This window comes from Hyla sarda, chromosome 6 (assembly GCF_029499605.1).
Source record: "Hyla sarda isolate aHylSar1 chromosome 6, aHylSar1.hap1, whole genome shotgun sequence".
Classification (NCBI taxonomy): Eukaryota; Metazoa; Chordata; class Amphibia; order Anura; family Hylidae; genus Hyla; species Hyla sarda.
In genome coordinates, this window is record NC_079194.1 from 118,719,937 (window position 1) to 119,008,294 (window position 288,358).

At 44.8% G+C, this 288,358-nt stretch overlaps 4 protein-coding genes across 6 annotated transcripts; 1 reads left to right on the forward strand and 3 right to left on the reverse strand.

The window, feature by feature from the left end:
* Positions 1 to 11,719: 11,719 nt before the first annotated feature.
* LOC130277602 (histone H1.10-like) lies at positions 11,720 to 12,957 on the reverse strand. Its single transcript, XM_056528305.1, has one exon. The coding sequence runs from the start codon at positions 12,918 to 12,920 to the stop codon at positions 12,264 to 12,266; it is 657 nt and encodes a 218-aa protein (XP_056384280.1). The 5' UTR covers positions 12,921 to 12,957; the 3' UTR covers positions 11,720 to 12,263.
* Positions 12,958 to 34,478: 21,521 nt separating this feature from the next.
* Positions 34,479 to 98,543, reverse strand: RAB7A (RAB7A, member RAS oncogene family). 2 transcript variants are annotated; one of them, XM_056524833.1, is made up of 6 exons: positions 98,521 to 98,543; positions 44,716 to 44,783; positions 42,194 to 42,320; positions 39,929 to 40,147; positions 38,510 to 38,638; positions 34,479 to 36,137 (listed from the first exon to the last, which is right to left on the reverse strand). In XM_056524833.1, the coding sequence occupies exons 2-6, from the start codon at positions 44,766 to 44,768 to the stop codon at positions 36,042 to 36,044; spliced, it is 624 nt and encodes a 207-aa protein (XP_056380808.1). In that variant the 5' UTR covers positions 44,769 to 44,783; positions 98,521 to 98,543; the 3' UTR covers positions 34,479 to 36,041. The 2 variants fall into 2 exon arrangements, with proteins under 2 accessions (XP_056380808.1, XP_056380806.1); XM_056524831.1 differs by lacking the exon at positions 98,521 to 98,543 and adding an exon at positions 78,934 to 79,090.
* A 15,116-nt stretch (positions 98,544 to 113,659) lies between these two features.
* On the forward strand, positions 113,660 to 135,341 carry RPN1 (ribophorin I). The gene is made up of 9 exons (XM_056524834.1): positions 113,660 to 113,992; positions 122,469 to 122,533; positions 128,214 to 128,520; positions 128,806 to 129,015; positions 129,832 to 130,024; positions 130,313 to 130,412; positions 130,827 to 131,085; positions 131,478 to 131,723; positions 134,607 to 135,341. Exons 1-9 carry the CDS (start codon positions 113,768 to 113,770, stop codon positions 134,787 to 134,789), a joined length of 1,788 nt encoding a protein of 595 aa, XP_056380809.1. The 5' UTR covers positions 113,660 to 113,767; the 3' UTR covers positions 134,790 to 135,341.
* A 34,650-nt stretch (positions 135,342 to 169,991) lies between these two features.
* On the reverse strand, positions 169,992 to 192,638 carry LOC130277603 (fibroleukin-like). Of its 2 annotated transcripts, XM_056528307.1 has the most exons (5): positions 192,198 to 192,280; positions 191,922 to 192,054; positions 176,421 to 176,501; positions 176,153 to 176,274; positions 169,992 to 171,106 (listed from the first exon to the last, which is right to left on the reverse strand). In XM_056528307.1, exons 1-5 carry the CDS (start codon positions 192,240 to 192,242, stop codon positions 170,516 to 170,518), a joined length of 972 nt encoding a protein of 323 aa, XP_056384282.1. In that variant the 5' UTR covers positions 192,243 to 192,280; the 3' UTR covers positions 169,992 to 170,515. The 2 variants fall into 2 exon arrangements, with proteins under 2 accessions (XP_056384282.1, XP_056384281.1); XM_056528306.1 differs by having other exon boundaries at positions 191,922 to 192,638.
* Between the last annotated feature and the right edge of the window lie 95,720 nt (positions 192,639 to 288,358).

Below are 288,358 nucleotides of genomic sequence, written 5' to 3' on the forward strand. Positions count from 1 at the left end.
ACAAATCATATACATAATAGGTGTTGCCATGTCCGTAATGACGTGTACTATATAACTATAATGTTAATTATCTCGCACGGTGATTCGCCAATTTTGGTACAAATAGCGGAATAAAAAAGATCAAAAGGTAGCACATAGCACAAAAATTATACCAATAAAAAGTACAGCTCATCCTGCAAAGAATAAGCCCTTACTCAATGGCGTCGGATGGAAAATAAAAAAGTTACGGCTGTTGGAAAATGAATGGCAGGAAAAGAATTTTGCTCAGAAAAGGAAAAAGAACATAGAAAGCCATATACAATGGGTATCGCCATAATCGTACTGACCCCCAGAATAAATATAACAGCACTTTTACTGCACAGTGTACACCATAAAAAAAATGACAGACATTTTCCAGTTTTTCACAATATTTTGAAGTTTTTCACAAAAAATGCTTCCTGTGTCAACAAAAATGCAACAGTTATATAAAGTACAATATGTCACGAAAAAACTATCTCAAAATCGCTCCGCTCAGAAAAAGCGTTCTAAAGTTATTACCAATTAAAGAGATACATGTCAAATAAAAAAAAAAAAGAGCCTGGTCAGGCTAGGTTTCCACTTGGGTTTTTTTCTGGCAGTTTTTGGAATACTACCACTGCAGTTTTTAAGCCAAAGCCAGAAGTGTATTCAAAAGGAATAGGACATATAAAGGTAGGACATATACTTCTCCTCCCTTATGGATCCACTTCTGACTTTGGCTCAAAAACTGCAGTGGCAGATATCCAAAAACTGCCAGAAAAAAAACCAAGTGGAAACCTAACCTTATAGAGGTAAAAAATGGGTCTGTCCTTAAGGGGTTAACATCACTGGCCATCATTTTCCATAGAGGAGGGGGAATCATTGCATCAGCAAGTTATTCCATTAGAGGGCACTCCTACCTGATAACATTGATTTTGAAAGTATTGTGTATTGAGTTAATTTTAGATAGAAGACTTTAAATGTGCACTCTCATTAAAACTAATGTTTGCTATTGCACTCCTTATGGTAAATGAAAAATATTTCTAATGTACTTTGTTTAAAAAAAATGAATTTTTCTATGTTATATTTGTGCTCAAAAAAGCTCAAGAGCACATTATCCCCCAACTCATACACAGACTTTGGACCAAAGTCCAAACACAGGAAGTGCCGCCTGGAGTGCTGAGGGGGGGGGTGTCCGGCCTCATCCAATCATAGCTCCTCTCACACATAACTGCCATATGCTGTTGGTTGGAAACACTCCCCTCAGCACTCCAGGCCAAAGTCTGTATATAAGAAGGGGGGAAATGTGCTCTTGAGCTTTCTTAAGCACAAATAAAACATAGAACACTTCATTTTTTAAAAACAAAGTATATTAGAAATATTTTTCATTTACCATAAGGAGTGCAATAGCAAAACTTAGTTTTAATGAGAGTGCCCATTTAATGGCACACTCGCAGGTCTGATGACTGAGAGGTCCGGTGTTTGCAGCTTACTTGTTCTTACTCTTCATTTAAATTCATAGCTATAAAGTCGTGGTTTGTACATATCTTCCCTATCGGACCCCAGGAGCTCATGCAGAGCATTATTGTAGCCAAATAATGTTGGTCATGTGCAACATCGTAGCCATATACAGTAAAAGGCAACGTTTTTCATCAGTGATTGGTTAAAAAGTTGCCAATGGCAATAGAATGGACTGCCCTGGATTTCTTGCATACAGAGTTTGCATTGGCAGCAGGAAAGATCTAATCTCTGCTATAAAGCAAATAACGGGAACCCCTATCATTGTCTAGAGTAGTGTTTTCCAAACATTGTGTCTCCAGCTGTGGGAAAACTACAACTCCCAACAGGCCCGGAACAGCCTTTGGCTCTAGAGAAGCTTCCTACTGCCTATATAAAGGGTCTCTCTGATTTGTAAACCCATTTTTTTGAATACCCCATGAGAAAGAGACTAGGCTCACATGACTGTTCTCTCCTGTCCTGATATTCTCCCATCATTGCTACTAAACCGACCACACTAACAAAGCAAACTGATGCAAAGGGATGTCATTAAAGGGGTACTCCAGTGAAAACCTTTTTTCTTTTAAATCAACTGGTGGCAGAAAGTTAAACATATTTGTAAATTACTTCTATTAAAAAAAATCTTAATCTTTCCAGTACTTATTAGCTGCTGAATGCTACAGAGGAAATTCCTTTCTTTTTGGAACACTGATGACATAACAAGCACAGTGCTCTCTGCTGACATCTCTGTCCATTTTAGCAACCATGCATAGCAGATGTATGCTAAGGGCAGCATGGTGGCTCAGTGGTTAGCACTGCTGCTTTGCAGTGCTGGGGACTTGGGTTCAAATCCCACTAAGGACAACAATAAATAAAGCATTATTATTATAATAACATCAGCAGAGAGAACTCTGCTCATTATGTCATCAGAGAGAGAGCATTCCAAAAAGAAAATAATTTCCTCTGTAGTATTCAGCAGCTAATAAGTACTGGAAGGATTAAGATTTTTTTTAATAGAAGAAATTTACAAATATGTTTAACTTTCTGCCACCAGTTGATTTAAAAGAAAAAAGGTTTTCACCGGAGTACCCCTTTAAGTGACAACTTGTTGTATCAGTTTTTAATCCGTTTGTATCCTTTATTGGTTGCTCACACCTCTTGTGAACATGCTCAGAAGTAATAACGGATCAAAAACAGATTGGAAAAAAGAAGAATGCCAGCGGATGACATTACAGGCTCATCCGTTTGCCATAGACTTCAATGTTAAATTTCATATATCCGTTTCTAATCCATCATTTTTGACAGAGAAAAAAAAAATACTGCATGCAACGTCTTTTCTCTGCTAAAAACAACGGAATAGGAACCAAACGAGTGCAAACGGGTGACAAAGGACTGTAAAAAAAAAATCCCATTCACATCAATAGGATCTATTTACAGCCGCTTGCAAAGGGCTTGAACGGATTTGAGAATGGGCATGAATTAACGGTGACTGACATTAAAGGGGTATTCCAGGAAAAAACTTTTTTTTTTATACCAACTTGCTCCTGAAAGTTAAACAGATTTGTAAATTACTTCTATTAAAAAAATCTTAATCCTTTCAATAATTATCAGCTGCTGAAGTTGAGTTGTTGTTTTCTGTTTGGCAACAGTGCTCTCTGCTGACATCTCTGCTTGTCTCGGGAACTGCACAGAGTAGAAGAGGTTTGCTATGGGGATTTGCTTCTAAACTGGGCGGATCCCGAGACACGTGTCATCAGAAAGTGCTTATACAGAAAAGAACAACTCAACTTCAGAAGCTCACAAGTACTGAAAGGATGAAGATTTTTTTTAATAGAAGTCATTTACAAATCTGTTTAACTTTCTGGAGCCAGTTGATATATAAATTTTTTTTTTTCCTGGAATACCCCTTTAATGTGAACAAGCCCATATTTAGCTAATGGGAAGGGGGGGGGGGCTAATTTGAGACATACATTGAAATAAATGTAGTAAAGCACCCATCAGTGGAACACTATGTAATCAGCTTTCCTTTAGGGACTAACAACAACAAAAAAAAAGGTACATTTCCAAATTGGAGAACTCTTATGGAGGAAGTACCTCTTGATAAAGGGAAACCAAAACGATTGTAGGGGTCAGGGCTCTGCAGCTTAATATGGGTAAGCTTACTATATGCACTTTATTTTACCAGTCTCTGTGTCTCTCTGCAGTCTGCATGGATCCATAGATAAGCGCTTGTGCTACTATTATATTGTCATACTATTATTGCGCAATATTTTATCTTTGTATGTATATGCACATTTGAGTTGCAACTTACTTTGGCACTTGTTTGCACTAATTTATATTCAATAATACCCACAATTGTGGTCAGTGTATATTATAAATACCGTATATAGAGCACTTTAGTAGTAATAATTTATGTGCAGTGCAGTTCTCTTAGAGACTGAGATACCATATTGATTATTTTTTACACCATATTATATGTTAGCCCATTGCAGCTGGCAGTAGCCCTATTTTTTGTACTGGAATCTAACCTTAATCCCATCTCCAATTATTGGCCTCTGTTTACATTGTTTTTTAAATTGTATCAATAAAATCATGATTTTAATTAAGGAGTTGTTTGAACTCGATTTTCTCTTTGTGTACATGGTATTATGAGTTCTCCTGTGTCTATGCAGGAATTAGTGTGCCCCCGACTGTATGCCATAGAGGCAAGGGGGGGATCAAGCACGTTTTATGCTAGAACCTGTATTAATTACAGAGTAGAAGAGGTTTGCTATGGGGATTTGCTTCTAAACTGGGCGGATCCCGAGACACGTGTAATCAGAAAGTGCTTATACAGAAAAGAACAACTCAACTTCAGAAGCTCATAAGTACTGAAAGGATGAAGATTTTTTAATAGAAGTCATTTACAAATCTGTTTAACTTTCTGGAGCCAGTTGATATATATAAAAAAAAAGTTTTTTCCTGGAATACCCCTTTAATGTGAACAAGCCCATATTTAGCTAATGGGAAGGGGGGGGGGGGGGGGCTAATTTGAGACATACATTGAAATAAATGTAGTAAAGCACCCATCAGTGGAACACTATGTAATCAGCTTTCCTTTAGGGACTAACAACAAAACAAAAAAAGGTAAATTTTCAAATTGGAGAACTCTTTTATGGAGGAAGAGCACTTCCATAATCCATTAAAAAAGGTATTGGAGTATCGAAATGGAAACTGGAATATCCCTTTAAAAGAAGACATTTATAGATCATTTATGTTCCATTATATTCTGATGTGAGACCAGAGTCTCACATTAGAACAGAAAGGTATGGTGATTTTCCAGGTAAAAATGATTGATGACCTTTCCCTGATGGGCAGGGTGCCCTCCACAGTCACCCCCTACTGATCAGCATTACTGTGGTAGTCATATTGTGGTAAAGGGGGCTGGAAGCAGTCAACTTCTTTCACTGCGCAGTGGCCATGTTTGTTTTCTGCAACTCAGTTCCAGTTCATTTGATAGATAAGATATCAAAACTTTTTGGCCATAAAAATCTTTGAGTTTAAGCTGAATGTCAAAAAAACTTTCAGGCTAAGTTTCTACTAGTTTTTTTTTTTTTTTTTTTTTAAACGCCAATTCTGCCGCTTGGCGTTTTTTTTGGACAGAGGTTAGCTGTAAATCAATGAGAAATCACAAAATTCTTACTCCACTTTGGCGTTTTTTTAATCCTTTTGGCATTTTTTTCACTCTTTTTTGGCATTTTTCACCTCCTGGGCGGTTTTCCAAAAATCGCAGCATGTTGAGCCACTGGCGATTTTTTTAGTCAAAACCGTGGCGTTTTTCTCCCATAGAAGTCTATGTGAGTGAAAAAACGCCAAGAAAAACGATATGTGGATTTTAACTTTGGCGTTTTTTCAGGCGTTTTTTATTCTTCTTTGGACTTTAGTGATCCAAAAAAGTGATGGAGTTGCCTTTTTTAATAAAATTTGGTAGGGTACCAATAAAAAAATACAGTAGTGAAGGAAAAAATTGTATCTAACGAAATATATCTTTTTTATGATAAATTTTTTTATAAATTTTTAAAAAGGGATCAATTTGTGTGTGTGGGCAGGGACCTAAAAATGTAACCGGCAATAATAAAAATGAAGTGTGTGTGTGTATTTTTCACTTTTTTTTCTTTCTTTTTTTTTTTTTTTTAGGAACACACTGTTCCCTGATGGGAGTAGTAGTACCTGTACTAATTGACATATCGCCTGTTGCGATCCTCCTGTATAATGTATAGATGCGGGCGGCCGCTCTTCTATGGTCCCCTGCACTGCCGTATATATACACATATTCATATTACTCTCAGAGAGCTGTGATTGGCCAGATGGTTCCAGCCAATAACAACGCTCTGTGGGAAATATGAATAGGTGTATATATACGTCAGTGCAGGGGACCATAGAAGAGCGGCCGCCCGCATCTATACATTATACAGGAGGATTACAGCGGGTGTCAGGAGTGATACCCGTTGTGATGTGTCCTTAACTGCAGGTACTACTACTCCCAACATGGAGCACACTCTGCTCCATGCTGGAAGCTGTAGTACCTGCAACAGGTATTAGAAGTTACACTTGCTGTGATCTGTCTATTAATGCAGGTACTACAGCTCCCAGCATGGAGAAAGAGTGTTCTCCATATTGGGAGTAGTAGTACTTGCAGTTAAGGACACATCACAGCGGATGTCACTACTGACACCCACTGCGATCTTCCTGTCTATAACAGAGATGGAGCGGCTCTATACAGCGCTCACATCTCTGCCCTGTACTCTGGCCACTCATTCATATTTCCCTCAGAGCTGTGATTGGCTGCAACCATCCGGCCAATCACCACTCTGGGCGGAAAATATGAATGAGTCATGTTCTATTCTGGCCGGAGTACAGAGCAGAGATGTGAGCGCTGTATAGAGCCGCTCTGCATCTCAGCTATATTATGGACGATTGCATTGGGTGTTGTCACGATGCCGGCTGGCAGGAGGTAGATCCTCTGTGCCAGAGAGGGATTGGCGTGGACCGTGCTAGTGGACCGGTTCTAAGTCACTACTGGTTTTCAACAGAGCCCGCCGCAAGGCGGGATGGTCTTGCTGCGGCGGTAGTGACCAGGTCGTATCCACTAGCAACGGCTCAACCTCTCTGACTGCTGAAGATAGGCGCGGTACAAGGGAGTAGACAGAAGCAAGGTCGGACGTAGCAGAAGGTCGGGGCAGGCAGCAAGGATCGTAGTCAGGGGCAACGGCAGGAGGTCTGGAACACAGGCTAGGAACAAACAAGGGAACGCTTTCACTAGGCACAAGGGCAACAAGATCCGGCAGGGAAGTGCAGGGACAGAGAACAGATATAGTCTGGGAGCAGGTGGAGCCAATCAAGCTAATTGGGCCAGGCACCAATCACTGGTGCACTGGCCCTTTAAGTCTCAGAGACCCGGCGCGCGCGCGCCCTAGGGAGCGGGGCCGCGCGCGCCGGGACAGGACCGACGGAGAGTGAGTCAGGTACGGGAGCCGGGGTGCGCATCGCGAGCGGGCGCCACCCGCATTGCGAATCGCATCCCGGCTGGAGGCAGTATCGCAGCGTACCCGGTCAGTGGATCTGACCGGGGCGCTGCAGTAACGAGGATGAGGCGAGCGCTCCGGGGAGGAACGGGGACCCGGAGCGCTCGGCGTAACAGTACCCCCCCCCCTTGGGTCTCCCCCTCTTCTTGGGGCCAAAGAACCTGAGGACCAAAAACTCAATTTTTTCGTGATGAGGTCCGATGCACATTAGGAGGGGTTCCGTGCGGTAACGCACGGCACAGTCCAATCTTTCATTGTTAACACAATTGATGTAGAGGGGTCTGGCGAGACTGGTCACAGGGACGTTGAACCTGTAGATAAGAGAGGCCAAAAAAAAAATTTCCTGCAGATCCGGAATCCAAGAAGGCCATAGTAGAGAAGGAGAAGGTAGAGGAAGATATCCGCACAGGCACAGTAAGACGTGGAGAAGCAGAGTTGACATCAAGAACTGTGTCACCTTTGTGCGGAGTCAGCGTACGTCTTTCCAGGCGGGGAGAACGGATAGGACAATCCTTCAGGAAGTGTTCGGTACCGGCATAGTACAGGCAAAGATTCTCCATGCGGCGTCGTGTCCTCTCTTGAGGTGTCAAGCGAGACCGGTCAACTTGCATAGCCTCCACGGCGGGAGGCACAGGAACGGATTGCAGAGGACCAGAGGAGAGAGGAGCCGGGGGGAAAAAACGCCTTGTGCGAACAAAGTCCATATCCAGGCGGAGCTCCAGACGCCATCCGGAAGAACGCATGTCAATGCGAGTGGCAAGATGAATGAGTTCATGTAGGTTAGCAGGAGTTTCTCGTGCGGCCAGAACATCTTTAATGTTGCTGGATAGGCCCTTTTTAAAGGTCGCGCAGAGGACCTCACTATTCCAGGACAACTCGGAAGAAAGAGCACGGAACTGAATGGCGTACTCGCCAACGGAAGAAACACCCTGGGCCAGGTTCAGCAGGGCAGTCTCGGCAGAAGAAGCTCGGGCAGGCTCCTCGAAGACACTACGGACCTCAACGAAGAAGGACTGGACTGTGACTGTGGCAGGATCATTGTGGTCGCAGAGCGGTGTGGCCCAAGACAAGGCCTTTCCAGAAAGGAGACCATGGCAGAGTCTAGAGTCCCCATCAAATTTGTCCGGCAGGGACAAGCAGGGGTTAGGAGCGGCCGGACGCTGCGGAGGAGTTGCAGGAGCCGGCGGAGGAGATGGTTGTTGTAGTTGCCGCTGCTGTGTCAGTGACAGCATCTGCTGTAACTGTGACTTCAGTTGCTGTGTCACGGAGGACAAGTATGCCAGCTGGTGATTTTGTTGGGTGATCATCGTGGAAATGTCGGCAAGACTTGACAGCGGCACCTCAGCGGAATCCATGGCCGAATCTACTGTCACGATGCCGGCTGGCAGGAGGTGGATCCTCTGTGCCAGAGAGGGATTGGCGTGGACCGTGCTAGTGGACCGGTTCTAAGTCACTACTGGTTTTCACCAGAGCCCGCCGCAAGGCGGGATGGTCTTGCTGCGGCGGTAGTGACCAGGTCGTATCCACTAGCAACGGTTCAACCTCTCTGACTGCTGAAGATAGGCGCGGTACAAGGGAGTAGACAGAAGCAAGGTCGGACGTAGCAGAAGGTCGGGGCAGGCAGCAAGGATCGTAGTCAGGGGCAACGGCAGGAGGTCTGGAACACAGGCTAGGAACAAACAAGGGAACGCTTTCACTAGGCACAAGGGCAACAAGATCCGGCAGGGAAGTGCAGGGACAAAGAACAGATATAGTCTGGGAGCAGGTGGAGCCAATCAAGCTAATTGGGCCAGGCACCAATCACTGGTGCACTGGCCCTTTAAGTCTCAGAGACCCGGCGCGCGCGCGCCCTAGGGAGCGGGGCCGCGCGCGCCGGGACAGGACCGACGGAGAGCGAGTCAGGTACGGGAGCCGGGGTGCGCATCGCGAGCGGGCGCCACCCGCATCGCGAATCGCATCCCGGCTGGAGGCAGTATCGCAGCGCACCCGGTCAGTGGATCTGACCGGGGCGCTGCAGTAACGAGGATGAGGCGAGCGCTCCGGGGAGGAACGGGGACCCGGAGCGCTCGGCGTAACAGGTGTCAGGACTGACACCCGGAGCGATATGTCTATTAGTACAGGTACTACTACTCCCATCATGGAACAGTCTGTTCCATTCTGGGAGTAGTAGTACTACCTAAAAAATGTAAAAAATAGAGACAAAAAAGTGACACACACTTAATTAAACATTAATTAAAATTTAGTTATAAAAAATGTATATTTCGTTAAATACATTTTTTACATCACTACTGCATCCTTTTTTTTTTTTTTGGTACCCAACAAATTTTGGGTACCAAAAAAAAAAACGCCAAAGGTGCCAAAAATGCACTTTCCACACAAATAAAAAAACGCCAGACGCAGGACATTGCACTGGCGTTTTTTCAGGCTTTTTTCGTGCGTTTTTTTAAACCCAAAAAACGCAGGACAAAAAAACAAGTAGGAACTTAGCCTCATGGTGCTTGTCACTGTCTAAAAGTAAGGGGCAAAAAGAGGTTGTACACTTTGTATACTAATGGAAGGGGGGGGGGGGGGACTTTTAACATTGCATAATCCATTTATAAAATTATGGGGGAGATTTATCAAAACCTGTCCAGAAGAAAAGTTGCCCATAGCAACCAATCAGATTGCTTCTTTCATTTTGCAGAGGCATTGTTTAAAGGGCTACTCCGGTGCTTAGACACCTTATCCCCTATCCAAAAGATAGGGGATAAGATGCCTGATCGCGGGAGTCCAGCCGCTGGGGACCCCCGGGATCATGCACGCGGCACCCGTTTGTAATCAGTTCCCGGAGCGTGTTCGCTCCGGGACTGATTACCGGCGACTACAGGGCGGGCGGTGTGTGACGTCACGCCCCCGTGTGATGTCACGCTCCGCCCCTCAATGCAAGCCTACGGGAGTGGGCGTGAAAGCTATCACGCCCCCTCCCGTAGGCTTGCATTGAGGGGGGGAGCGTGACTTCACACGCCGCCCGCCCTGTAGTTGCCGGTAATCAGTCCCGGAGCGAACATGCTCCGGGGACTGATTACAAACGGGGTGCCGCCTGCAAGATCACGGGCGTCCCCAGCGGCTGGACTCCCGCGATCAGGCATCTTATCCCCTATCCTTTGGAGTACCCCTTTAATGAATGTTAAATGAAAGAAGGGAGCTGATTGGTTTCAATGGGCAACTTTCCCTCTGGACAGGTTTTGATAAATCTCCCCCTATGAGTTTAAAGGGGTAACCCGCTGTCCCAGGGTTCAAAACATTTTGTTTCCGTTTGGAGCGGGTAGCGGGGGTGGTGATGACACAGCCACGCCTCATCATGATGTCACACCCTGCCCCCTCAATGCAAGTCTTTGGGAGGGGACGTGGTGCCCTCCACGCCCCCCCCCCCCCCCTAAACTTGCATTGAGGGGGCGTGGTGTGACATCACAAGGGGCATGGCCGTGACATCATGACGCCTGCAGTCAGCGTTCTAAATGAATGCTGGTTGCTGCACAGAGATCATGGGGGTCCCAGTTGTGGGAACCCCCGCGATCAGACATCTTATCTCCTATCCTTTTAATAGGGGATAAGATGTCTAGGGGCAGAGTAACCCTTTGTCTCCAATTAGTTTGTCTCTAAGGAATTGGTGATCAGACACTGCCCTCTAGAAAAGAACATCTATAAGTTTATCAGGATGCCCTGTGCTAATCGTTATATCTGCTGGCCCGGCTGCCAAGAGACACCATGTGGTCACTACTGTGGCCCTTTGTGGCACACAAGTGCCATAGCCACAAATACTTGGTGCCTCAAAGTCAGAGGGGGCCATATGTAGGTTAGAAGGTACCCTGTTAGATCAACTACATCTGCCACAGCAGTTCTATGAGCAAGAAGGAGGTTTATTATTGTAGGGGTCCCATTCCCATAAGATTGTAATATCCTCCATCATTGTCTAGGGGAGACACAGAAATGACTGTATGGACACTAAGCCATTTCTAAAACGCTTATTCACTATAAGGCCGTATAGCACATACCATGGGCAAATCAATGGGATTTTTTATTTTTTTAATGTGTGGCAAAAATCTGAGGATTAGAATAAGAATTAACCCCATTATCATTAAAACATACAGGATCAGAAATTCACTTTTTTTTTTTTTCATTTGTAATGTGCATTTATATAATGCAGTGACCATTTTGGGCAGATGTTTTCTGCTGCACATGGACTATGAAATACCTCAGTATCTTGCACTGGATGAAATAAAATATAATTTTGATCAGGTTTTAGAAGCAGAATCTGCAACTAAATCATCACTCCTGAACTTGTTCTTAAATTAAAGGGGTTATCCAGGATTGGGGGGAAAAAATTGCACATTTGTTTCCAAAACAGCGCCTCTCTTCTCCTTAAGTTTGTCTGCGGTATTGTAGCTCAAGTCCATTGAAGTGAATGGAGCAGAGTTGTAATACCGTATGCAAACTGAGGGCAGATGTGGCACTGTTTCTGGGGGAAAAACAGCTGTTTCCTAATCCTGGATAACCCCTTTAATGGGTCCCCCCCCCCCCCATATCATACCCTCCCTTATGGCATACATTTATCATATAGAAATCCCAGCACATTATCTGTGTTGTTATTTTATTACCTGCCTTTAAAATCATCACAAAGGTTTAAGCAACATTTGTTTTTAATTCAGCATAAAAAATAACAAAAAAAACACAAAAGACATAATAAAAAGAGAACCATCAAAATATTAAACAAGTGCAAAATAATGAGCAACACAAAATATACAAATAAAAATAGGAACAAACAAGGTCCCAGCAAGAGAACAAAAACAACCACCGAGAAGTCATGGAGAACAGTCAGATGACACCGAAAGTCCTGTCAGGCAGGCCCCGCCTCCTACCTGCCACGTCAGAGCTGTCACCGAGGCCCCGCCCCCCCACACGCCGTCGCCAGGGTGACTGCCGCTCTCCAGCCAATCAGCAATCCCCATTTGTTTCAAAGTTCGGAGAAGAATGACAGATAGATACATTGTATCGAGCAGCCGCAGCTCCGCGCTATGGAGGCAGGGTGTACATAACCGTGGAGCTGCCCAGACCCCCTCCCCATCCCCAGGGCTGAAGCTCCGGAAAGACGAGTCACATCATTGCACACACACAACAATATCAAGCGATCTGATTGGTCCGCCCTGAACCTGCTGCTGGCAGTCATCACGCCTTCTTGGATTTGGGCACCTTGGGCACGCTGGGCTTGGCGGTCTTCTTCACCTTCTTGCCCCCTCCGCTCGCTGCCTTCTTCTTGCTGCTCTTGGGGGCGGCCCTGGGGCTGCTCTTTTTGGGGGCCTCCTTCTTGGGTTTAGGCTTGGGCTTTGCCTTCTTATGGCTCTTCTTTTGTGGGCTGCTGGCACTGGTAGTCTTTTTGGCCGCAGGTTTGGGGACAGGGGTCGCCTTCTTCTCAGGGGCTCCCCCTCCCTCCAGCTTCTTCTTGTTGAGGCGGAAGGACCCGTTGGCCCCGACCCCCTTGACCTGCAGGAGGGTGTCATTCTGCACCAGCGCCTTCACCGAGTACTTCAGGTAGGTGCGGCCATTCTGCTGGTCGAACCAGGACACCTTCTTGGCTTCGCTGTAGATCTTGGCCAGGGAGGAGCCGTTCCTCTCGCCCAGTTTGCGGATGGTGTCCACCACCAGTTGGCTGTACCTGCCCGGCTGGTTCTTCTTCTTGCTCTTCTTCTTGGCCCCTGATGAAGCTGCTGCTGCCCCCTTGTTTCTCCTGGAGGTCCTCTTCTCGGTGGGGGAGTCCTCCTCTTCTTCATCCTCCTCCTCCTCCTCCTCAGTGGTGGGGACATTCTCCTCCAGCTCTAGAGACATGTCTGCTCCGTGCTCTGCCGCTCGCTACAAATGAGACGCTCCAGCCTCTGCACCGCTCCTCTTGTACTGGCTGAGCGGACCACGTTGAGAACAACAACAGCCTCAGCCTCTCTCTGCATTAACTTGTGTTTCTTGTGTCACCTTTGGTGCCCTGTACCCCTCCATCTAAGAGCCCCCAACCCTGATGACCTCCAATTCCTTCAGGCTAGACGCTTCTCTTTGCATCCCAATACAAACCCCCTGCAGAATCCCCCCAGAGATCCCCCATAGGCAGAAAATAAAAGGTGCTCCCTATGTGTGTGATACAGCCAGGGATAGGGGGCTGTTGTTTGACACCTTCTTTCTCAGTCAACTCTTGTTTTTAAGGTGACCAAAACCGGGGCTGCAAAGATAACCCCCTACAGATGCCTTCAGCTACAACCGCGGGGTATTCGTTACTTGGGGACATTTAAATTTAAATGTTTAATTTCTTGGAACTAACACAGTTTGTGCCCTCTAGTGGTGGATTTGAGGAAACGCATTTCATCAAAAATACATCTAAATTTATCAGGAGGGCACGCCTCAACCAAATAAACTGTGATCAATATTATCCCATAATAACCCAGTGTTTTCCAACCAGTGTGCCAACAGCTGTTGCAGAACTACAACTTCCAGCATGCCCAGACAGCCAACGGCTGTCCGGGCATGCTGGGAGTTGTAGTTTTGCAACAGCTGGAGGCAAACTGGTTGGGAAAAACTGCTATAAGGGTGCGTTCACACGCTCTTTGTTTTTGCGGGTTTTCCGCAGCACATTTGAAAGGGGCGGGCTCTTCTCGGCTGTCAATAGCAGATTGTCCGCGGCGGAATTTACGCTGTGGAAAATCCGCCGCAGTCCCTACTGACTTCAATGGGGCTTGTGGCGGCTTTTCCGCAGCGTAAATTCCACTGCGGACAATCTGCTATTGACAGTCGAGAAGAGCCCGCCCCTTTCAAATATGCTGCGGAAAACCCGCAAAAACAAAGAGCGTTCCCGTATGCTTTTTCAATGTGAAAACCGTACGGAACCGTATTGAAAACCGTATGCATTGACTCTCCATTGAATGCCAAAAGATGCATCAGGTTATGTCCGTTTTGCACCCCGTACGGTTTTGTCAGTTTTTTCTCCCGTACCCAAAACCATAGCCTACCACGGTTTTTGGTCCGGGTGAAAAACTGTATTAAACCGTATACGATTTTTTTTTTTTTTTAACATGGGAGTCAATGGGAACCGTACAGAACTGTATGTGCGTACGGTTCTATCGGTTTTCACCATACGGTTTTGACTTTGCACAGTTTTTTTTCTTGGAATTTCAATGAAACAAGTGAAACTTTATTCACAATGGAATGAAAAGTTAAAAACGTATACATTTTTTTTCTTAAAAAACGGATGCAACCGGACATCATTTTTCAAACCATATACGGTTTTTAACTGTATACGGGTTGAAATTTGTACACATGTTTTGATACAGTTTAGGAAGGTTTTGAGGAATCCGTTTTTCATCAAAAACCTGATATGGGAACTGTATTGCAAAAACGTGGTGTGAATGCAGCCTAATCCCTGCACGTTAGTCAGTGACCCAGATTTGACACAGTGAGGTTAAAAATTTGGCATTGGTACAGGTGAGGTAGCTTGATTGTCATTTTCTGGATGGCCCCTAAATCTTTTAATGTTATGTATCTTCCGTTCCGGGGGCCGACTTTGTGCATGGGCAGAGCTTCCTGGATATCAGGAAGCTTCGCCCATTCTCCAAGCCGGACCCAGGACCTTAGATACAGAGGAAGATAGCGGAAGAACCAAAACACGGAACAGGGTCAGGTAAGTATGGTTGTCATTTCTGTCACCTGCACTACCTGTCTGTACCGTCAGGTTAGTGCAGGTGACACCGATGACAGATTTCCTTTAAAGAGGTTGTCCAGGATTAGAATCCAGTTTTTTTTTTTGCAAAAACAGCACCACTCCTGTCCGTCGGTTGTGTCTGGTATTGCAGCTCGACGCTATTAAAGTGAATAGGACTGAGCTGCAGTACTACACCTGGCCTGTGGACAAGAGTGGTGATGTTTTTGAAAAAAAAATAAAAAAAAGCTGTATTTTTTTTAAATCCTGGACAACCCCTTTAAACTGCTGCCATGCCTCTATACTGTATACTAATAGTGTTCTAAAGATGTTCCTATATACTCCCTCTGTTGCTGAATACTGTAAAAGCTGAACATAAAGCGCTCACTGAATGTAAATTGTTGGTGAAGAGTAATCTTGGCATACCGCAAGGCTGAAGATCTATGCAGTCTGGTCCTTTATTACACTCTTTCTGGCTTGGTTGATGTTCTACAGACTGATATGTCGGTAAAATCAATCTGGGTTGTCAGGAAGGACATGCTTAGGGACCCAACTGCATGACTCTATAGCATCGCACTACAACCTGATGACTCTTCACTGGTAATTTCAATACAACATGCTGTTTTTTAAGGTTTTTAAGTTAGGCTGGGTCCACATCTGCATTATTTGTTCTGTATAGTCATATGGTCAAAACAATGAAAAAATAGACATTCCATATCTGCTGCGCTCTATAAACCAGTGATGCCCAACTGACCCCTTTGCCTTTAATGGGTCGTTGGGTTTCCATCATGGTACCTGGTATTATATTGGACACATTAGTGCAACATGCTGGAAAAATACCTAGGACCATGATGGATATCCAATGGCCCATTAAAGTCAAAGGGGTCAGTTGGGTACCATTGGTTTATGCCCCACTCAGATATGGCATGCCCATTTTTCATTGGAGGATCCTAAAGGAACTTCTGACACATTCAAGCAAAGACCAGAATTAATTGTGTCAATCAAGTGTGATTTGGACGAGAGCCTACCTAGCTGGTGGCGAGTGTGGTGAATTAAGTTGTGTTTTGCAGTATTCCAGCCTCTGAATGCTATGTCCTGAATCTAAAAGGGACTAGGAAGAGCGAACAGGGCTTAGGGTCTATTCATACAGCAGATTTTCCACTTGTGGAATTCCACCTCAAATTAAAGCCCATAGACTTCCATGGGATTCTGCACTACCATTCACACTTCTGAATTTTCGCTAGGGGAATTCTGCTAGCGGAAGTGTGAATGGGAGTGCGAAATCCCATAGAAGTCTATGGGCTTTAATTTGAGGCAGAATCCCGCAAGCTGAAATTCTGCCATGTGAATAGACCCTTAGGGAAGAAACCTGAAAGGTTCCCTTTTATCACTAGGTCTGAGCAGTTTGAGCACAAGGAAGCACTCTTGCTTTTTTTTTCTTTCTTATACAGTGCAGCATAACCTATTATAACAGAACCATGTAGAGGGTCTTGTGTGTCCAGTGTATATTTGTTTCAGCTGATGTGCTATCTATGTGTTGTCCACCATCTTGATATTTATTCTCCAAGGGGGCAAAGTCTTATCACTGCGCTTGCTCTGAATCTTATCTAAGTTCAGCAAGTGATAGATCAGTGACATAGATCTTCAGTCCTGTAACTCACATTATATAGTCTTATTGTATTTCCAGTATGTTCCAGCTTCAGTCTGCCTCTTTGAGAGTCTTTCTGTCAGCTCTTACTAACAGAATACAAGGGCAAGTAGTATCAAGGTGCATCTCACAATATACTAGAGTCTCAGCACACAGCAGAGAAAAACAGCACGAGTCAGGTGAGGTTTATAACTCTATAGCTAAAACTGTTGGGACTAAGCTACTATATCACTGCATTCCTGGTCCCTTAGATAAGGCAGAACTCTATATATAAAGGGACATACAGAGGAACAAGGGGACAGAGCTTGTTGTAAAGGGGAAGTATCTAAGAGCTGCCAGGAGGGATTTGATAGGTGATGATATCTGGTTCACAGGATATCAGTCACACAGGACAGAATTATCTCCTGTCTAATTTTCTGGTGGTCTTTGTGGGGGCTGCAGTAAAGAAACGGTTAACAATATATGGCTGTAACTGAGCTGGGATGAAAGTTACACTACAGGAATATTGCTGGTGGGTTAGATTTATATGTCCAAACAATTGCAGATATGCTTCTGCTAGATCAGTGTTTCCCAATCAGGGTGCCTCCAGCTGTTGCAAAACTACAACTCCTAGAAGCAAAAGGATGTCTGGGCATGCTGGCAGTTGTAGTTTTGCAACATCTGGAGGCACCATGGCTGGGGCACACTGTTTTAGATTACAATGATGGTTTATGGATCTGTAAAGTTAACTGTGGCAGAGTAACATAGTTCATAAGGTTGAAAAAAGACCAGAGTGCATCAAGTTCAACCTATATTCCTAATGAGTCCCTACCTAGTTGATCTAGAGGAAGGCAAAAAAAAAAAAAAACTCATACTCTAGGTAAAAATTCTTTACCGATGAACTTGATGGACATATGTCTTTTTTCGACCGTACTAACTATGTAACTATGTAACTATGTAACGTTCTGTCCATATAGATCTAGAATCCATAACGGTGATGTTATTACTCTCCAAAAATGCATCCAGACCCCTTCTGAACTCTTTTACAGAGTTCACCATGACCACCTCCTCTGGCAGAGAGCTCTACAGTCTCACTGCTCTTACAGTAAAAAACCCTACTCTGTGCTGGTGTAGAAACCTTCTTTCCTCAAGACATAGAGGATGCCCCCTTGTTATAGATACAGTCCTGGGTATAAATAGATCATGGAGAGATCTCTGTACTGTCCCCTGATATATTTATACATAGTTGTTAAGTCTCCCCTAAGCCTTCGTTTTTCTAAACTAAATAACCCTAATTCTGATAATCTTTCTGGGTACTGTAGTCCTCCCATTCCCCGTATTATCCTGGCTGCCCGTCTTTGAACCCTCTTCAGCTCCACTATATCCTTCTTGTCCACTGGTGCCCAGTACTGTACACAGTATTCTATGTGTGGTCTGACTAGTGATTTGTACAGCGGAGGAATTATTTCCTTGCCGTGGGCATCTATGTCCTTATTGATGCACCCCATGATTTTATTTGCCTTGGCAGCAGCTGCCCGACACTGGTCACTACAGCTAAGCTTACTATTAATTAAGACTCCTATGTCCTTTTCCATATCAGTCGTCCCAAGTTTTCTCCCATTTAATACATAATCCCAGCCCAGATTTTTCCTCCCCATGTACAGTACCTTACATTTATCAGTGTTGAACCTCATCTGCCACTTCCCAGCCCAAACCTCCAACCTATCTAGATCCATTTGTAACAGTGCACTCTCCTCTATTGTGTTTACCTCTTTACAGAGTTTAGTATCATCTGCAAAGATTGCTACTTTACTATACAACCCCTCTACAAGGTCATTCATGAATATATTAAATAGGACAGGACCCAAAACTAACCCCTGTGGTACCCCACTAGTAACAGTCACCCAATCAAAATAAGTATCATTAATAACCACCCTCTGTTTCCTATCACTGAGCCAGTTACTTACACATATTCTGCCCCCAGGCCAATCCCTCTCATTTTATGTACCAACCTTTTATGTGGCACCGTATCAAATGCTTTGGAAAAATCCACATATACGACATCCAGCGATTGCCCCTGGTCCAGTCTGGAGCTCACCTCCTCATAAAAGTTGATCAGGTTAGTTTGACAGGACCGATCCCTCATAAAGCCATGCTGATATGGGGTCATATATTTATTTTTATCAAGATACTCCAAAATAGCATCTCAATTTACATACAACGGAGGTTAAACTGACAGGTATATAATTCCCAGGCTCACCTTCTGTCCCCTTTTTAAATATTGGCACCACATTTGGCATGCACCAGTCCTGGGGAACAGTCCCTGTTACTATAGAGTAAATAATTAAACAGGGGTCTGTCTATTACATTCCTTAATTCCTTCAGAACATGGGGTGAATGCCATCTGGACCCGGTGATTTGTCTATTTTAATATTTTGTAGGCGGCACTGTACTTCTTCCTGCATTAGACAGATAATGTAGTTGTATGCTTCCATGAACAAGGAAACTCATGGAAAGGAATGATACACAAATCCTGGTATTACGGACCTTTGACGTTTTGGCCTCTGTGCATTATATCAATGACTGATTCAATGTTTTTTGATAAAAAAAATAAGTCAGCCCCTCCCTGGAATTGTTGCTGTGGTTCATACATAAGCCTCGAGGTATTCCCTGGCAATCTAGTTTATAAAAGCTTCCAAATCCATGGCACAAATAACACTCCACTGAATATGAAGCATGAGTCACGTCCTGGATTCGGGGTAATGAAAATCGAATCCACCCACAGAACGGTTCAGCAGATTACTCCCCACAGATGTTACTGTCAGGAATTGCAGTGGAAGCATCTCATAGGAGAAAACATTTAGTAAACCCAGAATGGGCCTCTCTCCTTACTGACAGCTGCTTTATTAAAGTAATGGAGCATTGCATATTTAGGGCCAAAATTCTTTACCGATTCATTTCATTCTAAAGTATATGTGTAGGAGATTTCAGCCAGACCGTGTGGGTAAAATATGGATGTAAAAATGAGTCTCCATTCAACTTGTCGGAAACTGTCCTGAATCTTAACCTAGGAGCCCCTAATGTCAAGTTATGTATGGTGTCATAGAGCACAATAATGCAGATCCTCAGGGGATAAAATAATCCAAAAAAAAGAAATACAGGTAATTCAAGCACATTGGGGGGAATTTATTAACTTTTTTTTACCCCTTTAATTCCTGTGGTGGCAATGTGTATGTGTGCCAAATGTATTTAATGGTGCAGGACATGTAAATATGGTGCTCGGTATACAATTTTTTTACTCACACAAATAGTCATAAGGAGCCCACAATGATTTTTGATCAATTATTTTTTTTATTATAGATACTACATGTGACATAATCCCTATCACCCAACAGTGAAATATCCCTACGTTTCTGCTTTTTGGCAGAGGAAACCCATGATAATATATCACATGTAGTTTTTATGGCAAAATTTGTACATTAAGTGGTTGTCCTATGATAAGTCTCCTATTGACTAGCTGAGCAGTTATAAACTGGGGAATTAAAGGTTATCCAGGAAAAGAAAAAACACAATTTTGCACCACATCTGTCCTCAGGTTGTGTGTGGTATTGCAACTTAGTTTTATTGAAGTGAAGAGAGTCAAGTTGTAATACCACACTCAACCTGAGAATAGGTGTGGTGCTTTTTTTTTTGGGGGGGGGGGGGGGGATAAATAAGCAATTATTTTCTATTCCTGGATAACTCATTTAAAGGGCTTGTCCAGAAATAGAAAAACAGAAGTGATTTCTTCCAAAATCAGCACCACACCTGTCCTCGTGTTATGTGGTATTGCAGTTCAGTTCCATTAAAGGGAATAGAGCCAAGTTGCAAAACACCCACAACCGGAGGACAGGTGTGGTGCTGTTTTTAGACAAAATTAACTCTTTCTACTTCTGGATAACCCCTTTAAGTACTGCATGTTGGAAAGAAGCAGCACTGCATGGTATTCCATTAGGCCACCCATTGTTTTCATTAGAGTATCTGTCCTTCAAAGAACAATACCTGTTCTTTGCAATGTAGTGACCATTTCTAGTGACCATTTAAGCCATTACAAACAGCTTGACTCCATATGATCATTTCATTTAGGAAAACCTACTACTTAACCCAGAAAAAAAAAATTCCTAAAGTCATCACCACTAGGTTTATACCTTACCTGAAAACTGCTGTCCAGTGCCTGTTAGGGCAGTGGTTCTCAACCTTTTCGGCGACTGTACCCCCAAGGCCTGAAAGTATGTCCGCAGGTACCCCCTCACGCGGAACTTGTGAGCAAGGGGTACCCGCAGACAAAAGGCGTATTCTTACTTTTATACTAATGCATCCCCGCTCCATCTTAATCCCCTTGTGCTATTATCCCCCCTCCGTCTTACTCCCCCTGTCCCACTATTCCCACCTCCCTCTGATTCCCTTTTGCCATTATTCCCCTTCCATCTTTATCCCCTTGTGCCATTATTATACAATATGGCACAAGGGGATTAAGATGGAGGGGGGGGGGGAAGGATAATCAACCCCCCCTCCATCCTAATCTCTTGTGCCATTATTCCTCCCTCCCTCCCTCTGATCCTCTTGCGCCATTTTCCCACCTCCATCTTTATCCCCCTTCCTCTGATAATAATGGCACAAGGGGATTAAGATGGAGGGGGAAAAATGGCAAAAGGGGATCATAGAGAGGGAGGAAAATCACACAAGGGGATTAATATGGAGGAGGGGGAATAATGACACAGGGGATTAATATGGAGGGGTTGATAATTCCCCCCTCCCTCTGATCCCCTTTTGCCATATCGGATAATAATAGCACAAGGGGATTAAGTTGGAGGGGGGGGGGGAAATCGCAAAAGGGGATCAGAGGGCGGGGGGAATATTGGCACAAGGGGATTAAGATTGAGGAGGAATAATAGCACGAGGGGATTAAGATGGAGGGGGGGATAATCAACCCCCCTCCCCCCTCCATATTAATCCCCTTGTGCCATTATTATCGGATATGGCAAAAGGGGATCAGAGGAAGGGGGAATGGTGCAAGGGGATTAAGATGGAAGGGGAGAAGGATAATGGCGGAGGGGGGGGAGTAATAAAGTACAAGACATTAAATTTTAATGCCTTGAGCTTTATTACTCCCCATCCTCCCTCTGCCATTATCCCTCTCCCCCTCCATCTTAATGCCTTGTGCTCTGTCCCATACAGCCCCCCCTCCGTGCCATACAGTTGTTTACCTGGCGTCCTTCGGTCCCGTTGCCTGCTGCTTCATGGGATGTTCCGCAGGGCCGCACTGACGTGTGACGTCCCCCTGCGCTGTGCGGCAACTCCGCGGAACATCAGGGGAGGCCACACGTCTCCCTGGCAACCACGCAGCTCACTTACAGTATCCGCGGCCGCAGCTCTGGCTGCCCTACTGTACAGTGAGCTGCCGCGGCTATGCGCTGACAAATACTGGCCAATGCATGGCCGGTATTTGTCAGCGCTTTCACGTACCCCCTGAAAGCCCCTGGCGTACCCCTAGGGGTACGCGTACCCCAGGTTGAGAAACCAGGTGTTAGAGGGATTGCATTTCTAGCAGCAGAGAGTCAAAAGACAAAACTACAGGATGTGGGGGGTAGGCAGGCTTAGTGCTATGCAGGAGAAAGCCTGGACCATGTGCTTGTCTGCCTCCTCCAGATGGTCCAACCTGTACCTGAAAAGTAAAACAGTAAAGCAAGGCTAATCTCTGATCTCTGACCACCCATAAAGTTCTGGACAGCTGTTCCTTGTGTAAATACTTGTGTTCTGAATAAAATCCCCCCCCCCCCCAGTCATCAGCAGCAGTTTACAACTTAGATCAGACCTGCTTTTGTGTTGTAAGTTCCTTCTTGCTCTTATCCTACCTGCTGCTGTAAATCATCCCCCCAGCAAAGTGCCAGTCTTTCCAGTCCAGTGTGCTTTCTCCAGCACCACATCATGGCATGGCAGAAAGGAGAGCTTGTAAGAAGGTACTGTCTTTTGATTAGTCAGAGAAGTAATGGAAGGAAAGTCCAGGTGTGTGAACTGCTAGCAAACAGCTGAGCTCCAGTCCCACCCCCTGAAATAAAGAGCATGAGAAATTAGCTGTGCACCGTGTAGGGGGCTTAAAGTGTACCTGTCGTCAACAAAAACTTTTAAGATAATGTGGATAATACCATTATATGTATATTTGTAATATACATTGATTAAAAAATGTGTATATTTTGGGTGAAAAAATGCTGTCCCTGCAGTTATTGTCTGTGTGTCTCTATGATGAGTCCAAAAACAGGAAGTGAAGGTCGGACAAGCAGGGATCTGTGTAGGCTCCTGGCTTGTAAATCATCCTGATGTATGAGCCAGGAACATGTTATAGAGCCTCAGTGCTCACTGTCCTGCTTTTTCTTACTGTGAAGAGCCCTGCTTGTCCACCTTCGCTTCCTGTATTTGGACTCCTCATAGAGACACACATGCAATAGCTGTAGGGACAAAATTATACAAAATTTTTTAACCAATGTATATTACAAATATACATATAATGGTATTATCTACATTATATAAAAAGTTTTTGTTGATGACAGGTACACTTTAACAAACAGCAGATAAGAGCACTCCTTTAGATGTGGGTCCCACCTCTGGGACAGAGGGGGCCAGTGGACCATCATTCTAGAGTTAGGTATGCATCTGCATCAATAGAATGGCATTTATTTACTAACGTGATCCTGACTCCTTTTTTCTCGGTTTTGCGCCCAAAAAAATAAATCCTCCATTTTACAAGAAAAATACAAAAAGGAGGCGTGGCCAACGGAGAAAGGGGCATGTCACCGACAGTTTTGAAAAATCCCAACATATTAACTAAGGTTTCCACAGAAAATGTGGTGGATTTGAGCTGAGGAAAACCCAACAGATCAGAACAGTTGTAAAAAAAAAAGCAAAATGGAGGGAAACCCTAGTAAATACCTTGGAAAAATATCTGTCAGGAATTAAAACCCACAAAGAAAACTCCACTCCACTCTTAGTAAATAAACCCCAATATGTATGATATATTCTGTGGCTAGGTCATAAATGTTCTGAATGGGAATACCATTTCAATGGCAAAAAGTGTGGCCGACTAATGCTTATTTTAGTGCTGTCAAGAAAACTTTTGATGTCACAGACATTAAAAGTTTTGATTGGTACGGGTCTCAGTGCAGAGACCCCACTGATTAGGAGAATAAGCAGCAAGAAAACTGCTTTCCTCCTGAATCACAGCAATCTCTGTTCTGTGGTTCCATACAATTATAATGGGGGCTGCAGATCACTGCGGGCTGGGGAGTGAAGCATACTACCACCTGGCTTGTTCATCTGATCGGTGGGAGTACAGAGACCTCGACCGATCAAAATTTTTGACATGTCTCTGACGTTGAAAGTTTTTTTTTTTTCTTTTAAATGATGGATACTGAAAGTAGGGCAAAGCGAGTCATAAGCTTCAGAACTTCATAAGTTTCAGATCGCAGGGGGTTTGACCGCTGGCCCCCCCCCCCCCCCCCCCCCCGCGTTCTCCCAAATGGGGCCCCCGGCTCTTGTTGAAATAGCGCATCAACCACCGCACGAAGCGGCGGCCGACACGTCTCCTCAATACATCGCTATGGCAGAGCTGGAGACTGGCGAATGCAGCACTCCAGCTCTTTCATAGAGATGTATTAAGGGGGCATGTCAGCTGCCACTTCGTGCAATAGTCCCCCTTCCCGCAGACTGCTGAGGCCCCTTACGGGAGATCACAGGGGGTCCCAGCAGTCGGACCCTCCAAGATCAGAAACTTATCCCCTATCCTGAGGATAAGGGAAAATGTTTTGCTATCCCGGAGTACTCCTTTAACTGATCACTGATCCTATTACCCTGGGCTAGTGTTTCCCAACCTTTTTCTGGTCGGGGCACACCTCGGAAAAAAAAAATTTCCGCGGGGCACCGCTACCGAGGTTGACAAAAAATAATAATTTTTTAAAAAAAGGGGGAAAAAACGGTCAAAAATGCAATGCACTATATCTATTTATCAGTGGGTATGTAGTTTAAAATGCTGCTTTATACAGCAACTCACCAATGACGTCTTCTCTAATTTGCATCGTTGCCTTCTCTTCTCCATCTGGTCCAGACCAACATCACGATTTCTTCCACACACAATTCTTCACCGTTAAACCTGCATAACAAACCTATTAGGCTCCGCATGGGTTACAGAGGGGTGTAGAGGAGTATACATGAATGAAAGAGGGGTGTAGAGGAGTGTACATGGGTGACAAAGGGGTATAGAGGAGTGTACATGGGTGATAGATGGGTGTACATGGATGACAGAGGCGTGTAGAGGAGTGTACAGAGGGGTGTAGGGAGGTGTACAAGGGTGACAGATGGGTGTAGAAGAGTGAACATGGGTGACAGGGGTGTAGAGGAGTGTACATGGGTGACAGAGAGGTGTAGAGGAGTGTACATGGGTGACAGAGGGGTGTAGAGGAGTGTACATGGGTGACAGGTGTGTAGAGGAGTACATGGGTGACAGAGGGATGTAGAGGGCTGTACATGGGTGACAGAGAGGTGTAGAGGGCTGTACATGGGTGAAGAGGAGTGTACATGGGTGACAGAGGGGTGTAGAGGGCTTTACATGGGTGACAGAGGGGTGAAGAGTGTACATGGGTGACAGAGGGGTGTAGAGGACTGTACATGGGTGACAGAGGGGTGTAGAGGGCTGTACATGGGTGACAGAGGGGTATAGAGGAGTGTACATGGGTGACAAAGGGGTGTAGAGGAGTGTACATGGGTGACAGATGGGTGTAGAGGAGTGTACATGGGTGACCGAGGGGTGTAGAGGAGTGTACATGGGTGACAGATGGGTGTAGAGGAGTGTACATGGGTGACAGAGGTGTATAGAGGAGTGTACATGGGTGACAGATGGGTATAGAGGAGTGTACATGGGTGACAGAGGGGTGTAGAAAAGTGTACATGGGTGACAGAGGGGTATAGAGGAGTGTACATGGGTGACAGAGGGGTGTACATGGGTGACAGAGGGGTGTACATGAGTGACAGAGGGGTATAGAGGAGTGTACATGGGTGACAGATGGGTATAGAGGAGTGTACGTGGGTGACAGAGGGGTGTAGAGGAGTGTACATGGGTGACAGAGGGGTATAGAGGAGTGTACATGGGTGACAGAAAGGGTATAGAGGAGTGTACATGGGTGACAGATGGGTATAGAGGAGTGTACATGGGTGACAGAGGGGTGTAGAAAAGTGTACATGGGTGACAGAGGGGTATAGAGGAGTGTACATGGGTGACAGATGGGTATAGAGGAGTGTACATGGGTGACAGAGGGGTGTAGAAAAGTGTACATGGGTGACAGAGGGGTGTAGAAAAGTGTACATGGGTGACAGAGGGGTGTACATGGGTGACAGAGGGGTACAGAGGAGTGTACATGGGTGTCAGATGGGTGTACATGGGTGACAGGGGTATAGAGGAGTGTACATGGGTGTCAGATGGCTGTACATGGGTGACAGAGGGGTACAGAGGAGTGTACATGGGTGACAGATGGGTGTACATGGGTGACAGAGGGGTATAAAGGAGTGTACATGGGTGTAGAGGAGTGTACAGAGGGGTGTAGGTAGGTGTACAAGGGTGACAGATGGGTTTAGAACAGTGATCATGGGTGACGGGGCATAGGGGGTGACAGAGGTGTGAATGGGGGTGGACATGGATGACAGGAGGGTGGACATGGGAGACCGGGGGTCAGAGGGGTGGACAAGAAGGTAAAAGAGGGACATGAGTGACAGAGAGGGGTGGACTGGGGTGACAAAGGGACAGATGGGTGACAGGGTAGACTACGGGGGTAGACGGGGGGTAAACATGAGTGACAGGGATGGACAGGGGAGTGGACAAGGCGGACATGGATGACGGGGGGGTGGACATGAGTGACGGGGGGTGGACATGAGTGACGGGGGGGTGGACATGGGTGACAGGGGGGTGGACATGGGTGACAGGGGGGTGGACATGGGTGACAGGGAGGTGGACAAGGCGGACATGGGTGACGTGACGGGGGGGTGGACATGGGTGACATGGGGGGTGGACATGGATGACAGGGGGGTGGACATGAGAGACGGGGGGGGGTAGACGGTGGACCTGGGTTACGGTGGTGGTGGGGGGTTTGGACAGGGTTGAGAAGGGGTAACAGAGGGGTGGAAAGGGTACGGTACCTTAAGCAAGCCGGTCCGCGCAGCTTGCAGTTCCACGGCAGGCACGGGAGTCCGGCACAGACGCAGCTTGTTCCGTCCCAGGGCACCATTTTCGTCTCACTGCGTTGCAAAGGAGGGGGGGACGCAGAGGGACGCTGTGTGCGAACGCAGACTTCTCTTCCCCCCCTGCGCTGCCAGTCATAAGCACGCAGGCCGGGGCGGGATATTTAAAAAAATAAATAAATCACGGCAAAGTACCGTGGCGCCACAGCCAGTGCAAAATGGCACACACGGTTGGGAATCACTGCCCTGGGCAATAGCAGCCCATATGGTAAATAATTACTCCGTGTAATAGGGTTTTAATGAGGCTGCAGTTATGGTTATAAGTGTTTGCCAAGCTATGGCCAGGATGATTGGCAAGGAGATTATAACGGTCTTTGCTGTCCATGCAGTGAATCACAGTTAAATTATTATCTTTAAAAATGCACCGAAATTGAGTCTGTCTTCTGATTGGTCTGGCTTTTGCCTGCATCAACCAAAGTGTTTCTTTAAGAGTTTTGACGTCACTTTTTTTTCCATTTAACAGGATCAAAGAAAAATTAAAAATTATGATTTCCAGTTGTGGAGTACTGCAGTAATGGCTGACTTTCTGGAAGCTTAGTACTTAACCAGAGTGGCCATTGGGTTCTTGGTCACCTCTCTTACCAAGGCCTTTCTCTCCAAATTACATAGTTTGGTGTGGCTCTGGTTAGAAACCTGGCTGTACCAAACTTCTTCCTTTTAAGAATTTTGGAAGCCTCTGGTTCAGTGAACCAAATATTTTTTTCTATCCTTCTCCAGATCTGTAGTACTAGACAATCTTGTCTGAGCACTACAAGCAGTTCTTTCCAGCTCTAATATGCATTGTCAGCTGTGAGAAATATATGGGATGTGTCTTTCCAAATCCAGTTCTTTTAACTGAATTTACCATAGGTGACTCAAGTTGACGTGTAAAAACATCTAAGAGATAATCAAGATTTCTAAAATTGTTTTCATTTGGTCATTTTTAAATATCAGTCTACCCTTCCCACAGCTTATACACTATGAAAGATTGTTCACTGAGGAATCAGCTTACAGCTGCATATAGAAGTCTATTGAGAGGAGAGGTGGGAAGATGATATAGCTGCAGATTGAAAAATAATAGTGGCTCCGGTTACATTCGCTTCTTTAAACACTCAAGGCTTAAACATACCAGAAAAGCGCACGGCCCTTCTTAATTTCCTGTCCAGTAAGGAAGTGTCAATAGCTTTTATTCAGGAGACACATTTTAGACAAGACAAGATACCCTGGTTGTCAAGCCATAAGTTCCCAGCGGTTTTCCATAGTTGTAGCAGAGACGCTAAAGTGAAGGGAGTCTCGATCCTTGTTGCAAATACGGTTCAATGGGAATATGATGGCTCTTTGTCAAGGGAAAAATAGCGAGAGTTCTATGTACACTTGGCACAATATATCTCCCTAATACTGGCCAAGTTGCTGCCTTAGATCGAGCTCTGACAAGAGTCTATTTCCTGGAGGGGGTCGTGATCCTGGGGGGGACTTTAATATGGTGTTGGATCCGCTACTGAATGTTTCTTCAGGTGCTTCTTCGATCTCATTCTCCTCCCTAAGTAGAGCTAAACGCACATTGTTATCTTTTCAGTTAATTGATACCTGGCGGTTTCTGTTTCCATCTGATAAAGATTTCACACTTTATTCACACCCACATGACTCTTATTCTAGACTTGACTATTTTTTTTCTATCACATGCACATCTTTCTTCCATTCTCACAGCGCAAATAGATCCGATCACGTTCACGGACCATGCGATGATCTCTCTGGTGCTTGATCTTTCTCCTTCTCCCCATCACCCCTGGATCTGGCATTTAAACGAAAACTTATTGAATGACCCTGAGGTGGTGGAATCTATTCACAGAAATTTGGACCTTTTTTTTTATTACAAACTGTTCCCAAGATGTAAGCCCCATAATTATCTGGGAGATGCAGAAGTGCTACATTCAGGGTTTACTGATTAAAATTGCTTCTCATTAGAAACGAGAACGTATGCTAGAAGTGACTATCCTGACTGCTAAAATTCAGAAGCTGATTTCCCATTCCTTCGAGATGATGCGGCTTCTCTGCTTGAGAAGCCTCTCTCAGAAGCAGAATTAACAGAGGCCTTGAAAGAGATGAAGACAGGGAAAGACCCCAGTCCAGACTGCTTTACCCTTTCTTACGTCAAGACTTTTCTTAATTCCTTAAAGGATCATCTGTTAGCCTCTATCAATTCTATAGCGCGGGAAGCTAAATTACCATCTGATACCCTAAGGGCCAATATAGTGGTCATACCCAAGGAGGGTAAGGACCCAGCATTGTGTTTAAGCTATCCGTCTATTTCATTATTGAATGTTGAAATAGTTTTCTAAAATCTTGGCAACTCGGCTGGTTACTTATCTACCAGGGATGATCAAGTAGGGTTTATACTAACCCGGGAGGCAAGGGCCAACACGAAAAGGCCCTAAGCCTTATACATTATTCATCAACGGAACCTATCCCAGCGATGCTACCATCCACCGATGCAGAAAAGACCACGTGGCTTGGCCATTCATATTTGCAACTCTAGATCATATAGGTCTGGGCCCAAATATGCATCGGTAGATAGGAGCATTGTCTTCAAACCCCTCAGTCGTGGTTTTAGTGAATGGGATATGTTCATCTCAGTTTATGATATAAAATGGAAGGCGTCAGGGCTGTCACCTCCCACCCCTGATTTTTACGTTGGTACTGGAACCATTTTTGAGACGTGCGCATGTGTAGGGATATTTCAGGAATCAAGGTGGGTCGAGTGGAACATAAAGTTGCAGCATATGCAGACAATCTCCTATTCTTTGTGACAAAACCTACTCTCTCTTTACCAAATTTGTTAGCTGAGCTACAAAGTATACAGAGCTGTCAAACTATAAAATTAACCTTCAAAATTCTGAAGCCTTGAACATCTCACTTCCCTCACCCGTGGTATCGTCCCTATCTTCCACATTTCCAGCGGTCTGTATTAGGGATCGACCGATTATCGGTATGGCCAATATTATCGGCCGATAATCACGATTTTGGGCATTATCAGTATCGGCAATTACCTAGCCGATAATGCATCGCATCGCACCCCCCCACCATGATGCTGGGCGGTATACCGGTATGGATTTTTGCCCATACCGCTATACCGGTCGGGCCCCTCCCCCAACCTCCGAGTCAATAAAAAAAAAAAAAAATTTAACTTACCCGTAATGGGGGTGGTCCGGGCCATCCATCGTTCCTGTAGTGTCCGGGGGCATTCCGGGTGAACCGGTCCGGGCTGTCCTTCTCCACTCCGGGCAGGCTCCGGCCTAGTAGGTGCATAGACGCCGCTACACCGTGACGTCAGGTGCGTCTCTGCGCACGGGCGTCACTGCGCAGCGGCCTCTATGCAGCGTACTAGGCCGGAGCCTGCCCGGAGTGGAGAAGATGACCGCCGGAGAAGAAGGACAGCCCGGACCGGTTCACCCTCCACCCGGAATGCCGCCGGTGTGAGGTGGTTTTTTTGCGCCCCCGTAGATCCATGCGTCCGCTCCTCCCCCAGCTCTCCGAACATTTCCGAAGCTAGAACTGGGGGAGGGCAGAGCAAGGGGAGGGAGGAGGTTCACGCCCCCTCCCTCATCTCCCCTCCCTGAGCTCAGCTGGACGCAGATCTCTACGGCACGCCCCCTCCCTGAGGACATAGATCTCCCCTCCCTGAGGTCGTAAATCTCCACGGCAGGTCCCCTCCCTCATCTCCCCGAGCTGAGGACGTAGAGAAGTGCTCCCAATGAGCTCTATGTGTAAAGGGGGACATACTGTACGGGCTAAAGGGGGACATACTGCACGGGCTAAAGGGGGACATACTGCACGGGCTAAAGGGGGACATTAAGCCTGAACAGTAGGTCCCCCTTTAGCCCATACAGTATGTCCCCCTTTAGCCCATGCAGTATGTCCCCCTTTACACATAGAGCTCATTGGGAGCACTGCACTATGTCCTCAGCTCGGGGAGATGAGGGAGGGGACCTGCCGTGGAGATTTACATCCTCAGGGAGGGGAGATGAGGGAGGGGACCTGCCGTGGCGATCTATGTCCTCAGGGAGGGGGCGTGCCGTAGAGATCTGCGTCCAGCCGAGCTCAGGGAGGGGAGATGAGGGAGGGGGCGTGAACCTCCTCCCTCCCCTTGCTCTGCCCTCCCCCAGTTCTAGCTTCGGAAATGTTCGGAGAGCTGGGGGAGGAGCGGATGCATGGATCTACGGGGGGGCGCAAAAAAAACACCTCACACCGGACACTACAGGAAGGATGGATGGCCCGGACCACCCTGACAGGTAGGGGGAGAGAAGTGGGTGGCGACGGCCTATGGCACCGCAAAAGCCACTGCAGTGCATTTATTTAAAGCGCCCGCTTTAAATCAATGACCTGCAGCAGTGTCGAGGGGGAATAAATAGCCTATAACTTATACCGGAATATCGGTATAAGTTATCGGCTATCGGCCCTAACCTCCACCGATTATCTGCCCTAAAAAAACGATATCGGTCGATCCCTAGTCTGTATCTTCTATCAAATATTTGGGCATAAACCTCACGCCCAGGATTGGAGGCCTTATCACCTATGTTAGGATTAAAAAAAAAAAAAAAGTACCTAGAACATTGGCATAAGAACTTCACCTGCTTCAGACAATGCACAATTCTTAAAATGAACATCCTGTACCTATTTCAGACATAACCTATTTCTTTGCCACAATCCTTTTTTTCTTCAGTCACGTCACTGTTTTTTTTTAAATTATAACACAAGAAGGAAAAAATGTTTCACTGTATACAAGTGCACACCCAAGAAGAAAATGATATAAATAAATCTAATAATCAAATGTCTCTTTATTGTACAAAAAACATACAACATAACTATAAAAGGACATCTAAAAACATTTTAATAAGCCCCATAAAGGCACAACTTGGGGAGGGGCCATGAACCCCCTAACCCCCAAGTCCTGCCCTGCAAAATTAAGAATTATAACAACAAAGCTGCTATTCAAAGTCCACCGTGCTAGTATAAATGACAATACAATAATAACCAGTATGCATAAAAATGGTTTTAAGAGTTACCGTATATACTCGAGTATAAGCCGAGTTTTTCGTGCTGAAAACGCCCCCCTCGGCTTATACTCGAGTGAACTCTCTGCCTGTCACTCGAGTATAAGCCGAGAGAGAGAGAGAGAGAGAAAAAGAGAGAGAAAAAAAGAGAGAGAAAAAGAGAGAAAGGGAGATATTACCGTATATACTCGAGTATAAGCAGAGTTTTTCGGCACTATTTTTCGTGCTGAAAACGCCCCCCTCAGCTTATACTCGAGTGAACTCTCCGCCTGTCAATCCCTTCTCAGTGGTCTTCAACCTGCGGACCTCCAGATGTTGCAAACTACAGCTCCCAGCATGCCCGGACAGCCATCGGCATGCTGGGAGTTGTAGTTTTGAAACATCTGGAGTTCCGCAGGTTGTAGACCACTGCGGCCTTAGTCATCATCCAGAGCCCCCTTTAGTTTCCTACACACCTCCCCTCGGTGGGAAGGAAGGGTGAGCTGGTGTCTGTGACGTCCCTGCGCATGAACTTCCCTGTGCGTCGTCGTCAAGGCAACATCACTAGTCCGGGGCCAACCCGGAGCAGAGAAAAGGGCATCCCGGTGAAGATGGACAGCCTGGAATGACTAACCCTCCCCACCGGATGGTCCCTGCAGCATAGATGGCCCGGACCAGCTCACCCTTCCTTCCCACCGAGGGGAGGAGAGTAAAAAACTAGAGGGGGGTCTGGATGATGATGAAGGCCGCAGTGGTCTTCAACCTGCGGACCTCTAGATGGCTGTCCGGGCATGCTGGGAGTTGTAGTTTTGCAACATTTGGAGGTCCGCAGGTTGAAGACCACTGATGAAGGCATTAACAGGCGGTGATGATTGGGGGGGGGGGGGATAATTTATTTCCCACCCTAGGCTTATAGTCGAGTCAATAACGTTTCCTGGGTTTTTGGGGTGAAATTAAGGGTCTCGGCTTATATTCGGGTCGGCTTATACTCGAGCATATACGGTAAATATAAGTAATGCGGTAGACAGAGACACAGACCGCACACAGAGGAGCAGCTAAGTATAGCAGTACAGGACAGCCAAACCACACGCGTTCCGTCACTCCTCAGGGGTGTTTGCTACTTCATTACTTATATTTAACTCTTAACACTATTTTTATTCATACTTGTTATTATTGTATTGTCATTTACACTAGCACGGTGCACTGAATATCAGCTTTGTTGTTATTCTTATTATTGCAGGATAGGACTTTGGGGTTAGGGGGTTCATGGCCCCTCCCCAAGTTTTGCCTTGCTCCTTTATATGTTTTTAGATGTCCTTTTCTATTTCATATAGTTATGTTGTGTGTGTGTGTGTTTTTTTGTACAATAAAAGACATTTGATTATTAGATTTATATTAAAGCTCTGACAAATTCATCTTTAAAGGCCATCTTGGTCAGTTTCCATCGCCAATATATATCCAATACTTGGTAACCCAAAGTTTGAACCCAGTCTGTCAGATCCTTGTTTTAGACACTGGGCCAACTCAGACAAATTTCAAGCTAAGGACTTTGTTAAAGATGGGGCCTGTTTTTCCCTATCAGAATTGGTCTCTGTCAAATACACCTTATGAGAGTGCTTCGGTGTGGGACCAGATAATCATGTCCTCTCAAAACTGACATTTAATGTCGATAAGTGCAAGATAATGCACCTGGGGCGCAAAAACCCTCGGGCAGAATATGGAATGTTTGACACAGTCCTGACCTCAGTATCTGAGGAAAGGGATTTAGGAGTAATTATTTCAGAAGACAAATGTAGGAAGACAATGTAATAGAGCAGCAGGAAACACTAGCAGAATGCTGGGATGTATAGGGAGAGGTATAAGCAGTAGAAAGAGGGAAGTGCTCATGCCGCTGTACAGAACACTGGTGAGACCTCATTTGGAGTATTGTGCACAGTACTGGAGGCCATATCTCCAGAAGGATATAGATACTCTAGAGAGAGTTCAGAGAGGAGCTACTAAACTAGTACATGGATTGCAAGATAAAACTTACCAGGAAAGGTTAAAGGACCTTAACATGTATAGCTTGGAAGAAAGAAGAGACAGAGGGGATATGATAGAGACTTTTAAATACATAAAGGGAGTCAACACGGTAAAGGAGGAGAGCATATTTAAAAGAAGAAAAACTACCACAAGGGGACAGTTTTAAAAATTAGAGGGGCAAAGATTTAAAAGTAATATCAGGAAGTATTACTTTACTGAGAGAGTAGTGGATGCATGGAATAGCCTTCCTGCAGAAGTGGTCGCTGCAAATACAGTGAAGAAGTTTAAACATGCATGGGATAAGTATAAGGCTATCCTTCATATAAGATTGGGTCAGGGACTATTGATAGGATTCAGATTATTGGGCAGACTAGATGGGCAAATGGTTCTTATCTGCCGACACATTCTATGTTTCTATGCAGCATTCTAACAGAGTTTATTTCTATACCAGCTACTGCAGAGAGCAATGGATAGGTGAAGGGGTTGATCAATACGATTGCAGCTCATGTATATTGTTATGCATTTTCATGCCTCAGTGTGCCACAACAGAGAAAGCGCTCTATAAATGAGTAATGTCAAAGGACTGGGTGGAGGTGTGAGGTTCTTCGGCTTGAACATTCATTGGAAAACTTTATCTTTGGAGGCGACTGAAATAGAAGACAGATTCAATAGTTTCATTTCATTTAAATGACAATTATGTGATACACTGAAGAATACACACAGCCCAATATTTTCTTGTTAAGTTTATTGGCATCATTTTCATCTTTACAGAAGAACCCAGCCTACATAATAGAATGTAGACTGCATGGAAGAGAAAAAAAAATCAAATAAAAATAAAACAAATAAAATAACAAAAAGGAAGTGCTATATGGGAGCAAGCTACAAACTCAAGAAAACAGAGACATTAGGGTAGCTAAACTGCCAAGGAGTTTTATACCAACAAGAGTGATCTGCAGCACAGGGTAGGGTTAGGGAATGAGAGGGTGAGGCTCCTAATACTACTTGTTACCTGCCAGTGGAGGGAATGAAACATATATTACACCCCAGATTGGGAATAGCACTCAAACTCTACAAGATATCTGGGGAAATCTACCCCCCAAATCTGAGCATAGCAAGTGTCCCCTGCAGACATGGTAAGATTGTATAAAAAGGAGGAAAAGGATAAGATGATGTAATAATACCTGTACTTAACTAAACAAAGTCCAATATTCACATCATTGTTACAGACCTAACTGCTGCAGTCATTGAACTATAGACAGTTTGGATAGTGAAATGAACAAGTGTCCTTCTGTTTAAACTGCACCTACTAACTACAGTGAGGGCAGCCATTTTGTAGCACTTGTAGTCAGCATTCAACCTATGAACAGCACAACTCGTTACTGGGAGCAATCATTAGCTCCCACTGAAATGGATTGGCTTAATATTGATGCAGCTGCCCCCAGTGTGTGTAGGAGGATGTGCAGAATTGAACAGAACTTGCTCCTACAAAGCCATAAGCTGCATCTTGATGTTTGCAGGCAAAGCACGCAAATTGTGAGGAGGCGTCATTTATTTTTATTTTTTTACATGTGCTTCAATACTTAAATCAAAAAAAATAATATTCTTAAACTAATTTATACATTTAATTGGTTGCATATATTAACATGTACTATAAGATTCCGACTTTCTGCTCTAAGAAAGCATTACATAATAAATGGATTCTGTAAAAAGTTTGGATTAATTAAAAGTAATAAGCAACTACAGATACAATACAAAACTCAAATACCTAGTGGACAATGGGTGCTGAGCTTGCAAAGAATGACAGGATATGCAGCCTTCCTGGCAAGAGCCTTCAATGGGACACAGAACAATTAAAAGATTTATTTAACTTCATGTCATATGTTAATTATACACAAAAATAGTAAAAAGAACAAAAAAGATCTGTCTCGCCACAAGACACAAAAATTAAGTTAAGTTATGCTCAAACAAAACAGTATATATGTATCTCGTGTTAACCGCTTGGAGACCCAAAGAAGCCTGCAATGCTGCTTGTTGCAGGCCACTTGGCAATGCAAGGGTTAACCCAACATGGGCGCATAATCCACAGGGAAGGTGGTGGGTGGGGGTGATGACGGTGTTCTGCTTATAATACAGGTGTATGTTTTCGTCTGGACCGGTGCCTGGGAGCTGGAGAGGGTGCAGGCGATTAATATTTATCCTTTATACTCTGGGCAGGAAGGGGGGAGGGTCTTGTGTTCGAAGGCCTAAGTGTGATATCTGTTAGTGAAGGACTCCGGGTTCACCTTCTCTTCTCAGCAGCTGCAGCTCTCTGCAGACGCCTTTGCCCGGTCATTCTTGTCCAGTTTAATAGGCTCTGGGAATTCATTGTACAGCTCGACTTCTGTTTCCTGGAGGGAGAAGAGATAGATGTTAAATGTGAATGTCCACACAGAGCGCCAAATGCCAACCAAGTTAAATAAAGACATCTTGGGTGGTCATAGCCACCACTAGAGGGAGCTTATTACAGAGCATTAAAACCTTAAAGTGAAACTGACAGCCGATTCACCCACACTAAACCAAATACAGTGGATTAAACTGATGCATCCCTTACATCATTTTATCTCTGTTCACCCTCACCATAACCCTGTGTGTTTGCTTTAGTTTGGGTAAACTGGCTGCGGGTTTCCCTTAATCTCCAAAAACAACAACAAAAACAAATCTTATGCACTGAGCTCCCCCCGTGCAATATTTGTAGAGTTCTGCCTATTCATTGTCTTCTTCCTACTGCACAATGGACACAGGGAGCCGGCTCACCAAGTTCCCCTGCCTCCTCCGTATTCTCTATCTTGCCCACCCCCTTGCTGAATAAATATTGCACAGGTCAAAGTAAGCGAGGCTTTTTTATTTTATTTTTTTAAAGCTGTTCATCCACACTATAATCCTCTATATTGGGTTTAGTGCGAGTACCTGTCAAGATTCTCTTTAAAGGGGTTATCCAGGCAAAAACTTTATATATATCAATTGGCTCCAGAAAGTTAAACAGATTTGTAAATTACTTCTATTAAAGGTTGTTCTTTTCTGTCTAAATCCTCTGTGATGACACCTGTCTCGGAAAACGCCCAGTTTAGAAGAGGTTTGCTATGGGTATTTGCTTCTAAACTGGGCGTTTCCCGAGACAGGTGTCATCAGAGAGGATTTAGACCGAAAACAACAACCTTAACTTCAGAAGCTCATAAGTACTGAAAGGATTAAGATTTTTCAATAGGAGTAATTTACAAATCTGTTTAACTTTCTGGAGCCAGTTGATATATATAAAAAAGTTTTTGCCTGGAATACCCCTTTAAGGAACAGAGCAGAGATCTCCAGTCTGACAACCAGTAAATTACTTACAGTATGTCAATATCTCCTTTGTTTGCTTTCTGCGAGTTAAAAATAAATTGCCTCTCAAATCCCGGCTCACCAAGCTTCTTTGTATGTCCCTCAATAATAAATGCCCTGCTGAAAAGATAATTTATGCCTTATCTAAGAGACCAGCAGTGCAGTGATGTAGTAGCAGAGCCCCTACAGTATTTAGCCCTTTTTCCAATTCCCAATTCTCACACCTGCGCACAATTTGTATGCACAGGAACAGGAATAAGATTTGAAAACGGCTCAGATTCAAGCTGACAGTCAGTCATTGGGAGCTACAGTACTTAACTGTGCAAAAAGTATTAACATGTCAAATTTTTCATGTGGTTCTTCTCTCATTGAAGTCTATAAGAGCTTTTTTGTTTAGTTTTTTAAAGCTGATACTGTATATTTATGTGAACATAAGCACAGTTTCAGTGTCAAAAGCCACATGGATATAAGCCATGTAAACATGCCCTAAGAGTACGTATTTACTGTTGGAGGTATAGAAGTTGTGTTAGGCATATAACAAATAGGGGTTGTGCCACCAACCTTATTGTATTTCGCTATATAGGACTCACTAAAATATAATTATTTGTAAATACATAAAATTTTGAAATTGCCTCACACAGAAGATATTCCCCTATTCTTGAATACCCCTTTAAAGACCCTTTATAATGTTCCGTTATGAAAACCCTTAAAATCGTCCGTTACAAAATCCCATACGGCTGTTACAAAATCCCATTATAGTCTATGGGATTTTTACATTATCCATTTTAACTAGAGATGAGCGAACTTACAGTAAATTCGATTCGTCACAAACTTCTCGGCTCGGCAGTTGATGACTTATCCTGCGTAAATTAGTTCAGCCTTCAGGTGCTCCGGTGGGCTGGAAAAGGTGGATACATTCCTAGGAAAGAGTCTCCTAGGACTGTATCCACCTTTTCCAGCCCACCGGAGCACCTCAAAGCTGAACTAATTTATGCAGGAAAAGCCAGCAACTGCCGAGCCGAGAAGTTCGTGACGAATCGAATTTACTGTAAGTTCGCTCACCTCTAGTTTTAACCCGTCATAGCCAGTTATTAATAACTGATGTTATTTTGTGACGGGAGAAAGTAGCGTTCTTTCTCCAGTCACAAAATGACGCCAGTTATTAACAACTGGCTATGACGGGTTAAAACGGATAATGTAAAAATCACATAGACTATAATGGGCTTTTGTAACAGCCGTATGGGATTTTGTAACGGACGATTTTAAGGGTTTTCATAACGGAACATTATAAAGGGTCTTTAAAACGGATGAATTTATAGTGTGAAAGGGGCCTTACTGCTTCTCTAGCATACAGTTACTGCTTTACAACACTTAGGAGAGAATAACACCACTTCCTAATTACCTGTTTAAGTGCATTCCGTGCAATTGTCTGAAAAGCCTGCTCCACGTTTATAGCCTCCTTAGCACTGGTTTCAAAGTAAGGGATGTTATTTTTGCTATGACACCATACTTGTGCCCGCTTTGTGGTGACCTGTGGAAAGGGAGAAAAAGGCAGACGCAAGGATTAACAGAAAGGAGAGGCGATGGGGTTTTTATCACAGATTTTACTCTAATTTAAAGAACCCTATGGGCACACGACTGTTTTTTATGCTTGAGCCCATAACATTCTATAAAAGCAAAAGATAGGAGGAGCCTAGTATTGGAGGACTGGACAGTCTACAAATGCACCGGATGTATCACAGTGGCTCAGGCAGTTTTATAAATCTAGCAGATCTTTACACAATCTAGTCTAAGTTTATACCATTCGCTGGCTTACCTTATGCACCAAAATTTTGACGCATTGGGTCGCACTATGCTTGACATGGGGCATGACCAGACTACAAGTATCTAAAGTACAAGACTGTGGTGCAATGAATGTACCGCACTATTTTTGCGCAATTTGTAACTTAAAACCGGACCATTTGCATCAGTAAATCTGCAAAAGCTTCTCTTAGTGACAACTGTTGGCAGTCAGAATCTTGTCATTTAAAGGGGTTAAAGCAGTGTTCCCCAAGCAGGGTGCCTCCAGCTGTTGCAAAACTACGACTCCCAGCATTCCCGGACAGCCGTTGGCTGTCCGGGCATGCTGGGAGTTGTAGTTTTGCAACAGCTGGAGGCACCACTGCTGGAGAAACACGGAATTAAAGGGTCATAGGGAGCAGAAGTATGTTATGTTGTTTAAAGTACAGTGAACTGGAAGGCTGCAATACTAAGCAACACTACAATGGAAAGTATGAACAAGCCATCAGCCCATGTAGACACTGACAAGGCTGTAGTGTTCACACTAGAGAAGAGCGAATTTACAGTAAATTCGATTCGTCACGAACTTCTCGGCTCGGCAGTTGATAACTTATCCTGCATAAATTAGTTCAGCTTTCAGGTGCTCCGGTGGGCTGGAAAAGGTGGATACAGTCCTAGGAGACTCTTTCCAAGGACTGTATCCACCTTTTCCAGCCCACGGGAGCACCTGAAAGCTGAACTCATTTATGCAGGAAAAGTCATCAACTGCCGAGCCGAGAAGTTCGCGACGAATCGAATTTACTGTAAATTTGCTCATCTCTAGTTCACACAAGTACTGGGGTCCCTAAAAACAGCTGATCCCAGACCATCTACTAATCTAATATTAAAAGGCCTATCCTATGGCTCTGCAACCTGGTTTCCACGAGCAATAACTTTTTTTTTTTTTAAGAACTCTTCCATGTTTATACATGGAATTTTAGGGAACGTGTAAAGACTTTTTTTTTTCTTTTTAATAGGCTTATAAACCTTAAGAAAAGCTTACTTGTCTGTTTTCAAGGTCTATCTTGTTTCCCAGGACAACAAATGGAAAATTTTCAGGATCACGAGGACTGGCCTGGATAAGGAATTCATCTCTCCAACTGTCCAAAGTTTTAAAGGTGTTAGGAGCAGTAACGTCAAAGACTAGGACGCAGCAGTCAGCTCCTCGATAAAAAGCCACCCCCAGAGACTGGAACCGCTCTTGTCCAGCCGTGTCCCATATCTGAAAGAGAAATACCATTTACTCAGGGTACCCTAAGCTATATAACAATAATAGTAAACTCTTATTTCTTTGAGTTGGCAACAGGTCCTATAATGATAGGTTCACATGCTTAACAAAAAATCCAAAAGCAGGTTACACTCAAAGGGCTCTAGGAAGCGGAGATCTAGGAAGCCTTGAAGGTGTTTGTGCTATACAGCTATTTTATTGCATTTCAGTGGCACAAAACTGCTGATCAAAGCAGATATTCTCTGCTCAGTCACCGTCATGTGACCTGTCATTTCTTTAGGAACAGTTTCCATAGAGACCAGTACAATACTAGATTACAGAACACCAACTGAAGTCACTCTCAGCCAAGAGTATTTTAGGATTTAGCAAAATAAATACTGCTGCTCTTAACCCCTTGAGGCCTGGGCCATTTTTTCATTTTCGCACTTTCGTTTTTTCCTCCTCCCCTTCTAAAAATCGTAACGCTTTCAATTTCCACCTATAGACCCATATGAGGGCTATTTTTTTTTTTTTTGCGCCACCAATTTAACTTTTTTCTTTTTTATACACACAATTTTATAGTCCCCATAGGAGACTATTACATGCAATCTTCAGACTGCATACACTGTTCAATGCAATGCCATAGCATAACAGTGATCAGTTCAGAGAAAATTACGTCACTCTCTAAGTAGGTGAGGGTGCCTAAGTAGGAGTCCTAATCCTTGATACAATATAAGAAGATACTTGGCACACCATAAGTAGAGTTATTTCAGTGCAAATTTACTGCGCAATCCCATAATAAATGTTACGTTTCGGTCCATTTAGGACCTTTCTCAGACCAGATTGCTGCGGGGTTGAAGAGAAGAAACTGTTGAGAGGCTGGCAGCCCAGTTACCGTCATGTGACCTGCAATGCGGCCTGTAGTCGCAAGGAAAGGGAAAAAAATTAATAAATAAAAAGACTTTGATCAGTGTTATCGGTGCTCTGCTGCTCCAGACTGCAGAGCCTGGATGGAGCATCAGAGGACCGATCGGACGGCGAGGAGGCAGGCCCTCCCGTCATCGTCTCAGCTGAACAGGACACCGCGGGTTTTACCGATGTGGTCCCGATCAGCACCGCTAAGTAGCCGGGACGTGTTATGTAACATTTTGGACGCCGCAATCAACTTCGATCGCAGCCACTAAGCGGTTAATGCCAGGCATCACCATGGTCTGGTATTAGCCATGGGTCCCGGCAGTTACTTCGCTATGACCCGCGCTCAGCTCCTGAGCACGCGTCATAGAAGGGGAGTGGGACAAGGGTGTTCTTTGGATAGGAGATAAGTTATATTCCACTAAAGTATTCCTTTAAGCTAATCGGAGTGGCATGTAAAGAACAATGGGGAAGATTCATCAAGACCAGTGCTGAGTAATAAGTGATCAGATTGGTTGCTATGGGCAACTTTTCCTCTACACAGGTTTTGATAAATCTTCCCCTATGGGTGCAACAGACTGGTAAAGAGCATGTCTCATTACCTTTGTGGCATACCCCCTTACAGTGATGTATAATAAACGGATGTCGCATAAACTGCTATCCGGCAGCGCAGACTGCTTCAGCTGCCGCCGGATAGCCGTTTACGGTGCCCCGTAAGCTCCGGTGATGGTCACTCACCTGTCCACGGCACTCCAGGACGTCATCTTCGGGATCCCCTGCATCGCCGTCATCACGTCGCCGCGCACGCCGTCCCGTCATCCAATAGGAGCGGCGTGCGTAGTGACGTAATGGCGGCGATGAGGAACGACAATCCCAGGCAACAGAGACGTTCCGGAGTGGCGGGGACACCACGGGGACATGACGGCAGCGATGGACGGCAACATCCAGGGCAGCGGTGTCGGAGGGGACAGGTAAGTACGTCGTCCTATATTTAACATTGCACGGATACCTCAACATACGATGGTTTCAACAAACGATGGTTCATTTGGAACGGATTACCAGCATATGTTGAGGGACCACTGTACATAAATACAAACATATACATTATTTAAGCTTATCAAATTTTTAACCCAAGTATTTAAGACTTACCTGCATTGTGACCAACCGGTCATCCACCATCACCTCCTTGGTCAGAAAGTCTGCCCCAATCGTGGCCTTGTACTGGTTAGTGAACTTCTTATTGACATACTGATTCATGAGCGAAGTCTTACCAACCCTAAAAATAGTATGTAGAAGATTGTTAACTATACTAGGTTGTTGTGGCTTTTATTAAAATAAAACTGGGCATAAATGTGAGCCATATACTATTGACATGGGGGAAATTGGAACCAGAAAATTTGGGATTTTATTAAACTAAGCGTTTGGTATTGTAACTAAGCCCCATAATGCATAACTGGCCAGTAGTGCTATTTCATCCAAGGAAGCAAACCCCTATATCCAACTGCAGATTAGCCTATTATGGTTCCCCTCAGAATAGCACCATACTTGCACTTAGCATCTGTCCTATACTGGCAAAACCAAGCGTACAATGGTCACATGATTATGCCAGGAATACCACAATTTAGCATAACAAAAGAAAAAACACACCACACCCAAGGCTATAAAACACGAAAACTCAGACTGTTTAAAGGTCCTTTTTAAGTAGTAACATTTCTGTCAGGAGGATCTTTATCCAAAAACAGCCTGAGAAAGTGAAATATCAGAACTGGAAAGCAAGGACATAACCTCAGCTGCTGTGTTACAGACGGTTTCATAGTATGAACAGCACAAGCCTTGATTCCTATAACAATACTGAGGTCTCATACACTGCTCAAAATAATAAAGGGAACACTTAAACAACACAATGTAACTCCAAGTCAATGACACTTCTGTGAAATCACACTGTCCACTCAGGAAGCAACACTGATTGACAATCATTTCACATGCTGTTGTGCAAATGGAACAGACAACAGGTGGAAATTATAGGCAATTAGCAAGACATGCCCCAATAAAGGAGTGGTTCTGCAGGTGGTGAACACAGACCACTTCTCAGTTCCTATGCTTCCTGGCTGATGTTTTGGTCTCTTGAATGCTGGCGGTGCTTTTACTCTAGTAGTAGCATGAGACAGAGTCTACAACCCACACAAGTGGCTTAGGTAGTGCAGCTCATCCAGGATGGCACATCAATGCGAGCTGTGGCAAGAAGGTTTGCTGTGTCAGTCAGCGTAGTGTCCAGAGCCTGGAAGCGCTACCAGGAGACAGGCCAGTACATCAGGAGACATGGAGGAGGCCATAGGAGGGAAACAACCCAGCAGCAGGACCACTACCTCCGCCTTTGTGCAAAGAGGAGCAGGAGGAGCACTGCCAGAGCCCTGCAAAATTACCTCCAGCAGGCCACAAATGTGCATGTGTCCACTCAAACGGTCAGAAAGACTCCATGAGGGTGGTATGAGGGCCCAATGTCCACAGGTGGGGGTTGTGCTTACAGCCCAACACCATGCAGGATGTTTGGCATTTGCCAGAGAACACCAAGATTGGCAAATTCGCCACTGACGCCCTGTGCTATTCACAGATTAAACCAGGTTCACACTGAGCACATGTGACAGAGGCTGGAGACGCCATGGAGAACGTTCTGCTGCCTGCAACATCCTCCAGTATGACCGGTTTGGTGGAGGGTCAGTAATTGTGTGGGGTGGCATTTCTTTGGGGGGCCGCACAGCCCTCCATGTGCTTGCCAGAGGTAGCCTGACTGCCATTAATTACCCAGATGAGATCCTCAGACCCCTTGTGAGACCATATACTGGTGCAGTTTGCCCTGGGTTCGTCCTAATGCAAGACAATGCTAGACCTCATGTGGTTGGAGTGTGTCAGCAGTTCTCGCAAGAGGAAGTCATTGATGCTATGGACTGGCCCGCCTGTTCCCCAGACCTGAACCTGACTGAGCAAATCCAGATCTGGGAGGACATCCCTCAGGAGACCATCCACCACCTCATCAGGAGCATGCCCAGGCATTGTAGGGAGGTCATACGGGCACGTGGAGGCCACACACACTACTGAGCCTCATTTTGACTTGTTTTAAGGACATTACATCAAAGTTGGATCAGCCTGTAGTGTGGTTTTCCACTCTGATTTTGAGTGTGACTCCATATTCAGACCTCCATGGGTTGATAAATTTGATTTCCATTGATAATTTGTGTGTGGTTTTGTTGTCAGCACATTCAACTATGTAAAGACGAAAGTATTTCATATGATTAGTTCATTCATTCAGATCTAGGATGTGTTACCTTAGTGTTCCCTTTATTCTTTTGAGCAGTGTATATTACTGAGGCTCCATATATGAAATCAATGGGTAGCATAATTGGCTTTGTATTTTGCTACCCATTGACTTCAATGAAGTAGGAAAATACGGCATGTATAACCCTACCCTTAGGGCGTATTCACACATACAGTATCCTGCACATATTTGATGCAGGAGTAATAGTGTACAAAGCAGTGCTCCCCAAAACTACAACATCTGAAGGCACACTGGTTGGAAAACATTTTTGACACTTCTCATAAGCAAAACCAAATCTAAAGTGATATTCATAAGAACACACATTACAACACACATATATTGACGCTTGTCTACTCACCCAGAATCTCCCAGGATGATGACCTTCAGGAGCACTTTCTTCCTAGACGCCATCTTTCAAAATAAGAACTGTTTAGGAAGAAAAAAGCGAAGGAAAAACAATCAAGAGTAGAACAAAGACAAGATACTAAGTTACACATGGAAATAGAAAGCACATAGGCCCAGATTTATCAAAGAATGTCTATGGTAGAGCCATTTTCCCGCATTTATTTGGGTGGTGGCTTTGACTAGCGGGCATCTTATTTATCATTAAGGTGCAGCAGGATGATGAATTTGCGCAGTCCTGCTGTGGTGGGAAAAGCTCAACCACATACACTTATTCTAGACGCTTGTGAGGGAGGGAAGTAGACACTTTCCCGGGTCCTGAATTTGGACTGAGTTTCTACTTAATTTCACAGATCTGCCATGACATTTTTACTTGCATCTTAGATGCTACAATCAAATTTGATTGTGGTGTTTAAGGGGTTAAAGCCAGGCATCACCGTGATCGGTGATGTCTGGCATTAGAGATGGGTCCCGGTGGCAGATAGCCGGCAGGACCACCTGGCTATTACCCGCGCTTAGCTCCTGAGTGAATGTCATAGAAAGGGAGTTGGACGCTGTTGTCCACAAGAGGTTAAAGGTTGAATTGCGGCAGGGTAGAAGTGATTCTCACGCCTACTGGTAGGTGGTGTAGCTTTGCGCCTATAAAAGTAGCTTTGCGCACAAAATAGGGACTTGACAAAAGTCGCAAATGATAAATACGTGACCACTGCATGGTCCAAAAGAAAAAGTTCTATGTGTAGGCAAAAAGAGTAAAACTGTCTATATCAAAAGACACATAAAAGTCGCTAAATATGCTGCTTGCGCCTGAACTGCGCCAAAATATAGACAAAAAAAATGCTCTAAAAGCAATGATAAATCTCCCCCATAAAGCATGAACGGTTTTATGCTTCACCACAGTTCCATAGGCCATCAATTTTCTCATGTCTAGACAGACCCCCTAAGGACCCCACCAATGTCATATCACTGCCAGTCAGACACTAATGGCACAGCAACATGATTGATTTCCCCTTTAAATCCTCCACACCAGATTTTGAAAATGTACAGCTTTATGTCATTGATTACAAGACTGAAATGGGAGAGGACAGAATATTCCTGTTTCCAATCAAATGAGGGGGAATAGTGTGAAGATCTTGTGAGGGGCAGTGACCCGTCCTCTGATGTAAGGGAGTACTGGGCGGCATGTGACAGGGGAAGTGCCACGAGGTAGAGTTTGAGGAAGCAGGCAAACTAGCGAATATAGTAGAAGCCGCAACACGCCACAGCAGCACAAAGTATTTCAGGAAGCAAATGCCGATCCTGTAGGAAGTGTGCCAAGGCAAGGTCCTAATGTGAAGAGGGGGAATAGTCACACGTGTACAGTGAGACATCTAAGAAGAATGTTCTGGAGCAGCACAGAGTATTTTAGGAGAAGTGTGGAGAGTTGTCCAATCGTGTGATTGACACATCAGAAGGGACAAAAACACATTTAAACTGTAGATCATTGTTTCCCAAGCAGGGTGCCTCCAGCTGTTGCAAAACTACAACTCCCAGCATGCCCGGACAGCCAACGGCTGTCCTGGCATGCTGGGAGTTGTAGTTTTGCAACAGCTGGAGGCACCCTGCTTGGGAAACACTGCTGTAGATCAAGAGAGGACAGATGCAGGTAACAATATGTGAGATCACATATCTTTCCCTATAACTGAGGAGTAGAACTGCTTATGTTACTAGGTGACTATGGGAGCAGGAATTTGGGTAGGTGCTGGGTGCACACATCACTGCAGAAGAACATACAGCACAGTCATTATATATAGTGTCTTATTTGTCTATCTTGCAGAAGTGGTCCAGTAAGAGTAATGGTGCTGGTTGCTTTCAGTGATTGGTAGTTATCGGTATCGTATCTAACCTTGCCGATAATGTGTTCAGCGCATGCGCCCACAATACATTGTCCGATACCTGCTGCTATGCGGCTCCGCTGTCCCGTTCTCCCGATCGCATCATGGCGTCCTATGGAGCAGCATGTGACACACACGTCACTCCTCCTCCCCCGCGCCCAGCGTAACGCTACGGAGGAAGCAGAGTAACATGTATGTCACATGCTCCTCCATAGGACGCCATGATGCGGACGGAAGAACGGGACAGCAGAGCGGCAACACCCGAGGACAGCCGCAGTTGAGCTGTCAGCAAGAGGAGAAGAGGGGGGGGGGGGGAATATCGGTATAAGTTATCGGGTATCGGACTGAAAGTTCACAGCTTATTGGTAGAGATGAGCGAACTTACAGTAAATTCGATTAGTCACAAACTTCTCGGCTCAGCAGTTGATGCCTTTTCCTGCATAAATTAGTTCAGTTTTCAGGTGCTCCGGTAGGTTGGAAAAGGTGGATACAGTCCTAGGAGACCCTCTCCTAGGACAGTATCCACCTTTTCCAGCCCACCGGAGCACCTGAAAGCTGAACTAATTTATGCAGGCAAAGTCATCAACTGCCGAGCCGAGAAGTTCGTGAAGAATCGAATTTACTGTAAGTTCGCTCATCTCTAGTTATTGGCTCTAAAAAATAAAAATCAATATTGGTCGATACCTAGTAGAATCCCCATAATTCCAAAAGTACTTTCACCCCTTAAGGATGCAGGGCGTACAGGTACGCAGGTACGCCTTGAGTCCTTAAGGTCTCGGGAACAGGGGAAGGTACGCCTCCGTTCTCGGAGTCCTTAAGGGCTCAGGGTGTACCTGTACGGCTTGATCCCACTAACGGGGGTTTAAACCGTTCTCACGACCCATTGCTATGGGCAGCCAGGACCCACGGCTAATGCCGGGCACCACCGATCGGGCCGATGCCAGGCATTAACCCTTTAGACACCATGATCAAAGTTGATCGTGGCATCTAAACTGAAAGTAAAACTATCCCGGTGCAGTGCCGTAGAATGTGTTTTGCCATAGAATGTGATAGGGTGACTCAGCACTTTTTAGTGCTTGAGCATCACAGCCCCATCACATTTAATTGGCTGACACTCGCACGCCCGCCCCCTACCATTGGTTACTGCAGGGGCTGGCGGTTTGCGGTGTCACATGACATATATATACATCCCCAAACAGGGTTCGATGCAGTGCGACTTTGGCTTCCAAAGCAAGTAGAAGAGCCAAAGCTTCATGGGGGATTGCGCTTGCGGTGGACAAGATGACAGGGGGAGAATGGAGCATGTCTCCTCCCGCTGTCAGACATGTGCCTGTGGGGGGTAATCAGTGTGTCAGCGCAGCAGCTGACAGTTAACCTATTCCCCTGCCATGGGGACCATGCGCCCGCAGGGGGAATCATGATAGCGTTGCGGCTGACATGTAACACATTCCCGAGCGATGGGGACACAGTGCCCGCGGGGGGAATCAGTGTATCAGCGCTGCGGCTGTCAGTAAACCCATTCCCCGCCATGGGGACTGCACCTGCAGCTCAGCAGAGCTGATCGGGTCTATCGCGACAGAATCGCCAAATGTAAACGCGTTATGATTTTTAGAATATGAGGAGGAGGAGTGCACAAACAAAGATAGTTTTGAGTCCTTAAGGAGAAAATGGGTATTATGAGTCCTTAAGGTGTTAAAGGGGTATTCCAGGAATTATTTTTATTTGACTTTGCTACAGGGGCTGTAAAGTTAGTGTAGTTCATAATATAGTGTCTGTACCTCTGTGTGACGGTTTTCTCGTAATTCTTATGTGATTTTCACTCCAATATTTATTTTTACCAGCATACAAAATGACTGTTGTCTCAGATTTTTCCCAGCTTGCAATGTGGCCGAGACCTGACTCACTAGTCAGCTGATGACAGGGAGCCTGTCTGCTTCAATGGGTGGAGCGATCGCTTGGTGGGAGAGAGATCAATCTGCAACTAATGCAACAGCTGTAGGCACCCTGATTGAAAACCAAAAGGTCTTTTGATGGATGCAGCTCATTTATGTTTCAATGGGTGGGATGGCTGATGTGTGGGAGGGAGGAAAATGGAATTATGGGATTTGTAGTCAAAAAAAGAAAACTCCAACAGGAAATACCAGTTCACAAAAAGCTAGCCACAGTGTTATGGTGATCTCACAACATAGCCATTTAGCCCCAAGACAAGCGCAGATCCTTCCTAAGCATGTCCATTACTGCCTGCCAGGTACGTACTAAAATCACCTTATGCTGGAGAACCCCTTTAACCACACATTTAGGCTACAAACAGTACAGCAGCTCCAATGATACAAGCGAAAAATGTGCTTATTTTGACTGAGTTTGAAGAAAATTTTTAACCAGCCTGGCTGCTGATCAAGTGCTCGCCTGAATTGAACAATGGCCCTCATGCCTCACATATGCAACCACAGTGTATGGGAAGGGAACTAAAGGATAGTGTCTTGAGAAATAATGAAGAAATAATTAAGGTTCAAAGCATTCAGGGCTCAGAGGCACTTGAAGGTAAAATGCTTTTATCTGTCGTCACACCTGTGCTAGAGGTCAGGCCTGGTATGTTAGAAGAGCACTTTACAGAAAAGGGCAAGAAACAAAACACTTACAGCAGCAGCCAGCTATGGAAGGATTAAGCAGGTCCACTGAAGTGTATGCATGCACCTTGGAGGTACCCTAGGTGCAAAGTAGAAAGGAGTACCTCAACTTTTATTTAAAAGGGTACTCCAGTGGAAAACTTTTTTTAAATCAACTGGTGCCAGAAAGTTTAACAGATTTGTAAATTACTGAAATGGTAAAAAATCTTTACCATTTCAGTACTTTTAAGCAGCTGTATGCTACAGAGGAAATTCTTTTCTTTTTGAATTTATTTTCTGTCTTACCACATTGCTCTCTGCTGACACCTGTATCAGGAACTGTCCAAAGCAGGATAGGTTTGCTATGGGGATTTTCTCCTGCTCTGGACAATTCCTGACATGGACAGAGGTGTCAGCAGAGAGCACTGTGGACAAGAAACACTGACTTACCTGTATCTGTAAATGGCCTCATTAGACTTTTGTATGTAGGATTCTCAGAATCAGACCAAGTAAACAATTTTCCCTTGGCCACCGAGAGAGCACGATGTCTGAGGAACTGTGACTAAGGACATGGATGTGGAAATGGCAAGGACTGCTTGTGTAAGCATGAACATGCAACTCCTAAGGTTACAATTGGTAGTCAGCCAGCAAGCCAATATGGATCTCCTCACAGCAGCCTGATGTTAACTGGGAGGGGAGTAAGAGTACCAAGGTGCAATACAATGGACCGGAGGGGTCTAGAAGAAGATCTTCACCCTCAAAAGGGGAACTTCAGTGTAGAACTTTGTTAAATGATCATCTCCAGGCTGCCAGCATATAAAACCCATCTGAAGGTACCTGCTGCTGCTCCAGAAGTGCCTTGACATCAGAATGCCAGTCCTCTAGTGCCGTCTTCTCCTGGGTTGCCCGTGGCTGACATGTCACACTGCTGATCAGCTAATTGTCGCCCTCAGCAATGTCCCACCTCGGCCAGCGATAGGCTGAGCGGCAGTGTGGCGTGTTGAGTCCCAGGAACAAGAACCGTGCGAGGGCTCAATACGTCACACAGCCTATCACTGGCCGAGGCAGGACATCCCTGCGGCAGGCAATAAGCAATACGTCGACCACCAGTGACCAGGAAGACGACTGCAGAGGACTAGCACTGCGACATTTGGTACCACAGGAGCAGCAGCAGGTAAGTTTAGGTTGTTTTATATGTCGGCAGCCCGAGGATGATGGTTCAAAGAAGTTCCACACTCGAGCACCACTAAGTTTTATATATATATTTTTTTATGACCATTTGGTTTTTCAGAAACAGCGATACTCAAGTGCCTTTCAGACATTATCTTCATTGTGAGAAAGAAATGGAAGTCCAGCACGGTATAATCAAAGCAGATCGTGCGGTTTATTATAACAAGCACGCAGTACACGATAAATGCACGATGGTGACGCATTTTGGCCGGTGACACAGGCTGGAACGCGTCCCCATCATTCATCTACCGTGTACTGCGTGCTTGTTATAATAAACCGCACGACCTGCTTTGATTATACCATGCTGGACTTCCATTTCTTGCTCACATCTTGCCTCCGGTGAGGTCCGCAGGTGAGCTGACTATCACATATTCTCGATTATCTTTATTGTATTACACTTAATTGCAGTGGAGCAATGGCCCAATATTCTAGCATCATCCCACCAACTATGGGTGTCTGGTGTGAAGCATCAGCGAATATTCTAATAGACCACTCTGCAAGACATTACAGACTCCAGCAGAAGTACTTCTACAGCAGCCTGGACACATCATGGTTTCACACAAAACTATTTCTGTGTAGATCATGTACCCGATAGTGACAATCTGCAGATTTTCCATGTGCAAGTCTATAGAGAATATCTGCAGAATTTCTGTTCTGTGTGGATGTAGCCTTAGAGCCAAGAACACTGTTGACCGCTGCCAACAGAGTTCGCCACAGAGGAGGCAAACAAAACCTCAGATGGCCTTTACAATAATAATAATAATAATAATAATATAGATCAAGTCATTCCACACAAACCGATGGCTGGCAAATCCTGTAAACCGCAGAACAGAAAGGCATGGATGCCACAGGTATGTGGAATTCCTATGGCCCGATGCCGGGACAAGCCGTTCCGGGCACCGGGCAGGTGAATTTTTCCGGCCCTTAGCCCTGCTTCAGGCAAGCAGGGCTGGACCTGAGAAGCAAGGCGGCGCTCAGCAGTCTGTATGGAGCGGGCTCTGGACTCATGCCCGCACCATACTCTACAGCCCCCGGTTGTTTTCAGTAGCTGGAGGCCGCCTCTAATAGCCAGCATGCGGCGATCACCGCGGCTGGCTATTAAAGGGGTATTCCAGGAAAAATATTTTTTTATATCAACTGACTCCAGAAAGTTAAACAGATTTGTAAATTACTTCTATTAAGAACTCTTAATCCTTCCAATAAATATCAGCTGCTGAAGTTGTTCTTTTCTGTCTGACCATGGTGCTCTCTGTTGACATCTCTGCTTGTCTCTTGAACTGCACAGAGTAGAAGAGATTTGCTATGGGAATTTGTTTCTACTCTGGACAGAGCACTTCGAAAAGAACAACTCAACTTCAGCAGCTCATAAGTACTGAAAGGATTAAGATTTTTTAATAGAAGTAATTTACAAATCTGTTTAACTTTCTGGAGCCAGCCATACATACACACACACACACACACACACACACACACACACACACACACACACACACACACACATATATATATATATATATATATATATATACACACACACATTTTTTTTCTTTTATTAAGGACAAAAAAAATAGCAATTTTTATAATATCCCAGAAAAAAAGTAGAAAAGCGATTAAAAAAAAGTCAGATCAATACCAAAATTGTACAGATACAAAAAACTGATTATGGAGCAAATAACAAGCCCTCATACAGCCTGGTATGTGGAAAAAAAATGGCAATTAAAAGAATTCTTTTTTTTTTTAATTAGTAAAACATGACGGAAACTAGGGCTGGGCCAAATGTGTGTATCACTGTATTTTTGTAACTTTTGGTGGTCCCATGGTATATAACGGTATTTCCACCTCAATTGTGGTGGGGGCAGAACAGCGCTGGCGGGTAACATATGATTAGTTCCCCCGATGTGGGGACAGCGCAGCGCTGGGCTGATAATTCATTCCCGAGGGGGAGGGGCACAACCGGTATTGCGGTATGGGTTAAAATTAATATCGTGCAGCACAAAAATTTTGTTATTCGGTATGAACCGGTATACCGCCGAGCCCTAACGGAAACTATACAAATCTGGTATCGCTGTAATCAGGCGGCCTAAAGTATCAAAACAACATGTTACCTCAACCACAAGGTAAATGGCGCAGAAAAGTAAACGACCAAATTTGCTAAATTATCTTTTACTATTTCAATTTCACTTCACCAATTATATATATCAAATTTTTTTTGGTTTGGAGAATGTGTTACTGAAAAATTTAAAAGGTATCATCATTATAGTAGGTAGTTATAGCTATTATAGGGCGAGGATGAAAAAATGAGTAAAAGCAAAAATTGGTCCGGACAAGTGGATCGTCATGAGGGACAAGTAGATTTTGCTCCGTTTTAGTCCCGTGGACAAGTCGTTTTTTTTTTTTATTACATTTCCACACCCCTGTGCCACTATGCGGAATTCATCCCAACACTTTCTGTAGAAATGAAGCTATGTGGTTCAGGGTGGACGCTAGTAACATCACTGTATGGAATCAATGGCTCCTACCAGAGGAGGAGTAATACAGCACTTGTGAAACTACAACACCTAGCATACCCTAATACGTAACCAATGAGAATATCAGCAGCTGCACTTAACCTGCATATTGACTTTAGGATTGGGGCTCTTTAATAAGTATTGCAAAACCCAGCAACTACAGAAACGTCATTCCAGTCTTGAAATAGAGCGCTCGATCAGACTTCTTGGAAGTAGTATGAGGAGAGTTGAGTATTGGGCAAGAGTAAGAAAACAAGATACTTCTAATGGACTTGTTCACAGCAGGTTCTGCACTTCTGTAACACTGTGGCCCAGATTTATCAATCTCAGACAAAAACTGGAGTGATCTGCCCATAGCAGCTAATTCAAGCCTTCACTTTACTGGAGCCGAGCTGGGATTGGCCAAATCACTCCAGGTTTCTCCCTGACAGACTGATGAATCTGGGCATTGTGTGTTTTAACATATACTGTTTTTGGTCTTGTTCCTCTCATTACAAGTTATGTGATTCTTTCATCATTCAAGGATTTCTATTAAAGAATGTGAAAAAGAAAAAAGAAAAATAAACCACCGCACCAAACAAAAAATGCCACACACAAACATGCCTTCATTACACAGGGAATAATAAGAGACCTGATTATTTTTACCTAGCCAAGGTGCCAGGCAGTCAATAGAGAAGTACTGCATTACAAATGTGAGGATAGTACCCAAGTTATTAGGCAAGTCCTTGTTGTCAAACCTCTAAAAAGATAAGTCACATTGAGTCATGAGGGGATCTCACGGATTGCAAAAGCTGCCAGTATTCTATCAATCCGCAAGGTACACGGATGGACACAAACCAAGTCCCTGGAATAGAGATAGCCAATAAGGCTGCATGAAATCTCAAGCGACTAGGCTACCATAAAACTAACAAAAACAAGATATCAAATGCAGGTAAAACAACAGGATTATGAAGCAGCTCTGAGCTATGCAATCACCTGCACATCCCGACAATACAATAAGACAGAGGAATGCGAGCACAGACAGCATAAGGTCCAACCCAACTGAGTCACTGCTCAATCTCAAATAGCACGTGCTGCTGACTAAAAGAATGATCAGAATGAGGGAAAAAGTGAACTTTACTCCTTAAAGGAGTAGTACTCTTGGCTTGACTATTAGTCCTCCATTGTGGCTGGGCTGAAATAAAATAAACTTTCACTCACCTTCCTGCGTTCCCCCGGAGCACTGCTACAGCTGATCGGTCTTCTTGTCCAGTCTTCTGCCTTGTTCCTATGCACGGATCGTCACACGGCTCTCAGCCTATCGCCGGCCGCAGTGATGTCCCGCCTTGGCCGGTGATATGCTGAGCGCTGTGTGACAATCCGTGCACAGGAAGATGGGACCGGAGGACCGATCAGCTGTAGCAGTGCTCCAGGGGAACGCAGGAAGGTGAGTGAAAGTTTATTTTCATTTTTTTTTTTATTTCAGCCCGGGCACAACGGAGGACTAATAGTCGGCACCAGAGTACTACTTTAAGAAGAGGGAGCACCGGGGGAGTGAAAACCGGGCCCTCCCATATCTCAGCCAGACACGGCCCCCTTCTCATTCCTTTGAATGAGCCAACTGACCAAAGTCAAACAGTGACTCCGGTCGGCTCATTTTTGCCCCGTCTCCGGTTTTCTGGCCGGACTGAAAACCACAGCAATCCCCCAATTTTCTCCCCACCATACCCCCCCCCTCCTTTTCTCCCAATTTCACCTCATCTGTCAACAAGTACAGCACTGTCTGTCTTTCTAGCCTTCCGATGATATATTTCACTATTTCACTATAGGTACCCGAGTCATCCAAGGATCTAGGCCTGCATGCTGCCCTACTAAATCTGCATCTTTTCAATCGTTTTTTGCTCTGTCATTCATGTACTGTATCTGCTTTTTCTGTTAAAAATGTTAAATATAAAAAAAAAAAAAAAACACTTTTAGACTCAGGCTGCTTTCACACTATGAAGTTCTTCCGTTTTTCCGAGTAGTTATAATGTACTGTTATGAAAACCCTTAAAAACGGCTGTTACAAATCCCATTAAAGTCAATGGGATTTTTACATTATCCGTTTTAGCCCGTCATAAATAATGAACGTTATTTTGTGACGGGAGTACAGTTTTTTCTCCCGTCACAAATAACGGGCTATGACGGGTGAAAACGGATAATGTAAAAATCCCATAGACTAATGGGATTTTTTAATGGGTGTTTTTAAGGGTTTTCATAATGGAACATTATAACAGCTCTTTAAAAGGGAAGAACTTTATAGTGTGAAAGCAGCCTTAGTAACCATAGCTTTTTCTACGCCAGCAAACTATAGGCCTTCTGAAATAGTTTTCAGGGTTGGGTCACACGTGCCGTATTTTGCTGCTACATATTTTGCTACCATTGAAGTCAATAGGTAGCAAAATCAGCTGCAGAAAATAGGCAGCAAAATACGGCACAAGTGAACCCACCCTTAATGCAATCTGTCAGCTGCAATTCATGTCCCAAACTGCTTCGATTGTTAGATACCTGTTAGGACAAGGAGACAATACCTCAAAGAGCATTATGTGCAAACTGTAATTTTGATGATAAAAGCCATCATGTCAAGCAAAATGCCAGGCAGTCTCCTCCAAAGACCAAGTTATTGTGCATTGACCATACAGAAATAGTTATACTTTTTTTTACAAAGGATCAGAAAACCCCCCTGAACTAATGGACACAGGTGGAGTCCACTGACCACCAACCTAACACCGCTAGGTTGGGAATATCTGCCAATGGAAGGGCCCTAGAAATGGCTCAACAGTAGCAGAGAACCTCACAAAAAGCTTAGGGGTTATCCCCTTTTCAAAACTGCGGGTGCAGCTTCATGTAACGTAAATAGGAATTAAACACCCAGATCTTGAAGCAGAAGAACCATAATGCATATGATCGTCTGCCATGAAGCAGTGCTGGCAGGACTACTTCCTCGTGATGTGGGCGACTTCTGCAGGCACTAAGATAAAGCTGTGTTGGTTGCCAAGTATTTATATTCGGGACCACCTGAAAAAGACTGCAGTGAAGGGGGTGTTAAGCACATGGCGCTTGGTTTTAATAAACAGAGGGACTGTGCCCAGTATCCTTACTATATACATAGGCACCGAATACAATCCACAGCTCGTATGAGCAAATATGACAGGAACTGCAAAAAGACTCGGAGCAGGTTCTTCACAGACACGAACACAAATACTTTCTCCATTATTCACGTTTCTTTCGCATAAATTACTTTTTCATCAATCTCCCTCAAGGAATGCAGCTCATTCAGATCTATTTATATCTGCAGACCATTCTATGGCTGAACTGCTCAATGTTTAAAAGGGAGTCTGGCCACAGATTCATGCTGCCCAAACGACAGCAACATGAAACCTAGGACAGGCGGCCTCATCAAACACTGTAGTAGCTCACAGGCGGCCTCTGAAACACTGTAGTAGCTCACAGGCGGCCTCTGAAACACTGTAGTAGCTCACAACCAACCCGGCAATGAATGTATGTGTGATAGACTGCCACACATACACTTGGCTGTGCTATACACAAACGCATTCATGTAATAAAAGCCATTCCACGCACCTGGTATTCCTGACTGACCACATCAGTATTTCCCCAACCATGGTGCCTCCAGCTGTTGCAAAACTACAACTCCCAGCATGCCCGGACAGCCAACGGCTGTCCAGGCATTCTGGGAGTTGTAGCTTTGCAACAGCTGGAGGCACTCTGGTTGGGGAAATACAGGACCACATGCTTGTGACACCAATGGTCCTGCAGTGGTCTAGGACCTTAACCTGCTGGGTTCACACCACGTTTTTGCAATACAGTTCCCGGATCAGGTTTTTGATAAAAAACTGATTCCTCAAAACCTGAGTAAACTGTATCAAAATGTGTAGAAATTTTTATCCATATATGGTTTGAAAAATGTCCAGTTGCATCCGTACTTTTCATTCCATTATAAATAAAGTTTCACTTGTTTGATTGAAATTCCAAGAAAACAAACAAACTGTGCAAAGTCAAAAACTGTATGGTGAAAACCATTTGGAACCGTACGCACATGCGGTTCTGTACGATTCCTATTGACTCCCTTTTTATTTTTTTTAACATATGTTTCAATATGGTTTTTCACCCAGACCAAAAACCATGGTAGGCTGGGTACAGGGAAAAAAAAAAAAAAATTAAATAAAATTTTAAAAACCGTACAGGATGCAAAACTGACAACCTGATGCGTCTTTTGGGATACGGTTTTCAGTGGCGAGTCAATGCATACGGTTTTCAATAAGGTTCCTGTATGGTTTTCAAGTTGAAAACGTATACGGGAGCTGTACAAGTTGAAAACGTATACGGGCATTGCAAAAACGTGGTGTGAACCCAGCCTAAGCTATGTTTGGGAAGGAAGATGTACACATGGAAGCTTTCCCCCCCCTTCTCGGAACATATAGATCAGTGCCAGGCAGGAGGGAGTAGTGAAATGCAGTTTTCAGTGATCGGGCAGTGCTTAAATACCCTGACTGTTGAATGTAAGATCTACCGTAGGCACTTTTCGGCAAAAATGTGCGCGTTCTAGTCTGAAAAATATATGTGTTTCTGCAATAGAAGACATTGAAATGTACGGTAGATATGCCAGAAAATGTTTGAATATACTTATTTATAAATTGCAGTTTTACTGACTATACAATTTGCATTGTAGGTGATTCTTAAGGCTTTTTTTTTTTTTTACACTACCACCGAGACTCGTCAGCGATACTTCCATTGTGAAATGATGCGAGTTTAGCGGGAGAACAATGACTTCACATCTGGTATTTTTCTCCGCTAAACTTCTCCAAAATACCGGACACCCGATGGACGCTGTACAAAGAACTTAAGGGAATGGAGCATAGGGGCAGTGTGAACCTAACCTATCTTTATGGAGGAGGCATCAAATATGAATTTAAATTCTTTAAAAATCGAAATATTTTTTTCTGAAATATTTAATGTCTTGTTGGTGGACTTGACCACTGATAAGGTATAACTTGCAACTTGTGTAAATCTGCAAAATAAAGTGATGGGTATGAATTTTAAAAGGTGTTATTCAGGGTTTTATAAAAAAAATTAAAAATAAATAAATAAATAAAAAAAAATGTACCCATACTTACTTGGCCCCGGTCCCCTAATCTTGTTTTCTTCCAGCTTCCGAGGAAAGCACTGATTGCAGAACCCACCCGATTAGAAAATCACTACCCACAGTGTCCAGTCTTGGCCAGTAAGTGGCTAAGCTGGAAGGTCCTGCCACAAGCACTTATCTCAGAGGGAAGAAAGACGACTGAAGGATTGGACCAAGCCAAACCACAGCTGCAGGGAAGGAGGCAAGGCAAGAATGCTAAACCCCCCCCCCCCCCCCAACGCGCTTTTCCTCTGCCACAGACCATAGTTTTATAAGACACTGAATAATCCCAAACTCTGTTACACAATAGCGAAAACATTTATGAACTTTTTTCCTAACTACTTTTATTATGCTTCAAGCTGCAGATTTTCCAGTGTCCATGAGCCCCAACACTTGTATCAAGGCTAGACAACCATCAGTTTCCAGGATTTTACATTATATCAGCACTGATCCATTGTAGCCCACAATGCTAAGAGTAGCGTCAAGGTAACACATACTGCTAAGAGTACTGTCTATATTGGGGTTGGGAAGCCACTTATCACAATTAAGAGATCCTGAGAAGGCTGCAGGACAAGTGGTATTTCCAACTCCAGCCCCAACCTCAAGACATGGATGAAGTTAAAAACTGTAGTGGCGCTAGGAAGTCATTGGCTTCATACCCACCATGGCCTCCATCACGTGTCCTATGTCTCCTTAAAACACAGCAGTGCTGTGCATGTTGTAATGTAATGAATAGAGGATAGGTTCAGTATGATGACTCAGGGAACATCTACTTTGTTTTGTGCGAGCAGATGCTGAAGGTCACGTGAATAAATGTACAACACAAATAGAGAAACATAGCCACACATCCACCATTTGTATTATGATCTACTTGCTTCCCAGCATAATTAAAAAAAGACTAACAGGTTGTTAGTATACATTTTGATCAAAAATTACAAGCCCACTCGCCACGTCAAGGCCACCTAGACAGAGTGGATCCCTAACCAAACACTGGCGCAGCACCGGGCAGCGACCACTGCCTTCGAAACACCATGCCCACAAGGAGAACAACCCAGTAGCTAGGCAGCCCCACTGTTGCCCGACCAAGCCCCTGGCTCTGGGCCACACCACCCCACAGACAAAGCATCACAGAAACAATGGCCACCACAGAGGAACACACCAGTGTGAACACCTACCATGTGCTCCCTGCCAGAGGGCTGGGAGAATGTTAGGAGGAAACCCTTATGCAGTCTCCTGCTAATTAAAAACACCTGGGCCAAATGGGTGGAGTGGAGCGCTGGCCATGGAAGAAGGGAAAGACCTCCTAACATTCTTCCAGCCCTCTGGCAGGGAGCACATGGTAGATGTTCACACTGGTGTGGTGCTCTGCGGCGATCATTGTTACTGTGATGCTTGGTCTGTGGGGTGGAATGGCCCAGAGCCAGGGGCTTGGTCGGACAGCAGTGGGGCTGCCTGGCCACTGGGTCATTCCCTTTGTGGGGGTGGTGGTTGCTGCCCGGCACTATGCCAGTGTTAGGTTAGGGATCCACTCCAAACAAGTGGACTTGACGTTGCGAGTGGGATTTTACTTTTTGATCAAAATGTATACTAACAACCTGTTAGTTTTTGAATTTATGCTAAGAACCAAGTAGATCAAAATACAAGTTGTGGATGTGCAGCTGTGTTTCCTTTTCTCTGTGTTTTACAAGAATGTGAATAAAGATGTCAGTGTTCCAGTGAGTACTGTACATGTAGAGACCCCAGGGGAGGAAGAGATGTGAATTTTCAATTCAAGTTCTTTACATTGGCTATAAATTGGAGCCATCACTATTGGGGGGGGGGGGGGGTACTTTAACCCCTTAACGACGCAGGACGTATATTTACGTCCTGCGCCGGCTCCCGCGATATGAAGCGGGATCGCGCCGCGATCCCGCATCATATCGCGTCGGTCCCGGCGCTAATCAACGGCCGGGACCCGCGGCTAATACCACACATCGCCGATCGCGGCGATGTGCGGTATTAACCCTTTAGAAGCGGCGGTCAAAGCTGACCGCCGCTCCTAAAGTGAAAGTGAAAGTGACCCGGCTGCTCAGTCGGGCTGTTCGGGACCGCCGCGGTGAAATCGCGGCGTCCCGAACAGCTGATCGGACACCGGGAGGGCTCTTACCTGCCTCCCCGGTGTCCGATCGACGAATGACTGCTCCGTGCCTGAGATCCAGGCAGGAGCAGTCAAGCGCCGATAATGCTGATCACAGGCGTGTTAATACAGGCCAGTGGCCAGCATAGGAGATCAGTGTGTGCAGTGTTATAGGTCCCTATGGGACCTATAACACTGCAAAAAAAATGTAAAAAAAAAGTGTTAATAAAGGTCATTTAACCCCTTCCCTAATAAAAGTTTGAATCACCCCCCTTTTCCCATAAAAAAAATAAAACATATGTGGTATCGCCGCGTGCGTAAATGTCCGAACTATAAAAATATATCATTAATTAAGCCGTACGGTCAATGGCGTTCCAAAGTTCCAAAGTCCAAAAAAGCGTATTTTGGTCACTTTTTATATAATTAAAAAATGAATAAAAAGTGATCAAAAAGTCCGATCAAAACAGAAATCATACCGATAAAAACTTCAGATCACGGCGCAAAAAATGAGTCCTCATACCACCCCATACGTGGAAAAATAAAAAAGTTATAGGGGTCAGAAGATGACATTTTTAAACGTATAAATTTTCCTGCATGTAGTTATGATTTTTTCCAGAAGTGCGACAAAATCAAACCTATATAAGTAGGGTATCATTTTAACCGTATGGACCTACAGAATAATGATAAGGTGTAATTTTTACCGAAATATGCACTGCGTAGAAACGAAAGCCCCCAAAAGTTACAAAATGGCGTTTTTTTTTCGATTTTGTCGCACAATGATTTTTTTTTCCGTTTCGCCGTGCATTTTTGGGTAAAATGACTAATGTCACTGCAAAGTAGAATTGGCGACGCAAAAAATAAGCCATAATATGGATTTTTAGGTGGAAAATTGAAAGGGTTATGATTTTTAAAAGGTAAGGAGGAAAAAACGAAAGTGCAAAAACGGAAAAACCCTGAGTCCTTAAGGGGTTAACTAGAACAAATGATTTTGTGGCTACTATTTGACAACTATTACTCAGTAGGATGTTGTTCTGTAGAGACAAGCTGTTGCTGGCAGAAGAAGCCAAGCAGTCTAGGCCCCATGGTGGAGATGAAGGAGATTCATGAGTCACTGGATTTAATTGTTAAGCGTTTGCCTGTGTCCGAACAGTGCTTCATTCTCCTAACAGCATCTTAAGCAATACCCTAGCAATGCCCTTATCACTTACATGCCCCTCCATATTGCCAATCACTACTTGGTATTAAATAGATCTGAAGATCCTCCCAAGTTACAACAAGAGATATCAGCAACTCTAAAGGTCCTAATACCATATATACTCGAGTATAAGCCGACCCGAATATAAGCCGAGGCCCGTAATTTCACCCCAAAATCCCAGGAAAAGTTATTGACTCGAGTATAAGCCTAGGGTGGGAAATACATCATCCCCCCCCCTGTCATCATCCAGACCCCCGTCATTAACACCCTCATCATCATCACCCTGTCATCATCCCCCCCCTCCTTCATCATCACCGCCTGTCATCATCCCCTTATCCCACACCCCCCTTCATCACCCCCTTGTCATCATCCCACACCCCTGCTTCATCATCCCCTTGTCATCATTCCACACCCCCCTTCATCATCCCACACCACCCCTTCATCATCCCCTTATCATCACCACGTCATCAGCATCCCCCCCTTCATCATCACCGCTTATCAATGTCTGATACAGTGGTCTTCAACCTGTGGACCTCCAGATGTTTCAAAACTACAACTCCCAGCAAGCCCGGGCAGCCATTGGCTGTCCGGGCTTGCTGGGAGTTGTAGTTTTGAAACCTCTGGAGGTCCCCAGGTTGAAGACCACTGCGGCCTTCGACATCATACAGCCCCCCCCCTCTCACCCCCTTTAGTTTTGTACTCGCCTCTGCTCGGCGGGACGTTAGGGTGCGCTGGTCCGTTGCTGCAGGACTGTCCGGTGGGGAGGTCGTCCGGTGGGATAGTGGTTCCGGGCTGCCATCTTCACCGGGGGGGCCTCTTCTCCGAGCTTCGGGCCCGGAATAGAGGCGTTCCCTTGACGACGACGCAGAGGGACGTTGGTAATGAATATCCCTCTGTGTCGTCAAGGCAACTTGACTATTCTGGGGCCGGGCCCGAAGCGCGGAGAAGAGTGAAGATGGCAGCCCGGAACCACTATCCCACCGGACGACCTCCCCACCGGACAGTCCTGCAGCACCGGACCAACGCACCTTAACGTCCTGCCGAGCGGAGGGGAGTACAAAACTAAAGGGGGTTAGAGGGGGGGGGGGGCTGGATGATTTTGAAGGCCGCAGTGGTCTTCAACCTGTGGACCTCCAGAGGTTTCAAAACTACAACTCCCAGCAAGCCCGGACAGACGATGGCTGCCCGGGCTTGCTGGGAGTTGTAGTTTTGAAACATCTGGAGGTCCGCAGGTTCAAGATCACTGAGGGCGGAGAGTTCACTCGAGTATAAGCCGAGGGGGATGTTTTCAGCACGAGAAATCGTGCTGAAAAACTCGGCTTATACTCGAGTATATACGGTACACGCAGTAATTATTGGCAGAACAGGCTGATATTGCCCTGTGTAAAAGGCCCAGAATGAGTAGATACTCCTTTGTTGGCTGTTCCATCTTTCAAACAAGTATGTCGGCCACATATCTCCCAATGTAATGCGGATGAGCAGACAACACTGGTGGAAGTAAAGGGTGCATTATGACAGTCACGTGTAGGCCGCTTAACATTGGGCTTAGGTCTGCCTACCCCTGGACTAGGTACATGGCACCCACAGATACCATCTGAAGGTGATAACAGTAGGGGCCACACATACTATGTCGCAGTCATTAGGAATCCTGTGATCCTGGGTGTAGACCTGGCCATAAGGTGTTTGTGAACCTTTTTCTGGTCACCACTTCCCTTTAAAAAATGTTTATGTTATCTCTTGACATCTGTGGCTGAAACTAGTCATGGCTCAAATAGCAAAGCAACACAACTGAGTAATCCATGTGAAACCAACAATTACAAGTGAAACATCACACAGGTAAATCACGGAGATGGCAGAGAACACGTTTTGGCTCAAGACCACTATAAGGTACAGTTTGAGGCAATTTTACAGTAAAAAAATAAAAAACCTTGTTTTATATTTAAAAAAAAAAATTTTTGGACAGCAAAAACTGCTTTTTCGTTTCGGATGTATTTTAGGCAAAAATAATGCCTAACATTTATGGAGGTAAATACTATGGCTGTTAAGTCAAAATATGTTCTTTTTACTATTTACTACAAAATATATGCTTTTTTACTATTGAGTTCAATAGAATTAAAAACAGCCATTCTTAACTGTAAAGCCAATATATATCTTATGTATATTAAGACAGTCCAACTAAGGCTAGAGTTACATCTATCCGGTGTCCGGCTGCGGCGAAACTCTCCACAACTGATGCCAGAAGTGCATCAGTTGGCATCAATTGTGTAGCATCCAGAGTACTTTGATCGCCGGACGAGGGAAAGCATAAAAATGTGTTAGGCTTGGTCCACACTACGTTTTGTCCCATACGGGAGCGCACACGGCAGGGGGGAGCTAAAAGCTCGCGCTCCCGTATGTTACCGTATGCGCTCCCGTATGTCATTCATTTCAATGAGCCGGCCGGAGTGAAACGTTCGGTCCGGTCGGCTCATTTTTGCGCCGTATGCGCTTTTACAACCGGAACTAAAACCGTGGTTGACCACAGTTTTAGGTCCGGTTGTAAAAGCGCATACGGCGCAAAAATGAGCCGACCGAACGTTTCACTCCGGCCGGCTCATTGAAATGAATGACATACGGGAGCGCATACGGTGATATACGGGAGCGCGAGCTTTTAGCTCCCCCCTGCCGTATGCGCTCCCGTATGGGACAAAACGTAGTGTGGACCCAGCCTTACCCTGTCGGTGCCAGTCCGGCATGTCCAATCATCGCACATCCAAACAGACCTTGGATGATTATGAACTGTCCTATTCAAATGAATGGGATCAGTTCTGCTATCAGTTTCCCTCCGATGCATGGCTGAGTGAAACGGCACCAGACAATTGATGTAAGTAAAGGAAGTCTAATGCATACAGAATAGTTGTCCAGTTTAGATGACCATTCAAACATAACAGAGTCCTAGCTTAAGACCCAAGCTAGCTCTCCTAGCTCTAGCCTTGTCTGGGTGTAGGGGGGTTCCGTCTGTAGTGCAGGGGCGTATATGGCCCTTGCAAGAGGCTGTGATAGATTGACACAGGCAGACCAGATTGTGTTAGATCTTCCTAATGTACCACATCTAAAATGTTGGGAGGGCAACTTTTTCATTCAAAACGCTGTATAAAAGATGCTGCCTAAAAACAAAACTGAAAAACAAACAAAATCACACACAAAAAATCCCTAGGGTGGGTCAGGAATCACGATAATTCAAAAAACTTCCAATAACCCAGGGCAGAAGCCTGGGGCATAAGATTCCTTTCAAGAATCCCCCCCCCGCTATATAATGTATCGACGATGTTAAAATTTAACTATTATAAATTAAGATAATATAGGATTGACTACTGTTTAAAATTGAGGCAATACTAAACCTATGTATAATTAGTCACTAGGGGTCTGCAGTACCCTTATACTGGATTTAGTATAACATTTAAAAACCACCATTTGCCGTCCTCTACTAGTTTTGGCGCATCAGAACCGTCCTCAGGAGGAATAACTGGCAAGAACGTCAGCTGATGCACCGAAACTAGTAGAGGACGGCAAATGGTGGTTTTTAAATTGGTATACTAAATCCAGTATAAGGGTACTGCAGACCCCTAGTGACTAATTATACATGGGTTTATCCCATTAGGAGTGATTCATGTTTGGAATAGTATTGCCTCAATTTTAAACACTAGTCAATCCTATATTATCTTAATTATAATTTTATAAAAGTTAAATTTTAACATCATCAATACATTATATAGGGGGGGGTTCTTGAAAGGAATCTTGTGCCCCGGGCTTCTGCCCTGGGTTATTGGAAGTTTGTCAAGATATCAAGATATAAAAAAGCACAAGAGACTAAACAGAACAAAGCTAAAATACAAAGCACAGAACAAAAAGCATCTCTGCTAGATATGAACATACAGATCATGTGACGGCTCTCGAAGGGTTAACCTCGGCAGCCAGCTTCAGCCATAATTATTGTATGGAGAATCATGTGGATAATCAGCTGCTTGAGTCACAAGGGAGGGGACAGCACGTGTGAACAAAGTAGCCGAATGATCCAGCGTGAAAACCCACAGCACAAGGTACCCCCGTGGAGAGGGCACTGCCTGGAAATGACAATTTTCTTCTATAGAATTAAGTGTTGGCCAGGGCCTGTACTGTGCTGCCAGGTGATCCACTCCCTGAGCAAGTGATAAATATTCCTGCAGAGAGTTCGATTTCCAACCGGCTGCCAAGTTACTGGTTTCATCGCCCAATATCCTATACACAGTCAAGCCACAGGCAAAAAGGTACCACAATGGGATTTTCCCAAAGGATCAGTACAAAGAGGACATTACAGAATTGCAGCAAATGTATGTGTAGTTTTGCTAACAGACAAGGGTTGTTCAGATGGATCCTAGTGCACCACAGACAGCTCCGCAGGGTGCCGCTCCTCCCATTCATTCTCCAATGGAAGTCAGAATAGTCATCGTGTCTGGTTAGTGGGGATTTGACCTCTGGAACCCCACTCCCACCAATAAAAAGTCCAAGTAAGGATCTGTTCACACTTACAGTATTCTGTGCAGATTTGATGCGCAGGATTTCAAGATGTGCTCAGTCATTTAGTTTACACTGAAATCTGCAGAAGAAAATCCTGTGCATCAAATCTGCACAGAATACTGTACGTGTGAATAGACCCTAAATGGGCAAATTGCAGCACTGGTATGGACAAGTGTAGTGCCTATATTAAGGATGAAGTAAACACGGTGCCAGTCCTTTTACTGTGCTGTAGGGTAGTGGTCCTGGATTATTACCTGGAAGCATTCCTATTAAGAGTGAACATAGCCTAACAGTCCTGACAACAATTGATCAGGCACATATAGGTTGGCGAGGAATTTTGCTACCTTGAGAATCAGGTTAAAGATAAGCAGGCACAAAAGATACAAATTATACAGATACAATCATTTAATTAACCCCATCCTGACAGCTTTTCAGTTATTACCAAATAAATTTTTTATTACAAATGACATCAAAGAAAAGTCTAATTTTAGGCTGGAGAGATGGCAAAAGACAATCTGTTCACACAGCTCTGATGTTACAAGGCAACAACGCTCATAGGCCTTAATTCTGACGGTACATTATGAAAAATCAAATAAGTGGAAATAAAGGGCTCCACAAACCAATCTGATAGAATGCCATATGTGGTAAAGCCCATAAAGGGATCTACCACATAGGGCATTCTATTAGATTGATTTGTGGAACCCTTTATTTTCACTTATTCAGTGATTTCTTTGAAAAATATGGAAGAATCACAGATTATGGTATGGGTGGTGGATCACTATGGCTATGCTGGCTGCAGGGGTTATGTTGGCGCATATTCCAGCCCGACCATGCCATCTCTGCTGCATGTTTGAATATTGAGCCACAGTCAGGATTCGCACCCATAATAGAACCTCTAAAAAATATGCTTCTGTGTTTGTCTAAATCTAAGTTTTCCCAAACACATTAAAGGAGTACTCCGATGCACACTTTTTTCATTTTATCCCATCCGGGCTGCAAAATAAAAACACACTTTCTCTTACCTGCCAACGAGCCCCCGGAGCTCCGGTACAGGTGTTCGGTCCCCGGGCTGTACTCTTCTTACTTCCTGTTAGCCCGGCACGTCACACGGTGCTTCAGCCTATCGCTGGCCGCAGCGATGTCCCGCCTCGGCCGGTGATAGGCTGAAGCTCTGTGTGACGTGCCGGGCTAACAGGAAGTAAGAAGAATACAGCCCGGGGACCGAACACCTGTACCGGAGCTCCGGGGGCTCGTTGGCAGGTAAGAGAAAGTGTGTTTTATTTTGCAGCCCGGATGGGATAAAATGAAAAAAAAAAAAAAAGTGTGCACCGGAGTACTCACTAGGTCAATTTGATACTACACCCCAGGGCCCCTTGTATCATTTTGTGGTGTTGTACAATTTTTTTTTCACATTTTTGGTTTATTTTGGTTCATTTCATATTTTAGTATGTGATATTAAAGGTTATATTTTAATGTGTCTATCATGATTGATCAGGAGGATTCTCTGTGATTTCCTCGTGACCCCTATAGCTATATTCTGGACTGCTTCCATGTTTGCAGTCTTCTGTCGGTGAGGCCATAATGGCAACCTGTATCAAAACTGCTGAAAAGCAGAAGTGGAGTGGTTGCCAGTGGCAAGAAAACTCATGCCAGCCTATTTTTCAGAAACCCTTTGGAAAATAAAAGCAGCATACTCATGGGTAGTCAGACAGCTGCTCCACTTTTCCCTTGCAGCAGTCTTCATCCATTCAGCCACAAGAGCTGAACTATCAAGACTGTAACCATAAAGCTGGGCTTGTTGGTGGTGATGTGGCACCCCGCTTAGCTAGTGCGCTGCCTCTTCATTCTATTCAGCCTACCTCTGGGACTCCAGACATGGATGGCCTATACCATCCACCAATGTATACCCAGAGACACCGCTTTAACACTTCTTGTGTATTTCTTCTAACAAAAAGTAAACTATGGTGCCGTTAGAGCCTCCATCAAGGTTTTTAAAAAGATTAAATGCAGCATGGATAGCCATACCTGCCATCAAAACACCAGAAACCTAAGTGGAACCCCAACAGTCAAAAGAGTTAGTAATCATCTGTATCCATCATACGTCAAATCCATTAGAGCATCGAGGCTCTGGTTATGCCGCTTGTTATTGTTGTTCCTGGTTAGGCTCTGATCACACAAGTTCATGGCCATCACAAGGAACATAACAGCAATAACCAGATGTGTGGTATTTATTACCCTGAAGCATTGCAGTGTCAGGATGTGTGTCATTTAACAACTGCCCGGGTCACATTTCTGCTAGGTGCCCATTATACCAGTGGTGCCAAACCCTCAGCTGGAGTCAAGTTTAAGAGCCAAACATTATTACTAACCCAAGGCACAGCGCTGGATGACATCATCATCATCCTAACTATGTAAAAAAGGAACATCGTAAAAATGTCCTGATATTAAAATGCTGATCGGTTTTCTTCAACTGAGAAAAAGATAAAGGGGAAGATTAAAACCATAGCAACCAATCAGATTGCTTCTTTATTCTTCATAGGCCTTTTAAAAAAAAATTAAGAAGCAATCTGAGTGGTTGATATGGGCAACACTGCACGGTTTTTGATAAATCTACCCCATAGATACCACAGCAGGAAAAATTATTTTAGAAATATATTGCAGAAAGCAGCAACTTTTCAGCAACTGAAGGGTCATCTGCTTTAGAAAACCCATTTTAAGATATCCGATTTAAGAATTCTAAATTGATTCAAATGTATTAAAGAAGGAATCCAGCTATCCAGCTCAAGTAGTAATATCCATAAAACACCAAAATGTTTTGGGGAAAAAACAGCAAACCATCATATGTGACATATTTCATGTGTTACAGCACAGTCACAAAGTGCATTAAACACGCAGAGGCATTACTTGTCACTGTTTGCATCCAGTGTATTAATAAAGCATTTGGATATTTGATGGACAGTGGTGCATGAAGGCTGAAATCCTATCATACATTTGGATTTATCTATGTCTGGTCAGCGATTGTCTTGTGCGTTCTCAGTAAAGTGAGGCAATTTCTAGGAGTAAGTGCTCGTATTTCTACACTGCTCAAAAAAAATAAAGGGAACACTAAGATAACACATCCTAGATCTGTATGAATGAACTAATCGTATGAAATACTTTCTTCTTTACATTTGAATGTGCTGACAACAAAATCACACAAAAATTATCAATGGAAATCAAATGTATCAACCCATGGAGGTCTGGATATGGAGTCACACTCAAAATCAAAGTGGAAAACCTCACTACAGGCTGATCCAACTTTGATGAAATGTCCTTAAAACAAGTCAAAAGGAGGCTCAGTAGTGTGTGTGGCCCTGACACACTCCAGCCACATGAGGTATTCCAGGGCCAACCGCACCAGCATATGGTCTCACAAGGGGTCTGAGGATCTCATCTTGGTACCTAATGGCAGCCAGGCTACCTCTGGCAAGCCCATGGAGGGCTGTGCAACCCCCCAAAAGAAATGCCACCCCACACCATTACTGACCCACCGCCAAACCGGTGATTCTGGAGGATGTTGCAGGCAGCAGAACGTTCTCCACGGTGTCTCCAGCCTCTGTCACGTCTGTAACGTGCTCAGTGTGAACCTGCTTTCAGAGAAGAGCACAGGGCGCCAGTGGCGAATTTGCTAATCTTGGGGTTCTCTGGCAAATGCCAAACATCCTGCACGGTGTTGGGCTGTAAGCACAACCCCCACCTGTGGACATCTGGCCCTCATACCACCCTCATGGAGTCTGTTTCTGACCGTTTAAGTGGACACATACAAATTTGTGGCCTGCTGGAGGTCATTTTGCAGGGCTCTGGCAGTGCTCCTACTTGCACAAAGGCGGAGGTAGCGGCCCTGCTGCTGGGTTGTTTCCCTCCTACGGCCTCCTTCACGTCTCCTGATGTACTGGCCTGTCTCCTGGTAGCGACTCCATGCTCTGGACACTACGCTGAAAGACACAGCAAACCTTCTTGCCACAGCTCGCACTGATGTGCCATTCTGGATGAGCTGTACTACCTGAGCCACTTGTGTGGGTTGTAGACTCCGTCTCATGCTACCACTAGAGTGAAAGCACCGCCAGCATTCAAAAGTGACCAAAACATCAGCCAGGAAGCATAGGATCTGAGAAGTGGTCTGTGGTCACCACTTGCAGGACCACTCCTTTATTGGGGGTGTCTTCCTAATGGCCTATAATTTCCACCTGTTGTCTGTTCCATTTGCACAACAGCATGTGAAATTGATTGTCAATCAGTGTTGCTTCCTGAGTGGACAGTGGGATTTCACAGAAGTGTCATTGACTTGGATTTACATTGTGTTTGAGTGTTGCCTTTATTTTTTTCAGCAGTGTATATAGCATGAATTCTAAATAAAATACTAAGGGTCCCCCAGTAGAAAGTCTATTCATTTTAGGGGACTGTGAAATACTTAGTTTCTCCTGTGGTGGCGCAGCAAGTGAATTAAACACATCCTGCTAGGTTGCACCATATGACAACCGATTGCTATAGTGGCCCCTGGTAAGTTATGACCCCCAGCCAAAACAAATCTCCACAGTCGACAAGACCTTTCGCCATAGAACACTTGTCAAGTTTCAGAAAAGGGAAGTGTGGAACAGGAAGGACGAGGTGGCTTAGGGAACAGCCTCCCCCCCACACACTTTCATACTGCATATTTTGCTGCAGCTCACCCTAAGGCAATGTTTCCCAACCAGGGCACTTCCAGCTGTTGCAAAACTACAACTTCCATCATGCCCGGACAGCCTTTGGCTGTCTGGGCATGCTGGAGTTGTAGTTTTGCAACAGCTGGAGGCCCCCTGGTTGGGAAACACTGCCCTAAGGATAATTGACACAGGTAGCAGCAAAATACATACAGAACCTGCTGCAGATAATATTACTAAATGACTGAACACAGCATAAAAACTGCAGCAGATCTTGTACAGGTGAATATCCCCTAATAAAAAAAAAAAAAAAAAATAAGGAAGCAAAAGGCAAATAGTATAACAATTACGGCGAGGTCTGAAACCCGGAAAGACAAAGACGAAACAAAGTAAAAAAAATTGGTAAATTCGTGGGCACTATGGGGGGGGGGGGGGGGACTAATTAAAGAGGGTGAGGTGACCCATACTTATGTGACCAATGTAGATGATGGGAGGGAGGAGGGCCCTGAAGTAACCCCCCCCCCCCAATCAGACATTGAAAATCCTGCGAGTATCCATAGAAATCAATGGGTGCCATATGCTGCTACAATAAGAGCACTCAAACCTACAGCAGCACAATTGTAGATCGGTACCTGGGTTTGTCCAGTCTTGTACGGCATCGATCAATTCCTTACTACCTACTGCAGCAAAGGAGCATCATTTTAAAGGGATAGTCTCAATAAGATATGTCTTCCTATTAGGACATGCGGATGGAGGCAATGGCCCACATGGACCCTCCTCTATTAGCAAGAGAGAAGATCTGCTAACAAAGAATGGCTGCCACTCCTAAGGATGAGGCCTAGTCGTCAGGAGAATGCCCATATGTAATCCTACATACCCAGGGGTGACCACCACCAGCTATTGGTCACATGTCTCAAAAGCTAGAGCCACACTAGTCTGGTCTCAATGTGACATCCTCTTTAGTGGGCAAGACAAAAGTAAAGGGGGTTGTTAGTTTAAAAATTAATTCCCCATGCCAACCCACCTGATTGGCTGGTATCGCACGCAGCGGGCATACGTGTACAACATAACAGTCTGCTCTGTTGGAACAGGAGGTACAATTTATATAGGACAGTGGGTTCAAACTGGTGACCACCCAGATGTTGCAAAACCTCAACTCCCAGCATGCCCGGACAGCCGTTGGCTGTCCGGGCATGCTGGGAGTTGAAGTTTTGCAACATCTGGAGGGCCACCAGTTTGAGACCCCTGATACAGGATGTCTGGAAGAAGAGAAATACAGGCCCACAAACTGTGCCACCGGAAACCCGCTGCAGCGATCGCACTCGACGCGGCAATAATCTCACCTGTCGCCATTTCCTACTGGCTTCCATAGGCAGCTTCAGCTTGAACAACATTTATAGTCTAATGCAGGGTTTCCCAACAAGGATGCCTCCAGCTGTTGAAAAACTACAACTTCCCAGCATGCCCAGACAGTTTTGCAATAGCTGGAGGCACACTGGTTAGGGAAACCCTGGTCTAATGTCATCCACAGCATTGTCTCTGCCCGATTACAACACAGGAAGAGGAACAGCCACCACCACCAAGTTTATTTTAAAGATCCCTATGTAAGTGGTCGGTCAAGATATCGTGCAACTAAAGTAGAAACAAAGAATATATAGGAGACAGCCATTCTTATACATAGGGATCAGCATTATAGTAGATATATTCTTGTCTACAGGGGGCAGCCTTACAGTAGTTATATTCTTGTATACAGGGGGGCAGCCTTTCAGTAGATATATTCTTGTATACAGGGGGCCAGCCTTACAGTAGATATATTCTTGTATACAGGGGGCCAGCCTTACAGTAGATATATTCTTGTATACAGGGGGCCAGCCTTACAGTAGATATATTCTTGTATACAGGGGGGCAGCCTTACAGTAGTTGTATTCTTGTATACAGGGGGCAGCCTTACAGTAGTTATATTCTTGTATACAGGGGGCCAGCCTTACAGTAGTTATATTCTTGTATACAGGGGGGCAGCCTTACAGTAGTTATATTCTTGTATACAGGGGGCCAGCCTTACAGTAGTTATATTCTTGTATACAGGGGGCCAGCCTTACAGTAGTTATATTCTTGTATACAGGGGGCAGCCTTACAGTAGTTATATTCTTGTATACAGGGGGGCAGCCTTTCAGTAGATATATTCTTGTATACAGGGGGCCAGCCTTACAGTAGATATATTCTTGTATACAGGGGGCCAGCCTTACAGTAGATATATTCTTGTATACAGGGGGGCAGCCTTACAGTAGTTATATTCTTGTATACAGGGGACAGCATTATAGTAGTTATATTCTTGTATACAGGGGGGCAGCCTTACAGTAGTTATATTCTTGTATACAGGGGGCAGCCTTACAGTAGTAATATCCTTGCATACAGGGGGCAGCCTTACAGTAGTTATATTCTTGTATACAGGGGGGCAGCCTTACAGTAGTTATATTCTTGTATACAGGGGGCAGCCTTACAGTAGTAATATCCTTGCATACAGGGGGCAGCCTTACAGTAGTAATATCCTTGCATACAGGGGGCCAGCCTTACAGTAGTAATATCCTTGCATACAGGGGGCAGCCTTACAGTAGTTATATTCTTGTATACAGGGGGGCAGCATTACAGTAGTTCTATTCTTGTATACAGGGGGCCAGCCTTACAGTAGTTATATTCTTGTATACAGGGGGCCAGCCTTACAGTAGTAATATTCTTGTATACAGGGGGCCAGCCTTACAGTAGTTATATTCTTGTATACAGGGGGGCAGCCTTACAGTAGTTATATTCTTGTATACAGGGGGCCAGCCTTACAGTAGTAATATCCTTGCATACAGGGGGCAGCCTTACAGTAGTAATATCCTTGCATACAGGGGGCAGCCTTACAGTAGTTGTATTCTTGTATACAGGGGGCAGCATTACAGTAGTTGTATTCTTGTATACAGGGGGCAGCCTTACAGTAGTTGTATTCTTGTATACAGGGGGCAGCCTTACAGTAGTTATATTCTTGTCTACAGGGGGGCAGCCTTACAGTAGTTATATTCTTGTCTACAGGGGGGCAGCCTTACAGTAGTTATATTCTTGTATACAGGGGGGCAGCCTTACAGTAGTTATATTCTTGTATACAGGGGGCAGCATTACAGTAGTAATATCCTTGCATACAGGGGGCAGCCTTACAGTAGTAATATCCTTGCATACAGGGGGCAGCCTTACAGTAGTAATATCCTTGCATACAGGGGGCCAGCCTTACAGTAGTAATATCCTTGCATACAGGGGGCAGCCTTACAGTAGTTATATTCTTGTATACAGGGGGCAGCCTTACAGTAGTTATATTCTTGTATACAGGGGGCCAGCCTTACAGTAGATATATTCTTGTATACAGGGGGGCAGCATTACAGTAGTTCTATTCTTGTATACAGGGGGGCAGCCTTACAGTAGTTATATTCTTGTATACAGGGGACAGCATTATAGTAGTTATATTCTTGTATACAGGGGGGCAGCCTTACAGTAGTTATATTCTTGTATACAGGGGACAGCATTATAGTAGTTATCAAACATGTATAGAAAGCAGGGACGTCACCCAGTTTTACTCTGTTTAGCTGAGTCCTTGGAATCATCCATGCACCATGTCTGTTATTGCACCTTAAAGAAATAAAGAATTATCGGCACAGTACTCCGGTGAGTGACGTCCCTGCTTTCTATACATGTTTGATGCGAAGATGTCCATTCATTAGGGACTTGGAACCCAAAGGGTTACAGTGCCTGCCAGCACTGTTAAGGGAACTGTGGAGCCCGAGCTCGGGGCGTCTTTTGCTTTCGCTTTATCGGCTGGGAGTATGATCTAAGGAATTTAGGGGTAGTTGTGCCGGCTGCTCGCTTCTGTGTGTTGCTTGTGATTATAGTAGTTATATTCTTGTACATAGGGGCAGTATTATAGTAGTTACCGTATATTCTTGTATACAGGGGACAGTATTACAGTAGTAATATTCTTGTCTACAGGGGGACAGTATTATAGTAGTTATATTCTTGTCTACAGGGGACAGTATTACAGTAGTAATATTCTTGTAAACAGGGGACAGTATTACAGTAGTTATATTCTTATATACAGTGGATAAACGTGTCTGTAAAAAACACAGCAAAGCTTCTCATGGGATAATAGTCCTTGAGATATATATGTACCCTTAAGTATAGGTTGGAGGATAGGGGGCAATCTTGCTCACTTTTTGTGGTTGTGTGCCAGACACAACCACCTATGACTTTGTAGTGTCGGTGCAGCCACCCGGGCCTCGGTAATTAGGAACCCTCCGCCGAATGAAGAAGCTTCAAATGGATAGGTAAAAAAATCCACAGGGTCTCAACACAATCCTTCAGATGAAGTCACATTACGTGATATGTAGGAAAGTAGTCCATTTATTGAAGTGCCAAACAAACGCATTTCAAGGCCTCACTAGCTTCTTTATCAATTTTAAAATTGCATGTACAAGCAGTAAAAACAATGTGCTTCTAAAACTAAAAAGGCACTAAGGAGCGAATGACTGATAGGTACCTGACGTCAGCACTCCTGCCGGAAAGCAGGAGAGTGACGGACTCTGTAAACAATGTTCAAAGCATTGCCACTGGTAATGTCCACAAAAAGCTATTTACTCGTACCGTGCACATGCGCGAGTCATTAGATACACTGCTCCCTATGATAAGCATTGGACCCTTAGTTACACTCCGCTTGCTGCCTCTCTTATGCGCATGCGCGCTGTCTCCACTGAACCTCCGCTATTAAGGCCCGTTGACAGCTGCTCCGTGCTTGTCATGGAACGAATTCCCTTCCCATTACACACACCCCTTGCATGGCACTAGGTGCCGATCAGGTAAGGCATATGGAGACATGATATATTACTTTGCATGCTGTTTTACATACTAAACTTGCTAATGACCGGCGGCAATGCTTTGAACATTGTTCACACAGCGTGTCACTCTCCTGCATGTCATCATTCGATCCTTAGCGCTTTTTTAGCTTTATAAGCACACCGCTATTACTGCTTGTAAAAGCCATTTTAACATTGATAAAGAGGCTAGTGAGGCCTCGAAACGCTTTTGGCACTTCAATAAATTAACTACTTTTCTACATATCATGTATGTGAAGTCATCTGATGGATTGCGCCGAGACCCCATGGATTTTCTTTTCCAACTATCCATTTGATGATTCTTGTATACAGGGGGGGCAGCCTTACAGAAGTTATATTCTTGTGTATACAGGGGGGGCAGCCTTACAGAAGTTATATTCTTGTGTATACAGGGGGGCAGCCTTACAGAAGTTATATTCTTGTGTATACAGGGGGGCAGCCTTACAGTAGTTATATTCTTGTGTATACAGGGGGCCAGCCTTACAGTAGTTATATTCTTGTGTATACAGGGGGCCAGCCTTACAGTAGTTATATTCTTGTGTATACAGGGGGCCAGCCTTACAGTAGTTATATTCTTGTGTATACAGGGGGCCAGCCTTACAGTAGTTATATTCTTGTGTATACAGGGGGCCAGCCTTACAGTAGTTATATTCTTGTATATACAGGGGGCCAGCCTTACAGTAGTTATATTCTTGTATATACAGGGGGCCAGCCTTACAGTAGTTATATTCTTGTATATACAGGGGGCCAGCCTTACAGTAGTTATATTCTTGTATATACAGGGGGCCAGCCTTACAGTAGTTATATTCTTGTATATACAGGGGGCCAGCCTTACAGTAGTTATATTCTTGTATATACAGGGGGCCAGCCTTACAGTAGTTATATTCTTGTATATACAGGGGGCCAGCCTTACAGTAGTTATATTCTTGTATATACAGGGGGCCAGCCTTACAGTAGTTATATTCTTGTATATACAGGGGGCCAGCCTTACAGTAGTTATATTCTTGTATATACAGGGGGCCAGCCTTACAGTAGTTATATTCTTGTATATACAGGGGGCCAGCCTTACAGTAGTTATATTCTTGTATATACAGGGGGCCAGCCTTACAGTAGTTATATTCTTGTATATACAGGGGGCCAGCCTTACAGTAGTTATATTCTTGTATATACAGGGGGCCAGCCTTACAGTAGTTATATTCTTGTATATACAGGGGGCCAGCCTTACAGTAGTTATATTCTTGTATATACAGGGGGCCAGCCTTACAGTAGTTATATTCTTGTATATACAGGGGGCCAGCCTTACAGTAGTTATATTCTTGTATATACAGGGGGCCAGCCTTACAGTAGTTATATTCTTGTATATACAGGGGGCCAGCCTTACAGTAGTTATATTCTTGTATATACAGGGGGCCAGCCTTACAGTAGTTATATTCTTGTATATACAGGGGGCCAGCCTTACAGTAGTTATATTCTTGTATATACAGGGGGCCAGCCTTACAGTAGTTATATTCTTGTATATACAGGGGGCCAGCCTTACAGTAGTTATATTCTTGTATATACAGGGGGCCAGCCTTACAGTAGTTATATTCTTGTATATACAGGGGGCCAGCCTTACAGTAGTTGTATTCTTGTATACAGGGGGCCAGCCTTACAGTAGTTATATTCTTGTATACAGGGGGCCAGCCTTACAGTAGTTATATTCTTATATACAGGGGGCCAGCCTTACAGTAGTTATATTCTTGTATACAGGGGGCCAGCCTTACAGTAGTTATATTCTTGTATACAGGGGGCCAGCCTTACAGTAGATATATTCTTGTATACAGGGGGCCAGCCTTACAGTAGTTATATTCTTGTATACAGGGGGCCAGCCTTACAGTAGTTATATTCTTGTATACAGGGGGCAGCCTTACAGTAGTTATATTCTTGTATACAGGGGGCCAGCCTTACAGTAGATATATTCTTGTATACAGGGGGCCAGCCTTACAGTAGTTATATTCTTGTATACAGGGGGCCAGCCTTACAGTAGTTATATTCTTGTATACAGGGGGCCAGCCTTACAGTAGTTATATTCTTGTATACAGGGGGCAGCCTTACAGTAGTTATATTCTTGTATACAGGGGGCCAGCCTTACAGTAGTTGTATTCTTGTATACAGGGGGCAGCCTTACAGTAGTTATATTCTTGTATACAGGAGGCCAGCCTTACAGTAGTTATATTCTTGTATACAGGGGGCCAGCCTTACAGTAGTTATATTCTTGTATACAGGGGGGCAGCCTTACAGTAGTTATATTCTTGTATACAGGAGGCCAGCCTTACAGTAGTTATATTCTTGTATACAGGGGGCCAGCCTTACAGTAGTTATATTCTTGTATACAGGGGGGCAGCCTTACAGTAGTTATATTCTTGTATACAGGGGGCAGCCTTACAGTAGTTATATTCTTGTATACAGGGGGCCAGCCTTACAGTAGTTATATTCTTGTATACAGGGGGCAGCCTTACAGTAGTTATATTCTTGTATACAGGGGGCAGCCTTACAGTAGTTGTATTCTTGTATACAGGGGGCAGCCTTACAGTAGTTATATTCTTGTATACAGGGGGCAGCCTTACAGTAGATATATTCTTGTATACAGGGGGCCAGCCTTACAGTAGATATATTCTTGTATACAGGGGGCAGCCTTACAGTAGTTATATTCTTGTATACAGGGGGCCAGCCTTACAGTAGATATATTCTTGTATACAGGGGGCAGCCTTACAGTAGATATATTCTTGTATACAGGGGGCAGCCTTACAGTAGTTATATTCTTATACATTGTGGCCTTATTAGACATTCTTATACATTGCAGTACTATAATAGATTGTTAGGCTTCAGTATAACACAATACTGCTGTGCACCATCTCACATATTGACAATAGTTTCTGTAAGGCAGCAGTATGTGCAGAGGGTTGTCACCCCCTCCCCCACACTTTCCAGCAGGGGGCGTTAATAAGCTCAAGAGAAAGTGAAATCAGTGTCCATCCTGTGGTATTATGGGATACAAAAACATACGATAACAAAATTAAAAAGTAAAAAAAAAAAAAAAAAACATAGCTCACGTGACTCGCTGTATAAGCGGAGTCGTTGTCACTGGGGTTTCCCTTTAAGCGGCAGTATTGGGGGTGCAGGGACACAGGGCGGGGATTTCAGATGGGGTAACGGGGGAGGTGGCTGTCCAGGATAGGTCTTTATGCGGGGTCTCCCCACCCAGGGCCTCCCTGCATCTCCCAGACCTCCCCGGGGGGTCGTACACAAGAAAGAGGCCTCCCCTCTGCCCGCTGCGGTGTCACCCGTCACTGTCCCGGGAGGTGCCGCCCCTCTTACCCGCGGTGAGTAGATGCCTAGCGTGCGTCTAGTCGAGTACCGGGCCGCTCCTGTTCTCTGCCGGACCCGCTGCTGCTGCTGAGGTTGCTGCTGTCCGCTTCCTCCCTGCCAACCCTTCTCTTCCCAGCGGAAGTGACAAGCAGTCATGGGGCTGCTGACGTCACCTCCTCCTCCTCCACGTCGATTGGTGGGTTTTGAGAGGGAGGCGGGGTTAAGGGTAGATCACATGATGTGCTGTGTCACTTTCTCTCGGCCATATTACCTGATGCGAGGTATCCTGATCTGGATAGGGAGAAGGAGGAGGCCTTGTTTGTCTGGGGGAAACCATAGAACCAAGCGGAGGCTGAAGAATTGCAGTCCTGATAGGATGTACAGCAGGCAGAGCTGTGTATAAGGCTGGAGCCCACATACGGTGTCACAGCCCCAAGGTGTTCGTACACAGCGTATATACAGCATCTCACCCCCCCACATTCTTCTAAATATTTTATTATATCTTTTCATGTGACAGGACTGAAGAAATAACACTCTGCTACAATGTAAAGTAGTGCAAAGCCTGTATAACAGTGTATGATGTTGTGTCCCAGGGCTCAAGTCCTGCAGGAACGCGTGGGAACTAAGTTCCTGCACTTTATCTACACCGTTCCCATTAGCACCAGCCGTTGAGTGGAAATCATGGGTGAGTTCCTGTACTTTATTCCCCAGGACTTGACCCCTGTTGTGTCCCCTCAAAATAATTCAACATACAGCCATTAACCCCTTAAGGACCCAGCCAATTTTCACTGTAGGACTCGGCCATTTTTTGCACATCTGACCACTTTAAACATTAATAACTCCTGGATGCTTTTACTTGCATTGTTTCTTGGTGAAAAATTCCAAAATTTGATGAAAAAATCGAAAATTTGGATTTTTTTTTAACTTTGAAGCTCTCTGCTTGTAAGGAAAATGAATATTCCAAATAAATAATATATTGATTCACATATACAATATGTCTACTTTATGTTTGCATCATAAAGTTGTCATGTTTTTACTTTTGGAAGACACCAGAGGACGTCAAAGTTCAGCAGCAATTTTTCACAAAATTTTCAAAATCGGAATTTTTCAGGGACCAGTTAAGGTTTGAAGTGGATTTGGAGGGTCTTCATATTAGAAATACCCTACAAATGACCCCATTATATAAACTGCACCCCTCAAAGTATTCAAAATGACATTCAGTAAGTGTGTTAACCCTTTAGGTGTTTCAAAGGAATAGCAGCAAAGTGAAGGAGAAAATTTAAAATCTTCATTTTTTACACTCGCATGTTCTTGTAGACCCATTTTTTTAATTTTTACAAGGGGTAACCCCCATCTCTTCTGAGTATGGAAATACCCCATGTGTGGATGTCAAGGGCTCTGCTGGCGCACTACAATGCTCAGAAGAGAAGGAGTCACATTTTGCTGAAATGGGGGGGGCATGTCACATTTAGTGCCAAAACAGCAAAAAAAATTACATTTGTAAATAAATTTCTTTGGAGTAAGGACATACCTCATATCTGGGCGTAGATCGGCTCTGCTCACTGGTCACGGAGGAACAGGAGGGCAGTCAGGGGCCTGGAGCTTCTAGACAGCTACCTATGGAGCCAGAACAGTGGGACCCCCCCCCCCCCCCTCAAGGGGCATTACATGGGGTACACTAATAACTAACAAGGGGTACAGTGGGACATCAAATTATAAAACAGATTATGTTCCCAGAATGATGACCCAGAGCATAGCCAAAACTAAAAAATATGCCCACCCCAAACCCTATGCTCTGAATCATCACTCTGGGAATGTGATGTGTGTGGCCGTCCCTAACCTGTTCCCTCAAATGCGCACCCGCTCAGGTGGAGAGTATTTGAGGCAACATAAAAAGTCCCCGATGACAGTGACCCATGACCCATTTTTGGAAAAAAATACCCCCAGAGGTCTTATCATGTTTTTTTTTTTTTGTTTATGAAATAGTTTTTTTGGAATAGTTTTTTTGGAACTTTGGAATCTACTCTGGACTTGGTACATTGGGGTCAAATTATGGAAAATTAAAATGAAGAGGGAAAATTTAGTACTCCATGGAAGTGTGATACTCCCTGAAGCAATCCTTATTGCAGAGGCCCGGATGATCAGGGCAAGTGTCACATTGATAGGTGGTATCCTTCCGAATCCCCCTCCTGTTACACACTCTGCATTTTTTTCTGGGATCGTCCCTTCTTTCCAGTGTGGGGGACTTCACCTGGAAAGTGTTGGCCTGGGACGATCCTGGCGCCTATAACCTCAGTTCCTTGGGAAATCCGGCCTGCTCTTTCCCGGTCAGCAAAGATCAGGACCTTTAGGACTTCTTCTTGGAACTGGAGGTATGTCCCTGTGTTGCCACCGTTCCGGTACAGTACAAAAGCGTTGTACATGGCAACCTGTACCATGTAGACTGCAAGTTTTTTGTACCATACATGTGTTTTCCGCATAGCCATGTATGGCTTGAGGACGTGATCAGAAAGATCACCTCCCCCCATATACTGATTGTAGTCCAGAATACAGTCAGGCTTGAGGACCGTTGTTGTGGTACCTCGCACAGGGACAGGTGAGCTGCCGTTACCATGAATAGTGGTCAGCATAAGGACATCCCTCTTATCCTTATACTTGACCAGCAACAGGTTTTCATAGGTAAGGGCACGGGACTCACCCTTGGGAATAGGTGTCTGGATCAAATTTAGAGGGAGGCCTCTCTGGTTTCTCCGCACAGTCCCACAAGCGGACGTGGATCTGGCGGCAAGGGATGTGAAGAGAGGGATGCTGGTATAAAAGTTGTCCATGTACACGTGGTAACCCTTATCCAGCAATGGGTACATAAGGTCCCAAATGATTTTCCCGCTAACACCCAGAGTGGGGGGACAATCTTGGGGTTCAATACGGGAATCACGTCCCTCAGACACTCTAAACTTGAGAGTGCACCCGGAGGTACTCTCACAAAGTTTATAGAGCTTCACGCCATACTGCGCCCGCTTCGAGGGACTATACTGGCAGAACATGAGCCTCCCCTTAAAACTGATAAGAGACTCATCAACCGAGAGCTCCCTAAGCGGTACGTAGGCCTCCAAAAATTTGGCCCCAAAGTGATCGATGACCGGCCTCACTTTGTAAAGCCGGTCATAGATGGGATCACCCCTAATAGGGCTCGGGTCACGCAAAAAAAATGTGGTGTACTCTAGGGCCCTATTAGGGGGTATCGGGGGGGGGTAACTTTTTTTTTTTACTCTACTACATGGATTTTCCTACCTTTCCCTCTGGTGGATTCTGTCCCTGATCTAGGGGATCTTTGGGTCTCCTGAGGTGATCCGATGGGTGCAGAGGGGGGGTCCCTGGCTCCTCTTGCAGCTCTGACCGCTGGCTGGACCCAGCTAACGGTCAGTGCTGCAGAGGATGCCGTTTAACCCCTGCCGGCTGCTATTGGCTGGACGATTGTCCAGCCTATAGCAGCTCTCCTGGGGGGGTGGCTAAATCGCCACCTCCCCATAGATACAGTAGGTGATAGGGGGTGTATTCTACACCCCCGATCACCTAGTATCATCGGGTCACACGTGACCCGGAATTGCGCAAATCGCAAGTGCGATTTCACTTGCGATTTGTGCCGATCGCAGACATGGGGGTGTCATCATCTGATGACCCCCCTCGGCATTTGCGCGGGGTGCCTGCTGATTGATATCAGCAGTCACCCCAGTCCGATCCCTGCCCGGCGCTCAGCAGGGACCAGAATTCCCACGGGCGTACCTGTACGCCCTGGGTCCTTAAGACCCAGGTACAGAAGGCGTATCCATACGCCCTAGGCCCTGTACGGGTTAAAGAAGTAGTCCAGTATTGGAAAACTGATCCCCTATCCTAAGGATAGGGAATAAGTTTCAGATTGCTGGGGGTCCAACCACATCTTCCATACGGGGCCCCGGTTCTCCAGCCAGATAGCATGTGTCGACCATTGCACAAAGCGGCAGCTGACACGCCCCCTCAGTACAACGCTATGGGAGAGCCAGAGCGCTGCCTTCGGCAATCTCCGGCTCTGCTGTAAAGCTGTACTGAGGGGGTGTGTCAGCTGCCGCTTCGTGCAATGGTCGACACATGCTATCTGGCTGGAGAACCAGGGCCCCGTATGGAAGATCGGAGGTCCCGGTGGTTGGAACCCCAGCGATTTGAAACTCCTCCCCTATCCTTCGGATAGGGGATACGTTTTCCAATACTGGACTACTTCTTTAATGTTTAAAACTCTGCAACAAAAGTGAGTACACCCCTAAGTGGAAATGTCCACATAGGGCCCAAAGTGTCAATACTGTCAATATTGTATTGTAAGTGTCATTATTTTCCAATACTGCCTTAGGGTACGTTCACATGTACAGGATCCTGCACAGATTTGATGCGCAGGATTTTCTGCTGCAGATTTCAATATAAACTAAATGACTGAGCACAGCTTCTAATCTGCAGTTACAAATCCTGAGCATCAAATCTGCACAGGATCCTCTATGTGTGAATTGACCCTGTACGTGTGAATAGACCAGAGACAGAGCGGAATTTACGCTGCGGAAAATCCGCCGCAAGCCCCATTGAAGTCAGTAGGGACTGCGGCGGATTTTCTGCAGCGTAAATTCCGCCGCGGACAATCTGCTATGGACAGCCCAGAAGAGCCCGCCCCTTTCTAATACACTGCGGAAAACCCGCCAAAAACGCACCTTTACTCTGCAAAAAATCGGTAATTGGGTGGCTACACACTAAATGAAAGTGTAATTTGTTTAACCCCTTAAGGACTCCAAAGGATAGGGGATAAGATGCCTGACCGCGGAAGTCCCGCCACTGGGGACCCCTGTGATCTTGCACGTGGCACCCCGTTTGTAATCAGTCCCCGGAGGGTGTTCGCTCTGGGTTTGATTACGGGCGACCACAGGGCCGACGGCGTGTGACGTCACTCCTCCGCCCCCGTGTGACTTCACGCTCCGCCCCTCAATGCAAGCCTATGGGAAGGGGCGTGATAGCTGTCAGGCCCCCTTGCATAGGCTTGCATTGAGGGGCGGAGCGTGACGTCACACGGGGGCGGAGGCGTGACGTCACACGCTGTCGGCCCTGTGGTCGCCCGTAATCAGACCCAGAGCGAAACACGCTCCGGGGACTGATTACAAACGGGGTGCCGCGTGCAAGATCACGGGGTCCCCAGCGGCGGGACTCCCGCGATCAGGCATCTTATCCCCTATCCTTTGGATAGGGGATAAGATGTCTAAGCACCGGAGTACCCCTTTAAGGACAATTTTATTTTTACGTTTTTTGTTTTTTCCTCCTCGCCTTCAAAAAATCACAACTCTTTTATATTTTCATCCACAGACTAGTATGAGGGCTTGTTTTTTGCGCGACCACTTGTCCGTTGTAATGCCATCACTCACTTTACCATAAAATGTATGGCGCAACCAAGAAAATACTATTTGTGTGGGGAAATTAAAAAGAAAACCACAATTTAGCAAATTTTGGAAGGTTTCGTTTTCGCGCAATACAATGTACAGTAAAAATGACATGTGTTCTTTATTCTTTGGGTCAATACGATTAAAATGATACCCATGATTACATACTTTTCTATTACTGTTGCGCTTAATAAAAAATCACAAACTGTTTAGCCAAATTAGTACGTTTAAAATCCCCTTAATTTGAAGACCTATAACTTTTTCATTTTTCCGTATAAGCGGCACTATGAGGGCTCATTTTTTGCGCCGTGATCTGTTGATACCATTTATTGATACCATATTTGCTTATATAAAACTTTCAGTACTTTTTTTATTCATTTTTTTAATAAAATGTTATAAAAAAGCAGCTATTTTGGCATTTTTTTTATTTTTACGTTCACGCCGTTCACCATACGGTATCATTAACACTTTTTTTCAATAGTTGGGATATTTACGCATGTGGTGGTACCAAATATGTATAGTAAATATTTTTTTTACACTTTTTGGGGGTGAAATAGGGAAAATAGGGCAATTTACATTTTTATTGGGGAGGGGATTTTTCAATGTTTTTTAATTTTTACATTTTTTAACGTTTTAAACTTTTATTTTTACACTTTAATAGTCCCCATAGGGGACTATTTATAGCAATCATTCAATTGCTAATACTGTTCAGTGCTATGTATAGGACATAGCACTGATCAGTGTTATCGGTCATCTTCTGCTCGATCGCAGACCAGAGCAGAAGACCCATGGAAGGCAGCAGAGGCAGGTGAGGGAACCTCCGGCTGCCATGCTGGATGATCGGATCGCTGTGGCAGCGCTGCTAACGATCCGATCATCCATTCAAAGTACCGCGATGCTGCAGATGCCGTGATCTGTATTGATCACAGCATCTGAGGGGTTAATGGCTGACGTCCGCACGATCGCGGATGTCCGCCATTACGGGCGGGTTCCTGGCTGCTATCAGCAGCCTGGACCTGCCGCGCATGACGCGAGCATCGCTCCTATGCTTACGGTTATGCTCAGGACGTAAATGTACGTCCTGGTGCATTAAGTACCAGCTCACCAGGACGTACATTTACGTCCTGCGTCGTTAAGGGGTTAAACCGAGGTACCTGGTTTATCTAAAATTTGCGTATTTTTATTTTAAATATAAGTAAACAAAAAGGCTGGTATCTGAGCAGGGACCTTGCTACAGATCCAGTTTATATAACATGAGTACAATGTAGATACTGGTTAATAAGTAAGAAAATGCAGTATATAAAAAAAACTATATAAAAAACAATGATGGTAGTTTGGAGCATGACACCTAACTGAAAAATGTCTAAATATTGCATTGAAATCAATGTAGCAGCATTGATTGTATTAAAGTCAATATAGCAGCAATATACATAGGGCACCTTTGTTACTGTGTATAGCTCAAACAGTAAATGTCTCAAACAGTAACAGTAATGGGTTGTAGTAATAGTTTTAGGGTACGTTCACACTTATGCAGATTTGATGCGCCGGATTTTCTGCTGAAGATTTCAATGTAAACTAATTTCAGCTTCTAATCTGCAGTTACAAATCCTGTGCATCAAATCTTCACAGGATCCTGTACGTGTGAATTACAGTATTTCGCTGGGAGATTCAAATGCTTGCAGTTCAAAATCACATTCATTGCTAGCATTTTTCTTTTACACTCTATGGGGGATATTTATCAATAATGGTCTTGGCTGGATAATTTTTTTTGTTTGTCTGGATGCGTGTTTTTTGGCGGAGTTGCGCCAAATTTATCAAATTGTCGCAGTGGCCATGATAAATTTCACGCAGATCTGCTCCCAGATCATTTTTTACCGCCGCTTTCAGATCATGTCTACCCTGCTTCTGAGGAGCTTGTTACTCTGTGTGTTTGTCTATATTTGTTTTAGTTTTAACCCCTTAAGGACCAGGCGTTTTTCGTTTTTTGCACTTTCGTTTTTTCCTCCTTACCTTTAAAAAACCATAACTCTTTAAAGTTTGCACCTAAAAATCTGTATTATGGCGTATTTTTTACAGCACCAATTCTACTTTGTAATGACATCAGTCATTGTACCCAAAAATCTACGGCGAAATGGAAAATAAAATCATTGTGCGACAAAAAATCATAACTACATGCAGGAAAATTTATACGTTTAAAATTGTCATTTTCTGAGCCCTATAACTTTTTTATTTTTCCATGTTCAGGGGGCTATGAGGGCTCATTTTTTGTGCCGTGATCTGAAGTTTTTGCATTGATCAGACTTTTTGATCGCTTTTTATTCATCTTTTCATGATATAAAAAGTGACCAAAAATACGCTATTTTGAACTTTGGAATTTTTTTGCGCGTACACCATTGAACGTGTGGTTTAAAAAACAGTTTTTTTTTATTCTTGGAAATGCCGGGTGATTCAAACTTTTATTAGAGGAAGGGATCATTGAAAGGCTTAATGATTTTTTTACACTTTTCTTATGCCATATTATAGCCCCCAGGGGGGCTATAACATTGCATGTACTGATCTTTACCACTGATTGATGCATCTCCATAGGAATGCATCAATCAGTGTTTTCGGCGATAGAATGCTCAAGCCTGGATCTCAGGCTTGAAGCATTCATTCGGTGATCGGACTGCAGGAAGGAAGGTAAGAGACCTTCCTCCTGTAGTACAGCTGTTCGGGATGCCGCGATTTCACCGCGGCGATCCCAAACAGCTTCCTGAGCTAACCGGCACATTTTACTTTCACTTTTAGACACACGGCTCAGCTTTGAGCGCGCGGCTAAAGGGTTAATAGGGCGCGGCACTGCGATCAATGCCGCGCGCTATTAGCGGCGAGTCCCGTCTTCACTATGATGCCGGGCCCGCCGTGATATGATGCGGGGTCACCGTGGGACCCCGCGTTATATCACAGGAGCGGGACTAGGGGCGTAAGTTTACACCCTTGGTCCTTAACAGGTTAAGGCAAATTAATGTCTAAAAGAAGGCCTGCAAAGAGAGTCTCCCTCACATTTGAGTAGTGGTTTACTTTGCCGCAGGCCAGGAAGAAAAAAAAAATTGTGATCGAGAGACGGAGGTTTTAGTTGAACAGGTTTTTTTTTAACCTCCAGCTGTTGCAAAACTCCAACTCTCAGTATGCCCTCGGCTGTCATTGCATGCTGAGAGTTGCAGTATTGCAACAGCTGAAGGCACACTGGTTGTGAAACAGAGTTTGTGTCCTAACTCAGTGTTTCGCAACCATTGTGCCTCCAACTGTGGCAAAAATACATCTCCCAGCATGCACTGAGAGACCTTACATACAGAGAGTTCTAGTTTTGCAACCGCTGGAGGCACACTGGTTGCGAAACACTAAGTTAAGTAACAAGCTCTCAGTGTTTCGCAACCAATGTGCCTCCAGCTGTTACATAACTACAACTCCCAGCATGTATGGTCTGTCAGTGCATTCTGGGAGTTATAGGTTTGCAGACAGTTTTCTGCTGCAAGTTTGAGATACGGCAAATTTTCCGCCGCAGCTTAAACTCCCTCACTGTGAACCCCCCGCCCATGTGAATGTACCCTAAAAACACTACACTACACAAAATTAAAAGTAAAAAACTACATATACACACCCTTAAACAGTCCCTGTCCCCCAGTGTATTCTACGGCACTGTTTCCAAAACGGAGCCTCCCGCTGTTGAAAAACAACAACTCCCATTATTGCCGGACAGCTACTGACTATTAAGGCATGCTGGAAGAAATGTAATTTTTTACACTAACATGCTGGTGTTGCCCCATACTTTTAATTTTCACAAGCGGTAAAATGAAAAAAAAAAAAGACCCCCAAAATTTGCAACGCAATTTCTCCTGAGTACGGAAATACCCACCCCATATGTGGATGCAGAGTGCTCTGCGGGCGCACAACATGGCTCAAAAGTGAGAGCGCACCATGTTCATTTGAGGTCTAAATTGGTGATTTGCACAGGGGTGGCTGATTTTACAGCGGTTCTGACATAGACGCAAAACAATAAATACCCACATGCTGGAAACTACACCCCTCACAGAACGTAACAAGGGGTATAGTGAGCCTTAACACCTCACAGGTGTTTGACGAATTTTCGTTAAAGTTGGATGTGAAAATAAAAAAAAAAATAAAAAAGTTTTAGGGTATGTTCACATGTACGCAGATTTGATGCACATGATTTAAAAAATTTTCATTTTCACGTCCAACTTTAGCGGAAATTTGTCAAACACCTGCGGGGTGTAAAGGCTCACTGTACCCCTTGTTATGTGCCTTGAGGGGTGTAGTTTACCAAATAGTTTTTTTTTGCTTTTCTGGCACCATAGGGGCTTCCTAAATGCTACATGAAAAACCATTTCATCAAAATTTGCTTTCAAAAAGCTCAAGGGCGCTCCTTCTCTTCTGAGCATTGTAGTCCACCAGCAGAGCACTTGACGTCCACACATGGGGTATTTCCATACTCAGAAGAAATGGGGTTACAAATTTTGGGTGACATTTCCTCTTATTACCTTTTGTAAAGATGGTAAATTTGGGAAAAAACACAGCATTTTGGTGAAAAAAATTTATAATTTCATTTACATATCTGACTTTACCGAAAAGTCGTCAAGCACCTGTGGGGTGCTAAGGCTCACTGTACCCCTTGTTACGTTTTTTGAGGGGAGTAGTTTACCAAATATTTTTTTTTCTGTTCTGGCACCATAGGGGCTTCCTAAATGTGACATGCCCCCCAAAAAACATTTCAGAAAAATTCATTCAAAATCCCATTGTCACTCCTTCTCTTCTAAGCCCTCTAGTGCACCAAAAGAGCACTTTAAATCCACTTATGAGGTATTTCCTTAATCTAGAGAAATTGGGTTACACATTTTGGTGGCTTTTTCTCCTTTTACCCCCTGTAAAATTACAAAAACTGGATCTACAAGAACATGCCAGTGTAAAAAATGAAGATTTTACATTTTCTCCTTCACTTTGCTGCTATTCCTGTGAAACAAGGGTTAACACACATTCTGAATATAATTTTGTATACTTTGAGGGGTGCAGTTTTTATAATGGGGTAATTTATAGGGTATTTCTAATATGAAGACCCCTCAAATCCACTTAAAAACTGAACTGGTCCCTGAAAAATTCCGATTTTGAAAATTTTGTGAAAATTTGAATATTGCTGCTGAACTTTGAAGCTCTCTGATGTCTTCCAAAAGTAAAAACATGTCAACTTTATGATGCCAACATAAAGTAGACATATTGTATATGTGAATCAATATATAATTTATTTGGGATATCCATTTTCCTTTCAAGTAAAGAGTTTCAAAGTTTAAAAAAAATGCAAAATTTTCCCATTTTTCAGCAAATTGTGGAATTTTTCACCAACAAATTATGCAAGTATCGACAAAATTTTACCACTAACATAAAGTAGAATATGTCAGGAAAAACAATCGCGGAATCAGAATGAAAAGTAAAAGCATCCCAGAGTTATTAAAGGGGTACTCCGGTGAAAACCTTTTTTCTTTTAAATCAACTGGTGGCAGAAAGTTAAACATATTTGTAAATTACTTCTATTAAAAAATCTTAATCCTTCCAGTACTTATTAGCTGCTGAATGCTACAGAGGAAATTCCTTTTTTTTTTTTGAACACTGATGACATCACGAACACAGTGCTCTCTGCTGACATCTCTGTCCATTTTAGCAACCATGCATAGCAGATGTATGCTAAGGGCCATGGCCGGATCATCATTGGTGCTCATGGAGCACCTGCTCCGGGCCCCGTGCCCGCAGGGGGCCCCGTCACATTCGGGACATCCCTGCGGGCTGCTTAGTAGCGGATCGGGGCCCCCGATAGCCCGGCCGCGGCCACTTTAAAACAGTGACCAGCGGCGGCTGCTGTGGGCCCGCCCCGGACTCCTCCTGCTTTTTCTATATTTCATATTTCCTTACCTGGCCGCGCTCGGCAGGCTCAGGTGATGCGTCGGGTCTTGTGGGCTCCTCTGCACAGCGTCAGGGACATCACTCCTCATTTCCGGCAGCCGCACCGCTACAGGGCACTGTTTTCTTCATTACACCCCAGCGCTGCAGGAAATGACGAGTGACGTCCCTGACGCTGTGCAGAGGAGCCGCAGGAGACGTAACTCGTCACAGTCCACGAGACCCCACGCTACCTGAGCCTGCCGAGCGCGGCCAGGTAAGGAAATATGAAAAATAGAAAAAGCAGGAGGAGGGAGAAGCAATGAGCAGGGGAGGATGAGTGGGGGAGGATGATGAGGGAGGGGGGGGGGGGTAATGACGAGGGGGGGGTAATGATGAGCAGGGGGGGGGAATGATGAGCAGGGGGGGGGATGATGAGCAGGAGCAGGGGGGGGTAATGATGAGCAGGGGGGGTAAGGATGAGCAGGGGGCGTAAGGATGAGCAAGGGGGGTAATAATGAGCAGGGGGGTAATGATGAGCAGGGGGGGTAATGATGAGCAGGGGGGTAATGATCAGCAGGGGGGTAATGATCAGCAGGGGGGGTAATGATGAGCAGGGGGTAATGATGAGCAGTGGGGGTAATGATGAGCAGGGGGGTAATGATGAGCAGGGGGGGTAATGATGAGCAGGGGGATAATGATGAGCAGGGGGGATAATGATCAGCAGGGGGGGTAATGATGAGCAGGGGGGGTAATGATGAACAGGGGGGTAATGATGAGCAGGGGGGGGGATGATGAGCAGGGGGGTGATGAGCAGGAGAAAACACAGTCTCTTGAAGGGTTATAATGATTGTTGTCTTTATACAGAGGATGAGGATCGGCTGGCAAAGTGAGGAACCAATGATGTCCAGGCGTCAAACTTTACAGAGGAAGCTGGATCTGGAAGAAGACCTGGCGTCTGGACCAGATGAAGAAGAAAAGGAAAGACAAGAGAAGACGTCTCCTGTGAGTCATTTTATGTTTGTGTATTCTCCTGACTGTCCCATTAGATCTCTCGTCGCTTCTAAGTTTTGCAGTAATAATGGATGACACTGTATATGAGGCTCCAGCTGTTACAAAAGTACAACTCCTATAATGCCTGAAGCTCTCCAGACATAATGGGGGTTGTAGCTTTGCAACAGCCGCAAAGAGTGACCTGAACTAAAGTGATTTTAGACCATGCAGCCCGTTTTATTTTAACAGGGGCCTGACTCCTGTTCCACTCAGTGGAAGGGAAGGGGGACTGTCGGGGGGGGGGGGGGGGGGGGGGGGGCATCATAATGAAGTGCTCCGTCTTCCAGGCAGCCTTAATCTGGCCCTGCTAAGGGCAGCATGGTGGCTCAGTGGTTAGCACTGCTGCCTTGCAGTGCTGGGGACTTGGATTCAAATCCCACTAAGGACAACAATAAATAAAGCCTTATTATTATTATAATAACGTCAGCAGAGAGAACTGTGCTCGTGATGTCATCAGAGAGCATTCCAAAAAGAAAAGAATTTCCTCTGTAGTATTTAGCAGCTAATAAGTACAGGAAGGATCAAGATTTTTTTATAGAAGAAAAAAGGTTTTCACCGGAGTACCCCTTTAATGCTTTAAGTGACAGTTTTTTTTTTTAAATCAACTGTTGCCAGAAAGTTAAACAGATTTGTTAATTACTGCTACTAACCCCTTCCCGACCCATGACATACATGTACGTCATGGGTCGGCTCCCATTCTATAACGCGGGGCCACGAACAGCTGTAGGACACGAGGAGGGTCCCCTTACCTGCCTCCTGGTGTCCGATCACTGTTAATGACTCCTAATGATGACTGCTCAGTGCCTGAGATCCAGGCATGAGCAGTCAAGCGGCAGAATCATTGATCAATGGATTCCTATTGATCAATGGTTAACAATGCTCAATGTAAAAGATCAGTGTGTGCAGTGTTATAATCCCCTATGGAAGCTATAACACTGCAAAAAAAAAAAAAGTTTATAAATATCATTTAACCTCTTTCTTAACTTTCTTAATAAAAGTAAGAATCACCCCCCTTTTCCCATAAAAAAAAAAACCTAGTGTAACTCAAAATAAACATATGAGGTATCGCCGCATGCGGAAATGTCAGAATTATAAAAATATATTGTTAAATAAACCGCACAGTCAATGGCATACACGCAAAAAAATTCCAAAGTCCAAAATAGCGTATTTTTGGTCACTTTTTATATCATGAAAAAATTAATAAAAAGCGATCAAAAAGTCCGATCAATAAAAAAATGGTACCGCTAAAAACTTCAGATCAAAAATGAGCCATCATACCACTCCGTAGTTATAGGGGTCAGAAGATGCCGTATAAATTTTTATGCATGTAGTTTCTTATTTTTTCCAGAAGTACGACAAATCAAACCTATATATATATAAGTAGGGTATCATTTTAATCATATGGACCTACAGAATAAAGATAAGGTGTCATTTTTACCAAAAAATGTACTGCGTAGAAACAGAAGCCTCCAAAACTTACAAAATTGTGTTTTCTCTTCAATTTTGTCGCACAATGATTTTTTTTTCCCGTTTTGCCATAGATTTTTGGGTAAAATGACTGATGTCATTACAAAATTGAATTGGTGGCGCAAAAAATAAGCAATCGTATGGATTTTTAGGTGCAAAATTGAAAGAGTTATGGTTAAATTGAAAGAGTTATGGTTAAGGTAAGTAGGAAAAAAACGAAAGTGCAAAAACGGAAAAACCCTGGATCATGAAGGGGTTAAAAAAAATGTCCATCCAGTACTTATTAGCAGCTGTATGCTACAGAGGAAATTTTTTTCTTTTTTAATTTCTTTTTTGTCTTCTCCACAGTGCTCTCTGCTGACACCTGATACCTGTATCAGGAACTGTCCAGAGCAGGAGAAAATCCCCATAGCAAACCTATGCTGTTCTGGACAGTTCCTGACTCAGCAGAGAGCACTGTCAACAAGACAAAAAAGAATTTCCTCTGTAGCATACAGCTGCTAATAAGTACTAGAAGGATTAAGATTTTTTTCTGTCTGTGTCAGGAACTGTCCAGTAGGAACAAATCCCCATAGCAAACCTATCCTGCTCTGCACAGTTCCTGATACAGACAGAAGTGTCAGCAGTGAGCACTGTGGTCAGACAAAAAAGAACATACAGCAGCTGATAAATATTGGAAGGATTAAGATTTTTTAACAGAAGTAATTTACAAATCTGTTTAACTTTCTGTCACCAGTAGATTTGAAAAAAATAGTTTTCCACCGGAGTAGCCCTTTTAACTGATGGCCGGAGGGTCCCTACCTTCCTCCATGCTGTCCAATCTTCCTTCTTTGGCTCCAGGCTGCTTTGGCAGGCTAGAGCAACAGATTGCAGATAACACTGATCAATGCTGTGTAATAGCCCAGTACTGATAAGTGTTAGGAATCAAAAGATTCCATGTTATAGTCCCCTATGGGGACCAAAAAAAAATGTACAGAATAAAAAAAAAAATAAAGTAGTAAATCTGTATATCCCCTCGCCTTAATAAAAGTTTGAATCACTCCCTTTTCCCATTTTATAAATAAAATAATGTAAAAAAATATATATAAACACGTGGTATCGCCACATGTGTAAAAGTATGAAACATTAAATATAATGTTAATTAAACCGCACAGTAAATTGCATAAACATGTATAAATTGGGTATCCTTGTAATCGTATGGACCTACAGAAAAAAGATAATGTGTCATTTTTACACAACCCCCTAAAATTTGCATAATGGCAAATAGGGAACTGCAAAATGACATATCCACTTGGTGTTTTTCAGTTTGGCATTTTTTTTATCCTTTTGGCGTTTTTCAAAAACGACCTCTTGTTGAGACTTGTTTTTAAGGAAGTTTTTAAGGAAAATCTTGGCGTTTTCCGAAAAAAACTCAAGAAAAACGCCATGTGTGGTTTAACTTTGGGGTTTTTTATTATTTTTTGGATCCAAAAAAGTGATGGAGATACCTTTTTTAATAAAATTTTATAGGGTACCATAAAAAAATACCGTAATTAAAAAGATACAGTAGTGATGGAAAAATTGTATTTAACGAAATGTATCTTTTCTATGACAAAATTTTTATGTTCAATTTAGGGATCAATTTATGTGGGCGGGCAGGGCACAAAAAATGTAGCCGACAATAATAAAAATGTAGTGTGTGTGTGTGTGTGTTTTTCACTTTTTTCTTTTTCTTTTTAATTTTTTTAGGTAGTACTACTACTCCCAGCATGGAACACACTGTTTCATGATGGGAGTAGTAGTACCTGTACTAATTGACTGATTGCCCCGGGTCTGTTGCGATCCTTCTGTATCATTTATAGATACGGCCGGCTGCTCTTTTATGGTCCCCTGGTTCCAGCCAATCACAACTCTCTGTGGGAAATATGAATAGGTGTATATATATACGTCAGTGCAGGGGACCATAGAAGAGCGGCCGCCCGCCCGCATCTATACATTATACAGGACCATTGCATCGGGTGTCTGTCTCCGCCGTGATCCTCTTCCTGGTTGCCGGTGGTCGGCGAGTTATACTGTACTCAGCCAATAACCGGCTGCAGCGAAGTCCCGACTTGGCCGGTGATAGGCTGAGCGGCAGTGTGAGAAAGCTTCAAGACACACAATTCTTCACTACACTGACACCTGCTGCCGAGGCCGAAAATGTCACACTGCCGCTCAGCCTATCGCCGGCCGAGTTGGGACTTCACTGCGGCCGGTGATTGGCTGAGTGCAGTATGACTCGCTGATTACCGGCAACCAGGAAGAGGATCGCGGCGGAGACCAGAGAGGGTTACCGGAGGCACCGGGGGAGCGAAGGAAGGTATGTATCTTTTTATTTTCTTACTGCCGGCAGTATGGAGGACAATTTTTGTATTTTGGAGTTCTCCTTTAATGCAGGTACTACAGCTCCCAGCATGGAGCAGAGTGTGCTCCATGTTGGGAGTAGTAGTACCTGCAGTTAAGGACAGATCACAGCAGGTGTCACTCCTGACACCCGATGCGATATTCCTATCTATTGCAGAGATGCAGAGCGACTCTGTACATCGCTCGCATCTCTGCACTATACCCCGGCCGGCCAGTGATATGAATAGGACGATTGCATCGGGTGTCACTGATTCATATTTCCCTCTGAAAGTGGGGATTGGCTGCAACCGTCCGGCCAATCCCCACTCTGGGAGGAAAATATGAATGAGTGATGTGAATATCTATTCACATCACTGGCCGGCCAGAGTACAGAGCAGAGATGTGAGTGCTGTGCAGAGCCGCTCCGCATCTCTGCAATAGATAGGAAAATCTTTTTATTAGTACAGGTACTACTACTCCCAACATGGAACAGTCTGTTCCATGCTGGGAGTAGTAGTACTACCTAAAAAATAGAGAGAAAAAAGTGAAACACGCACACTTTATTAAAAATGTATAAAAATTTTGCTATAAAAAAAAAATATTTCATTAAATACAGTACAGACCAAAAGTTTGGACATACCTCATTCAGAGTTTTCTTTATTTTCATGACTATGAAAATTGTAGATTCACATTGAAGGCATTAAAACTATGAATTAACACATGTGGAATTATAGACATAACAAAAAAGTGTGAAACAGCTGAAAATATGTCATATTCTAGGTTCTTCAAAGTAGCCACCTTTTGCTTTGATTACTGCTTTGCACACTCTTGGCATTCTCTTGTTGAGATTCAAGAGGTAGTCACCTGAAATGGTTTTCACTTCACAGGTGTGCTGGTGTGGAGGAGGAGATGTGATGGTGTGGGGGTGTTTTGCTGGTGACACTGTTGGGGATTTATTCAAAATTGAAGGCATACTGAACCAGCATGGCTACCACAGCATCTTGCAGCGGCATGCTATTCCATCCGGTTTGCGTTTAGTTGGACCATCATTTATTTTTCAACAGGACAATGACCTCAAACACACCTCCAGGCTGTGAAAGGGCTATTTGACCAAGAAGGAGAGTGATGGGGTGCTGCGCCAGATGACCTGGCCTCCACAGTCACCAGACCTGAACCCAATCGAGATGGTTTGGGGTGAGCTGAACCGCAGAGTGAAGGCAAAAAGGGCCAATAAGTGCTAAGCATCTCTGGGAACTCCTTCAAGACTGTTGGAAGACCATTTCAGGTGACTACCTCTTGAAGCTCATCAAGAGAATGCCAAGAGTGTGCAAAGCAGTAATCAAAGCAAAAGGTGGCTAGAACCTAGAATATGACATATTTTCACACTTTTTTGTTATGTATACAATTCCACATGTGTTAATCCATAGTTTTGATGCCTTCAATGTGAATCTACAATTTTCATAGTCATGAAAATAAAGAAAACTCTGAATGAGAAGGTGTGTCCAAACTTTTGGTCTGTACGGTAGGTTTTTCCCATCCCAACTGCATTTTTTTTTTTTTTTTGGTACCCAAGAAATTTAGAAAAAAAACACCAAAGGGGCCAAAAATGCAATTTCCCCTCAAAGGCAAAAACGCAAGAAAAACTGCCAAAACATAGGAAAAACCTGTGGCAGTTTTTCTGGTGTTTTTTTGAGCGTAAAAAAAAACAAGAAAAAAACAAAACAAGTGGAAACCTAGCCTGACTCCCTACATTTTGCACTTTTCCCTACGTTTTGCTTTTTTTTACACATGCTCTGAGTTGTGGGGTTTTCCTCAGCTCAAATCCACCACATTTTCTGTGGAAACCTTAGTAAATATGTTGGAATTTATAGAAAATGTTGGGGACACGCCCCTTTTTTGAAGGCCACCCCCCCCCCTTTCCACAACGGCCACGACCCTTTTTCGGGTTTTCAGTAAAATGGAGAGTTGGTCGGGTTTTTTTCAATTCTGGCGCAGATTCTGGCAAAGACAGAATCTGGCGCACTACCCGACAAAACAGATTGGGTTTACAATAGTAAATCAGGGCCATTGTCTTTAGCTGCAGTGCCTTGCATAACCATATGGCTGGAGTGCTGCCCTTCAGGAAAATTCTTAGGAGATGCATAGGCAAAACCTAACTACAGCTCTGGTCATCAGTATGTGCAGTGTCACACCAATACACTCATAGGGGGAGATTTATCAAAACCTGTGCAGAGGAAAAGTGGATCAGTTGCCCATAACAACCAATCAGATGGCTTCATTCATTTTTTAAAAGGGCCTCTGAAAAAGGGAAGAAGCTATTTGATTGGTTGCTATGGGCAACTGGTCAATTTTTCCTTTGCACAGATTTTAATAAATTTCCCCCTAGCCTTTAAGATAGACTCAATGATGAGTGAATCCAATTCCGGGCACCTCCTCTAATCCTCTGATTGAAGGTGTCAATGAGCCTGTCCACTTCATCCAATTCACAGCTCCACAAACTGTGGCGTGACTGTACCTGGTATTGCAGACTGCTGGGTTGGCAGCCAGCAAGCAGTGACCGGTAAGGGGCCAGGGTAGCACTGAAGCAAGGAGGAGGCTGGGTGCACTTGGGTGTAGTTAGGAATAGACCAAAAAAATTTGGCACAGCACGCCTTGTACAGTACAGTATGTCCCTCTTTCCAAAAATTGTAAGGTATGTAATTTCCATATATTCTGTTTACCAGCAAAAAAATAAAAATAAATTGAAGCCAGGAAGCCTAATGTCAGGTAAAGTTACGTCACACAACGGGATGTTATGTGACTTTATATGATCAGTCATTAGCTTCTCCTTATCTCTCCTGTGTCAAAGTTACTACTGTCCCCTAGTTTCCCTGTGTCACAGTCACTACTGTCTCCTTATCTCCTCTCTGTGTTAGTTACTACTGTCCCTCATCAGCCTCCTGTGTCACAGTTATATCTGTCCCTTCATTTCCTCTATGTGTGTTAGTTATTACTATCCACTCTTCTCCCCCCTGTGTCACAGTCACTATTGTCCCATCATCACCACCGATGTGACAGTTATTAGTGTCCTCTTGTTTCTCCTGTTTGTCACGTTCATTACTATCCCAACATCTCCCCTCGGTGTGTCAGTTATTACTGTCCCCTCATCTCCTCCTGTGTGTCAGTCATTACTCTCCCCTTATCTCCCCCTGTGTGTCAGTTATTTCTGCCCCCTCAACCCCCCCCCCCCCCCGTGTGGCACAGTTATTACTGTCCCCTCATCTCTACCCTGTTTGTCAGTTATTACTATCCTCTCATTGCCCCCCTAGCTGTCTTCTCAAAAAAAAAAAAATTTTTTACTTACCACTGTTCCCATACTGATCCCCTGTTCTGCCTCCAGTCTTCAGCATCTGATGACGACGCTTCAGTATCAGGAGACATCTGCAGCCAATCAGCAGTCTCAGTGGTGATGTGAGTACAGAGCGTGACTAATGTCCGCTTCTCATGTAGCTGTTCTAGCAGCAGTGTTGACTTTATTCTATACAGGTGCATGATCTTACAGGAATTACTGTGAACTACTGAGGGGACCTGGCTACCTAAAGGGGGAAACTACTGAAGGGATCTGGCTACCAAAAGGGGGAAACTACTGAGGGGACCTGGCTACCTAAAGTGGGAAACTTCTAAGAGGACCTGGCTACCTAAAAGACGAAACTACTGAGGGGACCTGGCTACCTAAAAGGGAAACTAAGGAGGCAACCTGGCTTTCTAAAGAGTAAACTACTGGGAGTGGGGGGCTGGCTACCTAAAGGAGGAAACTACTTAGGAGACCTGGCTATCTATAGGGGGAAACTACTTGGGGGACCTGGATACCTAAAGGGGAAAACTACTGAGAGAACCTGGCTATCTAACGGAGAAAACTATTTAGGGGACCTGTCTACCTTAAGAGGGAAACTAATAAGGCAACCTGATCCTGTGTACAGCTGTTATCTACCACTGTATGGTCCTGTATATAATCATTTATATGGTATACAGATGCTGGTATCTACCTCTATAAGGGCACTGTATGTAATAATTTATATAGTATACAGATCCTGTGTTCAGCTGGTATCTACCTCTATATGGTCACTGTAGGGGGGAATACTGGTCTGTGTATATAGCTTTTATTCAGTACAGTATAGTGGTATTATCCAGTTATTGTGTGGTGGTATATATTTCTTCCTTGTATACTGGTATTATTGGTCATGGAAAATTATTTACCCAAAGTTAAAGTGTTTCATATATAAATTTTAGTTTATTTTGTGTGAAGTGGTGCTGCAGGTGGAGAGATTTGGGTGGAATAGGGGTGGGGCAGAGGAGTGACCAGGGGCGAGCCTCTCAGGGAGCCATTGCTTTTTTGGTACGGGGCCCTGAGTGTTGTCAATCCTGTCCATCCCTAATAGTGTGTATTGTTAGTATGGAGGTAATATTTGTATTTAGTATATCAACAACGTTATAGGATAACTATATATGTACTATATTTTTTTTTATTTTGGGGGTGAGGTAGCGAAGTGCCCTGGGGCTTGTATCCCTGTATCTTCTAAGATCCTAGCTATGCCTCTGACTAATAGTACCAAGTACTATTGATAGGGTAGCTATCCTGGCATCAACTGCCAAGTATGGGTCTGATCTTTGTGCCAAATGCTTTTAATCTGGTATTAGTTGCTAATAATGCAAAGGGGTATTTCATGTCAAGTAATGGAGTTAAACTTGTAGGGAACACCAAGTTAAATATTTTTACAAACTTTTTTTTTTTTTTTAAGCAAATTTGCCACCTTCTTCTGATATTTCAGCTTTTTCCTCCCCTTGTTGGCAGCTCATTGCCTAGGTTAAAGACCACCACTCCACTATAGAAGCGGATGGAAAACCTGTCTTCAGTGCACTCATTGGGGGGTATTTATCAAAGGATTTATATGTTTTTTTTCACGTAACTTTGGCGCAATACTTTGGCGCAGTGTCTTTTTGCGCCAACGTTTGGTGCATCTTCTCCATTGTCATTTTTACAACTTTCTCAAAATCACACACGGTCCTGTGTGTGATTTCAACTGAATTCAATTCAGTAATTCATCATTTGCGCCAATCGATCTTTGGCGCAATTTTGGCGCAAATCCCCGCCAATAAATTTTGCTCATGGAAAACACACTTACCAATGTCAGAAAATGTAAAGGCGTCAAAATACATTAAAACATTTTTTTTGTGAAAGCAGAGAAGCCTCCAGGGCTGCTGAATACTATCCTGCGACATAGTTGTCTCTGAGGAACCTTCACCCTCCGTTGAGCCAGCATTGGACATGGCCACACAGGTTCAGGAAAGGTAAGCGCTAAAGCAGTGGTCTCCAACCTGCGGACCTCCAGATGTTGCAAAACTACAACTCCCAGCATGCCCGGACAGCCAACGGCTGTCCGGGCATGCTGGGAATTGTAGTTTTGCAACATCTGGAGGTCCGCAGGTTGTAGACCACTGCACTAAAGTAAAAAAAAAAAAAAAAAACTACCCAAGTTGAAAATAAAATCCATTTCACATGGTGGCTATAAACCCTACAAAAGAAAATTACTCATGTCGCTTGCTGATATACTGCAGGAGGGACTCCGAAATGGCTGCTCTACCGGGTAAAATACGCGTCCTCTGTGGTGGTAAGTCCTGTGTAAAATGCGCTGTGAACAGCTGATTTCAACATTTGAGCCAAAATTACTAACAACTTGCACCAAATGATAAATTTGGTGCATGTCCACGAAAACCAAAGTGAAAAAAAAGGGTAAAAAGAAACTGTCAACAGGTAAAATTGATAAATACCCCCATTGTATAAAAATTTCAATAATTCTAACACTGCTATTACTGCTGTGTTTTTATACAATGGGGGTTATTTACTAATGTGTTTCCAATGTTTTTTTGCTGGGTTTCTTTATCTTAGTAAATCAACACCATTTTGTGCTTTTATAGAATACATTATTAGAAAACTGCCACTTTTTATAGCAGATACCGTATTTATCGGCGTATAACACGCACTTTTTAGGCAAAAATTTTTAGCCTAAAGTCTGTGTGCGTGTTATACGCCGATACACCCCCAGGAAAGGCAGGGGGAGAGAGGCCATCGCTGCCCGCTTCTCTCCCCCTGCCTTTCCTGGGGTCTAGAGCGCTGCTGTCGGTCCTTTTCACCCCCTGGTTATCGGCGCCGCTGCCCGTTCTGTCCCCCTGACTATTGGTGCCGGCGCCGATAGCCAGGGAGAGAGAAGCGGCGCCGACAGCCAGGGGGAGAGAAGGGGCAGCAGCACCCATTGCCGGCGCCGCTGCCCCGTTGCCTCCCCCCATCCCCGGTGGCATAATTACCTGAGTCGGGTCCGTGCTGCTCCAGGCCTCCGTCGTGCGTCCCCGGCGTCGTTGCTATGCGCTGAACGGCGCGGCGCATGACGTCAGAGCGCCGCGCCGTGCATAGCAACGACGCTGGGGACGCACGACGGAGGCCTGGAGCAGCGCGGACCCGACTCAGGTAATTATGCCACCGGGGATGGGGGGAGGCAACGGGGCAGCGGCGCCGGCAATGGGTGCCGCTGCCCCTTCTCTCCCCCTGGCTGTCGGCGCCGCTTCTCTCTCCCTGGCTATCGGCGCCGGCACCGATAGTCAGGGGGACAGAACGGGCAGCGGCGCCGATAACCAGGGGGTGAAAAGGGCCGACAGCAGCGCTCTAGACCCCAGGAAAGGCAGGGGGAGAGAAGCGGGCAGCGACGGCCTCTCTCCCCCTGCCTTTCCTGGGGGTATATCGGGGTATACACGCGCACACACGCACCCTCATTTTACCATGGATATTTGGGTAAAAAACTTTTTTTACCCAAATATCCTTGGTAAAATGAGGGTGCGTGTTATAGGCCGGTGCGTGGTATACCCCGATAAATACGGTATATTCTTTTAGTGTGTAAACATAGCCCGAGTGTAGGTTATTGTATTTTATATCCAGTGTGGCAGGGCATGCCAGGGACACCAGAAATTCTCATTTCAGTTTTTATATCTGATTTCCAGGGTAAATCATTTTGGAATTTCCCTTAGTGCATTTAGTCCACCTGCATGAGCAGCTCAATCTTTGTCTCTATAGTCAACACCTAAAAAATAATTTTGCTTCTTAGAAACTATCAGCAAGTTTCTATTAACTAATCTGATCTTCTTATTATGTAACTAATGCTACATATCAACACCAAACCCTCGGGCATCAGCCTAGGGTTAAAACAAATAAATAAAACCCTCTTATATAGTTCCCTCCCCTAAAACTTCACTTTTAATATATGTACTTAAAAACACTCTGTGAACAATGTTAAAAGAAAATACTGTTAGTATTGGCTCTTATAACATGTCTGGGAAATCACTCCCTAATATACTGAGCCTGCAGTGCTTAATAACCTTGAGCCAATAAGCTAGCTTGGTTAAAATCAAAATCACTTTGCCCCCTCTACATGTTTCATTGTTCCTACAACATCATCAGGAAGGTATTGGGCAATGACATTGCCCAATACCCTCCTGATGACGTTGCAGGAGCAACTAAAGAGGGTGCAAAGTGATTTTGATTTTAATTAAGCTAGTGTTTTTTAAGTACATATATTAAAAGGGAAGTTTTAGGGGAGGGAACTATATAAGAGGGTTTTTTTTTTTACCCCGGGCTGATGCCCGAGTGGGCCCCAAGCCCTATTCCCCAGGGGTGTTGTTTTCTTTCCATGAATTGTCTGTTTCTCTGCTTGGCTTAAAGGAGTACTACAGTGAAATAGGATGGGGATAAGTTATAGATCGCAAGGGGTCTGACTGCTGGGACCCCCCGCCATCCCCTGCATGGCATCCTGGCAGTCTGCACAAATCACCGCAGGATAGGGGATACGTTTTTTTTTTTTTTTACTACAGTACTCCTTTTACTAGACAGCCCAGTTTATTAACATATGAATACCTAAAACATAAATATTTATTTTAACGTTCTAAGGGCATGGTGCTGTGTAGAAAACATTGCATGGCTAAGATATGGTTATAATGTGGCTGAAAACCACATGGACATGCAAGTATGCATACTTTTTGTTATGGCGCACTAGTGCTTCTGTGTGTGGTGCAAGATTGTGGCATAGGTGGTAAGATGTATCACTTGGTGATGCCAGGGCTTTTGGAAACACTGAGTTAGGGTCTGTTACCTTACTCAGTGTTTTCCAACTTGTGTCCTCCTATTTTTGGTGTCGGAGGCCAGCGCCATGCTTGCATCCGGGTCCGCCCCTGTGCAGATCCCTAATTTAGGCCTCAAATGCACATGGCCCTCTCTCACTCCGGAGCCCTGTCGTATTTCAAGGCAACAGTTTGATGCCGCATATGGGGTATCTCCGTACTCAGAACAAATTGCGTTACAAATTTTGGGGCTCTTTTTCTCCTTTTACCCCTTATGAAAAGGAAAAGTTGGGGTCTAGACCAGCATGTCAGTGTTAAAAAAAATAATTTTTACACTAACATGCTGGTGTTGCCCCATAATTCATTCTCACAAGGGGTAAAAGGAGAAAAAAAAAAACAAATTTTTAACGCAATTTCTTCTGAGTAAGGAAATACCCCATATGCCCATATGTGGACGTAAAGTGATCTGCGGGTGCACAACAGGGTTCAAGAGTGAGAGTGCACCATGTACATTTAAGGCTTAAATTGGTGATTTGCACAGGTGGGGCTGATACTTGCGGTGGTTCTGACATAACACCCCCCCCCCCCCCAAAAAAAAAACACCCACATGTGACCCCATTTTGGAAACTACACCCCTCAAGGAAGGTAATAATGGATGCAGCAAGCCTTAACACCCCACAAGTGTTTGACGAATTTTCGTTAAAGTTGGATGTGAAAATGAAAAATTAAAATTTTTCCATTACAATGCTGGTGTTATCCCATATTTTTCATTTTCACAATGGGTAATAGGAGAAAAAGCCCCAAAAAATGTATAACCTCATTTCTTCTGAGTAAAAAAAAATATCCCATATGTCGAAGTGCTCTGCGGACTACAATGCTCAGAAGAGAAGGAGCAAAATTTGGTATTTGGAGAGAGAATTTGGCTGGAATTGAAGGCCATGTGCGTTTACAATGCCCCCTTGGTGCCAGAACAGTAGATCCTCCCACATGTGACCCTATTTTGGAAACTACACCCCTCACAGAATGTAATAAGGGGTGCAGTGAGCATTTACACCCTACAGGTGTCTGACAGATTTTTTGAACAGTGGTCCGTGAAGATGAAAAATCTAATTTTTCATTTGCACAGCCCACTGTTCCAAAGATCTGTCAAACGCCAGTGGGGGTGTAAATGCTCACTGCACCCCTTATTACATTCTGTGAGTGGTGTCATTTCCAAAAAAGGGTCACATGGGGGGGGGGCTCTACTGTTCTGGCACCAAGGCTTCCTAAATGCGACATGCCCCTTAAAAAACATTTTAACATAATTCGCTCTCCAAAATCCTAATTTCGCTCCTTCTCTTCTGATACTTGTAGTGCACCCACAGAGCACTTCCACATCCACACATGGGGTATTTCCTTACTCGAGAGAACTGGAGTTACAAATTTTGGGGGCATTTTCACCTATTACACCTTGTGAAAATGAAAAATTATGAATAAAACCAGCAAATAAATCACATTTTTCATTTTCACGTCCCACTTCATCGAAAGTCCGTCAATCACCTGTAGGGTGTTAAGGCTCACTGTACCCCTTGTTACTCCTTGTTACATTCCTTGAGGGGTGTAATTTCCCAAACAGTATGCCATGTGTTTTTTTTTTTTGCTGTTCTGGCACCATGGGGGCTTCCTAAATGTGACATGCCCCCCAAAAACCATTTCAGCAAAATTCGCTTGCCAAAATCCCATTGTCGCTTGTTCCCTTCTGAGCCCTCTACTGCACCCAGAGAGCACTTTACATCCGTATATGAGAGAAATAGGGTTACAAATTTTGGTGGGCTTTTTCTCCTTTTACCCCCAGTAAAAATGAAAAAATTTGGGCTACAAGAACATGTTAATGTAAAAAATTGAGATTTCAAATTTTCTTCTCCACTTTGCTGCTATTCCTCTGAAACACCTAAAGGGTTAACAAACTTTCTGGATTTAATTTTGAATACTATGGGGGTGCGGTTTTCATAATGGGGTCCATTATGGGGGATTTCTAACATAAAGACCCTCAAATTCACTTCAAAACTGAATTGGTCCCTGAAATTTTGGAATTTTTCACCAAAAAACAATGCAAGTATCGACAAAAAATTACCACTAACATAAAGTAGAATATGTAACGAAAAAACTATCTTGGAATCTTACACCAACCTAAACAAAGTTTCTAATAGAAAAAAAATAAAATAAATAAATACTCACCAGAATACCCCGCCAGCAAAACTGCCTCAGGTTTTTCCTACGTTTGGCGTTTTCCCTGGTGTGTGGAAACAGCCAGTTTTGTCCCCTGTGGCAGTTTTTCTCTGTCAGATGCTGAGCGCCTGGTCCACAGAGTGTAAGTAGGTGAGGAGTGATGTATAGCAACACTACTCACCTCCCCCGGCCGTATAGTATACAGGGGTGCATAGTGTATCCACGTATATTATACAGGAGCCAGGAATCCTTTCACTATACTGACAGGACTCCCTGCTCCTATAGCCCCTTTGGGTGGAATACACTATATACAGCTATCTATAGATAGCTGTATATAGTGTATACAGAAGATGAAGAAGTCCCCTTACTTCCCTCACTCGCTCCCTGTCCCCGATCTTTTAGCTCCGCCCCCTAGTGATGACTTCATGGGCGGGGCTACAGACGGGAGACAGGCTGGTAAGGGTGTGAGGCTCTGTTCACATTGTCCGTTTTGTATAATGTGAACAGACCCTTATGGCAATGTCTACCCAGACAGGGAGACTCCAGCTGTTGCTAAACTACAACTCCCAGCATGCCCAGATAGCCAAAGGCTTTCTGAGCATGCTGGGAATTGTAGTTTTGCAACAATTGTAGGCTCTCTGTTTGGGAATACATGGCATTATGGGCGCTCTCCCCAGCGGAGAGCGCCAAAAATGTCCTCATTTTTTGTGTTTCTTTTTTCTTCTCGTTTCAGATCCGTGTATGCAGAGGATTACGGCAGATTTGGAGGACTACTGCAGATGAACTGGATGTTTTTTCCTTTTAATAAAATGGTTACCGAGGGCTGTGGGGAAGTTTTTTTCAAATAAAATAATTTTAGCAATGTGTCGTTTTTGTTAATTGAATTTTCAGGCTTAGTAGTGGAGGCTGTGTAATAGACAGAGTCCATTACTAAGCCGGGGCTTAGCATTAGCCCCAAAAACAGCTAGCGCTAATCCCCGATTATTACCCCGATACCCACCGCCACAGGGGTTCCCAGGAAGAGCTGGTACCAACAGGCCCGGAGCGTCAAAAATGGCGCTCCTGGGCCTAGGCAGTAACAGGCTGGCATTATTTAGGCTGGGGAGGGCCAGTAACAATGATCCTCGCCCACCCTGGTAATGTCAGGCTGTTGCTGCTTGGCTGGTACGGGGAACCCTATGCGTTTTTTTTATTTATTTATTAATAAATAAACAGCCTGACGTTACCAGGGTGGGCGAGGACCATTGGTACTGGCCCTCCCTAGCCTAAATAATGCCAGCCTGTTGCTGCCTAGGCCCAGGAGCACCATTTTTGATGCTCCGGGCCTGTTAGTACCGGCTCTTCCCAGTACTCCTGTGGCGGTGGGTACTGGGCATGCTGGGAGTTGTAGTTTAGCAACAACTGGAGTCTCCCTGCCTGGGAAGACACTGGCAGATGGGTCTGTTCACATTATACAAAACGTACAAGGGAACAGAGCCTCACACCCTTACCAGCCTGGCTCCCATCTGTAGCTCCACCCCCTAATGACATCATCACTAGGGGCAGAGTTACACTGACCCAGCTGGGACAGGAGGGAGGTAAGCGGACTTCGTCTTCTGTATACACTGTATATACTGTATACCGCCCAAAGGGTTAACCTACACTGTCCAGCAGTGTGTTAACTCTTTCCTTGCTGGACTTGCACATAGCGAGGAGTTAAGTGAGCCAGCAATATATACTGTATACACATTGCAGGCTCACTGTAAGTTCTTGCTGGGCAGAAGATATAGGACAGTGATGGCGAACTTGTGGCACGCCTAGCCCCCCTCTGTGGGCACGCGGCCATAGTTTGCCATGGATGCCTTTTGCTGCGGTCTGGCGGTGTAAGGTGGAAACTTGTGCAGACTTGCGACCGCAGAGCAGAGGACGCAGGTCTACATGGGAGAAAGAAGCCACGCCCCCCTCATCTCCCCCTCCTGGAGGATCCAGGTCTGCATGGGAGAAAGAAGGCAGAGCAGGGGGGGAGAGTATGTACATGGCTTCTCATCTCCCCTCCCTAATGATTTCTATGTGTGAAGGGGGACATACTGCATGGGCTGGGGATAAGGGGGGGGGGACATCACAGACTGGGGATGATTTCTATGTGTGAAGGCGGACATACTGCACACATCTCCCCTCCCCCTGCTCTGCCTTCGGAGGATGCAGGTCTGCACATCACCCCTTAAACACACAGCACCCCTCAAACACACAGCACCCCTCAAACACACACACAGCACCCCATACAATTTCAGTCTGGTATGTAATCATATCACAAGTTGAGTATCCCCTTGTACACATCTTTGGCACAGTTTACATGTAGCTTTGGTTCAGGTCTATTGACATACATGCAAAGCTGAACCAAAACCGGATGTAATTCTGATGTAAACTGTGCCAAAGCAGCATGTAGGATGCGTGCAAATTGTAGGTGGATAAGTGGGACTAGGATCTTATTTAGGTGATGCACTACCAACAACCACCAGTGTGTTTTCTTTACTATAATTAATTTTTTTTCAATAAATAAAAAAAACAAGTTTGGGTCATTGAACTCTGTTGTTGTGTTCTTTTAAAACAAAATATGTTAATTAGTTATGGCAACTGTAGGAGTTGTTTTTTCTAAACTTAAACCTCAGTATTCTGATTTAATTGCTGTGCTGGCACTTTGAGGGGAAAAAGTTGGCATGCATTACGGTTTGGGCGCTCGGGCTCAAAAAGGTTCGTCATCACTGATATAGGACATATATCTACTGCTCAGCATCAGCTGTTCTCCCTGCTCTCTAGCAGTGAGTACAGCCGAGTCCCGACATCCACATCAGGACGATTGCATCGGGTGTCAGGAGTGACACTTCTTGTGATCTGTCCCATACTGCAGGTACTACTACTCCTAACATGGAGCACACTCTGCTCCATGCTGCGAGCTGTAGTACCGGCATTAGTAGACAGATCACAGTGAGTGGCACTCCTGAGACCCGCTGTGACCCTCCTGTATAATGTATAGATGCGGTCAGCCGCTCTTCTATGGTCCCTGCACTGATGTATATATACACATATTCATATTTCCCACAGAGTTGTGATTGGCTGGAACCATCTGGCCAATCACAGCTCTCTGCGGGAAAGATGAATAGGTGTATATACATTAACCCCCCGACATGCGATGGCCCCGACATATGATAAAATCGACATACGATGGCCTCTCAGAGGCCATCGCATGTTCATGTCAGCATCGACATACGATGCTTTTATATGTCGGGGCCATCACATTAACTGCTATCCGACAGCGAAAAATGCTTAAGCTGCTGTCGGATAGCAGTTTAAGCATCCCGGACGGGTTTGCTTACCTATCCCTGCTGCTCCGGGTCCACTTCGCGATCCTCCGGTGTCTTCTGTATCTTCTCCAGGGTCCGGGCCTCGCTTTCCAGCGTCGTTATTACGTCACTACACACGCCGTGCTGGCGCAGCAGCGTAATAACGTCACCAGAAAGCGAGGCCCGGACCCTGGAGAAGATGCGGAAGAAGCCGGTGGATCCCGAAGAAGACACCGGAGCAGCGGGACAGCATCCGGAGCGGTGAGGACGTGGTCCGGAGCGGCGGGGAAAGGTGAGTATAACTTCCTATACTTTGCATTGCACGGATCCCTCAACATACGATGGATTCGACAAACAATGGGTCGTTTGGAACGAATTACCATCGTATGTTGAGGGACCACTGTATACGGCAGTGCGGGGGACCATAGAAGAGCTGGGAGTAATAGTACTACCTAAAAAATAAATAAAAAGAGAAAAACACACAAACTACATTTTTATTATTGTCGGCTACATTTTTAGTGCCCTACCCGCCCACATAAATTGATCCCTGTTTAAAAATTAATTAAAATTTGATTATAAAAAAGATCAATTTTGTTAAATACAATTTTTTCCATGACTACTGTATCTTTTTTATTATTATTTTTTAATGGTACCCTATGAAATTTTAATAAAAACAGTATCCCCATCACTTTTTTGGATCGCTAAAGTCCAAAAAAGTATAAAAACTGCCTGTAAAACGCCAAAGTTAAAACCCACATGTCGTTTTTCTTGCCGTTTTTTCACTCCCATAGACTTCTATGGGAGGAAAACGCCAAGATTTTCCCCAAAAAACACCAAAGTCTCAACAAGAGGTCATTTTTTAAAAACTACCAAGGAGCCCAAAAACGCCAAAAGGATAAAAAAAAAATGCCAAACTGGAAAATGCCAAGTGTATATGGCATTTTGCAGCTTACTATTGACTTGCAGCTAACATCTGGCCGCAGCATTTTTTCACAAAAAAAAAACGCCATGCAGCAGAATGGCCATTTTTATTGGCATTTAAAAAAAATAAAATAAAAAAAAATAACAATTCTGCCGTATGGTGTTTTTTTTTGTTGGAAAAAACGCAACACCCAGATGTTAGCTGCATGTCAGTAGTTAACTGCAAAATGTCATATTCACTTGGTGTTTTTCAGTTTGGCCTTTTTTTTTTTTTATCCTTTTGGCGTTTTTGGGCTCCTTGGAAGTTTTTAAAAAACAATCTCTTGTTGAGACTTTGGCGTTTTTTTGTAAGAATCTTGGTGTTTTCCTCCCATAGAAGTCTATGGGAGTGAAAAAACACCAACAAAAACACCATGTGGGTTTTAACTTTGGCGTTTTTGCAGGCAGTTTTTATTCTTTTTTGTACTTTAGCGATCCAAAAAAGTGATGAAGATACCCTTACCTCCCTCCAGTCCCAGCTGCGTCCATGTAGCTCTGCCCCCCTAGTGATGATGTAATTAGGGGGCGGGACTACAGACGGGAGCCAGGCTGGTAAGGGTGTGAGGCTCTGTTCACATTGTACGTTTTGTATAATGTGAACAGACCCATCTGGCAGTGTCTTCCCAGACAGGGAGACTCCAGCTGTTGCTAAACTGTAATTCCCAGGATGCCCAGACAGACATAGGCTGTCTGGGCATGCTGGAAGTTGTAGTTTTTCAACAATTGTAGGCTCCCTGGTTGGGATGACATTGCAATATGGGTGCTCTCCCCAGCGGAGAGCACCAGAAATGTACTAACCAATTTTTTGTGTTTTTTTCTTCTTCTTGTTTCAGATCTGTGTATGCAGAGGATTATGGCAGATTCAAAGGACTACTGCAGATGAACTGGATTTTTTTTCATCTTAATAAAATGGCTAACAATGTGTCGTGTTTTTTTTTTTATTGAATTTTCAGGCTTAGTAGTGGAAGCTGTCTTATTGACGGAATCCATTACTAAGCCAGGGCTTAGCGTTAGCCCCAAAAACAGCTAGCGCTAACCCCCAATTATTACCCCGGTACCAACTGCCACAGGGATGTCGGGAAGAGCCGGTACCAACAGGCCCTGAGCATCAAAAATGGTGTTCCTGGGCCTAGGCAGGCTAGTGTTATTTAGACTGGGGAGGGCCAGTAACATTGGTCCTAGCCCACCCTGGTAACATCAGGCTGTTGCTGCTTGGTTGGTATCTGGCTGTGAATAAAAATATGGGGAACCCTATGCATTTTTATTTATTTTTCCATAAATAGATAGATAAAAAAAAATGCATAGGGTTCTCCGTAAGTAACAACAGCCTGTTACCGCCTTGGAAAACAAAAGGAAATCTGTCATCAATCATCTGTAACCCGCTCTTACCTGTTGGTACAGGCTTGTAGTGCGGGTGCACTAAGGCTTGTATTGTAGGTGACCATGAAGATGCCGCCTGGACATCACCATGGACTTGGAAATGCCCTCTTGCACCAAAGTCAACATTTGCATATACCAAAGAGCACAATGGCCAGAGCACAATGTAAACAAGCCATTAGTTGTCAGTTAGTCATTGTGTATATGTGATGGGCAGGAGTAGAGAACAGGTGGGTGGAGCAGCACAAAGTTTGTTCTGCATAGGAATGGCATAGCAGTATGGCAGTCAGGCCACAGTCTGGAGCAAAACTGGAACTTTACACACAAAAAATATCAAGCTTAAAGGGGTACTCGGTAGAAAACATTTTCTTTAGATCAACCGGTGCCAGAAAGTTAAACAGATTCATAAATTATGTTGTGTCCCGGTACAGGACCTGGTCCTGTCCCTTGTCTAAAGTCCCCGCAGCTAGAGTCCCTCCATGTCTATAGGGCTCTCCTGTAGGGCTTACCCCTAGTCATCTTAAGTAAAGTGTGTACATATTAATTTAATGTACAGGAAATATATGTATAGGACCTTAGTGGTCACGTGACACACCGTTGTAATGTATAAAATGTTCAAGGACCTTAGAGGTCATGTGATGTACCCAGAGTTCACTGGGTTCGTAACTTACAGGTTTGCCAACCAATGAGCTTTTGTCCAGCCCCTAATTATATAAAGGGCATTAGTCAATCAATTCATTCTCTTATTTCAAAGCAAGCACAAGCATCTCAGCATCAATTCAAGCTGGGCCTGAAGCCTAACTTCCAACAGCCACAAAACGTGAGTTACTCAAAGCTCAAACTACTAAATCCACATATTCCAAAATAGTAGCACAGTGGCTAGCATCAAAAGCTCATTGCTTCCCACGCCACTCCCAATCACACCTAGAACCCATGCCACCTTCAATCACACCTAGAACCCATGCCACATCTAATCACACCTAGAACCCACACCACCCAATCACACCTAGAACCCACACCACCTTAAATCGCACCTAGAACCCACGCCACCACCAATCACACCTAGAACCCATTCCACCTCCAATCACACCTAGAACTCATGCCACCCCTAATCACACCAAGAACTCACACCTAGAACCCACTCCACCTACAATCACACCTAGAGCCCACCCCACCTTCAATCACACCTAGAACCTACTCCATCTGCAACCACACCTAGAACCCACACCACCTCTAATCACACCTAGAACTCACGCCACATCCAATCACACCTAGAACTCACGCCACATCCAATCACACCTAGAACTCACGCCACATCCAATCACACCTAGAACTCACAGCACCTCCAATCACACCTAGAACTTGGGTTGAACTTGATGGACATATGTCTTTTTTCGACCATACTAACTATGTAACCCACACCACCTCCCATCACACCTGGAACCCACGCCACCACCAATAACACCTAGAACCCACTCCACCTCCAATCACACCTAGAACCCACAACACCCCTAATCACACCAAGAACACACACCATCTTCAATCACACCTAGAACCCACTCCACCTTCAATCACACCTAGAACCTTCTCCAGCCACACCTAGAACCCACTCCACCTCCAATCACACCTAGAACCTACTCCATCTCCAACCACACCTAGAACCCACGCCACCTCTAATAATCACATCTAAAACCCACGCCACCTCCAATCGCACCTAGAACCCCCGCCACCTCCAATCGCACCTAGAACCCACGCCACCTCCAATCACACTTAGACAACTGCCTGTGCTGACTTCAGAAAGTTATAATAGCCAAAGTTACCATGTAGCAAAATGATAATATTGGCTCACTACAGACCAAAATTCCAACCAGAAAACATGCTAACACCCAATGTGTAAGCAGCCAAAAAAAATAATAAAATAAAAAGTTGTGGAGCAGTTGCCCATAGCAACCAGATTGCTTTTTTCATTTTTCAGAGGCCTTCTTGAAACTCAAAACAGAAATCTGATTGCAGTGTTTCCCAACAAGGGGGGCTCGAGATGTTGCAAAACTACAACTCCCAGCATGCACGGACAGCCAAAGGCTGTCCGGGCATGCTGGGAGTTGTAGTTTTGCAACTCCTGGAGGCCCCCTGGTTGGGAAACACTGGTATAGGGAGGTGTACAGTGACATCTGAGCTCCAGGCAGGAAGCAGCGACTACTTGGACAGCTCATCCCTAGGTTTGTCTCTACAGACGCTCTGTCGCTCATAGGATTGAGCTGTCCCTTACATTGCCTGTTTAAAATGAATAGCTCAATTGCAAATAACCAGATTTTGATATAGAACATTATGTGAATTTATTTAGACAAAATGCAATTATTAGAAGCATAATGTACATTAACTCTATATAGAAATAGAAGCGTCCATCTCATGCGCTCTGTCCTGTCAGGCATTGTGTCGGTCACCCTCCCGTTGCTAGGCTGCGGCGGGGGCCTCGGCGGCCATCTTGTTCCCGCTTGGAGATTGAATGAGTAGTTAGTGGAGGCTCATCCGGGAAGCGTCTGGGATTCTGTTCTATCCACGTCCATCCTCCGCTCCCCGGACATGGAGCGCTCCGCCATCCGCACCCTTCTTCTCCTCACAGCCCTGACCGTCGCCGCTCAGGCCCACGAGCTGATCAATGAGGACGTGAAGCGCACCGTGGACCTCAGCAGCCATCTAGCCAAAGTGACGGCCGAGGTGAAGCTGTCCAACCCGGGTCCTGCAGCCGCTCAGTCCTTCCTGGTCGCCCTGGAGCCGGAGCTGGCCGGACACCTGGCCTTCCTGGGGGTCAGTATGCGCCGGTCACACTGCGACCATTGCTGGGGAGAGGCGGCCGGAGTATTGGGGGCATTCTGGAGAAATGTCGCCTGTGAGCAGGGCTCAAGTCCTGTAGGAACGCTTGGGAACGGAGTTCCTGCACTTTCTACAGCAGGAACACCGTTCCCATTAGCAGGAGTCCAGCAGGAACAGCCCTTAAGTGGAAAACTTGTGTGAGTTCCCAGACGTTTCTTTCCAGGACTTGACCCCCTGCCTGTGAATTTGGAAATGTCGCACTGTGGTGACTGCTCAAAGGTTCCTGTTAGGCTTAGGCCTCGTTCACACCTGAGTTCATTTGCTGCAGGAAAACAGTACTGCATGGCCCATTACACAACAGATCCCATTGACTTTAATGGGGTTCGCCAGGTTTCCATTTATTTAGCAGGATTTTGCTGTGTTTACAATGTGATTTGTGCACTGGGGTGCGGATATATTGGGAAGCTGTCAAAATGACAATCCAGACTGACACGTCCTGAGGTGACTACACTGGGGTCATTGAATTGAATGGGGCTAGTGACTGTCGGTTGTTTTTAGAATGTATACGATAGGGATCGACATGTATTTTTTATTTTTTTTGTTAGGGCCGATACCGATAATCTGCAACCTTTCAGGCCGATGGCCGATAACTTATACCGGAATATCTGTATAAAAGTTATCGGCTATTTACCCCCCCCCCCCCCCCCCCCTCGCTACTTCTGGCTTCGGCGGCATCCTGAGCTGTCACTGTGCACACTGACGGTGACGTCGCGGTGAGGACGTCATTGCGCTGCGTAGGATGCCGCAGGAGCCAGAAGTAGCGCGGGCCCTGGGAACAGGCAACTATAAAACCGGGGATGGGGGAGGCAATGGGGCAGCGTCTGCGGTCTCTGGCCGAGGAGGCAGGGCATTATCGGCAAGGTAATTGCCGATACCGATAATGTCCAAAATCATGAATATCGGCCAAACCGATAATCGAGTTTTGGTGTAGCTTGCAACACTTATCGGTCTGAGACAAAGCTTAGATACGGCTGGTAGATGACGGAACACAGTCACTAGCTGACTATACTGAAATGAATGGGACCTGTATGAGCACATATATATGTCATTTTAAAGGGGTACTCCCTGGAAATGTTTTTTTTTCTTTTTTTTTCTTTTTTTTTTATCAACTGGTGCCAGAAAGTTAAACAGATTTGTAAATTACTTCTATTAAAAAATCTTCATCCTTTCAGTACTTATCAGCTGCTATATGCTCCACAGGAAGTTCTTTTCTTTTTGAATTTCCTTTGTCTGTCCACATTGCACTCTGCTGACACCTCTGTCCATGTCAGGAACTGTCCAGAGCAGGAGAGGTTTGCTATGGGGATTTGTGCCTACTCTGGACAGTTCCTTATATGGACAGAGGTGTCAGCAGAGAGCACTGTGGTCAGACAGAAAGGAAATTCAAAAAGAAGAAAAAACTTCCTCTGGAGCATACAGAAGCTGATAAGTACTGGAACGATTAAGATTTTTAAATAGAAGTAATTTACAAATTTAACTTCCTGGCACTAGTTGATTTAATAAAAAAAATAAAAAAAATTTTTTTTTTCCAGGGGAGTAGCTCTTTAAGTTTCCTGATGTATTGTCTCTGGAGGCGCAATTTTTGGTGTGAACAACGCCTACATCCCGCTATTTGAACGGATTCTGCAATAGCGTTCCAAGGCAGATGTGACAATATACTGTAGATTGTGGTACCTGCCTGTACTAGTGCACATAGGTCAAATTATTACTGACTGGGTGCCTCCAGCAATTGCAAAACTACAACTCCCAGCATGCCCGGACAGCCTTCGGCTGTCCGGGCATGCTGGGAGTTGTAGTTTTGCAACTGCTGGAGGCATCCGTGTTGAGAAACACTAACTTAGGTGATAGTGTTTCTGCTGGAGCAGAGCTGAGTGTGTCAGGGCAAGCCGAAGGCTGTCTGGGCTTTGAGAATTGTAAGTTTCTAATTTGGCAACAGCTGGAGGCACCCTGTTAGGGAAACACTGGCTTAGATGTTAGCGTTTCTTGAGGAGCATAGATGTAGCAGAGCTGAGTGTGCCAGGTGAGATCTGTACGTGTCTGTGAATAGAGCAGACTGGTGTAGCCAAGTATAAGATATTAGCATTATCACGGTTACGTGGTTTACATAGGACTGCATTAGACTGTCATTTGAATTGAGTCTCTTAGCTCTGCTACGTGGTATGACAATCACAAGCTGAATTCGTAGCAGAGCTGACTGTGCTTGGTACTGATCACACGTGATATTGTCTTACATAGGACTGCATTTTTTTGCAGTGTACATGAAGTTTATAATGTTTATGGGTCTGATCAGATATTAGAGGGCACTGTAGTTATGTGGCGGTGCAGAGATACCATTGGCAGAGCTGTCTGCAGGGTATTGGTGGCCGCACCAGGAGGATGTCTTGTTAGGCTCCTGCCGCTTCCTCCTCAGCCTCCGCTCTGTAGGATTGTGACACGTCAGCACTTGCTCTGCACTCACTTCCAGACGAGAGCACTGCCCACCTCCTGCCTCCAACCCTCCCCTCGTCTTGTGCTTTCTGTAGACACCGGCAAGATCTGCTGTTGTCGGGCTGGACAAACTCCTTTTGTTTTAGACCACTGTTTCCCATCCAGGATTCCTCCAGCTGTTGCAAAACTACAAATCCCAGCATGCCCAGACATCCTAAGTCCAGGCACCCTGGTTGGGAATCACTGTTCTAGACATGGTTTGCTTGTACCTTGATACATTACAAAGAGGGCCCTGGCTTGTAGTCAGATTTATCAGAAATGTACATAGGGGCGATTTATCATTGCTATTAGAGTATTTTATTTTTTTCTGTTTTGGCGCAGTTTAGGCGTAAGCAGCATATTTTGAGACTTTTATGTGTCTTTTGATATAGACCGTTTCACTCTTTTTGCCTACCCGTAGAACCTTTTTCTTTTGGACCATGCAGTGGTCACGTATTTATCATTTGCGACTTTTGTCAAAAGTCGCTATTGTGCGCAAAGGTACTTTTTTTAGGCATAAAGCTACATCACCTACCAGTAGGCGTGAGAATCACTTCTACCTTCCGCAATTCAACCTTTAAAGGGGTACTCCGGCCCCAATACATCTTATCCCCTATCCAAAGGATAGGGGATAGGATGTCTGATCGCGGGGGGCCCGCCGCTGGGGACCCCTGTAATCTAGCATGCAGCACTTACCTGTTAGCACTGCAGGAAGCACTGGGTCTTATGCCTCCCGACCACAGGGACGGAGTATCATGACGTCACGACTCTGCCCCCATGTGACGTCACGCCCTCCCCCTCAATGCAAGTCTATGGGAAGGGGCGTGACTACCGTCACGCCCCTTCCCATACACTTGCATTGAGGGGGCGAGGCTTGACATCATGAAACTCCGTCCCCGTGGTCGGGAGGCATAAGACTGAGAGCCTCCAGCGCTTCATGCAGTGCTCACAGGTGGGTGCTGCATGCTAGATGGCAGGGGTCCCCAGCGGCGATCAGACATCCTATCCCTTATTTTTTGGATAGGGGATAAGATGTCTTGGGGCCTGAGTACCCCTTTAACCTCTTGTTTACAAGTGTCCCTCTCCCCTTCTATGACATGCACTCAGGAGCTGAGCCCGGGTCATAGCTGGGTGGTCCCGGTGGCTGTCACCAGGACCCATTTCTAATGCCTGGCTTTAACCCTTTAGACACCACAATCCAATTTGATTATAGCATCCAAAATCCAAGTAAAAATGTCCCAGGCAGATCTATGAAATTAAGTAGAACCACCTAACCTGCCAAATTCAGGACCCGGGAAAGTGTCTACTTCCCTCCCTCACAAGTGTCTAGAATAAGTGTATGTGGTCGAGCTTTTCCCACCACAGCAGAGCTGCGCAAAATTCATCATCCTGCTGCACCTTATTGATAAATAAGATGCCCGCTAGTCAAACCCACCACCCAAATAAATGTGGGAAAATAGCTCTACCCTAGGCATTCTTTGATAAATCTGGGTCATAGTGTCATCGTCTTCCTTCCTCTTTTCCTTCATTTTTCTTTTCCCTACTAGTCTTGTGGTTGTTTATGTTGGTCTCTGTGGTCCCTTTTTTTCTCTCCTCTCCCCTCCCCTTGTTTGTGACCCTCTGGACTTAATTCACTATATTCGCTGGTGAGCAGTATCACACATTCATAAGCTTCTTTCATGATCAGCATTATGGTCTTTTTGTGTTTGTACCCCGGTGTTGGGGCTTGCTTTATTTTGTTTGTCCTAGCAGGCCTATTATGGCTTCCTTTTTATTTAATGTGCTACTGGGTCCCGGCCATTTGTGATGTTGTTTGCATGTCCTTTTTTCTTTTTGGATTTGTACCCATAAAAATTCTTTAATAAAAATTAGTTTAAAAAAAAAAAAAGAGATGTACACAATGGCCCTTATTTACTATTGCAAACCCTACATGGTTTGTCGGCTTGTGCGCCAGATTCTGGCGCATTGTGCCAGAATTGAGATAAACCTGACTAAGGCTGGGTTCACACCACGTTTTTGCAATACAGTTCCCGTATCAGGTTTTTGATAAAAAGATTCCTCAAAACCGGACTAAATTTTATCAAAACGTGTGTACAAATTTTTCTGTGTACGTTTGAAAACCGTATACGGTTTGAAAAATGATGCCCGGTTGCATCCGGTAAGAAAAAAAACGTATACGTTTTAAACTTTTCACTCCATTATGAAAAGTTTCACTTGTTTGATATTCCAAGAAAAAAACTGTGCAAAGTCAAAAACCGTATGGTGAAAACTGGATGGAACCATATGCACATACGGTTCTGTACGGTTCCCATTGATTCCCATGTTTAAAACAAAAAAAAGTATACAGTTTTTCACCCGGACCAAAAACCTGTGGTAGGCCACGGTTTTCTGTCCGGGGGAAAAAAAAAGTAAAAAACCATATGGTTTGAAAAACTGAGACAACGTATATATTATGGAGCTTATGGTTTTGAATGGGAAGTCTATGGGCACGGTTTTCTGTACGGTTGCATGTTGTTTTTTTTTTTTTTTTTTATGACACAATATGCCGAAACCGTATAGCAAAATCGTGGTGTGAACCCACCCTATCTCTCCATTTTACTGAGAGAACCCGAAAAAGGGGCGTGTTCCTGACATTTCACCAAACCCTAACATATTTACTAAGGTTTCCACAGAGTATGTCCCAGATTTATCAAAGTGTGTGAGTGAGAAAGTGGAGAGATTTTCCCACAGCAACCAATCACAGTTCAGCTTTCACTTTACCAGAGCTTGTTACCTGAGCTGTGATTGGTTGTTATGGAAAAATCCCTCCACTCTCTCTCACAGTTTGATAAATCTGGGCCAATATGGTGGATTTGAGCTGAGGGAAACCAGGGGAAAAAAAAGGAAAATGTAGGGAATTAAAACCCACAAAGAAAACTCCACTTTTAGTAAATCAGGGCCGGTGTTAAGTTTATGGGAGAAGATATATATATATATTTTTTTTTTTTTTTTTTGGGGCTTATGTCCAGCGTATACAGTAATGCTGGCCATGAAGGAAGCCATGTCAGAACCTAGAGATGACGTTGTGTGGCACAACATAGCCCAATAGTCCAAGTAAAGTCACTGCATTACCTGCTTATATATAGTTGGGGTGTTTACAATATTCTCTCTTGGCTCCTTAGGCTTGTTTCACACTAGCAAATTACTTTGTTTAGCAAGTTCCGTTGCAAGTTCCTTCCTTAAATCAGCTGTCAACGGCAGTAACCAAATCCCATTATAGTCTATGGGATTTTTCTCATATCCGTTTTAATCCATTATAGTCCATTATTGATAACGGACGTTATTTTGTGACGGAAGATAGTACGGAAGAAAATAGTTCATTTTGCTAGTGTAGAAGAAGCCTTAGCTGTTGGGAATGTACACCTTACAAGCATGCACAGACATTTCCTGAATGCTGTCGGAGAGAAGGTTTAGCCAGCTCACCGCTTGTAGTAATTCAGTCTCTGAGCACCCGTTGTTTGAGCGAGCCTTCTCCTCGGTGTATGATCAGCCTGGATAAACAGAGGTGTCCAGCTCCCAAAACAAAAAAAAGGTTAAAAGTCCAAACTTTAATAATCTATTTTAAGACACTCAAAGAAAAACATCCAGTGTGGGTAAAAACCCCTTATGCTGACCCGTTTCGGACAATTAGGTCCTTAATCATGGCAAAGGAGGAAAATAAGTACAGACCTTATATACTCCATACCACATGTTTGCCAGGAACCTCCTATACTCCACCTGGAAGTTGGAGTCTGTCCATCATGTGAGTTAACCCATTCTTCTTTTACCGCATGTTACTGCATAGAAAACTATGTGGCATGAACAAATTCAAGACAAATACCAGAAAAAAATTATAATGATGATGATAATACAGTATGAAAAGATAGCGTAGTTCAGCAAAAATAAACCATTGGAAGGTCAGGAGAGAGAGCAAGTGCAGATCTAGTAGATCAGTAGTTAAAGGTTTATTTATTTTAATTTGACTATGCTACAGGGGCTGTAAAGTTAGTGTAGGTTCGTAATATATTGATCATGCAATTCTTAAATTTTTTATTTTTTTTTATCCACCACAATATTTATTTTTAACAGCATACAAAATTATTCAGGTCTTGGGTTTTCCCAGGTTGCAGTGCAACGAGGCATGACATCACTAGTCAGGTGTGCAAAGTGAGCCTGTCCTGCTTCAATGGGTGGAGCGATCGTTGGGTGAAACAGCTGGAGTCGCCCTGGTTAGAAAACAGTGGTCTTTTGAATGGAATGCCAGGGAGGAAAGTGACCTCACACTTACAAACAAGGAACTATGGTATGTGTAGTTTGGGAGAAAACTCCAACAGGAAATACCCAGTTCCCAAAAAGCTAGCCACAGTGTTATGGTAATCTCATGACATAGCCATTTAGCCCCAAGACAAGCGCAGATCCTTCCTAAGCATGTCCATTACTGTCTGCCAGGTACATACTAAAATCACCTTATGGTGGAGAACCCCTTTAAAACATAACTGTCATTTAAAATAAACAATTTGACATGTCACACAGATATGTGAAAAGTATTGATTGGTTAGTGTCAGTAGTGAGACCCCCAACAATAGTTGGATATAGCCAGGTGGAGCGCATGCTGAAGCCATGTTCTTCCTGGCTATATCTAACGATCGGTGCTGAGACCCCGACCAAGTTGTTCAGTTGTTGCTTTTTTATTTATTTTTTATTTTTTTTAATGGCTATAAGGCGGCTGCATTGCCACAGCTGATGCATTCACCAATGGCCATGTGATGTTTCCGGGATTATTAGCGACATCAAGCAGTCATGGGGCAGCATTCACTGGCATGTGGGGAACCTATTACATGGTTAGGGCCACTGGACAGTCTGTACGGCCCTTTTCTTCAATCACTGTAAGCTGCATAGACCCTATTACACCTGCTTAGAAGGTGCAGTCAACTAATGTATGAGCTGTTCAGCTGATAATCTCCCTGTAGCCGCCTGCAGTCCTCGTTCTCATGATGGAGGTGCAGGGCCACTACAGAAACCTCCAGCAGCTCTGTTTGGGTTATTGGATTTCTTTAAAACATTAGTTAACAGTGTCACATTATGTAAGGGCTAAAGACACCCGTCAGCATCACCAGGGAAGCCTTGTTACATGAGACGTTTCATACACTGTAGTGAAGTCTGCAGCCGAATTATACATTTTTTATTTTTTTTGTAAGATTTTGTTGCCCATAGCAACCGATCTAAGCTCTGCTTTCATACCAAAGCAATATGAGAAATGAAAGCTGAGCTGAGAGAATCTTGATACAGTGTGGGAGATTCATTAAAACCTGCCCAGAGGAAAAGTTGACCAGTTGACCATTTCAAAAAGGAAAGGGATGTCCTGATTGGTTGCTCTCTCGCTCTCTTGCTTGCTCTCTTGCTTGCTCTCTTGCTTGCTCTCTTGCTTGCTCTCTTGCTTGCTCTCTTGCTTGCTCTCTTGCTTGCTCTCTTGCTTGCTCTCTTGCTTGCTCTCTTGCTTGCTCTCTTGCTTGCTCTCTTGCTTGCTCTCTTGCTTGCTCTCTTGCTTGCTCTCTTGCTCGCTCTCCTTGTCAGAGTCTGCTAGCCAAAGCCCATTTGTTATTTCACCCCATTTTGAATGCATAAAAAAAGTTGTCCTGGCGGAATTTGTTCAGTGTGCAACAGCCCAAACGGTTTTTGTTGGGGTACTGCAAACATAGATCTGAAAAACTGGGCAAAATAAAGCACAAAGTATGCTACAATCTTGGGGAACTTTTAGGGAGGGGGAAGAGCTTTTTTTTTTTTTTTTTTTTTTTTTTTTTTTTTTTTTTATACCCTCATCCAGCTTTTTCACTAGTGTAGGTGACATTTCCCCCTGTGACTATTATTACCTCTTGTCTGTGATCATTGTGTCCGCTGTCAAGTAATATATTTTCTTGGGTTACAGGTGAAAACAGAGGATGAAGAGGATGGATACCTGGAAGTACGGGAAACAAAAGTCAAAGGAAAGAGGTAAGGCCTAGGGTTAATAACATCGGTAGCGTTGTACAACTAATTGACGTAGTGATTTGGTACCTGCCCCCTCTTATTTTAGAAGGTAGAATTTTAAGATGAGCGCCGGACGAAAGTGAACTTCCTAAGAACAAAAACGTAATACCTTTTCTGATCCCAGGACAATCTCTGTAAGTGTAAGTAAGCACATGGCTAGTCTTCAGAATTCCAGGCTTATTGCTTTATTATCTCCATAGTCTCTTCCAGTGCCAAGATATGATTTTCTTTGTTATGTAGGTGAAGCTCAAAAACTCTGGAGGTGTTGTCCAGCCCATGTCCTCCTTGCTGTCAGTCATACGGGTAGTGGGCAGTGATGGAGGAGAGAGGCTGGAGTTACCTGGCTCTTGTCCTGCTGTGGAACACCCCAGGGCTTTTCAGCCGCCTCTAATAATAAAACAAGCTTACACCTCTGAACTGGAAAGGACTATGCAGATAACAACGGTATGCCAAGTGTCCAAATGGCTAATCTTATCTATCCATGTGCATATTTACACCCATGTTTTTGTTTGGACAGGTTTGCTTTAATGGGGGTACAAGGGATTACTAAAGTGGTAACTGTATGTATCTCCCTTACTAGTAACCTCACGTGTCACATTAGTTTACTCCTGTATGCACACATTAGTATGACGCCTGGGGTTAAATGAGGCACATGGGGTTATGAAATTGATTATTTCATATACCTCACATTGTAATAACACCAGTGTACCTCAAATTATTGACTTGAGGTAATACAAGGCTCTTGAGGGGTAATGTGAAGTGATTGAGATATGTTATTACATAGGTTTCTCACATAGTAGAGGAGAAACGTCCATTTACTGCTGCAACTGCACCTATTACAACCCATATGTGCTGCTGCTTAGGATGTGTATTCTTCCTAAGGGTATGTGAACACAGATTTCTGCACAAAAATGTCTGGTTACACTGTAAAAGAAACCTTTCCCCATGACAGACCACACCATACTGACTGCAGTTCAGAGAGAACTAGGGCAGCACTGCACCCAGACAAGTGTGCATAGAATTACTGGGGGCTGGCTGTCATTATGGTGTTGAAAGGAGTTTTTAAGTTGCGTAGTAGGGTCACATATCTCACAAACTACACAGCTTCCCTTCAAGTCCAGACAGGAGGTGTTTGGTCCATGGTCTCCCAGTTGTCGCTCTCTTACGGTGAAGCTGCAGAAGATTTTGAGGGGCTTCTGTGTTTTTTTTTTCTTGTGCTGACTTTCACTAGTATAGACCCCACTTGTCTGACCAAATATCTACAGGTGCAGGGTCATAGATCATATGGGGTGGGTCATAGATCACATGAGCTCCATTGTTGTTGAGTTGCTCTTGGTTTAGGGCTGCATGGGCTTTGTAGTGCTAAAAGAGAAACTGACAGCAGGGTCACCCACACTAACTTGAATTTATAGGTAGATAGAAACAGGGTCGCCCTCACTAATGCCTCTAACCAGGTAAAAATCAGTGCAGCTGTTCAGGAGAGTCATCTTGCTGCTAATATGGTATTTCCTTTTTAACTGCACTGTAGCTGCTGCCTGTGCAATGCTTTTTTTTTCTGCTCGCTCTGCTGATGGCCCTGTTTCTTTCAGTTAATCTCTACCCCATAAATACTCATATCTATCCCTTAGCACTTCAGTGAAGGGGGTGTGCCTATCACCATGGTGGGTGGAAGCATTGTATATTAACCCCTTAAGGACCCTTGATGTACGCGTACGTCATGATACCCTGGTACTTAAGGACCCATGACGTATGCGGACGTCATGGAGAATTCCAGTCCCCGCCGGGCGGGGATTGGACCTGGATGCCTGCTGAAATCATTCAGCAGGCATCCCGTGCAAATGGGATCATCAGACCACCCCCATGTCGTTGATTGGCGCAAATCGCAAGTGAATTCACACTTGCGACTTGCGCAATTCCGGGTCATACGGGTCTATGGTGACCCGGAAAATAAGGGGGATTGGGGTTGTCCAAGACGCCCACGATCCCCCTGAAGGGATAGGAGTGAGGTGGCAGGGGTGCCACCCCTCCTATCCCTGCTATTGGTCGTATAGACGCTACGACCAATAGCAGGGGGGGTGGGGGTTTAACTTTCGCTTTTCCCGTTCTGCCTGCCCTCAATAGGCAGGGCAGAACGGTGAAACCGAAGGGGACTGGCGACGAAGTCCACTTAGCCATCCGTGGCAGCGGAGCGACGATCGGGGGCGGAGATCAGCGACAGAAGAGGAACACGATGCGGCTCCCTGAATCCTACAGAAGCCGGTGAGTTGCCTAGCAACATCTTGAGGGCTATAGTCTGAGACCACTATACAGTGGTCTCTAAACTGCAGACCTCCAGATGTTGCAAAACTACAACTCCCAGCATGCTCAGACAGCTGTTTGGGCATGCTAGGACTTCTAGTTTTGCAACAGCTGGAGGGCTACAGTTTGAGACCACTGCACAGTGATCTCCAAACTGTGGCCCTCCAGATCTTGCAAAACTACAACTCCTAGCATGCCCACACAACTGTTTGCTGTCTGGGCATGCTGGGATTTGTAGTTTTGCAACATCTGGAGGGCCACAGTTTGGAGATCACTGTGCAAAACTGCAAATCCCAGCAAACAGCTGTCTCGACATGCTGGGAGTTGTAGTTGTATACCTCCAGCTGTTGCAGAACTACATCTCCCAGCATGCCCTTTGGCGATCAGTACATGCTGGGAGTTGTAGTTTTGAAACAGCTAGAGGAAGAACTTATTGTATGGCAGTGTTTCCAAAACAGAGCCTCCAGCTGTTGCAAAACAACTCCCAGCATTTCCGGACAGCCACTGACTGTCCAGGCATGCTGGGAGTTTAGCAACAGCTGGAGGCACCCTGTTAGGGGTATTCTACGCCAGTGATTCCCAATGTCCACCCCTATGCAATCCCTAATTTAGTCTTCAAATGCGCATGGCGTTCTCTCACTTCAGAGCCCTGTCGTATTTCAAGGAAACAGTTTAGGGCCCCATATGGGGTATTTCCATACTCGGGAGAAATTGAACTACAAATTTTGGGTGGGCTTTGTCTCCTTTTACCCCTTATGAAAAGGAAAAGTTGGGGGCTACACCAGCCTGTTAGTGTAAAAAGTAAAACATTTTCATAAGCGTGAATATTTTCACAAGCGTGAAAGGAAAAAATTTGTAACGCAATTTCTCCTGAGTACAGAAATACCCCATATGTGGGCATAAAATGCTCTGTGGGCGCACAACAAGGCTTAGGAGTGAGCGTGCACTATTTACATTTGAGGCCTAAATTGGTGATTTGCACAGGGGTGGCTGATTTTACAGCAGTTCTGACATAAACACAAAAAAGAAATACCCACATGTGACCCCATTTTGGAAACTACACCCCTCACGGAACATAAAAAGGGGTATAGTGCGCCTTAACCCCACAGGTGTTTGACAAATTTTCGTTAAAGTTGGATGGGAAATGAAGGGAAAATATGCTGGTGTTAACCTAAATTTACAAAAAAGAAAGTTGTAACAGCACTCTAGGTCAAAAAATGGAGGCTCTTAGCGCACTTTTTAATCAAAATGTGTCGTTTCCCCCCCCCCCCCCCCCCATCCACCACGCGGAGGTGGCCTCATATCGGATGGGACCCTAACATAACTCACCTCTGCTGTGCATATAGCCTCTGACTGTGTGACATGTTGGATCAGCCATTGACTAAACCACCTCCAGTCTTAGAGGGGTGGGGTGCACGGCTAAAGAGGGTGCCACAACCCCCCAACTTACAAAGTAAGAACAAAAGGAAAAATAGCCAGCACAACAACCTAATACACAGGTGACCGCTGCTGTGGCAAATACAAAATGTACAAAAAAAGTTGCAACAGCACTCTAGGTCAAAATGGGGGACACATTTTGGTGGATGGGGGGACACATTTTGATCAAAAAGTGCACTAAGAGCCTCCATTTTTTTTGACCTAGAGTGCTGTTGCAACTTTCTTTTTTGTACATTTTGTATTTGCCACAGAAGCGGGCACCTGTGTATTAGGTTGTTGTGCTGGCTATTTTTCCTTTTGTGTTAACCTAAATTTTTCATTTTAACAAGGGAAAATAGGGGAAAAAAAGCCCACAAAAATTTGTAACCCCATTTCTTCTGAGTAAGAACATACCCCATATGTGGATATAAAGTGCTCTTCGGGCGAACTACAATGCTCAGAAGAAAAGGAGCACCAGAGAAAATTTGTCCGGAATTGAAGGCCACGTATGTTTACAAAGCCCCCATAGTGCCAGAACAAGTGACCCCATTTTGGAAACTACACCCCTCATGTAATGTAATAAGGGGTACAGTGAGCATTTACGCCCCACAGGTGTCTGGCAGATTTTTGGAACAGTGGTCCGTGAAAATTTTAATTTTTTTATTTGCACAGCCCACTGTTCCAAAGATCTGTCAAACACCAGTGGGGTGTAAATACTCAATGCACCCCTTATTAAATTCTGTGAGGGGTGTAGTTTCCAAAATGGGGTCACATGTGGGGGGGGGGGGGGTCCACTGTCCTGACACCACGGGGGCTTTGTAAACACACATGGCCCCTGACTTCCATTCCAAATTCACTCTTCAAAAGCTCAATGGCGCTCCTTCTTTTCTAAGCATTGTAGTGCGCCAGCAGAGCACTTGACGTCCACACATGGGGTATTTCCATACTCAGAAGAAATGGGGTTACAAATGTTGGGGGTCATTTTCTACTATTACCCCTTGTGGAAAAACCAGCACTTTAGTGATTTTTTTTTTTTTCCATTTACACATCCAAATTTAACAAAGTCGTGAAACACCTGTGAGGTGTTAAGGCTCACTGTACCCCTTGTTACGTTCCTTGAGGGGTGTAGTTTCCAAAATAGTATGCCATGTGGGGGATTTTCTGCTGTTCTGGCACCATAGGGGCTTCCTAAATGTGACATGCCCCCCAAAAACCATTTCAGCAAATTTCACTCTCCTAAATCCCATTGTCGCTCCTTCCCTTCTGAGCCCTCTACTGTGCCTGCCGAACACTTGACATACACATATGAGGTATTTCCTTACTCAAGAGAAATAGGGTTACAAATTTTGTGGGGCTTTTTCTCCTATTACCACTTGCAAAAATTCAAAAACTGGGTCTACTTATCAGCTGCTGAAGTTGAGTTCTTTTGAGTGACAACAGTGCTCTCTGCTGACACCTGTCTGTCTCAGGAGCTGTCCAGAGTAGCAGCAAATTCCCATAGCAAGCCTATCCTGCTCTGCACAGTTCCTGAGACAGAGGTGTCAGCAGAGAGCACTGTTGCCACTCAAAAGAACTCAACTTCAGCAGCTAATAAGTACTGGTAGGATTAACTTTCTGGAGCCAGTTGATATGAAAAAAACTTTATTTTTTTTCTTGGAATACCCCTTTAAGATGAGAATACCATTATAGCAACAAGAATATTTCCTGGACCGATTGTTACTGGTTGAGAAGCGTCGTAAACAGGATCACCTGCACTAATCCATCTGTATATTCAGGTTAGTTAGTGCTGGTGACCCCGCTGTCAGTTTTCCTTTAATTTACACAAAAGTCAGAGACAGGCTGGGCACCTCTGTATACTGGACAGCTATGACTAGTGCATTGTTTTGTGTTTTTCTTCTATCCATTTAACATATTCTCTTTATTCCATCAGTGGAAAACAATTCTCAGTCCAGCTTCCATCCTCTCTGTCTCCTGGAGCCAAGACCAAAGTCTTTATTGAAGCCGTCTACACTCACATCCTGCACCCATATCCCACCCAGATCACACAAGCAGAGAAACAGTTTGTAACCTTTGAAGGCAACCATTACTTTTATTCTCCATACCCAACCACATCCCAAACAACGCGTGTAAAGCTTTCCTCCCGGAATGTCGAGAGTTACACGAAGCTTGGAAATCCATCCCGATCAGATGACACCATTGAATATGGTCCCTTCAAAGATATTCCGGGGTGGAGCCATGTAAGTATGTAGAATTTTTTCACCTGGATACATTTTGCAAGTTCTTTATGATAGTCCTATTTTTATTGTCATGGTTGGGAAATGTATCCTTAACAATAAATGGTGTTAAGGCAGTACACGGCACCAGCATAAAACTAATGGTCACCACTTGGTATGTTTGGTCCCCTCCTAGGCGGCAGTATTCTGCCACCTGCTTCTTATCTGGAATAAACTACTTTATGTGTTATGTTAAATGCATATTTATAAATTTTAACCCCTTGTTTTGTTTTTGTTTTTTCCCCTCAGGATGTCTTAAAGGTTCACTATGAGAACAATAGTCCTTTCTTAACTATTACCAGCATGACCCGTCTTATTGAAGTCTCCCATTGGGGCAACATTGCTGTCGAAGAGACTGTTGATTTAAAACATACTGGAGCATATTTGAAGGGACCATTCTCCAGATATGATTACCAGAGGCAACCAGACAGTGGAATCTCATCTGTCAAATCCTTTAAGGTAGTATAGAAATTATATTTATCCCCAAAGCTATACAGAAAATGGATATGTATATGTGAAGATAATCAGGTTGTAAGGTGGTGCAGCTATATCTACTGGACATTTAGAAGCTTGTACGATACTCATGGTTTTCGATTCTTAACCTACAGCCCAACACTTTGTGTATAAATGTCTGACCATTCTTTTCTGCTGTTTGGTCCCAGTGTGTGTTGGAGTTGATTTCCAGAGTAATGACACTCAAATGGTACCTTTTTAGTGACTTCTTCTCGGCTAGGTTCCCAAAGGTTTTTTTTTTCTCTGCCAATTTTTGAGCCACAGTCAACTGTTGATCCTGTAATAGGAGAAGTAGAAGTCCTTACTTTATATCACCTATTCCTTTTGAACATATTCCTGGCTTTGGCTCAAAATCTGCAGTGGCAGTTTTCAAAAAATGCCAGAAAAAAGATGTGGAAACCTAGCCTTAGACTGCGAGAGAGTCATTTGTCAAAATGGAATGCATTTCAAATTCGCAGCCTAAATTCCTGAACGGGACACACTCAACACTCAACTCTCACCCCATAGCAGCTGTCTTCAGTGAGAGACCCCGTGTAATGTGATTCTATTGGTTTTGGAGATGGCTGCTGTGGAGACGAGGCTCCGTCTTGTAATGAATCGTTATATACAGTGGAGATTTTGAAATGCATGAAAAATGACTGATGCACAGTGCTACACAATAGTAATAAAAGACAAAGGAATTAAAGTTACGCTTTAACGTAGGTGGTCTGTTATTAAGCCTAAGAACTCTGCAGATTTGTTAATCTATTTTCCTCTCATTAGACAATTCTGCCAGCGGCTGCTCAGGATGTGTACTACAGGGATGAAATTGGCAACATCTCTACCAGCCACCTGCTAATTCTGGATGACTCTGTCGAAATGGAGATCCGACCCAGGTTCCCTCTTTTCGGCGGGTGGAAAACCCATTACATGATTGGTTATAACCTTCCAAGTTACGAGTACTTGTACAATCTCGGTGAGTATCAGAGTATGCCCAATTCCTTTTCATGGCTCTTGGGATTTGTCTTTATTTTTTATAAATGTCTGAGTAAACCTGATGCACAAAGCCAACCATGTAGCCTAATGGGACTTGTATTCATTGCAATATAGTGGCTGCGTATTTGTACACACAGATCCCGTGTGCCGGTAATTGTTTGCAGCATCAACCTCAGTTACATTTGCAGCAACTTCTCAGCATTGATTGGTAGTTTAGGTATGAGTTTCAAATGTCTAACATGTTTTGTCACTGTTTTTCCACCCACAGGTGACCAATACGCTCTGAAGATGAGGTTCATTGATCATGTTTTTGATGAACAGGTTGTGGATTCTCTGACTGTCAAAATAATCCTTCCTGAAGGAGCAAAGTAAGTGGAAAACAGATGTTGCCATAAAAACTGGTGCCGGTCTGATATCTGTTTGGTCCTAGTACAAATTTGGCTTCTAAAATCGACTTTATCTACCACAGATTGGTTTAGTAGCCAGAAACTAGGTAGTTGGATAAACTTCTCAAAGTTTAGGCCAAATATTTAGGTGAATATGCTACATGCTCCTGAATCCTGTCTTGTCCATGCAGGCCACTAAGGCTTATAGTATACAGAGATCCATGTAGGAAACCTCTTCCTGTAATGTATTTATATTCGGTTTAGCCTACATCACTTTCTTTATATTGGGGTAAAATGCAACACATTGACATTACACGGTACCAGTACTGTCAAGTGTCCTCACCCCCTAACCAAGCAACTCTTTATGAAGTCCTGACTATGTAAAGTTATTTCCAGATATATCCAAGTAGAAAACCCCTACGACTTAAACCGAGCACCCGATGAGCTGCACTACACCTACCTAGACACCTTTGGCCGGCCGGTTATCGTCGCTCATAAGAACAATCTAGTTGAACAACACATTCAGGATGTTGTGGTTCATTACACATTCAACAAGATTTTGATGCTCCAAGAGCCTCTCCTGGTGGTGGGAGCCTTCTACATCCTGTTCTTCACAGTCATCATCTACGTCAGGCTCGACTTCTCAATTACCAAGGTTAGTAACTCCTTTCTTTTTCTGTGGTATGAATGTTTTTGTATCTGGCTGTAGTCATGTCTTGTAAGAACAATAATAAGATGGGTGAAGGGCTATGGTATGGTGGCCTTAGGCAGATGTCTTACTAGTTATTCATTAGGCTGATAATTATCTGACCATCTGTACTCATGGAGCAGTGATTACTATCAAAGTGAGTTATTTGCTCTCTTAGCTAAATGTTTCTATAAAAGCTGGGTTACAACAAATGGCCACCAGCCCAGCTCCCACAGTTTCTTCAGAAATAGATGTAAGTCATGTGACCCTTAAAGTTGAAGAGTTTTCTTGTTGTTTCACCCTGCAATCAATAAAAATCTGCTGAATGATCTTCTACATTGTGCACATTGTCATGACAGGACCCAGCAGCTGAAGCCAGGATGAAGGTTGCCTGCATTACTGAGCAGATCCTTACTCTGGTCAACAAGAGACTCGGCCTTTACCGTCACTTTGATGAAGCTGTGAACAAGTACAAGCAGTCCCGGGACATATCCACCCTAAATAGTGGCAAAAAAGCCCTAGAGACTGAACACAAGAACCTAGCAAATGAAATCGCATCACTGCAGTCCAAGCTAAAGGCTGAAGGCTCTGACTTGTGTGATAAGGTAAGTTCTCAATCTGAGCCATTAGATATTTTATTTTAAGGGGATGTCCAGAATCAGTAAAAACATGGCTGCTTTCTGCAGAAACTGTCAGACCTGCCCATGGGTTGTGTTTTCAGCCAGGCTTCCTTGCAGTAAATGTGCTTGAGCTGCAATGCAGCACAGATGATGTGCTGTTCATGCAAGAAAGGAACTGTACCTGTGCACTTATGTCATTGCATCAGTTGGGTCTGCGTTTTACTGTGACAGGTGAAAGTGAGGGATCACAGGTTAATTTTAGGTAAGAGGAGCAAGTGACAATGACCTGCTCAACTTGTGATGTAAGGCTATGTTCAAACGTCAGAATGTCCGTACAGAAAACTCTCTGTGCGGACATTCTGCAATCTGGGCACCGATGTTAGGACTGTACAGGAATGCGTTGTCTCGTAGACAGCTATGCATTCTGCAGAAAGAATGAACGTGTTCATCCTTTCTGCAGACATGGAAATCGGAATTTCCATGCCTGAAACATCTGGCACGGAAATTCCGCCATATGACTGGTTTTGAATCAGGTGAAAAGAGGGGTATTTTATTTATTTATTTTTTAATTATTATTATTTTTTAAATATATATATATATATATATATATATTTTTTGTACGTTATTACGGCTGCAGGTGGTTTTGAAATTCTCTAGCCTGATCCTGTTATCAGCACTAGGTACCCTTTACCCTGTAGATGCTGCTATAAAAGTTCATTGTGACATTTTAAAGACCACCAAGACAAAATCATGGGGTCCCGATCAGCTAAGAGGACGGCTCGTCCCTACCTGCCCCGATCTATGCGTCTTCAGTGCTGGAAGCCATGTCAGCCTGCACTAATGGAGCGCTGATAACAGAACAATGTTGTGCAATGGTACAGCATTGTTCAGTATATGCAATAGAGAGAAGAATATATATAAAAAAAAAAAAAATAGTTAAAGGAAATCTGTCATCAGTATCACCCGCACTGACCTGTCGTACAGGCTTGTAGTGCGGGTGATACTAATCAAAATGATACTAAGGGCATCTGTAACCGTTATGCAGTTGCTCGTTTTTGGGGTATGCAAATTAGGTCCTTGGGGCATGGGCTGAGCTCTGGGCACTCTGACGTAATCTTCAGCCAGACGAGCGCTCCACCCAGCTCATCCATATGCTAAACCCCCTCCTTGCTTGCGCACTCGAGCTACTGTACAGTGCATGTGCCGGGTGAGCAGGGAGTGGGTTATGCATGTGGATAGGCTGGTCGGAGCTTCCACCCGAAGATTACGTCAGTGCCTGGAGTTAGTTAGAGCTCTGCCCATGCCCCAAGGACCTAATTTGCATATCCTAAAAACGAGCAATAACTGCTGAACTGTTCCGGACGCCATAAGTATAATTTTGATCAGTATCACCTGCACTACAAGCCTTTATGACAGGTTAGTGCGGGTGATACTGATGACAATTTCCTTTAATGTGAATTAGTCCCTTCCCTAATAAGTTTGAATCATGCTCCTTTTCCCTTTTGTTTATTTAAAAAGAAAAAGTGGTATTGCTTTGTGCGTAAATGTCCGAACTATTAAAATATAAAATTACTGAAACTGATTTCTGTAAATGTAAAAAAAATTTACTAAGTCAATTATTTATGATTTTCTGGTCACTTAATAGAGCAGAAAAAAATTCATAAAAAGCGATCAAAAAGTCCCACAAAAACGGTACCGATTAAAAACTAAGAATCACGGCACAAAAAATGAGCAGAAAATAATAATTATAGGTGTCAGAAGAGGACAATTTTAAGCATACTATGTTTCATACAAAAGGTTACAATAATTTTAAAGTTGTAAAATAAAGCCTGTATAAGCTTGGTATCTTTTTAATCGTATTGAACCACAGAAAAAAGATGTAAGTTTTAATGAAACTGTGCATTGGGTAGAAATGGAAGCCCCCAAAATTTAACTGTTTTTTTTTTTTTTTTTTTTTTTTTTTTTCATCGTGTATTTTGTGGTACGAGTGTTTATTTATTTATTTATTTATTTATTTTTTGTACCACCAATTGTACTTTTGTAATAAGTCCTTATATGGATCTGTAGGTTAAAATGGAAGGCGGTTTAGCTATTAGTGTGAAAAAAAAAAGATACACAGCCGCACATCCACAAATTATATTTTGATCTCCTTGCTTCTCAGCATAATTTCAAAAACAGGTTGTTAGTATATATTTTGATCAAAAAGTACAAGCCCACTTAGTCAGAGTGGGTCCCTAACCTAACACTGGTGTAGTGCCGGGCAGCGACCGCTACCCCTGCAAAAAGGATCGACCGATATCGATTTATTTATTTTTTTAGGGCTTATACCGATAATCTGCGAACTTTCAGGCTGATAGCCGATAACTTATACCGATATTCCGGTATAAGTTATTGGCTATTAACCTCCGGCCCCACAGATCAATGATTTAAAGCGGGCGCTTTAAATCGATGAACTGCAGCGGCTTTTGACGCCCCACAGTAACAATTTGCCGCCACAGAGCACCACACCAGTGTGAACCATATGCTCCCTGCCAGAGGGCACTATGCCAGTGTTAGGTTAGGGACCCACTCTGACTAGGTGGCCTTGTCATGATGAGTGGACTTGTACTTTTTGATCAAAATATATACTAACAACCTGTTAGTTTTTGAAATTATGCTGAGAAGCAATTAGATCAAATTACAATTTGTGAATGTGCGGCTGTGTTTCTCTATTTTTGTTGTACATTATGGCTATTAGGATGCTTGGAGGAAAAAATGAAAGAAAAACTGATCTCACTTAGGGGTTAAGTAAATTTACGTATAGCGCAGGTAAATGTATTGGCCCTATTTTAGTATTGCTTCAGATTTATCATGATTTTGACTTCCCAGGTCGCAGAGATCCAGAAGCTAGACAGTCAAGTGAAGGAGATTGTGGTGAAATCCTCCTCTGAAGCTGAGCGCTTGGTTGCTGGCAAGCTGAAGAAGGACAGCTACATCGAAAGCGAAAAGCAGCATGCCAATAAACGCCAGGAGCTGGTCAACAAAATCGACAACATTCTCGATGCATTGTAACTGCTTTAAGATCAGGACTGGACAAACCTCAGGAGCCAGACTACAACAGTGCCTGGAAGCATTACATTCTTTGCGCCTTTCTGCATCCTTGTCGGTCTAACTCCTGAGTTTAGCATCTTTTGTCCCCTCCTGCTTTATTGTCAACAATATGAGATTAAGGTGCAGCTGTGTGTGTGCCGTGTGCTCACCAAGCTAACACCATGCTCTTATTCTGAGTACTTATTGGATGATCATGATTTCCCCTGAGAGTTTATATGAGCAGTTTACTGCCAATGTACAATCTTCTCCCACTTGTGCCCTGCCATAAGGTAATGCCAGGCACTTGGCTGCTTAACCCTTCAGTGGATGCGGGCAGTTTTCTAGAAAATATTAATAAAGAACACCAGATTTTATTCACTGTTCTTCAGCAGTTTGTGCCTGATATTCTCCCAGGGGATTAGAATATTTTTTTTGGTTGGGGATGTATGATACATGCGAATGTGGTGAAGTTAAATAAAGAGAACAATTTTCCTGTCCCTTTTTAATGAAAATTTTTGGTTATCATTTTTTTTTTTTAACACCAATATTTTCTGTGTAGTTGGTAAAGAATCTTTGCTCCACAGAATGCAACTGCCCTTTTTTTTTTTCATATATATATATTTTTTTTCTTACATGCGGTGGTGACCCAGCAGGTGACACATTTTCATACAAAGTATATGCCAAGTTTTTACATTGAATGATTGTCAGGAGAAACTGTAAAGTTTTTGTCTTTTTGCTTGCTTCACCAAAAAGTAATAAAGGGATTGTGGATACACAGGCCTCAGTAATCTCCATTGCTCACTTTAACTGAATTATAGAACATGTTCAGTGTGTATCATCCGTCTGCTACCACTAGGTGGTGCCATCTGCAAAGAAACGATAAACTATAACTTTTTTGTTTAAACTAAGTCTCTTGCTTGTAATGTTTACAACTATAATTGTGCACAGGGGTTTACAAAGAGGTTATGGGGGTCCTTACTGGTGCTTACACCGCCACCTCTGACTACCTAGGACAGAAGGACTTTGTTTGCTTTTATCTTATTTCCATAATTATTAGGTTTAAGGGATTGTCTGGCCTGGAAAATGTTTTCAGATATAGATCTATATCTACATACACACACTCCTTGATAAAAAAAAAAGATAGCCTATATTAACCCACCACACTACTCTGCAGCCTTCTTTATCATAGCGTCCCGTCATGCTCTACTTGCTGTGGTCAACACATCTCAATGCTGCTCAGCCAATCACTGGCGCTGTGGGTGAGTAGCATTGTGTCATGATAACCATAGCACAGGGAAGTTGGGGATGGCAGCGACTGGGTACTCCAATAACAGAAGTTGAAAGGAAGGCTCAGACCCATGGTTTCTTACTTTTAAAAGGGTCAAACTGCTGAGACCCCAATGATCAAGAGGACAAAGTCCAATAGTAAGTGAATGGAGCTGATGAAGGGACCCCAATGTTCTCATGATTGGTAGGGGCCTTGTAGGTAGGACCTGCACAGATTTTGCTGTAACCTTTAGAGATGAGCGAATTTACAGTAAATTCGATTCGTCATGAACTTCTCGGCTCGGCAGTTGATGACTTATCCTGCATAAATTAGTTCAGCTTTCAGGTGCTCCCGTGGGCTGGAAAAGGTGGATACAGTCCTAGGAGACTCTTTCCTAGGACTGTGTCCACATTTTCCAGCCCACTGGAGCACCTGAAAGCTGAATTAATTTATGCAGGATAAGTCATCAACTGCCGAGCCGAGAAGTTAATGACGAATCAAATTTACTGTAAATTCGCTCATCTCTAGTAACCTTCTGTGCTCTCAACTATGCTGGATGTTGTAATTTCACAACAGCTGGAAAGGCACATATAGGAAGACAATACCTGTGTATAACTAAAGTAAGCTGTCTCCAGCATCAACCTGTAGTATTGCTATTTCAATTTGCCACTATAGTGTGGTTGCTATGGCCAGTTGTGCCATCTTTGACTTCATTTAGTCAGGCCCTCCTAGTGTGTACAGCTGCCCAGATCTGTTCCCAGGTTAAGCACCTACTAAACAAATACATTCCAGTAATTTCTGACAGCATTTAAACAGCTTTGCCTCAGTTGTGTACCCCACATACCTTAAGTGTGTACACACATGCACATTTAAGTATCATGGGCACAGCAAACAATTCAGCTCAGCACTCAGTGTTTAACTAGCAGATGCTCACACAATGGACCTCACAATGACAAGTGATAAACCTTGCGGGTCAAACACAGGTTTCCCAGCAGAATGTCTACCCTGGAGACAACAGTTTATGGCTTGCAGGTCTAACCTAAGGTGCAGGCAATGAAAGGTTTATGCACAAAAGAAGAAAAAGTGGGCATGCTTATAGATGTCAAATATTCCATTTTAAATTAGAAAATGTCATCCATAATAAGCCTGTCAGGTATGAAATATTGGCTTGTACAATTATCATAACCATTTTACATGTCCCTAACACAGTGTAAACCTTTGACAGTTATGCAAATGTCAATAAAGGCAACTTGATCTCATACAACACTACTACTTAAAGTCCTAATACAGTTCTGCTAGTATCTTACTGGCTTGCCTGTGATGATCTGTATGATTATTTATAGATTTATGCATCTATTCTCAGTCTCCTAACCAGTTAAGGACTCTGCGTACCTGTACGTCCTGAGTACTGTTACCGGGGTTTAAAGCTCTATCACGAGCGGAGAACGCTTCAAACCCTATGGGTCCCGACTATCAGCAGCCAGGACCCAGGGTTAATGCCGTTCACCGCCGATTGGGCCGATGCCCGGCATTAACCCTTTAGACGCCACAATCAAAGTTGATTTCGGCATCTAAAGTAAAAGTAAAACTATCCTGGCAGCTCAGCGGAACTTATCGTGACTATCGTGACAGAATCACGATGTCCCTATCAGCTTACTGGGCGACAGGAGGGTCCTCACCTGCGTCTTGGTCGTCCAATAGGTGATCTACTGCTCCAAGCCCAAAAAGATTACATGTGAATAAGCCCCCCCCCCACCCTAATAAGTTAGAATCACCCCCCTTTTCCTATTTTTTTTAATAAAATAATGTAATAAAAAAAATCATATGTGGTATCGCCGCATGCGTAAATGTCCAAACTATTAAAATATAAGGTTAGCTAATCCGCACGGTCGATGGCGTGCACGTAGAAACAATACCAGAGTCCAAAATTGTGAGTTTTTGGTCACTTCAAATACCATAAAAATATTAATAAAAAGCGATCAAAAAGTCCCATACAAAAATGGTACCGATAAAAATTTACAGACCATGGCACAAAAAATGAGCCCTCATATAGCCCCGTACGCGGGAAAAATTGTTATAGGGGTCAGAAGATCACAATTTTAAACATACTAATTTTGGTGCTTGTAGTTATAATTTTTTTTATTTTTATTTTTATTATTTTATAATTTTTTTTTTTAAAGGGGTAGTCCAGTGGTGAAAAACGTATCCCCTATCCTTAGGATAGGGGATAAGTTTGAGATCGCGGGGGGTCCGACTGCTGGGGCCCCCTGCGATCTCTCTGTACGGGGTCCAGGCTCTCCGGCCAGATAGCGGGTGTCGACCACCGCACGAAGCGGCGGCCGACACGCCCCCTCAATACATCTCTATGGCAGAGCTGGAGATTGCCGAAGGCAGAGCTCCAGCTCTGCCATAGAGTTGTATTGAGGGGGCGTGTCGGACGCTGCTTCATGCGGTGGTCGACACGCCCCTTCCCGCGGGCTGTCGGGGCTCTGTACAGGAGATCGCGGGGGGCCCCAGCGGTCGGACCCCCCATGATCTGCAACTTATCCCCTATCCTTAGGATAGGGGATAAGTTGTTCACCACTGGACTACTCCTTTTTAGTAAAACAAAACCTACATGAATTGGGTATTCCTGTAACCGTATGGACCTACAGAATAAAGATGTCATTTTTACCGTAAAGTGTACTGCATAGAAACGGAAGCCCTAAAAAGTTGCAAAATGTGTTTTTTTTTGTTTTATTTCAACCCACAAATATATATTTTTTTGTTTTGCCGCAGATTGTTATAAAATAAGTAATGACATACAAAGTACAATTGATGAACCAAGAAACAAGCCCTTATATGGGTTTGTAGGTGCAAAATTTAATGAGTTATGATTTTTAGAAGTGAGGAGGAAAAAACTAAAGTGCAAAAACTAAAATTGTTTTGAGTCCTTAACCCCTTCAGGACCAAGCCCATTTTGGCCTTAAGGACCAGAGCGTTTTTTGCACATCTGACCACTGTCACTTTAAACATTAATAACTCTGGAATGCTTTTAGTTATCATTCTAATTCCGAGATTGTTTTCTCGTGACATATTCTACTTTAACATGGTGGTAAATTTTTGTGGTAACTTGCATCCTTTCCTTGTGAAAAATCCTAAAATTTGATGAAAAATTTGAAAATTTTGCATTTTTCTAACTTTGAAGCTCTCTGCTTGTAAGGAAAATGGATATTACAAATAAAAAAATTTTTTATTCACATATACAATATGTCTACTTTATGTCTGCATCATAAAAGTGACGAGTTTTTACTTTTGGAAGACACCAGAGGGCTTCAAAGTTCAGCAGCAATTTTCCAATTTTTCACAAAATTTTCAAACTCACTATTTTTCAGGGACCAGTTCAGGTTTGAAGTGGATTTGAAGGGTCTTCTTATTAGAAATACCCCACAAAAGACCCCATTATAAAAACTGCACCCCCCAAAGTATTCAAAATGACATTCAGTCATCATTTTAACCCTTTAGGTGTTTCACAGGAATAGAAGCAAAGTGAAGGAGAAAATTCACAATCTTCATTTTTTACACTCGCATGTTCTTGTAGACCCAATTTTTGAATTTTTACAAGGGGTAAAAGGAGAAAATGTATACTTATATTTGTAGCCTGATTTCTCTCGAGTAAGCACATACCTCATATGTCTATGTAAAGTGTTCGGCGGGCGCAGTAGAGGCGGGTGCATTTAGGAAGCCCCTATGGTGCCAGAACAGCAAAAAACCCTCACATGGCATACCATTTTGGAAACTAGACCCCTTGAGGAACATAACAAGGAATAAAGTGAGCCTTAATACCCCACAGGTGTTTCACGACTTTTGCATATGTAAAAAAAAAATTTTTTTTTTCACTAAAATGTTTCCCCCCACATTTCACATTTTTCCAAGGGTTAATAGCAGGAAATACCCCCCAATATTTGTAACCCCTTCTCTTCTGAGTATGGAGGTACCCCATAAGTTGACCTGAAGTGCACTATGGGCGAACTACAATGCTCAGAAGAGAAGGAGTCATATTTGGCTTTTTCAGAGCAAATTTTGCTCGGGGGGGCATGTCACATTTAGGAAGCCCCTATGGTGCCAGAACAGCAAAAAAAAAAAACACATGGCATACCATTTTGGAAACTAGACCCCTTGAGGAATGTAATAAGGAATAAAGTGAGCCTTATTACCCCACAGGTGTTTCACAACTTTTGCATATGTAAAAAAAAAAAAAATAAAAATTTCCACTAAAATGTGTGTTTCCCCCCTAATTTCACCTTTTTGCAAGGGTTAATAGCAGAAAATACCCGCCAAAATTTGTAACCCCATCTCTTCTGAGTATGGAGGTACCCCATAAATTGACCTGAAGTGCACTATGGGCGAACTACAATGCTCAGAAGAGAAGGAGTCATATTTGGCTTTTTGAGAGCAAATTTTGCTCGGGGAGCATGTCGCATTTAGGAAGCCCCTATGGTGCCAGGACAGCAAAAAAAAAACACATGGCATACCATTTTGGAAACTAGACCCCTTGAGGAACGTAACAAGGGGTACAGTGAGCATTTGCCCCCCACTGGTGTCTGACAGGTCTTTGGAACAGTGGGCTGTACAAGTTTTCATTTTCACGGACCACTGTTCCAAAGATCCGTCAGACACCTGTGGGGGGTAAATTCTCACTGCACCCCTCATTACATTCCGTGAGGGGTGTCGTTTCCGAAATGGGGTCACATCTGGGGTTTTGTTTTTTTTGCGTTTGTCAAAACTGCTGTAACAATCAGCCACCCCTGTGCAAATCACCTCAAATGTACATGGTGCGCTCTCCCTTCTGGGCCTTGTTGTGCGCCCCCAGAGCCCTTTGCGCTCACATATGGGGTATCTCTGTAGTCGGGAGAAATTACGTTACAAATTTTGGGGGGCTTTTTTCCCTTTTACCTCTTGTGAAAATGTAAAGTATAGGGCAACATCAGCATGTTAGTGTAAAAAATAAAAAATTTTTACACTAACATTCTGGTGTAGACCCCAACATTTCCTTTTCATGAAGGGTTAAAGAAGAAAAAGCCCCCCAAACCTTGTAACACAATTTCTCCCGAGTACAGCGATACCCCATATGTGGCCCTAAACTGCACCAGCTGTTGCAAAACCACAACTCCCAGCATGCATGGTCTGTTAGTGCATGCTGGGAGTCATAGTTTTGCAACAGCTGGAGGCACACAGGTTAGGAAACACTGAGTTAGAAACAGACAATGTTTCCCAACCAGTGTGTCTCCAGTTGTTGCAAAACTACAACTCCCAGCATGCCCAGACAGCTGAAGGGCATGCTGGGAGTTGTAGTTCGGCAACATCTGAAGGGCCAGATGTTGCTGAACTAAAACTCCCAGCATGCCTGGACAGTCAGTGCATACTGGGAGTTGTAGTTTTGCAACAGCTGGAAGAGCACAGATTGGAGACCATTATACAATGGTCTCCAAACTGGGGCCCTCCAGATGTTGCAAAACTACAACTCCCAGCATGCATGGTCTGTTAGTGCATGCTGGGAGTTATAGTTTTGCAACAGCTGGAGGCACACAGGTTAGGAAACACTGAGTTAGAAACAATGTTTCCCAACCAGTGTGTCTCCAGTTGTTGCAAAACTACAACTCCCAGCATGCCCAGACAGCTGAAGGGCATGCTGGGAGTTGTAGTTCGGCAACATCTGAAGGGCCAGATGTTGCTGAACTAAAACTCCCAGCATGCCTGGACAGTCAGTGCATGCTGGGAGTTGTAGTTTTGCAACAGCTGGAAGAGCACAGATTGGAGACCATTATACAATGGTCTCCAAACTGGGGCCCTCCAGATGTTGCAAAACTACAACTCCCAGCATGCCCAGACAGCCAAAGGCTGTCTAGGCATGCTGGGAGTTGTAGTTTTCAGACTCCTAGAAGCAGCAGTGAAGATCTTCACTGCTGTCTCTGAGGACTACATACTTACCTGCCGGTCCCGTCGCTGCTCCTCCACGTGGCCGGTCCTGCCGCTGCTCCTCGGTCCCGCCGCTGCTCCAGGTAAGTCCGCCAGTCCCCACGTGTTCCCCCCGTGTGCGGCAGGTCCCCGCGAGCCCCTGCAGCCTTCGTCCCCCGTTCTGCCCAACTTCCAGGGGCGGGCAGTGCGGGGGATCTGAACTATCACCCCAGATCACTGTGATTGGTCCACAGGGACCAATCACAGTGATCGCTGACCAGGACCATCAATGGATGGTCCTGGGGGTGAAGCAGAAGTTGTCCCCTGCTGGAAACAGCGGGACTTCTGCCAGTTAACCCGTGCGATGCTGCGCATCGCCGGGTTAACTGAATGTCATTTATAAACGCCGGGATGCGCGAACGCACTGCACAACCCGGCGTTTATATATGACATTCTGCGGGAAGGGGTTAAAGGGGTACTCCGGTGGTTAATTTTTTTTTTAACTATATGGCATCTTCTTTGTAAGTTTAGTTTTTTGCAATATACATGTTTTATATGTTTTGGCAGCATGTATGAGTTTTTCTTACCTGTTTGTTGGGCAGGAAGTTCTGTAGTTCAGAGGGTTTTCTTTTACTGTTGTCCACAGTTCTGAGTCTGTTGTGGACAAGATGTCACAGCTTTATTTTTTTTCTCTGTCTGCATGAGAGGAATAAGCCACGCCCCCTCATCTCATCCAGCTGAGTACACAGCTCCTCACCTCCCCTCCCCCTGCTCTGTATTCTAAGGACGCAGGTCTGCACAGGAGAAAGAAGACAGAGAAGATAAGTGTTATCTGAAATGGAGGATGAGAAGGTGCACGGGCTGGGGATGTATGGACTGCAGGGGAATAAATCTCATACTGGGAATGATCTCTATGGGGGAGATTTATCAAAACCTGTGCAGAGGAAAACTTGCCCAGTTGCCCATAGCAACCAATCCGATTGCTTCTTTCATTTTTCACAGGCCTTCGTAAAAATGAAAGCAGCAAGCTGATTGGTTGCTCTGGGCAAGTTTTCCTCTGCACAGGTTTTCATAAATCTCCCCCTATATGTGAAGGGGGAGGGGGGGGACTCCTGAATGACACATGCTGGGAGTTGTAGTCCCTGTTGTGTGTGTATGCTAGTGTTTACAAACCAGTATGCCTCCAGCTGTTGCAAAACTACAACTCCCAGCAGGCCCTGACAGACTTTGGGAATGCTGGGAGTTGTAGATTTGCAACAGCTGGAGGTACACTGGTTGGGAAACACTGTTCTAGCCTATTCAGCATACACATCATGTTACACCAGTGTTTCCCAACCAGTGTGCCTCCAGCTGTTGCAGAACTACAACTCCTAGCATGCCCAAAGGCTGTCAGGGCATGCTGGGAGTTGTAGTTTTGCAACACCTGGAGGCACCCTGGTTGGGAAACACTGGTGTATGCCATACAGAGGTGTGGTGAACTACAACCCCCAGGAGACAACAGAGGCAGCATGCTGGTGTTATACCACAGACTGAAGACTCCTGAATGGCACATGCTGGGAGTTATAGTCCCTTTTGTGTGTGTATGACAGTGTATCCCAACCAAGGCTGATTATATTAGTGTGCTGTGTATAAGGAGGATGACCCGGGAAAATAGTAGGGTGGGTAGAGGGCGGAACAAACAAACAAAAAAAAAGGAGCCGCCCCAAACCAGCAAGGCATGTGGCATGCTGGGATTTGTAGTTTTCAGCAGAGCAAGAAACAGGAAATAGAAGCAAAGATAGGAAAACAAAGTGGGGGATAAAAAGACAACAAAGAAGGGAAATAGAGTAGCCTAAACAACAAGAATAGAAATGAAACAAAACAAATAGGGTAAGTCAAAAACGGAAAAACACGTTGACCACCGGAGTACCCCTTTAAGGACTCAGACAATTTTATTTTTACATTTTCTTAATCATAACTTTTTTTTACATTTTCATCCACAGACTAGTATGAGGGCTTGTTGAGTGACCATTTGTCCTTTGTAATGACATCACTCATTTTACCATAAAATGTATGGCGCAACCATACCATGGTAAAACAGACATGCTTACTTTATTCTGTGGGTCAATACAATTAAAATGATACCCATGATTACATACTTTTCTATTATACCACTTAAAAAAAAATTTGCAAACTTTTTAACCAAATTAGTGCGTTTTAAAATCCCTCTTTTGCTGACCTATAACTTTAAAATTTTTCCGCACCGTGATCTGTAATTTCTTTCTTTATACCACATTTGCATATATAAAACTTTTAATACATATTTTTATCAATTTTATTTGGAATAAAATGTTATTTAAAAAAAAGCAGCAATTTTTGACTTTTGTTTGCGTTCACTCCACAGGATAATTAACATATTTTAATAGTTCTGATGTTTATGCATGCGGCGATACCAAATATGTTTCTAAAAAAAAAATTTTTACACTTTTTGGGGCACAGCACTGATCAGTGTTATCGGTCATCTTCTGCTCTGGTCTGCTCAATCTCAGACCAGAGCAGAAGACCCATGGAAGGCAGCGGAGGCAGGTGAGGGGACCTCCGTCTGCCGTTCTGGATGATCGGATCTCCGCGGCAGCGGAGTTGCATAAACTGTTGCCATAAACGCATTCCAACTATTGTCCCCTTTACTAATATACCTTTTTTATGATGCTTGTTCCACGAAAATCTTATTAAAAAACAAACCAAAGAAAAAAAAACACTTCAGGTGCAGAGGGTTTTGGAGTTGTGGCCAGTGGGTTTGCACTCCTGCCCAGCCATCATGCCTTTCTCAACCACGTCACAGCCTTTGATTGACATACAGAGCTTCCTGGCTGCCTGTAGCCCTGTGTGTGCTGTCTCCCTGTGGACACAGGCAGCCATGCCTCTAGGAAAAAAGTTTTTTTGTTCAGCAAGCGCCATAACAAAAGGTATATTAGTAAATAGGACAATAGGTGAATTGTTTTTATGGGCATAGTTTATGCAAGTCATTTCAGGTGGCAGATACTCTTTAAGTTGTATTCAGTGGAAACAATTTCTGAAATGATTACACTCGTGTCTATTAAAGTGTACCCGTCAGATCCAACAAAAAAATATATTTTTTTAATATATCACAAAGTACCTAATCCTGACCATGTACATCATTTTTTTTTTTATATGTCTACCAACTTTATTTTTTTTACACTTTTAATTTAGCTCACTAGTCTGAATTTCTCTCAAACGGAGGGGGCGTGGCCTCACTGTGCAGGTCTCCGCCCCCTCCCTCAGTATGCTGTCTGCTCACATCTCCCCTAGCATTAGCAAAACTACACCTCCCAGCATGTCCTCACTGACAGTAGTGGGACACAAGCTGACAGTGGGAGGATTTTTCCTCCAGCTGTGAGCCCTGCACTGACAGCTGTCAGTCAAGGAAGTGTGTCCATGACATAGGTGATGGTGCATGGACACAGCAGGACTAGTATGTGTCCAGGGGGGCAGTTGTTTGACTTTTTCAGTATGAAATACTGAACATTTTCTAATGAAAGCAAATGCAAAACCTATTGGTTATACATGCTTTATAACATATCAAAGTTTTTGTATTTGACAGTGCCCATTTAATGTATTCAGCCATATTTTACTTTACCGTTGAAGGAAAATGTGGTGGTCTAGGATCATTACTTACAATTTTGAAATTGTTCCAAGCTTTGTAATTTTTGAGTGATCTACGCATACTTCTTTTCAATCTGAAACAAGTACAGCGACCAAAGAAAATGTCTAGGACATAGGCGCGATCTGAGATGATGACCATGATCCAGGATGAAGGATCAACTGTTTATTATGCCAAATTTCAGACGCGTTTTGAGAGAGTCTCTTTTTCAATAAACAGTGACTTATAAAACACAAGTAACATCTACTCCTTATATAATGGCTGAAAAATGCGCAAGCAAAGTGATTGACAGGCCCCCCGTGTGAATGACAAGCCTGTCAGGTATGCGCTTAATGGTGACGTCTATAGTGCCAGGTATAATAACTGGCCGGAGCAGATATAACAAATATTAGGCAATAAAGGATGAAATATTCACATAACATATTCCACATACACACTAAAATGACATAGATGCTAAAAATTCTGATATGAGATAAAATGATCTCATATCAGAAATAGTGGTAGGGCTTATTTCATTCTCTCATATAAGAATTTTTAACACCTATGTAATTTTTGTGTGTATGTGGCATATGTTTTGTGAATATTTCATCCTTTATTGCCTAATATTTGTTATATCTGCTCCAGCCTGTTATTATACCTGGCACTATAGACGTCACCATTAAGCGCATACCTGACAGGCTTGTCATTCACACGGGGTGGCCTGTCAATCACTTGGCTTGCACGCTTTTCAGCCATTATATAAGGAGTAGATGTTACTTTGTGTTTTATAAGCCACTGTTCATTGAAAAAAAGACTGTCTCGAAACGTGTCTAAATTTGGCATAATAAACAGTTGATCCTTCATTCTGGATTGTGGTCATCATCTCACTGATCCCGCCTATGTCCCGCACTTTTTCTTTGGTCGCTGTATCTGTTTCTACTAGTCCTTGATCAGCGTGGAACATCCATGATACCGGTTCCCGTGCGGCTGCACCGTGTTTCTGCATATAAACTCAGACGGTGTGTATTGTGTATTTCACACAACTGAAAAAGGTGAGCAAGCACTCACCTTATGTTAATTCAAATAGAGAGAAAAAAACAGACATGGTGGCACATCCAGAACATTCACCTTGATCTAAGGCTTCTCAGCAACATTTATTAAACTAACAGGTCATTAGTGCACTTTATGATCATAAAGTACAAGCCCGCTAGCCATGTTACGGCCACCTGTAAGTAGCGGGTCCCTAATATTCCTAGCATAAAATAGCGCAGCACTGATCGGTGCTGTGCGGCGTCGTGCCTGTGGGGGGTGTGGCCCAGGGACTGGTTTGAGTGTCATTGGGGCTGCTCTGCCAGTAAATCATTCCCCCTGTGGGCACTGGTGTTGTGGCGTGGTGGTCGACGTTCAGTGTTGCGCCATTTTATTCTAGGGATGTTAAGGACCCGCTACTTACAGGTGGCCGTGATGTGGCTATCGGGCTTGCATTTCATGATCAAGTACACTAATGACCTGTTAGTTTAATAAATGTTGGTGAGAAGCCTTAGATTAAGGTGCATGTTGTGGATGTGCGACCATGTCTGTTTTCTCTATTCGAACTCACCTTATGTACCTTTGCCATCATCATTACAGTATTTTTACATATTGTCCCATGGGAAGCTCTGTTCTTTATTTTTCTCTGCACTAGATATTTTCAATCTGATATCAGATCAGTATATTATTACCCCAGAATTAGCCCAATTATTTATTGGCTTTAAAAGGGTAAACCATCAATTTTGAACCATATTTTACATACTGCCCAACTGTCCATTTCCTGACGTTGGAAATACCAGCAAATTTCCACTGTGCATAATGGTATTAAAGAGGTTTTTTTTTTTAACCAACCTTTCTGATGAATTGGTACTAACTACACACACAGGAAAAGTAAATAATTGTATAAGTTCTTGGAATGTATGGACCAAATAATGTCTTACCTGCTGAATACAATATAACTCAATTTATTTGTAGTCAATAGTAGGGATCGACCGATATCGTTTTTTTCGGGCCGATAATCGGTGGAGGTTAGGGCCGATAACCTATTCCGATATTCCGGTATAAGTTATCGGCTATTTATCCCCCTGCGACACCGCTGCAGATCATTGATTTAAAGCGGGTGCTTTAAATCAATGCACTGCAGTGGCTTTTGCGGTGCCATAGACCACCGCCGCCACCCGCTTCTCTCCCCCTGCCTGTCCGGGGGTCCTGAAACCTATCACCGCCCCGCCGCACCGCGACCGCCGTATATATATATATATATATATATATATATATATAGAAAAATTAAATAGACAGTGGCACACCATGTGTCAGCAAAAAAAAGTGTGGTTTATTCCAAAGACGTGTAGGCAACGTTTCAGCTGGCTCACCCAGCCATTGAAAATGGCTGGGTGAGCCAGCTGAAACGTTGCCTACACGTCTTTGGAATAAACCACACTTTTTTTTGCTGACACTTGGTGTGCCACTGTCTATTTAATTTTTCTGTGTTTGGAGGGGTCCCCAACCTAGACCCGACACAGTAGGCACCCGAGCACCTTTTCTTACCCTGGAGTGCTGCTTTCCTGCTCTATCTATCTATATATATATATATATATATATAGTCCATATAAAGCAGCACATCCAGACAAAAGAGGGTGGGTGCAGGCACACTAGAACCTCGGTGCTCCGGTTCTTCTTGATAGGTAATAGATGTAGGCAGCACACCAAATTAGTGTAAATAAAGAACTGTGATATATATATATATATATATATATATATATATATACACACACACACTATTGTGTAGTCCTGCACATAAGTTACAGTATTATAGTAGTTATAAGTCCATGAGACATAGGAAAAAACGCACTCACCCACTGTAGATGCTGTAAACTTGAACTCTTTTTATTCCAAGATTACCTGTGTGACCGGGACAGGTGAAGGATGGGGAGGAGCAAAAAAAAAAGAAGCAACTAGTTTTGCACCCTAGGGCGCTTTTTCAAGCTAGCACACCAATATATAGTATTGTACACCTTATAGTAGTTATAAGTTTGTCAAAAGGTAGTAGTTAGAGATGAGCGAACTTACAGTAAATTCGATTCGTCACAAACTTTTTCGGCTCGGCAGTTGATGACTTTTCCTGCATAAATTAGTTCAGCTTTCCGGTGCTTTGGTGGGCTGGAAAAGGTGGATACAGTCCTAGGAGACTCTTTCCTAGGACTGTATCCACCTTTTCCGGCCCACCGGAGCACCTGAAAGCTGAACTAATTTACGCAGGAAAAGTCATCAACTGCCGAGCCGAGCAGTTTGTGACGAATCAAATTTACTGTAAGTTCGCTCATCTCTAGTACTAGTATAGAATAGTTATGGGACGCAGTATTAAAGTAGTATTCTTGTACATTAGGGGTATAATAGTAGTTACTGTAAATTCTTGCATATAGGGGCAGCACTATAGTAGTTATTTAATAAAGGAAGCCGGTGGCTCATACAAAGTGCATTATTCAGCAGGTTGTGGTAAAGAGTACTGGAAAAGTGAACGTGATCTACCACAAGAAAAAAATGCTAAGAAACATTTCTTTAAAAAAATTAAAAATAATAATATTAATTTTATATATATATATATATATATTATACCATTTGTTTATATCAGATGTTTATGGGAATCCAGACTGCTGATGGCAAATAATGAAGCGCAGGCAACAATCTCTCTGCAGCCAGTGACAGATTTGTCAGCACCCAACTGAGTTCTATTCAGTCTCCGCTCTGGTTAATCACCCGCATTGTGATGAGTCTGCTGCTTATTGCTCGGGCCTCTAGAGTAGATTGCTAATTCTCTCGCCCACCACGAGGCTGCCGCTTGCCACCAAGGTTGAGCACTTCAGCAATGGAAGCCAAAAGTGTTGGGACATGCAATGTTAAAGACACATCCACTGTCTTCCTGCTGGATGCTTCCACCTGACATGTCCAAACAATGCTGGTGTTCTGTATACTGCGATCCTGCTGGATTCTTGTACTGACAATTTCTTTCTTCACTACTTTTAATACTTTGAACAGGGAAAAAAGAAGCTCTTAAAATTGGAGTTTATTCTTTTAGTGATTCCTTCAACACCCCCATGAATCTACACTGACATTATAAAACATAAGCAAGGATTTATCGGAGTGTGAATGCGAGGAAGGAAAAAACAAAACAGGATTTCTAGTCATGCAACGTATGAAGGTCATGTCACACTCATCAAGTGTTATGATGGCACTGGCATTTATTTTACAAGTTAGGAAGATTGGCGATTGGCATAAAGAAGTTCTTGCTCATTTTGTAATCTACAATGCATTCAAAAGTTTTCTCCCATCATTCTGCTTGCCATACCCCACAATGAGAATGTGAAAACAGAAACCTTTACAAGTTAAATAAAAATTAAAAATAAATCTTTGGGTGCCTCCTATTTCTCTTGCGCACGTTTGTGATGTTTTACACCTTGATTGGAGTTACCTGTGGTAAATGAAGTACCGTATTTTTCGCCATATAAGACGCTCCGGTACATAAAGACGCACCCAATTTTAAAGGGTGAAAATCTAGAAAAAAAAGATTCTGCACCAAATACAATGTAACGTATAGGACGGTGATCTTAAACCTGCGGACCTCCAGATGTTGCAGAACTACAACTCCCGGCATGCCCGGACAGCCGTTGGCTGTCCGGGCATGCCAGGAGTTGTAGTTTTGCAACATCTGGAGGTCCGCAGGTTGAAGACCACTGGTATAGGAGGTAATACTCACGTGTCCCCGCCGCTCCGGACCCGTCACCGCTGCCCTGGATGTCGCCCTCCATCGCTGTTGCTGTGTCCCTGTTGCTCCGGAACGTCTCTGCTGCCCGGTATCCTCGCTCTCTGTCGCCGCCATCACGTCGCTACACACGCCGCTCCTATTGGTTGATGGGACGGCGTGCGCGACGACGTGATGACGATGATGGAGAGCGCTGGCCATGCAGGGGATCCCGGCACGGAGCAGACACAGAGGAGGCAGGTAAGGTCCCTCCCCGTGTCCTGTAAGCTGTTCGGGACGCCGCGATTTCACAGCGGCGGTCCTGAACAGCGCGACTGAGCAGCCGGGTTAGTGTCACTTTCGCTTCAGACGCGGCGGTCAGCTTTGATCGCCGTGTCTGAAGGGTTAATACAGGGCATCACTGCGATCGGTGATGTCCTGTATTAGCTGCGGGTCGCGGCCGTTGATGGCCGCAGGGACCGCCGCGGTATTTGCCGTATAAGACGGCGAAAAATAAGGTAGATTGGACAGGATATGGAAAGACACAGCCCTGTCTATATAAGGTCTCACAGCTGATAATGCATATAAGAGTAAAAGCTAAGGCATAAGTAGGAAAGAGCTGTTTGTAGAGCTTAGAGACAGGATTGTGTGAATGCACAGCTCTGGAGAAGGGTACAAGTGCTTAAAGGCCTTCATATGTAAATATAGCTGTGGATCTACCCAGACTCTTCCTAGAGCATGCCACCCCACCAAACTAAGTAATCAGGAGAATGGCTTTGGAAAGAAGTGACAAAGAACCCAAAGCTCAGAAACTTTTAGAAGATCAACTATCACTGCATCACACCACCAATCTGGGCGTTATGGCAGAGTGATTCGAAAGAAGCCTATCCTTTGTACAAGGACCTAAAGGGCTCTTAGACTGTAAGAAACAAGAGTCTCTGGTCTAATGAAACCAAGATTAAACTTTTTACAGCAGTGAGAGGTATACAGGTTTGGGTATGCCTGAAAAATGCCAAGCATATATATAGTAGACTCCAACTCTTCTCAGCACAGTTATTGAACGTACTATGAGACAATAGATGACAGAGACGGCACTCACTTTATTCAAATTTTGCGGTACTTACAAACAAGGGCAGGAGAGCGTTCAGGACATACTGTTTCACACATATACTATGAGCTTCCTTTAGCCAGTAGTAGAAGCATGTAGTATACATGCATAACTGCCCTCTCGCTTCTACCTGCCCTTGTCTGTATGCGCCACAGAATTTGAATAAAGAAGACCTTTTGGTGAGTGCCGTCTCTGTCATTTATTGTCTCATTAGATTGCATACCTACTTCAGACTGAGCACCCAAGTGTATGGACTTCAGGTGCGGTTCAAGAAGCTGTCTACTTGTGCTTGGTGTGAACAGTGCCTAGTCGTGCATGTGCCGGACATTACCTCTCCCAGTCACTCTACTGAGTGTACTATGTATGGAAATAATAAAGAGGAATGTCCAACATGTGTTCACTAAAGACCTTTTCTTGGTCTTCAATGATATACAGGCCTAGAAGGTAAATATAGGCAGTATAAAGAGAATTTATATATGAAACTTAGTCAACACTAGTAATACTGCATGTATGTGAAAAGGGGATGTATGAATATACCTTAAAATGAGTATTTGAAGACTGTATCTAAATATAAACTACAAACGCATAGGACACTAGGTATTATAAGTCCCTAGGTAGTAAATTGTGCAATAATTGCATTGATATTGGTGTGTGGGGATATAGTAGGATAGATCGCAATTGAATTATCTCTTTCTCGACATATATATATATATATATATATAGAGAGAGAGAGAGAGAGAGAGAGAGAGAGAGAGAGAGAGAGAGAGAGAGAGAGAGAGAGAGAGCGAGCAGGGAAGCAGCACTCCAGGGTAAGAAAAGGTGCTCGGGTGCCTACTGTGTCGGGTCTAGGTTGGGGACCCCTCCAAGATACAGAAAATGGCTGGGTGAGCCAGCTGAAACGTTGCCTAACACGTTTTTTTGAATAAATCACCTTTTTTTTTGCTGACACCTAGTGTGCCACTGTTCATTACATTTATATATATATATATATATATATATATATATATATATATATATATATGGCAGTATACCAGTGTGACAGATTCTAGGGAAATTATAAGCCCAGAATAGGTTTAGAGGTACCAGGTTTTTCACTTTGAAGTATGGCTTTACATATTTACTGCCTCTTGCCCAGTATTTTAAATGCCAATCTCTAAAAGATGACCAGCGCAGTTTGTCTAGAATAACTGTACCAATGCAATGCACATTGCCATGATCTGGTGTAAAAACATATAAACAATATCTAACATGTTTCATGCATAGAGCAGCGTTTTCAAGAATTGGGACACTGCTAGATATATATATATATATATAGATAGATAGATAGATAGATAGATAGATATATGCTTAGTGACATCATAATCAAGTACAGTCACTGGATCATAGTAAAGGGTGGGCCATTTATATGGATACACCTTAATAAAATGGGAATGGTTGGTGATATTAACTTCCTGTTTGTGGCACATTAGTATAAGTGAGGGGGGGAAACTTTTCAAGATGGGTGGTGACCAAGGCGGCCATTTTGAAGTCGGCCATTTTGAATCCAACTTTTGTTTTTTCAATAGGAAGAGGGTCATGTGACACATCAAACTTATTGGGAATTTCACAAGAAAAACAATGATGTGCTTGGTTTTAACGTAACTTTATTCTTTCATGAGTAATTTACATGTTTCTGACCACTTATAAAATGTGTTCAAGGTGCTGCCCATTGTGTTGGATTGTCAATGCAACCCTCTTCTCCCACTCTTCACACACTGATAGCAACCCCGCAGGAGAAATGCTAGCACAGGCTTCCAGTATCCATATTTTCAGGTGCTGCACATCTCGTATCTTCACAGCATAGACAATTGACTTCAGAGGTCCGAGCATTCCTAGATGAACAGTGTCCTGGAAAGTGGATTGATCATCGTTGGCCAATTGAATGGCCCCCAAGGTCTCCCGATCTGACCCCCTTAGACTTTTATCTTTGGAGTCATCTGAAGGCAATTGTCTATGCTGTGAAGATACGAGATGTGCAGCACCTGAAACTACGGATACTGGAAGCCTGTGCTAGCATTTCTCCTGCGGTGTTGCTATCAGTGTGTGAAGAGTGGGAGAAGAGGGTTGCATTGACAATCCAACACAATGGGCAGCACATTGAACATATTTTATAAGTGGTCAGAAACTTGTAAATAACTCATGAAAGAATAAAGTTACGTTAAAACCAAGCACATCATTGTTTTTCTTGTGAAATTCCCAATAAGTTTGATGTGTCACATGACCCTCTTCCTATTGAAGATCCACAATCCACTTTCCAGGACACTGTTCATCTAGGAATCCTCGGACCTGGCACGTTCCCTGAGTTTTTCCAGCAAGATGCTGCACCACCACATTATGGGTGTCAGGTCCGAGCATTCCTAGATGAATAGTTTCCTGGAAAGTGGATTGGTCATCGTTGGCCAGTTGAATGGCCCCCAAGGTCTCTCGATCTGACCCCCCTTAGACTTTTATCTTTGGAGTCATCTGAAGGCAATTGTCTATGCTGTGAAGATACGAGATGTGCAGCACCTGAAACTACGGATACTGGAAGCCTATGCTAGTATTTCTCCTGCGGTGTTGCTATCAGTGTGTGAAGAGTGGGAGAAGAGGGTTGCATTGACAATCCAACACAATGGGCAGCACATTGAACACATTTTATAAGTGGTCAGAAACTTGTAAATAACTCATGAAAGAAGAAAGTTACGTTAAAACCAAGCACATCATTGTTTTTCTTGTGAAATTCCCAATAAGTTTGATGTGTCACATGACCCTCTTCCTATTGAAAAAACAAAAGTTGGATGCAAAATGGCCGCAATGGTCACCACACATCCTGAAAAGTTTCCCCCCTCACATATACTAATGTGCCACAAACAGGAAGTTAATATCACCAACCATTCCCATTTTATTAAGGTGTATCTATATAAATGGCCCACCCTGTACTCATCCATTGGTGCTGCAGTTTTCATTTAACAATTGGATACTAACAAATGTGAGCAATGATGATGCAATGTGTGGCAAAAACCTTTAAAAACATATCAAAATCAGATCTTTAGTGAACACATGATGGACACTTATTATTTTTATATATAGATAGTACAGTTACTGGGCATACTAGGTGTGAAGAGTTGGAGTTTACTATTTATATGCTTACCATTCTTCATACATACAAATATATCTCTCACCGCTGTTCATAATGCCCCACATTTGTTAAAACTTTTTGGATACAGTATCTCAGCCTTGATACTGTATATTTGAATGACTGCCTAGCTGACTAATAGTTATTTTTATGAGCTGAAAACACCAGTATTTACCAGTACTTAAATACTTACATAGTGCTCTTGGAATACAGTACTACCATCTCTTTCTAAGATAGTTGTAAAAATATACATGTGTTCGTGTTGCGCTTCTTAAATTATTTTAATTGTTTTTGGACCAACATTTTCTTAGATTGTCCTAATACATTTTGTACATTTTATACTTACCTGTTAGTGGAGGACTTAGGTCACAGAAGTGTGATTACATTTTCTAGTGGTAAGATATACCGTATTTTTCGCCCTATAGGACGCATCGGCGTATAAGACGCACCCTAAATTTAAGATTTTGAATCCAATAGTGGTCTTCAACCTGCGGAGCTCCAGATGTTGCAAAACTACAACTCCCAGCATGCCCGGACAGCCGTTGGCTGTCCGGGCATGCTGGGAGTTGTAGTTTTGCAACATCTGGAGGTCCGCAGATTGAAGACCACTGCATAGGAGGTAGTACTCACGTGTCCCCGCCGCTCCGGCCCCGTCACCGCTGCCCTGGATGTCGCTCCATCGCTGTCGCCGTGTCCCTGTCGCTCCGGAACATCACTGCTGCCGGCCGGGTATCCTCACTCTCCGTCGCCGCCATCACGTCGTTACGCACGACGACGCACGTACGCGACGACTTGATGACGAGGAAGGAGAGCGCCGGCCATACAGGGGAGCCCTGAACGGAGAAGACACCGAGGAGGCAGGTAAGGTCCCTCCCGGTGTCCTGTAAGCACTAACCCGGCTATTCAGTCGGGCTGTTCGGGACCACCGCGGTGAAATTGCGGCGGTCCCGAACAGCCCGACTGAACAGCCGGGTTAGTGTCACTTTCCCTTCAGACGCGGCGGTCAGCTTTGATCGCCGCGATCGGTGATGTCCTGTATTAGCCGCGGGTCCCGGCCGTTGATGGCCGCAGGGACTGCCGCGATAGGTGTGTATTCGCCGTATAAGACGCACCGACTTTTCCCCCCCAGTTTTGGGGAAGAAAAAGTGCGTCTTATACGGCAAAAAATACGGTAAGTACACAGCTAAGACGACACAGGAGTGGCTTAGGGTCAACTCTATAAATGTCCTTGTGTGGCCCAGATAGAGTCCTGGCTTGAACCCAATCAAACATATCTGAATAGACCTGAAAATGGCTTCAATGTCTCCATCCAACCTGACAGAGATTGAGAGGATCTGCAAAGAGAAATGACAGAAAATCCCTAAATCCAGATGCGCAAACCTTGTGGCATCATCACCAAGAAGACTGGAGGCTGTAATCGCTGCCAAAGGGGCTTTAGCTAAGTAATGAGTAAAGGGTCTGAAAAAAGTTTTTGTGATGACGCACTTGTTAGCTGTGACTGATCCAGCCGTCTGGGAGAGCTCTGTGATCAGTGCACATTGCACCATAACAGTGACTTCCACAGTGTCTCCATAACAACAAAAAGACACAGGGTTCCTATAATCAGGGTATAGCTATAGGGGGTGCAGAGGTAGCAGTTGTGTCTGGTGCCTGAGGGGCCCAAATTCCCCTTTGCCACATATCAAGACAAAAGTATTATAAATATCCCATTGTAGGGCAGGTATTCTATTATAGGTTTTGCATTGGAAATCAAGAGCATGCAGCTTCTATTTCTGATTGTTTGTTGTAGGAATGAATATTCTGTATTTGGGTCTTCTGAGCTTATAAACAGTTACACACTTTGAAATCAATTCCGCATTGTGTGAAGCTTTATAGAGCAGATCTCCTGAGTGCCAGAAGAACTACCTCAGTCCCTGGAACACAGGGCTGTAATTTGAAGTTCAGAGGCCTCTACCCAATGTGCTAATTATTCCGTCCTCCTTCAAAGAGCACTGTGCCTAAGGCCTGAGATGACAGGCTGGGTGACTGGTGTCCTGGCACACACAACAGTTCAAAGCCCCACTCTCACCTTGGCTCAGGTGGTCATGACATGAACCGACCCGTTAAAGAAGGAAAATGAGAGTGCTTTTCTGGAAATATTACAAAACTCTTCACAGTTTCTTCAGTTCGGGAATCTCTTTTGAAGTTCATGATTATCTCCCATCCTATAATTAGACGCAGCTTGTCTGCTGTGATGGGTGCCAGGATTAGGGCTCTGCTTGTTCCCTGCAAATGACTTAACCCTACTTGCAGCTCACACATTTCACTGTTCTAAGTAGACTTCTCCAGCAAGTGGTGACTATACTTCTGATGGTTGTTTTTAGGCAAAGCAACACAAACACCCCATTGCCTATACATGGGTGTACACAGCAGACAAGTCCTATGCAAGAGCATTGCCCCATGCTATGAAACAGATGATTTACTCATAGATCAACCCTCACTTATAGCTGTTCTCTCAGATCTCTATATAGGTTGCAAACCAACAGCAATTCTGAAGAGTGGAATTCTGTAGCTCAGTCCCATACATTGCACAGTAGGCAGTAGAAAACAGTTAATGAAAACGGTAAATGAAAAAAGGCATTATGGCCCACAGGTAAATCATTGAATTCAGGTGTTTTATTCAGTACCATTGACACAGGTATATAAAGCCAAGCACCTACCAATGACGTCTGCCTTTACAAACATTTGTGATAGAATACATTGTTCTTACTGGATTCCAGTGTGGCACTGTAATAAGTCAGTTTGAGAAATGTTTTCGCTCCTTGATCTTCCCTGATCAACTGTGAGTGGTTTATTAAGACATAAAAGCATTTAGGAAACACAACATCTTGGCCACGGAGGAGAGACCATGTAAAGTTACAGGGTCGCCGAGAGCTGAGGTTTATAGTGCATAAGTCACCAACGCACTGCTGACTGCAAAGTTCCAAAAATCATTTGGCATTAAGATCAGCACAAAAACTGGGCCTTGCAAGGAGCTTTATGGCATGGGTTCCCATGACTGGGTAGCTGCATGTAACCTTACATCACAAAGCACAATGCCAACCATCAGATGAAATGGTGTAAAGCACGCTAACACTGGACTCTGGAGCAGTAGAAATGTGTTATGTGGAGTGAAGCATACAGCACACTTCTCTATCTGGCAGTCTGTTGTACATATCTGGGTAACCTGTATTGTACCAACTGTAAAGTTTGGTGGAGAAGTAATAAGGCTATTGATTTGTTTTTAGGGGTTGATCTAGGCTTCTTTGTTAAAGTAAAGGGATATCTATATATTTGATAATACCAAGACATTTTGGACAGATGTATACTTCCAACTTTGTTCTAGCTTATTTGTGCCCCAACTCTATCTAACACTATTGGGATAAATGTAGTGACAAGAGTTACCTTCCATTCAGTACTTCTTATCTGGCTTTTATGTATCAAAATTATTTATTTAAATTATATTACATTTTATTTAAAATTTTACTAGTCACTTTTCATGAATTATAAAAGGGAAACATATTTAACCCCTTAAGTATTCAGCCCATTTTGGCCTAAGGACTCAGGAAATTTTATTTTTACATTTTCTTTTTTTCCTCCTCGCCTTCTAAAAATGATAACTCTACTATATTTTCATCCACAGACGAGTATGAGGGCTTGTTTTTTGCGTGACCAGTTGTCCTTTGTAATGACATCACTAATTTTACCATAAAATGTTTGCACAGCCTGGAGGTGGCGGCAGCATGAGGAGACCATATTATGGCTGAATGACACAGCCTGGAGGTGGTGGAAGCATAAGGAGACCATATAGTGGCTGAATGACACAGCCTGGAGGTGGCGAAAGCATAAGGAGACCATATAGTGGCTCAATGACACAGCCTGGAGGTGACGGCAGCATGAGGAGACCGTAAAGTGGCTGAATGACACAGCGTGGAGGTGGCGGCAGCATGAGTAGACCATATAGTGGCTGCATGACACAGCATGGAGGAGGCGGCAGCACGAGGAGACATATAGTGGCTGAATGACACAGCATGGAGGTGGCGGCAGCCAGAGGAGACCATATTGTGGCTGAATGACACAGCCTGGAGGTGGCGGAGGCATGAGGAGACCATATGGTGGCAGAATGACACAGCCTGGAGGTGGCATCAGCATGAGGAGATCATATGGTGGCAGAATGAGACAGCCTGGAGGTGGCATCAGCATGAGGAAAACATATGGTGGCAGAATGACAAAGCCTGGAGGTGGCATCAGCAGCATCAGGAGTCCTGAAAGTGACCCAGTGACCGAGTGGGGCGGTGGGTGGCAACCAACTTGGCATCAGATGTGTGGGGGTGGCAGGATCAGAATAGTAGCTGAGGCAGGTAGGTAGAAGAAAACGGTCTCTTTTGTCAAAGTGTTGGTGTGCACAAGTAAATATTGAGGATATTTGTCACGATGCCGGCTGGCAGGAGGTGGATCCTCTGTGCCAGAGAGGGATTGGCGAGGACCGTGCTAGTGGACCGGTTCTAAGACACTACTGGTTTTCACCAGAGCCCGCCGCAAAGCGGGATGGTCTTGCTGCGGCGGTAGTGACCAGGTCGTTTCCACTAGCAACGGCTCAACCTCTCTGACTGCTGGAGATAGGCGCGGTACAAGGGAGTAGACAAAGGCAAGGTCGGACGTAGCAGAAGGTCGGGGCAGGCAGCAAGGATCGTAGTCAGGGGCAACGGCAGGAGGTCTGGAACACAGGCTAGGAACAAACAAGGGAACGCTTTCACTAGGCACAAGGGCAACAAGATCCGGCAAGGGAGTGCAGGGGAAGTGAGGTATAAGTAGGGAGTGCACAGGTGGAAACTAATCAAGGTAATTGGGAAGATTGGACCAGGCACCATCATTGGTGCACTGGCCCTTTAAATCGCAGAGACCCGGCGCGCGCGCGCCCTAGGGAGCGGGGCCGCGCGCGCCGGGACAGGACCGACGGAGAGCGAGTCAGGTACGGGAGCCGGGGTGCGCATCGCGAGCGGGCGCCACCCGCATCGCGAATCGCATCCCGGCTGGAGGCGGTGCCGCAGCGCACCCGGTCAGTGGATCTGACCGGGGCGCTGCAGCAACGAGGATGAGGCGAGCGCTCCGGGGAGGAACGGGGACCCGGAGCGCTCGGCGTAACAGTACCCCCCCCCCTTGGGTCTCCCCCTCTTCTTGGGGCCAAAGAACCTGAGGACCAAAAACTCAATTTTTCCGTGATGAGGTCCGAGGCACATTAGGAGGGGTTCCGTGCGGTAACGCACGGCACAGTCCAATCTTTCATTGTTAACACAATTGATGTAGAGGGGTCTGGCGAGACTGGTCACAGGGACGTTGAACCTGTTGATAAGAGAGGCCAAAAAAAAATTTCCTGCAGATCCGGAATCCAAGAAGGCCATAGTAGAGAAGGAGAAGGTAGAGGCAGATATCCGCACAGGCACAGTAAGGCGTGGAGAAGCAGAGTTGACATCAAGAACTGTGTCACCTTTGTGCGGAGTCAGCGTACGTCTTTCCAGGCGGGGAGGACGGATAGGACAATCCTTCAGGAAGTGTTCGGTACCGGCATAGTACAGGCAAAGATTCTCCATGCGGCGTCGTGTCCTCTCTTGAGGTGTCAAGCGAGACCGGTCAACTTGCATAGCCTCCACGGCGGGAGGCACAGGAACGGTTTGCAGAGGACCAGAGGAGAGAGGAGCCGGGGAGAAAAAACGCCTCGTGCGAACAAAGTCCATATCCAGGCGGAGCTCCAGACGCCATCCGGAAAAACGCATGTCAATGCGAGTGGCTAGATGAATGAGTTCATGTAGGTTAGCAGGAGTTTCTCGTGCGGCCAGAACATCTTTAATGTTGCTGGATAGGCCTTTTTTAAAGGTCGCGCAGAGGACCTCACTATTCCAGGACAACTCGGAAGCAAGAGCACGGAACTGAATGGCGTACTCGCCAACGGAAGAAACACCCTGGGCCAGGTTCAGCAGGGCAGTCTCGGCAGAAGAAGCTCGGGCAGGCTCCTCGAAGACACCACGGACCTCAGCGAAGAAGGACTGGACTGTGGCTGTGGCAGGATCATTGCGGTCCCAGAGTGGTGTGGCCCCAGACAAGGCCTTTCCAGAAAGGAGACCACGGCAGAGTCTAGAGTCCTCATCAAATTTGTCCGGCAGGGACAAGCAGGGGTTAGGAGCGGCCGGTTGCTGCGGAGGAGTTGCAGGAGCCGGCGGAGGAGATGGTTGTTGCAGCTGCTGTTTCTGTGACTGAAGTTGCAGTGTCACGGTGGTCAAGTATGCCAGCTGGTGATTTCGTTGGGCAATCTGTCGGGCTTGCTGGGCGACCAGTGTGGGGAGGTCGGCGACAAGTGGCAGAGGAACTTCAGCGGAATCCATGGCCGGATCTACTGTCACGATGCCGGCTGGCAGGAGGTGGATCCTCTGTGCCAGAGAGGGATTGGCGAGGACCGTGCTAGTGGACCGGTTCTAAGACACTACTGGTTTTCACCAGAGCCCGCCGCAAAGCGGGATGGTCTTGCTGCGGCGGTAGTGACCAGGTCGTTTCCACTAGCAACGGCTCAACCTCTCTGACTGCTGGAGATAGGCGCGGTACAAGGGAGTAGACAAAGGCAAGGTCGGACGTAGCAGAAGGTCGGGGCAGGCAGCAAGGATCGTAGTCAGGGGCAACGGCAGGAGGTCTGGAACACAGGCTAGGAACAAACAAGGGAACGCTTTCACTAGGCACAAGGGCAACAAGATCCGGCAAGGGAGTGCAGGGGAAGTGAGGTATAAGTAGGGAGTGCACAGGTGGAAACTAATCAAGGTAATTGGGAAGATTGGACCAGGCACCATCATTGGTGCACTGGCCCTTTAAATCGCAGAGACCCGGCGCGCGCGCGCCCTAGGGAGCGGGGCCGCGCGCGCCGGGACAGGACCGACGGAGAGCGAGTCAGGTACGGGAGCCGGGGTGCGCATCGCGAGCGGGCGCCACCCGCATCGCGAATCGCATCCCGGCTGGAGGCGGTGCCGCAGCGCACCCGGTCAGTGGATCTGACCGGGGCGCTCCGGGGAGGAACGGGGACCCGGAGCGCTCGGCGTAACAATATTCATTACGTAAAACGTAATAACTTAAACTTAATAATTTTAATATTATTCTTAGGATAAATTATATGGAGCGCAATTTTTTTTTTAAAAATCTAACAAAAGGAAAGGTGTGCAAAAAACACCATGTGCCACCTACACCACCAAGTATTGGTGATGCAAAGACCTCTAAAAGGTGAAAGGGAACAACATATGGTCCATTATAACTGGTGGGGGTAAAAAACTTCCCCTGTAAGGCCCTACTCTCACACTATTAATTCCCTTCTTGGCAAGTGTTCCTCACCCTAAAAAGGGACGGACCCACACAGCAACCTCTCCCTATTTCCACCTACAAACACTGCCATTTCCCAGGGTTTTTAGTTGGAAATAGGGAGAGGTTCCTGTGAGTAACATTTGCCAAGAAGGGAATTAATAATGCGAGAGTAGGGCCTTACAGGGGAAGTTTCCCCCCCCCCCCCACACCACCTGTTACAATGGACCATACATTGTTCCCTTCCACCTTTTAGAGGTCTTTGCATCACATTAATACTTGGTGGTGTAGGTGGCACATGGTGTAAAAAACACACCTCTCCTTTTCTTAGATTAAAAAATTTTTTTTTTTTAGTCCATATATTTTATCCTAAGAAAAGTTAAGTTTCAGCTAATGCATATCCTCAATACTTGTGGTCTGATGCGGAGGAATTTCTGTAACTAGGGAGCAGCACCTTAAACCTGTTTGGCACTATCCATATTTGTGAAGTGTTGGTGTGGCACCATGGTTAATCTACTCTGATGCATCAGGCATTGGTGGGTGGAAATCCTGGCTGATCCATGCCGTATTCATATTCACAAAGGTCAGTCTCTCCACATTTTTGGTGCACAGACGAGTTTTACTTGGGGTTACTATGTCCCCCGCCGCTCTAAACACCTGGTCTGATGGCACACTACTGGCCGGGCAAGACAGCTTTTCCAGGGCAAACTCTGCTAGTTGCGGCCACAAATCAAGTTTGGATGTCCAGAATTCCAGCGAATCTTCAAAGTGTGTTGGCATGGTCATCTCAAGGTAAATTACCACCTGCTGGTTCCGCTCCTGCTCCAGGTCTATCTGCTGCTGATAAGTTGCTTTACTATGCGGGTGAAGAAAGCTACTTATCAGCGACTGTAGACTCAGGCTGCTGCTGATGGAGCTGGTACTGCTCCTGCCACCCCACCCCTCCCCAGCAGCCATGGCAGTGGAAGGTGAGCGCAGAGGGTCCCCTGAATCAGACCTGCGAGAGGATGGATGATGGCTCAGAGAGGCATCGGCCAACTGACTACGTAGTATGTCTCTGTAGTAGGTCATTTTGATCTCCCTCTCAGTGGGTGTAAAAAAGGTCCCCATTTTGTGCCGGTAGCGAGAGTCCAACAAGGTGGAGAGCTATAAGACATCTCTCTGCCGAATGGTGACAATTTGGCGATCACTACACAAGCAAGTGAGCGTACATCGCGCCATTTGTGCAAGTGACTCAGGAGGACTACCTGCCTCCATCTCCACTGCATACTGCCACGGTGTATCTGGGTCCTCTGTCTCATCTTCCTCATCACCCTGTAGCACTACTCCACAGCCTGTTCCTGCTCCTCTTCTCCGGTCAGATGACTATAAAAACCACCCATTTCGCGAAACCTTACCTGTTCTCCACTGTCCCCCTTCTCCTCCTCTTCCAGTTCAGCACCCACAGGGCTCATGTGGCCGTGAGATGTAGGCACCACGTCTCCAGTGCCCTGACCAGCCATCGTTTCCAACATGAGTTGTAGTAGATGAAGCAGTGGAATGACGTAGTTCATCCCATAATCCTAGCGACTGACTAATAATGTGGCTTCCTCAAAGGGCCTGAGCAAACAGAAGGTGTCACGTATGAGCTGCCACTGGTTAACATTGAAGTTACACAGGAGAGTACCCCTATCCGCTTGGATCACCAACAAATCGGTGATGGCTTTTCTCTTTTCGTATAGTCGGTCCAACATATGGAGGGTGGAATTCCAACATGTGGAAACATTGCAAATAAGACTTTGTTGGGGGATGCCATTCTGATGCTGCAGCTCAGGAAGGGTGTGCTTTACGGTGTACAAGTGGCTGAAGTGCATGCAAAGTTTCCTTCCCATTGTTAGGATGTCTTGCAGATGAGGGGAACACTTCAGGAACCGCTTGGCAACCAGATTGAATACGTGTGCCATACAGGGTTCAGGCTTCCTTGACGCAGCTCAGACAAGATGTTCTTCCCATTGTCGGTCACCATGATTCCCATTTCCAGTTTTCGTGGAGTAAGCCATGATTCAATTTCTTGGTGAATGAATTTTAGCAGTTCCTCCCCTGTGTGACTCCGTTCGCCAAGGCAAACCATGTGAAGAACAGTGTGACACCGCTTTGCCGTGCACACATGGTATGCTGAGACTTGTCCGTGCAGTGGAGGCTGAGGACACGGTGGAGGATGAGGGGCGGAGTCGCACAAGAGAGCATGGAAGCGGGAGCGGGTTGACCTGTCTAAGTTGGTGTTGTGGCTGTGCAGGAACCACATTCGCCCAGTTGGCCGTAATGGTCATGTATTGTCCCTGACTGTAGTTACAGCTCCACATGTTGGCGCTGCCGTGCACTTTGGTACACACCGACAGGCTCAAGGACTGGCCCACCTTCTGTTCCACAAAATTGTGCAGGGCTGGTACTTTTTCACAAAGAAATTACGGCTTTAGATACTCCACCTCGGCTTGGCACAAGCCATCAGTTCTCTGAAAGGTGCAGAGTCCACCACTATAAAAGGGAGGGACTGCAGCACCAGCAACTTGGACAGGAGCACATTCAGCTTCTGTGCCGTTGGATGAGCGGGCACATACTGTTGTGTCGTGGACATGGCTCCGCTGATGGATTGCTGGCGGAATGACTGACTCCAAAGATCAACAGAAGATGGTATGACAGACAGCTCCCTTCGGAGCCTTTGCTGGCTGAAACAGGGAGTGGAGCCTGGATTGCACTAAATGGAGTTTAATGAAGCGATTTGTTTCATCGAAATGCTGCGATATTCGGATTTGTTACAAAGCGAATTTTCCTGAAATTCGTAACAAATTCGGATTCGTCAGATTCAATTCGCTCATCCCTACTTATAATATACAAAAAGAGGAGGGGAGGGAGGCAGCTGGTCATATGTGAGAAGTAAGGGAAGCCACCATTCATAGGGCAACACAGTGGAAGCAGGGCTATTCTAGGTTGTTGGCTGTCCTGAAGAGAGGTTTTCAGGTTGCTTTTTAAGGTCTTGATGGGAAATGAGAGCCAAATCAGTCAGGGTATTGGGTTCCAGTGTACGGTGGGGGAAGCATGGTAGAAATCTTGGAGACAGTTGTGGATAGGGGATAAGTGTTTAAATACTGGATGGATTTGAGTGTTTGATGGAAGGCCACAGAGGAGGATGATGCAGTAGTCCAAGTGAGAGATGATGAGGGCATATACTAATAGTTTAATTGAGTGAAAGTGAAGGAATAAGCTTATTCTAGAACTGTTTTTAAGGTGAAGACAACGGGAAGGTTGAGGGTCTGGTTTGAGTCTGGCCATGAAGCAGAGCCCATGTAAAGTTACAGGGTTGCCGAGAATTTAAAAGATTAATGTTATTTAAATTTTTACTGCAAGTAAGAAACACTTCTACACTGCTCAAAAAAATAAAGGGAACACTAAGATAACACATCCTAGATCTGAATGAATGAACTAATCATGTGCAATACTTTCGTCTTTACATAGTTGAATGTGCTGACAACAAAATCACACAAAAAGGATCAATGGAAATCAAATTTATCAACTCATGGATGTCTGGATATGGAGTCACACTCAAAATCAAAGTGGAAAACCAGACTATGGGCTGATCCAACTTATGTAATGTCCTTAAAACAGGTCAAAATGAGGCTCAGTAGTGTGTGTGGCCTCCATGTGCCCGTATGACCTCCCTACAATGCCTAGGCATGCTCCTGATGAGGTAGCAGATGGTCTCCTGAGGGATATCCTCCCAGACCTGGACTTAAGCATCCGCCAACTCCTGGACAGTCTGTGGTGCAGCGTGGCGTTGGTGGATGGAGCGAGACATGATGTCCCAGATGTAGTAAACGGATTCAGGTCTGGAGAACGGGCGGGCCAGTTCATAGCATCAATGCCTTCCTCTTGCAGGAACTGCTGACACACTCCAGCCACATGAGGTCTAGTATTGTCTTGCATTAGGAGAGCACCAGCATATGGTCTCACAAGGGGTCTGAGGATCTCATCTCGGTACCTAATGGCAGTCTGGCTACCTTTGGCAAGCACATGGAGGGCTGTGCGGCCCCCTAAAGAAATGCCACCCCACACCATTACTGACCCACCGCCAAACCAGTCATGCTGGAGGATGTTGCAGGCAGCAGAATGTTCTCCACGGCATCTCCAGACTCTGTCACGTCTGTCACATATGCTCAGTGTTAACCTGCTTTCATCTGTGAAGAGCACAGGGCGCCAGTGGCGAAATTGCCAATCTTGGTGTTCTCCGCCAAACGTCCTGCACGGTGTTGGGCTGTAAGCACAACCCCGACCCGTGGGTGTCGGGCCCTCATACCACCCTCATGGAGTCTGTTTCTGTCCATTTGAGTGGACACATGCACATTTGTGGCCTGCTGGAGGTCATTTTGCAGGGCTCTGGCAGTGCTCCTCCTTGCACAAAGTCAGAGGTAGCGGCCCTGCTGCTGGGTTGTTGCCCTCCTACACCCTCCTCCACATCTCCTGATGTACTAGCCTGTCTCCTGTTAGCACCTCCATGCTCTGGATACTATGCTGACAGACACAGCAAACCTTCTTGCCACAGCTCACATTGATGTGCCATCCTGGATGAGCTGCACTACCTGAGCCACTTGTGTGGGTTGTACACTCATGCTACCACTAGAGTGAAAGCACCGCCAACATTCAACATTCAAAAGTGACCAAAACATCAGTGAGGAAGCATAGGAACTGAGAAGTGGTCTGTGGTCACCACCTGCAGAATCACTCCTTTATTGGGGTGTCTTGCTAATTGCCTATAATTTCCACCTGTTGTCTGTTCCATTTGAACAACAGCATGTGAAATTAATTGTCAATCAGTGTTGCTTCCTGAGTGGACAGTGTGATTTTACAGAATTGTGATTGACTTACATTGTGTAGTTTGTGTTCCCTTTATTTTTTTGAGTAGTGTATATTAATAGCTATCATTTTAGAAAGGGATGTCCTTAAAGCTCTTGTAGGGGTAATGTGGGGAAACAACTGCATATTAATGCCTATGAATCTAGATAGGGATGTCCTAAAAGCTCATGTAGCGGTAATGTGTAGACAATATCTATGTCCTTTATGTCAGGTGAGATGATTAATGGGGTACTCCACTGGCCAGTGTTCTGGACATTTAGTTCCAAACGGTATGTTCGCGCTGCAGGGGTCGGCCACGCCCCCTCGTGCCGTAAGGCCATGCCCCCAATGCAAGTCTGTGGGAGGGGGCGTGGCCATCACACCCTCCCATAGACTTGCATTGAGGGGGCGTGGCTGACCCCCACAGGACAAACACAGCGTTCGGAACTAAATGTTCCAAAGGCTGGCCAGTGGAGTAACCCTTTAACCCTTGTGCTTTTTTACAATTTGTCAAAGTTTCTTAAAAATTGGATAAAAAAATTAACAGGTCCTATTTAAAGAGACAGGTCTAATTTTAGAGGTCAGGTCCTTTAAAAAAATAAAATAAAAATAAAAAACCCCTGGGGGCTTTATAAGGGACACATTCATATTGTCCCTTTCGTTCTCAGTATCCACTTTCCCTTCTTCACAAGTGTTCATTAACAAACACGCAGGACGTACAGCGTCCCCTTCACACAGTCTCCCCATTGTGTCTGAGCATGCTGTATCCGGCTGGCCCCTCAAGGTATGAAACCAAATATTGTTTTGAATGCTTTCAAGAGTTTAAGTACCATATCTGCAAATTACGTGAATCAACCTGAACGAGATAACAAGGCTGTACTTTTTGTGTCTCTTCTATTTTTGGCATCAGACCAAACAGCAGAACATCACAGATATTTATCCGGTTCTAGAGGCTAATTTAAGAACCTGCCATTAAAGATGAGCCTCCATTTTTATCACATTAAAGTATTGTCTACCCAGCTGCTTACAGCTCTGATCATATGGTGGCAACCAGCAGTAATACCCATCTTCTCATCTAAATATAGACAGATTTTGGAGGAGGGGGATTGAATTTTTTTATTTGATATTGCCTCCTGTCTTTGAAGTTGCTAAATACAATTATAACTATGGTATTGCCTAAGTAGCAAATGCAGGATTGTATTGCAGCCTTAAATAGTAGTTTGATCTCGATAACAGAGGGAAGTCCCAAGCAGGAGACCCTTTGCTATGATGTCTTTATTTTATAATAGGCTTTTAAAGGAATTGTCAGGAAGTTCTTTTTACATTAGAATGTTCTCCGTCTGGGGTAGACAGTATATAAAAAAAAAAGTGTGTACTCACCTGCCTCAATCCCCTGACACCAACATTCCATTGGTACCTAGTCCCACTGCTCAGCAGTTCCTGGTCTAAACCTGAAAAGTAGCCCCATAGCAAAACTAGGACCATCATAGCCCAAACATGAGCTTAAAAGGATCATTTTACTCTGTCTCCTTCATCATACTAGTACTAGGTCTTTAAGTTCACATTTCACTGTATATTACCTTTTGATTCCCGTCTATTGCACATTCACTACCTACACTCAATCTCCAAGGCTGCTTGAAAGGGTTTGTGAACTTTTGCAAGCAACCTGTTAAAGCTCCAGTGCATCTACATTTTAATTAATGAACCCACTTTGCTAAATAATTATGATTAAAAAAAATCTATTTAGTTTTGTGTATGCCTGTGTGTCTCCATGGAAATGGAAAATAACTGCAGTCATTTAGAGTGAAGAGGTCCCCCTCATTTCATTGACCCCACAGTTTGCCAAGTTTGTTTGTGCTGTTCGCAACCAACCTTTAAGTACTGTTCACGTTTGTTCATCTGAACCCTCTGTCTCCCTGTACTTTATTCACTATCTGGGGTACACTCTATATGCATCTGCTGGAGGAACAGTAGTGTTGGGTGTGCCCCATATCCTCTATTTGGAACTGGAGGTCTGTTGTCCTGATGCCAAAATTTGACTGGTTACAGCAGGTTTTCTTTTGTTTTTTATAATTGCTGTTTTTGAGCCCAAGCCAGAAGTGGATCCATGAGGAAAGAGAAGTATAAGTACTTCCTTTATATTTTCCATTTTCTTAGAATCCACTTCTGGCTGTGGCTAAAAAAAACAAAACGATCTTTGGAATGAGGCAGCGAGTTGCGCATGTGCACTGCCGCTCCATTCATGGTCTGTGGGAGCAACAGAGATTCCTGACTACTGTATATAGCTATCTCTGGTACTCCCATAGATAATAAATGAGATAAATCTTAAGATTGCATGAGCTCCTATGGGCCTCCTTTATGTGGCACTCATTCCCTTGTCTGAGTATAGGGGATAAGTGTTTTAAGTTGGAATAGTGTCCCTTTACTAATGCCAACCAACTCCTTCCCTTCTGGCACTAGCCACCACACAGCTTACCTACCTAATATTGTCTTCACAATTTTTATTTCTGTGCCAGCCAGGACTGACTGGTGTTATCACCACACAGGCACTGTATAGTGCCATAAGAAAAGTAACAAAGAAAATGGAGTCTCTTAGTTGCTTGTTTTGTTCCATATATATATATATATATATATATATATATATATATATATATGTATATATATATATATATATATATATATATATATATATATATATATATATAGAATAATAAACTCCCAAGCTTTGCCTTGTAGTGGCTGAAGGCAGCTAGAAGTTTATTGCATACAATTTTTTTAAAATCAATTTCAATGTATAGCCAGTATGCAACACGCTCCCCCTAGTGGTGGCTGCAGGCAGAATTATTCTCTGAACTCATTGTCTATGATTGCAATTTAGAGATATGGATAAAAAAAAATGGGAATATTCCAACTATCAAAGTCTATATAAAGTAAATAATCAGTGCAGAACTTTTAACCTGTTTAAGAATTCTCACTCAAAACTTCAGTTGTAAAGCAGCAGCTATTATTTGAAGCATATATGCATACATTTACTATGGCAAATGAACCATAATTCTGACATTATTTTCATAAAAAAAACTGGCTTACTTGAATTGTGCCATTTTGTTTTAGACACTTTTTAGAGACTTTTTTTCTCCTCAATAAGGGCCATGGCTTGGCAGAAATAGGACATAGCTTGTGTGTGACTCTATACACAAATAAATTGCACCAACATTGTGGTGTAACATTCCACAGTTTTGTAAGCCAACTAATAGTCGATCTAAACTTAGACTAGACAAACTAAAGATGCACCAGATTTATCACAGGGGCTTAGGCAGTAAGTGATGGCCCAAGTGTTTTTCTGCTCACAATGTCCTATGGTCTTCAGTTATTAGTCTGTGCCTACGTAACCATGAATAATTTATTGATCTATCATTCAAAACCCATAAAAAATCATTTCATATATGTAAAGTCCTATACCATTAAGATGGAAGAAATACAAAAAGAAAAAATGTGTTTGGTAAAACCAGTCTCTCCCTTATTTAGTCATTTTTTTTCATCTGGATCATTTGAAGTAAATTCACCTCTACCCATAGAAACAGGAGAAATTTTAAGTTCTTTTGAAAGAAAAGTCCTTTAGTTGAGTATTCTTGTTTTCATCTCAATTTTCTTGAACGAATATTTCTGGTTTGTCCTCTTGTCTGTCAGAATGTACCAGGTGCCCCAGTAAATGCCATTAGTCACCCCGCTGTATCGTCCTTTGTGATACTTTCCATTTAGATTGGCTGCCAAACAGGTGTCAAACCACCAACCAGAACCATAATACGTGCCACAGTTGCCCGATGAATAATTATCATTGTCACTGTCATAAGTTGTGAAATATTTATGGTCATGGTTATAGTTTCGGCTGTAACTAAGGGCATTCCCAGCATTGCCATGGTATTCCCTGGCAGTCAGCCTGTACTTATTTTGTTCACTGGCAACTTTGAATTTTTTGTAGATGGCATGGCGCTTGACACTGTACCAGTCTTCAAGTTCGATGCGTAGGTTATGTTGTCCTAGCCTAGTAAGACTGTGCAAGTTTTCATTACCTAACCAGTGCTCCCCTTGTAGGCTGCCAAAACCTTGTTTATAATCTTGCCATGTGCGGTTAAAGTCTACAGTGCCATCTTGTCGCCTCTGGAAAACAGTCCATCCTCCTCCATCGGTGACCATATCACAGTATGCCTGAAGGAATTTAAAAAATAAATAAGTACAGTATTCACGACTACAAATTCTAACAAGCAGTGAAAACTATTTCCAGAATTTTACATGAAATTCAGTTGGATCTCTAAAATCCTGAAAGAATTCATAGAGCCATTATCAATCATTCTATTTTCCATAGACTATATAACCTTAGTGCCTAGGTTGCTCTGATTCAGCTTTGTATAAGTTGTAAATGAAATGTTATCATCTATGTCTAAGGCAGTATTCCCCAACCAGTGGTTCAGAAGACTCTTTTGGCTCTTGGGCTCCTCCAGTAAGCTGTTGTCAAAAGCTGATGCTGCCAGATATATCAAAGCATGACTAAACCTTAGTTAAAAGATCAGAACCACTTTATATGTACGTGGTATGAATTTTTAAAGACTTTTTTGACAATTTAAGTTAGGCAGAGATTATGCCTAAATGTGCCATGTACAGTAGATGTCAGCTGCCTGTCAAAATTATAACAACATATATGTGCATGGACAGACACATGCCCTAAATACTTTAATACAAAAGAGAACAGGGTGCGTGCCCCTGGATGGAACCTGATGGATGAGATAGTGAAGAGCCCAGTCAAAACGCACTCATCTATGCGAGTTGTGTGAATGGAGGCACAACACTCAATGCGCTTGATCAGGAATCAGGTAATAGCGGCTGCTGCGGCTCTCAGCTTCCAGGCACAAATATAGGTAAAAGGAGATCCAAGAAAGGGAGATGAATGGCGCTGCCACAAGAAGTATATACAGTGACCCCCCGACCTACGATGGCCCCGACATATGATCAAATCGACGTACGATGGCCTCTCAGAGGCCATCGCATGTCGATGTCAGCATCGACATACGATGCTTTTTTATGTCGGGGGCATCGCATTAAGTGCTATCCGGCAGCGCAAAATGCTTAAGCTGCTGCCGGATAGCAGCTTAATGTTCCCTGTGTGGTGCGGTAAGTATTACTTACCCCTCCACGATGCTCCGGGGTGCCCTCCGGGTCCAGCGCTGGTCTTCCGGTGTCTTCTCGGCCCTCTCCGATGACGTCAATACGCTGCTGCGCATGTCATCCAATAGGAATGGCGTACACAGCGGCGTAATGACGTTGCTACGCAGGCCCAGTAAGGCCTTGCGGAAGACAGCAGAGGACCGGAGAAGACAGCAGAGGACCGGAGAAGACAGCGGAGAGCCCAGCGGAGGCGCAGGGTCACCATCGGGAGCGGCGGGGACACCATCGCGATCGACGGGGACAGGTGAGTACAGCTTCCTATACTTTACATTGCACGAATCCCTCAACATACGATGGATTCGGCAAACGATGGCTCGTTTGGAACGAATTACCATCGTATGTTGAGGGACCACTGTATAGGTAAATTTATTGCACACAAAGGATCCACGCAACGCGTTTCAAAGCCGTTCCGGCTTTGAAACGCGTTGTGTGGATCCTTTGTGTGCAATAAATTTACCTATATATACTTCTTGTGGCAGCGCCATTCATCTCCCTTTCTTGGATCTCCTTTTACCTAAATACTTCAATGGCCTAAACATAGTTTGCTAGTGGCAATGTTCAGGTCATTTTCCAATGTATGAGTGTTTGGGCCCGCTGCTTTTTTGGGTTCAAGGCCAAACACATGTATGTTTGAAACATGGCCCAAACATCCTGACTACCTTCAGACCATTAAAGTCTATGGAGCTTGTTTCTGTCCATAACGTTGGAATCCCTGTTACGCCTAGCGCTCCGGGTCCCCGCTCCTCCCCGGAGCGCTCACGGCGTCTTTCTCCCTGCAGCTCCCCGGTCAGTCCCGCTGACCGGGAGCGCTGCTCTGTCATGGCCGTTGGGGATGCGATTCGCACAGCGGGACGCGCCCGCTCGCGAATCGCATCCCAGGTCACTTACCCGTTCCCGTCCCCTGCTGTCATGTGCTGGCGCGCGCGGCTCCGCTCTCTAGGGCGCGCGCGCGCCAGCTCCCTGAGACTTAAAGGGCCAGTGCACCAATGATTGGTGCCTGGCCCAATTAGCTTAATTGGCTCCCACCTGGTCCCTGACTATATCTAACCTCCTCCCTTGCACTTCCTTGCCGGATCTTGTTGCCCTTGTGCCTAGTGAAAGCGTTTTGTGTGTTTAAACCCTGTGTACCAGAACTTCTGCTATCTCCCCTGACTACGAACCTTGCCGCCTGCCCCCGACCTTCTGCTACGTCCGACTTTGCTTCTGCCTACTCCCTTGTACCTCGCCTATCTTCAGCAGCCAGAGAGGTGAGCCGTTGCTAGTGGATACGACCTGGTCACTACCGCCGCAGCAAGACCATCCCGCTTTGCGGCGGGCTCTGGTGAAAACCAGTAGTGTCTTAGAACCGGTCCACTAGCACGGTCCTCGCTATCCCTCTCTGGCACAGAGGATCCACCTCCTGCCAGCCGGCATCGTGACAGTAGATCCGGCCATGGATCCCGCTGAAGTTCCTCTGCCAGTTGTCGCTGACCTCCCTACGCTGGTCGCCCAGCAAGCTCGTCAGATCGCCCAGCAGTCGCAACAGATAGCGCAACAAGATCACCAGCTGTCGTACTTGACCACCATGACACAGCAACTCCAGTCACAACTACAGCAAGTACAGTCGCAGCTACAGCAGCAACAACCATCTCCTCCGCCAGCTCCAGCACCCCTTCCGCGGCGAGTGGCCGCTCCTAGCCTCCGCCTGTCCTTGCCGGACAAATTTAATGGGGACTCTAAGTTTTGCCGTGGCTTTCTTTCGCAATGTTCCTTGCACTTAGAGATGATGTCGGATCAGTTTCCTACTGAAAGGTCTAAGGTGGCTTTCGTAGTCAGCCTTCTGTCTGGAAAAGCCCTGTCATGGGCCACACCGCTCTGGGACCGCGATGACCCCGTCACTGCCTCTGTACACTCCTTCTTCTCGGAAATTCGAAGTGTCTTTGAGGAACCTGCCCGAGCCTCTTCTGCTGAGACTGCCCTGCTGAACCTGGTCCAGGGTAATTCCTCCGTTGGCGAGTACGCCATACAATTCCGTACTCTTGCTTCTGAACTATCCTGGAATAATGAGGCTCTCTGCGCGACCTTTAAAAAAGGCCTATCCAGCAACATTAAAGATGTTCTGGCCGCACGAGAGACTCCTGCTAACCTGCATGAACTCATTCATCTAGCCACTCGCATTGACATGCGTTTTTCTGAGAGGCATCAAGAGCTCCGCCAGGAAAAAGACTTAGATCTCTGGACACCTCTCCCACAGTCTCCACTGCAATCTGCGCCTAGGCCTCCCGCCGAGGAGGCCATGCAAGTGGATCGGTCTCGCCTGACCCTGGAAGAGAGGAATCGCCGTAAGGAAGAGAATCTTTGTCTGTACTGTGCCAGTACTGAACATTTTTTGGTGGATTGCCCAATCCGTCCTCCACGTCTGGGAAACGCACGCTCGCACTCAGCTCTCGTGGGTGTGGCGTCTCTTGATGCCAAGTCGGCTTCTCCACGTCTCACGGTACCTGTTCGGATTTCCACTTCAGCCAGCTCTCCCCTCTCAGCCGTGGCCTGCCTGGACTCTGGAGCTTCTGGGAATTTTATTCGGGAGTCCTTTGTGAATAAATTCCGCATTCCGGTGACCCGTCTTGTCAAGCCACTCCACATTTCCGCGGTCAACGGAGCCAGGTTGGATTGCACCGTGCGTTACCGCACGGAGCCCCTCCTAATGTGCATCGGACCTCATCACGAGGAGATTATATTTTTTGTCCTTCCTAATTGCTCTTCTGAAGTTCTCCTTGGACTACCCTGGCTTCAACACCATTCCCCAACCCTGGATTGGTCCACTGGGGAGATCAAGAGTTGGGGTCCCTCTTGTTCCAAGGACTGCCTTCAACCGGTTCCCAGTACTCCCTGCCGTGACCCTGTGGTTCCTCCTGTATCCGGTCCCCCTAAGGTCATTAAGGACTCTGCCTGCCACAGGAAATGCCCCTCCCCCCCTCCCAGTTCCATCAGGCAAGCTTCTGTGTCCCCTCATGGCCCTCGTCCTGGTGTCACACTGCCCCGTGCCAGGTCTCGCCCTCTGCCCTCTCTCCCCATTCCTACTCCTGCGGTTCTGCCTGCCGTTGAGGAATCCCTCCATCCTTTCCCGGTGTCCTCATCCCAGGGGAGGCAGTTACCCGATAAAGAGAAGGGGAGACCTAAGGGGGGGGGTACTGTTACGCCTAGCGCTCCGGGTCCCCGCTCCTCCCCGGAGCGCTCACGGCGTCTTTCTCCCTGCAGCTCCCCGGTCAGTCCCGCTGACCGGGAGCGCTGCTCTGTCATGGCCGTTGGGGATGCGATTCGCACAGCGGGACGCGCCCGCTCGCGAATCGCATCCCAGGTCACTTACCCGTTCCCGTCCCCTGCTGTCATGTGCTGGCGCGCGCGGCTCCGCTCTCTAGGGCGCGCGCGCGCCAGCTCCCTGAGACTTAAAGGGCCAGTGCACCAATGATTGGTGCCTGGCCCAATTAGCTTAATTGGCTCCCACCTGGTCCCTGACTATATCTAACCTCCTCCCTTGCACTTCCTTGCCGGATCTTGTTGCCCTTGTGCCTAGTGAAAGCGTTTTGTGTGTTTAAACCCTGTGTACCAGAACTTCTGCTATCTCCCCTGACTACGAACCTTGCCGCCTGCCCCCGACCTTCTGCTACGTCCGACTTTGCTTCTGCCTACTCCCTTGTACCTCGCCTATCTTCAGCAGCCAGAGAGGTGAGCCGTTGCTAGTGGATACGACCTGGTCACTACCGCCGCAGCAAGACCATCCCGCTTTGCGGCGGGCTCTGGTGAAAACCAGTAGTGTCTTAGAACCGGTCCACTAGCACGGTCCTCGCTATCCCTCTCTGGCACAGAGGATCCACCTCCTGCCAGCCGGCATCGTGACAATCCCATTCTGACAGATTGCTGACATATAGGTATCACAGAAGGCTCAATCACAATGTCAACCTTACCTATATGTAACAAAGCTTTTACTTGTATTAGAAATCTTTATAAAGTTTCCTGGATTGAGCAACAAGAAAAAGAAAGGGACCCCAATACCTCAAAAGGCTGTCTGGTTGCGATTGGCTGTATAGTGTAGATTCCATTTTCTCTGATTCCCTGTTTGTAGATATCCGCACAGTCTCGAGGGAACATTCTCTCTGGTTTTTCTGAAGATTCAGCTACAAATGAGAGTAAAGGGAAATTAAGATAAATTCCATGGGCTTCCATGTTCAAAAGAGCCTCTTCATAGTTTACATGTCTACATTACACCACCACACCATATACTGAGTAGTGGCTGTGCTGCATTTCAAAGCTTGATTCTCACCTGCAGATCCTATGTTTCCAACACTCTTCAGCATATGGGGCATTTCCTCCTTTGTCTCGAGGGTTCTGAGTCGTCGACTTTCTACAACAAAGACTTTTTGAGTGAAGGCAAAAACAAAGGACATTGTATAGCTGGGTAAAAAAAAAAAAAAGATAAAGCAACCACAATATTAAAAATTAATCATATCATAATACTGTTTCTGAAATATGGGATATGTCCATCTCAGGTCTCTTACTATCGTTGTCACACAGTAGCGTGACAACCGCCAGGGCTGCCGGGGAAAATAGCAGGAGAAAAAAATACAGCTTGCTCCGTCTTTTTTTCCCGCTGGAAAACAGCAGCGCCCAATGGACCCCATTGACTATAATGGCGTCCATCGAGACCTGCTGTTGCCCGTTGCGCCCCATCAAAATAACGTCTGTCAAACTAAAAAAAAAGAGAGAGTTTCCCAGCCGTGACAGGTGGAAGTGTATAGAATTGCAGGTTCAGACTACTTGGTATGTTTGTAGTCTGTAACCATGGAGATAGATAGGTCTGCATAAAAGCTGTATACACAAATTTGTAGACAATTTCTAATCACATTTTGTCTTTATAAAGGTATTAATTTTACTATTTGTTATCACAAGTCTGTTGGGTCTTTACAAAGTTAAAAAACAAAACACTTATTTCTTGATATACTTATACTGCTCTGAGGTCCTGAAAGTGCTGGTTTAGAGAATATTATGCACAATGGTTAACCCCCTGTGGGTTTATTTCAGAAGTCTTCAATTAGTTCAGCTTTATTTTGAAAGTTCTTGAAGAATGTTGTGAAGGGGCCATATTGTATATAGATTGTAATGACTCGAATTTTCCCTATACATCTGCCCTCTTAATAATCCTGAACTGGCAAATGCACAGTGCTAAGCTAAAGACAGAGTGAGGCTTGTGTGTGGGGAGCAGAGAGAGCGCTCTTGTCTTTGTTTAGTGGAGCCGGGACGGTCACATCAGAAAGCTGGTGTCAAAACTCTTCCAACTAGGGAGAACATCAGCGCTCAGAGGGGCTTGTCGGAGCATCAAAGATGGGACAAAATTAAATGAGCCGCGCAATGCTAATTTCTCTTTTGTTTATATTTTTCTCTTTCCACTTCAGTAATTCATATAATCCCAACAAATTTCTCCTCTTTCTTGTTTGTGTTTTTGTTTGCATAAATGTTACACTGAATGTGACAGACCCCACCCTGGATTTGTCCCTGTTTCTTATTTCACACTGGCTTTGGCAATGCTAATGTGTATTTGGTACTGTCGGGAATATTTGTTTTCAGTAAATAAATATATAGATACAAGATAGATCAATATAAATACACAAGAGATATTACAGCTAAATAGACAAATACAAATGAAAAAATATAGAATATATATGCAGTAGATAGAGAGAGAGCGATACACTATCTCACAAGTGAGTATACCCCTCACATTTATTTAAATATTTTATTATATCCTCCATGTGACAACACTGACAAAATGACACTGTGTTATAGAGGCTGTGTACTCCCTACTTTACATTGTAGTAGTGATTAATTTAATAATAACTCAAAACACAGCAATTAATGTCTAACCTTTGAAAACAAAAGCGAGTATACCCCTAAGTGAAAATGTCCAAATTGGACCCAAAATGTCAATTCTTTTGTGGCCACTATTATTTTCCAACACTGCCTTAAGCCTATTGGGCATGAAGTTCACCAGAGTTTCACAGGTGGCCAATGGTGTCCTCTTCCACTTCTCTATGACGACATCATGGAGCTGGTAGATGTTAGATTGTCCCTTTTTTCTGCTGGTAGATGTTAGAGACCTTGCGCTCCCCCACCTTCCTTCTGAGCATGTTCCACAGGTGCTCAATAGGTAATAGGTCTGGAGACATGCTTGGCCTGTCCATAACCTTTACCATTGGCTTCTTTAGCAAGGCATTGGTGGTCTTGGAGGGGTGTTTGGGGTCGTTATCATGTTAGAATTTTGCCCTTCAGCCCAGTCTCCAAGGGATCATGCTTTGATTCAGTATTTCACAGTATATGTTGCCATTCATGGTTCCCTCAGTGAACTGTAGCTCCCCAGTGCCAGCAGCACTCATGCAGGTCCAGACCATGACACATCACCATTATTTGTGACTGTAGGAAAAACACACTTGTCTTTGTAATTCTCACCTGGTTACTGCCACACACACACACTTGACACCATCTGAACGTAATAATTTTATCTTGGTCTCATCAGACCACAGGACATGGTTAGAGTAATCCATGTCCTTAGTCTGCTTGTGTTCAGCAAACTGTTTGTGGGCTTTCTTGTGCATCCTTCTAGGACGAATGACCAATTTGATGCAATGTTCGGCATATGATCTGATCACTGAAAGAGTGTCCTCCACCTTTTTTAAACTCTGCAGCAATTCTGACAGCACTCCTACATCTATTTTCCAAAGACAGCCTCTGGGTATGATGCTGAGCACGTGCACTCAACATTTTTAGTTGACTATGGCGAGGCCTGTTCTGAGTGGAACCTGACCTGTGAAACTGCGGTATACTCTTGCCGGCAGCTTAGTTTCAGGGCCCTGGCAATCTTATAGCCCAGGCCATCTTTATGTAAAGAAGTAATTATTTTTTTAGATCCTCAGAGAGTTCTTTGCCATGAGGTGCCATGTTAAACGTCCAGTAACCAATATTAGTTAGTGATTTAAGACACCTGCTCCCATTCACATCTGAAACCTTGTAACACTAAAGAGTCACATGACATCGGGGAGAGATAATGGCTAATTGGGCCCAATTTGGACATTTCCACTTAGGTGTGTACTCACGTTTGTTGCCAATGTTTAGACATTAATGGCTGTGTTGAGTTATTTTTAGGGGACACAACTTCATACACTGTTATTCAGGCTGTGCACTCACTGCTTTACATTGTAGCAGAGTGTTATTTCTTCAGTGTTGTCACATGAGAAAATATAATAAATAATAACAAAAATGTGAGGGGTGGACTCACTTATAGGAGATTATATATATATATATATATATATATATATATATATATATATATATATATAATGTGAGAGGTGGACTCATTTATGTAAGATACTGTAGATAGTTAGTAAATCTCAGCTCTGGAAATTCTTAAACTTGTCTCATAAACTGATGTAGACACATTTTAGCTGAAAACATCCTGACTTTGCATGTGGATTACCACTAATTTATATAATCTGACACTAAAATTAGCTCCATATAACATCACCACAATAAAACAATCATCAGATAACAGGTTTATAGTCAGCACTAACCCCTCCAATGTGACAACCTGCCCGGTAATTAAGAGCTAATAAAGCTTTCTAGATGACAGACAATGTACCATTTCTTATGTTGAAAAGTATGAAAAGCTGGGTGATACCCCTATGGAACTAATGGCAGACATTTTGCTACAATTTCTGTATTACAAGTTATTATATAATAACTATGTTTATGGAAGTTCATCCTACATTCCTCTGAATTTTTTGTTAGCTTTTTTTTCTTTACTATTGATAACCTAAAACATGATGAAAAGTGTAGTTTAGCAATAGCTGCATAATATTCTGCTTACTGTTCTGCCTGTTCTCAACGTCATTCACAGCCAATTACCAGCACTATACATACATAGATGCAGCACAATGGCCTCTGATGTCTTTGAGGAGACAAAGCGAGCGGCTTCTGTGAGATCCTGGAAGAGTCATTAATTATACTGAAAAATCATTAGAGTGAACACATGAAAGGCTTCCACCTCCAAACTGCGAAACAACGGCTGGGGTGGATAGTCAAGGCCCTGGGAGCAGGAACCTGGAACTAACTTATTGTAGAGATTCTCAATCATCTATTCAATTATAGAAGACATTAAGTAAATGGGAATATAATGATACAGTGCTCATACCTGTAGATAGAGTATCTCACATAAGTCCACCCCTCACATTTTTGAAAATATTTTTATAGCTTTTTATGTGACAACAGTGAGGAAAAGACACTCAGCTACAATGTAAAGTAGTGAGTGCACAGCCTGTATAACAGTGTGTAATGTTGTGTCCCCTAAAAAATAACTCAACACATAACCATTTGTGTCTAAACTTTGGCAACAAAAGCGAGAACACCCCTAAGTGAAAACATCCAAATTGGGCTCAAAGTGTCAACATTTTGTGTGGTCACCATTATTTTTCAGCACTGTCTTAAGCCTCTTAGGCGTGGAGTTCACCAGAGCTTTACAGGTTGTCACTGGAGTCCTCGTCCATTCCTCTATGATGATATCACCGTTACCCTCAGCTTCTTTAGCGAGGCAGTGGTGGTCTTGGAGGTGTGTTTGGGGTTATCATACTGGAATTTTGCCCTGTGGCCCAGTCTCCAAAGGGAGGGTATTATGCTTTGCTTCACTATGTCACAGTACATGTTGGCATTCATGGTTCTCTCAATGAACTGTAGCTCCCCAGTGCCAGCAGCACTCATGTAGGCCCAGACCATGGCACTCCCACCACTATGCTTAACTGTTTGCAATACACACTGGTTTTTGTACTTCTTACCTGGTTGCTGCCACACACGCTTGACACCATCTGAACCAAATAAGTCTATCTTGGTCTCATCAGACCACCAGACATGGTTCTTGTAATCCATGTCCTTAGTCTACTTGTCTAAAGCAAACTGTAGGCTTTGTTGTGCATCATCTTGAGAAGAGGCTTCCTTTAGGGGCAACAGCCATACAGACCAATTTTAATGCAGTGTGCGACGTATGATCTGGGCACTGAAAGGCTGACCCTTCACCCCATCAAAATCTGCAGCAAATCTGGCAGCACTCATACATCTGTTCCCCCCAAAAAATTAACCTAAACGTGCACTCAACTTCTTCTGGTCGACTAAGGCGAGGCCTGTTCGAAGTGAAACTTCTCCTGTGAAATTGCTGTGTGGTCTTGCCCACCGTGCTGAAGCTCAGTTTCAGGATCCTGGCAATCTTCTTATAATCTAGGCCATCTTCTATAAAGCAGCAATTATTTTGTTTTAGATCCTCAGAGAGTTCGTGGCTATGAGGTATCATGTTAACCTTCCAGTGTCCAGCATTAAAGAGTGTGAGAGCTGTAACACCAAATTTAAGACAACTGCTCCCCATTCACACCTGAGACCTTGAAACACAAACCAGTCACTGGGCACCAGGCAGGAAAAATGTCTAAATAGACCTAATATGGACATTTCCACTTAGGGGTGTACTCTTTTCTGTTGCCAAAACTGTAACACTAAGGCTACATTCACATGGCAGAATTTTTGTGTGCAAACCAAACTCTGTGTGCATCAGTGATGTCTAACATCATTCTTATAAAAAAAAAAAAAAAAAAAAAAAGCACTGGGAGAAGCCAGCAAAATGCAATAGAACAGAATTGGCTTCATTATAGTTGAATACCAATGTAGAAATGATGGCACTCACCCAGTAAAACAATCTTCAATCTTATTTAGCTAACAGTCCGGTTATGGATTGCGCTTTTTTCTAAGTTTAATTTTATAATAGTTGACCAGTGGAACTCCAGCTCAGCTCCAAAGCCTGGCTTATCAGAATGGAGATTGGGCTTGCAAATAGTCATGTAGCTGGCACATCTCCTTTTATAAAAGCTAATATGTCTATTTAGTGTGTATGGAAAATATTTATGTTGAATGTTTAGATTTATGATAGATGTGACAAATACTTTCTACTAAAAAAAACAGCAGCCAGTCGTGCCAGGGTGACAACCAGCTGAGTCTCATGCCAGTGTTTTCCACAAAAGACAACAAAGTAGAAGCGTAGACAGTGCAGGCACTGCTCACTACTCTGATAACACTGTCTATGAGGATGAACGGCTGGTGGCGGTGAACTGTTCATGCACACAGTGAGTATTCGGTTGTGTTCTTTTGTAGAAACGACAGCATCACGTGAATACAATCCAAAGGTATAAAGAATTCCAAAGCACTCACCATATGCTTTGTGACTTCTTCTTTAGTATTATTCAGTACATAAGTGCAGGATAAGGCGGCAACATGCCGCTACGCCAGTACACATAGATTGGTGACAGCTGTTTCCTTCCACAAGGAACTTCAACGGACCATTTCCTCTGACCTGTGAGCTACTTCTTCTTCTTTTTGTACACGCCTCTTCTAGTGATGTGGAACACAGGTGAGTGGAAATTGTATACAAATAGACCAGTAAAGTACAATACAAATACATATATAAAAATATATAAAATCTAGTAGTATAGTAATAAAGAAGAAGTCACACAGCATATGGTGAGTGCCTTTGGAATTCTTTATACCTTTGGATTGTTTTTCACAGTAGAGTTTCTGTAAAAAATCAGTCCTTAGTGTCTACCTCTAACAACCAAGAATATTTTTTCATAACTCTCATTTCACCTCTGGTTCACCTCTAAGATGATAAATGTAGGTAAGGGTATCCCAGCAGATGTGCACAACCATGGCAGTGCACTGAACAAGCTCATGTAACACTAGAGTACATCCATCTTGTACATCCTGTGTCTGTAACACTCCAACATCAGATTTATGGAGATCATGTCACATAAAAAAAAGGCAACAAGTTCCCATGTGGGATAATGCTTTTATGTGGCATAGGAAAATGCATCATCCTCTGAATGACTATGGGGATCCAAGGATTCTGTTGTCCACTGTTATCATCCTTTATTTATGCAGGGAGCATTATTAAAATCTATCAATCTGCTATTTGGTAATCCGGTGTTGTGGATAAAACAGCAGTCACTCAGTGCAGAATGGAGATGATTAGAGGATAACCCATTAAACTCTATTGTCATATGAAGAAATGATTGGAATGTGATTAATTGCTTTGCCAAAAGGATGAACTCCAATTCTCAATATGTTCTTAGGAAAATATGCTTTAAGTTATTGCATAATGGCAGTAAGTGAAGTTTTCCTTTAAAAATTATGAGAAAAATCTGATAGAGCAGTTGCTTGGTTTGGAAAATTGAGTAAATGAAGAGGTTGAATCCCCATTCAGGACCTTCATCTACTAGCCTAGGTGTAGTGAAGCTACAAAGAGCAGCCTTCTCTCTGTTCATGTAGTGGACCTACAGCCCATTGATTTCAATGAAAACTAGGAGATTCTTTTTTTCATGTTGGTGGCACACTAAAGAAGAGCTTTTTTTCTGATGGTTTAGTCTTAGGATAGATTTCTGGGGGTCCTATAAATGCAAACCTTTTACTGTTGGGGAACCCTACTGACTGAAAAAGTAACGGTTTAAAGGCTCCCATACAGACTTAGGGAAAGTCAGCCAAACATAACAATTTCGGCTTGACCAGTCGACCCTCTTCTGTCTACGGGAGCCTCCCAACTTGCCCCCAAAAATAATGTCATGGAAGAGAAGAATTAGGCATGTAAGATTTCAACTTCTCAGCCCTGTTGTTTTCGACAGGTTAAGCTGCCTGGTAGTGGCTTTCCCCTTTTCTTCACTCCTGAGTAAAGCAGCATCACCAATGTATAGATTTAATTTCAGCTCACGTTATGTGTTACTCCAGTGCACATAGTGTTGGGCCCTGACCTCCTAGGCCTCAGATTATCCAGTAGTTCAAAGAAAAATCACAGCACTTATGAATGCAATAAAAAGCCACTAAGGCATTATTTATCACCAATAGAAAATACAACCTTACAGCAGTTCCATTCTGCCTTGCTGCTGTTTCTCTTTGAATTACCCCTCTTCTCTCCACTCAGCCCAGCCAAATGATCACGTGAATGGGAGGGATTGCTGTTCATTATACTAACAACTATTAAAGGTGGCACCTAAAGGCAGTGGTTCTCAACCTTTTTCGCGACTGTACCCCCAAAGGGTGAAAATATGTTCACGGGTACCCCTCGCAAGTAAGTTCGCGTGGAACTTACGTGTGAGGGGTACCTGCAGACAAAATAAGTCATAAAAGTACTTAATTTCATAATGGCGTGTGCTTACCTTTCTAATGTGATACTAATGTGATACTTAATCCCCTTGTGCCTGTCACGATGCCGGCTGGCAGGAGGTGGATCCTCTGTGCCAGAGAGGGATTGGCGTGGACCGTGCTAGTGGACCGGTTCTAAGTCACTACAGGTTTTCACCAGAGCCCGCCGCAAAGCGGGATGGTCTTGCTGCGGCGGTAGTGACCAGGTCGTATCCACTAGCAACGGCTCAACCTCTCTGGCTGCTGAAGATAGGCGCGGTACAAGGGAGTAGACAGAAGCAAGGTCGGACGTAGCAGAAGGTCGGGGCAGGCAGCAAGGTTCGTAGTCAGGGTGGATAGCAGAAGTTCTGGTACACAGGCTTTGGACACACAAAACGCTTTCACTAGGCACAAGGGCAACAAGATCCGGCAAGGGAGTGCATGGGAGGAGGTCAGATATAGTCAGGGACCAGGTGGAAGCCAATTAAGCTAATTGGGCCAGGCACCAATCATTGGTGCACTGGCCCTTTAAGTCTCAGGGAGCTGGCGCGCGCGCGCCCTAGAGAGCGGAGCCGCGCGCGCCAGCACATGACAGCAGGGGACGGGAACGGGTAAGTGACCTGGGATGCGATTCGCGAGCGGGCGCGTCCCGCTGTGCGAATCGCATCCCCGACGGCCATGACAGTGCAGCGCTCCCGGTCAGCGGGACCGACCGGGGCGCTGCGGAGAGAGAGACGCCGTACGCGCTCCGGGGAGGAGCGGGGACCCGGAGCGCTAGGCGTAACAGTACCCCCCCCCTTAGGTCTCCCCTTCTCTTTGTCCGGTAACTGCCCCCCCTGGGATGAGGACACCGGGAAAGGATGGAGGGATTCCTCAACGGCAGGCAGTACAGCAGGAGTGGGAATGGGGAGGGAGGGCAGAGGGCGAGGCCTGGCACGGGGCAGTGTGACACCAGGACGAGGGCCACGAGGAGGCACCGAGGCTTGACTGACTGGACTGGGAGGGGGGGAGAGGCACTTCTTAAGGCGGGCAGAGTCCATAACGACCTTAGGGAGACCGGATACAGGAGGAACCACAGGGTCACGGCAGGGAGTACTGGGAACCGGTTTAAGGCAGTCCTTGAAGCAAGAGGTACCCCAGCTCTTGATCTCCCCTGAGGACCAATCCAGGGTTGGGGAATGGTGTTGAAGCCAGGGTAGTCCAAGGAGAATTTCAGAAGTGCAATTGGAGAGGACCAAAAACTCAATTTTCTCATGATGAGGTCCGATGCACATTAGGAGGGGCTCCGTGCGGAAACGCACGGTGCAATCCAACCTGGCTCCGTTGACCGCGGAAATGTGGAGTGGCTTGACAAGACGGGTCACCGGGATGCGGAATTTATTCACCAAGGACTCCCGAATAAAATTCCCAGAGGCACCAGAGTCCAGGCAGGCCACGGCTGAGAGGGAAGAGCTGGCTGAAGAAGAAATCCGTACAGGCACCGTGAGACGTGGAGAAGCCGACTTAGCATCAAGAGACGCCACACCCACGAGAGCTGGGTGCGAGCGTGCGTTTCCCAGACGTGGAGGACGGATAGGGCAATCCACCAAAAAATGTTCGGTACTGGCACAGTACAGACAAAGATTCTCTTCCTTACGGCGATTCCTCTCTTCCAGGGTCAGGCGAGACCGATCCACTTGCATGGCCTCCTCGGCGGGAGGCCTAGGCGCAGATTGCAATGGAGACTGTGGGAGAGGTGTCCAGAGATCTAAGTCTTTTTCCTGGCGGAGCTCTTGATGCCTCTCAGAAAAACGCATGTCAATGCGAGTGGCTAGATGAATGAGTTCATGCAGGTTAGCAGGAGTTTCTCGTGCGGCCAGAACATCTTTAATGTTGCTGGATAGGCCTTTTTTAAAGGTCGCGCAGAGGGCCTCATTATTCCAGGAAAGTTCAGAAGCAAGAGTACGGAATTGTATGGCGTACTCGCCAACGGAAGAATTACCCTGGACCAGGTTCAGCAGGGCAGTCTCAGCAGAAGAGGCTCGGGCAGGTTCCTCAAAGACACTTCGAATTTCCGAGAAGAAGGAGTGTACAGAGGCAGTGACGGGGTCATTGCGGTCCCAGAGCGGTGTGGCCCATGACAGGGCTTTTCCAGACAGAAGGCTGACTACGAAAGCCACCTTAGACCTTTCAGTAGGAAACTGGTCCGACATCATCTCCAAGTGCAGGGAACATTGTGAAAGGAAGCCACGGCAAAACTTAGAGTCCCCATTAAATTTGTCCGGCAAGGACAGGCGGAGGCTAGGAGTGGCCACTCGCTGCGGAAGGGGTGCAGGAGCTGGCGGAGGAGATGATTGCTGCTGAAGTTGCGACTGAAGTTGCTGCACAATGGTGGACACTTCCGACAGCTGGTGGGTTAGATGGGCGATCTGTCGGGATTGCTGGGCGACCACCGTGGTGAGATCAGAGATATAAGGCAGAGGGACCTCAGCGGGATCCATGGCCGGATCTACTGTCACGATGCCGGCTGGCAGGAGGTGGATCCTCTGTGCCAGAGAGGGATTGGCGTGGACCGTGCTAGTGGACCGGTTCTAAGTCACTACAGGTTTTCACCAGAGCCCGCCGCAAAGCGGGATGGTCTTGCTGCGGCGGTAGTGACCAGGTCGTATCCACTAGCAACGGCTCAACCTCTCTGGCTGCTGAAGATAGGCGCGGTACAAGGGAGTAGACAGAAGCAAGGTCGGACGTAGCAGAAGGTCGGGGCAGGCAGCAAGGTTCGTAGTCAGGGTGGATAGCAGAAGTTCTGGTACACAGGCTTTGGACACACAAAACGCTTTCACTAGGCACAAGGGCAACAAGATCCGGCAAGGGAGTGCATGGGAGGAGGTCAGATATAGTCAGGGACCAGGTGGAAGCCAATTAAGCTAATTGGGCCAGGCACCAATCATTGGTGCACTGGCCCTTTAAGTCTCAGGGAGCTGGCGCGCGCGCGCCCTAGAGAGCGGAGCCGCGCGCGCCAGCACATGACAGCAGGGGACGGGAACGGGTAAGTGACCTGGGATGCGATTCGCGAGCGGGCGCGTCCCGCTGTGCGAATCGCATCCCCGACGGCCATGACAGTGCAGCGCTCCCGGTCAGCGGGACCGACCGGGGCGCTGCGGAGAGAGAGACGCCGTACGCGCTCCGGGGAGGAGCGGGGACCCGGAGCGCTAGGCGTAACAGTGCCATTATTCCCTCCTCCGATCCCCCTGGGGCAATATATGAGATACATACAATAACACCTTCCCATACTATTCTTGCCTTGTTCAGATTGAGAAAGGGGCTTATGTCCAGAAATATGTCTGTTTTAAGGCTTTCTGAATAAAATCAAAGTGTTTTAAAGACAATTGGACCTCCTGCTGATATTTCTCGTTCCTCTCTGACTACTGCGACTTCGGCCAAGGATCATCCCTTGTCCTAGCACCTGGTGGCTGCACCGTATTACACAACACAGGCCAATAAGTTGTTGTGTCCATTACACAACAGCTAAAGGTGAATGAAATACCTCACCATCCTGTTGTGCACACCTTTCAAACTTTTTTTGATATACTACCCCATGAGAAGCTCTGCCCTGTTTGTATAGAATCATATATACTGCGGTGTTACACTTAATTTTTCATGCTTACCAGGCCTGTGTTGATCCCATTTGGTGGAAGTTGGAGGGCCGCACTGACGGGTGGCGTCCTTCTGCACTGTGCCGACACCTCCGCACAATGTCAGGAACTACGCACGTCACCCCCGGCAGCCACTGCAGCTCGCATAAAAAGGCCACGACCGCAGCTACAACATAGTGAGCAACTGCAGCGTCCAATCCCCGCTCTGCGCTGACAAATACTGGCCAATGCATAACCCTTGGTGAACCCCTGCCTTAAGGTGAAAAACCCCTTTTATAACACTGATTGAAGAATTTCGTTCCCAGCCTCTTCTGGTGATAGACTATTTTTCTATGGTACACACCTATTAACATTTGGCTAGCATGTCATAGGTTAAATCTATGATACTTGGAACAAGAAAAAATCTCCAGTCTTGGAGCTTTTCCAAATCAAGACAAGTTTATTCTTTATATTACTTACATACAATGGTTAGCAACATTCAACGCTTTGAATGGGAGAAGCGCCAAGACTGGAGATTTTTTCCTGTTCCAAGTACCATTACTGTTTGCCGAAATCCTGAGGAGATTGGGTACTCCAGGGCTGCTGACCTATTACTGTGTTTCATGCCTTGATAGATGTTGTGCTCTAAGCATAACCAACCTTGGTGAGCATAACTGTCCTCCACCTTACACCACTGTTTTACCAGGGTTAATGCACTAGGATCGCACTCCAAACTTGTTTCTGTTTTTATCCTCCTGATAGGTTAAATCTAGGAATCTTACATTTAAAATCCTCAATGTTTGACCAGGATAAGTTCCAGGTAAAGCTTGCTCACAGAAACTGTGTTGTGGCCATTTAAACATATACTATTTTTTGGATAGAGTTCAGTGCTGGATGATATCTATAATCCACTACATATTCCCCAATGCATACAGTAGCAAGGGTGTTCATATCAAAGAGACTGATCATGTGACTGCTGTGGGGCTCTTTAAGAGGAGGGACCCAGCTTTGGTTGCTTGGTTCCTTTTGTTACTGGTAGATAAATCCGCAGGACTCCTTTTCCCTAAGAACCATATAGTCTGCAATTAAAGAATTATGGAAAGCAACAAAAGATGAACACACTTTGGTATGGGGTCCCCTTTCTTTTATATATACCACTATACAGTGTATATTATGTGGTAAGTACTTCCTCAACTTCTCCACTTTCCATGTTCTCTCTGGATGAAGCATGCGGGGTTGGTAGACCCACTGCTTCAATAACTTATTTCAACTGTTGCTTAAACAATTGCCAGGATGACGCAGAACTTTCTAGCCATGACTTTTTTCTTTTGGCCTCATTCTCTGTCTGAACTCTCCAACATTAAATCCTGCCATTCAAAGAGGGTTCAGAACTCAAAGTTCACAGCAGTTGATGTCATAGAAACTCCTAAGACACTCAGAGGGGATTTGAGGTAACCGTCGTTCCCAACAATAAAGCAATACTGACTTAAAGGGGTACTCCGCCCCTAGACATCTTATCCCCTACGCAAAGGATAGGGGATAAGATGTCTGATCATGGGGGTCCCGCCGCTGGGGACCCCCCATGATCTTGGCTGCAGCACCCCACTGTCATCACTGCACAGAGCAAACTTGCTCTGTGCGTAATGATGGGCGATACAGGGGCCGTAGCATTGTGATGTCATGGCTCCGCCTCTCATGACATCAAGGCTCCACCCCCTCAATACAGGTCTATGGGAGGGGGCGTGGTAGCCATCACGCCCCCTCCTATAGACTTGTATTGAGGGAGCGGAGCAGTGACGTCACAAGGGGGGCGGAGCCGTGACATCACAATGCTCCGGCCCCTGTATCGCCCGTCATTACGCACATAGGGAGTTTGCTCTGTGCAGTAATGATAGCGGGGTGCCGCAGCCGAGATCACGGGCGTCCCCAGCGGCGGGACCCCCGTGATCAGACATCTTATCCCCTATTTGTTGGATAGAGGATAAGATGTCTAGGGGTGGAGTACCACTTTAAGACAGAGACTATCATAAAGGGGCGTATTCATTAAATACAGATGACTGCTAATGTACATACAGGAAGGGTGACATGTCGGGTGTTATGCCTTTAAAATGACCCTAATATACTTTTTTTTTGTATGCATAAAATCCTAAAATACCAAACTAAATATACAACATTAAAATGAAGTCTATTGTCATCTCTTGTAGAGAATTCATTGGTTAGAAATGTGAAGAGTCGGAACTTTTTAAATAGCTGTTGTTGGTGTCCAGAAAAGTGTCCCCTGAGCATTCGGATTAAATGGTGCATATATACAAGGTAAGGTTGTTAGTTTCTGTAAACCAGAAACTTCTTTTAGTGGAATTATCTAATACTATATAATCTGTATATCGTGCCAAGGCAGTCATAAATCTATTTAAACTGTTACTCCACGTTAAACATTTCCAGAATATTTAAAGGGTTCCTTGATGTTAAACTTATCACAAGATGTCCTGCTGCTGAGACCCTCAGTTAAAAATCATACGTGTTCATTTTCCCTGCAGCGCCACCACAGGGGAAATTAAGCATTTACACAGCCCAGTCTGAAATCATTGAGCTGTGTGTAATGCACAGATGTATCAGAACGTGAATTTTGTAGCCACTCTCTGCTCTGGCTAATAGATGAGGATTCCTATTTTAGGAAACATGCAGAATAACGGAGAAGCTACAACTGGGCCTAAGATACACAGAAACATTTACTAGAGATGTTTTTGCTACAATATTACTAATTTATTCTATAGACAGTGTTTGTGCAGTTCCAAAAAATTGTGAAAAAAAATGATATCTAGTACAAAGCTCCCAGCTGCAGGCTGTCAAGGAAAGCTAAGAGCTGCAGCTTCGCAGTAACTGGGGTGTCAACCCAACTTCTGTACCATTTTGTTGATGGGCCCTTTGTGCTTTCTGTTGGCTTTTGCTGGTTGACACGTTATGTAAATCTAAGACCTGTTACAATTTATCATGGCATAGAACAAGACAATCACTTATTATGATACAGGGACACATTGACCGGATATGAACAATGTAGCAAAAATAATTTTACAACAAAAGTAAATGTAAGAACCAACAGTTTTTGGGCCAATAATCAGATTATATATGAGCAGCTACTGAACGCATGTGACAATAGTCAGAAGTGTCTGAGATCAGACAAGATGTAGGAATATCTTCTTGTGTTCACGGAGATTTCGTTTTTTATAATAGGAAATCCACTGCACTGTCTACAACTCAGGGAAATTGGGATTTGCAAATTGGGAATTGCCCATAGCAACCAAATCAGCTCGCTTCTTTCATTTTTAACAAGGCCTCTGCAAAATGAAAGAAGTGATCGGATTGGTTGCTATGGGCAACTGGGCAACTTTTCCTTTGCACAGGTTTTGATAAATCTCCCCCAATGTTATTTCTAATGTAGAAAATTGTTTTCTAAAGATACCCATACCCCTCCCCTATATGAACATCCCTCCCTTGGTTGAACTTGATGGACATGTGTCTGTCTTTATTTCAGCTGGACTTACTGTGTAACTATGAATTACAACAAGTCTCATTAACCATCTCACCATGTGTAAAAAGCTGAAGCTCTCTCCTTAGTAGAGGGACCTTACATGTGGCCTAAAGGTCCTCAGGCTGACCAAAGAAAAATCAAAGGCAACTTTTCTTTACTCACAGCCATTATCAAATTGACGATTCTTTTTATCTTTTGTATTTCCAGAAGACTGTTCCATCCATTAAAGTTCTGGAGGTCCCATTGCTACCACCACTTACATATACGTGATCAGTGCATGTTAATCATTTCTGAAAGTTAACGTTCTATATCCTTGGCTTTTCCATAAGTATTTTATGTAATGATTACTTTATTATTCCTAATCCCTGATGCCAATGAGATCAACATATGCCAAAAAATTTACACCAATAGATGGAACCAATTTCCATGAACTCACCTAATGCAGAGAGTTTTTCAACAGACTCATTGCAGGGCAGTTCACATCCAGACAAGATCCCCAAGAGAAGCACCACCAGTGAATTGAGTCGATCTTCTATCTTGCTGAGATTCATCTTGCCGTCTTCCTGTAACTTGTGGAATAGAGAAGTCATCGACTGAAGATTCGACTCCAACAAGGTCAACCTCTCACCTACAGTTTTGGTCTTTGGATTTTGGGGTTTGGGGTTTCCTTCAGTTCCAGACTGTTTATGGGTTTGTTTGAACTCTTGGTTACCTTCCTGGTAGACCTCTTTAAGTTCTTCAGGAGTAGGTTGCTCATCAGGAACAAGAAAATGCAACTTGCACCCCTGAGGTCCATCACAGCTGGCATCTACAGGTGGCATGGCCACAAGATGCTCGAAGCAAGCTGGGTCATCTTGTCTGTCACTGCAGTCAGGATTATTAGCTGACTCTATGTCTGGCATTAGTAATAGGAATGCAATCCATAGCATCTTCTTGTACAAAAAACTTCCCATTGCCATTGCTCTAGAACTTTTTCCTATTCCCTCAGCCAGAATCTTGTATGCACAAACTGAGAAAATAACCTGTGCAAACTCTCTTCACTTTTTTTTACAGGTTGGGCAATGTCCCTCTGTACACAATCCTTCACAGGCTGGGAAATCCTCTGAAAGAGCTTCAAAGCAAATGAAGATAGTGTGTGTGTGAGGCATGTACCAGAGAGGAGGGGGCTGGGGGCTAAGGGGGGCAGCTTGCAAGAGGGGAGAGGAGGGACAGGAAAAGTCTCAAATAAAGAACACTTGAAACTAAGATTAGCATCTTGCAGCCCATTAAAGAGCAGCTTTGGTTATGTCTAGGTGAATGGCCTCTGTCTGATTATTATTATTGTGTGTAATGTTTGCCTGCGAAGACTTGACTGGGAAGGGTGAATTCCCGAGGAGAGGGAATATCCCAGGTATTACCATTATTACTGCAGAAAGTTTACACCGCCATCAACTGGTATAACAGCACAAAGTGAGCACAGTGTACTGGATAAAGGGGCAATGCAGACTGTGTTATAAATTACTGTAAAATAAATCTATATACCGTATTTTTCGCCGTATAAGATGCACTTTTTCTTCCCCAAAACTGGGGGGGAAAAGTTGGTGCATCTTATACGGCGAATACACACCTATCGCGGCGGTCCCTGCGCCCATCAACGGCCAGGACCCGCGGCTAATACAGGACATCACCGATCGCGGTGATGCCCTGCATTAACCCTTCAGACGTGGCGATCTGAAGCATCTGAAGCAAAAATGACACTAACCCGGCTGCACCGGGAGGGACCTTCTCGGTGTCTGCTCTGTGCCAGGATCCCCTGCATGGCCGGTGCTCTCCTTTGTCGTCATCACGTTGTCCAATAGGAATTGATGACTGAAATTCGCATGACAAATCCACAGTAGACAGAACAAGCAAAGTAAATGGGATATTTAAAACCCTTTTTACACACAGCAAACATTTTCCTGACTGATATTGACCTGCGATGTGGACTTAAAATCTGCAGCATTTCAACTTTAATGGGGAAGGTAAATCTGTGCATAAAAAAAAAAATCACAACAAAATCAATAAGTATTTTGTGCGGATTTTTTTCCTCAATAAATCAGTCTAGTGTGCTTTTGCCCATACAGGGAATGACGTCAGCACAAGTGTGGTGCTAGTTTTTTTTATAAGCTCCCATATTTTTCTAATCCTGGACAACTCATGCAACTGACCATGGCAGGTCTGGCTTCGGCAACCATGACAAATACCCCTGCAGCAGCCATTGTAGAGGGCATGGGATAGGGAATATGGTATTACAAAGTGTATAGATTTAATGCCCTATTGCTGGTGCTGTGGATCTAAGCTGGGGTGCCAATACTGCCGCTAAAAACTTAATATGGGCCCCTGTATACCATATAACATGAACCAATAAAATTACTATAAAAGTCAGAGCTGTATTGGACTTAAAAGTATAATGTAGATAAATTATAAAAATTGGAATAATCTAAAAAGATTAGTATATACCTTATGAAGCTGGAAGTGCTGGAGTGTCCTTAATTTAATATGGTGCAATATCAATCCTTTGTAGTAACGGCTCCTGGAAAATCAGTCTTTTAATCCTGAAGTTTTGCTCCTATAGTTCAATGTCCTTTTGGGGGATAGCAGGAGTCAGCCCTGGCCGGTGGCGTGTCTAATGCCGTGCACCCCGCTGCAAGGTTAGCTAGATGGAATTAGCGTGGGTAGTGACTTAAATACAAGTCGTATGTATGGTCCAAAAATCCTTCCGACGCGTTTCTGAGACTAGGCGGTCTACTCCACCAGTCGGGGCTGATTCCTGCTATCCCCCCAATGGAAATCGTTTGAACTATAGGAGCAAAACTTCAGGATTAAAAGAATGATTTTCCAGGAGCTGTTACTACAAAGGATTGAAATTGCACCATACACATAGGAAAATCTCATCTGTCATCAATATTTACCACCTGAAGCGGTTCATAGCATGTAAAAGCTGTGTAGTACAGTAATGCAGGCATACCTTTTATTGTCTAATTGTTGGCTTTATTATTGTAAAAAATGCTTTTATCCAGAGTCATGCACAGTCGGAGAGGCGTGGCGGGGGGTCCGCGATCTCACGCCTCTCTTGAACAATGTTACAGCATCTTGGGCCCTGTGTGAGCAACATACAGCTCCTCTGCACATGGTCTCTGACCAATAGAGGCCGAGAGCTTGCTCACTCCCTGCTGAGCGCCATCATTTTTCGCAGTTGGCGCATGTGCAGAGGAGCTGTATGTCGCTCACACAGGGCCCGAGATGCTGTAACCTTGTTCAAGAGAGGCTTGACATTGCGGACCCCCACCATGCCTCTCCAACTGTGCATGACTCTGGCTAAAAGCAGTTTTTACAATCATAAAGCCTATGATTAGACAATAAATGGTATGCCTGCATTACTGTGCTGCACAGCTTTTACATGCTGTGTATAGCTTTAGGGGGTAAATATTGATGACAGTTGTGCTTTAACCCCTTTTATAAAGTGTGGCAATAAAAAGTACAGCTTGTCCTGCAAAAAAATAAATATATATATATATATATATATATATATATATATATATGTCTTAGAAGGCAAGGGGGGGGGGGGAAAACCTTAAATGGGCACTGTCAGATACAAAAACTTTTGATATGTTGTAAAGCATGTATAACCAATAGGTTTTGCAATTGCTTTCATTAGAAAATTTTCAGTATTTCATACTGAAAAAGCCAGTCAAACAACTGCCCCACCTGCCTGCTTGGACACATACTAGTCCTGCTTTGTCCATGCACCATCACCATGTCATGGACACACTTCCTTGATTGACAGCTGTGAGTGCAGGGCTCACATCTGGAGGAAAAATCCTCCCACTGTCAGCTTGAGTCCCGCTACTGTCAGTGAGGACAAGCTGGGAGTTGTAGTTTTGCTAATGCTAGGGGAGATATGAGCAGACAGCATACTGAGGGAGGGGCGGAGACCTGCACAGTGAGGCCACGCCCCCTCCATTTGAGAGGAATTCAGACTAGTGAGCTAAATTAAAAGTGTAATAAAAAATTAAATAAAGGTGCTAGACACATAAAAATTAGATGCACATGGTCAGGATTAGGTACTGAGTGATATATAAAAATAAAAAAATAAATTGTTGTATCTGACGGGTACGATTTAAGCCGAAAATTCTGGAAAATTTGGAGAGTTGGGAACAGGTTAAAACTGTTTATACACATTTATAAAAAGTTGCAAATTAAAACTTTTTTGTTTAGAGGTGGTATAATATGTTAGCATAGGACTGTTCAAAATCCAGTTAACCTACATAAATCCTCTGAAATGACATGACATATACAGTGACCCCCCCGACCTGCGATGTCCCCGACATACGATCATTTCAATATACGATCACTCTCAGAGGCCATCGCATGTTGAAGGCAGCATTAAAATACGATGCTTTTGTATGTCGGGGCCATCACATAAACGGCAGCGCAGACTGCTTCAGCTGCCGCCGGATAGCTGTTTAAGGTGCCCCGTGTGGTCCAGTGATGGTCACTCACCTGTCCCCAATGTTCCGGACCGTCCTCTTCGGGCTCCGCTGCATGGCCGTTGTTCTCCTTCGTCGTCATCACGTCGCTGCGCACGCCGTCCCGTCTTCCAATAGGAGTGTCGTGAGCAGCGACGTGATGACAGCGATGAAGAGCGATGATCCCGGGCAGCAGAGACGGTCCGGAGCGGCGGGGACACCCCGGCGATGGCAATGGAGGGCGACACCTAGGGCAGCAGTGATGGTGCGGAGAGGCAGGGACAGGTGAGTATAACTTCCTATTCTTTCCATTGCACGGATCCCTCAACATACAATGGTTTCAACTAACGATAGTTCATTTGGAACGAATTACCATCGTATGTTGAGGGACCACTGTATATTAGGTTTTTCAGCCAACCACTTTATGGAATATATGATGCCTTTTATACATATTGTATAGGTTGACCTAGAGAAGTTTACCTGTGACTGCGGACATGCAGAAAGGGAGGCACAGCAGGGGATTGGGCTCAGAATATTAACTTGTATACATTGCTTATTAGCCGTATTTATTTGTATGAAGCACAATTTTGGAAAATTATACCTTTTTAATTCATTCTCACAGCAGTTTTTGGGCCGATATTTTGTATTAGTACTTGGCAAATCCAGATGTGAAATAAGCAGATACAAAAAGTATGTTGGTTACATAGACTAGAGATGTGTTACAATCATGGTTGACCCACCGTCAGGACAACTGGCTATGACTACTCTGACTCAGGAAAAACCTGGGATACATACTGTACAGGACACTTAATCCTTTCATAATTCCACAGCAACAGCAATCTCAATGACACACAATGATGCTGCAACCCTCACATAACCACCATCAGAGTCTTCACTTTTCCTAAATCACCTTTTCTGTATTCTATGGAGTTGACATCACAAATTCTGTCTACCATAATAACTGTTCTTCCATGGTAACAACATTGCCGTGGCCAGCAGCTTGCCGCCATGATCACCTGACATGCAGTCATATCCGTTAAAACTAAAACTGTAGAACAGCTGTCTCAAATTGTGGCCCTCCAGATGCTGCAAAACTTCAACTCCCAGCATGCTGGGAGTTGAAGTTTGGCAACATCTGGAGAGCCACAGTTTGAGACCACTGCTGTAGAACCAATATAAAGCATTTAATGTTTAAAAAATATGTGGTGTCCCGGTACCGTAATGCATACCGTACCTTGTATGGTGGTCCCCAAAGTCAGAGTCACTACGTTCAGGTAGGGTCCCCCAGGTGGAACAGCCCCTAGTCGCCTCTTTTGAAATGTTTAAATGTATATATTTAACATAATGTATATTAGTATGCTTACCTTGGTAGCGTCGCAGGACCTTGGGTTATGTGACTATGTTAATTCCTCTATGGTATGTTGGAGAATCTTTGGAGGTCCTTGGGTCACATGTTACCCATAATTCTCTGTGCAGAAGATTGACAGTTGTTATGGACCAGTGAGCTTTAGTCCAGCCCCTGCCCATATAAGGGAGCTGTAGCCAATGATCGCTTTCTTGGGTTGCTGCTCTCGTGGATGCCGGACTATTAGGATGGATCTGCGCAACTTACAAAGACAAGCTAGGCCAGAAACCTGCCAGCCTCAGCCTAAACTAAACTGTGAGTTAAAATCTCAATCCCCGCTAAAGCTAGCGTGATTAATGGACCGAATCTAAACCCCTAAATCCAGTGGATCACCTCAACAATTACCTTCTTAAGCTCAAAAGACTCACGAGGTCCCAACCACTTGTCAAGCTTTAATAGACTTTGTTATATGGACTGTTCCTGTTCATTATTGCATACAATCTTCAGTAAAAGTTCCGACTAGTTTCTGCAAATCTCCGGTTGTGGACAATCAATTATTCCCTATCTCCCTATTGCTCTTGGGAAGGGTGGCGGTAGGACAAGTATACAGAGAATAGCCCTCACCCTGGCGTCAGGAATAGAAAGGGTTAAGCAAGCACCCTTTAGTAACTGCACAGCTACACCCCCATATACCCTACACCCCCCAAGCTACCACAAATATACATGAATATATATATATATATAATTTAAAAGGGTACTCCGGTGTAAAAAAAAATATTATTTTTTTAATCAACTGGTGCCAGAAAGTTAAACAGATTTGTAAATAAATAAATAATATGGATTCAGTCCTCAGCACACCCCTATATAAAAAATATAGTATCTGGATGGGTGTCTGTGGTACCCAAAGGAAAAAGACAGTTTAGTATGTATGTATTTATTCCACAATAGAACATATTAAAAATAAATTTATAACAATCTTATAAAAATAAAGCGTTTCCCACAGGGCCCTACGGTAGCGCAGTATGATATTAAAATTCCAATATATAAGAACAAATCAGCATGACACTACAGAGCGGTATTCCCATAAATATAACTACTGCTAGAACACCTAAATCAATTGTAACATATGTTGACACACTTCTTGGTTTCAAGTCCTATATAGTGATAGTGTGTCACGAGAGTATCACCTGTAAAGAAATACAATGTATATCCTGTAAGGAAGGAAAACAATGTCCTAGGAATAATAGCAGTCTTATAAATGGAGTTCTTCCTATGAAAAGGAATCTGCAAATGTCCTGGAGAGAAATAGTGCAATTTATCCTAGAGAGATGAGTAGAAAGTCCTACAATATAAGTATCATATCTGTTCCGGTTTGTATGAGCCGTTTATATTGGCAATTTAAATAGGTAATAGTGGCACCAGTTTATTGACACCGGTTGGTCCACTCCATACTGGCAATACCTGTAGATAGAAATGTAATGTTTTGGCACTGTTGTGCCACTCACCGCACCGCTGATGGGACAGATGGATGGTAGTTAGATGTACTCCAGCCGAGGCGGCGTGATGTTTGCACGATGTGCAGCCGCTCTTACTGATAAGTGCTGGTGTCACGATGCCGGCTGGCAGGTAGTGGATCCTCTGTGCCAGAGAGGGATAGGCGTGGACCGTGCTAGTGGACCGGTTCTAAGCCACTACTGGTTTTCACCAGAGCCCGCCGCAAAGCGGGATGGTCTTGCTGCGGCGGTAGTGACCAGGTCGTATCCACTAGCAACGGCTCACCTCTCTGGCTGCTGAAGATAGGCGCGGTACAAGGGAGTAGGCAGAAGCAAGGTCGGACGTAGCAGAAGGTCGGGGCAGGCAGCAAGGATCGTAGTCAGGGGCAACGGCAGAAGGTCTGGAACACAGGCTAGGAACACACAAGGAACGCTTTCACTGGCACAATGGCAACAAGATCCGGCAAGGGAGTGCAGGGGAAGTGAGGTGATATAGGGAAGTGCACAGGTGAACACACTAATTGGAACCACTGCGCCAATCAGCGGCGCAGTGGCCCTTTAAATCGCAGAGACCCGGCGCGCGCGCGCCCTAGGGAGCGGGGCCGCGCGCGCCGGGACAGAACAGACGGAGAGCGAGTCAGGTACGGGAGCCGGGGTGCGCATCGCGAGCGGGCGCTACCCGCATCGCGAATCGCATCCCGGCTGGCAGCGGAATCGCAGCGCCCCGGGTCAGAGGATGTGACCGGAGCGCTGCAGCGGGGAGAGTGAAGCGAGCGCTCCGGGGAGGAGCGGGGACCCGGAGCGCTCGGCGTAACAGTACCCCCCCCCTTGGGTCTCCCCCTCTTCTTAGAGCCTGAGAACCTGAGGAGCAGACTTTTGTCTAGGATGTTGTCCTCAGGTTCCCAGGATCTCTCTTCAGGACCACAACCCTCCCAGTCCACTAAAAAAAAAGTTTTCCCTCTGACCTTTTTAGAGGCTAAGATCTCTTTGACAGAGAAGATGTCCGAGGAGCCGGAAACAGGAGTGGGAGGAACAGATTTGGGAGAAAAACGGTTGAGGATGAGTGGTTTAAGAAGAGAGACGTGAAAGGCATTAGGGATACGAAGAGAAGGAGGAAGAAGAAGTTTGTAAGAGACAGGATTAATTTGACACAAAATTTTGAAAGGACCAAGATAGCGTGGTCCCAATTTGTAGCTAGGGACACGGAAGCGGACATATTTAGCGGAGAGCCATACCTTGTCTCCAGGGGAAAAAACGGGAGGAGCTCTTCTTTTCTTATCCGCGAACCTCTTCATGCGTGAAGAAGCCTGTAAGAGAGAATTTTGGGTCTCTCTCCATATAATGGAAAGGTCACGAGAAATTTCATCCACAGCGGGCAGACCAGAGGGCAAGGGGGTAGGGAGGGGGGGAAGAGGGTGACGGCCGTACACCACGAAAAATGGGGATTTGGAGGAAGATTCAGAGACCCTGAAGTTATACGAGAATTCGGCCCATGGAAGGAGATCTGCCCAGTCATCCTGGCGGGAGGAAACAAAATGTCGCAAATAATCACCCAAGATCTGGTTAATTCTTTCTACTTGTCCATTGGACTGGGGATGATATGCAGAAGAAAAATTTAATTTAATCTTGAGTTGTTTACAGAGAGCCCTCCAGAATTTAGACACGAATTGGACACCTCTATCCGAGACAATCTGCGTAGGCAACCCGTGAAGACGAAAAATGTGTACAAAAAATTGTTTAGCCAACTGAGGCGCAGAAGGAAGACCAGGAAGAGGGATGAAATGTGCCATTTTGGAGAATCGATCAACGACCACCCAAATAACAGTGTTGCCACGGGAAGGGGGTAAATCAGTAATAAAATCCATACCAATCAGAGACCAAGGCTGTTCGGGGACAGGCAGAGGATGAAGAAAACCAGCGGGCTTCTGGCGAGGAGTCTTATCCCGGGCACAGATAGTGCAGGCTCGCACAAAGTCCACAACATCCGTCTCCAGAGTCGGCCACCAATAGAAGCGGGAGATGAGTTGCACAGATTTCTTGATGCCCGCATGACCTGCGAGATGGGAGGAGTGACCCCATTTGAGGATTCCGAGGCGTTGGCGTGGAGAAACAAAGGTCTTTCCTGGAGGAGTCTGCCTGATGGAGGCAGGAGGAGTGGAGATCAGGCAGTCAGGTGGAATGATGTGTTGCGGAGAGAGTTCAACTTCTGAGGCATCCGAGGAACGAGAGAGAGCATCGGCCCTAATGTTCTTATCGGCAGGACGAAAGTGAATCTCAAAATTAAATCGGGCAAAGAACAGAGACCACCGGGCCTGGCGAGGATTCAGCCGTTGGGCAGACTGGAGGTAGGAGAGGTTCTTGTGGTCGGTGTAGATAATAACAGGAAAACTTGATCCCTCCAGCAGATGCCTCCATTCCTCAAGTGCTAATTTAATGGCTAGAAGCTCTCGATCCCCGATGGAGTAGTTCCTCTCCGCTGGAGAGAAGGTCCTAGAGAAAAAACCACAAGTGACAGCATGCCCGGAAGAATTTTTTTGTAGAAGAACAGCTCCAGCTCCCACTGAGGAGGCATCAACCTCCAATAGGAAGGGTTTGGAAGGGTCAGGTCTGGAGAGCACGGGAGCCGAAGAAAAGGCAGACTTGAGTCGTTTAAAGGCGTCTTCTGCTTGAGGAGGCCAGGACTTGGGATCAGCATTTTTTTTGGTTAAAGCCACGATAGGAGCCACAATGGTAGAAAAATGTGGAATAAATTGTCTGTAATAATTGGCGAACCCCAAAAAGCGTTGGATAGCACGGAGTCCGGAGGGGCGTGGCCAATCTAAGACGGCAGAGAGTTTGTCTGGATCCATCTGTAGTCCCTGGCCAGAGACCAAATATCCTAGAAAAGGAAGAGATTGGCATTCAAACAGACATTTCTCAATTTTGGCATAGAGTTGATTGTCACGAAGTCTCTGAAGAACCATACGGACATGCTGGCGGTGTTCTTCTAGATTGGCAGAAAAAATTAGGATATCGTCCAGATATACAACAACACAGGAGTATAACAGGTCACGAAAAATTTCATTGACAAAGTCTTGGAAGACGGCAGGGGCGTTGCACAGGCCAAAGGGCATGACCAGATACTCAAAGTGTCCATCTCTGGTGTTAAATGCCGTTTTCCACTCATCCCCCTCTCTGATGCGGATGAGGTTATAGGCGCCTCTTAAGTCCAATTTAGTAAAGATGTGGGCACCTTGGAGGCGATCAAAGAGTTCAGAGATGAGGGGTAAGGGGTAGCGGTTCTTAACCGTGATTTTATTAAGACCGCGGTAGTCAATGCAAGGACGTAGGGAGCCATCTTTTTTGGACACAAAGAAAAATCCGGCTCCGGCAGGAGAGGAGGATTTACGGATAAAGCCCTTTTTTAGATTCTCCTGGACGTATTCAGACATGGCAAGAGTCTCTGGGGCAGAGAGAGGATAAATTCTGCCCCGGGGTGGAGTAGTGCCCGGGAGGAGGTCGATAGGACAATCATAAGGCCTGTGAGGAGGTAGAGTCTCAGCTTGTTTTTTGCAGAAAACATCCGCGAAGTCCATATAGGCCTTAGGGAGACCGGTTACTGGAGGAACCACAGAGTTACGGCAAGGGTTACTGGGAACCGGTTTTAGACAGTTCTTGGAACAAGAGGACCCCCAACTCTTGATCTCCCCAGTGGACCAATCCAGGGTTGGGGAATGAAGTTGAAGCCAGGGAAGTCCAAGGAGAATTTCCGAGGTGCAATTGGGGAGGACCAAAAGTTCAATCCTCTCGTGATGAGATCCGATGCTCATAAGAAGGGGCTCCGTGCGGAAACGTATGGTACAGTCCAATCTTTCATTATTTACACAATTGATGTAGAGGGGTCTGGCGAGACTGGTCACCGGGATGTTGAACCTGTTGACGAGAGAGGCCAAAATAAAATTTCCTGCAGATCCAGAGTCCAAGAAGGCCACAGCAGGGAAGGAGAAGGCAGAGGCAGACATCCGCACAGGCACTGTAAGACGTGGAGAAGCAGAGTAGACATCAAGGACTGTCTCACCTTTGTGCGGAGTCAGCGTACGTCTTTCCAGGCGGGGAGGACGGATAGGACAATCCCTCAGGAAGTGTTCGGTACTAGCACAGTACAGGCAGAGGTTCTCCATACGGCGTCGTGTCCTCTCTTGAGGTGTCAGGCGAGACCGGTCGACCTGCATAGCCTCCACGGCGGAAGGCGCAGGAACAGATTGCAGGGGACCAGAGGAGAGAGGAGCCGAGGAGAAGAAACGCCCCGTGCGAACAGAGTCCACATCTTGGCGGAGTTCCCGACGCCTTTCGGAAAAACGCATGTCAATGCGAGTGGCTAGGTGAATAAGTTCATGTAGATTAACAGGAATTTCTCGTGCGGCCAGAACATCTTTAATGTTGCTGGATAGGCCTTTTTTGAAGGTCGCGCAGAGGGCCTCATTATTCCAGGACAATTCTGAAGCAAGAGTACGGAATTGTACGGCATACTCGCCAACGGAAGAATTACCCTGGACCAGGTTCAACAGGGCAGTCTCAGCAGAAGAGGCTCGGGCAGGTTCCTCAAAGACACTTCGGATTTCCGAGAAGAAGGAGTGTACAGAGGCAGTGACGGGGTCATTGCGGTCCCAGAGCGGTGTGGCCCATGACAGGGCTTTTCCGGACAGAAGGCTGACTACGAAAGCCACCTTAGACCTTTCAGTGGGAAACAGGTCCGACATCATCTCCAGATGCAGGGAACATTGGGAAAGAAAGCCACGGCAAAACTTAGAGTCCCCATCAAATTTATCCGGCAAGGATAGGCGTAGCCCAGGAGCGGCCACTCGCTGCGGAGGAGGTGCAGGAGCTGGCGGAGGAGATGACTGCTGAAGCTGTGGTAGTAACTGTTGTAGCATAACGGTCAGTTGAGACAGCTGTTGGCCTTGTTGCGCTATCTGTTGTGACTGCTGGGCGACCACCGTGGTGAGGTCAGCGACAACTGGCAGAGGAACTTCAGCGGGATCCATGGCCGGATCTACTGTCACGATGCCGGCTGGCAGGTAGTGGATCCTCTGTGCCAGAGAGGGATAGGCGTGGACCGTGCTAGTGGACCGGTTCTAAGCCACTACTGGTTTTCACCAGAGCCCGCCGCAAAGCGGGATGGTCTTGCTGCGGCGGTAGTGACCAGGTCGTATCCACTAGCAACGGCTCACCTCTCTGGCTGCTGAAGATAGGCGCGGTACAAGGGAGTAGGCAGAAGCAAGGTCGGACGTAGCAGAAGGTCGGGGCAGGCAGCAAGGATCGTAGTCAGGGGCAACGGCAGAAGGTCTGGAACACAGGCTAGGAACACACAAGGAACGCTTTCACTGGCACAATGGCAACAAGATCCGGCAAGGGAGTGCAGGGGAAGTGAGGTGATATAGGGAAGTGCACAGGTGAACACACTAATTGGAACCACTGCGCCAATCAGCGGCGCAGTGGCCCTTTAAATCGCAGAGACCCGGCGCGCGCGCGCCCTAGGGAGCGGGGCCGCGCGCGCCGGGACAGAACAGACGGAGAGCGAGTCAGGTACGGGAGCCGGGGTGCGCATCGCGAGCGGGCGCTACCCGCATCGCGAATCGCATCCCGGCTGGCAGCGGAATCGCAGCGCCCCGGGTCAGAGGATGTGACCGGAGCGCTGCAGCGGGGAGAGTGAAGCGAGCGCTCCGGGGAGGAGCGGGGACCCGGAGCGCTCGGCGTAACAGCTGGAAGGAATAAGATTTTTTAGTAAAAGTATTTTACAAATCTGTTTAACTTTCTGGAGCTAGTTGATATGAAAAAAATTTTTGCTTTCCACCGGAGTACCCCTTTAAAGTCCACACTGGACCCTTGTGAGAAGGGTCCAGTGATGATAAGCAGGTTACAAAGCATCCTTCTACTGGAACCCTAGTGATCAGCTGTAATCTGTGGGAAGATCTGACATATTAAAGCATTATTGTCATAAAATAAAAAACATTTATAATGTCATGCAGATATGTCAAAACGTATGATCGCTGAGGGTCTCAGTACTGAGACCCTGACTGTTTAAACGTTTTGACATGCCTTTCCCTTAGTAAAGTTTAATCACATAATTGCACTGACACTTCTAGCCAGTAGGTGTGCTACTTTAGTATAAGCTTCTCATGACTTCCAAGCATCTCCCAATACAGGAGCATTTGTCTGAGGAGTTTTCCTGGGCGGTGTCCTCTCTTAACATCTTTTGTTGTGGTGAGCCACAGTGAATGGTGGGACCACGGGGTGTAGCAGTGTAGGTGGATGGGGTAGATGGTATTAACCCCAGGGGCAAGGTGTTATTAACCCCTAATGTTCATGACGCCAGAGTGGTTTTTGGTATCGGGAAACACCCAAACGATATCTCCGCTATCCCAATGGCTAGGCAGGGAAATGAGAGTCCATGACCAGGTTATGGTTTAAAGGAGCCTTTACTGAGGTCAAACAGTTGTTATAGTCTCTACAGCTTGGCCAGAATCCCAGAGAGGTGGCCAGGAACACACTTGCTGGGACCAATTATTCTTGTAATGGACTTTAGATCATTGACTATAGGCTTGACTGGACTGTAGGTAGGGACAGCAGACATAGACTTGACTTACTGGAAGTGATGGTAGATTTAAGGCCTTCCAGGTAGCTGGACACTAGCACTGAGACATCTGGTCTTGACTGTACCCCAGTAGAAAGAGCCAAAAGAGGCAGATTGCAGCACCTCCCTTCCTTATAAAGGGGGGGGGGGGGTTAACTAGAAGCCCATAGGTCAAGCTGCGGGTCATGTGTTAAGCTGGTGACTCTCTGGGTAACATTCTCTGCGAAATCTGTAGGCGCTATATAAATAAAATAAAATAAATAAATAAATAACATGTGACATCTCAAAGGTCCTTTAGACAATTACATTAGTCCTACAAAGGTCCTCTATACTGTCTATACATTGGTATACTGACTATATACCTATTACAATAAATAACATTAAAGTAACAGCAGGAGAGACACTGCAGGAGAGCCCCCAGGTCACTGAGGGACTCAACCTTACAGGGCCTAAGTGTAGTACAGAAACTCCAAGGGAAGGCGCTACCCAAATTAGTCAAAAATGACTATTGTTTTAACATAACCGTACTTTATTGGGTTAAAAGACATCTGCAATTGAAAAAGGGTAATATTATACCCGAAACACGTTTTTCTATGGATGTATTGGCTGACTATCTTTTAACCCAGTAAAGCACGGTTATGTTAATACAATAGTAATTTTTGACTTATGTGGGATAGCGCCTTCCCTTGGAGTTTTTTTTCCCTTTTTACACGTATATTACTGGAAACTGTTACCATGGCTGCCGGTCAAAGCTCCTACGGCCTGCAATCCCAGGAATACCCCTATTATAGGGGTGATGGGGGACATGTATCAAAGATTTTACCCCTGTTTTGTGTGTATTTTTTTGCGCACGTTTTGGTAGAGCATGTCCTCCAGATGTGGCTGAATCAGGGTACCTTGGAGTGACATCTATAGTACACATGGATTTATTACCTGTGTTCTTTTCCTTTGCACCAAAACTTTTGACGCAAGTGCGTCTTTTTCCCCGTAAATATAAGCCAACTTTAACTGCACGTAGCAATCCTTTCTATTTCTGAAGGAAACTACTACTAAGGAATCACCAGAATGTTTTTACTTTCCTATCTCAATTCCTCCTTTGGTTTGCTTTATATTTTTACTCCTTGGTTATTCCAAAGCACTTTTAAAATAATTTGCATATAGAATATTTGTTTCCAGTTCAGTTATTCATTAGATCACTTGTATATTGATATTGTTATTTTATGATCCAACAATTTAATACATTTACATAGGAAATGTTTGATATCTTACTTATCATTGAACAAGATCCGTCACATTAAATAGCTTTGTAATCCACTTAACACTGTAGATCATTCTCCTTTTATTTTTAAAATTTACTGCTTTCCGTTATACTTTTCCCCAGCGCCCGGTAAGATGGTGGCTATCACTGATAGCCAGCCATCTTACCATGTGACCACGGGGGGTTTCATCCCCCCCCCCCCGCGATCGCTGCTATCAGCTAGTCAAATCTGACTAGCTGATAGCAGCGTTTCGCTATGAGAATACTTAGCAGCGCGGTGTGTGAGTCCGGATCACGGGGATCGGGACACACGCCGCTCTGCTAAGTGTCCCTTACCCGTCCCCCAGCGTCACTTACCCGGCCATGCGGTGTCCTGAGCGGTCCCGGTGCGAGCGGCGTCCTCCAGGCGGTCCCGGGGGTGGTGCGTCCCTGCGGTGAGTTTGCAGCAGCAGGGCGGCATCTTCATTGGCAGCAGTGAGATCGCCGTGAAGTGATCTCACTGCTGCCTCTGGGAGTTTCAAAACTGCAACTCCCAGCATGCCCAGACAGCCTTTGGCTTTCTGGGCATGCTGGGAGTTGTAGTTTTGCAACATCTGGAGGGCCACAGTTTGGAGACCACTGTATAATGGTCTCCAATCTGTGCTCTTCCAGATGTTCCAAAATTAGAAATCTCAGCATGCCCACTCTGTCGAGGGATGCTGGGAGTTGTAGTTCTGTAACATCTGGAAGAGCACAGATTGGAGACTATACAGTGGTCTAAAATTCACTTCTAGATACTGCTAGTCTATCACCAAATCAGAAAAAGCCAAAATATAGACTAAAATATAACCTTTATTGGATTACTTTAAAACCATGCCCACACTGGGCTAACAACACCAAAAAAAGTGCTCAAACTGTGACAAATACCACAAAACCAGATATAATACAACTGATATATTATAAATTTGCTTCTAACTAATGTTTTCCCTATCACCTTGGCTCAGGGTGGGATTGGTCAGGGACAACAGGCAGCGCGGGGTAGGGAACCTGATACACCCTACAATACCTCTGTTCTATTTCCCTGTCCTAGGCGGAGTTTACGTCCTGATAAGGACGGCCCCGCTCTGGAACCTAGTCTGATCTTACTAGGTGTCCCTAAATGAACTAACTTACTTACTAATGGTATCACTGACTCACTTGGGGGACAATACCCTATATATATCTTCAGATATTAAAATTTACTATGGTTGGAGTTCAGCAATGTAGAAAATATGGGATAGTGATATGATTATTTACCAGTATATCCCTTGTTGTCAAAGTATGACTTAAATATGTCTATAGATAATAGTTGGATATAGTTGAGTTACATAAAATTACAAATATAATTATGTTCATATCCCAGTATCCAAGCAGGTATCAAATATGCAGTATTTATTCCTCATGAGTATATTTGATATATCCACAGAACATACCCAAGTAAAGGATAATTAATCTACCATTAGTAGGATTCTACGATTGTGCCAAATAATTAGGCACAAACAAGAGTTATACTAGTTCAAACTATAGATGCATATAGGTGTTAGTTAAAAAGCGATACTTATTCTGTCAGATGGAAAGATAATTCATGTCTCAACGCGTTTCCTTGCTTAAGTCGTCAGGAGACTATTAGAAGCTTGATGCAGTGAGCACGCCATGGTTACAAATGATGGTCTGATAGAGGATGTGGCTGGTACAGTGGTCTACAAACTGTGGACCTCCAGCTGTTGCAAAACTACAACTCCCAGCATGCCCAGACTGCCCAAGCATGCTGGGAGTTGTAGTTCGTCAACATCTGACCCTTCAGATATTGCCGAAACACAACTTCCAGCATGTCTGGCCATGCTGGGAATTATAGTTTTGCAACAGCTGGAGGCACACTAGTTGGGAAACATTGTTCGTTTCCTAACTCTTTTTCCCAACCCGTGTGCCTCCAGCTGTGCCTCCAAACTATAACGCCCAGCATGCACTGACAGACCATGCATGCTGGGAATTGAAGTTGTGCAACAGCTGGAGGCACACTGGTTTGGAAACACTAAGTTAAGTAAAAAACTTTCAAGTGTTTTGCAACCAGTGTGCCTACAGCTGTTGCATAACTACAACCCTCAGCATGCACGAACTGCCAAAGGGCATGGTGGGAGTTGTAGCAGTATGCCTCCAGCTGTTGCATAACTACAAGTTCCAGCATGTCCTTCTGCTGTCACTGCATGCTGAGATTTGAAGTTTTTGCAACAGCTGAAGGCACACTGGTTGCGAAACAGAGTCTGTTTCCGTGTTTCGCAACCAGTGTGCCTCCAGTTGTTGCAAAACTACAACTCCCAGCATGCACAGACAGCCAAAGGGCATGCTCGGAGTTGTAGTTTTGCAACAGCTGGATGTTTCCCCCCCCTCCCCCCAATGTGAATGGACAGGGTACACTCACATGGGCGGAGGTTTACAGGGAGTGCTGCAAGATTGAGATGCAGCAAACTCGCTGTCAACCCCCGCCCGTGTGACTGTACCGTAAAAAAAAAACACTACACTTAAATAAAATAAGTAAAAAACACTATATATACACATACCGCTACACAGCCCCCCTCCCTTCCCCAATAAATATGAACAACGTCTGGTACGGCACTGTTTCCAAAATGGAGCCTCCAGCTGTTGCAAAACAACTCCCAGTATTGCCGGACAGCCATTGACTGTCCAGGCATGTTGGGAGTTTTGCAACAGCTGGAGGCACCCTGTTTGGGAAACACTGGCATAGAATACCCCTATGTCCACCCCTATGCAAAACCCAAATTTAGGCCTCAAATGCGCATGGCGCTCTCACTTTGGAGACCTGTCGTATTTCAAGGCAACATTTTAGGGTCACATATGGGGTATCGCCGTACTCGGGAGAAATTGCCTTACAGATTTTGGGGGGCTTTTTCTCCTTTTACCCATTATGAAAAGGAACAGTTGGAGTCTACACCAGTATGTTAGTGTATAAAACTAAAATTATTTACACTGACATGCTGGTGTTGCCGCATACTTTACATATTCACAAGAGGTAAATGGGAAAAAAGATCCCCATTTTTTGGGACACAATTTAGCCAGAGTACGGAGATACCCCATATGTGGGTGCAAAGTGCTCTGCGGGCGCACAACAAGGCCCATAAGGTAGAGTGCACCATGTACATTTGAGGTGATTTGCACAGGGGTGTCACAGATGTTAAATGAAGAATAAGGACATTGGTATAATTGATGTGTTATAATTGGGTGCAAAAAGTGGTATTATTGTGAGATTAAAACTCTACATAATGAAGAAAAAAATTGTAAAACTAATAACGAGGACACAATTACTGTTTAGGTGCAGATACGCTGCAGACAAAGCTCCTACTAAATAGAGCTGCGGTGTAAATTTATGCTCTGAGGAGAATTCTAAATTTAAACGCAATTCAAGAAAGTAGCTGCGCAAGAATGATAAATTTAACGCAGCTGCGCCAAATTTAGACAACATGCAGAGGGGTAAAAAACTTCTATTATACACTGGAAATGATACATGTCCCCCGATATGCTTATTTATCTCAACCTATCAGGTGAGAGTCCCTGATTCAGAAGCTCACCCTTTATTCATTGTATCTACAGGATTACACAAGGCGCTGCCCTCCATTTTCTTTTTTTTCTGTCTCTCTCTATATAAGTGTAGTGCAGGACTATGTTCTGTACTGAGACATTACATTGTTAAATTCAGATTTTCCACACCAGAAAAGTGTCTGGTCTGAAATGCAGGTCTCCAGGGGTCAAGTCCTGGAAAGAAAAGTCTGGGAACTCACCCAAGTTTTCCACTCAAGGGCTGTTCCTGCAGGACTCCTGCTAATGGGAACGGTGTTCCTGCTGTGAAAAAAGAGCAGGAACTCTGTTCCCATGCGTTCCCACAGGACTTGAGCCCTGCAGGTCTCACCATTGAATGATGTTTGTTACGCCTAGCGCTCCGGGCCCCCGCTCCTCCCCGGAGCGCTCACGGCGTCTTTCTCCCTGCAGCTCCCCGGTCAGTCCCGCTGACCGGGAGCGCTGCTCTGTCATGGCCGTTGGGGATGTGATTCGCACAGCGGGACGCGTCCGCTCGTGAATCGCATCCCAGGTCACTTACCCGTTCCCGTCCCCTGCTGTCATGTGCTGGCGCGCGCGGCTCCGCTCTCTAGGGCGCGCGCGCGCCAGCTCCCTGAGACTTAAAGGGCCAGTGCACCAATGATTGGTGCCTGGCCCAATTTGCTTAATTGGCTCCCACCTGCTCCCTGGCTATATCTGGTCTCCTCCCTTGCACTCCCTTGCCGGATCTTGTTGCCCTTGTGCCAGTGAAAGCGTTTTGTGTGTTTAAAGCCTGTGTATCAGAACTTCTGCTATCTCCCCTGACTACGAACCTTGCCGCCTGCCCCCGACCTTCTGCCACGTCCGACTTTGCTTCTGCCTACTCCCTTGTACCGCGCCTATCTTCAGCAGCCAGAGAGGTGAGCCGTTGCTAGTGGATACGACCTGGTCACTACCGCCGCAGCAAGACCATCCCGCTTTGCGGCGGGCTCTGGTGAAAACCAGTAGTGACTTAGAACCGGTCCACTAGCACGGTCCACGCAATCCCTCTCTGGCACAGAGGATCCACCTCCTGCCAGCCGGCATCGTGACAGTAGATCCGGCCATGGATCCCGCTGAAGTTCCTCTGCCAGCTGTCGCTGACCTCCCTACGCTGGTCGCCCAGCAAGCTCGTCAGATCGCCCAACAAGATCACCAGCTGTCGTACTTGACCACCATGACACAGCAACTCCAGTCACAACTACAGCAAGTACAGTCACAGCTACAGCAGCAACAACCATCTCCTCCGCCAGCTCCTGCACCCCTTCCGCAGCGAGTGGCCACTCCTAGCCTCCGCCTGTCCTTGCCGGACAAATTTAATGGGGACTCTAAGTTTTGCCGTGGCTTTCTTTCGCAATGTTCCCTGCACTTGGAGATGATGTCGGACCAGTTTCCTACTGAAAGGTCTAAGGTGGCTTTCGTAGTCAGCCTTCTGTCTGGAAAAGCCCTGTCATGGGCCACACCGCTCTGGGACCGCAATGACCCCGTCACTGCCTCTGTACACTCCTTCTTCTCGGAAATTCGAAGTGTCTTTGAGGAACCTGCCCGAGCCTCTTCTGCTGAGACTGCCCTGCTGAACCTGGTCCAGGGTAATTCCTCCGTTGGCGAGTACGCCATACAATTCCGTACTCTTGCTTCTGAACTATCCTGGAATAATGAGGCTCTCTGCGCGACCTTTAAAAAAGGCCTATCCAGCAACATTAAAGATGTTCTGGCCGCACGAGAGACTCCTGCTAACCTGCATGAACTCATTCATCTAGCCACTCGCATTGACATGCGTTTTTCTGAGAGGCATCAAGAGCTCCGCCAGGAAAAAGACTTAGATCTCTGGACACCTCTCCCACAGTCTCCACTGCAATCTGCGCCTAGGCCTCCCACCGAGGAGGCCATGCAAGTGGATCGGTCTCGCCTGACCCTGGAAGAGAGGAATCGCCGTAAGGAAGAGAATCTTTGTCTGTACTGTGCCAGTACTGAACATTTTTTGGTGGATTGCCCAATCCGTCCTCCACGTCTGGGAAACGCACGCTCGCACCCAGCTCTCGTGGGTGTGGCGTCTCTTGATGCTAAGTCGGCTTCTCCACGTCTCACGGTGCCTGTTCGGATTTCTACTTCAGCCAGCTCTCCCCTCTCAGCCGTGGCCTGCCTGGACTCTGGAGCTTCTGGGAATTTTATTCGGGAGTCCTTAGTGAATAAATTCCGCATTCCGGTGACCCGTCTTGTCAAGCCACTCCACATTTCCGCGGTCAACGGAGCCAGGTTGGATTGCACCGTGCGTTACCGCACGGAGCCCCTCCTAATGTGCATCGGACCTCATCACGAGGAAATTGTATTTTTTGTCCTTCCTAATTGCACTTCTGAAGTTCTCCTTGGACTACCCTGGCTTCAACACCATTCCCCAACCCTGGATTGGTCCACTGGGGAGATCAAGAGTTGGGGTCCCTCTTGTTCCAAGGACTGCCTTCAACCGGTTCCCAGTACTCCCTGCCCTGACCCTGTGGTTCCTCCTGTATCCGGTCCCCCTAAGGTCATTAAGGACTCTGCCTGCCACAGGAAATGCCTCTCCCCCCCTCCCAGTCCCATCAGGCAAGCCTCTGTGTCCCCTCATGGCCCTCGTCCTGGTGTCACACTGCCCCGTGCCAGGTCTCGCCCTCTGCCCTCTCTCCCCATTCCTACTCCTGCTGTTCTGCCTGCCGTTGAGGAATCCCTCCATCCTTTCCCGGTGTCCTCATCCCAGGGGAGGCAGTTACCGGACAAAGAGAAGGGGAGACCTAAGGGGGGGGGGTACTGTTACGCCTAGCGCTCCGGGCCCCCGCTCCTCCCCGGAGCGCTCACGGCGTCTTTCTCCCTGCAGCTCCCCGGTCAGTCCCGCTGACCGGGAGCGCTGCTCTGTCATGGCCGTTGGGGATGCGATTCGCACAGCGGGACGCGCCCGCTCGCGAATCGCATCCCAGGTCACTTACCCGTTCCCGTCCCCTGCTGTCATGTGCTGGCGCGCGCGGCTCCGCTCTCTAGGGCGCGCGCGCGCCAGCTCCCTGAGACTTAAAGGGCCAGTGCACCAATGATTGGTGCCTGGCCCAATTAGCTTAATTGGCTCCCACCTGCTCCCTGGCTATATCTGGTCTCCTCCCTTGCACTCCCTTGCCGGATCTTGTTGCCCTTGTGCCTAGTGAAAGCGTTTTGTGTGTTTAAAGCCTGTGTATCAGAACTTCTGCTATCTCCCCTGACTACGAACCTTGCCGCCTGCCCCCGACCTTCTGCTACGTCCGACTTTGCTTCTGCCTACTCCCTTGTACCGCGCCTATCTTCAGCAGCCAGAGAGGTGAGCCGTTGCTAGTGGATACGACCTGGTCACTACCGCCGCAGCAAGACCATCCCGCTTTGCGGCGGGCTCTGGTGAAAACCAGTAGTGACTTAGAACCGGTCCACTAGCACGGTCCACGCAATCCCTCTCTGGCACAGAGGATCCACCTCCTGCCAGCCGGCATCGTGACAATGTTGCTTCTATTCTCCTGTGAATTTACTAACCTAACCATCCACCTTTACTAAAACATTAAGTTAAGTATTCGCTGGGGATTTTAAGCCTGTCTTGATCAAAGAGTGCCTGATATCTGTCATGTCCAGCTATGATAATTCCGGGACTTACACCTTATGGTGCAACTCTATTCTGTATTCCTCGGCACAAGCTGCTTCATTCCTGGCAGATTTTTGGTGATGATGGACCGGCACCTGATGGTGTTATATATAGTGTAACGTATCAATAGCATGCTATTATCTGTTGTTAGGTTAATGGCACAGTTTATCGGACCATGATTTCTTCTGTTTATTCATTTTAATTTATTCATTGGAGCATTAAAGGGGTTCTCCAGTGGAAATGTATTTTTTTTTTCCATATCAACTGGTGCCAGAAAATTAAACAAATTAGTAAATTACTTCTATTAAAAAATCTTAATCCTTCCAGTACTTATCAGCTGCTGTATGCTCAAGAGAAAGTTGAGTTGTTCTTTTCTGTCGGACTACAGTGCTCTCTGCTAACACCTCTGTCCATGTCAGGAAGTGTCCGGAGTAGGAGAGGTTTGCTATGGCGATTTGCTCGTACCCTGGACAGTTCCTGACATGGACAGCGGTGTCAGTAGAGAGCACTGTGGTCAGACTAGAAAGAACAACTTAACTTCCTCTGTAGTATACAGCAGCCGATAAGTACTGGAAGGGTTAAGATTTTTTAATAAAAGTAACTTACAAATCTATTAAAGGGGTATTCCAGGATTTTTATTTATTTGACTATGCTACAGGGGCTGTAAAGTTAGTGTAGTTCATAATATAGTGTCTTTACCTGTGTGGGACGGTTTTCTCACAATTCTTATGTGATTTTCACCCCACTATTTTTACCAGCACACAAAATGACTGCTGTCTCGGAATTTTCCCAGGTTGCAATGTGGTCGAGACCTGACTCACTAGTCAGCTGATGACAGGGAGCCTGTCTGCTTCAATGGGTGGAGAGAGCAATCTGCAAGTAATGCAACAGCTGTCGGCATCCTGATTGAAAACCACAGGTCTGCAGCTCATTTATGTTTCAATGGGTGGGGTGGCTGATTTGTGGGAAGGAGGAAAATGGTATCATGGGATTTGTAGGCAAACAAGAAAACTGAAAACAGGAAATACAAGTTCACAAAAAGCTAGCCACAGTGTTATGGTAATCTCACAGCATAGCCAATTAGCCCCAAGACAAGAGCAGATCCTCTTACTGTCTGCCAGGTACATACTAAAATCACCTTATGGTGGATAACCCCTTTAAGCTTTCTGGCACCAGTTGATTTAAAAATAAATAAATAAATGTTTTACATCGTAGTGTCCCTTTAAGATTACTGTATGTCCTTACTCAATATCATTCTCATATGATTGTAATGTCTACTATTTTTGTTCTTGAACAACAAATAAAATAAAAACATTAAGAGGACAATAATATAAGCAAAGGGGAAATAAAGTAATACACATGATGCCCCCTAAAATCCGTTAGTGTAATTAGGATTATCCCTTCTATTAGTTTATAGGAAACTTTTCATCCCTTTCATTCTGCCTGAGCCATGAGTCATGGTTGGGGTGGTCTCTGTTGGCTCTTCCACGGCTCACCGGCCTTGATTAATAGATGTCTCCCTGTTTGGGTATAAGCCGAGATGTATCAATCAAGACTGCTGTGGACTTCCTCGAAGACTTGTGGTTCTAGCATCAAGAAGGTGAGGAAAGGTTCCCTTTAAAATGGCATGGGTTTTTGAAAACCATCTTCTGTTGGATGTAGAAGACAGAGAAGTCCATTTTGAGGGACATACTTTGGGCATATATGTTGAGTTTCATTCATGTGACCTCATCTACTGTCTGCAGGCCCAGGATTAAGTGGTCCACTAGGCAACATCATGGCTGTTACAGGCTACCTAACATGATGATGTCGTATCAATCCACAGCCTGCACCACACTAGATGGGAGCGAGGAAAATTGTGAGATAATTCTTTTTAACCTTTTTTACATACTTGTCTACCCACCTACCAAATGGGAGACCTTATCATATAAGGGTCTACGTACCTACTATATAGGAGGTACGTAGACCCTGAGGAAGCTCGAAGGAGCAAAACATATGTAGGGGTTCGGCATTAGTGTTGCTCGCGAATATTCGCAATATAGCACTTTATATTCGTAATTACGAATATTCGTTTTTTTTTATTTTGTATTTTTCACAGTACACATCACAGTGATAATCCCTCTCTGCTTCCAGCTTGTGTGGTGTAAAGAAGACTCTAATACTACTGTGTAAGACTGGTGTGCGAATTTTTGCATATGCGAACATTTGCATATGCTAATTTTAGCATATGCGAATTGTCGCTTATGCTAATTTTTGTATATGCTAATTTTCACATATGTTAATTTTCCGCATACGCGAATTTTTAGCATATGCGGAAATAAAACGAGAATATTCTGAATATGCGAATATTCGCGAATATTCGTCCATATATTCGCGAATTCGAATATGGCCTATACCGCTCAACACTAGTTTCTTATATCATCTGGTACTGGCTTATTATATTATCTACTCTGTCTGGTTATCTACCACTGTGGCCTTATATTTTGTATTCCAGCATGAGAGATTTCTCTTCATTGTGATTTATAGTATTAGTTACTACCTTCCTTGTTATATGCCTTCCATGGTGTTATCCTACTGGGCCATTTCCATTTTATGTATGTTTTGTATGTTTATGTATTTTTCTAAATAAAGATTTTGTCTGGTTTACTATATTTATTATTGTTGGCTAGTATTTATTATTTTGGTGTACTACTTCCTATTGCAATACAGTGGTCCCTCAAGTTACAATATTAATTGGTTCTGGGACGACCATTGTATGTTGAAACCATTGTATGTTGAGACCAGAACTCTATGGAAACCTGGTAATTGGTTCTAAAGGCCCAAAATGTCATCCAAAAATAGGAAAAAGTGAGGATTAAAGAAAAATAAGCAGATAACTAATATAGATAAAGCAAATCCTTACATATAAGAGTAAGAAAGATCTGCTGGGAGCTGTAAATCACTGTCTATGTCAGTGTTTCCCAAGCAGGGAGCCTCCAGCTGTTGCAAAACTACAACTCCCAGCATGCCCAGACAGCCAAAGGCTTTCCGGGCATGCTGGGAGTTGTAGTTTTGCAACAGCTGGGGGCTCCTTGCTTGGGAAACACTAGTCTATGCAGAGGACAGGAGCTTATTCCGGGTCCTTTACAGTAAACAAAATGTCCTAAAAAAGTAACATGGAGTCGCCCTCACCTGGTGTCCAAAGGAGCAGCTAACCCTGGTACAGGTAAAGTGTACAGAACATGTAATACCTCCCTGTACTGTAGGGGGCGCTACCAGACATCAGTCAGTGCATACACTTCAGTAATACAGGTAAAGTGTACAGAACATGTAATACCACCCTGTACTGTAGGGGGTGCTACCAGACATCAGTCAGTGCATACACTTCAATAAAACAGGGGTTTTACCAGTAAATTGCCCATTCTGATTGGTCAGATCTTCCAGCCATTGATTATTTTTAAAGATCTGGACGGTCCGTAACATTGTATGCCGAGTCCGGTTTCAACTTACAATGGTCCAGAAAAGACCATTGTATGTTGAAACTATTGTATGTTGAGGCCATTGTAAGTTGAGGGATCACTGTACTAGTATATTACTTACCTTGTAGTGGTTAGTCCCTACAGGATGTCTTTGGGAGGATATAGGTCTATTTATCTATCAAATGGAGGCTATATCTACCTACTGTTTGGGGGCACAAAAGAAGTCTACAACTGTATGGGGGCACAAAAAGGATCAATACTTTATGGGAAACAAAAGGGGTCACTAGTACTGCTTGCACTTTTATTGTGTAGAGGTACAAGTGGGGAATTATTAGTGTGTTTGGGACAACAAGAGGAGCGTTATTACCGTTTGGGGCACTATGAAGGGGAAGTTTGTGTAGGTGATAAAAAGGTGGAGAGCATGCTGGAAATACGAGAGATTCTAGAGATGAGTTATGACTGGAAGAAGTTGTCATGGTGGTCTGGGCCAGAGGGAAAAAAAAAAGGATAAGTGAACAACTCTGATCAGAGAAGACTGTACAGTGATCACATATATGATCGGGAGATCTTGCGTAGTGCTGGTATCGACTACTATATGGGCACTGTATTATGGGAAATGTTGGGTATATTGGTGCTTGTATAGTGGTAGCGTACACCAATCCCAGTGAAGGTATGCCTGTTTCTGTGCGATTAAGGGATGGTGAAGGATGTGACCAATTCACTGCAGTATATTGTACACCGCAGATTTTCTGCAGGATGGGGTGATATAATATGGAAAAAGCGGATATCCGGCTCCCAATGGATGAATAAACTCCAACTTTAATGAAAAATTTATAAAAACATACAGGTGGAAAAATATAGAAAAAGTAACAAAAAGTAAAAGCACAAACGAAATGCCAACGTGTTTCGACTTGTCAACATGAGTAAGTGCTATGAGTAAGACTTGTTGACAAGTCGAAACACGTTGGCATTTCGTTTGTGCTTTTACTTTTTGTTACTTTTGCTATATTTTTCCACCTGTATGTTTTTAACAATTTTTCATTAAAGTTGGAGTTTATTCATCTATTGAGAGCCGGATATGCGCTTTTTCCTTGTAGTTGCTGCACCTAGAGACCCATCTCTAGTGATTTCCTCCGAGCTTCCTAACTGAAATACACGCTGCTTCTGCCGAATGAACTTATCCACATAGGATTATATGGTTTATATTCCTCTTTTCCTTATGACCTGTGATATATTATGGCCCTGACTGTAGGTTAAAGATTACAAGACAGTAAAGAAGAAGAGGTCGACTATGACATGACTACAGGATCAGAAAAGACATGGGGTTTGTTTGCAGTCTGTCTCTGTGGGGACATGTAGATCTATTTTTTATCAACTGGTGCCAGAAAGTTAAACAGATTTGTAAATTACTTCTATTAAAAAATCTTAATCCTTCCAGTACTTATTAGCTGCTGAATACTACAAAGGAAATTCTTTTCTTTTTGGAACACAGAGCTCTCTGCTGAATCACGAGCACAGTGCTCTCTGCTGACATCTCTGTCCATTTTAAGAGCTGTCCAGAGTAGGAGAAAATCCCCATAGCAAAAATATGCTGCTCTGGACAGTTCCTAAAATGGACAGAGATGTCAGCAGAGAGCACTGTGCTCGTGATGTCAGCAGAGAGCACAGTGTTCCAAAAAGAAAAGAATTAAGATTAAGATTTTTTTTTATAGAAGTAATTTACAAATCTGTTTTCCACCGAAGTACCCCTTTAAGCAGTAATAATATAGCAAACTTCTACAAACCCTTCCACTCAGCTCAGCAAAGAGTTATCAAATAAATGCCCGTGATCTGAGATCCTTGAAGCTGGCACAACTGCGCATAACATCTGACAATATGAGGGCCTCAAAGACCTGACTCCCGGCCTCCTTGCACCTGTCAGCACACTCTTATGGGCCTGCTAAACATGAAACAAATACTAAATAAATTAAGAGGTGAGACGATGGAGGAAAGATTTGTCAGTTCTGAGGAAGTTCCCGTCAGATGAAAGCGAAGTTCAGTAGATGACTGAATGAAGGAAAAGCATGTGCGCTTCAAAGACTTGTCCCAATCGAGGACTAACTCTCTAAAATCTGCACTGGAGGACAAAGCTATCAGCTGGACTTTGAACTATTTGGGCGGGGTGCGACTCATGTCTTCCGACATATCTGTACAACCCTTCAGCCAGGATGTCACTTTTATAATAAAGGACATTCTTAAAAAGGTCCTGATTAGAGATGAGCGAACTTACAGTAAATTCGATTCGTCACGAACTTCTCGGCTCGGCAGTTGATGACTTTTCCTGCATAAATTAGTTCAGCCTTCAGGTGCTCCGGTGGGCTGGAAAAGGTGGATACAGTCCTAGGAGACTCTTTCCTAGGACTGTATCCACCTTTTCCAGCCCACGGGAGCACCTGAAAGCTGAACTAATTTATGCAGGATAAGTCATCAACTGCCGAGCCGAGAAGTTCATGACGAATCAAATTTACTGTAAGTTCGCTCATCCCTAGTCCTGATAGCTGAAGTTCATATGGTTATCATTTAAATCCACCTTAATCTCCTGAAATGTGACGGAGGATGTTATCACTAAGGGTCTCTCAGACTTCCACCAATGCCCGAAAAGCTGCTTGTGCCATGTCAGAAAATGACTCCCAGCAGGAGTTCCCCTTTAAATATGCACTGTCACAAAAAAAAAAAAACTACTATTGATACAGCATAGAGAAAGTATTTGGTTGGGGTCTTAGTGTTCAGACCCCCAACCAATCGCAAGATAGAGACTGAGAAGTGCTCTAGAAAGTTCTCTCCCACCTCTAAACCACATGACTAAGACGGTCACATCATGCATGTCCCATAGAGCAGTGTTTCCCAATTAGGGTGCCTCCAGCTGTTGCAAAACTACAACTCCCAGCATGCACTGACAGGCCATGCATGCTGGGAGTTGTAGTTTTGCAACAGCTGGCGACACACAGGTTGGATAACACTGAGTTAAGTAACAAACTCAATGTTTTGCAACCAGTGTGCCTCCAGCTGTTGCATAACTGCAACCCCCAGCACGCACGGGCAGCCAAAGGGCATGCTGGAAGTTGTAGTAGTATGCCTCCAGCTGTTGCATAACTACAAGTCCCAGCATGCCCTTCTGCTGTCCGTGCATGCTGGGGGTTGTAGTTGTTGCAACAGCTGAAGGCACACTGGTTGCATAACACTGAGAGTTTGTTACCTAACTCAGTGTTTGGCAACCAGTGTGCCTCCAGCTGTTGCATAACTGCACCCCCAGCATGCACAGACAGCCAAAGGGCATGCTGGGAGTTGTAGTTTTGCAACAGCTGGAGGTTTGCAGAGTACAGGGTACATACAAGTTTGAGATGCAGCTAATTCTCCGCTGCAGCTCAAACTCCCAGCGGGAAACTCGCTGTGAACCCCCGCCCGTGTGATTGTACCCTAAAAACACTACACTACACTACACCTACACAAAATAAAGGGTAAACACTAAATATACATATACCCCTACACAGTTACCCCCCCCCCCTCACGCTCTAGAAACTTCTCTCCCACCTCTAAACCACATGACTAAGACGGTCACATCATGCATGTCCCATAGAGCAGTGTTTCCCAACTGGGGTGCCTCCAGCTGTTGCAAAACTACAACTCCCAGCATCCCTGGTTAGAAAACATTGGGAGTTGTGCTAGGGTGACGTAGTTCTGCAACAGCTGGAGGCACCCTGGTTGGTAAACACTGCCATAGAGAGTGGGGAGTGCACTCCGCTCGCACTTCTCTTCCTGCTTGTTGTAGTGAGCAGCTTTTTCTTTTCGAGGACAGGTATAGTTTGAGTCATTCTTGATGCAAGAAACACAAGAAATTGATCTGTTTACATCCGCCAGCTAAAGTGGGTTAAGTACAATATCCAAAGGCACAATTAGGAGTACTGGGCCATTCCAGTAGCCCAGTTCAAAGGTCAGGTTCCTGCCACCAAAGCAAAATCTGTAACTCATCTACTATGTGCCATTAATAAAATTGGTAATTTCCTATCTGGCAAAGGAGCCTTTAGGTCCTGGGGCCTAGGTGTGACTTCTACCTCTATGGCTACTACCTTGGGCCAGTCATGTAATCCCCACAATTAGTGTTTGCCCAAGACAGAGCTGAACTCCTATATAGTTATAAATCACTGATATAGGTTGGATTTTTATATAGCATTAGAACAATATATATAGTTGTGACTCCATGGACATTGAGCTTGCTAGGCAGGAGCCAAATAGGTTAATGGATACCACGGACCGAGCCTCTGACTCAGGTATGAACCTAGTTATAGTTGTATCTGAATATTCATACAGGTTTTCGCAAAGCGCCTATTGAAATAAATAGAGGTAATTTCCAAGCAAAATATTCACCATACAAAATCAGCGTGTTTTTATGGTGAATATTTTGCTTGGAAATCACCTCTATTTATTTCACATGCCCTAAGGCAAAGATATGTAGCTTCTGTAATAAACCCAGATACATATTATAAAAATAACATTTAATGAGAAAACATAGAAGATACAATTATTGTGTTTTTTGATTCACAGTGACAGGAAAGTACTGGCTGAAAAAGCAACATACGGTACATGTATAAGTAACAGTCTAGCCCCATCTACTGGACAAAGAATAAAAGAACAATTCCCCTTTTATTCTGATGAATACTACAATGTACTACGCAGTAATAAGCAAGGCTAGGTTCACACTTATGTCAGATCTTAGTTATTTGCCTCCGTGGTAGGTACTGTTCAAATAATACATTATGCTGTATATGTTTGTCCCATTAGGATTCTGCTTAATGACCTGCACAAGCCAGAGATCTAACGGACCCCATTAAAGTCAGTGGGGTCTCTCTAGATATATTGGTGTCTTCTCTTGAATGGAACTTAAGATGGTGGCCCCCGAATTATCTCCATTGTAAGGCTAAATTCACATCTGAGTCAGAGCTTTATATAGGAGCACCAACACACAGTCTGTTCCAGACACAAACAATGGGGCCGGGGAGTCTGTTGCACAACAGGTCCCAACTGCTCCCACTGACTTTAAATGGGGTCCATCTGGTTTCTGTCTGGTCGCCATTGTTTTGTGGGAGTTGAGAGGAGAAAAAAAAAGATCTGATCCAACCCAGATGTGAACCCGGCCTAACTGTGAACCAAGACTAAGTAGAGGAGACTCACAAAAGAATAGGAGAGGCAACAGGTTTTAGGTAGCGATGAATACACATGGTTCTCCCCAACTTTCATAGATATGTAATGTGACAGCATGCTGCTTCTAAATTCCTGATTTGCCATATAGGATTCCATTGGTTGAACTAGATAAATAACTCATAGATTTATGTAAAATTATTTTAGTACAACAGGATCTTAAGGTAGCGCCAAAACATTGATGAATAAAATGTTGCAACGCCATTTCCATTCACTTATACCCCAATAACCCGTGACATGCATACAGGACAGGGGACCCCAGAGTATATATAAAAATGAGGCCTCTTTTAAAGAGCTGTTCGGCAGCACCACACACCATGCCACTTGGGACAGGGAGTTCTAGTGCCCCTTCCTATTTCCATGACTATAGTTCATTTTGCATTTTCATTTTTTGTTAACATTGCAGCACCCTAGTCAATAAATATGATATGTTGCCTAAAAGTATAGCAAACCTCGCTGTTTGGCCTGTGAGAAAGACCAAAGACATGGATGAATGGGGAGTCCGCAAAAGTAAAGCAGAATATTCTACTAGGTACCTATATATCTGATATAGACTGATATAGATTTTTAACAATGGGGCCAATAAGGCTAAGTTATTTGGATTTCCTTATGAAGGTCACAGGTGCAATCTGAGATAGCTGATGACAGTGAACAATACATTTAGGTAAAACATCATAACTGAGTAGCAAAATTCATCATTTTATTAGCTAATAACATCTGCTGTAAAAATACCCCAAACCTTAAAATAATAGTACATTTTCCTACAATACCTTGTGTTCTTCTGCAGAGGGCGACACAGTCCTGGAAAATGTTGGCTTGAGTCTGTCATTGTTCTTGGGACCACCACCAGGTTTATAACATAAGTCATTTCTTTTGAAACTCCAGGCCCATCTCTATGTAGGACGCAATAACTTCTCCATTCATAGAAGAAATAAATAATGAAAATTAATGACATGCTATGTTTTTTCCAGTCCCATTTGTCTTCCAGGTTGACACCAAAGAAAACCCCAAATTGTCACCCATATGTGTACAGTTTTACCACAGTATCCTGGCAAAGCATCTGCTATGGTGCTGATAATGAAGTGCGAGCGGAGACTGAGGGTTAGAGTACGCTCTTCCGGAAATGTGCGGTTGCCAGTGTTTTAAGGCCTGGCATGCACAATCTGTTTTATTGACAGCATTGAACAGGAAACATCAGAAAGCGAAGAGAAGTTACAGCCACTTTCATAACTTACTTAGGAAGAAAAGTAATAAGTTGCTAATAACAAGAAGAAAATCAAATTTTAGGTGAAAAAGAAAAAATCCAGAAAATATCCAGTAAAAAGTCTAATCAAATAATAAAAAAATATTGGACATTAAAGAGGTTGTGTAGTTTATAAAACCTATTTTAATACACTGGCACCAAAGTCAATTTATGGCAATATTAGGAGGTATTCATTCGATAAACTTGGCTGCACGGCTCATGTATGAAGCTTCTGCGGGTGGTCACATGGAAAAATACAGTTCACATGTAGTTAGATTTCAACAAAGGATTCCGAAGAAAGAATGGAGCACTCACCCCAATCTGAAATCTTGAAAAATCTTTATTCAATATAGGACATCACGGGACACAGCAAGGAGCAAGGTGTGCATGTGCGTGTGCAGACATGAGGCGGGGGTGGACAGACAAACGGAGGAGCGACAATTGTTTCACGCTGTATAGTGCTTCCTCTGGCTCCAGATTGGAGCCAGAGGAAGCGGTATACAGCGTGAAACAATTGTCGCTCCTCCGTTTGTCTTTCCACCCCCGCCTCATGTCTGCACCCGCACATGCACACCTTGCTCCTTTTTTGTGTCCCGTGATGTCCTATATGGCATAAAGATTTTTCAAGACTTCAGATTGGGGTGAGTGCTCCATTTTTTCTTCGGAACCCTTTGTTGAAATACAACTATTTTAATACTTTGTTAGGGATTTCTGAGTTAATAGAGGGGGATAACTCATCCGGGCCCCCATCAATAGACCAGAGCATCTACGAAGAGCATCTCTCAATCTGGAGGCCCTAACTTGTCCATGTGTAATATAACCAGCCCATTACAATGGGAACTGCGTAATGTATCATTTTTCCAGTCATGGTGTTGCAGGGGAACTGGACTCTTGCTATCTGTTTCTACCCTTGCCTACTATGCCTGATCAATTGGAGTCCTTACTATCCGTGATTATTTTATCATTAAGGATTACCCAAAGCAGGCATTCCAAGACAGTGAATGTTCTCAAATTGTAGCAATTTTCCCAACTTTGCCCAATTTTCCCAACTTTGATTCCTTAGTTTACAAAACAGGGAGATGTTCAGATCCCAGAACGAAGGTTTCCTTTAGTGAAATTTAAAATAACAATTTTTACAAATATGAATTAAAATCTGGACAAACAAAGAAAAGAAAAAACAATAAAAGGAAAACGAAACGCCAAGATGCTGATAACCTTTTCTACAAAAATGTTAACAATAAAATCTTAAATTCTCAGGTCTAGCTGTAGACTTCACTGGAGGTCAGAGAAGCCTTCAAATGTGGGGGTTGGGATTTTGACCTGCTCATACAAATGCCAGAGAAAATATGCATCCAAATTAGTCCCAATGATATGCTGTAAGCCACCAGGTACATCAGACACCAGGATCTTCTTGCTTTCCAGGATGGACTGTTCTCTACTTGTGAACTGTAAGGTGTTATTTTAGACCCTGGACCATCTATTACTACATAGGGTTGGCAAATCCTTTGCAGAAAGAGCCCTTTAATATATTGAACGTATTTTATCAGATGAAATAAAAGCAAGCAGTGAAACAAAGGAGGCTCTGCTACTGTAAGATCAGAAGTCAATATACTGTTCAGCCACAAGGTGTCCCTTAAACCCTGGAAAATATGTATAGAAAACCTCTTTTACACTTGTCTGTTAGAACAATTATACGTCTGCGTAGAGCAAGGCTGCTATAAGGATCTCAACAGCAACTTAACTAGTCTGTTTCCCAAATCCAGTCTTTAAGGCACCTGAAAGAGAAATTATGACATCTAACACCTCTGTCAAGTACTGCTGTAGTGACATTAATGAAATCACCCACAGGAATACTGAAGACATGTCCTAGGTGTTTGGTCACCTGCACACCCGCATCAATATTCCTGTACCTGGGTCACTCTTACCACAGACCGGGGGGTAAGGAGCTAACAATGTTCCTTATATGGTGCCATGTTCTTCATATAATGTTAGTTGCATCTACTGCCCTACATTATGTATAAATCCCATATTTAGGTAAATATAGATGAAAATATAGCAAGATTGAGGATGAAGATTAAAGGGGTACTCCGCTGCTCAGCATTTGGATCAAACTGTTCCAAACGCTGGAGCCGGAGCCAAGAGCTTCTGACGTCATAGCCCCACCCCCTCATGATGTCACTCCCCGCCCCCTCAATGCAAGTCTATGGGAGGTGGCGTCACGCCGCCTCTCATAGACTTGCATTGGGGGGCTGGGAGTGACGTCATGAGAGGGTGGGGCTATGACGTCATGAGCTCCCGGCGTCTGGCTCCAGTGTTCGGAAAAATTTGTTCCAAATACTGAGCAGCGGAGTACCCCTTTAAGTAAAAATTTTCCATGATTTGTCTAACTACAGAACATCAGAGGTGCTATATAAAGGTGTGTCTAATCCCAATACCTATGCCTATTTATATGCAGAAGCACCTAGCTATAGAATAAGTATTCCCACATACCGGACAGCATCCAAGAGATGTCTGAAATGGGTTCCTGTAAAGGCAGTCTGTCATACATTAGGTAGATGCCCCCCAAATGTACATAATTCCTCCCATTAGGTAAAGGCCCCCAGTAGGTAGATAATTACACCCCAACCCCCCATTTAGTTAGAGATCCCTGGTAGGTACAAATCACCCCCTCCCCATTTTGTATAAGCTTCAAGTAGGTAGGTAATCCCCCATTTATAAAATGCCCCCAGTAGGTAGGTAATCCCCCTATTAGGTAAAAGCCCCCAGTAGGTAGATAATCCTCCCTATTAGAATCCCCAAGTAGGGAGAAAAGTAGGGAAGGTAGTTCCCCCCTAATAGGTCCCCTTATAAAACAAGTAAAAGTCCCTTTTTTCCTTTCCTGCACTGAGGCCAGGCCCTCTTCTTCTTCCTCCATTGCTCTCCGTGACCTGAAGTGGCGCAGGACTTTCACCTACAGGCTGCACGCACTGAAATGACGTATTTGTGACCGGAGCACAGTTAAAGCTTTCGCCGCTGGGCTGCAGTACAAGAGCAGGATGTCTTGTTTACTGCTGGACTCCCTGCTCCTGTGCAATACTTACACTCACTTTATATTCTTAGTGGCAAAAGGTTTTGTGCCTTGGGCAACCATACACCAACTGGTTTGGTTGAGAGTAACTTTACCTGTAGTGACCAGTGTCAGGCAGCTGCTGCCAAAGCAAAGCAAATCATAGGATGCATGAAAAGGGGCATAGATGCACATGACAAGGAATTAATTCTTCCGCTGTACAAATCACTAGTCAGATCACACATAGAATACTGTGTACAGTACTGGGTACCAGTGTACAAGAGAGATATAGTGGACCTGGAGAGGGTTCAAAGACGGGCAACCAGAGTAATACGGGGAATGGGAGGACTACAGTACCCAGAAAGATTATCAGAATTAGGGTTATTTATCAACGAAAAAAGATGGCTAAGGGTGACCAAATAACTATGTATAAATATTTCAGGGGGCAAAATGTATAAGAGGGCATGATCTATTTATACCAAAGACTAACTATAACAATGAAACATCCTCCACTTCTAAAAGGGGAAAAAACAACATAGAAAGGATTCCCTACTGTGTCTCAAGAAGTCAACCTCTTCTTAGGTACAGCTCCCCCAACAGAAATCACTGGTTACCAGCTACAGCCAGGCATATGTGGTGTCCCAACACCAAAGGCTGTCCTGTGGGTTGCGGATCTCCTCGGGCAGACCTGCGGAGCAGTGCAACCCCATGTGACCCTGCCTGTCCAATGAGAATCCCTAAGTTCTTAGCTATATAGTGTAGCGGGGGAGGAGTTGCCCCAGTCTAGCCCTAGTGCTAAGCCTGAACACAAGGGTGGTAAAGGAGTGAGCTGTGTGTGAGGGATGTCAAGAACAAATCTCTTCTCAATTCCTATCCAGCCATTCTGCAAGAGATCCCCCGCACAGAGGAAATTCAAGCCCTGGCTTAGAAAGTCACAGGACCTTGTCAGAACCCTAGCAGCCTGGAAAATCTTCAGTCTCATATCAAGTCAGTATTAATTCAATTGAGTGACAAGCACCATAAGTCCCAGCAAGGCAACAGGGCTCCCAAGGGGTTACACAGCATTCTCTCCACTCAGCACCAGACTGTTGTCGTGTAATAACATCTACACCCTGCTCAGTTGAACACAGTTATCCGTAACCTGACGTCAATGTGTTCCTTTACTCCCCGTGTCTGGCCCAGGAGAAGCTTTCTCCAACCTCAGACCCTGTATAGCCTAACGGTGCCCTGGCGTCACGAAGTGATCAGGTATTCCTTGCACCCCCGTCACCACACATACATTCTCCACTACAGGGAAAGGGTAGTATGAAGGTGTCCTGAAAGAGAGACTGGTGTCTTTTCCTGTATGTCCTCCCAAGAGTACAATCTTGATGAGAAAATCCCAATTAGTTGTCTGTTGTCTTGTCAGATTCTAATGAAAATGATTTCTTAAAACATAAAACATAACATAACTTGAGGTTCTACAAACAGATGTGACATTAAGAGGCTTGTGAGCGACATCATTATGCCTGTCTCTTTTGAACGTTTACTGTAGGTTGCATGTAAAGTGACTCATCAGTCGAGCTACATGTTTTAAGGAAATAGTTTCTAAAGGGGAAAAGCTGCAATTAGGTTTATTAAATGTCTCCATCTACATAGTACACAGGAAATAGTTATCCTGCTGTGTGGACTGAGCTCAGGAAGTTGGGAGTTGTCCGCATGGAATGGTTCAATCTGAGGCCAAACTAAGCAAAACAGGGGCCATTTTGACCCGAGGGCCGAAGAAGAAAGCAAAATGTAATACATATATATATATATATATATATATATATATATATATATATATATATATGTGTGTGTGTGTGTGTGTCTGCGGTTTCAGTATGATTCATATATTTATACTGTGAGGTCAGCAGAATAATAAGGCTGCAATAGTGGCAGCTGGACTCTTTATACAAGGTCAAATAAGACTCTTCATGACTGAAACATTTAGGGACTGCACAATAGTAGACGTCTATGACAAGTCTGGTTTGTAGTCATTCTCTTATTCATGACTCCTTCCTGACAGTTGAACATTAAACTTTTTTTTTCTTTGTCACATGTGCAAGACAAGATCAGTTTTATCACAGTTCCGTTAAAGACAGGCCATACCTTCCGGTGGCTCAGAATAAGTAGAAAAGTTCCCTTCCTCCTGTCTAACCTACACTTGGCAAGGTCCTATGAGCCATTTGTCTCATCACCAACAGACTCAAGTCACCCATTGCCCTCCCCATGCACATGATATTGAGATCTTACCACATCAGGATACAGAATCTGCTTCAATTCCGGTTTACAGGCGTATGTTTCAGAACTTTGGTCAACCGCAAATATACAAGCCATACATCATTATAAAAATGTAGGAGCAGGGAACGTGGCATTTAACGGAATCATAAATAGAAATACCCTTTAAATGCCAGGCATAAAGCAGGTATTAAATAATAAATTCAGATTTTGTATAGTGGACAAGCAAAAACCATTGTGGTTGCAGAATATTTTTTTGTCTCCAGATTTTTTATTTGAATTAAACATTTTTATTTTATTGTTTAATTGTTTATTTTATTGTTTCATTGCTATATTTATTGTTATTAAAATTAATGTAAATTTTTTATTTTTTTTTGCAATGGCAAAGCCAAGATTAATTTTCTTTGTGAAAGTAGCTTTCTTTGCTTGCTACAATTGGAAATATACAGTGAAACTTTCCCCCCAAAATTGTATTACAAACAGGCCTTTTAGGGGGGGGGGGGGGGTGGTCTTCTCAAAGAAAATGACCATTATAAATAATATATGGTAGAACAGAACATTTGTCACAGGAAATCTAGTCAGTCAAAGGAGGGATGCACAGCTTTCAGATATTTAGATTGAATCTTGTGGATATGCCATAAATATCTAAAATTGTAGAAACCCTCTACAGCAAAAGCGATGGCTATGTACATCTCTTTGGCTCGCTGTCCACGTTATATCCACTAGGTGCCACTGCTGGTTAAGGGATTCCAGAATAATTGCCAGTATATTTTCTAGGTAGGTATTCGAGCCAACAAATAATAATATTACTGAAAAATGATAATAAAGTGCAGGAAAATACCTTAAAAAGGGACTGTGTTCACCATTATCGATTGGGCTCCTTGGATGTGACAGGTTGGGAGATGTTCCCTGCATATAGGAATAAACAGAAATCTGGATTATAACATTAGGAGACTATGAATTTTCAGTCTAGATTATACCAGCACATATCCGATCACTAGTAAAAACTATTATTAGGAATATGCAATGAAGGCCAGCATTAATATTTGGATCCAAACAGCTTTTATCTAAGGTCTGTGTTTGATATTCCACCTTATCTCCCTTGGAATGAATGGGACTGTGCGTCAATACAAGACAAAGCCACAGAATAACTGGCACAGCTTCTGAAAGTACACAGATATTTTAGACAACCCAAAGAGTATACTATATTTTAAAATAATTCCTTTATTCCATATTATTGGATTGGCAGACATATGTATGAAAAAAATACCTTTAATAGTATAGCTTCTCAAGTCTGTTAAAAAGAAAAGGCAATTAAATCCATATAGTTAGCCTAGCTTAGTACAGTGGTGTAACTCAAGGGTCCTAGGCCCCCTGTGCAAAATTAGTACTAGGGCCCTCAACGTGTTTCACAGTACAACTGCTTCATCAGGCATCATGCCTGATGAAGCAGTTGTACTGTGAAACGCGTTGCATCATGGGTGATTAAAACGTCAGTTCCCATTTTACCTCTGTGTCAGCGCCTTGCTATCCCGTCGAACCTTGGAGGCTCCTTTCCATGATTATACTATTGGACGTGGAAGGGCTGCAGTCATTTATCATCTCATGCTATATACCATGGTGGAGTGTAACGTCCTGGGGTAAGCGTGCATTGTGTCTTATCCTCCCTCGTGCATCCCTTGGTTAATACACTACGGAGCACTGTCTGTCTTTTGTTTCAGTTTTCGAGAGAGGGGACATTGGACCTTCTCAGGTACCAGGGCCTGTGTACGACTGCTTCTGCACCCCTACAGCTATACTCCTTGCCCCAGTCTTGTTCTTCTGATGCAGAGAGATTTCAGATGCAAAAAAATTGCAACTCTGTATCTTGTCTCATCTGTGTGTAGCAGGGGGCGGCCAGCTTGTGCTGATACAGTGGAGCTTACAATTTTCACATACTCATCACAGCTACATCCCTGGGGTTTTTCTTTCAATTCTCTCAGCAAACACCTTCTCCTGCAACTTCCATCAGTCTGTGCAGCTTTTTAGGAAATCTTTCAAGTCTTCAATGGAGACCAACTCATTCCAGAGGCAGCAGGAAGCATTATTGAACAGTAGGGTTACTGTAAGATATTAATAGCAGGAGCTGCAAATGACTCAGCCTCAAATATAATCCATCAATGGGGCATTATCCCAACCCCTGTGTATTACCTTGCACTGTTCACTTTAGGGAGTCCTGTGCGCCTCTCTGAAAAGGTAATATATACAAAGCCATACACAACAAGACAGGCCCGAATGTCTCAGTGGCACTTCCAGAGCCCCCGGCTTTCCTGGCATGCTGTTTGGTTGGGCCGCTGGCCAGCATGTGCTCACAGGGTGGTTTATAAATCATGCGGTGGTGTCTTGACATAAGCAGGAATTCCCAGTACAAAAGGTAAGTGTTCCAAGTGGGCACAAAACTGATAATGATCTTATTTATCAATAAGAGTGGCCAGTAATGAATCCTTATTAGTATAAACTACAGTAACAGTACTTAAGGTGGGGTTCACAGACCCCCTGCTAATGTCAACCAAGAGGCATCTGTGTGCAAATGGTCTAGGCTGGTGTGTAATGTACATACAAACAAATTCAGGCTTTGATTTGTAAATGAAATCATTCTGTGAATGTAAAACCCAGGAGTAGCATGTGCAACATGCTGAATAGGGAAACAGCCAAATGAGCCGAAAATCTTTAAAGAAGTCCTCCATAGTGTTACCTTGGTAGTAAGAGATAGAGAAAACTGAAATTAAAGTTTTCCTCAGGGGTATGAATCTCACAATTTAGGTATGTGTCTTTAAAAGGGTTGATTGCTTCTCTTGTTGCTGCCATCCGCCATGACCTGTAAGGGTAGTTGGCACCAGTAATAAGGTTTCCTGGACACCAGCTGGCAGAGAAGGTGTCAGTCAGCAAGGGCCTTTATACTGGACTCGAGATATACACTCAAGTGACCGCGAGCGTTAGTGGTCCAAGATGCCACACCACAACATAGGTAGGAAGGTATAGAAGTACATCAATAGAAGACAGTGTTTGGCACCAAAAGAGAGAGTGTGTGCATGTAAAATGCTTGACATGTCAGAAAGATTTGTTCTGAGAATGAGCAGTAGGAAGGCCGGCGTACAGCCGCCAAGGAATAAGTCAATGAGTTGTGAGACTGTGAGTGATGGAGATCCTTGGAGCAGCTATGAGTGGTAGAGCTAGAGATGGGAGCTTGCTGCACATGAGACCTTGGAAGCATCAATAACCTAGTGGGCTTGTGAGCCTGAGGACTATAATGGCTGAAAGGCAAGGAGTTACTCTAAAGTAGCCAAAACGTGTCAGCCTGTGAGGAGCAGTTTAGGTGCGACTGATGTGGTTTACCCCTACAGGCGTGTGATGGTGGGTAACAAGTGGCATGGTGAACGCCTCATTGAAAGTGGTGGTGCTGCAATAAATGGACGAACACGGTTCTTTAAATGCAGAGCCCATTATTACTGTACTTGCAGGTGTGCTTGGCAGTTATAGAAACATATATACAAATGTAACCAGAATTGCACCGAAGCACAGGATGGAGGAAGGGATATGTATTCTTATGGATGGGGGCATCACAAAGACTGTACAATCTTAGTTTGCTGTATACTTGTAATAAGGTCACCATAATAATCTTTGGTTCAGTAGGGTAAAGGAATTGGGATGCTCGGCCTCTATATTAGTCAAGCCCCTCCAGGAACATCTATGGACTTCCATTTCAGTCATACCTATACCCTTCACTGCTGGCAAAAGCCCCACATGTCAACAGAGCATCACCTGGCACCTTCTTTTCTTGGTGGCCTTCTCACACCTGAGTTGCTCTCACACTTCTTGGTCTCTTCCTTCTCTCAGCCTGACTAGCCCATGTATCAAGCAACACCCATCCACAACCCTGCTCATCACCGTCAGCCAGTGTGAGGTGAGGTGAAATTTCCGAACCCATGCAAAAACCAACCGCTCCTCTCCTCAGCTCTTTCGCGGAGTGAAAGAGCTGAGGGGAGGAGCGGTTCGTTTTTTGCATGGGTTCGGAAATCTAACCTCACACCGGCAATTCCAGTGTATCTTAAAATAAACCCACAGATGGAATATTTTGTGCCACAGAATCTTACATTTTTGGCACATGTTTTTAGCGCAAAACTAAAGACTATGCAGGTTAAGATGTGCCAGATTTTTAAACAGCCTAGGCCACTGGTATAAATATGGTGCATTTGTAGACTGTCTAGCCTAAGTTTTCACTGTCCTAAGACAAATATAATACCCCCAAAGTCTGTGGTTTCATGCTTCACTGGCCCAGACCTTCTATGCAAACACTTGTAGTTCGAGGGCTAGTAAAGACACCAAGGCCTACCATTTAGTACTCCTATTACACCTAGTTGGGGGGCAGGGTGCATTAGGATAATAAACACGATAACATTCATTTGCAATTGTTAAAAAAAAAGATTTAAAAAAGTTTAAAATGTATTTGTTTTCCCATTTATTATATAAATATTTTGGATACTATACCATACCATAGATTGTCTGAATTGATTCCAAAAATGAATTTACTGTAAATCTTTCTGGATTTATAAATTTTGCATCTTATTCCCACAAGACAATTGAAAATACTTCGAAGCGTCTGTGTCTGCAGTTTTATATACTGTAGGTATGTTTTTATTATTATTTTTATTTTCCCTTTTTCATACATATGTATTTTATGTTCATATCCATATACTGTATACAGTAGAATCTGTATACTGTGTGTGATGGTTTTCTCACAATTCTTATGTGATCTTCACCCCAATATTTATTTTTAACAGCATACAAAATGACTGTAAAAGAAGCAGCATACGATTTTTCCCAGGTTGCAATGCGGACTCACTAGTCAGCTGATGACAGGGAGCCTGTCTGCTTCAATGGGTGGAGGGATCCCTTGGTGGGAGAGAGATCAAACTGCAATTAATGCAACAGCTGTAGGCACCCTGATTGAAAACCACAGGTCTTTTGAATGGATGCAGCTCATTTATGTTTCAATGGGTAGGGTGGCTGATGTGTGGGAGGTAGGAAAATGGAATTATGGGATTTGTAGGCAAAAAAGAAAAGCTCAAACAGGAAATACCAGTTCACAAAAAGCCAGCCACAGTATTATGGTAATTTCATGACATAGCCATTTAGCCCCAAGACAAGCGCAGATCCTTCCTAAGCATGTCCATTACTGTCTGCCAGGTACGTACTAAAATCACCTTATGGTGGATAACCCCTTTAATTCCCCAGCAGAGTCCCATAATACTTAAAAGGGTACTTCGGCCCTAATACATCTTATCCCCTATGAAAAGGATAGAGGATAAGATGCCTGATCGCGGGGGTACTGCCACTGGGGACCCCCGCAATCTTTCATGCAGCACCCTGCTATCATCAGCCACCAGAGCGAACATCGCTCCAGGTCTGATGACTCACGATCACAGGGCCGGAGGTCCCTGACGAAGAGAGGAATCCCCTCTTGAAATGTGTTGTCCTGCACATCCCGAATCTGTGGAAATAATATTGCCTGTGTATACTAATGGTACATTGGAAATAAAAAGTTAACACAGTATTCCTGCGAAAATTGCCTTTATCCTCCCGTTGAAGCGCTGTACAACCAGTCGGATTTTGGGTCTGTCCCCTGCCATGGATGCCCGCAACCCACTCCAGCCTGCCTCCTGACCGCCTGCCAGCGGTACCAACAATCAGCAGCTCCCAGAACCTCGCCGCATCTGCCTGCATCCCGACCGTCTGCCAGCGATGCGAACATCCAGCGGCTCCCGGAACCTCGCCACATCTGCCTGCATCCCGACCACCTGCCAGCAGTGCCGACAGCAAGTGGCCCCCGGAACCTTGCTGCACACCAGTTTCAAGCACATCCCAGAGTTGTGCCTGTACTGTAGCAAAACTCAAAATGGTGAGCGGAATTTTTTCATTCATTTTGCAATCACCCTTGTTTTACAAAGGTAACGGCACTATCAAGGCGCCACCTCTGCATTTTCTTTTTTTATATACCCCTCTCACAGTATATAAAGGGGGGATAAAATAATACAGGGGTTGATAAGGGGTGATTAAATGACACTCAGAGATTCTACTGTAATTTTGCTTTTTATCATGTCTTATAGGTAATTACACTCTGCAGAGAGTACAGAACAGTATTCAGTCATTTAGAAAGATTTTTCAGCCTTCTTTTTTAGCCTCTCAATAGCGGACACTTTTTTATTCCCCGTGAGTGTCCCCTATTGGAAGATTATACTATACATATATATATATATATATATATATATATATATATTCCTTACATATTGGCCCAGATTTATCAAAGTGTGTGAGAGAAAAAATAGAGTGATTATCCCACAGCAACCAATCACAGCTCAGCTAACGAGCTGAGGTAAAGTGAAAGCTGAGCTGTGATTGGTTGCCGTGGGAAAGTCACTCTATTTTTCTCTAACACAGTTTGATAAATCTGGGCCATTGTTTTTTGTATTAGATATACTGTATATTCTGTCTCGAGTGCCTTATCATAGGTATTAGCATTTTGTGCCATTTTTTGTTTGTTGCTAAGAGTCATTGTAAACTCTGTTTGCTTATTAACTCTTGGTATATTAGGTCAAAGCCTAGAGGTTGATATTAGAGGTTGATTCTGTTTTACCTGACATGCCTCATAACACGTTGTATTCTGGGTAATAACCTCATTCCTGTTTCTGCCTGTGTGTGGGAGTCAACTGAGTGCAAATGGAGTTCTGTCATTCCTTAGAGGGAAATTGGTTTTGCCGGTTTGTTGTTGGACAGGAAGGCTGCAGAGGGACACTAACTTGGTTGATAAATGCTTTCAAGTGTTGGGAGCAGTCACACCATGCCACTTTCCTTCTTTTATAGGTAGAAAAAAAGTTCAAATGAGTCACATGGTACAGGTAGGTGGAGTCCTTGACAGATGTTTAAGAAGACTAGCCTATCTTTGGTTAATAAATTTGGTTTGCGCCAAATTTATTAAAGGTATACAAAGTGTTGGAAAATGATACAGATAATATACAACATGAAATTGTTATCCTCACATAACTTTTAATATATACATTCATGGACACCCAATATCTGTCAGCCCCATAAATCAACAGATCCTTAAAGGGTCCAGTACCAAATTATTACTGTTTTGAGAGCCCTAGCTCTGCCGGTTTTGGATACATAAGAGTGGTTTATCCCATACTGAGGTCTGTATTCAACATGGCCTTAAATCAACTTCTTGGAAAATGCTGTAGGTCGAGATCAATTGTGAACCCTTTGGCAGATTTCCAAAAGGCTGTGCAAATTTCTTCCATCAGTTATAGATTTACCACAAACCGGAAGTAATTTGCCTCGGCGTGCAGTGATTTTCAGTAGAGGCGCAGACCACAGTATCCTTCCAATGTGACACAAGAACTACCACACTGTAACGTATATTACAGCTGCTGGTTCTCGTGATTCGTAGATATAGTGCTCTGCTGCAACACGAGGAATGCTGAGTCAGTGGATAGAATATGCGTGGACAATTATTTTGATCGACTCATAGTATAGAGAGGTAGGTAATATCACAAGGCAATGAGAGCAACGGTGAGGTGTAGCTACAGGGCGTGCAGAGGTTACATAGTTAGTATGGTTGAAAAAAGACATACGTCCATCAAGTCCAACCAGGGAATAGGTAGCATTTGTTCCTGGGCCCTACAGTCCACAGAATGTCCCAAAGGCCCCTCTTATAAGACAACACCAGCATTGTAATGACAAATGTTAGATAGGGGCCCTGTTATTGATGTTGCTTTGGGGTCCAGAAGCTTTACCTTTTTTTTTTGTGGAACTTGTACCATACACTGAACTACCAGTGGGTAGCTAACATTTTTTAATTTCGTTTTCTTTTAAATTACCAGAACAGATCCATTAAACAGTATTAACCCCTTAAGGACTCAGCCATTTTTCACCTTAAAGGGATTATCCAGCATAAGATGATTTTAGTATGTACCTGCCAGACAGTAATGGACATGCTTAGGAAGGATCTGCGCTTGTCTTGGGGCTAAATGACTATGTTGTGAGATTACCATAATACTGTGGCTAGCTATTTGTGAACTAGTATTTCCTGTTTGACTTTTCTTTTTTTGACTACAAATCCCACAATTCCATCTTCCTCCCTCCCACACATCAGCCACCCCACCCATTGAAACGTAAATGAGCTGCATCCATTCAAATCAGTGTGGTTTTCAATCAGGGTGCCTACAGCTTTTGCATTAGTTTCAGATTGATCCCTCCACCCATTGCAAGCTGGGAAAAATCCGAGACAACAGTCATTTTGTATGCTGGTAAAAATTAATATTGGAGAATTGGGAGAAAACCATCACACACAGATACAGACACTATATTATGAACTACACTAACTTTACAGCCCCTGTAGCATAGTCAAATAAAAAAAATAATCCTTGAATACCCCTTTTTTTGCAATTCTGACCACTGTCACTTTATGTATTAATAACTCTGGGATGCTTTTACCATCTATTCTGATTCCGAGATAGTTTTTTCGTGACATATTCTACTTTCTTGGTGAAAAATCTCAAAATGTAAAAAATTTTGCATTTTTCTAACTTTGAAACTCTCTACTTGTAAGGAAAATGGATATTCCAAATAAATTTTATACTGATTCTCAAATACAATGTCTACTTTATGTTGGCATCATAAAGTTGACATGTTTTTACTTTTTGATGACATTAGAGGGCTTTTTCATGGACCAGTTAAGTTTGAAGTGGATTTGAGAAGCCTTTCTGTGAGAAATACCCCATTATAGAAACTACACCCGTAAAAGTATTCAAAATGATATTCAGAAAGTTTGTTTACCCTTTAGGTGTTTCACAAGAATAGCAGCAAAGTGGAGGAGAAAAAGCTAAATCTGCATTTTTTTTACACTAACATGTTGTTGTAGCCCCATTTTTTCATTTTAAAAGTGGTAAATGGAGAAAAAGCCCCTCAAAATTTGTAGCCCAATTTCTCTCGAGTATGGAAATACCTCATATGTTGACAAAGTGCTCTGCGAGCTCACAACATGGCTCAAGAGGGAAAGAGCAACTGTGGGATTAAAACATTTTTTTTTGCTGTGAAGGTTTTTGGGGCCATGTTGCATTTAGGAAGCCCCCATGGTGCCAGAACAGCAAAATAACTCCCACATGGCATACTATTTTGGAAACTACACCCCTCAAGGAACATAACAAGGGGTATAGGGAGCCTTAACACCTTTGCATTGAAGTTGGACGTGAAAATGGAAAATGGAAAATGTTATATTTAACACTAAAATGATGGTGTTACTCCAAATTTTTCTTTTTCACAAGGGGTAATAGGTGAAAATGGACCCCAAAATTTGAAGTCCGATTTCTCCCAATTAAGAAAACACCCCATATGTGGATGTTAAGTGCTCTGCTGGCGCACTACATGTCTCAAAACAGAAGGAGCGCCATTGGACTTTTGGAGAAAGTATTTTTATGAAATTGAAGTCGGGTGCCATGTGCATTAACCAACCTCCCATAGTGCCAGAACAGCAGAAACCCCCCACATGTGACACCATTTTGGAAACTACACCCCTCACAGAATTTAATAAGGGGTGAAGTGAGTATTTACACCCCACTAGTGTCCAGACAGATCTTTGGAACAGTGGGCCATGCAAAGGAAAAATTACATTTCAGACACCTGTCGGATGTAAATGCTCACTGTACCCCTAATTGCATTCTGTGAGGGGTGTAGTTTCCAAAATGGGGTCACATGTGGGGGTCCACTGTTCTGACACCACGGGGGCCTTGTAAACACATATGGCCTTCAATTCCAGACACATTCTCTCTCCAAAAGCCCAATGGCGCTCCTTCTCTTCTGAGCACTGTAGTTCGCCCACAGAGCACTTTACATCCACATATGGTGCATTTCCATAATGGGGTTACAAATATAGTTTTTTTTTTCCCTATTACCCCTTGTGAAAATGTAAAATTTGGGAAAACACCAGCATTTCAGTGACAAAAAAAAATAATAATAATTTTCAAGTCCAACTTCAATGAAAATTCGTCAAACACCTGTGGGGTGTTAAGGCTTACTATACCCCTTGTTACGTTCCATGAGGGGTGTAGTTTCCAACATGGGGTCACATTTATGTCAGAACCGTTGTAACAATCAGCCACCCCTGTGCAAAACACCTCAAATGTACATGGTGCTCTCACTCCTGAGCCTTGTTGTGCGCCCGCAGAGCATTTTACGTCCACATATGGGGTATTTCTGTACGTTACAAATTTTGGGGGTCTTTTTTTCCTTTTACTTCTTGTGAAAATGAAACGTATGGAGCAACACCAGCATGTTAGTGTATAAAAATGTAATTTTTTTACAATAACATGCTGGTGTAGACCCCAACTATACCTTTTCATGAGGGGTAAAAGGAGAAAAAGCCCCCCAAAATTTGTTAGGCAATTTCTCCGGAATACAGAAATACCCCATATGTGGCCCTAAACTGTTGCCTTGAAATACGACAGGGCTCTGAAGTGAGAGAACGCCATGCGCATTTGAGGACGAAATTTGGGATTTGCATAGGGACAGACCCAGATGCAAGAATTACACTTGCCTCCGATACCAAAATTACCCTACGACAGTGTTTCCCAAACAGGGTGCCTCCAGCTGTTGCAAAACTCCCAGCATGCCTGAACAGTCAATGGCTGTCCGGCAACACTGAGAGTTGTTGTTTTGCAACAGCTGGAGGCTCCATTTTAGAAACCGTGCCGTACCAGACGTTTCTAATTTGTATTGGGGGGGAGGGGGGGACAACTGTGTAGGGGTATATGTAGTGTTTTACCCTTTATTTTGTGTAGGTGTAGTGTAGTGTTTTTAGGGTACAATCCAACGGGCAGGGGTTCACAGCGAGTTTCCCGTTGGGAGTTTGAGCTTCAGCGGAGAATTTATTGCATCTCAAACTTGCAGCGAGAAACTCACTGTAAACCCGACCGTGTGAATGTACCCTGTACATTTACATGGGGGGGGGGGGGAGGCGGGTAAACCTCCAGCTGTTGCAAAACTACATCTCCCAGTATGCCCTTTGGCTGTCCATGCATGCTGGGGGTTGCAGTTATGCAACAGCTGGAGGCACACTGGTTGCAAAACACTGAGTTAGGTAATCAACTCTCAGTTTAACGCAATCAGTGTGCCTTCAGTTGTTGCAAAAAGTACAACCCCCAGCATGCACAGAGAGCAGAAGGGCATGCTGGGACTTGTAGTTATGCCACAGCTGGAGGCATACTACTACAACTTCCAGCATGCCCTTTGGCTGTCCGTACATGCTGGGGGTTGTAGTTATGCAACAGCTGGAGGTACAGTGGTTGCAAAACACTGAATTTGTTACTTAACTCAGTGTTTCCCAACCTGTTTGTCTCCAGCTGTTGCAAAACTACAACTCCCAGCATGCATAGTCCGTCAGTGCATGCTGGGAGTTATAGTTTTGCAATAGCTGGAGGCACACAGGTTGGGAAACACTGAGTTAGGAAACAGACAATGTTTCCCAACCAGTGTGCCTCCAGTTGTTGCAAAACTACAGCTCCCAGCATGCCCAGACAGCCGAAGGGCATGTTGGGAATTATAGTTATGCAACAACTGGAGGAGAACAGTTTGGAGACCACTGTGTAGTGGTATCCAAACTGTAGCCCTCCAGATGTTGCAAAACTACACTTCCAAGAATGCCCAGACTGCCCAGGCATGCTGGGAGTTGTAGTTCTGCAACATCTGAAGGGCCAGATGTTACAGAACTACAACACCCAGCATGTCTGGGCAGTCTGGGCATGCTTGGAGTTGAAGTTTTGCAACATCTTTAGGGCTACAGCTAGGGCACCACTGTATAGTGGTCTCCAAACTGTGGCTCTCCAGATGTTGCAAAACTATAACTCCCAGCATGCCCAGGCAGCATTTGGCTGTCTGGACATGCTGGGAGTTGTAGTTTGGCAACTCCTAGAAGGCAGCAGTGAAGGTCACTTACCACTGATCTTCACTGCTGCTTTCAGCGCTGCTCCGCCGCCTCCTCACTGCCGCAGATCCCGCCGCTGCCTGCGCCGATCCCGCCGCCATCCTCCACTGCTCCAGTACACACCGCCATCTTCCCCTCCCCCCCTCTCTGCTCGACATCCAGGGGCGGGCAGAGCGGGGATTTCAACTGCAACCCCCCTGCCCCAAACTGCCATTGGTCGGTTTAGGCCTAACCGACCAATGGCAGGGGATAGGAGGTGGCATCATTGCCACCTCGCTCCTATCCTTCAGGATGATCGGGGATGTCTCTGACATCTCCGATCATCCCTATTTTCTAGGCTATTGGGTCATTAGAGACTCGCTCAGCCTGGAATCGCCGCAAATTGCGGATCTGAATTGACTCGGAAACGGGGGCGTATGGGTACGCCCTGTGTCCTAAATGGGTTAAAGGGAACCTGTCACATTAGAAATGCAGTCATCATGTTATAGAAGACCTGAGCAGATTAGTAGTATAGTTTTGTAGATAGATCTTTATATATACACAGATAGCGGTCAATCACTGAGAAGCACAATCCTCATGACTACTTAGCCCAAAAATTTCCCTTTAATGTTATAAAACAGGTATCTTATAATAGGGACGCAATTAATATAAATACATACGGTCACCAAAGGGTGTTGGCTCCAATGACCTCTAGGTGGGATTCTCGGAATACCCCAGTACTTTGACTTTGTATACTGTATATGCAGCAGTTACCTGATAATGTAACTTTTCATAAGATGAGCCTATGGTTGATCTGGTGCGGTTGGTGATAGCTGCCATTTTACTATGTTATACTTTGAAATATTCTAAACTATATAAATATGGGATATTAGGCTTCCTAGCTAATAAACAGTTCTGTGTAATATAAGCAGAGAGGACAGCTGGCAGTGTCATCCCCTCCAGGCACGTGCAAGGACGTATCTCTCTCAATTACCTATTGTAGAGGTAGGATGATGTGGAATGCCGAGAACCTTGGAGAAAAGGCCGCTATTCCATATTAAACCCTGATCAAGGAGATTCAAGAATGCCTTTCGTGGCACAATGAGGGTGAGGATAGATTGCAAATATAAAAGATGTATTCTGCCCCCAAAATCTGCAGTAAGGCATCTGTCAGTAAAGCTGCTTCTTCATACGCGGCTGTTGGTTTAATAGATCAAGGGACAGGCTAATCCGCACAGGCATGCTCTCTTATATGGGAAGCAGAAAATAACAACACAGGCCTCTAATCGCCTAATCCTTGTGGTATCACAGAGGATCTTCTGTGATATAGTCACTGTCAGAGATGATCTAAAGCTTTGGGTCAGGACAGGCACCCTGCCAACTACTGACCAGTTCCAATGAAAGCCACCTCACCAGCTGTCCTCTATGAGGGCTATGTTAACCCATGCACCGTCCATCGCCAACTATCTCACCAAGTGTCTTGTATTCTTCATTTATTTGCCACCTCACCTGCTGTCCTCTATGAGGGCTATGTTAACCCATGCACCGTCAATCGCCAACTATCTCACCAAGTGTCTTGTATTCTTCATTTATTCGCCACCTCACCAGCTGTCCTCTATGAGGGCTATGTTAACCCATGCACCGTCCATCGCCAACTATCTCACCAAGTGTCTTGTATTCTTCATTTATTCGCCACCTCACCTGCTGTCCTCTATGAGGGCTATGTTAACCCATGCACCGTCAATCGCCAACTATCTCACCAAGTGTCTTGTATTCTTCATTTATTCGCCACCTCACCAGCTGTCCTCTATGAGGGCTATGTTAACCCATGCACCGTCCATCGCCAACTATCTCACCAAGTGTCTTGTATTCTTCATTTATTCGCCACCTCCCTGCTGTCCTCTATGAGGGCTATGTTAACCCATGCACCCTCCATCGCCAACTATCTCACCAAGTGTCTTGTATTCTTCATTTATTCGCCACCTCACCTGCTGTCCTCTATGAGGGCTATGTTAACCCATGCACCCTCCATCGCCAACTATCTCACCAAGTGTTTTGTATTCTTAATTTATTCGCCACCTCACCAGCTGTCCTCTATGAGGGCTATGTTAACCCATGCACCGTCCATCGCCAACTATCTCACCAAGTGTCTTGTATTCTTCATTTATTCGCCACCTCACCTGCTGTCTTAACGTGGGTAACCATAGAGTTCTCTGAGCTCTATCTACTGCCTCCTCTCTATTATATTTAGCACAGCTTTCTGCTCTGGAGGACCCATTGGATTGAATGGGCACCATGTGATGGTAAAATGAGCAATTACTTTGCTGCTCCCCTGGTGATAACAGCTGACTGGTAGGGTCCCAGTAACCAGCTATACTCTGGGGCACTGGCCAATTTGAAGTCACAATAAAAATTCAGATACTCATTAGATAATCAATAGGCTTAGATACACTGTCTCAACAGACAGCATGCCACATGATTAGTGCCAATTTATCAGCTCAACAGATAGTATCTCACAGTATAGGTTCATACACTGCCTCAAAAGAAAGGAGCATCACTATGTAAAAAAATTGTTAAAGCTGATTTAGGAGAGATAATGAATAATCTTTTATAAATCAGCTTTATACTAAGATTCCACAATGGCGTCCCTTTTAATTCTACAGATTTATTCGGGTATAATACTACATGTGTTCACTTGCAAGAGTGATATCAGTTACTTCTGACCTAAGTTACGGCAAATTATATAACATGGGTCAAAACTCATTAACAATGGCATCACCATCAAAGAATTATTCTGTTTAACAAAATGCTCCTTCAGATATACTATACTACACCAATCAGTCATAACAACATTGACAAATGAAGTAAATAAGATTAGTTATCTTGTTACAACCACACTTGTTAAAGTGTACCTGTCGTTAGCAAATACTTTAATGGGAATAACTATAATATATATATATATATATATATATATATATATATATATATATATATATATATACACATACACAGTACAGACCAAAAGTTTGGACACACCTTCTCATACAGAGTTTTCTTTATTTTCATGACTATGAAAATTGTAGATTCACATTGAAGGCATCAAAACTATGAATTAACACATGTGGAATTATAGACATAACAAAAAAGTGTGAAACAATATGTCATATTCTAGGTTCTTCAAAGTAGCCACCTTTTGCTTTGATTACTGCTTTGCACATTCTTGGCATTCTCTTGTTGAGCTTCAATAGGTAGTCACCTGAAATGGTTTTCACTTCACAGGTGTGCTGGTGTGGAGAAGGAGGTGTGATGGTGTGGGGGTGCTTTGCTGGTGACACTGTTGGGGATTTATTCAAAATTGAAGGCAGCATGACTGAACCAGCATGGCTACCACAGCATCTTGCAGCGGCATGCTATTCCATCCGATTTGTGTTTAGTTGGACCATCATTTATTTTTCAACAGGACAATGACCCCAAACACACCTCCAGGCTGTGTAAGGGCTATTTTTTACCTGTGTAAGGACCAAGAAGGAGAGTGATGGGGTGCTGCGCCAGATGACCTGCCCTCCACAGTCACCGGACCTGAACCCAATCGAGATGGTTTGGGGGTGATCTGGACTGCAGAGTGAAGGCAAAAGGGACAACAAGTGTTAAGCATCTCTGGGAACCGTTGGAAGACCATTTCAGGTGACTACCTCTTGAAGCTAATCAAGAGAATGAGTGTGCAAACCAGTAATCAAAGCAAAAGGTGGCTACTTTGAAGAACCTAGAATATGACATATTTTCAGTTGTTTCACACTTTTTTGTTATGTATATAATTCCACATGTGTTAATTCATAGTTTTGATGCCTTCAGTGTGAATCTACAATTTTCATGGTCATGAAAATAAAGAAAACTCTGAATGAGAAGATGTTTCCAAACTTTTGGTCTGTACTGTATATATTTGTAATATACATTGGTTAAAAAAATTTGCATTTTTGGGTGAAACAAATGCTGTCTCTGCAGCTATTGCCTGTGTGTCTGTATGAGGAGACCAAATACAGGAAGTGAGGGCAGGACAATCAGGGCTCTGTGCAGGCTTCTGGATTGTCAATCACCCTGCTGTGTGAGCCTGGAGTATGTAATAGAGCCTCAGAGTACAGAGCCCTGCTTGTCCTGAGTGTACAGTGCCCTGCTTGTCCTCAGTGTACAGAGCCCTGCTTGTCCTCAGTGTACAGTGCCCTGCTTGTCCTCAGCGCACAGAGCCCTGCTTGTCCTCAGTGCACAGAGCCCTGCTTGTCCTCAGTGCACAGAGCCCTGCGTGTCCTCAGTGGACAGAGCCCTGCCTGTACTCAGTGCACAGAGCCCTGCTTGTCCTCAGTGTACAGAGCCCTGCTTGTCCTCAGTGCACAGGACCCTGTTTGTCCTCAGTACACAGAGCTTTGCTTTTCCTCAGTGCACAGGACCCCGCTTGTCCTCAGTGTACAGAGCCCTGCTTGTCCTCAGTGTACAGAGCCCTGCTTGTCCTCAGTGTACAGAGCCCTGCTTGTCCTCAGTGGACAAAGCCCTGCCTGTCCTCAGTGGACAGAGCCCTGCTTGTCCTCACTGGACAGAGCCTGCTTGTCCTCACTGGACAGAGCCCTGCTTGTCCTCAGTGTACAGAGCCCTGCTTGTCCTCAGTGTACAGAGCCCTGCTTGTCATCAGTGCACATAGCCCTGCTTGTCCTCAATGCACAGAGCCCTGCTTGTCCTCAATGCACGGAGCTGCAGGGACAAAAATATACACATTTTGTAACCAATGCATATTACAAATATACTGTTATTTCTACATTGTATAAAAAGTTTTTGCTAATGACAGGTACACTTTAAGGGGAGGACTGTATTAATCAAAATAACAGTCGTGATGTGATGGAAACAGGAAAAATAGGCAAGTAAAAGGATATGAGCAACATTGACACAGGCCGAATCTTCAAAATGGCAGGTCAAGTAAGTGTGTTTCTGGAATGCAGCGGTTGATACTTACCAGAAGTGATCCCAGAAAAGACAACCAGAGCACAATTGAATAGTGAGTACCCAAGGCTCAATGATGCTAAATGGGGAGTAAGAGCTATATTTAACCCCTTAAGGACTCAGCCGATTTTGGCCTTAAGGACCCGGCAAATTTTCCTCAATTGTACTTTGTAATTACATAACTTATTTTATAACATAATCTGCGGCAAAACAGAAAAAAAAACTTATTTGTGGGGTGAAATAAAAAGCAAAAAACCACCATTTTGTACGTTTTGGGGGCTGCCATTTCTACGCAGTGCACTTTTCAGTAATAATTAAAGGGGTACTCCGGTGAAAACCTTTTTTTTTTTTTTTTTTTAAAGCCAGAAAGTTAAACAGATTTGTAAATAAAAAAAATGGAAAAATAGCAGTCCTACTAGGCTAGGAAGAAAATTTAGAATAAGGCAGAATAAACAGAGATAAATAAGAAAGAAAGGAAGTGTCTGATAATAAGATATAAAATCTAATTACATTTATTGAATAATACTGTGAGGTCTGGGGCAGGGCCCTTGCCGCCGACAGCTCACTAAAATAGAATGGTAAAAGTTAGTTATAAACATTTAAAACATGACGTTTAAAATAGTATTGCACTTAAACGGTGGGACAATGGTGGGGGTTTATAGTCCAATGTATGTAATAGGATATGTCCAATAAACTGTTTTTGCAGCGCTGGAGGCTCGCAGTTAGGAGCCCACTGAGTACACTTGTATGCGCAATAGCGTTAAGATCTATCCTCTATACCCAGACGGCACGGGGACAAAGTATAAGAGGAAAAATAGATCAGAGTCAGCCTCTTATCGGCTCTGACGAAAGCAGTTATATGCGCATAGCAGTGCTTAACGATGATCCGGATTGATGCCTCTCAGCCCCGACTACATGCACCAAAATTTGTATGTTTAAAATTGTCATATTCTGACCCCTTTAAAACTTTTTTATTTTTCCGTATACAGGGCTCAATGAGGGCTCATTTATTGTGCCGTGGTCTGCAGTTTTTATCGGCACCATTTTTATTTTAATGGGACTTTTTGATCGCTTTTTCTAAAAAATGTTATGGTATATGACACAATTGCACAATTTTGACTTTTTTTTTACATGTATGACATTGTCTGTGCTGTTTAACTAACCACCATGTTTATTTTGGATTACAATATTTTTATTTATTTTTTTTAAATGGGGAATGAGGGTGATTCTAACTTTTATTAGGGGAGGGGCTTATTCACATTTATTATCTTTTTTTTTTTATACACTTTTTAACTTTTTTTAGTCCCCCATAGGGGGCTATACGATGTAATCTATCGATTGCATACACTGTTCAATGCTGACCTTTGGGTCAGCATTGATCAGTGTTATCAGTGCTCTGCTGCTCCAGCCTGCCATGGCTGGCTAGGGACATAAGAGCACCAATCAAACGGCAAGGCGGCGGGTGAGGGCCTCCTGCCATCCTCTCAGTTGATCGGAACTTCGCAGTTTCACCGCGATGGTACCGATTAGCTCTGCTGAGCTGCCGGGATCCTTTTCTTAAAGGGGTTCTCCACTGGCCAGCATTTGGAACTAAATGTTCCCAACGCTGTTTTCGCGCTGCGGGGTCGGCCATGCCCCTCATGACATCATGACCATGCTCCCTCAATACAAGTCAATGGGAGGGGGCGTGATGGAAAGCTGGCCAGTGGAGTACCCCTTTAACATTTCAGACACTGCAATTAACTTTTATTGCAGAGTCTAAAGGGTTCATGTCGGGCATCGGCCCAATCGGTGATGCCCGCCATTAACCCTGGGTCCTGGCTGCTGATAGCAACTGGGACCTACGGGGTATGAAGTGTGCTCAGCTCTTGAGCAAGCTTCAAACCCTGGTATTGGGACCAGAATGTACAGGTACACCCTGCATCCTTAACCTCTTAAGGACTCAGCCCATTTTGGCCTTAAGGACTCAGACAATTTAATTTTTACGTTTTCCTTTTTTCCTCCTCGCCTTCTAAAAATCATAACTCTTTTATATTTTCATCCACAGACTAGTATGAGGGCTTGTTTTTTGCGCGACCAGTTGTCCTTTGTAATGACATAACTCATTATATCATAAAATGTATGGCGCAACCAAAAAACACTATTTTTGTGGTGAAATTAAAACCAAAAAATGCAATTTTGCTAATTTTGGAAGGTTTCGTTTTCACGCTGTACAATTTATGATAATAATGATGTGTGTTCTTTATTCTGAGATTCAATATGATTAAAATGATACCCATTATTACATACTTTTCTATTATTGTTGCACTTAAAAAAAATCACAAACTTTTTAACCAAATTAGTACGTTTATAATCCCTTTATTTTGATGACCTCTAACTTTTTTATTTTTCCGTATAAGCGGCGGTATGGGGGCTCATTTTTTGCGCCATGATCTGTACTTTTTTTTATACCACATTTGCATATAAAAAACTTTTAATACATTTTTTATAATTTTTTTTTAATAAAATGTATTAAAAAAGTAGCAATTTTGGACTATTTTTTTTTTTCGTTCACGCCGTTCACCGTACGGGATCATTAACATTTTATTTTAATAGTTCGGACATTTACGCACGCGGCGATACCAAATATGTCTATAAAATTTATTTTTTACGCTTTTTGGGGGTAAAATAGGAAAAAACGGGCGTTTTACTTTTTTATTGGGGGAGGGGATTTTTCACTTTTTTTTTTCTTTTACTTTTACATTTTTTTACATTTTTTTTTACACTTCAATAGTTCCCATAGGGGAATATTCATAGCAATACCATGATTGCTAATACTGATCTGTTCTATGTATAGGACATAGAACAGATCAGTGTTATCGGCGATCTTCTGCTCTGGTCTGCTCGATCTCAGACCAGAGCAGGAGACGCCGGGAGCCGGACGGAGGAAGGTGAGGGGAACTCCGTGCGGCGTTCTGAATGATCGTATCCCCGCAGCAGCGCTGCGGGCGATCCGGTCATTCATTCAAATAGCGCACTGCCGCAGATGCCGGGATCTGTATTGATCCCGGCACCTGAGGGGTTAATGGCGGACGCCCGCGAGATCGCGGGCGTCGGCCATTGCCGGCGGGTCCCTGGCTGCGATCAGCAGCCGGGATCAGCCGCGCATGACATGGGCATCACTCCGATGCCGGCGGTTATGCACAGGACGTAAATGTACGTCCTGGTGCGTTAAGTACCACCGCACCAGGACGTACATTTACGTCCTGCGTCCTAAAGGGGTAAAGTAAATTCGCGAATTTTGCATATTCATTCACTTTTTTTCATTATATCTTTCAACTAACTACTTTCCTATTGGTTGCTAGGGATGTTGCTAACGTCTGACAACTGTATTTGCATCCTTCTCATTGGCCCACAAGCTAAAAGAAGGGAAGGATCTTTGGACCACAAGCTGGAAGCAGGGAGCGATGATCACTTTTTATTTACACAGTACACATCATTGTGATGTGTACTGTGAAAAAAGAAAAAAAAATGAATATTTGTCATAACAAATATATTTTGCTATATTCTAAATATTCGTGAAATCGCGAAGTGCCGATATTTGCGATAAAAATTTGCTGTTTGAATATTCGCGCTCGACACTAGAGACTGCACCTCCCAACTTAAAGGATTTGGTGCCAGAGACCTCAGGACCCCTTTAGAGGTCTTGTGGAATCCATGCCTTGACAGGTCAGAGTTGCTTTGGTGGCATACGAGGGACCTGCACAATATAAGGCTGGATGTTTTAATCTTACAACTGATTAGTGTACATTTAAAGGGAACCAATCATCAGATTTTACCCTATATAACGCTGTTTAGTGAGCGGAACAATGACGCGACCCATCAATCAAGCGGAGGGGGCATCGCTGCCGGCCGAAGAACGGGAGTAGGTGAGAAGAGCTCCCCGCCCAGGTGACTACTTACGGCGGCGGCGGTGACTAGTTTATAACTTCATATCTTCACCATCCCTGGGGGCAGGAGCGTCCCCCGGGAATGGCAAAAATAAAGATTTTACCCTATATAAAGCTTTGCCAAGCGTTATATAGGGTAAAATCTGATGATTGGTTCCCTTTAAAGACCTACGTACAGATTCTCTAGATGCCATATAAGTCTATAGCCACACATAGGTCTAATAGGCATGCTGGGAGTTGTAGTTCTTTAACAATTGGAGAACCACAGACACAGGTCTACAGTAATTAAACTATGTTTTAGCATAATTTAAAGGTTTAGTCCAGTGTAGATAATAATACAGTCTAATATTGTGGTCCCCCTCCCTTCTGGATGCTTTCTTAATTTATACCACTAGAGGGCTCTGATGGTTAAGCGTTCACTGTATGTATACGCACAAAGTCCTGTGGTATCTGGCACCAAGACTTCAGCAGCAGATCTTATAAGTCCTATAAATTGTGAAGTGAGGTCTCCATGGATTGGACATGTTTTTCCAACAGCTCCCTCAAATACTCATTTGAACTGAGATGTGTGGAATTTGGAGACCAGGTCAACACCTTGTCACCTATCAAACTGTTTGTGGACAATTTTTGCAGTGTGACACTTCCATTAGAGAATACCATTGCTATGAAGGGGTGATTCTGGTCTATTGTATGTCTGAGTAATATCTACTCAAATATCAAAATCCACATTTTCCAGTATTGGTTAATAGAATTACCAGTATCACACTGCCTCCGCCGGGCTTGTCTTCAAATCATAAATTATTCTGGTGTCTTCTCTTCCTCAGGTAAATGACACATGTGCACCCAAGTGTTCACATAATGTAAAAGCGATAACTGAGACCCGACCATCTTTTTCTATCACTCCAAGATCCATTTCTGGTGCTGCTCATGTCACTTTCAGCAGTGCACAGGAGTCAGTCAGCATAGGCACTCTGGCTGGACTAGAGCTACGCAGCCCCATAACCAGCTGTGTGTCTTAACACCTTTCTATTAAAGCCAGTGGTAACTTTTTCCAATTTGTGCTACAGTAGTTTCTTTATCAGATTGGATCAGACAAATTAGCCTTCAATTTCCATGTTCATCAGTGCATCATGAGCCATGGGTGTCGCATATCTTATGGCCAACTCTCCGGTTGGCTTCCCGTAGCCACTTTTAATACTGAAGTACTAACAATTTCATCTGTCCCAACAAGATCTACCATTTTTGAGATATTCTAACCCAGTCATCTAGTCATCACAATTTGAGCCTTGTCACAGTTGCTCATATCCTTATACTTGACCATCAGTGTCATTTCCTTCACTTGTTTTGTTTTAGCTGATTGGACTATGGTGGGTTTGGCTAAAGTGTAATGTGTATTGCGGCCCTCAACAGATAATATAGGCAGAGAGAAGTTGGGGGGGGGGGGGGGATTTCAACTGCCTATAGGGGTACTCCACCCCTAGCCCCTAGACAGACCCCCCCCCTTATAGCTGTCCCCCTATAGACAAAACCCTCTAGATATTTACCCCCCCCCCTGTAGGTAGCAGTCCCCCTGTTGATAGTTACCCTTCTGTAGGCTAACCTATTACCACATAAAACCCACTGTAAGCAGACAGTGTGTACTAGCTGCTGTGAGTCCGGAATTTACACAATTTACTATTGTCATCTACCTGCTGCAATCCATCCACTTGGAGATCCGCTTGCTCTGAGATCCTCCGTGCCGTCCTGTGTCTCTGCTGTCAACAGAGATCCTGCAACCCATCTTCCAAGATCACCTCCCTGGCTGACGTCAGACGCCACTGCCACGAGGAGTGTTACTGTGTGGCAGAACATCGGATCCAGCGTAGTCTGGACCAGCCACATTCAGCGCCTGCCAGCGCTTACTAACCAATGGGAGCATTGCATGGACTTAAACATTACAGCACGATACCATCTCCAGGAACGGTACAATTTAATCACTACTGCAATAACTTTTATGGACATTCAACCAATATTATTTCACCACACACAGACTGTTTAGTATCCGGACGTCCAGTAGCTGAATTTAGTAATTCACTGTATGTTTTATATGGTCAATTTTTTACATTGATTTTATCACTGCATATTTTGTATGTTATATTTGCCATTTATTTTTCCTCCCACAAGGGCCCTGTGTGAGGAATATATGCATTTAAAATCTTATCCATTAAATAAAATATCTGTTTAATTGAAGCACGGTCTTGAAAATTATTATTATTTTTTTTTAAACTACTATCCTTGAGGTTTGGGCTATTTTTGCACAACATATTTAGATTATTTCATCACTTTGGGTATAAGTGATTGCCCCCGATACCTCGGACAGTAGTAAATTGTGAGCTGCACCAACCCCTTTTTTTCTTCTGTGTCCAATACTGTTTGCAAAAATCGCATGCCGATGCGACAGGAGTTTTCACCACAAAAGTGTATTGGACTGTTGTCATTGAAAAGTGTTTTACTCGTGGCGCTTGAAAAATAGAGGCGGAGGTGAAGGAAAGACTGTTGTTTGAGTCGGTACCTTAAAAGGTTAAAGTGGTTTGGTGTTTCCCCCGACCCCCCCCCCCCCCACGTGCGGTCACAGCTCCGCCCCGTCAGTCCCCAGCAGTGACGCCTCTTCAGTGTGTTGCGAGGAGGAACCAAAGATCCGCCCTGTGTTGCACAGGGGAAGACTTTACTGGCCGGACTGAAACAGGAAGTTTCCTGGGCGCAGCCATATTGGAGGTTCCGGCAGCCGCGTCCGGCTCTGCTGTCTATTACCTGGCACCCACTGCGGCGCAGACTCTGCAAGTACCTGCAGGCATCAGTATCCAGTCTCCAGAGTCGGTAACTAGCCACGTTAACCCTCTAGTGTCCAACAGTATTACCTGCAAAATAGAGGGGGAGCACCCCACCAGAGTGCTTCTGCCAGCAAAGACTAAGCCGCTGCAGCACCTCAACCAGCATCTTAAAGCGACAGCGCACTCGATTCATCTTAAAGTGACAGCGCACTCAAAAAAGTCTACAAAATGTCAGCACCCAGCTCTCCAGATCAACCAGGCGATAGTTCCCCCTCATCCCTAGCAGCGGGATCATCTGTTGCCCCAGGGGCCGGAATGCTACCAGTCCTGCCTGCTGTCCAAATCAACATCCTGGGTGTTCCAGCGTCAGCACCGGTAATCATGGGGAACCCTGTCCTTCCTACCTGCAATGGAGACCCCTTCACCCTGAGGGATTTCAAGGAAAGGATTCAGAGTTTGTTTGTCTTTTACTCTTTCCCTTCTAACCAACAGGTGCAGTTGCTCACAGGACAACTACAGGGACCAGCACTAGAGGAAGTCTGCACCTTGCCAGCCTCCGAGAAGGCGTCTCTAGAGCAGATCTTTGATGGGCTGTACCAGGTATTTAAGTCACATTCTCCATCAGAGGTATGTCTCCGGCTGTATGAAAGGCGACAGAAGCCAGGTGAGACTTTAAGAGCTTATGCTGTAGCCCTGCAGAATGCCCTAGAGACCGTCCAAAAACTACATGGTATAACCCCCGAGCAGGGCAACAAGGTGTTAATGGACAGATTTATCAATGGGGCTCATAATAAGTGGGGCAAAGCCCAATTGAGAATGTTAGCAGTCCAAAACCCCAGTCTGTCCTTCCCCGCTTTTAAGAGACTGGCTATTCAAGTAATTTTGTATACCTGTCCTAGAGACACTAGGGGCGGTAGCTAGACCTGTACCACCATCATCACCGGCCCCCGCCCCCCACCCCAGTATCATCTGCTATGCCAGTCACCATAGCCTCTGACCTACAAAGTGTTAAGCAAGACATTGTATAGTTGACTAAGGCTGTGAAGGAGCTTACCGTCCGGGCCACTCCACCTGACCGTGAAGAGCCCCAAGGAAAATCTGTCCCCACTCCTGCTCTTCGCAATTTCAACCCTCCGTCCAATAAGCCCTGGGGACTCAAAGTCCCTTCTGTACCTATTGTAATAAACAAGGACATTGGAAAATGCAGTATTGGGATTTAAACGGATTTCCCTTGAGGTCTCGGACCGGCCCTCAGGAAAACAGTCATCAGGTCCAATCCCTGAATGATCTAGGTCAGGACTCTCACTTTCTGTCGCCTACTGCCCCAATGTAAAAATTGTTGTAGAAGTTTTACAGTTGGAGGCACTGTTAGATACAGGGTCAAAAGTCTACTATAGTTTATTGTGTGAGCCTGATGATGTTGACTTTAGAATAGTGGCGGGTAACGGTCAACCAATACCCAGGCACGGATATTGGGACCCAACCATTCAGTTGGGAGAGCATGTACTTAGAGGGCAGGGAGTGATTGTAACTAATGTGTCAGATAAGGGATCTGCTGAGTTTATATTGGGGATGAACATTATGAAAAACTGTTTTGCTGAAATAGATTCCTGGCATGCCTCTCTCTCTCCTACATGTCTCCCTCAGACCAGCAGGCCACTTGAAAGTTCTACAGGCGGAGCAGAAGTTTGCCAACAAGGAAGGTGGAATCTGCAGAGTGTAAGTACAAGACAACAGGTCGGTGGCCTTACAACCCAACACAGAGACCATCATCTGGTGCCGTGCACGTCCTGGAGTAAGGAACAAGAACTATCAAGCCCTGCTAGAGCCAACTGGAAGATCATCCCCTTGTCTGAGCTGTGAGAAGCCTTTTCACAGTTACCAACGGGAGAGTCCTAGTTTGGTTAGTCAATTGATCTGATGCTGTTACTGTGTTATCTAAATACACCCCAGTGGCCCAGCTGAATCTCATAGAGTCAAGGGACATCCTAACAGAATGCAAGGTGGCCCAACAGCGTGTGGCCCAAGTGGCTTAAGGATCTGGTGCAAGTACTCCTGAGCCCCTGGGGGTGCAACTCCAAGTAGGAGATGATACTACCCCAAGGGATCAAGTCAAGAGAGTCATTAACATCACCAAAAGGTACCACGAGGCTTTTAGTATACACCCACAGACTTTGGACATACGTCAATGATCCAACACAGAATCCTACATCATACCGCTACTGAAGAAAAGGCCCATGGCATCTAGAATCCTATACCACCCCCAAAAAGTATATCTACCTGCATACCAACTGCCAACTTGGAATCTGCACTTGCAACAGTTGGATTCCCCTTGTTTTGGGACCACTGCTATTGGCGTGCACCTAGCGCATCATTGACACGCGGACGCCGGCTCCTACTCCCGTACCACTGCTGTCTCAACTCTACAAACTACGGCAATCACCTTACCTCCTCTCCAGGCCGGATGCCATCCCATGCCAGCCGCAGAGTACATAGACCTCTGTGCCAGCCCGGACTTCGCACATCTCTACAATCTGAACGGTCAGTGAGTGGTGCCGTGCACCAACAATCCCGTGTCATAGATTTTAAATATCTGGCTTTACTACCCTATCCGATATTACTATGGAACTATTCGATATTACATTCTTATTTCATATTGCATCCTTGAACTTCCACTGCACTACCAATATACTTTTCCTATCAATTAACTATTCCAGCTGTAACCACAGTACCCACAATATTGCGATTGATATACAGTGGTCCCTCAACATACGATGGTAATTCGTTCCAAACGACCCATTGTTTGTCGAATCCATCGTATGTTGAGGGATTCGTGCAATGTAAAAAGTGCATTTAATACTCAGCTGTCCCCACCGCTCCGGACCGCGTCCTCACCGCTCCCGATGCAGTCCCAGGGGCTCCCAATGCTGTCCCGCTGCTCCGGCGTCTTCTTCGGTATCCTCCGGCTTCTTCCGCATCTTCTCCGGTGTCCGGGCCTCGCTTTCTGGAGACGTTATTCAGTTGCTGCGTTGATCATATGTCGGGGCCATCGCATGTCGGGGGGTTACGGTATATCATTGGACTAACACTATATTCAGTTGGTATACATATTTGTATTAATATATATTTTTATATTTTTTTTATCATAATAAGCTCCTTCACCCGATGCATGGGCCCTGCTAGGACGATTTTATTAATTGAATAAATGTATCATCTGTTATTTTAACTGGATCTACTTTTCTATTTTATATACACCTTTGAGGACTGGTACCTAATTAATTCCACATTAATTATATCTCCATTTTTGTCCACAATTTGTCCAACACAGAATCCTCACCGGTGACAGCCCACCTATTAAAGAAAGACACCGTCCGGTCGCGCCAGGCATGTATCAGACTGTCAAGAAGATGCTAGCCGATATGAAAGAGGCGGATGTCATTCAAGAGAGTCAGAGTCCCTGGGCGGCGCCCTTTGTTCTGGTCAAGAAAAAAAAGGGAACCATTTGCTTTTCTGTTGACTACAGGAAATTGAACAATGTCACACATAAAGACGCTTCTCCTCTACCCAGAATCGAAGAGTCACGAACAGCCCTCGGTTCAGCTGCTTACTTCTCCACTCTGGACTTAACCAGCGGATATTGGCAAGTGCCTATGGCTGTGGAGGACCGAGAGAAGACCGCCTTTGTGACACCCATGGGACTGTTTAAAAGTATGCTGTTTGAGCTATGTAATGCCCCTGCTACATTCCAACATCTGATGGAATGGTGCCTGGGCCATCTGAATTTTCAAAGTGTCCTATTGTACCTGGACGATGTCATCATGCATTCCAAGTCCTACCAAGAGCACCTCAGTCATCATCAGACATCTTCCAAGTCCTGATCAAACATAGGTTGAAAATTAAGCCATCGAAGTGTCATTTGCTTAAGCCCCAGGTACACTACCTAGGTCATGTTGCCAGTGCCGAGGGAGTCCAGCCCAATCCTGAAAAGGTGGAGGTTGTCAAGAACTGGCCTACCCTGCGAACAGTGAAGGATGTCAGAAGCTTCCTGGGATTTGCCGGCTACTACCGCCGCTTCATTCCCCACTTCACCCAGATTGCAGAACCCCTCACAGCTCTCCTGCGGGGAACGGCAAAGGAGAACTACAGTGGAAGACTACCCGTTGAATGGGCCAAAGAGCAAGAGACAGTGTTCTGAGCTCTTAAATGTCAGACAGAACCATCCATCCTGGCATATCCAGACTACAGTCAGCTGTTCCGGCTATATACTGATGCCAGTTTCAATGGTCTGGGAGCTGTCCTGTCCCAAGTGCAAGAAGGGCAAGAGCGTGTGATAGCCTATGCCAGTCATAACCTGCGAGGAGCAGAAAAAAATTATGCAAACTACAGCTCCTTCAAGCTGGAGTTTCTTGCCCTCGTATGGGCCGTGACTGAAAAGTTTAAGGACTACTTGGCTGCCACGCCATTTACTGTCTCCATGGATAATAACCCATTGGCCCATCTGAATACGGCCAAGTTGGGTGCCATCGAGCAGAGTTGGGCCTAAAGATTGGCCAATTACAGTTTCACCACCAAGTACAGGAGCGGCAAGTCAAATGTCAACGCCGATGTACTGCCTTGGATGACCCCCGGCAAAGAACCACCTGTCAAAGATGAGTGGAAAGATGGGGAGATGCCCCCATTTTACCAGAAGTTCGTGAATCAGAATGTTGTGACCGCCCTTGAGGATGGTGAACCCAGGTCCAAGAAGGTCCAATACCTATACACTTGGAAGACATTACAAGACGAAAGTCGAGTCATGGGGGATCTGTTGGACTACCTTCTGACGAAAAAGGTACCAATCCGTCTACGCCGGGCCCAGTGTGACTACAAGTTGAAACATCTGTGGCAACAGAGGAAGAGACTGTTCGTGCACAAGGGACTGTTGTTGTCACGATTCGGCTTGCAGGTAGTGGATCCTCTGTGCCAGAGAGGGATTGGCGTGGACCGTGCTAGTGGACCGGTTCTAAGCCACTACTGGTTTTCACCAGAGCCCGCCGCAAAGCGGGATGGTCTTGCTGCGGCGGTAGTGACCAGGTCGTATCCACTAGCAACGGCTCACCTCTCTGGCTGCTGAAGATAGGCGCGGTACAAGGGAGTAGGCAGAAGCAAGGTCAGACGTAGCAGAAGGTCGGGGGCAGGCGGCAAGGTTCGTAGTCAGGATGGGTAGCAGAAGTTCAGGTACACAGGCTTTGGACACACTAAACGCTTTCACTGGCACAAGGCAACAAGATCCGGCAAGGGAGTGCAAGGGAGGAGACTAGATATATCCAGGGAACAGGTGGGAACCAATTAAGCTAATTGGGCCAGGCACCAATCATTGGTGCACTGGCCCTTTAAGTCTCAGAGAGCTGGCGCGCGCGCGCCCTAGAGAGCGGAGCCGCGCGCGCCAGCACAAGACAGCAGGGGACCGGGACGGGTAAGTGACCTGGGATGCGATTCGCGAGCGGGCGCGTCCCGCTGTGCGAATCGCATCCCCAACGGCCATGACAGTGCGGCGCTCCCGGTCAGCGGGACCGACCGGAGCGCTGCAGGGAGAAAGACGCCGTGAGCGCTCCGGGGAGGAGCGGGGACCCGGAGCGCGAGGCGTAACAGTACCCCCCCCCTTAGGTCTCCCCTTCTCTTTGTCCAGTAACTGCCTCCCCTGGGATGAGGACACCGGGAAAGAATGGAGGGTTTCCTCAATGGCAGGCAGTACAACAGGAGTGGGAATGGGGAGGGAGGGCAGAGGGCGAGACCTGGCACGGGGCAGTGTGACACCAGGACGGGGGCCATGGGGTGGCACAGAGGCTTGCCTGACGGGACTGGGAGGGGGGGAGAGGCACTTCCTGTGGCAGGCAGAGTCCCAGTTCCTGATCTCCCCGGTGGTCCAATCAATGGTGGGGGAATGAAGCCGGAGCCAAGGCAGACCGAGGAGGACCTCAGAGGTACAACTGGGGAGGATGAAGAACTCAATCCTTTCGTGGTGGGGTCCGATAGACATCAGGAGGGGTTCTGTGCGGTAACGCACGGTGCAGTCCAATCTGGCTCCGTTGACCGCGGAAATGTAGAGCGGTTTGGCGAGACGGGTCACCGGGATGCTGAATTTATTAACAAAGGACTCCAACATAAAATTCCCGGAGGCACCAGAGTCCAAGCAGGCCACGGCTGAGATGGAGGAGTTGGCTGTAGGGGAAATCCGCACGGGCACCGTGAGACGTGGAGAAGAAGACTTAGAAGCAAAAGATGCCACACCCACGTGAGCTGGGTGCGTGCGTGCGTTTCCCAGGCGTGGAGGACGGATAGGGCAATCCACCAAGAAATGCTCAGTACTGGCACAGTACAGACAGAGATTTTCTTCTCTACGGCGATTCCTCTCTTCCTGGGTCAGGCGAGACCGATCCACTTGCATGGCCTCCTCGGCGGGAGGCCCAGGCGAAGACTGCAAAGGATGCTGTGGGAGAGGTGCCCAGAGATCTAAGTCTTTTTCCTGGCGGAGCTCTTGGTGTCGCTCAGAAAAACGCATGTCAATGCGGGTAGCCAAATGGATGAGTTCTTGGAGGTTGGCAGGAATCTCTCGTGCGGCCAGCACATCCTTGATGCGACTGGATAGGCCTTTTTTAAAGGTCGCGCAGAGAGCCTCATTATTCCAGGATAGTTCAGAAGCAAAAGTACGGAATTGTATGGCGTACTCGCCAACGGAAGAATTACCCTGGACCAGGTTCAGCAAGGCAGTCTCAGCAGAAGAGGCTCGGGCAGGTTCCTCAAAGACACTTCGGACTTCAGCAAAGAAGGACTGGACTGTGGCTGTGGCAGGATCATTGCGGTCCCAGAGCGGTGTGGCCCAAGACAAGGCCTTTCCTGAAAGAAGGCTTACTACGAACGCCACCTTAGACCGTTCTGTAGGAAACAAGTCTGACAACATCTCCATATGCAGGGAACACTGAGACAAAAATCCACGGCAGAGTCTGGAGTCCCCATCAAATTTGTCCGGCAGGGACAAGCGGAGGTTAGGAGCGGCCACTCGCTGCGGAGGAGGTGCAGGAGCTGGCGGAGGAGATGGTTGCTGCTGTAGCAGAGGCAGAATTTGCTGTAACATGGCGGTCAACTGCGACAGCTGCTGTCCTTGTTGGGCAATCTGCTGCGATTGCTGAGCGACCACCGTGGGAAGATCAGCGAGACTTGGCAGCGGCACCTCAGCGGGATCCATGGCCGGATCTACTGTCACGATTCGGCTTGCAGGTAGTGGATCCTCTGTGCCAGAGAGGGATTGGCGTGGACCGTGCTAGTGGACCGGTTCTAAGCCACTACTGGTTTTCACCAGAGCCCGCCGCAAAGCGGGATGGTCTTGCTGCGGCGGTAGTGACCAGGTCGTATCCACTAGCAACGGCTCACCTCTCTGGCTGCTGAAGATAGGCGCGGTACAAGGGAGTAGGCAGAAGCAAGGTCAGACGTAGCAGAAGGTCGGGGGCAGGCGGCAAGGTTCGTAGTCAGGATGGGTAGCAGAAGTTCAGGTACACAGGCTTTGGACACACTAAACGCTTTCACTGGCACAAGGCAACAAGATCCGGCAAGGGAGTGCAAGGGAGGAGACTAGATATATCCAGGGAACAGGTGGGAACCAATTAAGCTAATTGGGCCAGGCACCAATCATTGGTGCACTGGCCCTTTAAGTCTCAGAGAGCTGGCGCGCGCGCGCCCTAGAGAGCGGAGCCGCGCGCGCCAGCACAAGACAGCAGGGGACCGGGACGGGTAAGTGACCTGGGATGCGATTCGCGAGCGGGCGCGTCCCGCTGTGCGAATCGCATCCCCAACGGCCATGACAGTGCGGCGCTCCCGGTCAGCGGGACCGACCGGAGCGCTGCAGGGAGAAAGACGCCGTGAGCGCTCCGGGGAGGAGCGGGGACCCGGAGCGCGAGGCGTAACAGTTGTACCAAAATTCTTTGGATCCGGTCTCTGGTGATTGACTTCATCAGATTTTGGTTCCCCAAAGTGACGCAGCAATGGTCCTCAACACATATCATGATCAGTCAGGACACTTTGGAGTTCACAAGACTGAGGCTACTGTCAGACGAAGATTCTACTGGATTGGAATGCGGAGTAACATTGAGAAATGGTGCTGTGAGTGTGCCGTCTGCAACGTCGCCAAAAATGTAGACAAGGACACAAGAACACTCCTCCGTTCCATCCAGAATGGAAGGCCTAATCAGTTGGTCGCGCTAGACCATGTCATGTTGTCTCCTACCCGGTCCGGGTACACTTATGCTCTCACCACGGTGGATCACTACTCCAAATGGGTTGACGTAGTACCTGTTAAAGACCTCACAGCCAAAACAGCGGCCCAGATGTTCTACTCCAATTGTGTACAAACCCTTGGGTGTCTGTAGTCTGTCCTAACGGACCGAGGAACGGCCTTCGAGGCCCAACTCTTCAAGGAGCTGTGTCAGTTCAATGCCTGCAAGAAACTTCGGACTACAGCTTACCACCCTCCAGGGAACAATCTCTGTGAGCGCATCAATCAAGTCTTCATCCACATGTTGTGAGCAGCTTCCATATCCAAGCATGAGGAGTGGCCCCGATTGTTGCCCAAATTGTTGGAGATTGATAACAACACGGCCCATTTTTCTACAGGGTACACCCCTTTCTACCTGATGATGGGGCGGCATGGGCAGCTGCCAAAGGACCAGACTTTGGGCTTCAGGCCCCATTCAATAACTCCCCACAAGCCTTCATGGAGTGGGTCTCTGCCAATCAACCCAAGGAAGGATCCAAGAAGCAAAAGAGATTGTTGGCAAAAAGATGGGCGAGGCTCAATGAAGACAATAGCAAGATTATAACTGTCATGCCTCCGCCACACCCCTCCAGCTAGGTGACAAAGTTTGGCTGCAGAAGTTCCCAAGAACTCATAAACTGGACTATATCTGGGAGACAGAACCATACACAGTAACGGCCGTACCCTATCCAGACTCTGACGAGTACGAGGTACAAAAACCTGGGTACGAGCCCCAAGTTGTCCATTGTAACAGAATCAATCTGTGTCACAAGGAAGACCTACCCATGCACCTTCTCCACCGGCTGTCAGACCTGCGAGGGAGTATGTGCGCGAGGGAATCCACCCATACATGGATGTCCCTATGTTCTCCTCAAGTCAGCCTGCGGTTTTCTGTATCTCGTCAAACCCAGGACCAGTTCAACCAACCTTAGTCGCCACACCAGTCCCAGTCCTGTCACCATTGGCGCCAGTCTATACCCTGATCTTCAGATCACCTGTCTCACCAATGTCAATGCCAACAAGTCCAAGTCCTGCCAGCCCAGAACAGCTACCTACTCTAGAGTTCGACTAAAGGGGACTGTCTCCAACTCAAGTTGCATCAAGAGCTCCCGAAGAAGTAGGCGTTCCTGATTCTCAAGAAGTGGTGCTGCATAGGTCCCAACAGTCCACGCAAGGCCAAATCCCAGCCAGATACAGTACCCTATAATGTTATGTACCACACAGAGGTAACTAAAACCATATTAAATAGTCTACATATGTCTATATTTACATCAGGGCTGTAGCATTTACTGTTAGTACCAGTCCACAAGTTTCTATGATAAGAATGTTTTATGTCTAATATTTTCTTGTTTCCAAGTGCCCAGGATACTTTACTGGCCAGAAGAATTTAGAGCCAGTATTCCTGTTAACCCATTGCGCACATACAAAAACAGGATAACAAATGTCCAATGTTGTCTAGCAATGTAGAGAGTTCTGGGAGGAAGTGTGTCCAACCGACGGACCCCAGTAGCCAAGGCATTGGGTAAATAGCCTCTGGCAGCTCAATCCAAAAGAGTCATGTATATTGTCCTTTGAACGTGTTATTACAGCAGTTACAAGGATACTAAGCCTCCACATGTTTTGAGTGTGTAAGGACATTTTTTATGCCACATGGACTTTTTCTTCACCTGTTTATTACCACCAGACCTGGATATGGACGTTGTTTGAAATGCCCCAGGAACTGTTTGTGGCCCCTGTGGTCATTCTGTTCCTCTGCCCTCCTGCACTGTGCGACTTCATTAAAGAGGAGGAGTTTGTGGTGGCCCAGTATGGGATGGTGTTTCCCTATACCCTTCTCTTGCCCTGTCAGGCAGAGTCCCTTTAAGTCCCCAGGGCCCCCTGCAGTGTTACCTCCTATGTACATGTTATATGTTAAAAGTGTAATGTTTCTTTAATTACTGTGACCATTTGCTTGTTACCCAGGAGGCACTAGTGACCAGGTGACCCCTCAAGTGACCTATGGACTCTTTGCTAGACACTCCTATAAAAACCAGGGGTGGAGCTACAATCTCTCTCTTCCAGCATTCTTGCTCCTGCTGAGGTCCAGTGCTGTCGTCTCAGTGTGTGTGTCCAGAGCATTGAAGGCCTCAAGCCTAAAGTCTGCAGCCACAAAGTCAGCTCAAGTAAACTCAAAGTCATCTTCATATCAATTGTCAAGTCAGTCAAGTTTTCTATATAGTCACCGTGGCCTGCACTAAAGTGTCTCTACATACTGCAAGTCCCAGCAAGCCTGCGAGGTCCCCTGTGTCACTGGTCACCTCCTTGGGATATTGGCTGTACTGCATAGACTGTATCACCTGTTTACCCTCAGTAAAGCTACTGTTGTCCGTAATTTAGCATCGGTGTCTTCATTGCCCCTGTGCCTAGCCCAGGACCAGCGGTATTACCTTCGGGTGGTTAAGGCTAAACCATGCCCTGGTGTCATGACAAGAAGGGTTTAACAACATCTGCCCTACATTGCACCCCCAAATGCCACAATTGTGTCTGAAGGAATCCTGAAAACACAGCAAACAAAAAAGCCTGTTTATTTTGCTTGTAAAACAAGTGTATTTTGGAGTCTCAAACTACAATGTGAACATAGCCTCATGGGGTCACTATGGCTGGAATTTTTGGGGTCACTGAAGTTACCATATAAAGGGACAGTAGCTGATACCTCTCTAGCTATCAATGCTAACATGTAAAGAAGTGTGGTAGCACATGTGGGGCCAGAGCACAAGTTGATTATGTACACCGCAGTGTGTGTATTACACGGTCACACAGCAGCCTTGGTTATATAGACAAGCTTATATGTCAGTGAGGAGACACAGTGGAGGCTGCTTGTGGAGATCTGCTGAGACACCTGCTCCAAGCTGCCTCTTCTTCAGTGCTACACCTGAGGAAACATTTGTGATGCCGGGGTGTTGCAACAGTGTAGCAGGGTCTGGTGGTATTAACCCTGTGGGGTAAGGTGTTATTAACCCCTGATTTGTCGTGATGCCAGGATGTGGTTGTTTTCTGTAGAAGGCCCTGCCGACAACCAGCCCAAAAACGGCAGTCAATAAAGGAATGTCCACAGCAGGAATTGTGAAAATGACTGGAACTTTTACTTAAACTTCTTATGGAACAGTCTTTACAGTTATGCAGTTTCTCTGGAGGCAACCGGGATGCAGGATACCTCACAGGCTTGCTGGGGCTTGTAGTATAGAGATTTATGCAGGCCACTGTGCTACTAATTGTATACTTTAATTGAGTAGTAGTCACTAGAATTGTAGATAGAGAGCTTGATAACTCACGTTTTGAAGTGGCTGCAGGTTCCTTAGGCTTTGGCCTAGTTGCAATTGTGCAGAAATTGGTATTGCTGTTGTGTACAGGATAAAGAGCAGGAGCCAAGAGAGTTGCTTGCTTTGTAGCCAGGAACTAAGAGAGTGAATTTAGAGACTACAGCCCCTTATATACTAGGGGGGCTGGACTAAAGCCCATTGGTCACAAAGCCTGTAGGTCCTGTGCCCATGGCACTCTGGGTACATCACATGACAGTAGATCACATGACCCAGGAAGGTCCTATACATTTTATACACTTGTACAACTTTTATACATAATGAACAATATACAGAAATATTATGTGCATATTTATGAAGCAGTAACTGATGAGCAAGGGGGGAAGCCCTGCAGGAGAGCCCTATGGACTGCAGGGACTCTTCCTGAGGGGACTTGGGAAGGGTACAGGACCATGTCCTGTACCGGGATACCACACATTACTATGGAACCTGCTGCTGATAGGGGAGGATTTGAGGCTCTGCACCAGCAGGAAATGGGGCGAGTCTGGGAGTTAGAAATGAGATAAACAGTGGACATGGTCCTCAGTGTCACTCATGATCCACTGTCTCTCCTGCCCACAACATGTCCTGTTACTCTATCTCTGGGCAGCCACTGCCCTCTTATAGTGGCAGAATTCCTGGCTCTGCCAGCAAAGTGTGCAGAGCTGGAAAGTTTAAAAACAGAAGTGGGACATGAGGCGGCTATTCTGGGAAGGCGGGATATGACCCTAAAAACAGAAATATATCGCGCCAGGTCCGAGACAGTTGGGAGGTATGCTATGATTACAGACAAGTGAAAGGTTACACCAGTATATAGCTAAGAAAGGATGAGATTTTAGGTAAGAGCCAAAGCTTAGTCTTTGCCCCTCCCTGCACAATGATCTATGCACAGGTCACAGGGCATGCCTTGAAAACTTTCCCATAGGAGTCTATAGGCTCAAGTCTACTCTATGGTTCACTATGCCCATGAGGCATGCTGTAAAGCATATCTCTAAATGCTGTGCAGAAAGCTCAGGAAATATGGCTGTACTCACCATAACTTAGTAAAATGTTAATAAAATATTAATCAGAAATGAGAAACAGATTAGAAAAAAAGAACATGTTCGAGTATCTGGATCTAATCAGTGTAGAAAAATGTAGGTTCTACATTTATTTTAAGGAAAAATCACCAACTGTGGCGACAGAACATTCTGCAGTCTTCTCACCATTACAATACAGCAAAAAAGGCCAAAGCATGATTCAATACCATAGCAATTTTACAATACAATTATACAATATTATAAGTCACTTAGATCTGACCCAAACTTATCTTCCCCTGATAGGTACTGAAAATCGGCAAATACACTATGAAATACATGGGTCTTTATTAGACCATTAAAAAACACAACACTAGGAGGCGCTGAGACACACCATAAATCTGCAGCCATGCATCATGAGACCTATCGGTTCCAAGCTGTGACTCTAATTATTTAGCTTCCCCATCATTCCCTGCCGAGAAAACAAAAACTATTTAGAATGTTATTGAATATCTGATGAACTGGACACATTGTTATTCTCCATATAACTGTAATGTTGAATAATATATTCGATAACCTAACTCAGACCGGTACCATATGGAATTGCACATGACCATACTTGTCAGAAATTAGGTCACGTCCTACACAATGCTTTTGTATAAGAAGGTATTTAAAATGATATCTTTCTACACTGTACCAGTCTCTGAGCAGCCTTGTTATAAGTATAGGGGTATCAAGCTTTATTATTCTCATTATTTTATTATCAGCAGCAGAACTAATAACCCAACAAAACCAAGACGCTTCCTAATCGCCATTATTAATTAAAGTTATTACAATAATTAACAAGGAAAGAATCTGACCAGACAGAGCACCTTCATACATACCTATAAAGCTCTTTTCACACCTCATTTTTTGTGGTGTCCGGAAGGGTTACAAGTTGGGGAAACTCCCCAGTGGAAATCACAGGTATATAACTATAGTAGATGCCACATTGTTAAAAAAAAAAAAAGTATACTACCCGGTAAACATATTTATTTTTCAATGGACACTGCATTATTTCATGCAGCAGAAAGACCCAAACTCTGATAAAAACCACACAGACACGAGACAAAATGAAACTGTTCTGACCTCCATCAGGGGGTTGGGTTCTAAGGCTATGTTCACAAAGCAAAATTTTCATGCAGAATCCGGAGGAAAAATTCAGCTTTGCAACATGAAGTTAACACTTTGGTGGATGGAATTTTTGCAGTCCAAATTCACACAGCACATTTTACACTGCAGAATTTCCAGTGGGAAAATACGACATCTCGAATTCTGCTAAAAAAATAAAATTTAACCTGTCAATAGTTTTTGCAGAATTCCTTAGCAGAGTCCATTGAAGTCAATGGGACTCTGAAATCAGTCTGGAATCTGTATGTTGAGTGCAAGAAATTCTACATAAATTTAGCACAAATTCCACACACATTCTGCAAACTGCAAAAAATCCTTTGCCAGTTTGGCAAAAAGGAATCTGAACAAAAACACAAAAATTCCACCATAAAGTCTTTATTATTTTTACCCTTTTAGAGTGTAGGTCCACATAGGAGAGAGGCATGACGTTTAAAAAATAATAGTGAGATAGGAGCAGGGCAGTCTGTTCATCTAGGAAAACGTGCAACCCTGAGGCTAGATTTCCACTTGTTTTTTTGTTGTTGTTGCAAAAACGCCAAGAAAAACGCCAATTCTGCCGCATGGTGTTTTTTTGGCCAAAAAACGCTGCAGCCAGATGTTAGCTGTAAATCAATGAGAAATCGCAAATTTCTAATTCCACTTGGCGTTTTTTCACTTTGGTGTTTTTTTTATCCTTTTGGCGTTTTTTCACTTTTTTGCTTTTTTTTTCAGCTGCTTGGCATTTTGAAAAAAACGCTGTATGTCGCTCAAACCGGCGTTTTTAGTCAAAATCGTGGCATTTTGCTCCAATAGAAGTCTGTGGGAGTGAGAAAACACCAAGAAAAACGCTATGTGGGTTTTAACTTTGGTGTTTTTGCGGGCGGTTTTTAATCTTTAGTGGACTTTAGCGATCCAAAAAAGTGATGGAAAATAAAATTTCATAGGGTACCATTAAAAATTTTTTTTTAAAAAGATACAGTAGTGAAGGAAAAAATTGTATCTAATGAAATGTATATTTTTTATTAAAAAAAATGTATTACTTTTTAAACAGGGATCAATTTACGTGTGCGGGGAAACAAAAATGTAGCCGACAATTATAAAAATGTAGTGTGTGTGTGTTTTTCACTTTTTTTCTTAATTTTTTACATTTTTCAGTTAGTACTACTACTCCCAGCATGGAACACACTGTTCCATGATGGGAGTAGTAGTACCTGTACTAATAGACAGATCGCCCGTTGCGATCTTTCTGTATAATGTATAGATGCGGCTGCTCTTCTATGGTCCCCTGCACTCACGTACATGTACACCTATTCATATTTCCCGCAGAGCTGTGATTGACGAGATGGTTCCAGCCAATCACAACTCTCTGTGAGAAATAGGAATATGTGTATATATACGGCAGTGCAGGGGACCATAGAAGAGCGGCCATACATTATACAGGAGCATCACAGCGGGTGTCAGGAGTGATACCCGCTGTGATCTTTCTATAACTGCTGGCACTACTACTCCCAACATGGAACACACTCTGCCTCATGCTGGGAGCTGTAGTACCTGCATTAATATACAGATCGCAGCGGGTGTCAGAAGTTACATTCACTGCAATCTATCTATTAATGCAGGTACTACAGCTCCCAGCATGGAGCAGAGTGTGCTCCATGTTGGGAGTAGTAGTGCCTGGAGTTATGGAAAGATCACAGCGGGTATCACTACTGACATCCGCTGTGATCGTCCTGTCTATAGCAGAGATGGAGTGGCTGTATACAGCGCTCGCATCCCTGCTCTGCACTATACTCCGGCCGGCCACTCACTCATTCATATTTCTCTCAGAGCTGTGATTGGTTGCAACCATCTGGCCAATCACAGCTCTGGGTGGGAAATATGAATGAATTATGTTCTATTCACATCACTGACCGTCCCAAAGTATAGTACAGAGATGTGAGCGCTGTATACAGCGGCATCCGTGCTATATAATGGACGATCGCATCGGGTATCAGGACTGAGACCCGGGCGATCTGTCTATTAATACAGGTACTACTACTCCCAGCATGGAACAGTGTGTTCCATGCTGGGAGTAGTAGTACTACCTTAAAAAATGTAAACGTAAAAAATAGAGAAAAAAAGTGAAACACAAACACTTTATTAAAAAATAATAAAAAGTTTGTTACAAAATATATACATTTCGTTTAATAAAATGTTTTCCATCAATGCAGCATCCTTTTTTTTTTTTTTGGCACCCAACAAATTTTGGGTACCGAAAAAAAAAACGCCGAAAGGTGACAAAAATGCAATTAACACACAAATGAAAAAACAACATAAAAAAACACCAGATGCAGGACATTTGTTCCCAAAAAACACAGTACAAAAAAACAAGTGGAATCCTAGCCTAAATGCCACACCTTATTCTAGTTCCAAATGAAAGAAAACGTATGTCACATATCAGTCCTATGTGTTCTGCTGCAGATTCTAAAAGGGGTTGTCCAGGAATAGAACAATAAAAGTTAATTTCTTCCAAAAACAGCACCACTCTTGTTCTCAGGTTGTGTGTGTTATTACAACTTCAACGGAACAGAGCTGCGATACTACACACAACCTGAGGACAGGTGCAGTGCTGTGAATCCTGGATAACTCCTCTATACATGAAATCTCATTGTTACTGCTTATAAGTTAAAAGGTAGAGTGTGTTCTAGTGCCCCACATGCTAAAGGGGTACTCCGGTCGAAAAAATTATTTTAAATCAACTGGTGCCAGAAAGTTAAAAAGATTTGTAAATTACTTCTATAAAAAAATCTTTACCCTTTCAGTACTTATTAGCAGCTGTATGCTACAGAGGAAATTCTTTTCTTTTTGAATTTCTTTTTTGTCTTGTCCACAGTGCTCTCTGCTGACACCTGATGCCTGTATCAGGAACTGTCCAGAGCAGCATAGGTTTGCTGTGGTGATTTTCTCCTGCTCTGGAGAGTTCCTGATACGGGCATCAGGTGTCAGCAGAGAGCACTGTGGACAAGACAAAAAATTAATTTAAAAAGAAAAGCATTTCCTCTGTAGCATACAGCTGCTAAAAAGTACTGGAAGGGTAAAGATTTTTTAATAGAAGTAATTTACAAATCTAATATTAATGTAGTGGGAATAGAGGACGGCACTCACCCGAGATGGTAGCTTCAAAAAGTTCTTTATTGTATAAACACGGTGGCGGTGTCAGACAGGTGAAAAGACAGGAACGCTGAGTACGAAAGTACGACACAGCTGTTACCTGCACGCTGAGGCCCTTGGTGTTCCTGTCTATTCACCTGTCTGACACTGCCACCGTGTTTATACAATAAAGAACCTTTTGAAGCTACCATCTCGGGTGAGTGCTGTCCTCTATTCTCACTACATTAATATTAGATTTGATCTACTATCTTTGGACTGAGCACCATAAAGATTTGGTCTTTGCTTCTACCATTCACCTGTTGCTGATTATTTGCCGTATATACAGCAGTGCTGGATCCTGTATCTACATTCTGTTAATTTACAAATCTGTTTAACTTTCTGGCTACAGTTGATTTAAAAAAATAAAATAAAATGTTTTCCACCGGAGTACAGCTTTAATCTGTCAGCTGTTTGGAATGCCATATTTTCTTTTAGAAATGGTTTCTACATTATAGCAACCAATGGCTGTTTTCGCCATGACCTTTTTTCCCAAGCTATACCTTTTATACAACTTTTAAGTGTTACCAATCATGTGACCCCCTTCACATACCCCCCCCCCCCCCCACCCCCTCCCCTGTCGATCTCTAAGTTTTCCTTGGCTAGTAGCTGGAGAGTGGCCAATGTAAAGTCTCACATACACTGTACACACATATCTTTATAGCAGAGCCTCAGAAGCAGCAGCAGAATGGAGGACATTATAGAACTATGTTGAGCAATGCAAGCCGTGACTCCAGCACTGGGGTGAGCTATAACACTAGAGCTTTCAATAGTTTTTTTGCATCTCTCTCTGCCTCCAACACTGCAGCTTCCTCCTTCTTACCTCTTCATAGACTTCTATAGGTAGCTGTCACCTGATACTTCAGTGAGCTGATCCTTCTGCGGATGGAGTGTGGATGATGAGTTTGAGAGGGAGAAAGAAGCATGTGTCTCTAATAAGATATATTACAATGTTTCTTATATTAGCTTGTACTATTATATTTATGCAGTTTGTTGAATGGCTAGTGATCATTTAAGGTATAATCATAGTCTGCACTTTGTCACATAATTCTAACATGTTATTTCCAACCCTCAATTCAACCAATAAAATTTTTATTTATTAGTGGATCAGGCACAAATATTCTTTTGTTTTTTTACCTACCTGAATTTTCTCCCTTAATAAAAGCGATTTATGCTCCTGGCATGCGGGGTTCTGCCTGTGCAGCTGCATGTTCCCAGCAGTGAATGCTTACTGTCACAGTGACCGTTTGCCTCTATTTGAAGTGTCGTGCCCAGCTATCTCCCTGTGACATGTTTCTTTCAGCAAGAATTATTTTCCCTGGGTTTCTGTCATTGCTTGTCTTCTCCCTCCCCTCTCTGCTCTATTCTTTCTGCCCTAACATCCACGCTCTGCTACATCCAAGCAGGTGTGAGGACAGGCTGCCCCTTTGTGCTGGCATTGGTCCTCGTCCAACCCTGTCACTTTCCCTCTGTCTTTTTTTAGCGGAGCAGGAGGCTAGCTCGCTGTCACCTGTACTGTGCGACCATGTGCCTGCTGTAATCTTCCTCCATAAAGGACATTATTGTCATTTGGGGGGGAATTGGCTTCAACCTGAATGCAAAGCCCTGGGCAGCCGCTAGCAAGCAAACATCTGACAGACACAGGTGCAATTAAAAAGGTCCCCCCCATGTCACACATTTTATTTCAGACAAACTTTCTGCCTTATTTGAAAAAGTAGAAACTTTTCTGCTGAGTATGTGGACAACTGACAGGAGGAGGAGGCCTGACCATACCAGAAAATATTAATGCATAGATTTGTTGGCTGGAACAAAGGTCTATCTTAGGTTCATTGACTGGATATTAGAAGGCACTCTATTAGCCATTTTAGACTGGGAAGTATCTGACTGCAGTGATAGGATGTGCAGAAAAATCCCTGCCCCAGTGCCAATTGGCATACATTTTTTAATGTGCACTGTCAGATTTAAAAGCCTTTTTTTTTCAAGTTGTAGATGTTGGCAAAACTGTTAGGGGCAGCGCTTTGGCCATCCATCCTGGCTGTGAGCGCTCCCCCTCCTCTGTTCCTGCCCTACCCGGGACTTGCGGTGCGGGACGCGCCCGCACACCTGTCACGGGCGTTGCTATGGCCGTTCCGTCTGGCCGTGAGCGCTCCCCATCTTTGACCCCCGGCGGCTCCAGGACTCGCTATGCGGGACGCGCCCGCATAAGAGTCCCGATTGTCCACTTACCTCCTCACTCCTCTGCTCCCTGTGTCCGTTGGCGCTCACACCCTGCCTCCTAGGTCACGCACGCCGGCTCTGTAAAATTTAAAGGGCCAGCGTACCATTAATTGGTTCTTGCTTAGTTTTACCCTATTTAACCCCGCACTTCCTTCAACCCTTGCCGGATCATCGTGCCTTGTGCCTACAAGAAAGCATTACCTTGTGTGTGCCGTATAGTGTTCCCGACCCTTCGCCTGTGACCTGACCTTGCTCCTTTGGTGCCTGCCTCCTGACCTTGTGCCTGTGACCCGACTACGCTCCTTTGTCGCCTGTCTCCTGACCTTGTGCCTGTGATCTGATTATGCTACTTTGCTCTCTGCCTGCTGACCCGAGTTTCATCTGACTTCATCTTCTTCTGTGCCAAGCATCACCTGGGCAACCTGTGTGGACGGATCTTGCCAGGGGTAGCAACCTGGGTGCTGCCTGCTGCTGCAAGTCCATCCTGCTTTGTGACGGGCTCCACTCGTTGGTACGGTTCAGCCATAGTCCACACAGGACAGCTGATCCACCTCTCACCACGAGACTCCATACTTGAATCTGTCATCAAATTCCAAGCAGAGCCTGAATTTGTAGCTAAAATGATACGGTTTCAGTCCATAGCAGTTCAGGTTTCTTGTTCATGACATCACTACAGTCAAAGGAGACAGTGGCTGGCTGTCAAAGGCAGGAGACCTAATCAGCAGAAAGCACTGTGGTCAGACAGAAAAGAACTATTCAACTTCCTCTGTTGATAATCCTTTCAGTACTTAACATTTTTAAATAGAAGTGTGGTAGCCCTTGGGGGGTGTATGGTAGCAGGGGTGTTGTTTCGGTAGATGAGGGGTTAAGGTTAACCCTATAGTTCGTGACGCCAGGCTGAGGGCTAGTATGCTGAGGTAATTCTCCAGCCTATCGCCGCCCTTCCCAGTAACGATAGGTGCATGCATAAAATGACTGAAGGTCCACAAGGTAGTTGAACTTGAACTTGGATAACTTTACTTAAATGCTTGCAGTACATCCAATGAACAGTAACAGTCTCAGGAATACAGTCTTCAGTGACTGACAATTGTTGCGGACCTTGCATAGCAATACAAGTCTCTGAATTTAGTGTAGTTTGCGAAGATCCATCCGAATTTAGGGGATAGATAAGGTCCGGTGATCCTGCAGAGTGCTTAGGGATTGATACACTCACGATTCTGAATAGATCAGCCGTTGCCGCAAGGCTCAGGCCTAACTCACTGCGGAAGATAGCTGCGCAGATCCTGCTCGTTTGACAGCCCGGGAACAAGAGAGATGCTTACTGCTTTGCTGCACAGGAACAAGAGAGAGAAATCATGGCCGTCGCTCCCTTATATGGGCAGGGTTGTTTCTATTGGTCCGAATATCTGTCACTCACCGTCACAAAGCATAGTGGGCGCAATACGTCACAGGGACCTTCAAAAGGTCCTTAAACAAAAACCATAGAGTTTACCTGACCACGTGACCCGCAGGTCCCGCCACGCTCCGGACAGGTAATTAACTATTGATATACATTTATACAATCCTTTACATATAAATCCTAAATAATTACTAGACAACTAATACCTAGATGAGAGGTGACTAGGGGTGGACTAGACAATAAGGACCCGACGTCCTAGGGACCCTGGCTATGGGGACCTATATACACAGGTACCGGATAGGATGCGGTACCGGGACACCACAAACCCCCTTACTAAAGACAAGTCGACCTCGACGTCTGTCCCCTAAGACAGAGGGACTAGGACAAGAACAGGATGATCTACAAATTTGCTATACATCCTAAGTAAACATTGAACAGATTTACATTCTCTGGTACTCTTACTAGTATCTGGACTAGGCAATAGAAATCTATCTAGTCGTTGGTGCTATCTAGACATAAATGCTATCTAGACATTAGAGGAAGCTAGCTAACCTTTTAGAGTCTAGCTTCTTAAACATTTTATTAAACTTATTATACACTTTAAAGCTTACTAGACATTTGGGCAGCTATCTGACATGTAGTTGCTAGCTCCTAAAGCATTTTATTAGCTCTCTACACATTTCTATGAGGCTAAACTGAATATTAGTACAGCTCTCTATACCTAGGTCACAGTAAGGATGGCTGCTAGGGTCTATCGGCTACATGCTACTTACTCCTAGAGCACTTTCAAAACAACCTAGCTAGGTTATTCTAGGAATTACGTGTTTAATTCTATAATCGCAAGAGCACCTACTGGCCAGGCAGAGCACCTCACACACGCAAAGAAGGAGAAGAAGAAGTGTACCTAACAGTGGCAGGAATTGAATTTCAGTAGGCTACAATTCCTTAAGTGTTTTATCTTAAGTGAGACATTTATTTTGGTGTATGTACTAGAGAAACTTAAGGTAGTACATTTAAGTGAGCAAGTTGAGGTACTATGTGTGCAAGTACTATTTTAAGGGCAATCTTCCCTATAATTTCTTTTTGTTGAGACAGGTGCTAGCGATGGGCGACAGCAATAATACTACCCACGGAGAAGCCAGGGTGTCACCTGTTAAGTAACTACTAAACACCTTTAGCATTCTATACATTTGTATGTACAAGAATTATTTATGTTTTTAGTGTTGAGTGTACACGTAAAGCACGTCGATATTTTCTGTGTACAGCTCTGACTCACGTTTTGTGTACATAGACATTAGACTATTTTTCTATGTACAACCCTTACTTATTTTTTATGTACACGGACACGAGGATATCTTCCTGTGTACAAGAACCATATACATATTTACTATACAGACGTACACAATTATGAACACTCCAACATGGTTCCAGCGCATTCACCTGATAAGTGCAACATTTAGCATAAGAGTTCTTATGAAGCTGCTGGTATATAGATAAAATAGACGTGTAAGGATCAGCAGCCCACCTACACTAGGAGTCCAATTAAAGGGAAATATACAAAGTGGTGTGTAAGGATCAGCAGTCCACCTACACTAAGAGTTCATTTAAAGGGAAAGGTAAACACGGCCTTAACCACAACTCAGCCGGGTACAGTCCTTAATGAATCTCCTACAGACTAGGAGTCTCTTGACTTAATAGTCAGGCACAAGCTGAACTTTGAACTGGAACAATCTTAGCACAGTCCTGCTAGGCACAATTCTTGAACTTGGTTGCTGCAAAATAAAAGTGGTTAACATAAGAAACAATAGGACATTACTTTAGAGTCTCTTTAGAGGATATTCTGCTTTACCCTTGTTGTGCCTCCCTTGATTCCTCTGTATCTGCCAACATCAGGGGCAGGATTAGATTTGACATAGCTTTGCCACACCACATTGGTGAGGATGGAGTGGTGGAAAGCAGCATTAGAAGGGGACACAGGCTTTCTAGCCGGGATGAAAGTGGGGCAATAGGGCTTGAGTACCATCTCCAAACTGGGATGGACCCATGACTCTTTCGTTGGTACCCTGGAAGCAGGCAAACTCTCCATGTCAGAAGAGGACCTTGGTACATACGTTGGTACCTGTGCAGGAGGCAAACTCTCATTTCTCCGAGAGTGCCTAGGTACGTTCTTTGGTACCTCTGGTACAGACAAACTCTCATTGCTCCGAGAGGGTCTAGGTAAGGTCTTTGGTGCCCGCAATTTGGGCTTACTTTCCTGAACTTGAGCAGGACTTGACTCTCGACGATAAGTAGAAGATGAAGAACTTGACTCTTTGCTGTACATAGAAGATGATGAACTTGACTCTTTGCTGTACATAGATGATGAACTTGACTCTTTGCTGTACATAGAAGATGATGAACTTGGCTGTTGAGGCTCCTCCTCCTTGGGTACGCTGGTGGAGGCTTTAGGAGCAGACCTTTTCGGCCTCAAGTTGAAGGGGTCGGACTCCCAATCCGTTGACGGGAAATACTTGAAAGGAAGCTGTGTTGGGGCTGTTGGCCTGGTGACAGCTGCAGCCCATTCTCCACGAAGGCTCTGGACAGGGGTGTACTCCACAATTTCACCCACCTCCAAGGTATAGAACTTCTTATGGAGATATGGCCTTTGCACTGCTCGCCGGTTTACGAGAATGGTCTGCCCAGTGTGGCAGTCAAGGAGTGTCCCATAACCTCTGACCTTGTCGAACTTGGCCACAGTTGCTCTTCTTCTTTCTATTGGCTCCTCCCCTTCTCGGGGGTGATCCCATTTGCGTATGTACAATGCCTCCATTTCTTTGGTATTTTCTTGATACCGCACTTTTTCTTCATAAGGCAAATGCACTTACTTGGGGGCATAGAGTTCTTTGTGTCGGGCCTTTAGCTTTTCCATCAATTCGGCCAGCTCGGCTTCTTGATGGACCCTTTCCCTTTCTGCAGTTGGGATTGGTGGGAGTGGCTTCCCAGGTAATGGTTGAAGTACTCTGTGCATGTACTCGATCAGCTCCGGCTCATCTCCGAACACCCATTGCGGCAATTTTGGTGAGCACAGTCATGCACTTGGCAAGATTGATCGAGGTATGACCTCAGGGCTGGAGGAGGAAGAATAGGCCGCCTCTGGCGGGGTACTCACAGCAGACTCCTCCGACGGGATCTCGGCCCACGAGCCCCAGGTTCTGTGGTTAGGGGACAATCTCACCGGTGATGCACCTCCAGGTGTCCCTGCGCTCTCCGCTGGAGGTGTCTCTGGCCAATCGTCGTCACCATCAGGCAGTGGGGGAAGATTGCAGGCCCCCTCTTCGTCTAATGACAACCGCTGCAGACGGTCAGCAAGTTCTTGGAAAATCGGGCTGCGACTGCCACAACTTTCCGCTTTTCTGGCGCCATTTTGCCAACTTCACCATGTGAAACGCTGCTCTCCGCCATGTCTGTACTCTCCGGCTCTCTGTGCAGACTGAAGAGGTCGCTGTACGTGGAGTCTTTTGTAGTGGGCTTCCCCAAAATGGCGGCTGGCGGGAAGGACGTTATTGGTGCAGCCCCGAATTCCGGTCCCTCCAGAGACAACTCCTATATCTCTGAGTTCCCTTTCGGCTGCGACACAGCAACTTGGTGGCCATGCCCGGGGTGGGGCGTGGCGCAGCACAGGCTTTCTTCGCTCGCTTTTCCGGCAGCAGTTCGGCTCCGCCTGTCCCGACCGGACCAAAGGATCGCAGCATGAACTTGTTGCGCAGTTTACACATTTCAGTTGTAGATAAATCTTCGCCTCCCCCCTTACTTTTCTCGTGGTCCCCTTGTATGAAGCACCACGGACACCGCTCCCGTACACAGCAACACGGTTTACAGCACATGAATAAAGTTCATTTTCTGGGGGGGGAGTACACTTTCACTAGTGGCAACTGTAGTAGGCACACACCCGAATCCTGTTCGTGCAAGGCCAAAAAGGCTTTGGGGTAGCCCTTGGGGGGTGTACGGTAGCTGGGGTGTTGTTTCGGTAGATGAGGAGTTAAGGTTAACCCTATAGTTCGTGACACCAGGCTGAGGGCTAGTATGCTGAGGTAATTCTCCGGCCTATCGCCACCCTTCCCAGTAACGATATGTGCATGCATGAAATGACTGAAGGTCCACAAGGTAATTGAACTTGAACTTGGATAACTTTACTTAAATGCTTGCGGTACATCCAATGAACAGTAACAGTCTCAGGTATACAGTCTCTATATAGTTCAGTGACTCTGAATTTAGGGTAATTTGCAAAGATCCGTCCGGATTTAGGGGATAGATAAGGACCGGTGATCCTGCAGAGTGCTTAGGGATTGATACACTCACGATTCTGAATAGATCAGCCGTTGCCGCAAGGCTCAGGCCTAACTCACTGCGGAAGATAGCTGCGCAGATCCTCTTTGTATGACAGCCTGGGAACAAGAGAGATGCTTACTGCTTGGCTGCACAGGAGCAAGAGAGAGAAATCATGGCCGTCGCTCCCTTATATGGGCAGGGGCGGGGTTGCTTCTATTGGTTCTGAATATCTGTCACTCACCGTCACAAAGCATAGTGGGCGCAATACGTCACAGGGACCTTCAAAAGGTCCTTAAGCAAAAACCATAGAGTTTACCTGACCACGTGACCCGCAGGTCCTGCCACGCTCTGGACAGGTAATTAAACTATTTATATACATTTATACAATCCTTTACATATAAATCCTAAATAATTACTAGACAACTAATACCTAGATGAGAGGTGACTAGGGGTGGACTAGACAATAAGGACCCGACGTCCTAGGGACTCTGGTTATGGGGACCTATATACACAGGTACTGGATAGGATGCGGTACCGGGACACCACAGAAGTAATTCACAAATCTGTTAAATCTAGATGTTTATTAAAATGAGTGCATAATGCAAATAAATTAAAAGGGAACTCTGGCAAATGTATTATTCTTTATACCACTGTGTGGTGACCTTGTACAGAATCACGTGTTCTTCTGTACTCCTGCCCATCCTGTGTGGCAGATGCTGCTTCAATGTCCGTCTTGGGCCAACACTTCTTAGGACTCTCTATATTTAACAGTATAATAAAATGTTGTGCAATGGTTAAGATATTGGCATTTTCTATGTACTTGTCTCTTTAAAATTTAAACCTGTTGTCATGAACCTTGTTGTTAGGGGAGTATGCAGAGGTGAATCAGGTGACTTAGCCGGCCAATGGGATCTCTCTAAATTGCTCCCATATATAGTGTTACCAGAGTTCAGAGTTCAGTCTTGTCCTGCGGTACAGTTGAGAGAAGTGTGGAATCTGTCTGTAAGGTGATTCTGAAGGAGACCTGAGGCCTAGTCCAGCAACCACGCATCTACTACCAGTTAACCCCAGTACCCAGGTGAAAGTCAAAGCCATGCTGTAAGCACTAAAGTCCAGGGATCAATTCAAGTCAAGTTAGTCAAGTCCAAGTCACTAAAGCCTAGCGTGGGCTGCATACAAGTCAAGTCAGTCATATACAGTACAATCAACTAGAAGTCCCAGTAAGCCAATAAGCTTCCCAAAGTTCACCCTGCATCTCCTTCATGCTAATCTGAGTTGTAAATGGATTGTACCATCTTTCTAACCTCAGGAAAGCCAGTTATCCGTAACCTTGCGTCGGAGTGATTATTTGCCCTGGACCTGGCACAGGAGAAGCTGGTCTACCTCGGATGGTGAATAGGTCAACCACGCCTTGGCGTTACGACAAGGTTAATTCACACATTACCCTCACCCTTGTAAAGATATATAGGAGTGCCGATTGAAAATACCTTGTCTACCAAATGCATGTTGGAGTAATTCTAAAATGTCTACTGCATCGGAATTCTTCTCCTTTTCTTCCCCAAATTAGCATGTTGGGCCCATTTTTCTCTGCTTTGGCAGTTATTTTGGGCCCAGGAAGTTACTATACCACATCATCCAAAGATACTTCACAGAGAGTGCAGAGTTTACAATGAACAGAGTGTGTGAGTTATAAGTAGGATGGCATAATTGAGGGAATTGAAGCAGAGTGACAACCAATAAAGCAGGTTATAGAACTTTGGCATCATGGGAAATGTAGTCTCAGGGTACATGTGTCGGCAATTTTGAACCAGGAAGTGACTTGATTTTTCAACGGGTGCTGGTGGGGGTACGGTTATCACACTGAGCTTATTTTTTAACCATATTGATTGAAAGTAGGGATATATGTTTCTTTAAATGAATAATTTGGGGTTAGAATCAACCAGTCAACCTCTTTAAGGCATATTATTAGATTGATAGGACAATGGATAAATTACCCAAACAACTGTACCGTATATAACATATAGATTTTGTAATAAGAGCTGTCTAGTCACAATAGAGTAACACGGTTGTGGGTGTCCGTAAAAACAACATAGCACACTGGGATCTAATGTCCGTGTGTTTGCCGCATATCACATACAATGAAATACTGGGAACTGTGAGGAAATAAAATGTCCATTCCCACGTATTCATTGTATACGCACTGATGGTTCCACATGATAACACCGTCTGCTGGTCTAAGCCTCATACAAAATGGCCGTGTGATCTTGTGTTTCATGTACAGACACAATGTGCAATCCGTCTCTGCAAGAATAAAGATTTCTGGGTTTGTAAGCGGTGGATCAATAGACCAGTAAATCACCATTACAGCCCTTGTACGTAGCTCAAGATGAATGTTCAGCCACTTATGGGACAGGGAAGTTAGTGGAAATGGCTTTTTTTGATTGTTGCATGTATTTTCTGCTTCCAGGACTCTCGGCTGCTGATATTAATGTGTTCATGCACAAAGGTCCCTGTAATGCAGCTTGTCAGAAATCATTGTTCTTACAAAGAAAAAAAAAGAGCCCATTTGTACTCGCTGCAGTCAATAAGGAGGTCAGGTTTCCTTTTTTAGGTATATGTTTAGATCCCAGCTCTACAAGTAGTGTCAACATAAAGCTAGCGTAAGAGGCGAGGAGAAATGTGTGGTTTACATGTATTTTTTATCTGTTTAAAGGAAATGATCAAACGTAAAGTTTAATATATATATGCTCAGTGTTTTATGCTATGTTCCATTATACTGGAAAAATAAATCAATATAATTAAATAATTGATCCCAGCATAATATCCTCAGTGACCATACTATAACAGGAGAACACTTTCAGCAGTGCATATAATGAGGTGCAGGGGATGGAGTTGTCCACTAGGGGCACTGTTATGAACCAAATAAGAAAGGCTGCTGTCACACACGAGTTTTTCTTTTTTTCGTTTTTTGTTTTTTTTTTGGGGGGGGGGGGGGGACTTCTGGCTTTCGCCTAAAAACTGCAGTGATGTTATGCTGTCTTTTCTCCACATAAATTCCATGCTGAAATCCACAGTCCACTGATTTCAATTGGAATTTAGGGCTGAGCGGTATGGCCAAATATGTGTATTGCGGTATTTTTGTAACTTATGGCGGTTCCACGGTATATAACAGTATTTCCCCCACCCCCCCCAAATTAATTATTAGCCCAGCGCTGTGCTGTCCCCATCGGGGAACTACTAATCCGCAAGCGCTGCCCTCCTCGTCCTCCTGTTTGTTGTGGCCACCGGCGCTGACACTCTATACTGTATCCCTATTTACGGGCTGCAAAAGGTAAACAAAATAAACTTTAACGCATATTCCTACGTCGGCCTTACGCAGGGGACGTGAACGTCGCACAGCCGTCAGCCTATCACCGGCCGCAGCGATGTTCCGCCTCGGCCAGTGATAGGCTGAGCCCACTGTTATGTAAGAAGCCGGCTTCTTACATGACAGTGGGCTCAGCCTATCACCGGCTGGTGCGGCTGATGGCCGGTGATAGGCTGACTGCTTTCCAACGTTCCATTCCCTAGGAAGCTGGTCCGGACCGACGGGGAAGGAGAGTTAAAGTTGATTTTGTTTACCTTTTGCAGCCCGGGCATAGGGATACAGTATAGAGCAGTGGTCTTCAACCTACGGACCTCCGGATGTTGCAAAACTACAACTCCCAGCATGCCCGGATTATTTATTCATTCCCGAGGGGGAGGGGCCAAACCGGTATTGCAGTATGGGTTAAAATTCATATCGTACAGCACAAAAATGTCGGTATTTGGTATGAACTGTATACCGCGCAGCCCTATTGGAATTCCCCCTGTAGTTTATACAGTGCAGATTTTTTTTTCCATGGAGAAAATGGCGCAAGTTTTTGACATCAGAACCACAGCGGGTACCCATACACAGATTATCTCCATTGAATGGTACTAATCCTTATAACATTACATAGCATAGCAAACTGCTAATCCGTAGCTGAAATCTGGGGGCCTGCCTCAGATTTATTTCACACAGTCTTTTCCAAACTTGTAACTGATTTTTTTTATCTGCAAATAACATGGTAATTTGTGTAAAAATACTCTAACCATCCCATCAATCTTGCTTTACTTTCTGAAATGCTTCAGACCTGTGAAATAAAAGAGCCATTTCAGTGACTCAGGAGCTTCCCATTGCCCTATTCTAGCATCCTCTACTCTTAAAGCTGAGAGCTTTTCACGTCCTATTTGGAACTGATAGGAAGCTCGTCCATTGTTTCACTAGATGGATATTAGCACTGATGAAGGAAATGCCTCATCTGATAAGAGAAGCGTTGAAAAGAGTACAATTTCCAAATCAGTGAACTTTTAGACACTGGGTTCCTGCTTCTTACATTGTGGGACATCTCTGCAGATGTTATGAAGACTATGAAGTGCCATCTCTTTGGCAGCTCCGGTCTTCTTCTAACTACACAGACCAAACAACTAATCTGACTGTTACGCCGAGCGCTCCGGGTCCCCGTTCCTCCCCGGAGCGCTCACCTCATCTTCGTTGTTGCAGCGCCCCGGTCAGATCCACTGACCGGGTGCGCTGCGGTCCCGCCTTCAGCCGGGATGCGATTCGCGATGCGGATAGCGCCCGCTCGCGATGCGCACCCCGGTCCCCGTACCTGACTCGCTCTCCCTCGGTCCTGTCCCGGCGCGCGCGGCCCCGCTCCCTAGGGCGCGCGCGCGCCGGGTCTCTGAGACTTAAAGGGCCAGTGCACCAATGATTGGTGCCTGGCCCAATTAGCTTAATTGGTTCCCACCTGTTCCCTGCTTATATCTAGTCTCCTCCCTTGCACTCCCTTGCCGGATCTTGTTGCCTTAGTGCCTAGTGAAAGCGTTCCCTAGTCTGTTCCTAGTCCGTGTTCCTGACCTCCTGCCGTTGCCCCTGACTACGATCCTTGCCGCCTGCCCCCGACCTTCTGCTACGTCCGACCTTGCTTCTGCCTACTCCATTGTACCGCGCCTATCTTCAGCATCTTCAGCAGCCAGAGAGGTGAGCCGTTGCTAGTGGATACGACCTGGTCACTACCGCCGCAGCAAGACCATCCCGCTTTGCGGCGGGCTCTGGTGAAAACCTGTAGTGGCTTAGAACCGGTCCACTAGCGCGGTCCTCGCCATCCCTCTCTGGCACAGGGGATCCACTACCTGCCAGCCGGCATCGTGACAGTAGATCCGGCCATGGATCCCGCTGAGGTTCCCCTGCCAGTTGTCTCTGATATCGCCCGACAGATCGCCCATCTAATCCACCAGCTGTCGGAAGTGTCCACCATTGTGCACCAACATTCGCAACTTCTTCAGCAATCATCTCCTCCGCCAGCTCCTGCACCTCCTCCGCAGCGAGTGGCCACTCCTAGCCTCTGCCTGTCCTTGCCGGACAAATTTAATGGGGACTCTAAGTATTGCCGTGGCTTTCTTTCGCAATGTTCCCAGCACTTGGAGATGATGTCGGACCAGTTTCCTACTGAAAGGTCTAAGGTGGCTTTCGTGTTCTGCCTTCTGTCTGGAAAAGCCCTGTCATGGGCCGCACCGCTCTGGGACCGCAATGACCCCGTCACTGCCTCTGTACACTCCTTCTTCTCGGAAATTCGAAGTGTCTTTGAGGAACCTGCCCGAGCTTCTTCAGCCGAGATTGCCCTGCTGAACCTGGCCCAGGGTGTTTCTTCCGTTGGCGAGTACGCCATTCAGTTCCGTGCTCTTGCTTATGAGTTGTCCTGGAATAGTGAGACTCTCTGCGCGACCTTTAAAAAAGGCCTATCCAGCAACATTAAAGATGTTCTGGCCGCACGAGAGACTCCTGCTGACCTACATGAACTCATTCATCTAGCCACTCGCATTGACATGCGTTCTTCCGGATGGCGTCTGGAGCTCCGCCTGGATATGGACTTTGTTCGCACGAAGCGTTTTTTCTCTCCGGCTCCTCTCTCCTCTGGTCCTCTGCAATCTGTTCCTGTGCCTCCCGCCGTGGAGGCTATGCAGGTTGACCGGTCTTGCTTGACACCTCAAGAGAGGACACGACGCCGCATGGAGAATCTTTGCCTGTACTATGCCGGTACCGAACACTTCCTGAAGGATTGTCCTATCCGTCCTCCCCGCCTGGGAAGACGTACGCTGACTCCGCACAAAGGTGACACAGTTCTTGATGTCAACTCTGCTTCTCCACGCCTTACTGTGCCTGTGCGGATATCTGCCTCTACCTTCTCCTTCTCTACTATGCTCTTCTTGGATTCCGGATCTGCAGGAAAATTTTTTTTGGCCTCTCTCATCAACAGGTTCTACGTTCCTGTGACCAGTCTCGCCAGACCCCTCTACATCTATTGTTTTTACAATAAAAGATTGGACTGTCTCGTACGTTTCCACACAGAACCCCTCCTAATTTGCATCGGACCTCATCACGGAAAAATTGAGTTTTTTTTCCTCAGGTTCTTTGGCCCCAAGAAGAGGGGGAGACCCAAGGGGGGGGGTACTGTTACGCCGAGCGCTCCGGGTCCCCGTTCCTCCCCGGAGCGCTCACCTCATCTTCGTTGTTGCAGCGCCCCGGTCAGATCCACTGACCGGGTGCGCTGCGGTCCCGCCTTCAGCCGGGATGCGATTCGCGATGCGGATAGCGCCCGCTCGCGATGCGCACCCCGGTCCCCGTACCTGACTCGCTCTCCCTCGGTCCTGTCCCGGCGCGCGCGGCCCCGCTCCCTAGGGCGCGCGCGCGCCGGGTCTCTGAGACTTAAAGGGCCAGTGCACCAATGATTGGTGCCTGGCCCAATTAGCTTAATTGGTTCCCACCTGTTCCCTGCTTATATCTAGTCTCCTCCCTTGCACTCCCTTGCCGGATCTTGTTGCCTTAGTGCCTAGTGAAAGCGTTCCCTAGTCTGTTCCTAGTCCGTGTTCCTGACCTCCTGCCGTTGCCCCTGACTACGATCCTTGCCGCCTGCCCCCGACCTTCTGCTACGTCCGACCTTGCTTCTGCCTACTCCATTGTACCGCGCCTATCTTCAGCATCTTCAGCAGCCAGAGAGGTGAGCCGTTGCTAGTGGATACGACCTGGTCACTACCGCCGCAGCAAGACCATCCCGCTTTGCGGCGGGCTCTGGTGAAAACCTGTAGTGGCTTAGAACCGGTCCACTAGCGCGGTCCTCGCCATCCCTCTCTGGCACAGGGGATCCACTACCTGCCAGCCGGCATCGTGACACTGACGACTTTCACACTACCATCATGACAGGGACAGGCAGAGAATGAGCATCCACTCACTGACCGTACACTTACTATCCCAAGGGGAATACACTCTATTTATAAGGGTCCTTTAAAGATGTTTATTTAGGTTAGGTCATAGAAGATGTTTCCGGCTTTAGTACATTAGTTCATGGCTTGAGAGAAGCTGCTGATTGGCAAAGTGGAATTCAAAGTGTTCAATACAACAGTGTCAGACTGAGGTTTGTTGAGCCCACCAGAGGGAGATTCTGAGGGCCCGCCCTCCATTTATATTACAAGAGTCCAGGGTTAGTCAACCCATCTCCTCCAATTCATCATCACCGTGCCCACTTGCATATGCCTACCTCCTTTGACTGACATTCACCCCACAGAGGCAGGGAATAAGAGGAGATGGCCTGTGCAACCCTGGGCTCTTGCTGAGCTGGGTAATGCCTACATGACACTTGAGCTTCATTTACATATTAATAAACAGGCTTATATCTCGGCAATAGAAAGGACTATGGAAATAAAAAAAAGTATGCCCAAAATCCTGAGGAGAAGCCCTATCTAGCCAAACAATATTGTATCATACCATATTAACAAATGAGATTAAGACCCCCCCATATGTAGTTAGGCCCCATTTGTATTTAGACCCCCTTATAATGAGCCTATATCTGTAGTCAGGACCCAACCTGTATTTAGACCCTCATAATGAGTCTATACATGTAGATAAGATCCCACCTGTACTTAGACTCCCCCCCCCCCTACCACCACACACAAATACATTACAAAAAAAATCTCTTCCAGTTCCCACATAGGAACATAGGACCAATTGCTTTTCTTGCTTTTCTGCTAAAGCCTACGATACAGGTCAGCACGAAGCAATGACTGCCAGCTTGAGGTGTAAAAGAGTAACTGACCAGACTTGGAGCTGCTGGGATCTCTCTTCCATGGTATGCTCGGGTGTGTCCTAAAGTGGAGCTTGCCTGGGCATCCAGAGCTTGGGGCCCAGATCTCTGGGTTAGCCTTTCTTTCTGCCACCAGGCCCAGTGGTGACCAGAGGCTCAGACAGTGCCTGGGTCCAGGTGAGCCAGTCTGATGCTGCCAGCATGGTCATAATACATTTAATCTGAGTTACTATTGTGCATTCATTATACTGAATGTCTAGGCTCCATTAGTATACCAAACACTTTAAAAGGGGTACTCTGGTGGAAAACCTTTTTTTTATTTTTATTTTTTTATTAATCAACTGGTACCAGAAAGTTAAACATATTTGTAAATGTTTTCTATTAAAAAATCTTAATCTTTCCAGTACTTATTAGCTGCTCAATACTACAGATGAAATTCTTTTCTTTTCAGAACACAGAGCTCTCTGCTGAATCACGAGCACAGTGCTCTCTGCTGACACCTCTGTCCATTTTAAGAACTGTCCAGAGTAGGAGAAAATGCCCATAGCAAACATATGCTGCTCTGGACAGTTGCTAAAATGGACAGAGATGTCAGCAGAGAGCACTGTTGTTACGCTGAGCGCTCCGGGTCCCCCTCCTCCTCCGGAGCGCTCGCCCTGCTGAGCGCTTCTGCCCTGCAGCGCTCCGGTGACGCTGCTCTGGGTCCCCCGGCGGGGATGCGATCCGAGCGGCAGGACGTGCCTGCCCGCGGGTCGCATCCCATTCTTCTCACCTGTCCCGTTCCCCGGCTGTCACGTCCCGGCGCGCGGCCCCGCTCTCTAGGGCGCGCACGCGCCGGCTCGCTGAAATTTAAAGGGCCAGTGCACCATTAATTGGTGCCTGGCCCAATCAGTTGTTAATCACTTCCCATAACCTATAAAAACCCACTTCCCCTTCCTGTCCTCGCCGGATCTTGTTGCCCTAGTGCCCTGAGAAAGCGTTTTGTGTATCCCAAGCCTGTGTATCCAGACCCTTGCCGTTGCCCATGACTACGACCCATTGCTGCCTGCCCTGACCTTCTGCCACGTCCGACCTTGCTCTTGCCTTGTCTCTGTGTACCGCGCCTGTCTCAGCTGTCAGTGAGGTTGAGTCGCTATCTGGTGGAACGACCTGGGGGTTATCTGCTGCTGCAAGTCCATCCCGCTTTGCGGCGGGCTCTGGTGAAAACCAGTAACCCCTTAGATTCCGTTCCCCTGGTACGGCCCACGCCATCACCTCACTGACACAGAGGATATCCACCAAAGTCCTCTCCGAATACCAGTCCGGATCCTGACAAATGTGCTCATGATGTCAGCAGAAAGCTGTGTGTTCCAAAAAGAAAAGAATTTCCTCTGTAGTATTTAGCATCTAATAAGTACTGGAAGGCTTAAGATTTTTTTTTATAGAAGTAATTTACAAATCAGTTTAACTTTTTGGCACCAGTTGATAAAAAAAAAAAGTTTTCCACCGGAGTACCCCTTTAACCACAGATAGCTGTGATTTCTGTCCTCACAGCATGGCCAGGGGAAACAAGCAGTTACACCGTGCTTCACCTAAGTTGTGTGGCTAAAATCCACAACGCAAAAGCACGGCAATCTGCAATACAACTGTGTGTTTTTCAATTCCACTACTGAGCATGGTCTTAGATACCGAGAGCTGCACAGCAAGTAGCCTAAATAAATAGACATTAATATTATGCTGCATTCACAATCCATGAAACACATACATAACTGATGCCCACAGTAGAAACTTACAGCACGTCAGTAGTTAAACCTCTACCCATTTAACTTTTTTATGCCATACAGCAATTTCCTCTTGTGCTGCCCACCCCTAATGACTTGTTTGGGAGGTCTGCAAATAGCCGGGCACACCCAGACATCCTTAATAGTACATAAATAGTATTCTCCCTCCTGCCGGAGCTGCTGTGTAGGATGCGGGTGTTGGTGGGTCATTTATACACAGTAGGAGAACTTCTGACTGTTCCCTAATCTGCCCTGTGTTGTTCCAGGCACCTCCCGTTCTCTTTTAATTATTTGGGTGGCTAAACCAAAAGGCGCCCTATGGTGTTCTGAGATCGTATCAAACCACGTACGACCTAATGTAATAATACTGAATGATATCACATTCTGTACTTTTAACTTTTATAGTTGTTTATTTGCTGACTGGTTAGAAAGTATCCAACAAGCCAAACCTGATAATGTAATATAATTAGGAAATCCCATATTTATACCTATAACTGAAACACCCACAGATATCAGTGCGTCATTGTTTAGTTTCACCAATTGCTCCTCCCCAGTGTCAACACAAAATAACATGATCACCCCAGGTGCAAGCATACCATTGTTCTGTACCCCAAAACTTACTGTGTCATTGTTCTGAACCTTAAATATCAGTGTGTGATCATTTTATACTTCAGGTGTCAG

What these genes read in the sequence shown, in the direction of transcription:
- LOC130277602 (XM_056528305.1), bottom strand. Translation starts at nt 12,920, where the DNA reads ATGTCTCTAGAGCTGGAGGAGAATGTCCCCACCACTGAGGAGGAGGAG.
- LOC130277603 (XM_056528306.1), bottom strand. Translation starts at nt 192,444, where the DNA reads ATGGCAATGGGAAGTTTTTTGTACAAGAAGATGCTATGGATTGCATTC. An exon ending in TGGAAACATAGGATCTGCAG is followed by an intron (nt 176,275 to 176,420) that starts GTGAGAATCAAG and finishes TCTCATTTGTAG; the next exon opens with CTGAATCTTCAGAAAAACCA. An exon ending in CAACCAGACAGCCTTTTGAG is followed by an intron (nt 171,107 to 176,152) that starts GTATTGGGGTCC and finishes AAATTCCTTCAG; the next exon opens with GCATACTGTGATATGGTCAC.
- RAB7A (XM_056524833.1), bottom strand. Translation starts at nt 44,768, where the DNA reads ATGGCGTCTAGGAAGAAAGTGCTCCTGAAGGTCATCATCCTGGGAGAT. An exon ending in ACCGGTTGGTCACAATGCAG is followed by an intron (nt 40,148 to 42,193) that starts GTAAGTCTTAAA and finishes TTTCTCTTTCAG; the next exon opens with ATATGGGACACGGCTGGACA. An exon ending in CACGGAATGCACTTAAACAG is followed by an intron (nt 36,138 to 38,509) that starts GTAATTAGGAAG and finishes TTCTCCCTCCAG; the next exon opens with GAAACAGAAGTCGAGCTGTA.
- RPN1 (XM_056524834.1), top strand. Translation starts at nt 113,768, where the DNA reads ATGGAGCGCTCCGCCATCCGCACCCTTCTTCTCCTCACAGCCCTGACC. An exon ending in CATCTGTCAAATCCTTTAAG is followed by an intron (nt 129,016 to 129,831) that starts GTAGTATAGAAA and finishes TCCTCTCATTAG; the next exon opens with ACAATTCTGCCAGCGGCTGC. An exon ending in CGAGTACTTGTACAATCTCG is followed by an intron (nt 130,025 to 130,312) that starts GTGAGTATCAGA and finishes TTCCACCCACAG; the next exon opens with GTGACCAATACGCTCTGAAG.